General features: G+C 43.3%; 4 protein-coding genes, 1 non-coding gene and 1 pseudogene across 19 annotated transcripts; 5 read left to right on the top strand and 1 right to left on the bottom strand.

Moving 5' to 3' along the window:
* Positions 1-302: 302 nt before the first annotated feature.
* On the bottom strand, positions 303-189,041 carry Unc13b (unc-13 homolog B). 4 transcript variants are annotated; one of them, XM_029476020.2, is made up of 40 exons: positions 188,718-189,041; positions 160,034-160,063; positions 155,802-155,901; positions 150,666-150,783; positions 149,507-149,630; positions 145,252-145,325; positions 132,432-132,489; positions 103,559-103,594; positions 99,064-99,298; positions 84,395-84,709; positions 82,185-82,275; positions 33,927-33,973; positions 31,475-31,553; positions 29,327-29,401; positions 28,663-28,882; positions 26,991-27,218; positions 26,295-26,436; positions 24,683-24,852; positions 24,186-24,301; positions 23,757-23,920; positions 22,987-23,137; positions 20,877-20,945; positions 19,451-19,540; positions 18,639-18,767; positions 14,633-14,757; positions 13,916-14,001; positions 8,728-8,854; positions 8,391-8,487; positions 8,036-8,179; positions 7,469-7,546; positions 6,969-7,046; positions 6,398-6,486; positions 6,031-6,183; positions 5,787-5,910; positions 5,624-5,680; positions 5,382-5,462; positions 4,690-4,837; positions 2,523-2,615; positions 2,002-2,161; positions 303-1,853 (listed from the first exon to the last, which is right to left on the bottom strand). In XM_029476020.2, exons 1-40 carry the CDS (start codon positions 188,737-188,739, stop codon positions 1,568-1,570), a joined length of 4,809 nt encoding a protein of 1,602 aa, XP_029331880.1. In that variant the 5' UTR covers positions 188,740-189,041; the 3' UTR covers positions 303-1,567. The 4 variants fall into 4 exon arrangements, with proteins under 4 accessions (XP_029331880.1, XP_029331881.1, XP_085695505.1 ...); XM_029476021.2 differs by having other exon boundaries at positions 14,633-14,754; XM_085839379.1 differs by lacking the exon at positions 103,559-103,594 and adding an exon at positions 86,663-94,759.
* On the top strand, positions 64,239-64,290 carry LOC115030948 (U7 small nuclear RNA; annotated as a pseudogene).
* Positions 64,351-64,409, top strand: LOC115030947 (U7 small nuclear RNA). Its single transcript, XR_003836544.1, has one exon. It is a non-coding gene; the product is annotated as a U7 small nuclear RNA (small nuclear RNA).
* Positions 189,042-202,522: 13,481 nt separating the features above from the next.
* Atosb (atos homolog B) lies at positions 202,523-216,995 on the top strand. 7 transcript variants are annotated; one of them, XM_029476666.2, is made up of 10 exons: positions 208,747-208,770; positions 209,120-209,223; positions 212,282-212,425; positions 212,678-213,646; positions 214,410-214,468; positions 214,647-214,752; positions 214,878-215,036; positions 215,259-215,327; positions 215,425-215,600; positions 215,722-216,995. In XM_029476666.2, exons 4-10 carry the CDS (start codon positions 212,753-212,755, stop codon positions 215,873-215,875), a joined length of 1,617 nt encoding a protein of 538 aa, XP_029332526.1. In that variant the 5' UTR covers positions 208,747-208,770; positions 209,120-209,223; positions 212,282-212,425; positions 212,678-212,752; the 3' UTR covers positions 215,876-216,995. The 7 variants fall into 7 exon arrangements, with proteins under 7 accessions (XP_021016636.1, XP_021016641.1, XP_021016635.1 ...); XM_021160977.3 differs by lacking the exons at positions 208,747-208,770; positions 209,120-209,223 and adding an exon at positions 202,523-202,617; XM_021160982.3 differs by lacking the exons at positions 208,747-208,770; positions 209,120-209,223 and adding an exon at positions 202,942-203,074 and having other exon boundaries at positions 214,650-214,752.
* Positions 216,996-217,940: 945 nt separating this feature from the next.
* Stoml2 (stomatin like 2) lies at positions 217,941-221,386 on the top strand. Of its 2 annotated transcripts, XM_021159747.3 has the most exons (10): positions 217,941-218,083; positions 218,303-218,440; positions 218,896-218,995; positions 219,134-219,192; positions 219,282-219,383; positions 219,528-219,662; positions 219,795-219,939; positions 220,080-220,159; positions 220,372-220,500; positions 221,121-221,386. In XM_021159747.3, exons 1-10 carry the CDS (start codon positions 218,039-218,041, stop codon positions 221,247-221,249), a joined length of 1,062 nt encoding a protein of 353 aa, XP_021015406.1. In that variant the 5' UTR covers positions 217,941-218,038; the 3' UTR covers positions 221,250-221,386. The 2 variants fall into 2 exon arrangements, with proteins under 2 accessions (XP_021015406.1, XP_085695502.1); XM_085839376.1 differs by lacking the exons at positions 217,941-218,083; positions 218,896-218,995.
* Positions 221,387-221,491: 105 nt separating this feature from the next.
* Positions 221,492-231,624, top strand: Pigo (phosphatidylinositol glycan anchor biosynthesis class O). Of its 5 annotated transcripts, XM_085839374.1 has the most exons (12): positions 221,492-221,614; positions 222,895-223,033; positions 223,743-224,254; positions 225,121-225,264; positions 225,434-225,557; positions 226,345-226,504; positions 226,925-227,107; positions 227,306-228,833; positions 229,298-229,504; positions 229,715-229,932; positions 231,052-231,122; positions 231,232-231,624. In XM_085839374.1, the coding sequence occupies exons 3-12, from the start codon at positions 223,744-223,746 to the stop codon at positions 231,359-231,361; spliced, it is 3,276 nt and encodes a 1,091-aa protein (XP_085695500.1). In that variant the 5' UTR covers positions 221,492-221,614; positions 222,895-223,033; position 223,743; the 3' UTR covers positions 231,362-231,624. The 5 variants fall into 5 exon arrangements, 4 of the variants coding, with proteins under 4 accessions (XP_085695500.1, XP_029332326.1, XP_085695501.1 ...); XM_029476466.2 differs by having other exon boundaries at positions 221,533-221,614; positions 222,895-224,254; XR_015047428.1 differs by lacking the exon at positions 221,492-221,614 and having other exon boundaries at positions 222,768-224,254; positions 229,711-229,932.
* The last annotated feature ends 2,368 nt before the right edge of the window (positions 231,625-233,992 follow it).

The raw sequence follows: 233,992 nt of genomic DNA, 5'->3' as shown, positions 1-233,992 counted from the left end.
TAGCCCTATGCTATGTCCTGCATCTCTCCTCTGCAGATGCACGTTCACAGCCCAGGCTGTGATCCACCTCAGTGATCCTAGACAAGGAAGGAGAAAGCGTAGATGCTCTAGGTGACAAGACTGCTTATCAGACTGGTTGTCTCGGCCTAAGGACTGTGGATTCAGACACGTAGGTTCCACCATTAGCCAATAAGTGGAGTTGGGAGAGGGTGTGTAACCAGGGGTTATTAGTCCAAAAGCTATGATTAAACATGACATTTTTATAGTTTTCACATATTCACAGAATTCCAGACTCCAAAAGCTGCTATAAGATAATTTATTAAAGTCTACCCTATAATTTCCCATAATAATGGCACATATAATAATTAAAAACAGCAAAGATGCTTGGTTTGTTTCGTGTGTTGACTGGTGCATTGTGGACAATGTAGAGTCCTTAGCAATTTCAGGCTACTATCAGGAAATCCAAAGATCAAGTCACATTTCTGAGCAAGGGTCCAGGAAGCTCATCTGACCTGCTGAAAGGGTTTGTCTCTGACCTTCCAGCAAGCCCTCAGGTCCCCTCCATCCAACTCACACAGAGGAATCAGAGTCCAAGCTCCTCCTTTATGCTTGGCCAATCCATGGGGAACAGCAGCTGATCACAAAGAAAAGAGGAAGGCCAAAGACTAGATGTTTTCTGCAAGGAGGACATCCGGAAGGTTGTGACCATAGGTGAAAACAATTCTTTCTAGACCATTTCCCATTATTTTTGACTTTGTTCAGGGACTACTCAAGAAAATATCCTTGGATCCTTAGTTGGCCTTCAAGTCTATACATATAAGATTGTGTGTGTGTGTGTGTTCTAAGCATCACTCCCTGCTTACAGGAGTAGGGAGCTGGCAGTACTCTGGGCAGATAAGACCCCTGGTGCCTGGATTCCAAAGAAATACTCTGCTCAGGGCTCCAAAGCACCATGTGAACCTGCTTTGACTTATGACAGCCATTCTGAGCAAAGGAATTAGCTCAGTGCCTCTGCAGAAGGTATCTTGTTCAGTTTCCAAGCCTTGTTCTCACTGAAGCCAGACAAACCAGTCCTGCTGCTCAAGTGACAGTGAATTCCACTCTGTGTGTTCCTGCTCTGGCCAGTCTTCACTGTGGATCATGGAGTCAGCCAGGTACAAGCTCCAGGCATTCTAAACATGTTCTAATGAGGAGCACATAAGTGCCTACCTGGACAAAGTGTGGTTTAGAGAGGGGTGGAAGTGGGAAGTGGAATGGACAGTTGTCTACCAAGAAGAGCTGACATTCTTGGAAATGTCTGTCCCTCTCTATTTATGGAAAAATCTCTCCATGAAGTAGCTTCCACAGCCCAGCTTCTAGCACCACAGACCTACTTGTTGGAGATTCAGGACTTTTCTCTGAAAAGCCATAGACTTACTACCCCAATATTCTCCTTAGACATCCTAACTGGGAGAGTCAGCCATTTGACTACAAGGACTCTAAGCTAGCTACACAGCTAACTCTCCCTGACTGATCTGGGCAGTAGGTGCTGTCTGGATGGCACACAAGGCAGAGATGGTAGAGATGGTCAGCTCCCTTCCTCTGTGGATCGAGACTCTGATTTGAGCTTCACGAACTCTCGGGCTACCTCGTCATTGCTCCTCTGAGAAAGAATCCGGAGAATGGTCATGCCTGTCTCATCCATATGGATCTTCCGGCCCAGTGGGCACCAGCAGGCACAGCTGCCCTTAGCTGCCACATCCCTCAGGGGCATCACTGCCAGTCCTATCACACGATCCTCCCGGGCAAAGCAGTAATCCTTCACACAGATCTGCAATTCATAGGCCTCTGGACCCTCTTCATTTCCCAGGAGGCTATAAGCACAGGGTACAGGATAAAAAGCCAGAAATGAACATTTTCTGCTGAATTTATCCAAGTTTGACATCGAAGCAGTTTCTTCAGCCTTACCACCCAGCACTCCCCAATTCCAGAGCTCTATAGGTTTCCTGCTCTGTAACTTACAAGTGAAATGTCTCGTTGTACTTGGGAGTCCAGTTGTTACTTTTAGACTTGGTTGTGAACTTCCTCTTCTTATCACTTTGGTGTGGGCCAACCATGGTCACTTCCACAAAAGGCCGGAACATACCCGCTGTCTGCCACTTGAGGTCATTGGCTGCTACCACTATCCAAACAAGGGAGATCTGTGAGGGGTCCCACCAGTGCTCCCAGTTCTTCAGTCCTAGGTCATGTTCCCCTGGGGAAGGACAGAGCTGGAGCACTCGGATGAGTATCCCCTGCTTTCAAGAGATGAGTGAGGCCATGGCTAAGAAAGGGTCAGACTCTGCAGGAGTGAGCGCATCCTCTCACACTAAGACCAGACAAGGCAGCCCAGTTAGGGAATAGGATCCATAGACAGGAAACAAATTCAGCCCCCCTGTGGGAGGGGGGACTGGGAGAGGAGGGGGACCAGATACTGGAATGTAAAGTGAATAAATAAATTAATGAAAAAAGAAAGGGTCCAATGTCTAAGTGAAAGCACTTACCTTTCACTGTGACCTTATGCTCCCCAGTGCCAGGATGTGTAAATAAGTCCACCTGAATAGAGACTTCTCCCACGGGGTCATCCACACCAGCCCCTGACGGACAGACATGATTGCCCACATGAGGGTTTAGAATGCACCACCTCACACCCTACCCTGAAGCAAGAAGAAATCACCCACAGTAGTCATGGGGAAGTAACAAATGGGAGAGAAAACAAAAAGGAGAAAAAGAATGAGGCTGTGCACTATAACTCAAAATAGGCTGGCAGTATCTGGAAAGAAACTTACTTTAAAAATACACAGAGAATTTTCTCTCCCTCCTTCCCTCCTCCTCTTTGCTTTCTGCTCATTCTTACTCCCTGCGTAGTGCAAGGTAGACTTGAACTTGAGTGCCTCCTGCTTCAGCCTCTTGATTTCTCAGATAATAGGCATGTGCTACTGTGCCCTGGCTTAACGACATCTCTTAATGTTCTTAAGGTAAGAGAAGCAATCTTGTGCTTATCCTTGGGATTTCTGGGTGTCCCTTCTCTGTCCTACTTCAATCCATAGAACAACTCTCTAGTCACAATCTCGGAAGAAGTCAGGCATCCACTGCCAAAGGCTAAGATTTGGTACAGAACTGCTGAACGTTTAACAGCTGGTCCAGCCACCTCGAGCACCACCGCGAGCACACAGCTCACTGTAGTCCACTGGGTGAGTCAGTGTTTGATTCACATTTGCACAGTGTAAAAGAACATACCCTTTTCTGGCCGAATGTCCTCGTTAGCAGTAAACCTAATACCTTTCCCATCATGTACTGAGCGAGGACAGGCAAGTCAAGAGGTGAGCGGCAGGAGGACAGAGAAAGAAGAGAGGTTAAAGGTCAAAGAGTTACAGCCATTTGAGAGAGCTCATAGACATTCAAGAAGCTCAGACAGGGGTAGGGAGGTAGGATGCAGAAGTCAAAGAGTCAAAGTCAATGCCTGAGTATTCCACACTAGACTCCTCCAGTTAGAGACCAACTAAACCATGGCAGAACAGTGGAAAGTATAGATGGAACATATCTAAGGCCAGCAGGAAAAGGCAGAGGTGCCAGCTTCTGATTTTCTAGCCCTTAAGTGACAGACAAAATCCCCATGGTGCACTCCGCTAGCACTTTATGCTCCATCTTCACTGTTACCTAGCTGTAGCTCAATGCTCCCAAAAGCTTTCTGGGTTAGCTCAGACCCTCCCTCATATTACAGGCCATATATGTCCTCAGCTCCTCAGAAGTTCTCCCTGCCCCCTTCAGCCACACCCATCCCTGCTTCTCTTGTCTCCCCGAAACTCCCAGACTCTGGACTGAGAACAGAAACAGAGCAGTAATGCACAATTCCTCCATTTTCTCATGTTCCATCACTTCCAGTCTTGACTGCTTAGATTTCTCCCTTCTGAGTCAACCCTGTAGTTTACATCCACAGCTCAGTAAAACTCAAGCCTCCCATTCTTGCTACGTCATTAGGGTCATAACCCTGGCAGCCTGCCGGTTCTCTTGGAGGAACCCTTGTAAGAATGCCTGTAGGGTGCCTCCTGGAAGGATCTGGCTTCAGGATCAGGTCAGAATTCTAGGATGAGCCTCTCTTTGAAGATGTGCTTTAGTTTGCACAGGCATAGCTGGTGGCAAGTAGTATAGGGGACTGAAAATTCCCAAGACAAAAAAAAAAAAAAAGAAATCCTGTCCCTACCCCCAAAACAGACCAACGGAGCTGTCTGGTCCCCAGTGCATAAGCATCATTCTTGAGCCCTCAGCCTTGCTACGTAGTCCCTTCAGCTGCCCTGATCTACCTTAGTCTGCTAATCATCCGTGCTGATGGTCTGGGGAGCCCTTTGCTTTTTTCTCTCCAGAACACCACCAAGTAAAGCAGTAAGGCTGCACATGACTCCCTGTCAAGGCTTCCTCGTTTTCTTCTTCAACTGTGCAAAGCTGAGCCCAGGAAATGTCCAGGAAAAGGAATAAGGAAATCCCAGACACATTTTCAAAACCCTGGTGACTCTCATTCCCCTGCCTGGTGTGGGTATGTGCCTGGGTAGGTACTGAATGTTGAGAGTCAATCTTGGAGGAGAAATTAGATCCTCTCCAAGGGCTAAACAATAATAATTCCCTACAGGTGCTGTACATGGGGGTGGGGGATGGGAACACATGGTTCCTTACCCTGGGCAGTCTGTGAGCGCACAAATGTCTTGATGAGAGTGTCTGTAGTCTGTGTATACAGAGAGAGGGCATAACGCAGAGACTGCAGGTCTGGGCTCTTTTCCAGGAAGGTTTTCTTCAGACCATTGCCTCCTGCATGGAAGTATTGCTGAAAGACAAACGATCACCTGCTTCATCCTCACAGAGAGGCAGCTCCCAAACTGTCCTCAGAGAAACCAGAAGAGGACTTAGAGAAGAGACTATTTGACAAACTATGATCAGAAGCACCTATGGAGCCAGCCAGAACCCCTCAGCATCATTAGGATGTTCAGCAAGAACAGTAAGAGACGGGCATACTCATGGAGGTAGTGTTTGAAGAAAGGGCCTATCAAGTTGGGCAGGTATGAGACAGAAGCATTTTAGGTTGGGTGAAGAGCCAAAGGTGATCTTTTACCTCTCTGAATCTTAGGGAACTTGACACCTCAGACGTACTTTCTCCAAATGCCTCAATTGTAGTTTACATGCACCTGGCTCATGATCACCTTACCAATCTTGTATCTTGGGCTTGGAATTGTTTCTTTCTTTCTGTATCTCTGACACTGCTGAGGTTTTGTTCTCTGGATATAGAATACTAAGAGCCTGAGAGCTAGTCTGGCATGGTGGGATGTCAAGGCCAAGTGTGCAGACTGTCTGGAGAAGGGAAAAGTGTCCACCTTGATGGTGTCCAAGGCCAAGTCGAGGACAGCACACTGCTTTGGCGTGAGATTCCGCGTTTCCTCCCGTACCATGTGGTCCTGGAACCCCAGAGAAAACATTATCAGGAAAGCCCAGGGCAGTCATAAGTGCAGAGCCCTCACCAGCCAGTTCAAAAATAGCCCTTGCATAGTATTTCTCTCCCCATATCAGCCCCCCAGGCACCCTCCCTGCAGCCTCATGGACCCCTCATCCCAAGAACCTTGAGTTTGGAAAGCTGGCTCAGCTCCTTGGCAGCAGTTAATATCAGCTGGGTGCCCTGGGCAGAGAGAGATCAGTCAAAAGCAGAGGACTGCAAATTTTATCAGGAGGTGAGGAGTAAGGGAAAGGAGACAGTGGGAGGACTGGGAGGATGGTGCTCTTACCGTCTGGTCAGTGAGTGGGGGCAGGACAATAACCCGCTCCATGGTGTTCATCACCACCCGCCAGAGCTCCTTCAGGACCCGCTTCAGAACTGTCTTCTCACACACAGTGGCAAACAGCGTGAGGCTACAGATTCAGACAACAGGTGAGGCTGGGAAAAGTCTAGAGTGCCCACTCCCGAGGCTCCCCCGAGGCTCCCCTGTGTGAAGGCCTCAGCTTTACTTTTCCCCACAGAGGGCTACTCACTTGCCATCCAGGAAGTCCATGAGAGGTCGCAGCACACTATCTGCATCCTGAGCCACCGAGGCCCTGGCGTTAGGGGATGCATTCCCTGTGCCCCGAACTTGGCCCAGGATGTCAGCCATTTGTCGAACACATTCATCAATCCGCACCTGGAAGCTACACATATGCCTACAGTGCAGCCTTCCCTGTCCCCCACACTGACAGTGGAGCAACAGCAGCAATTTAGACTCATATCTTTATGCTGCGTCTCCACAAGGGACAATACACAGGAATATAGGAATGTCTACAGCTGGATGGGTATGGTAGCAGCTCTAGGGATGTCCAGAAACTACATCTGGTTCTAAGTGTTGCATGTTTTGGGGCCACTGACCTGTTTCCAAACACCATGCTAAGCTCATCCAGAACTGAATTCAGTTTCACCTGCAGCTCCTTCAGACTGTCTGCAGCTTCAGAGTCCAGCTATGGGGGGAGGGGGGGTAGACTAGGTTAGACTGCTCTCACTACTTCATATGCCACCATTCCCCGTATGGCCGTGCTCCAACACCCACTCTTCCCTTCTAGGATCATATCTCAATACTGTCTCCTCCTTTCTAGGACTACACCTCAATGTTAGCTCCTCCCTCCTAGGACCCAACACCTCCCATTCCCAATTCTTCTTAGAAACATATCCCAATGGCTAATTAATTCTCTATCCTAGGTCCATACCCCAAATGCCTGCCTCTCCCTCCCAGAGCCCTCCCTCCCTCTATGCTTGTTTCTCTGGGTTAGTACCATAACCCAGTGGCTACTTTTCCTTTCCAGGATTTTACCACAGTGCCTATCTCAAATGAAGCCATCCTGAGCTAAGCACACCTCACCTAACTTAACTGAGAGAGGGTAGAGCTCTGTGGCCAGGCAGCTCAGCCCAGGCAAAGTGCAGTGAGCACATACCCTGAACTTACCTCTTTGCCTCCCATGGCCTCAAACATTTTCTCCAGCTGGACCCTCAGTTGCTGCATGTTGTTCATCAGGATACAGGGCTTTGGGACAGACAGATGCCTTCAGTCTTAGCTTCTTTTAGCACAGTGCCCCTGGTGTAGGGTCCCTCACTCTATTAAGCTACCCCAAGGCTACAGGCACTTCACATTACCCTAAAGGCTGAGATCTAACGCCAATTCAGATAAGTCTCTTTGAACAAAGATAGTAAACATTTTTGCCTAAATGTAGACTAGGTAGTAGTTACACAGGAACTCATGGTGTTACTTTTTCTAACTGTGAATGTCTGAAATTTTTAAATTGAAGACTAAGTAAATGCTTAGTAGAGGAAAAAGCACCAAGCAGAAGCTCAGAGGCACTCTTAGCGAACTTCTCATTATCGTGTGGCATGAATCTTAGGCAAAGCATGAAGGGCACTCAGATATCTTCCACTCCCTTCCTCTCAGTGCCCAGGGCCAAGCCCTACCAGTCTCTCCTTTGTGCAGTAAGCTGGGAAACTCTTTGATAAGATGTCTGCATACTGCATCAGCACTTTCCCAATGGTCTGAGGAAAGAGAAGAAAAGGAAAGAGAATCCTTATTATCTCACAGGGGCCTTGCTGCCTCAACTTCCATTTCTCATCCCAACATAACAACAGCAGGGAGCTGGCTGCAGTGAAGGACACATATAGTCCTAGCACTCGGGAGGCAGAGGCCAGGAGGACTGTTGCAGGTTCAAGCCAGTCTAGGCTACATAGTGATTCTAAACCAGCCAAGGCTATACAGCAAGACCGGATCACAAATATATGAAACAAAACAAAACAAACCCCTAAAATATCAAGAAAGCAAAGAAGGACTCATAGGAAGGAGCAAAATTCCCTTTCAACTGCAGATCAGAACTGAGACAGACTATCAGTCTGCTTAAAACACAGCAAAGGGGAAGTAGGTAATATAAGGCTTTACTAGAAGGCCACCAGAGAAGAGGGTAGAATACAGGCCTATGACTGTGAGTGTGGTGGTGTGAAGGGGCAAGGGCCCAGGAGGTCCATTATTACCTTAGCAAACCTTCTCATGTAGTGGGCAAGGATGTTGGGGTCTGGACATTCCAACTTCCGGATGATCTCAAAGCTCTGGTTGAGTTGTGTAAAGACGTCCACCACAGAACAGGAAAACAAGGCATGCTCTGATGTCTGTTGGAACTAAGGAAGACCACACATGGAATAACCATCCATACCCAGCTTTAGGTTTGAAAGAGGTCTGCCTAGCATGGGTGGCTCCATGCTCTCCATAGCTTTTCTACAGATTGTTTAGGACAGGGTTAGACCAGCCTAGCAGAATCTCAAAACTTCTGGCCAATAGCTGAATGCCGAGACCCAACTGATCACTGTGTAGCTAAAGTCCCCAACTTACCCCATCCTTCTTATCTCGTTCCAAGGCCCCACGAAGGAATTCCAGTGACACATCTTCATTCTCGTCTAGCCACTGTAGCACAAACTGCTCAAACCACCTGTAGTTAGGACAGGAAAACCTGAGGACTGAAGATAATTGGTACAGACAGACCATAAGACCTGACAGCTCCTCCAGATGGAATCTCTGGAAGGCAGGGCATTAACACTTCTCTTTCTAAAGCAGTGCCTGCAACAGGCAACCTGAGCTGAGCCTACTAAACCCAATGTAGGGTACTATCTTCACCCATTCAGAAGGCCCCCCACCACCCTCCCTTCCCCCCCACTGCCCACACACTCACGCTGGGTACTCAGGCACTTGCCCCTGGAGGGCAGGCAGATCCCGCACATATTCATTGTGGAGCCACTTCACCTTGAAGTGCAGGTTCATGTAGTCAGCACTCTTACACAGCCGGTCTTTCTCATGTTCTAATGAAGGGAGGTAAACTGGATCAAGTTTTAGCAGTAGCCATGGTTCCTATATTTCCTAAGGCAGTAGGTCTACATAGGTGGCTCTGACAGAGAGCCTAGAAGACAGGTGACTCACAAGTATTTCTAACATCTACCTCTCACACCCATCCTCTAAGAGCTTCCTTTACAGAGGCTAAGCCAAGTCAAGTCTATAGTCTTAATCTAACTTCTGGAAGTGCAATGTGAAGTCTCTGGTTTCTGGTAAGGAAAGGAAAGGGCGCTAAGGATAATTAGTGGAGTCTACCAGGGAAGAGGGTGACAGAAGTGAAGGAAAGACAATGGTTTTCTAGTAGTTGTTTGTTTTCAATCTTAGTAACTGAACTATTCTATCAAGTAGGCTTAAATGAAGAGATATTAAGTTACATGTGATAGGAATATGTTAATAGGAGCCACTAGAGACAGAAAACCAAACAGAATGACAGGGAACAACCATGTTATGACAGAATCTCAAGGTAAAGTGAAGGGCTCCCAAGAAGACTGAAACACAGAAAATGAGCCCTCAGGGAAATATGCAAATGAAGATCATCACTTTGGAAACTGGAAAACAGAAGAAGCTACCATGCTGTAGCAATTAGGAGTATTATTATGGATCTAATGGGTTAGCTAGCTGAATCTAAATCTAGGATGAAGTTCACTCAGGGGCAACTCAGAGTCTAGAACACTGACTATATCCACACATTATCTTCATACCTACCCTTTATAGCTGATGTATTAATTTGAATAATAAAAGTCAGTATGTACTGATATAAAGGTTATAAAGAAGGAGAGACTAAGCAAGAGAGAAGGAGCAGCTGGTATCCTCAAAGACATCATTGCTTAACTTTGAGATAGCATAGGTATTGCTCCTCCAAGTCAAAGCAGAATATCTAGTCTAGGGATGCTAGTTCTAGTGATTAGTGCAGCAGATACTCATCAGGGAAGGAGAAGCCTGGGCCGCAACCTGGAAAGGTTTGGAGTCCCTAGACGTTCATCTTCTGGAACTATAGGACCACTGAAACCCAAAGCTACATTTGCCATCTCTTCTAGAAAGCAGTGAGCAAGAGAAGGAAGGATATAAGACTAGAGGCAAAAGGGACAACCAAAAGTTCTTACCACCAAAGAAGACTTTTCGAATACGAATGATAGAAGTGGCTTGTGACAAACAGAGATACCAATGAGCAACAAAAAGTGTGAAAATCGGGGATGCCAGAGACCCTCCATTTTCTAGTGCTCTTGAACCAGTCCCTGACCTTGAGACACAGAATGATGGCACAGGGTCCAGGTGACGCTTGAACATTTTCTTTTGTTTCAGGACCTTTGAGTTACTGTATTTGTATACTCTTGCATTCCCTGACAATCCATTATGTGTCCTCTGGTACCAGGCCCCAATTTCTATATCAAATATTAACTTCAGTACATAAACACCAGGTAGGTGAGTGTTCAAACACTGGGTATACATTTTTCTAACAAGATCCAAAGAGTTAATCCTCTAGCAAGGCCGCATGTGAGCACTGTGTAGATAGCTCAGTTGGTAAAATGCTTGACTCATTAACATGAGGACCTGAGCTCAGAATCCAGAACCTACATAAAAAGCTGGACATGGTGGCAGGATGGAAGGTGATGGAAGATGGGAGGTGGAGACAGGCAGACCTCTGAAGGCTCATGGGCCCACCAGCCTAATCTACTTGGTGAAACTCCAATCCAATGAGAGATTCTTATCTGAAACAAAAAGTGTCTTAGCACCTAAAAACCAAGTCTAGATATTGTATGCAAATTTCATGAGGTTGTTACTTGTGGTAGAATTGGAGTTAATCTGTCAGCTGGGGCTTTAAAATGTTTGTTTGTTTGTTCACTTACTTATTATATATGTGTGTACATCCACATCTACATGTCGAGGTTAGAGGGTACGTTGAGGTGTTGGTTTGTACCTTACACCTTGTTTAGGCAGTGTTTCTCTGACACTTCTGTTGAGGTGCAGTAACTCCAGGCTAGCCAGCCTGCTGCATCTCTCTACTTCCTAGTATCCCTCAACAGGGTCTTGCTATGAAGCTCTGGTTGGCTTGAAACTTGCTATGTAGACTGGCTGGCCTCAAACTCAGAGATCTTCTTGCCTCTGTTCCCTGAATGCTACCATGTTTGGCCTGCATCCATCTTTTTACATGGGGGAGGAGGGATGGGTAGTGAACTTGAACAGGTAGAGCTTCCCCCACCCCACTGAACTATCTCCCCAGTCATCTTTCATTCCTAGAGGGTTCGTTGAACCCACAATCTCTTCTAAATCTCTAATTCTGGTAATGTCTATAAAGACTCTGATGGAATAGTATAATTAAATTTAACTTGTTTTCTCCCACCTCTTGCTGTTTTAACACCTTCACATGAAGGTGAACAGAATATGCCAACCAGTATTACACTATTGTTCAAAGGTAAAACATCCTAAAATATACTTTACTCTTGTCTTCTTCCATGCAATTAAATAACCATCTCTTACTGGACAAGGTGGTATAGACCTATGATCCCAGATACTCAGGAGGCTATGTCAAAAGGACTGCAAATTCAAGGCCTGCCTAGGCTATTCAAGGCCTCATAGGATACACAAGACCTTCCGTTTCATCCTCAGTACTGTCCCTACTCCATCCCCCCCAAATCATCAGTGCCCACCCATTTTACCTACAAAATGCCCCTGGAATCTATTTCCTTCTAGGTACACTATTACCTGCTAGGTATATCATTACCACTGTACTTAGCTTATACTAGACTTAGCCACTAGACTGGCCATTCCCTTCCAATCTACTTTCCATAGCATATGAGTGAGTGGTCTTTCTCTATGATAAATCTGATTATATCAATCTCCTGCTCAAGATGTGAGGGGCTTCCACCTGCCTGATGGAGTCCAGAAACCTATACATTGTCACCTATGATCTAGCCCTTTCCAACCTCATCTCCCACTGACTATTTTCCCTGTCCTCTGTAGTGCAAGAAATTGTGAACTGCTGTTTTGCTTCCACCTCTCAAAGGAAAATACATGCTGGGCCGGTGGCACCCAGTGTTCTTAGTTCCCTTTGCTGCCGTTATTACCATCTCTCTTCAGTAACAATGTCTTCTCATGTTTTCTTTGGTTTCTCCTTTGCAGATCTGAGGTTTTGCAAACCCCATTACATGGTTCTCTTTTATGTTCTCAGCACCCTATATTCATTCTTTTTGTGGCATTTAGAACTTTGTATTTATAAATCTGTTTTCTAGACTGGCCTGTGAGCTTCTCAAGAGTCAAGGCTCTGCCTGACTCATCTTAGTGAGTATTCACAAGGAGCATAGTGCCTGGCAGAAAGACAATACTCAATAAGTGGAGAGTGGGGATGGGGTTTACTGCAAAGAAGCAGGAGGGTACTTTCTCCTTCATATTTTAAGTGGGAGGGTAATTACATAGCAGCATTTGTCAATCACTAAATTGCCCAGGAATGGCCTGGAACTCAATAAGTATCCTAGGCTGGCCTTGAACTCACCACCCTCGTGCTCCAACCTCCTCTCTGCCATCCCTAGTTAAGGGCAGAATTGTCAACATTCCTTCTACCATCAGGATCAATACTGTCCTCTTTTTCCTTCATATTCTGAGAATCAGCAGTTCTTGTTCTAATCTCTCACCACGCATCTATCACAACCCATTCTTCCATCTCCTTGCTATAGTACAGCTTCTCCTTCACTCTTACATTAGCATAGCTTTTCATTGTGTGCACCCCCTTCCCTTTGCTACCCCTATCTTTTAAAGAGGTAAAAAATTTAAATCTCCACATGTGTGGCACAGCAGATTAATGGTTCCTTCTTGTTCCTAATAGTTGAGCTCTCCTCAGAGCTGAGGATATTTGCTAGCTGTGCTTTCTATCGTCCAGTTACCTTATCAGCTCAGGAAATGGATGCCACAGCTACTCCTAGTGTATAGATGAGAAAACGGGAACTCACAACATTAAATGGCTGGGAAGAGCAAGCTGACTTTGCTCATACGAGGTAAAAGGCCTGAAGCCTAACAAGTGGGTGAATAAGTCCACCTTACAGTACCCGTCTTGTGCGTTGGTTTATTTGTCAGAGGTCTTTATTTTTCCTGTTAAGCCCACCACAATCGTTCATTGAGAACTGACACCAAACCTCCCATCAGGTTTGCTGAGTGTTGTCCCACCAAGGCAGGGATGTCAGGCAAAACCTGTATAAATGTGTGTATTACATTGCCCAAAGTAAGCAAGACTCAGCCACTGCTCGGGGCTGACTTACACAGTGTAACCACATGTGGTCTGGCTATAACAACTTAGCACAGACCTTCAAAGTGTCTTTGAACCTCAAGATTCTGATTCTAAACCTCACAGGCTTAAGAGTCTGAGAGTGGTCCATGTCTTCCCTCCATCCAAGTGGAGCACAGACTTTGCCCTGAGCTTGTCCCATATGCCTCCTTTTCCTTCAGACCCACTTTCCAAGACTGAGGAGCTAGACTAACATATATAGCAGACTGGAACAGCAGCTAGACTGGTGTGCACAGACGGGTGTAGACATAGACAGAGAGGGATATCTTTGTGAGGGTGAGAAATGGAAAGCAGAATAAGCTGAATGAACAAAGTGAAGAGACTTATCTGGCTCTGCTCCATGGGCTGAGGCCTTCTGAGCAGGTTTCAAAGAAAGCCAGGCCAGAAATATAAGATAATAATGACATCTCTAAGTATTTAAGCTTCTCTTGTTCTTCAAACTTTAAACATAACTCTTGGAAGCAAGCCACTATTCGGAAACCCTTCACCATGGGTGAAGCTGTTTTCTGGGCTGGAAAGGCCCTGCATAGGTACTTGTTATAAAGCTAGAAGGAGAAACCCACACCTGCACACCCACTGTCCTTACATGGCTCCTTAGGCTACAGCTTTGTCTGTCCTATGCCTCCTATAGCTTACCTGTCGCCATGGGTAGAAGCCCTCTACTTTCTTACTATACTGTTTACCAAGAACTTGAAGTTGTGTGGTAAAGGAAAGAAAGAACTTATGAGGTAGATGGAGTCTGGCAGACCCTTACCCTCCAGTGCATATTTCATGTCTTGAGCAAACAGATGCCACATCACTTCTGCACTGACTTTTCCTACGTTCAACTCCTGAGGAAACCTGAGAATGGAAAAAAACATGGTAAACATCAAGGCAAGAGCTATTTGGTTTTATTTATCCCAAGGTACCTAGTTCTCACAAGACATAATGAAGAGGAGTTGAGTCCTAGGGAACAGGACTAGACTGAGTCTGGAGAAAAGGGGCCCAGGGACGAATGGGAGAATAAATGACAGCGAGTGGGACCATATTAGCTAAGATGAACCCAAAGGACAGAATGCCCAGAAGGTACAGACAAGGCATTGAATCCCTGAGGAGGGTTGAGGCTGAAGGATAGGCTCAGGATAGATAAGCTGCAGGAGAAAGAGCAGGGGTGGGCCTTAAGAGGCCAGCTGTTTTTCACTGTGGACAGGCACATGCACACACAGTCTCTGGATCCCCTGGGGGCTCCCCTGACAGTCCCAGTCCCAGAAGCCTTTCTCTCTGGGGAGGCTATCCCATCCTGTATAGGGCCCCCTTATATTTCCACACCTGTCTCCAGAAACAGTTACCCAGACAGATACAAGGGACAGAGGGACAGATGGACGGACAGTTGGAAGAGGTGGCACTGCAAACATACAGAGATAGGAAAGAGAGGCTGTTAGATGGACAGACCAATCCCCAACCAGACAGAGCCAAGCAGGGTGATACTCACTGGCTCAGAACAGGTGTGTAGGAATTCTTATCCTCCTCTATGATCGACACAATGAGTGTGATAAGTTTGGGCCAGAAATCCAAGTTCCGAATGCTGGGCCCCGGTTCCTCTAGAGGTTGTTCCTGCTTCGAGTTCAGGGGAGGGGGTGGGGCATGGAGAAAGGGAGCTAGTCACAACAGTACTGAAAAGACTCTTCCTTTTTCTTTTTCCTTCACCATGCCTGCTACTTTAAAGTTAGGGATACTTCCTTTTCTGGCACATGACTTCTAAATGACTGCCTCAGCTCCATAAGAGGGGTGACTCCTGGGAGACCCTTCAACCACTGAGAATTGCTATCCTTGGCTCTGGGGCTCTCTTCTGGTATGCTTGGACAATTTAAGAGATATAAAGGCACTTGTGATTCTTCTCTTAGTCACTATGGACATGTGACTCTGGCTGAAATGAGCATCCTCTAGCCTCACTAATGTCTGTTTCTGTAAGATCCGCCCACCCCCAGGCAACCTTCCTTTTCCAGATGTCCCTGTTTAAATCCACACTTCACATAGCACACACAGACATCCTAATTCTAAGAAGCTCCTTCAAGCTGAGCAGGACAAACCCTGTGTGGAATTTGACCTAATTTTCAGTGGGGCCAGTCTCCTTTGGATCCCTTGAAGGCTTTTACTGGCTGGAAGAAATGCACCTGGAAAGCTATTTGCCAATCCAGAGAAGATGATTTGCTTAGGAGACAAAGGAATATAACAATGAGTCTCAGGAAAAGAATAGTCGCTCATATTCAGATCCCAGGCAAAGACAATTTATGATCACTACAGAGACTGGAATGCACATTCTTTCTCACGGGAGCAGAGGCAAATGTGGAACTTTTATGTGAATACTACATGTTACTACAGTTTCCAAAATCCCCTAATGAGCCTGAAGTCAGCAGAGACCAGGACTGAATCCATATGTCATTGACTTGACCTTAGTGTCACTTATATGCACCTTTTTCTTTTAGTTTTTCTGCCACTAGCCCAGCAAAGATTCATTCAAAAGACACCCTGGGCCTTTGAACTCCAGTCCACTATAATACATCCTCCAGTGAGCTGCCAGTGATTTCTCTATACGGGAATCTCAGAGCTCTTCCATGGTCCTCGGCTAAGTTAGACTCCTTCATTGGACACAATGGTCTTTAGGCTGCTCCCTTCCTCTCCACTCCACATCGTCCCAGTTCTCTCGTGTTGCACTGCATCATGCGTACTCTGGCGCCTGGCAGCTGCTAACAGCTTTGCACACACTATCTCATTTCACCTGCTTGGCAATTCTTGGGCACGCGTTACGCGTTTCTCGTGCTCTGGGGGAGGGGTCTAAAGCACAGTGAGCTTCTGTGACCTGCCCTCCGTCACAGTGGATGAGCGCCAAAGTCTGAGGTTACAAAGACCTGAGTAAAACTGCTCAGGCCTCCTTAGATTAACATGTGCATGGATAATTCTGTGCCTCCAATACTCTATTTCCCTCCCTCTTCCCTTCAGCTCCTTTCTTGATATCAGTTCTAGGCCTTCCTCAAAATCCAGCTAGACTTTCTGCAAAGTTGTCTCTGGCACTCCTGGCTTGGTTAAATGACCCTCCCCCCTGGGCTCCCAGAACAGTCTATGAATTTCTGGTATTAGCATATCAGATATCTAAAACTATAATAAAATATAATAAAACAACAAAAATAACAACAAATGAAGTAATTTGCCCTCATTTCTACCAAACAATAATTTCTCCCAAGGCTGTGTAAAAACTCTGTTTTACTTGACTTTGCATTCTAATACTCCATGTGTTAAATGAATAGGTGGGTAAATGAGCTCTGACTGAGGACTCATAGAGGAAATAAGAACTAATGGAAAAAATATGACTTTTTGTTTGTTTGTTGATATGCAATTGAACAGAAACTCCACGAGTTTACTCGAGTGCATACCTTGTCTCATGAAAATAAGATTCAGAGAAAGTAGAAAAGTAGATAGCAAAATAAAAAGATTAAAGCCAAGTCCCTGGAGCATCTGCAGGCCTTGTTCAGAGCTTTGTTCATTATTATGCTGGAGCAGAGAGATCAAATATTAAAACATCTGCATGGTTGAAAGATTAAAGCTGAGAACAGTATCTTTCACTAGCCAAAGAGAATACATAAATGAGTGATAGAGAAACCCAGAATATACCACAAGCTAAACAAAGGCCCCAGAAAAAACTCCCATGGAGACCAGAACCAGTGGAAGGTTTATAAAACCTTTAAATGCAGAAGCCTAAGTATATGGCTGGCATAAAAAGAACATTTAGAATGAGAGAAGGCAGCATGAAGAAAAGATCTTAGACTAGTGGCTCTTAACTTTCCTAACGCTATATTAGACCCTTTAATATAGTTCCTCATATGTGATGACCCCCAACCATAAAATTATTTTCATTGCTATTTCATAATTGTAATTTTGCTGTTATTAATCATAATGTTAATATTTGTGCTTTCTGATGATCTTAGACGACTCCTATGAAAAGGTTGTCTACCTCCAAAAGAGTCATGACCCACAGGTTGAGAACCACTGTCTCAGATCTTTACTAAGGTCCTCCAAGGAAGCATTACAGCTTGGATATATTCACTAAGAGATGGGTGTTCAATAGATTTCCATCATTTTGGTCCTACTGCCTTTCAAGATTTATCACCCTTCTTTTATGTTCCCATTGTTGAACCAAGAATGAATTCTTCCTCCTTGGAATCTCTTCGCTCTTATGCCTTCCTCAAAATACTTCTAAAAGACCACACTGGGCGGATACACATGCGCGTGTGTGAGACTGGGGGGTTCTTCCGGAAACACTTAAGACTTCTCTCAGACCTGGCTTGGAACATTTTATATACATATACATTCACACATACAGATATACACACACACACATATGTATACTTGCTGGACTGTGTGTGTTTGTTGCACTAAAGGAAAGTGAATCTGCAAAAGCATAAGTTAGCAAGACATAGCTGTAATTGAGTTATTGGAACTAAAAAGAAGTCCTGCTGGGCAGTGGTAGCGCACGCTTTTAATCCCTGCACTTGGGAGGAAGAGGCAGGCGGATTTCTGAGTTTGAGGCCAGCCTGGTCTACAGAGTGAGCTCCAGGACAGCCAGGGCTATACAGAGAAACCCTGTCTCGAAAAAAAAAAAAAAGTCTTGGCTTTTAAATGGTTGGCAGAAGAGTTATATAGTTGGAAGAATCCAGATAGATGGGACTGGAGAAGTGGCTCAGCCAGTAAAGATACCCTTCACCAAGTCTGATGACCTGAGTTCAATCCCTGAGACTAATATTCTAGAAAGAGAGAACCAATTCCTACAGGTATTCTTCCTACTCCCATGTATGTATGTGCACACACGTCCATAAACCACAACATAATCAAATAAATGTAATCATTTGTTTAAAAAAAAAATGAACTAAGTTTCCAAGCATTGAGTTAGAATCTAACCTAGAACAGATAAAGTAGTTCAGATTCACCGAAGGCTAGGCTCAGCCTCGAGAGTCAATCAGTGAATATGACTGATTCTGGTCTCAGAAGACCATGAACTGACGAATGAGTCACCACAGGGAAAAGTTAAAACTTCATGCCAACAGCTCAGAGCCAGATATAGTCTCAGGGGAAGGCAGTGCAGAACTTACATGGTCCAAACACATCTGATCAAAATTAACCTTGAGATAGTAAAGGTAAAAGAAAGAGGCTGGGATGGCCTGAGAATTCCACACAAATCGAGCCACCAAACTGCTCAAAGCAAAATTTATCACAGCCATTTCTGTTCAGCTCAAATATGCATGTGTTGTTTTATAGAAAAGCCTTTTGTCAATTCATAGACATCTAGGCTATGAGACAAACAGTCCAAAGTCAACTGCTTGCTCATCCTGGAGAACATCAAGAACTTTATTTTGAGCTTCTTTCCACCATGAATTTCTAGTAAAGAAAAACTGAGGCTCCTAAGAGCTGCTGTCAGCTGGCCTCACTAACTCCAAACCTCTTACCAGCTGATACTGGTGACTGTAGAGGTCATGGCAGTTGTTGAAGATGTATTCATATGTAGAGTTCAAGCAGGCTTTCACACAGTCCTTTACCACCTGGCTGGCTCTTGGAGGGCTCTGAAGTTCTTGCACCTGCCAGTTAACAGAAGAAATATGGGCCGGGGGTTCTGCGCACCTAGGTGGGATATCCACCCATCATCCCTGCAAATCTACTCCAGATTCATTTCACTCTTCCAAGTCCTCAAACTTCCCCAGTGTTATGGTTTGAATGAAAAATGTCTCCCATAGGTTCATGTTTTAAGTATTTAGAGGTACTGTTTGGAGAGACTGTAGAACCTCTGGGACATGGTATTGAGTTATCACAGATCACTAGGAGCAGGCCTTTGAGGGTTAGTGTGTCCCAGCTCCCTGTTTTACTCTCTGCTTCCTGATCCACCAAGATGTGAGAAGTAAAAGAAGCCAGTCCCCCCTGTCCTGGACTAAGCCCCTTTGCTGTTCATTCCCTCCCTGCCACAATGAACTGTATCCCGAGAACTGGGATCTAAAGGAAACCTCCTGCCCTTTGAGTTGTGGCTGTCAGGTATCCTATCACAGTGATGAGAAAACCCATGAACACTGGCAGCAGGTTAGCAGATGAGGAGAACTTCTAGGCCTTCCTCACTGATCTACGGATTACATATCTCCTAGAAGTAACCCGGGGACAGCTATGTTTGGAAATGGAAACTGTTGCCTCAAGACTGTCCAACGACTCTTACTCTCCAGGTGTTGATGACCAAGTCCTCAGCCCAGCACTGACCAGCTGTGTCCACCCTTACCTTCATCCTGAAGAAAGTAATGCTGGTCAGCAAATCCACTGTAGATTTTAAATCCTGAAGCCGCTCAGGGCTCCCAGCAGGAAAGTTATTCTGTTACAAATCAAGCAAATGTGAAGAAAGGAACAGAAGAACACAAAACCTTCACTGCCAAAAGTAATGAACCCAAAATTTCCCTAGCTGCTGCCCACTGGGATTTTCTGTCGCTGAGCCACTTACATTACTGGGTTCACTTTTTCCTCCCTACTGAACCAGCAGGTCCTTACCTACTGCCAAGATGAGTACTTCACATCTCAGAAAGCCATACTTCTTCCCCGAACCTGCCTCCCATGAATGTGTGAGTGTTTATTCAGATAAACATAGATACAGTCAGTCCCTGCCATGCACTCTCTCTACCTCTGTCCCTCCTCAAATGAAGCTTCTTACACACAGTAAGTACTTCAGAAGCTAGAATCTAACTCTGTATCACAGATACAGATGAAGACACACTATAGACCACACAGATCCAGAGCTGTACTTTCAGTCAATGCTGCTCTTCTATGCTCTGGAGCCAGCAGATGGCAGAGTTCTGAGCACAATCTCTGAAGTGAATTCCTTAAGACTTCCCTGCATGTCATAAATTATTCTCTTTGACATAAATTTTAGGAGGAAGCTGCTGTGGAGAGATGAAGGGAAAGACTGAGCTATTCTCCACTCCATCAGTTTTAAGCCTACAGATGGCTACTGGTGCCAAAAATAATATGTAGTTATTTCTCCATTATTCACAAATGGAGGATAAGGAAAGTGGAGATAACCAAAGCCTCACTTTGTTAATTTGGAGGCTGCTCTTGTATTTATTCTCTAAGGTGTGTGGATTGCCTGCTCTGGAGAGGAGTGACACTTTAAGTGACAAAGGACATGTAAGATCTAACTTAGAAGAGACTGAGAAGCTGACCACTGTTTCATCCTGAGTCATCCCAGGTACCCACACTCCTACATCCATTTCCTCCTGTACCAGAAAAAGATAGGACACCTAACACACTGTACTTGTTCAAGACAGACTAATCTTTGTTCCACTAGCCAAAGATCACACCTCTCTTGGGAACTGAGAAGAGAGAGAGGGGGGGGGGGAGGGAGGGGGGAGAAAGATGAATATGGCCAAGTAATATTTGTAAGGGAAGTTCTGGCAAAAACTATGTTATTATGACGTTGGATTGGATGATAAGAAGGAGTTGGAAAGCCACCTGTCACTAAAAGCAGCTGTACCTGCTACTTGTACACTGCAGTGAGGTCAGAAGAACCACGGGTGTCAATGGCATTGCCCATCCGAGTGGGTATAAAGACACAGACCAGTTCCCGTGCCTTTCATCTTACTGCTAAGCTGTGCCTACGTCCTCCAGATTGAGTCTGAGATTACTCATTACTTTTCCCACATCATGTCTTCACTTACCCTGTATGTAGAGAGGTCTATTCTCAGTGAGTTGTGTAGCTGGTCCAGCAGTTTTACAAATCTTTCTTTCTGAGGGTGAGAAAGAAATAATAGGAAAGAGAAGCAATCTGTTTCTGAGCCCCCTCGATTACAGTAGAAACAGAACTACTACAGACAAATCAATATAAAGGAAAATGGATGAGGTGAACCCTGTTAAAATCTTTTAGCAGTACTGTCTTGAACCAGGAACCCTTTCATACTGGCATGTCTCTGGGGGAAAGCAATCTCTTTCTAAATGCATGATGTGACCAGTGACTTCATCTCTCTCTCTCATCTTAGTCAGCAAAAGGAAATCCAAACACTTTCTCCAACCTGTTAGAGCTTTAAGTACAACATTTACTGGTGGTCAGAAGCTTTAACGGTCTGCACAGATTCTTCATGTCCTATCTAAAAGATGATCAACCCCCCAAGGCACTAGAGAGCATAGTAAGAAATAAGTGACATGACTCAAGAGAGCTGGGAGACAGGTGTCCCTGAGCACTGACTGCCCTGTGAGTCCGAGGCCCCACCTACAGAACAGGTTCACTGAACAAAGGATGTAGGGCTAGGAGGGACCTCATCCTGGGAGTCTTGTAATGCTTTGCTCTTCCCAACCCTAGCAGCAGAGTCTGGGGAGGCTAAGGTGAGGGTCATCTAGCTGAGTTATCCTAGGTCTGAAAAGCCCAAAATGGCTCATAAGGAAGAGAGGTCTGGAACTGTCAGGGTTAGGCGATGTGGGACTGAGAGGCTGCAGAGGACAAGTATGGTCTTCAACAGTTTCTCAGAGCCACAGCCCTCAACGTCCCTCAGGAGCCCGTCTAGCTTCCTTTCAGGTAGTAAGTACCTTGGAAGGGCTGGGGACAGACAGCCCACAACCAAACCCTTAAATGAGCAGCTGTTTGCACAAAGTGGGCCTGGGGAGCCAGGCACACACACGGACAGGAGCAGTGCACACATAACACCTGCTTCCAGCTACCTACATTTTGTCATCATGGCCTCAATCAAAGACACTTCCAAGCTCTGAAGCTCTGTCCCCTAAGGACACTTTCCCTGCATATACTAAAATATTCTGGGTCTTTCTCATTACATTACAGGCCCTTGCCTTTCCCCCAAGCCTCACTCTCCCACATCTGCATTCAGCAAAGTAAGTCCGTGTCCAGTCAAAGTCTCTCTAGCTTGGGGCCTGGGGGTGGGGGGGATAGAGACTGGGCCTCTACCTCTTCTCTGTCACCCTGGTGCCGAGGAGCCTCTTGGGTTTCTCTGTGTAGCCCTGGATGCCCTAGAACTCATTCTATAAACCTCGAAGAGCTGGGATCAAAGCTGTGCACCACTACTACCCTGCTGTTCTGGGGCATTCTTAACAGCTTTATAGCCAGAGTCTAGCAGTGATGATGGGAGAAAAAATAGTGATGCATTTGAAAAATGGTCAGAAAGACACAAGAAGTCTCTCTTTAACCAAGTTCCCTGTACTTTTTCTTAGTGTATATTTTAATATTGAAATATATAAATATATACTAATTTAATAGTTTTCAAAGAAAAAGTATCATTAAATATGGAATCACATGCCTGTAGGCTGTTAACACATTTCCAGAATTCATTACATTGAGTACATTAATAGATACTGATTAAATAAATATATAATGGGACTTGATTGGATTAATCAATTACATTAACACATCTACAGAAAAACTCTATTAACAGCAAAACCATTACGAGTTCCAAAAATCAGGGATCACAGAAACAAAGACTGTGAGGATTACATAAGATTACTGATGTAATTTTATGCCTACAGAAAGAACTTTCATGAGGGGTCATTTCATCCTGTTTATCCTGAATTTATGTCAGGTAACATTCTGAGTAATGACTATAAACACTGTGATTCAATTGTGGTGGGCCCACAGCACAATGTCTTCTAAAGCATAGAGGAGTCTAAGGATAGTCTGTTAGTCATCTCATCTAGAAGGAAAAAGGCTGTCTTTCAAGATAGCAACTCTCTGAGAATTAGGCACATCAGTCAACTCTACACAACTGGCCAGAAAACAACAAACCATCAACTGACAGCATTTGGATACACGTATTTCATCACACTCACACCAAAGTTGGAGGCCGCAAAACGATCAGATGCAGAGACGTTAGTGGAAGCAGTTGTGTGAGCATAATAGGCATTGATGTTGGCCAGTAAGGTGCTCATCACGGCTGGTACACCAGGACACATGTACTTGGATGACAAACATGCAAAGTGCCTGAAAAACAGAATCCTTGTTCTCAAAGACTCTTCACAGACTGCAGCAGTAGCCAAGTAGGAACCCAATTAAAGTTTATGGAAGTGCAGCCAGGTCAGCTAACTAACTCCCTCTGCTTATGCAGAATGGAGTCCTGTGTGCATTGCTATGGCAACATCACCAATTGACACTTCTCCCAGTAGGCAAGAATTTCTTTTATAGGAGTGCTGGTAGATTCCATAGAGAAATATTTTCCCTACAGTTTAGTGAACTTGCTGACTCTCAGGGTAATCTAGGTCAGCTTGTTAGTTATGCACATAGGTACATCGACAAAAACCTGTTGTATTTGCTTAGGCCTGTGATCTCTGGTCCTGTGTCTTTTTATATCCACTCATTCCTTTTTCCTTTCCTAACCATGATCTTGATGGGTAAAGAGGCATCCTGAGATGCTGGCAATATAGTCCTTTTCTAATGTGTGCTTCTTTGCCTTGGGACATAGACACACTCCACCCAGCTCAAAGAGAAAAAGTATGAAATCATTGCACTTTATGGCTACTAAGCACCTGTCTACTATGTCCTGTGCCTTTGTTAGCTACCCAAAGTATTAGTAGCTACTTCCCAAGACCCCAGGGAGCCTCACGTCATGGCCTGATAAATGGACTCGATGCCATAGCGCATGGCGAATTCATCCACAATTTCTTGGGCTGTCTCATCAAAGTACACCTTCCATGCATCGTCCCCTCGGGCCTCTGGGATCCAGACTCCTCCACTGCCCTGAATGTCTGTGAGGTAATGGAAAAGGTTCTGCAGAACACGGAGCAGAGAGAAAGGTGGGTTACAAGCACATCATAACTGAAAATTGCAGTAGAAAATTTTCTGTCATGTCACTGCTCAGTTCTTCCAGGGGAAGAAAAGAGTGGTCTGGTCCTTCAAGAGTACCCAGAATAGCACAGTGAGCCAAGAATAAACAAAACAAAATGGTCCTAGATCTCCAGCCACCTGCCAACCTTACTTACAGTCAGAAGCCCACCCCTGCTTTCCAACCCTCCACTCACAAAGTGTTGCTCACCTCATGGAGACATGTATACTGTACATGGTACGGGGCCACCTTCTCCTCCCCCTTGATCTCCACACTGATTTGAAGTCGGATAGCCCCTGAGACGGCTGACTTGTCTGTTCTCTTCTCTACAAAGGAAGAGAGACTGGGGATTCAGAGCAATGCAACTATCTACAGACAGTTAATCCAAGGGGGGAAATGGCACCAAGCCAAGTGGCCACATATTCTACAAATAACCCTGAACTAAGTGGGAGGACAGGAGTGGTCAGGGCCTTACAGGGAATAAGGGGTTAGGATGGAGACTAGAAGATCTGAAACTTGAGGGATGTCCAAGCTAGAATGTGTTTTAGCCATTGCCATTCTGTTTTCCACCCCACCAATGTTCAGCACTAAAGGCAAGACAGGTCTGTACAGGGGTATATGATCTGAAGCTTGGTAATTTAGCAGATTTCTAGATAGCCACGAATGGTCTCCAATCACAGTAACACTTTATGGTTCAGTTTCCTCACCCAGATTGTACCAGACATCCATCTCTCCACTCAGTGTTCGAACTTCAATGATAGTTTGGCCAAGGAAATCATCTGACTCTCGCTTTAGCCGCTGCTTTACTCTGGACTTGATGTCATCATCCTCATCCCACACGCGTACCTTAATTCGATCAGAAGAGTTGTGGCACTCACTGTGGAAGAGGCGGGTAGAAGATTAGGTTAGGCAGACCTAGCAGCATCACTACCACTGCCAACGTCCACCCCAAAGGGCCACCAAAGGGCTACCAATTCCAAGTGAATTGAGGCTTTCAGTCCTTAGGGATGGGAAGGAAGTGAGTGGTTATGGTCAATTCTGGCTTCTTATGCAGCTAACTATATCAGCAATTCCAATGGAACGATACTCCAGGGCTCCAGAAAGAACTGCCAGTTCCCTCCCCAGAGTCCTAGACATGAACCCATAAGGTGCTACATGACTGGTAGGTCATATCTGCTTAGCTTTCTAACTTCCTCACGTACCTAACTCTGTGCTTACGAACTTCTATCCTTCTTTACTTAATGGGTCTCTCTTCTGTGGTGTTTTTGCTTTGGGGAAGGGAAGAAGGTCTCCCATCTTGCTCCCCTCCCCAGCGGTTGTTTTCTGGACCTTGGTCCCTCGCCCCGAATCAGTACTAAGCAGATTGTGCTACTGTTCCCCTGTTCTTATGTGTTCCCACATCCAAGACATTTCCACTAAGATGCTACACACAACGACCCTTCTCCAGGAAACAACAGGTAAGTCAACCACGAGCTGCTGCAGGACAGACACCGACTGTCACTCATTCCTGGATGAACAGCATCTATCTGGTCAAGCATCTTGCACAGGATAAAAATTGAGTGAATTGTTCATCCATAATGGTAAGAGATGATGATCATAACCACTTCATTTACAAATGGTCATATGAAAGCTGTCACCAGGAACTATTCAGATTCTCAGACAAATGGGTCTTAGTAACTGCTGCCTGGACTGGAGAGTAATTTTACTGTACCCCAATCCTTTTCCATGTGAGTGCCCAGGGAGTCAACAGAACCTGTTCTCTATTACAGCCATTCTGCTCAGCAGATTCAAAGCCAAAGTCTTGATCTTACACCTTGGGAGTAGGGATGTGAGACAAAGCCATCTGGCAACTCCAGACTTTCATCCAAGTTCTAGGCGTTAGTGAAACAGCCGAAAGAAAGAGAGGCGAGGAAAAGGAAATGGAGGAATATGCTGGGACAGGAAAAAAAAGAAAAACACCTCCAGACCCAAGATTTCATCTCCAAGCCATAATTATCCAATTATAGGCCAAGAGCATTCTTGTCTCAATCCTGAGAAATCCTAAAACTTGCTAGGCAGGCTAGGAAGCCTGCATGGTGGTAGGGAGATATTTTCCAATGCTAGAAAAAGCACTGGCCATAAATGGACCTCGTTAATACAGTATCTGGGTAAATTACTGTAAGAAGAAACCCAAAGAAAGTATGGCTGTTGCCCAGTGAAGCATGTGATAATCTCCTATCTTTGTCCAGTCTTAGAGCTCAAGTGGGTTGTAGTACCACTGCTAAAATATGCATATTTCCAGAAAGGTCAGTCAGATGTGCCCAGCCCCCTGTGACTTACAAATGGAACTTCTCTTCCCAAACAGGATTCAAATTTCCAAAAATGGTCTTGGTGCGCTTCTTGGTTTTCCCAACTTGCACAGTCACATAGGGGTCACTGGATCCTGTCTTGTCTTTGGCTTGTAGGCCCTGGGCACAAACCACTGCAACCCAAGCATAAATCAAAAGGTTTAGGGCACATGTCAGAGTTAAATCAGAAGCCCCCATGGAGCTAATCACAGCCTCTGCCATTTAAAGACATCTTCCTATGCATGTGCAACAAACCTAACCTCACTTCTCTGTATCTACCCTTAGCTCCAGGCTACCAGCCTCTTCCTCAAAGCTCAGTCCAAGAATCCCATCCCTGTCAGTCACCTTTGTGACTCATGACTGCATCACTGACCCTCTAATGTGCACATGCTTCAGCCCCACACATTTTACCCACAAACCACTGGTGACTGTTTCCTGGTCTCCTCCCACCCCCAGCTTTTAACCGAGTGTACACTATCAGGCTGTTAGGATGTCCCTGTATTATGGTTCATATTGTTTGCAAGTACTTGCCTCTTGTAGCACCTAGTTTAAATGAGGACGGGTGAAGAATGACAGGAGGTTCTCTTTCTCTCAGTTGCAGCTTCTCTCTCAACCCCTTGACATGCTTCCTCTCAAGCTCTGCCCGCTGCCCAGGTCTCCCTAAGCTCTCACACCTTAGCTTCCTTACCCGTGATGGTAATTTTGGCTGACCACTTGGAGGTGCCATCCAGGACACTCTGCTTAACTGTTTTCATCTGCTGCACATGCGCAACTTTGCTCACTGTGAACACATCCCGGATAACCTCAAAGATCTCTGGTTTATTCCGTTCTCGGATCTTCATACGGTCCTTCATGGCCATGATAATGTTCTGAGTCCGGTCCTCAGCTCCATGCTTGGAGCTCTTTTCAGCAGCCCCTGAAGGATGGCCCAGAAAGTAGACCTAAGCAATAGTTCACCTCCTAGACCAAGGTCAAGCTGAGGCAGAGTGTCGGGAAGAAGCACGGACAATGGGAGAAGCTTAAGGATACTACGATCTCACTGTGGGGCCATGGCCAGGCCAGAGGAGTTGAGAGTGCAATTTGAAGGGCAGCAAACTCTTGGTAGTGATGGTGGGAGTTCATTATGCTATTCTGTTTAGAGAAATGTTGGAAGAGGTTCCATCGAGTCTCTAAAGTCAAATATCACCAAAGGGTGTCTCCAATATCATGAAGCAATGGTGGGTGGCCATGACAATACGGCTAATCTTATCTGCCAAGCATGACACAAATCCCAGCAGTGTCTCAGAACACAACTGGGTTCTGCTTTATGGTCCTAGTGCTTTTATTCTCAGCAAATAGTGTAGTGTAGTATCCACTCCTAGCTTTGTGAACCACTTTTTCTCTATGAGGAAACACAAATTCTTATCTCTTGGGATTTTTCTTTTCCTTCTTCCCCCTCCCTCCGCCTCCCCGCTTGTTTTGGTTTTTTGTTTTGTTTTGGTTTTTTTTTTTTTTTTTTGAAGATAGGGTCACTCTATGTCACTATGTAGCCTTAATTGTCTTAGAACTCCCTATGTAGACCAGGCTGGCCTTGGATCCACAGAGATCTGCCTGCCTCTGTCTCCCAAGTGCTGAGTTTAAGGGCATGTGACACCATACCTAGCAGGATTATAATACACATTCTTTCAACATAAGCAATGGTGCATACTATTCAAACTGGTGTTCTGGAATCAAATGAATCCTGCAAGAGACCCTAGCTCCATAGAAGGTGTAATGGCTGGTCTTGTGTGTCAACTTGACACAACTGGAGTTATCACAGAGAAAGGAGCTTCAGTTGAGGAAATGACTCCATGAGATCCAGCTGTAAGGCATTTTCTCAATTAGTGATCAAGGGGGAAAGGCCCCTTGTGGGTGGGACCATCTCTGGGCTGATAGTCTTGGTTCTTTAAGAAAGCAGGCTGAGCAAGCCAGGGGAAGCAAGCCAGTAAAGAACACCCCTCCATGGCCTCTGCAACAGCTCCTGCTTCCTGACCTGCTTGAGTTCCGGTGATGAACAGCAATGTGGAAAGTGTAAGCTGAATAAACCCTTTCCTCCCAACTTGCTTCTTGGTCATGATGTTTTGTCCAGGAATAGAAACCCTGACTAAGATGGAAGGCTATAGAAAGTACAAAGGATTTTCCCTAATGGAGTTGAAGAGAGTGCTGTAAGACCCACTGTTTGGAAAAGGAGTAACCCTGGACTCAGCACCTTATTTTTCTGAGTAGATCCCTTGGGACAGAGCAGAGCAGAGCAATGAAAAGTCTGACACGAGTGCTCTTTGCTCACTGTTTTAGAAAGGCCCTGTTGCCCACTCCCCATCCCTCATCCCATGGGCACTCACGCTGTAGGCAGTCAGCATTGAGCAGGTCCTGGCACTTCTCATGGCACTTGACTCCACACTCGCTGCAGCGCATGCCTTGCCGGGCAAGGCCCCAGAGCAAGCCTTCACACTCATAGCAATAGGTAGGTGTAGTGGCAGACCAGACCTCAAAGTTGTGGGGCGTGGTACACGAGATGGGGTAGATTAAGGCCTGCAGAGTTTTCTTATACACATGAGATTTCTGAAAGACACACACACACCATCACAGACCAACAACTATATGACTGTATTAGGAAGAACTGAGACACTATGGGACAGTCAGGTCCATGGTTTCTTCTCTGGTAGTGGATAACACATCCTAGCCTGGACCAACCCAGAGCCCAGCCTGGCACAGAAAAGGCCACACTAGAATGTGCTTCTAGTTACCTATTGTGTGCCCAACTGTTGAGTCTGAGCATTCATTCACTCTAAGGAAGCAAGGGGTAATGGGCTCACTATAAACCCCAAGTTCAGTGGTCATATAGTTCAACACTCCAATATGGACTCTTATTTCTCCAAATGTAAAAACTGAGACCACACTATCTTGGCAACTATATGCCAGAATTTAAAAATTCATAGTTAGTATGGCTACAGAGATGACCAATCCTGAGGCCAGCAGACTCACACATGTCCGTGAGTCACTTACCAGTTCTTCATCCTTGAGAGAGGTACGTGTAGCCATAGCAGATGTAATCCCAGCTTTCCGTGACTGGACCAGTGACTGTGAGAAAGAGTTGCCTGTCAACATTGGCTGCCACAAAAGACTGGCAGGGCCCTGAGAAGGCAGCTTCAGTTTCTAAAGCCACTTGACTACAACTGACACCATTCTATTTTTGCTGTCACTAGACTCTACCCCTGGGTAACAGGTAATAGAGCCTCAGGTTAAGATGTAAAACCCTAGGTCCTCAAGGGACTGTTCTAGCAATGTTAGAACAGTACTTCCTTCAGGATAGCCACCACCCAAAGGGCTTTCCTCTTCATTATTCTTAGGTGTCTTATTCCATAGAAATCAAAGAAAAATGAAAAGCTTATAATTATAGTAAAAAATGGGTCATAAGAATAACACACTAACACACACACATACATGTTATCAGAGTCACATATAAGAACTGCCCATGCTGACCCCTATGCCCAGGTACCGCCCCACACACAGTCCACAGTGGATACAAAGGCCAAAAGCCCAAATAAATGGCATTTGACAGTAAAAGGGGGCAGTGGAGGCTAGACAGGATGGAGAGTAAAGTTCAAGAACTAGAGCTGCCCTGCTTGCAAGGTCCTTGTGTAGAGGAACCTCACTTTTCTGCCAAGCCCAAGCCTTAAAGGCGGCCCCTGGCAGACACATGACTTTATCAAGGCAGCAGACATTGGATAGGCAGATCATATTTGAGTCTAAGCAAAAACATCAGCTATGAGGGGCCCAAATAATTGTGGATGTGGACTCTTAATAGGATGGGGAAGGGCTCTGGATGCACTCACCATAGCCTGTGTAGAGGAGAGCAAAGAAAGGAACAACATGGTGTTAAAGTCCACTACGGGCATAAACCTTTCAGAGGCATCTGAGTGGTTCTCTCCTGCAGTTTACCACAGGAAGCATGTTCTAATCACCTCTGCCTCCATCTACTCAAAACTGTATCCAACCCATAGAGCTGCCCCGGGCCCAGGCTGAGTGCCCACTCTAGGGACAATTATGTCTCAAAGCGAAAACAGGCGAGGGTAAAAGACAGAGGAGGGAAGCAAGATATGATCCAGACTTGCTTGTAGAAAAGGAGGGACTACCGAGAAAAGAGAAAGATGAAAGGTGAGATAGGAGATAAAGAAAATATGACATCAGAATCCACCTTCTACCAGCTAGATGAAAAACTGGTGGAAGAGAAGGATCAGAAAAGAATAAGAGAATGAGAAAGGAGGTGTGGACATGGAAGGAGATATGTAAAGAACGAAATGATGAGGGGAAGGGAAGTTACATTCCCATTCACCCAGTGAAGGAGAGAGAGGCTGGTGGGAGGAAATGAAAACACAAGAAAGTAAAAGGGTAGATAGGGAAACCAGAATGGACAGAACAGGAAGAAATAAGAGTAACAGGAGTAGAAAATGGGAAAAAATGAGGGTTTGGGTCTTGTTGAACCCTCATACCTTATATCTGGCTCTAAGAGCTCCGGCACCCTGGGAAAGCCTGGCCCCACTCTCTTCCTACCCACTCACAGGCTATGAAAAATTCCTCACACTGATCCTACTTTAGAAAGCACAGCTAAGAATAGGAGATTTTGGTCATCCTGGAAGTCCCAAGAGCACCTCAAACTCCTAAGCCTGATGCAATTCAGTTGTACAAATGTTTTATCATTGCCTCTCAGTGTCTTAGGTTAACAGACACAGTCTATAGAACTTGTATTTTAGGAAGAGGTTTCATTTGGCCTCTAGAAAGAATTAAGCTCCAGTTAAGCATAATACACACTAAGCTCAGTAATCTAAATTAAGGGCTTGAGGCTAGAGTCAGGTTCCATTTCAGGTTATCAACGAAGGTTGTCAAGCTACCTAGAGAAATTAAGATGTCTGATGTAAGGCCTCTGAATTCAGCACTGAAGGTATAAGCCACAAATATTCTAAATAGGAACTTGACTCATTGAAGAACCCAGGCCTCTGACTTGGGAGTAAGTTAGAACTAGGTCCCACTGAAACCATCATTAAGTAACAGTAACTCTGCAATGACTGATTCTAAGCCTGACAGTTTGCCAAGACCTTGTGGGGTGTACACCCAAAGACTGCTGCCTAAGCTAAGGCCAGGGTCTTGACTCACCAGATCACTGACAAGTGGCAATGGCTTCTTCCTTCGTAGATCTGGCATGCTGTCGATGCCATAGAGCCCTCCAGCTGGCCTAAGGAGAGAAGAGAACATCAGAATCTCGTCTAGCCTTGAGTTACTCTCACAGTCTGTGCTCTACTACCCTTATCTCCCTCTGCTCAGAGGAATGGTGAACTAACCTTGGAGAGGGAAGGGAAGGAAGGGAAGGCAGAAAGAGAAGGAAGGAAATCCAAGGGATCCGTCTGGAATCTCAGTGCTTCCTGCCATTTCAGCAAAGGTCTGAGAGCTCTTCTAACTCACTGAAACAGTTCAAGGCATTTTTGTTGATTTGAAGATGCTTATACTCCAGAAGGCAAGGTGGGAACTGGTGACCAAGAGAGCTTTCTCTCCATATAGACCAGTGAACTCCCCCAAAGGAAGTCTTGAACAGTCTAGGCTACAACAGAGTCTACAAGGTGGCTCTACCAGAAGAGCCAGCTGCCTAGGTAAGCGAGACTACTATGAAATGACATGCTGAGGAGACTTCCATCTAATCACAGACAATCATTGGTCTGTCTACTTGAGCCTTCTGACACAAAGGATCCCCATGGTTAGATAAGCCCCATAACTCAGAAGAGGCTGAGGGATAGGACGAGAGACTTAGGAAGCCACAGGGGTGGGGGTAAGAGGAAACAGCAAAGGGATTCTGAGAGTACAGATACCTATCAACAGAGACCAGAGAAGAATTACAGCAAAAGCAACTGAAGATCTTTGTCGTTGCCTATTTTTATTAACAACATATAATTTAAAAAAGAACAAACAAGACAGAGCACGCTTCCAAAAAAGTCCCAGTCTTCCATTGCTATAGTCTGGACTCTGGCTGCACTCCTGCCAGCCCAGTCCACCAATGTTCCATTTTCTCTCTGAGTCTTGGTTTGAGTCTCAGTGTCACTTCCATAAATAAGGTGAGTTTGAAAGGGAAAAGAAGTTTCTGCTCTTTAAGGTTGGAATTATAAACTTTAACCAAGACAAATGAATCATCCCCACAACGAACCTTATGTGCTTGGCTGTGTTTTGGGAAAGGGTCTCACTACTTTGTCCAGGCTGCCCTTGGATTCACTATATAGCTAGCTTAGGATGGCCATAAACTAACAGCTCTCCTGCCTTAGAGTGCTGAGTTTCAGGTGCACACCAGCATACTCAAGTAATTCTGCACTTACTTAGTAAGAACAATGGGCTAGAGATCCTGGGTAGCCGGACTGCACACCATGATAACTGGTCTAAAGATGGAAGTCCCAGAAGAGTAACTAACTGGCCATTATAGAGGCAAAGAAGGAAGTCACCAACTCAACATACAAGATGTCAGTTAACTGCCTCAGCACAGGCAGTGGACTTTGTTTTAAAGACAGTACTACACCTAGGAAGCACAGAAAGGAAAACAAGAGGCAATTGTTTTGAAAACCCTTGCATTTTATTTTAAAGCCAATTTGGAAATGTTCTACTGGCATGTATACATTTTGTAATTTGAAAAAAAGAACCTAAAGTTCACTGAAGAAGCAACTGGTGGCAGGGATTCATAGGGAATTCAAGTTTGTAGTGAATTCTAACAGCTACAATATGCTCTGGTTAAGTCAAGTGGTTTCTGCAACAAACAATTTTTTGAAAGAGATGGAAAGGGCTGGCCTTTTCAACAATGTGCCTTGACCAAAGAAGACGAAAGGTGTGTGGAAAACGTAGTGGCTAACTTTATGATTTGATATTCTTTCCTGACAGAGTGTGAGGAGGCAGCTGAGAAGTCTGATGCCAGAAGCCTTTATAGGGCAACAGAAAAAAGGAAGGTGGGGAGGCTCTGGGGGAGCTCAAGAGGCGGGGGTCGGGGGGAGGCAGAGAAAGGCCTCGGAGACACTCCTTTCTCAAGAACAACCAGTCTGTTATGGGCAGCAGCTTAGCTTTAAAATGATTCTGGTGCAATCACATGGGTCAGAAATTCTCAGAAATAAAGCACAGACAGAACACACTGAGCTCAGAAGGGATGCCCCTTATGTCTTGACTGGAGTGGAAGGTAAGAAGTGATCCACAACAGCTGAAGCAGGTCTGAGCCCAGGGAGTAACTTAATCAGCTACACCAACAATGGATGGGAAACTTTTTCAGATAGATAAAGATACTTACTCGAATGCCCTTATTTTCTATATAAAAAGTGGCGATACGATATATAATATGATAAATAAGAAATTACACAGGCAAAGACAAACTGTTAAAGTGACCTCTCCTGTCCCAGGAGCTGCTGCACAAAGCTCCTTCTTCAACTTCTAGAGGGTCAATCAGCAGCCACTTACCCCAGACAGCTAGTGAACCCATTGTGGGGGAGGTCCTTCCTCTGCCACAATGCAGCATGTAGAGCGACTTACGTAGCCCCAGAGAAAAGCTAAAAGTAGACAGAGGTGGGATCACAGGAAACTCACTTACCCTTCTGGGAGCCACTGAGGCAAGGAGGGGTCACCATCATCTGAAATCTTAAAAAAAAAAAAAAGGAAAAGTTAGCTCATGGGAAAGATGGGAGAGAGCCTATAGGTTAGACAGTGAGCAAAGTAGGTCACATGAGCCATTCTGTGAGAGAGTCCATTTGAAGTTGAAGCCAATACCCTATTTATTACCTTGGGCAACCAGCAGGTTGCTGCTATGGGCATTGCCTGACTTTTCTCCACCATATACAGAAAGGATACAAGGTCAAGTTCTGGGGTCCTGTTCTAAGATCCACTAGGAAGAGCTAGCTGCCAGAACTCTTAGGATCCCAGGCTGACTGAAGTAAAAGGACAATTTGGGGCAGCCTGGGGTCCTCCAACCTCTAGCTCATTGAGTAGGAAATGTGTATGAGCCCAGCCTCTACATTTTATAAACTATCTATAAGAGATCATTGGGCAGATTAAATACTTGAGTTATAATTCTGGTGGATTTCATGAGAATTTTCTGAAAAATTGAAAACTGAGGGATCAAACAGTCAAGGAAGGAATAATCACAAACAGAATAAAACAAACCTTACTTTTTAAAAGGCTCTGCATAAAACAAAAGCAAAAAAAAGCAAAACTTTTAAGCAATGCAGAGAAGAGAGAATTCTAAAGTTAACAGGAGGCTCCAAGAAACCCATTGTGCATGCTTCTAAGGAATAAGAAACCTAGCATTAGTACATCTGGGGCTTCCTGGCTTGCTTTGCTCCTTTTCAACCCAACTACCCTGCCCCTTAACTACAAATGAGCACCAGGGGCAAAACTATTGTGGTTAGTTCTGGGTGGGCGTGATGGACAGTATGAGACAAGACAGAACAGTTTGGGAGCTAAGACAGGGCTAACCGGTGATGGAAAGGAGAGCAATCGCTTAGGTGAACTTGGGTTAAATGTCCATCTTAGTGAACACCTTGTCATGTTGCCTAAGCTTTAACTTATCTGTCTATTCCATCCCTATGCCACTTCATCTGCCTCCTGTCCTAGCCCTGGAAGGGATAACAGATAAGGGAGGGACAGGAACGAAGGCAGCAAAGAGTGGCTGGAACAAGCATGGTGTAGTAATAGAACAGCAGCAGGTGAGAGTGGAGGGGAAGCCAGTCTCCTAAGGGTCCTGGGGGCAGAAACAAAGGCATCTGTGCATCCCCAGTCCCCACCACAAGAATGTATCTTCCCTCTGGCAGCAGCTACTGTGCTGAGTGGATTCTCATCTCTCTCTCTTTTTAAATTCTTGGAATTAGACATTTGCCAGAAATTACTTGGTTTCAGAAAACAGACGAAAAAGGTCTTTGGGAGCTAAGCCCAGATCATGCACACTTCCTGTGCTCAGAGAGGGCAACATTTGCAGAAGCACAGGGCATGCATACACAGCACACTGAAGGAGGGAGGGGAGCAGGAAGAAGTGTAGCCAAACACTTATAGAATAAGTATACTCGTAGATAGATATAAATAAGTATACTCATAGATAGAACATGTATCTGAAGAAAAGACAAGGTGAACATGAATCTTGTGTTTACAGGTCCAGAACCTACGTACAGACTCATCTGAACAGGATTCAGTGTTCGCTAGGGCCCAAGTCACAAGCCAAAGTAAATCCTCACCAAATTCAAGAGACACGGCTAACAGGCACAGTGCATTAGTGCTTCACAAGGCTTGAGATGCCCATACAACAGGTGTGCAGAAGCGTATGCCCAGAGAGAGGCCAGGGAGTCAGCTCAAAAGCATGAATGCACTTTCATACTTAGGGTCCCAGACAAGAGACAGAATATATCTGTGGTAGCTCTCAATCCAAAATATAAAATACGTGAACATGCTGGACTCAGCCAGGGGTTGTTTACAACATGTGCTAGAGTTGGTAACAACAAGTAGGAATTGGACACACACTGTGCAAACTCAGAGAAGAGGAGTAGTTAAGTGTTGCGGTGTCAGACTGAATATACGTGGAAGCACACACATGCCGTACTGAATGTGCATCCATGCCAACACACATCCATCCTCTCACTATGTTCCAGGGAAGGTGGCTGGAGCACACACAACATAAGCATGCATACAAACTTCTTTCTGAAAAAAATGGATTATCTAGATGAACCACAGCTCAGAGGCACGGATCATGCACACATATACATACACACAGTACTCAGAGAACAGTAGAAAATAAACAACAAAATAGGCCCAAATGACCAGAGGCACAACCTGAATAGCTTCTTGATTTCCTTCTGTAGGAAGAGAAAGAGCAGGAAAAAAACAAACAAACATACAAAAAACAGCAGAAAGGTTAGTAGATTCAGGTCTATTATAGACACCCCCACCCCAAATGGCAGCTAATCCTAAGGGACATGAAGGGGAGGGACTGACTCTGATCACAGAGGAGGTCATGAAGGACACCTGACTGGCTTCCAGAATCCTTTCTTCCTGTATTGGCCAATCTGGTTTTTAGTAACATCTAGGGGGCACTTACTACAAAGGACAAGGTCTGCCTGGAAATTCCACTTGTCCTTTTCCTCTTTCTAAAGTGGTCTGTGTTCAGAATCAGGGCTGCCAATGCCACAGAATTGTCATTAGACTCCTCCTGCAGGCAGCACAAGCTACCGAACACACAGTACCTTCTTTCTTCAAAAGCCATGTGAGGTGAATTCGTCTGTATAGAAGTTCTCAAACCCTAAGCTTGGTGGCTGAGCCCTTCCCATTTCACAGAGCAGATCTGGCCAAGCATTTTCTCGAATCTGGGCTTGTTTCTCCAAACTAAATCAAGCTGGGCCAAGGTAGGGCATGCAGCCAGGATCAAGATGTTGAACATGTGAAGACTTTTGGGTATATTATCAATTGCTCTAACAGAAATCACCGTGTCCTGGATATGAAAACAATGACTCCTATTGCAGGTTTAATTATTATATACTAATCTCAGCAACACTGCAAAGAAAATGGATACTTTCAGATGGTCAAGCAAGTCACAACAAGAGAAGTTTCCTTTTCTTTTCACTGGAGACTATATATACTACTTACAGAAACACATATGGCCAGGGCCACAGGCTTCCTTCTCTATGAAATCCATCCATCTAGGTCTTTCCACTTTCTTTTCTCTCCATCTAAAAAGTTCATCACTACCATATCACAAGTCAAAGACACTAATTTATAAGTTCTCGATCCTTTAAGCTATCTCTGAAGGCCAACTGGATTACTTTTCCAGACAAAAGAATGAGCTCATCAAGAAGAAACCTCCAAAACTGTACAGCACTAGAAAAACTGAGTGAGGATTCAAACAGCAGATACTTCCTGGAACAGGAACAGATCTCTCTCATGTCTACATTCCACCCTCCTGAGGATACTTTTTCTCTCTGAATAAGAAAATTGGGCAAGAAATACCATGACTCTAAGGCTCAAATTGGAAACGTTTCTTTCCTTCTCCACTTCTTAATAAGCGTCTCAATATCATACCATATTCTGGTCACCCCTCCCTGTCCCTGCCCTCAATTTCTCCAAAATTTCATTCTCAAGAATAAAATATAATCAACTTATGGCTGAGAATGGCTCAATGGATAAGATGCTGCTGCACAAGCCTGTGGACTGGAGTTCAACCCCCAGAACAAACAGATGCTGGATGGGTGGGCACAGCAGCCCACCTTTAACTCTAGCACATGGAAGGCGGAGTGGGGGTCCTTGGAGCAACCTAGGTTGCTTGACTAGCTGTATTGGCACCTTCTGAGTTCAACTGAAACCCTGACTCAACCAACAAGACAGAGAGCAATCAAGACTCCTGACATTAACCTTAGGCCCTCGTATATGTACATGCACACACATGAAAAATTTAAATATAAAATAAGCCCAAAGCCACCAAAGCTCTTAAAGATTTGATTCCAATTCTCAAATTTTCCTCTCCCATTAACTTCCTTGGACTTGTATATACCTTGTACAATCTCATTTCCCTACACAGTCAAAAGTCGACATATTCTCTCCTACCAGCCTGACACAGCCTTTCCTGATGCCCACTGGGTTAGGAGTTAATTAAGTCCTTCTAAGGCATCTAAGTTCTGTTTATCTTTGTCTTCTTTTTAGTACTTACCATATCATGCCTTGACAAATTTCATCACCATACACATGAGAATTATGACAGACAGAAACAGATGTTGAATCTCAACTGGATACTACTGACCTATGTCAGTCTATCATTATACCAGTGTCTTCCCTTGCTGGCTGCTTCCATAACAGTAGTTATAGTTAACCTTCAGATCCCTACTTAATCCAGCATATTACTAGTTGCCTACTACATTGCACCTTCATATCTCATGCTTAGTTCAAATTCAGAATATGTTAAAACACACCACCACCACTACTACCACCACACCTACCCGCTCCTGTCTTCTCATATCCAAAGCCTGAGATAATCCCCCCACACCCACAGACAAAAAACTGGATTCCTCCCTCTTTTCACCCAGTAAGCATGGGTTGATCATTCAATCCTCTGTAATCTACCTCCTAAATACCTTTGACATCTTTTCCTGATTTGTATTCTAGTTTAACACTGACCTAATCCATAGTCTCACTGCCTCTCATTTGGACTACAAGAATAAACTCTATGGCACTGGACCCAGTCCTCTCCACTTCATACTTGATAGCCTACTCAAAATGTAGATCACAGTTTTCCTTTGTTTGGTTGCATTAATGTCTCACTTATTACAACATTCTAAATTTCCACCATTATAACTCAACCTCTGCCTCTCCTCTGTATCTGCCCCATAAGCAAAAGTCTTTAAGACAGAACTCAAATATGAAAACCTCTGTGAAATTTCCTTATTTGATATCCAAAGGCAGAATAAGGTATCTTTACATCATGTGTCAATAGTACTCACCCTCTTGTGTGGACTCTTCTATTGCAGAACATTATCAATAATGTAGTTGTCTATATGAACATCTCCCTTTATAGTTCTTGAGAGCTGTGAACCTGTGTGTAAGTGTATGTTATGTATGTATAAGTATATACACCTGTATGTACATACTTGTTAAATTTGGTGGGAAACGACTTTACCCAATGTGATGGTTTGTATATATTTGGCCCAGGGAGTGGCACTATTAGGAGGTATAACCTTGTTAGAGTAGGTGTGTCACTCTGGGTGGGTATGGCCTTAAGACCCACACCATAGCTGCCTGGAAACCAGCATTCTGCTAGCAGCCTTCAGATGAAGATGTAGAATTTTCAGTTCCTCCTGTACCATTCCTGCCTGGATGCTGCCCTGCTCCAGTCTTGATGATAATGGACTGAACCTCTGAACCTATAAGCCAGCCCCAATTAAATGTCGTCCTTTAGACATGGTGCCATGGTCATAGTGTCTGTTCACAGCAGTAAACCTAACTAAGACACCCACTGAGGTATCTTGCTAGCCTTTTACCTTACTTTTTGAGATAGGATCTTCTGCAGAACTCAAAAGTCATCAATTTGGCTAGACTGGCTGGCCAGCAAGCCAGAGAGCCTCCTCTCTTTGCCTCCACCATGCTGAGACTATTACAAGCATGTGCCTCAGTGCATTTTATCAAGTAAGCCATCCCCCAGCCTAAGAACTGTGAACTTCTTTTTTTTTTTTTTTTTGGTTTTTTCGAGACAGGGTTTCTCTGTGTAGCCCTGGCTGTCCTGGCACTCACTTTGTAGACCAGGCTGGCCTTGAACTCAGAAATCCGCCTGCCTCTGCCTCCCGAGTGCTGGGACTAAAGGCGTGCGCCACCACGCCCGGCTGTGAACTTCTTGAGAATATCTTGTGAGCAAGAAGTCTATAAACTTACTTGAGAATACGCACTATATATTTGATCTTGCCTTTGTACCTATGCAGTCAGAACACTCAGGAAATCTAGGACTTGTATTTAGCAAAGGGAATATATACATTTTAGGATTTAGAACTTTTCTAAGAAAAGTCTCTCTTGTCCAGGACGAAAGAAAATATGTCAGAAGCCTATGACATTTTCAGAGGAGGCAGAAGAATCAGAAGTTCAATGTTATCTGTCCTTAGCTAAACAGTGAACTGCACATCAATGGTGTATGCATGAGTATCTGTCTCAAACATCCCAGTTTTTAATTAAAAGTTGTCAGGGAGGCTTCTTCAATAAGATATTTAAGCAGACACCAGAAGGAAAGGAATAAAAAGAACATTCAGAGTCCTTGGAGAAAAGTATTTTCAGTCTAATATACCCAAGTGTGAACCCTAAGGTGAGAACATAATTGGTGTGGAAGAACAGCTAGTTTTCAGTAAGAGCCAGTTCAAGTCCTCAGAAGAATCCTGACTTTGATTGTCGGTGAGACAGAAAATCATTGGAGGTTGTGGATAAAAAGTGATGTGATCTTTGATAACAATCACTCTGATTGCTGTGACAGAACAGACTGTGGGGTTAAACAAGAAGACCAGTTAGACTACTGCAATAATCCAGACGGAAGAAAATGATGGCTCAAGCAGAAAGGAATGTGATTGAGGCAGGGGTCACTACTTAAGATGCAGAAGATGGGTTAGCAAGATGACTCAACAGCAGTTAAAGGCTGAGTTCAACCCCTGGAAGCCATACACTAGAAGAAATAACTGACTTCTGTCCTGACATATGCACATCTGGACAGAGAGATCGAGAGAGAGAGAGAGAGAGAGAGAGAGAGAGAGAGAGAGAGAGAGAGAGAGAGAAGAAGAAGAAGAAGAAGAAGAAGAAGAAGAAGAAGAAGAAGAAGAAGGAGAAGGAGAAGGAGAAGGAGAAGGAGAAGGAGAAGGAGAAGGAGAAGGAGAAGGAGAAGGAGAAGGAGAAGGAGAAGGAGAAGGAGAAGGAGAAGAAGGAGAAGGAGGAGGAAGAGGAGGAGGAGGAGGAGGGGAGGAGGAGGAGGAGGGAGAGGAGGAGGGAGAGGGAGAAGAAGGGAGGGAGGGAGGGGGAAGGGAGGGAGAAAGAGAGAGGGTGAATGAATAAAGTTAAAGGTAAAGGAGGCAGAATTTACTAATAGATTGGATGTTAGTTGTGAGAAAAAAATGAGGAAATGGCTGCTATTTACTGGTAAGAAAAACTAAATAAAAAGCAGAGTTGCTGGGGAATTGAGAAGAAAGATCTAGAGTTTGGCTTGGAATATGCTCTGTCTATGACACCTGTTTACCTCCTAGTAATGATACTGAGTAGATGTGGCATGGTATTTGGGGAATATGTAAGTCTCAGACTGAGGATAAATCCTTAAGTCTGGAAGATTATCACTTCAGCAGTGGGTATGAATAGAGAGAACGTGGTATGGTTAAATGCTCCGAGGTTGAAGAGATGAGAGAGAGAGACAAGCACAGCCTGAAAGCAACGGCACGTGGAAATTAGTGAGAAAGAGCCCAGACAGCTTTAATGGGAGCCAAGTGAAGAGAATGTCTCAAACAGAATCAGAGTATAAAGGCATACGATCAAAAGGAAGGGCAGAGAGTCCAGGAACAATTCTTACTCTCATGCTTAGTTCATGTCTGACAAATGTGCTATGACTGTTTTAGAGGAAACAGTTTAATAAATTATACCAGACATCTTACCATAAATAATGCCTAAGAGTGAGGTTGTACTATGCACACACAACTTCAAATGGATCACAAACCTAAATATACCAACTAAAATTATAAAATCCTCAAAAAAAAATCACAAAGAATTAGGGGCTAGGAAATGGCTCAGTTAAATGTCTGCTGTGCAAGCTTGAAGACCTGAACTCAGGTATCTTCCTCTATTACACACATGAAGCATTAAATCTTTGTGATTTTTTTTATGAAACCATGATTTCTTAGCTATTAACAAAATCATGATCAACACAGGAAAAGGTGATAAATTGAATTATATCAAAATTCAAGACCTTTGTGTACTACTTCACATCAGTTACGATGGTTCTTATTAAATAAAAACAAACAAACAAACAAACACTAGAGATGCTATGGAGAAACTGGAATTCCTGTGCACTGTTGGTAGTAATATAAAATTCTGCACTTTGCCAACTGAGCCATCGCCACAATCCCTAATCCTTTGAGGTACTTTTCAAAGAATTTTATTGATTTAGGTTTATATACTTAGGTTTGTGACCCAATTGAAGTTGTTTTTTCTTTTAATTCAGTTAAAAATATAGCCTTGGAGTTGTTTTGTGCTAGTCGGGGTTCAACCTCAACTCTTGTGCATTGTGCGTGTCAAGTTGTCTGTCATGATTTATTTTACTCTTCTCTCCTTAATGGCCTTAGGACTTTTGTCAAAGCTGCACCGGACATTTCTCACTCTGACTCCTTACTTTATGTTTTAGTGGGGGCTTGAGAAGGGATCCCATCGCAAAAAATAAGGACTAGAGAGTCATAGTGGAAGATGATGTCTGACACAGTAATCCCACCTCAGATCACATAAGAAACGAGAGCAGGGACTCAATACACGCCATCTACCTATGCTCAGAGCAGCACTGTCCACCACAGCCAACAGGAGATGCCACCCAACTGACCACAACAGGAAGACAGATGGGTTGAAAATGTAACGTATATATGCAGTGGCACACTGCTTGGGAGAAAATGTTGACACATGGGTGAACCTGGAGGACATGAGGCCAAAGAAAAAGCAACCCTCAAAGAATAAACATCACTTGATTCTACTTACATACATTCACCATTTCATTCACTAAAGCAGTGGGTTCACACAAACAAAGTTTATACACTAAGGGAGGTAGAATGGACAGTTAGTATTTCAAGGTTTCAGAGCTAGAAAAAGCACTTAGATGTAGTGATGGTTATATAATGTGAATATGCAGAATTTACAGTTTAAAGTGGTTAAAATTTTTGTTACACATATTTTACCATAGTAAAACTTTTTAATAATGAAGTAATACAATTTTTATAAAAAATTATGTCCCCTAGACATCAGGAAAATGAACAACACATAAAATCTGACAAAATATTTACAAGCAATCTATGCACTTATATCCAAACATACAAATAGCTTATAAACAACTTACAAACAAATAAGCAAACAATTCTTTTTTAGCAAATGATTTTTAAATGTGCCAAAAATTTAAATGCACATTATTCTAGTAATAATATAAAAGGACCAATAAACACATGGGAAATGTTTAATAACATTAGACACTATGAAAATGCAAATCAAAACAAACTTCATTGAGAAACTACTTCACAACCACTAGAGTGGTCAAAAGGACAAATATTCTAGCCGGTGCTGGTCTGAAATTAAAACTCTATGTTTCTGTTGGAGATATATAAAAATGTAAGCACACTAGGAAACAGTTTGATAATTCCCTACCTCGTCAAACAGAATTATCACAGGAAACAGCAATTCTACTTCTGAGTAAATATCCAAGAGAATAGAAAACAGGTCCAATGTGGACATGGTACAGTCAACTATAATCCTAGCAGCCTGGGTACTGATTCAGAAAGAAAAGCAACAACAAAAATATTCAGACTAACTGATACACAACTCCAGTGTTGATAGCAACATTATTCTTTAGAGCAAGAAGTGGTAACAATCCTCCAAACGACCACCAACCAAATATCCCCCATAAGTATTATTCAGTCACAGCATAGAAATGAAGCAATACCGCTGGTGAGACTAAAAAAGCAGGCTAAATAAATATATACAAAATGTCTATTATATGAACTCTTTTATGGAAAGTATGCAGAACACAAATGTACAGAAGCAAAGTAGACTAGTGATGTTGGAGGCTCAGGCAGAGGGGTGGGAGAGTGGCTGCTAATGGAGAATCGTAAGATGTTGGAAATGTTCTCCTATTAGATAATTGATGGTCTTATAATTATGTGAGTATGTAAACAAACAATAAAAAATGCAAGACTACCTTTTAATGGATGTAAGGGCAATTTTATGTTATATAATTACAACATTAAAGCTTCCATAAGAAAATGACTACCAGTTGTGCCACCGTGCTGACTGACGCATTAGGAGGAGGATTAAAGACAGGGTAAAGTGTGGCCCTCATCTCAGGGCTTTCTGACCCAGCCATTCTCTTTAAGCTTTAAGGACTTTGTAAAGATTAACTGCTTTGACCACACAATGTTTCTTTTGCTGCTACAAAGAAGTAATTTCTGGATGTTCATGGAGGAGGAAAACTGGCCTCTGAGTAAAGAGAAAGAGAAATCCCTTACAGCAGGTGAATTACAGAAGGAAGAGGTGTTTTGGGCTGTTAAAGAATGAGACAATGCAGTCGACTGGCATGGCACACGCAGGGCCTTGCTCAGGTTGGAAGGAAGCATATGATCACTAATACGCTGAAAACAGAAACAGCAAGGCAAACTGTAAGACAGCAGTTTCTTTGAGGAGGGGTTCAGTGAACAGGAGAAGATAAACCTGACAATATAAACCAGAGACAGCTGAAGCAGCCTTGAATGACAAGTAAAGGAATTTGGGTTGTTTTACACATATTTAAGCTAGCAGGAATGGCTCCAGGGATATTTGAAAAGAGAGTGACATAGTTTCCAGTTTTTACTTTCTAAGTTGAATTTTATGACTTGATATTACCATTAGTATTCTTTAAGTCCTTAAATATTGAATGGTATACAGTATTTTTAAAAAATTTAAAAACACCTCCATCCCATTTCACTAGTATTTTACCCAATAGTCTATCTCCAATGGAGATCATACATGGCCATGTGCTACGTACCATTCAAGTGAACAGCAGCATACATATAACAATGTTTATGTCACATGACCTTGGTCTGCTGTAGACTATACACCATCTAGGTTTGTGGGTATATACTTTAATGCTCACACAGCGAGGAGGTTACCAATAGTGCATTTCTCAGGCTGTATTTCTGTCAAGTAATACATGACTAAACCAGTTTCTCACGTATCTTTTCTTTCTGGTTTTTTTTGTTTTGGTTTTTTGAGACAGGGTTTCTCTGTGTAGCCCTGGCTGTCCTGGAACTCACTCTGTAGACCAGACTGGCCTTGAACTCAGAAATCCGCTGTCTCTGCCTCCCGAGTGCTGGGATTAAAGGCGTGCGCCACCACGCCCGGCACTCACACAGGCCTAAGCGGGTGTGTTTCTTTCTTTCTTTTTATAGAATGGAAGCATCTCACACACACCATTTCGCACTATGCTAGTTTTTAGGTAGACAAAGATTAGGTAGCTTTCCATCTGAATAAAGAGCTACCCCACCTTTTTATAGCTCCATGGAACTGCATTCCATTGTTTGTGTGTGCCAGAATTTTATTTCATCATATATTTAAAGGACATTTAGGTTGTTTTTCACTCCTTACTATTAAAAACAATATTTCAAAAATAACCTTGTACATATGCCACTTCCGCATATAGAAATATGTCTGCAGGATACATTCCTGGAAGCAAGGCTGAGGACTCTAAAGGTGCATATATTTATAACCCTGATACATTTTCTCAAATGCTTTCCTTAGAAGTTATCCCATCTCATCCTATCCCATCAGCATTGTATGAGCACCTGATCCCTTCTGCCAGTAAGATATGTTTCTTATCTTACACTTCTGCTAGTAAGATACATTTCTTCATTTTAATTTTGTCTTGGGAAACCTAATCAGGTTATATGTAAAAGAGGATAACCCCATTTACATTTAAAATTGGATAAATATAGCATATGCTCTTTGGATAAATTTAATTTTGATTGGGAGAAGAAAATGTAAAACTACAGATTTCCATACTGCCTAGAAACAACGTCTTTTATTTCCTGCAGTTAAAAATAACATTTTGTTTTAGTTCTCAGGTAGCTAGGGAAGGCAGAGGGGAATATGGCCCACAGAGGGCAGCTGGGCCCTCAGACAGGGTCAGCACTGCTAAGTAGGCAACTCCTAGGTACTCTGACGCAGAAGCAAGGCTCGGTGTAGGGCCAGAACTAGGATCTAGACAAGTAGAGGCAGAGGTAAGGAAATTCAAGAGACCATGGAGAAATACCATCAGCTACTAGGGAGATGGGAATCTTTCAAAGAAGACCATGAAAAGGCATTTAAAAATGGAACATAGGATTCTGTCCCTGTGAGACAGAATAAGTGTGCTTTATTTCTCAATCTTGCTTCCCACATCTAGTCTACAGTCTCCTGTGACCCAAATGGTCCTTCCTTTTTTGAAAGGCTACTTCCCAGGTTTCCCCAAAAGACTGGAAATGGCCTAAGGACAGAAACTAGAACCTCCCTCCTAACCTTAGCACCCTCTTTCCTTCTATTTCCCAAAGATTTGTTTAAGTCTGTATTAAAATAACCTACACAGATTCAAGATATGAACCAACCCCATTGCTTTGTTAAGCCTGCCACAATGCAGCTGAATGCCAGACACTCAGAGTACCTGAGGGGATGTCTTCTACTGAAAGATGACTTGCCGTCTGTACTAGCTCTTGCAAAAGTTTTTTCTGCCTCAGTCTTTTCTCTCTTAGAACGTTTTTAAAATTGTTGATGCATTTGTTAAGGTAAATTGTCTCTGCACATACTTGTTCTAAACTCAGTTTGCCTTGGTTAGGAGAGTCAGGCCTGGAACAAGTCTCGCTTCGCAGACATGGGGCGCGAGGGAAACTGAGCAGTGAGTTTGCGTTAGAAGCGAGAGAGAAGTTGCTTGGCGCTTGCGGTGTCTCATCACCCTGTATAGAGATGCCTGCTCCACCAGAAGCCACACTGAGCAAGCTCTCACTTCCCTGACTGGCTGGACTCTCCACTGAACAGTTGTGGGCACCTCCTGAACTTACTGTCCAAAGAAGTCTATCACTGTTCTCTGACTGGGAGCCACTCTCGTTGCTGTCCAGGTCCTCAGGACTGATGGACCCATTGTTCTCCAGCTTCTGAAACACCCCCTGCAGAGCCAAACGAAAGTGCTGGATCGCTCGGCTCAGCTTAGTTGTGTGGAGTTTAATCTCTACATCTTCATCCTCCTGGGAGTCACCCAGAACACGTGAGGACTTATCAAAGACATCCTTGAGAACCTGGGCAGTACAGTTCTCTTCTTCATTCAGGTCAATATGAACCATGTTACTCAAAGTCTCAGGCCCTATGACCACTTCCTCCATCATGCTGTCAGGACTCAGAGTCACAAACCTTCTAGACTTGTCTGCCAAAAGGTCCTCCAGCTGCTTTGGGCTCAGAATATCAAGTCCAGCTTCACAGCCTAGCATCTTGTCCTCTGTGTTTACCGTCTCTGCTTTCAGTGGTCCAGACAGTGAAAGGCAACTGCTGTCCTTAATTGTATTGCTGCAATCAGTTTGTAGCTTTGTCACTTTACATGCCTCATGTTCTTGTCTGCCCTGTTCAAAAATCTGTAATTTTTCACAATCTTCCTCTTTTGAGATTAACACTGAGGAAGACCCCTCAAGTGGATGGAGGAGAGAAAATTCACAACAAGCACTGGTTACCCAGGATGCTCCTGATGCTCCTTTTACTTCCTCCTGCAGCTTAGACACATCACTCTGTTTTGCGAAGCTATCCTTTGGTAGTAAACGAGGGCCCTGATGCTCAGAAGCCTGGGGTTCTCTTTGTTGATTCTGAGTCCTTATCTGGTGTGGTTCCGTCATTTGTTTTCTGTTCCCTGTTTCTAGCCGAAGAGCTGGTTTATCCTGATTTAAAGTGTTCCAACTGTGGTCTTGAAGTTGTTGCAAGCATGATAAAGACTCCTTTGGGGGATCCTCACACCCTTCTGACCAGACTGGTTCCTCTCTGGTAGCAACCCTGACCCCCACACTCTGCAAGAGGATGGATTTTTGCAAGATGAGGTCTCTGTGCTCTAGATGGACGAGTTTCACCACAGTAGGCCGGGGGGCAGGAGCTGTGCCTGTTCTGTATGCCTCTTGGATATACCTGTTGCACTGCATGCCATTAACACAGAGGTGCTTAGCTAGAAAGTTGTCCACCAGTTCCATAGTGTTTTCCCCATCATGTTCAGGAAGTCCATACAGATAAAGAATGGCTTCCTCTCTGGATCTTTCTACATGGAGTTCCTGAGCCTTTTCCCCACTGCACACTTTGCCCAGGGAGCTGCTACCTACATGCAAGCCTTCTATTTCACTCAGTACTGAATCTACACAGCTAGACACTTCATCCACAGAGCCCTGGACTTGGTTCAAGTGCTGTTGCAGCTCAGCAATCTCCGACTGAAGACGACTGATACCTTGCAGTTCTCTGATGATATATTCTACTACGTCTCCCAGAGGCTCTTGCTGTTCATACCTACATCTTTGGCCAGGACCCCTAGGCAAAATGGGCCTGGCTTGGTTTCTCTCTGAAGGATCTGAACAGCTTGTTATACTGGCAGGTGAGAGTTCCCGAGAATCAGATCCTGAAGCACAGGCAGTGGAGGCCAGAGAAGGTTGGTTATTGGCTTGCTGCTCAAAGCTACAAAGTTGGGGCAGGTCCCCATTTCGTTCTCCACTAGTGCTGGAGTCACAGCAATGGAGTGGGAAGTTGTCCTCTGGCAGGGATCCAGTAGGACCTGTGGACTTGCTCTTGATACTACATATAGTCTCTGCCCTGACCTTATCTGGGGAGAGACTGGATGAAGGTCCCAACGTCAGCATGATTTCCTCCTCAGACTCTCTCAACAGTCGCTTCATTTTCCCCCGCAAAAGAGGTGATGGCTCTATGCCTCTTACTCTTTATTTCTTGTTGGGATGCTGAACAGAAATGGTCTCGGAAGAGCCTATTCCTTCTTTTTCTTTCCTTCTTCCTTCCTTTTTTTTTTTGGGTTGGCTTTTAACGACTATTGCTAGTTGAAGCCTCAGGCTCAGCCACAGTACTGACCTCATGTATAGGTCTCAAACCTGACACAAGCCTCTGGATCCTGGCTTGGCTTTTATCCTGTAGCTCATGAAAAAAGAACAGTACACTCAGATAAAAGAGAAACCGGAAACTCAAATATGACTAAGCTGTCAAGCAAGGCTAAGAACAATGCCTTCAAAGACAGTAAGAAGTCAGCCTGAGCAGCCCTCCAACCTTTGCCTTAAAGGCTGTAGACATCAGGGCTCTTTCCTTGGCTCCTTTTAAAATATCGATTCAAAACCAAATCAAGTCTTTTAAGTTCTTAACAAGTACAAAGACAGTATTGAGACAAGCTGCTGGGAAGTGGGTAAGGAAAAGTAAGGTCAGTTAGTAACTGCCTAGTTAAACCTTCACAAAAACAAAATTCAGCACTGGAATCTGACTCAAGGATGAACGAGTAGATGTTTAACATCCACACATGAAGTGAAAAGACAAAACACGAGAAGTTTCTTTCTTGTCCATTTTGTTTTTCTGGTGAGGATTCAGATCTTCTATAGTTCATTGTTTGGTGATAGCAACCATTCACTTGGAAAAGAGACCATGGCCAGTTTTTGAAGGAGGAAAAGTTATTACTACAGCTAATCCCAGAATAATGTGGTAAAGTATAGGTACAGCAATGTCCAGAACTCAGATAGCACTTAATATATTTAAATCTAATGAGGCAGACAGCTAACAGCCTAAAAATAATAGACTCACTACAGGGACAATGGGTCCTTCAAGGCACTCTATCTACATGACTGTACTGATCAAGTAACAGAGGGATGTTAGCTAACCCTCTGACCTGTCAGAGTACAGCAATGCATGGTACAAGCAGAGAGTTGGTTATATTACACAGGGTACTTTGCTGTTCTGCAAAAAAGTTGTGCAGCCACAACTTTTTCTTGCTCCTGGTACTTTTGAGTGAGTGGTAGGACAGACGCAGATTTATTATCTTATATGGTGAGGGTACACAGTTCCTTTTTATTAGGAAGATGTAAAATGTGAGGAAGCACAGAGTGGAAAGTACAAGAAAGAAACAGACTCAGGAGATGCATGGGGCTACCAATACTCTATGGTCCTACAAGGCTATCCTGCAAGAGACAACATGAGCTAGTGGGAGACACACTATCATTAAGTTATTTGACATGGGATCATTTCCTTGGCTTTTTTTTTTTTTTAAGATTTTCTTGGGGCTGGTGAGATGGCTCAGCAGTTAAGAGCACTGACTGCTCCTCCAGAGGTCCTGAGTTCAAATCCTAGCAACCACATGGTGGCTTACAACCATCTGTAATGCGATCTGAAGACAGCTATAGTATACTTACATATAATAAATGAATAAAAATCTTTTGATAAATAAATGAATAAATATATAAAAAGATTTTCTCATGATTTTTAAGTCTTCTAAATCCTTACTAAAAGAGAGAAATTGCCTTAAAGAACAAAAATCTGACCTAATAGCAACTCATTTTAAAGAAAAGTCACCTAATCTACAATGAGTCTATGGGCCTGAAATCTAAAAGTGCTATACCTCCCGGGACAGAGTAGCAGGACGAGTCATAGGACTTGGGGAAAGAAGAGCTGGTGTTTTTACTGGAGAGAACTAGGTCAAGAACCAAGAGGCAGAAACTAGATGAATTCCCATTTCCTATCTCCTGGCCTTCTCTCCCACTCCTATAAGAACTCTAACAAGGAACTCTTCATCTAAGTCAATTACATATTTTGTGAGGCCACAAACAAATCCAACCCACCCATTACTACTTTATGTTGGATCTCAAGAAACCAGGCTCATAGCAGCTTCTCCCAGCTCCAAACAGAGGCTTGCTTCCATATTAAACAAACAAACAAGACCCTTCAAACCTTTCTTGATTGGTAGCCACTGCCTCTCTATGAACTGAATTTAGGAATTACCTGCCGGGCATATATACTGACAAGATTACTTGGTCATCTTGGTTTTTAGGCTCTGAGGCAGGAGATAAGCTCATTGTGTTACCTGAGGGTTACTTAGTCACTGTGCCCAGAGCTCAATGGACTATCAGAAAATGGCCAGGAGACGCAAGCCAGCCTTCTTCCTCAATCTCTCTTTGCTACTACTGAATGGGATGGCAGGGGCCATGCAGAAGGACCATTTGATCTCCAAATCAACTCAAGTTAATAAATACATAAGGGAGATACCAGGCATTAAGCTATATGTCAGGAATATAAGAAACAGTCTCTATTATTTAATATGGTATCACTTAGGGAGATGAAGAATGGGTGAGAATGAATGACAATATGAAGTGATATATGTTATTGACAAATTGTAATTTAAAAAGCAAGCACTTACTAAAGGAGTAACAAATAAGAAGGAGTGATACACAGAACAGGTAAGGCTGTTTCCTTGAGGTTGGGATAAAGAGGCTTTGGTGCATTCTCTGCTTAAACTCAGGCCCCGAGTTGATACTGAGGTGTTTGTGCTGTCATTCTACCTGTCAGTTGGCCTATCCACTGCAGTCAACTCACTCAACTTCATGCACATACTCTGAAACGGGTGTACATTTCTGTGGCTTTCCCCCTAAGGAATGCTTGATGCTGGAAAAAATAAGGCTGTCCTCCAGGAGCTCGCTGTGTTTGAAAAGGAGACACAGGAAAGGAAACTGAAGTAATCAGAAAGCTAAAGATTTAATGATGGAAACCTAAGAATTAGGGCTGGGAGTAGATATTTAAACTATATTTCATCAGCACCAACCTACTAAAACCACATCAGGAGAAACACGTTTCAGTATTCTTAAATGGTTGATTCATTTACCCCTCTCTCTGATCTGTCAGAGAAACATAATTAAGAATGTGACTATCTCTTGAAAAAAAAAAAAAAGCCTCTGACCCAAATTTTGGCTTGAAGGAAGCAGCCACAGACCTCTGGGAAACAGGCAAAGATTCTATAAACATATATATTAAGCAGTCTCTCATTTCTGTGAAAGGATCTCAAGGGCAGAGACCAAAAATGCTGAGGACCCCTCCCCTCAAAATCAAGGCTATATGAAACCTGGGCCATTTACTAATTATGCTGTGAGGTGGGCAGCCACAGCCCACCATAGATGAGGTACTCTTAGGATGTCAACTTTTGGGAGAGTCACGTCCTAGAGTATCTTGTCAGAAAGAAAGATCAAGGCCCACAGCCTAAGGTTTTGGCTCTGCACTCTCTCAACATTGCTGTGCTCTACCTACCTATGGACTGGTTCTGTTTGGCTACTGCAACATTTTTATTCTACATTTTTAACTTGAAAGTCCAGTACTAGGTGGAGCAAGCACTCTAGCTTCTCAAAAGCCCACTTACCAGGATAATGACCCCTGAAGTAGGACATCTTCATTCTTACTGAGGGGGAGATTCTTGTTTAAGGGCCTACAATGGGTATGAACCATATTACCAAGAAATTTTTCTTTATTTATCTCTAAATTCCTAATGCCTGGTGCAGGGTCTCATTACAGATTCTGGCACCCAGTGAGAAGCTGATGAGAAACTGATGGTATAGCTGGATTAAAATCCCAGTCTCCTACTTTTTCTGATCTACCTGTGTTTCCATGATAATATGAAAACTTCAAAGTCCAAGTTTCCTTGTAGACTGATGGCCAACAACTTGTTTCCATTGTAAAACTAAGTAGTAAATTTCTTCTTAATAACATTTATTCATAATTTCCTGAAACTTATTTAAAACAAAAATTACCAGGCTTCCAGGTAGCTAGTATCTGTCCAGTGTATGAGGCTGGTGAAGAGAAGCCCCAGTGTTGCTGTGATAGGCACTGTGGTGATGGGTACTATGGTGGTTGATGGGCTCTGTGGTGATTGACGGGTTCTGTAGTAACTGATGGGTGCTGTGGTGACTGACGGGTGCTGTGGTGATTGAAAGGTGCTATGGTGATGGATGCTGTGGTGACTGATGGGCTCTGTGGTGATCGATGGGTGCTGTGGTGATTGAAAGGTGCTATGGTGATGGATGCTGTGGTGACTGATGGGCTCTGTGGTGATCGATGGGTGCTGTGGTGATTGAAAGGTGCTATGGTGATAGGTGCTGTGGTGACTGATGGGCTCTGTGGTGATCGATGGGTGCTGTGGTGATTGAAAGGTGCTATGGTGATGGATGCTGTAGTGATTGATGGGCGCTGTGGTGATAGGTGCTGTGGTGACTGATGGGTGCTGTGGTGACTGATGGGTGCTGTGGTGATTGAAAGGTGCTATGGTGATGGTGCTGTGGTGATTGATGGGCGCTGTGGTGATAGGTGCTGTGGTGATTGATGGGCTCTGTGGTGATCGATGGGTGCTGTGGTGACTGATGGGTGCTGTGGTGATTGAAAGGTGCTATGGTGATGGGTGCTGTGGTGATTGATGGGCGCTGTGGTGATAGGTGCTGTGGTGACTGATGGGCTCTGTGGTGATTGATAGGCGCTGTGGTGATGGGGCTCTCTTTGTTTGTTGTGATGAGCTCCCACTTGACGTGCTTCCACTTGCCCTTCTAGCAAGAAAAGCTTCCCTGATCCTTGTGTTGGTGTTCTCCCAACAAAGTTCCCTAGCAGACATATAGAACAGTAAAAAGAAGCATGTAAAATTAATCTAAATGTGTTATCAACCCCAAATCCAAAATATTATTGCAACATGTAATCAATATAAAATCATTAACTGTATATTTATATTCCTTTTTATACTAAATCCTTGAATTACATATATTATATCCAGCACATCTCAACTGGCTGGGCATAGTAGCACCTGCCTGTAATCCAAGTGTGTGTGTGTGTGTGTGTGTGTGTGTGTGTGAGAGAGAGAGAGAGAGAGAGAGAGAGAGAGAGAGAGAGAGAGAGAGAATATACATGTGCCATGGTTCAAGTGGGATTTGGTTCTCACTTTGTAGGATCTGGGGACCAGATCATTAGGCCATTAGACATGAATGCAAGTGCTTCTTCCCACAGAGCCAACTCATTGGCCCACTCCCAATACTTGGGAGGTGAAGATAGGGGAGCAAGATTTCAAAGTCATCTTCAGCTATGTAGACACTTCAAGGTCAATCTGAGCTAATGAGTCTCTGTTTAAAAACAAACAAACAAACAAACAAAAAACCAAAGTAGAATAAACAGTCACACGTGGCCAGTAGCTACCATAATGGACAACATGGATCTAGAAATATGAGGTAGGGAATATCCTAAGTAGCCTTCAAACCCTGATAGCAGGTGCTCTGTGCAGAGAGCAGTAGCAGTATTATCTTAGTGACAGCAAACTGCTCTGTTAGTTTGCTCATCTTTTTTTACCTGTTTACTCTGATCTTAATTGGAAGTAGCTCATTTCTGTTTGTGGACAGTTCAATCCTCTTTAAGGCTGTAAAGAACCAAAGACCCACTCCTAACTGCAGAAGATGAGACCTTTTTTCCTTCTCAATCCAACCATTTCTCAATATCCTGCAGCTCTGTGTAGCTTCTTTCCAACATTCTGGGCAAAACTACAAGACAAACATGGTTACTTCAACAGAAGCGACCCATTCACATGGAAGGTTTGAAGACCTTGCATGAATAAGAGTGCAATCTCAATGCAGCTAGATGCAAGGTCCACTAAAGGAGCAAATAATGATGGCAAAAGATTTGTTTATTTTAAATTTTCAGTTTGTATGATTTTTACTTATTATTGCAACTCTATAAGCCAAGAAGAATTACTTTGATTTCATAGAAGACAGAAATAGGACTTAGAAAGGGTGAGTTAGACTTGAACAAGGTCCCTGAGAAAGAGTAGTTAGTATTAAGTACGTTTTCAATTTACAAAGTTAGGGCTCTTTCACTATACACATAAATAGACAATTATCTGCATGTGTACACACGCTCAAGGCTGGGAAAGCTCAGAATGGACATTTATGTTTACATGGCACTTGCACACATGAGAGGCATGTACACTTCAGACAGGAAAATACAGCCCCACACATGTACAGAGGAAAGACTGAAAGGTTTCCGAATATACCTAAAAGCAGGAAGGTTACCTAAGTCCATGTCTAACTGCATGGAGGGACAGATGATCTCTGTATATGATGTACACAGAGACAGCTTATATGTACTCATATAAGAGGAATAAAAAGGTTGTCTATATGCAATGTATAAATAGTTGAGGACAGGTAGGTAAGTTATATATAAATACACATAGACATATCAAGACAGAAACTATGCAGACATTCAATGGGCTGGATAGGTTAGTTGTAGACATACAGCAGCGTGCCCAGGACGACTGAATGGCCAGATTACCAGCACACAGACACGTGCATGTGAGGATTCCAGCCCCAGTGCTGAGTATGCTCTTATTCACTCATTATAATGACCCCCACCAGCAACTTGGCTCAAGCAGTTACATAATTAATGTAGCTGTTCCACATTCCACCCACAAAAGCTTGCTTTTGTCCCCGCTTGTCTGTCGTTCAGAGTCAATCATACATTCAGCATCACTTACCTTGTTGCTGAAACCAAAATAAGGTTAAGGAAATGAAAAGGGAAAAAAATTAAAGCCACAAATTTTCAAGTTTTAGAATGCCAATGCTGCCTTTAAGAAGTAATCCATTCAGAAGCACGCCTTAGACTGACAGAGAAGCCACAGGATGAACTTTCTGAGCCACAGCACAGCCGTCTGCCTAAGCCACAAACAGCCAAGGAGCTATTATTCTCAGTTGCACCCAGCTGGCTGGCTCCTCCGTGCAAAGTTGATGATAGGAACAATGCCTAGCACAGAAATCCCCTCAGAGAAGGCGGGGCAGGAGTCTGGTAGCTGCAAATCTAGGAATCCAGTCTGGTCCGCACCTCTCTGCTGAGGGGTGATTCTGAAGACCAGGCTGCTGAAGGCAACAGCAGCCAAACTTCGACTGGATGTGGAATTCTAACTCAATCCTTTCAGCTCTGAGTCTGAGAGGAAAGCAGGGCAGCTCCGGCTCCGCTTCTGCTCCTCCTCCTCTCCAGCTGCTTCCTGCCTGCCTGCACTCTCCCATAGGGCACCAGCCCTCCTCACACGCTGCTGGCACACACCCCCTTCCCAGCACACTCACGCACACACAATCCTGCCAGCAAGCTCACTCACACACCCTTGGTGAGTGTCTCTCTCTCTTGCTAAATATAAATCTTACTCTCTCTCCCCTCCCCCATTTTCTTCCTTCTCTCCTCCCTCTCTTTCTTCCTTCTCTTCTATCTATATACCCCCCTCCTGTCTAAGCTATAGACTTAAGAAAGATGTGGCACAGAGCCCTATACTTTGAGGAGCTCCAAATCTCAGGGGGAACTCAGAATACGGGAAGAAACTGCTAGAGCACAATGCAAAGACAGTTTTCTCTTCCACTAAAATAAGCTCTAGGTTGGTTCACTACATCAGCCTTTAGAGAAGAGAAGCTGAAGGACAGAGACAGTGACCAAGTGCAGTTCATACCAAATGGTGCCATTTTCTCCCAATCCACACCCTCAAACAGTTTCTTTGAACAGCTACTGTCTTAGTCAGGGTTTCTATTCCTGCACAAACATCATGACCAAGAAGCAGGTTGGGGAGGAAAGGGTTTATTCAGCTTATACTTTCCACATTACTGTTCATCACCAAAGGATGCAGTACTGGAACTCAAGCAGGTCAGGAAGCAGGAGCTGATGTAGAGTCCATGGAGGGATGTTACTTACTGGCTTGCTTCCCCTGGCCTGCTTAGCCTGCTCTCTTATAGAACCCAAGAACCAGCCCAGGGATGGTACCAACCACAAGAGGACCTCCTCCTTGATCACTAACTGAGAAAATGCCTTACAGCTGGATCTTGTGGAGGCATTTCCTCAACTGAAGCTCCTTTCACAGTGATAACTCCAGTTGTGTCAAATTGACACAAAATTAGCTACTACAGCTACTATAAAAGAATTCCTTTAGGCTATGTCAATACAGTGACCAGGGAGTAGGGGAAACTGAGTAAAGCAAAATGAACTCTCAATTACAGCAATCAAGACCAAAGACTAATTTAGAATCCAGAATTTTGAACTTGGCAATCCAGATTGATATAACATCCATCAAAAGCTGTCTGAGGTGTAGAGTTCTATTTTCGTGGTCCCCAATATCCAGCTTGCCTGCACCAACAGCAGCCCCATCTCTATGGAGATTTTCTAGTTCAGCGGTTCTTATGCTGTCCTAATCCCAACAATGCTTCCAGTCTGGGTAGGATGTACTAGGAAATCAAGTATCTTTATCTTCAAAGAACACTCAAATCGATTGCTGTAACATAATTTAACCTAGTTTAACCTAGGTATCAGTGAAGCTCTGGGACACAGAGAACCAGGTGCATGAAACATTGCCTTCGTCCACTCTGCAACCACCAAAAAGATGGGGAAACACTGTTTGCTGTGCCTAGCCCTGAACTACAGTGACAACCCAGTCACTCTGCTTCTCTTCTGCCTTCCCTTAGCCTGGCACAATGAGAAAAGCCATCCTCTTCTTCAGGTCTCAGAGAAAATTTGAGGAGGCAAACTTCATTGATTCAGCATTACATACCTGTGACAATCCACAGAAGAGTCTCGCCCATCTAGCCCAGAAACCAGGTAGCATATGTCAATAGGGACTATCCCAAGATCTGTCACTGTCAACGCTTTTATTAATTTAATTTTGGCTTTTTGAGGCAGTTTCTTACTCTGTAGGAAGGCTAGCCTTGAACTTGCAGTGATCCTCCTGCTTCAGCCTCCTAGTGCTAAGATTACATGTTCCTGAGCCATCATGTCTGGCTCGAAACAAGATTTTAAATCAGTCATGATTCCCATATCTTATCCAAGATCCCAGGGAGAAAGGGCTGGCTTTGGAGCCAGCATTTGCCTCCTTGCTGCCTTCTTCCAATAACATTGCTTCCCCCTCAGTCAAGGCAGAAAAATTAGATTCTAAAAGATGCTAAACAAGCCATTTCTTAACCATCCACCTCATTATGCAGCCAGTGCTGACAGCAGTGCGGATACCTCCTAACCCAGTTGGGAGCTGGCTCGACGACAGAAGAGATAAGGGCTGACAGCACGACTAGAGCCACATCTAAATACAGAGGAAGAAAATAACTTGAAAACTGTCAAATTTCAGTGAAATCACAGCCAATTTACTGTGGAGTTTCCCAGGCTTAAGCCAGGAGAGGTATAGGGTTTAACACAAATAGAGGGAAGGCTGATTAAATCACAATTCCTTTCACAGCTCTGCAGCCAAACATAAAGAATGGTAACTGTCCTTACGAGGTCCAGGCATTCTAAATTGAGGAAAAGCTCACAGTATCAAGAACAAGGAAGATTCTCAGAGTCTGGACATTACAGGACACTATCCTCTTCATGCCCCATTCGCCGCCAGCAGGGCTCCAGGACCTGGCCTGGCCAAGGCCTCAGGCAGTGTTACAAAGGCTAATGGGCCCTGTCTTGTCCATCTGTCCAAATGCACCCAGCCCATCTCCTGAGAAGCTTTGGTTTTGTAGAAAACAATGTCTCAGAAGATGGGAGAGGTGTTTAAGACATCAGGAAGCACAACAAAGTTTGTTATCTCCCATTAGAGCCTTCAAATTTCAGGTTAGTGTTCCTGTCTCTGACTACAAACTATTCTTGTGCTAACCACTGCCCGCCCCATGCTTAAGCAAGAGCGAGGAGGACATGCTAGTGTTAGTCTTGTCAACTTGGTAGCATTTAGAATCATCTGGATGGCATTACCTCCGGGCCTGTCTGAGAAGGCATTTTTATGGTAGGAAGGCCTGTCCTGAATGCTACCATTGCATGGTCTGCAGTCCCAGACCCTCTCTGCCTGCTAGCTGGATGTGACCAGCCCATGCCCTTGCCACCATGCCTTTCACTTTATGTTAGACTGTAACCTCAAACTGGGTCAAAATAAATCAATCCTCTAGAAGCTGATTGTTTGGTCAAGTATTTTGTTTCAGCAATGGAATAACTAATACAGAAGATAAAATGTGGTAAAGAGCAATCAGCATAAGCTCTGGTGACAAAGGGGAGGCTCCTTCAGCTATAATCTTACAGGGCTTAGTTTCAGACATCATATGACCACAGAATAATTACACCTCCTCTGCATGGGCAGCACATTTCTGTTTCCTTGGCTATGTGAGCAACAGTAGAGCTTCCTTTGTCACAGTGGAACTGACCCCTCAACAATCTTAGGTAGGCTAAGAAGATGACGTCCTTTCTTTGAGTAAGAAATAGCTCAGTACCCACCTCAGCTGTTAAACGTCCTCAAAGCTAGCCTTCTCAGGAGTTAGCTGGACAGAGCTAGGAAAACAGATCTGGGTTAAGAAGGGAAAGGCATTTGTCTAGAAACTGTGAGATACTTTCAACAGACATTCTCAAGGTCTGGTTCCCAATTTAAATCTTTGCAGGGATTTTCGCCTAGAGACAGATGAGTCAAGATGGAAATTAAAACGAGACACTGACACTCACGCAGAGTTGAAGGAAGGTTCAGTGGCAGGAGCTCTAAAGAGGAGCTGAATGGATGGCTTAGTCAGAAGACCACCTGGTGCACAAAATCTTCAACTAAACTAATTACATAGCATCACAGGGTGATTGAGAAGGGCCTCACCAGACATAACTCTCCCTCAAATAACCATTCTAAATCAATCAACTGCTTGTGCTCTCACTCCCCCCCCCCCGCTCATTCACACATACACACACACAAAGGGAAGAAAGGAGGGAGGAAGGGAGGGAAAGCTAGATATCAGAAACAACTAAGCCGGGCGTGGTGGCGCACACCTTTAATCCCAGCACTCGGGAGGCAGAGGCAGGCAGATTTCTGAGTTCGAGGCCAGCCTGGGCTACAGAGTGAGTTCCAGGACAGCCACGACTACACAGAGAAACCCTGTCTCGAAAAGCCAAAAAAAAAAAAAAAAAAAGAAAGAAACAACTAGGTGAGAAGCAAAGAGCATGACTACTCCAAACCTGGCCTCTGTTTTCAGGTGTCACTGTCAGAGACTGGCTGGGTCAGGATGAGCAGGTACCTATTTTGTGTTTCCCATAATGGCAGGCACAAATATGGATACAAAGGATGGGAAAACTAAGTTCTATTTTACATAGGAGTCAGCTTGTGACTATTTTCCTTCTTTACCAGAAGCATGACGAAGAGGCTGACATGTGGCCACACAGCTGGGATTTCTTTTATGCGTGGGGAAAATGGTTTGTTCTGGTGGCTGAGAAAAGTCATTTTTTTCTCTCCTTATAGAATTATGTTCTCCCCAAACTATTCAGAAACTATATACAAGCAGAGAATGATGGTCAGTTGGGAGGTGTTCCTCTTTCTTGCCCCAGGAACATGCCACCCTAAAAGAATGATGAACCTGGCAGAGAGATGCTGAGTTCACTGATGTGCTAAGACAGAGCTGCCACACAGCCTAAATCAGACCTGACAGGCTTCAAGGCAGGCCTAAGGAATCACAAACTGCTGACAAACTTCAGCTCTACAATCAGGTCAAGCACCGTGCTTGATTAGCACCTTGAACATAAACAGACAATAACGAACTGCTCAGGTTGTACAGTTTTCAGTCGATACTACCACAGGCTTTGTCTATTCAAGAACCAAATGATTAAAGGGGCTTTAAGTAGTTCTTCATCTTTGTTTTAAAACTCTTAAAGGGGTATGCACGCTTATGTTCTCTTCACCCAGTTCTGATCAAAAGTCACAACATCCAGACTTCTCTCAGAATTTGACTGCTGTGACGAGACATCGTGACCATAAAAACTTATAAAGAAAAGCACTTAACTAAAGCTAGCTTACTGTTCAGCAGTTTAATCCATTACCATCATGATGGGCAGCATGGCGCTGGAAGGGAAGCTGAGGATTCTACATCTGGATCGGCAGGCAGCAAGAAAACAGTGTCACTAGGCCTGTCTTGGGCTTCTGAAACCTCAAAGCCCACCCTCAGTAACACACTTCCTCCATGCAAGTCAACCCTATTCCAACACGGCCACACTCCCAATAGCACCACTCCCTATGAGACTATGGGGGACATTTTCATTCGAACCACCACATTCTATTCCCAGGCCCCCACAAGCTTAAAGCAAAATCATAATGCAAAAGTCATTCATCCCCACTTCAAAAATCCCCATGTCAACAAGGCTCAACCATGTTTAAAAGTCCTGTCTCTTCTGAGACGCATGGCAATCTCTCAGTTGTAACCTCCTATAAAATCAAAATAAAAAAAACAGGTCGCATACTTCCTACATACAATGGCATATATATATATATATATATATATATATATATATATATATGATATATATATGCCATTGTATGTATGCATATATATATATATATCATATATATATATATATGATAATATATACATTATCATTCCAAAAGGGAGGAAAGGGAGCACAGTGAGAAACACCTGACCAAACAGAAATGAAACCCAACTGCACCAACTCTGCATCTCCATGTGTGATGTCAGTGCTCTTCAGACCTCAGCTCCTTCCATCCTCATTGACTGCAGCACATTTCTCTTTCTCTCTCGGGCTGGTTCCACTCCCTGTCAGCAGCTTTCCTCGGCAACTATTCCGTAACTCTGGCATCTCTAACCTCCTGGGCTCTCCAAGGCCATCCAGCCTTCACCTTCACAGCTTCATGAAATGGCCTCTCTGAACCTCCAAGCAAGGACACCATTGTCACATACTGGGCCTCGGCAGCTTTCCTTAGTCACAGAGGGAGATTCCCTAACCCTTTTCTTATATCCTTGATTCTAAAGCCAGGACCAGGTGGCCCAAGCTGCAGCCAAGTTCTTCTGGGACTGGAACATGTTCCCCTCATTCAAATACATTTCCACCAGCTTTCTATTTTTGGTGGTTTCCTTTACTGTCTAAGCTTGGCTGTCTGGGAACTCTATCTGTAAACCAGAATGGCCTCAAACTCACATTCCCCTGACTCTGCCTCTGTACTGGCTAGTTTTGTGTCAACTTGACACAGGCTGGAGTTATCACAGAGAAAGGAGCTTCAGTTGAGGAAATGCCTCCAGGAGATCCAGCTGTAAGGCATTTTCTCAATTAGTGATCAAGGGGGAAAGGCCCCTTGTGAGTGAGACCATCTCTGGGCTGGTAGTCTTGGGTTCTATAAGAGAGCAGGCTGAGCAAGCCAGTGGAAGCAAGCCAGTAAGTAACATCCCTTCATGGCCTATACATCAGCTCCTGCTTCCTGACCTGCTTGAGTTCTAGCCCTGACTTCCTTCAGTGATAAACAGCAATGTGGAAATGTAAGCTGAATAAACCCTTTCCTCCCCAACCTGCTTCTTGGTCATGATGTTTGTGCAGGAATAGAAACCCTGACTAAGACAGCCTCTGAAGTGCTGGAATAAAAGGTGTGTGCCACCATGACCAACCCTAAGTTTTTCTTTAATTCCTTTTCACTTTTTTAAAAGATTTATTTATTGTCCTATGTAAGTACACGGTATCTGTCTTCAGACACACCAGAAGGGCGTCAGATCTCATTATGGATGGTTGTGAGCCACCATGTGGTTGCTGAACTCAAGACCTTTGGAAGAGCAGTCAGTGCTCTTACCTGCTGAGCCATCTTGCCAGCCCCCCACCCCCCCACTTTTCACTTAAAAAAAAATTCCTTTTCACTAGTTGGAAGCTTAGCAGGGTGGGGTCACCACTCCCTTTATTCCAATTAGCACAGGGCTTCTCCTTATCTGTCTATACTTCCTGGTGCCCCTTTTACTCTCAAAATACACATTTTTTGTTTTTCCTTGCTAAGCTTGCTCCTTTTTTTTTCTTTTTTTTTTTAATTTATTTTTTTATTAGGTATTTTCCTCGTTTAAATTTTCAATGCTATCCCAAAAGTCCCCCATACCCACCCCCCCATCCCCTACCCACCCACTCCCCCTTTTTGGCCCTGGGGTTCCCCTGTACTGGGGCATATAAAGTTTGCAAGTCCAATGGGCCTCTCTTTGCAGTGATGGCCGACTAGGCCATCTTTTGATACATATGCAGCTAGAGACAAGAGCTCCGGGGTACTGGTTAGTTCATATTGTTGTTCCACCTATAGGGTTGCAGTTCCCTTTAGCTCCTTGGGTAATTTCTCTAGCTCCTCCATTGGGGGCCGTGTGATCCATCCAATAGCTGACTGTGATCATCCACTTCTGTGTTTGCTAGGCCCCGGCATAGTCTCACAAGAGACAGCTATATCTGGGTCCTGTCAGCAAAATCTTGCTAGTGTATGCAATGGTGTCATCGTTTGGAAGCTGATTATGGGATGGATCCCTGCATATGGCAATCACTAGATGGTCCATCCTTTCGTCACAGCTCCAAATTTTGTCTCTGTAACTCCTTCCATGGGTGTTTTGTTCCCATTTCTAAGAAGGGGCAAAGTGTCCACACTTTGGTCTTCGTTCTTCTTGAAGCTTGCTCCTTTTTAATTATAGCTATACATAAGCCTGATCACTAATAATTGCACAGCATAGTCAACACTAGGCTGTTTTGAAATCTCTGCCAAAGCTGTTAATCCATAACTACTCAATTTGGCCTCAGGCAGGTTTTTTTTTTTTTTTTGGACAAGGGCAGAAAACAGCCACATTTTTCCATTCTTCAAAATATCACAAGAACTATCTCTAGGCTACATACTAAAATTCTATCATAGCACTATCCCACTCCTGGTACCAGCTTTTGTCTTAAGAGTTTTATTGATGTGAAGACATACCATGACCATGACAATTCTTATAAAAGAAAACATTTAGTTGTGGCTGGCTTACTTTGAAAGGCTTAGTCCATTATTGTCATAGTGGGAAGCATGCAGACATAGTGCTGAACAGGTATCTGAAGGTCTATATTGGGATCAGCAAGCAGCAGGAAGAGAGTGCCACTAGCAGAGTCCTGCATGGCTGTGGGCAGGACAACGTGACACCATTGTCACCCCTGGAGCAGGGCCAGCAGAGCATGGACCTCCATTAATGTTGACATAAGGCATATGCCTCCACTTAGTGTAGGCATAAGGCTTGTTTGAATAATAATGTATATATTTTACTTTATGTTCCTCCTTCAGGGGAATCTCCTCTCTGCCAAGGTTAATGACTACATAATAATCAGAAACAGCACAATTCTGGGAAGCCAGAACATGTCTCTGTGATGCTGAGACCTTTAGGACAACCCTTCAGGCTGTGGGAAAGAACTCTGAAAACATGAGTTCAAGAATACATAAATCAGTGTTGAGCTGTCCTTTACAGAATTTCCCAACTATGCAAAATATAAGAATGCAATACGAGTTACATGCAGGACATCGTGGACCTAAAAGAGCAGAGGCTGCACTAAAGAGCCAGCTTATCAGAAAGATATTAAGGACAGAAATAGAGATTTAGGGAGTGGTAATCTCAGGGCAAGATCCTACCCAGCTAAGTTTATTGTTTATGTTTACAAAGGCAGGCAGATCTCTGAATTCATTTGCTATATTAAAAAAAAAAAGGTGCTTGCTGTCTTTTTCTAAGAATGAAGGGGCTAAGGTCATAAAATGCTGGTTCCTGGGATAATCAAAAGGGAACCTTAGAGCAAATGACTGAATTGATATGTAAATGAAGGACTGGGTTTGGGATCTGCAAAAGATGAGCTGTCTGGAGAGCTACTGCAGTTCTTTTTTTGAATTTGGTAGGTTTTCTGACTTTGGTCAGAAAGCCCAAAATTTTTTTCTAGTGTGTTTTCTGGCTTTGGTTGGAAACCCAAAAAGCTACTTAGAGTGCTAGCATAGCTCTTTTGGAATTTTTCTAGCAGGCTTTCTGACTTTATTCTGAAAACCCAAGAATGTTTTTCTAGCATGTTTTCAGACTTTGGTCAGAGGAAACCCCAAGAATTGTTTTAACAGTTTTCGGACTTTGGTTGGGAAACCCAAGAGCTGTCTTGAGCTGTAGCTGCTACTTGTATTGTGAATGCTAATTATGTTCCCCAAAAACTGTTTGCAGGAGAGGGTCTGCACATAGTTTCTGGGAACCCACCCTTATCCCCCAGTGGTTTCTGATTGGTAAATAAAGATGCCAGCAGCCAATAGCTGGGGAGGACAGACAGAGGTGGGATTTTAGGATTCCTGGGCTTGGGACCAGGAGGGGGAGAAAGAGATGTACCATGCCTTATGAGAGTGTGAAGGGAGGAGAGAAAGAAAGGCTACCATGGGACAGAGAAGCAAGGAAAGCACCCCAGGCTCTGGGCCAAGAAAATGTGGCCCAGACAGCTGACTAATTGGAATTAAGAGCAGCCAAGATATAACATAGGAATTACTAAGGAGCAACTCAGTATTATCAGTGGGAGGTAGCATCATGGAGGTAGGCAAATCGCCCAGCTATTGTGCTGCTTAAGGCATATTAAAATATATGTGTGTGTGTGTGTGTGTGTGTTTTGTTCAGGAACACAAACCATTGAGGCGGGTAGCAACCCTGTGCCAGGTTTTATTAATTAATTATTAATTCAACAGAGAGCCGTTTCAAGCAGAGAGCTATCCAGAGCAGAAAGCTGTCTAGAGAGCTATCTCGAGCAGACTACAGAGCTTGCACCCCATCACTGACCTGGAGTTTCTTCCACCACTTCCAAACACTCCTTCCAACCAAGCCAAGGCAGCCACTGAGCCTAGCTGAGGCTTCTGAAACCTCAAAGCCCATCCCCAGTGACACACTTTCTCTAGTAAGGTCACAACTACTCCAACAAGGCCACACCACTTCCAAGTAGTACCACTTCCTATGAGCCTATGGGGGTCATTTTCATTCAAAGCACAAGACAAAAAAAAAAAAAAAAGAATATAGTACCTGATCACCAGTCCTTCTACCATCCATCTCTCTCTCTCTCTCTCTCTCTCTCTCTCTCTCTCTCTCTCTCCCTTCCTCCCTCCCTCCCTCCCCCACCCCGTGTGTGTGTGTGTGTGTGTGTGTATATACAATGAACTTTCCAGTACTTTGATCTTGAACTTCTCAGCTCTCAGAACTTAAAGACGCCCTTATATATAAATTGCATAGTTCTTGGTAATTGGTTCAAAAAAGGCTGGACTACAACAAATTGTTTTTTTTAAAAAAAAAAAAAAAAAAAAAGGAAAGAAAGCCCTCCCAATTTATACTTTGAAATCCTAACTCCTACAGCCTTGTACTGTGAAGATCTTATCTGGAGATAGAATCTTTACAGATGCCATTAGGGCCATCAATGAAGTCAAGGTTGGCTCTAATTTGACAGTATTCTTATAGAAACAGGAAATACAGGCTCCGCTGGTAAAATGTCTTGCTGCTATGGCAGACTTAGCAAAAAAAAACAAAAAAACAAAAAAACATTCTTTCAGAACTATTACTAATTTCTTTCTTTCTCTCTCTCTCCCTCTCTCTCCGACACACACACACACACACACAAACACACACAAAGTGTGATGGTTAACTTTAATTGTTAACTCGACACAATCTAGAATCACCTAGGAAGAGTCTCAAGAAATTGGGGTGACCTGTGAACATGTCTGTAAGAGATTGTTTAATGACTTTAATTGATGTAGGAAGACCCAGCCCACTTTGGCAGCACCATTACCAAATGCAGAAGGTACTGACCTGTAAAAGAGTGGATCAATCCAGCTGAGAACAAGCAAGTAAGCATGGATGTACTCATTTCTCCTCACTTCTCCCTGCTCTCTTGACTATGAATGTGTGACCAGCTGTCTCATGCTGCTGCAGCCCCTCAATAATGGACTGTATGGAACTGTGAGGTAAAATAAACATTTTCTCCCCTAAGTGGATTTTTGCTAGAGTCTTTTATCACAGTAAAAGACATGAAACTAGAACAAAATATAATAATAGATGAATACCAATCAAGTGCTTGGGTATTAACTAAGGCATGGTGAAAAGGTGTCATAACCTTTGGTCTAAGGCAGTTCCCTGAATGAAATGTTGAACAGACTGTTATATCCATATCTTATTTTGAGGGAGATTCTGTGCTTGGGTGACTAGTAGTGTCATTTATTGAGGAAACAATTATAAAAGTAAAGGTGAGTACAGGTCGAATGTGCATTAGTTGTCTCTGACAGAGCTGGGAATCATTGAGTTTTAAGAGACAAGCAGAAGACAGCAAATAATGTGAAGGAAACAAAGATGGAATTGTCAAAACTAAGAAACAACTTGAAGGGAAACAGCACAGATGCCAGCAAGGAAGAGTGCCTTTGGGAGAAATCAATGCAGTTTTTATCTCCTGTCAAGAATTGCTTCAGGATCTTGGTTCTCACCTGGAATGCCCTTCCCATCTTGTCATCTTTACCTATTTATGTCCAAATGTCCCTAGGTGGATACTGAATAAATACATTTCCTTATCATACTTGAAGTGTGTTCTGAGAATTTTGGTTTCTTTGAAAAACTCAGAAATATTGTAAGAATATGGTTTGTTTTATTCTCAGGAGTGAGATACAGGGCTGCTTCAGACTGTCCACAGGAGCTGACTATGATTTGCCTCGTGCTCTAGCAGGGGCATGCTTTTGCTAGTGGAAAATCATCTGTGCAACTGTGTAGCATTGGGAATTCTGGGGACATTTTATATAGCCTTTTGAAATGTAAATAGATAAAGCATCCAATAAAAAAAAGTAGGGTCTATAGAATGCTAGGGCCCCGAGAGACGAGGCTGGCTGCTTGTTGATTAGTTGCTGTCGTTACTGTTGATCGTGGTCTGTTAAGTAGTTGTGAGCAAAGAAGAAATTAGGTATCCTGCCAGCAAATATCAAACTTGCCCCAAGGAGCTCAATACCATTAGTCAGCAGGAAGTGGTCTAGCAATAATGCTGCCCCCTTTTTTCTCCCTTGCTTAGTCTTAGGGGATTGAAAGGGTAGAAGAGGGTGGAAGAAAGAAGAACCCACAAAGTAGCCAAAGACTGGATGCAGATATGAACTCTGAAGAAACTAAGCAACAACGTGTCGTTTCCCTTTGACGTCAAGAAGTGATTTTTCTTTAAGGTTAAAAAAAATTTTTGAGTATTTCACCTGAGTGTGTGTGTGTGTGTGTGTGTGTGTGTGTGTGTATGTACACCATGCTTTCCTAGACCCCATACAGCCCAGAAGAGGGTGTTTGAGGAGTCCCTGGAACTAAAGTTAAGTCAGTCTTCTCCTAGCAGCCTTCAGATGAAGATGTAGAAGTAAGGGATGGTTGCAAGCCACCATGTGGGTATTGGGAACCAAACCTGGGTCCTCTGCAACAGCGACAAGTGATCTTAACCATAGATCCACCTCTCTATGTGCTAGCTGCAAGTGGTGGCTCACAGCTATGATCCCAGCACTTGGGAGACTGAGGCAGAAAAGTTGCTGCAAGTTTGAGGTTGGCCTCGTCTACTCAGTGAATTCTCAAACAGTTCGGGCTATAGAATGAGAACCTGTTTGAAAGGAAGAAAAACAGAATGAGAAGGAGAAAAAGAAGGGGTGGGCTGAGGAGGAGGACAATGGGCAGGAGGATAAGGAGAAGAGGAAAAAGCAAAAGAGTCAGAAAAGGCTGGGGATACAGCTCAGTGACAGTATTTGCTTCACATAGAGGTCCTAGGTTTAATGCCCATTACTACCAACAGTACTAGCAGCAGCAGCAGCAGCAGCAGCAGAACTAGTAGTAACAGTCACCTAATTGTGTATGTAATAGCTGGACTTCAAGATGTATCCATTTTTAAAAAATGATGATTAGTGCCTGTGATGGTTTGTATATGCTTTGCCCAGGGAGTGGCACTATTAGGAAGTATGGCTTTATTGGAGTAGGTGTGTCATTGTGGGTGTGAGCCTTAACACCCTCATCCTGGAAGCTACCTGGAAGTCAGTCTTCTCCTAGCAGCCTTCAGATGAAGATGTAGAGCTCTCAGCTTCATCTGCACCATGCCAGCCTGCATGCTGCCATGCTCCCACCTTGATGATACTGGACTCAATCTCTAAACCTGTAAACCAGTTCCCATTAAATGTTGTCCTTAGAAGAGTAGCCTTGGCCATGGTGTCTGTTCACAGCAGCAAAACCCTAAGACAGTGCCACGTGTAAGGTGCTATGATCTCCTTGATGACAAATATACAAATGAGATGCATATTAATTGATTTCATCTTTCTAGCTCATCTTATTTTAATTTTCTGATACTTAAAAATAACTACTAACTTAGTATTATTTAGGAATTCCTTTGGAGACTTTTCTGACCATCCAACTCAACAGGCTTATTCTCTACTTTATAGCCCAAGGATAATTATTTTCTACTGCAAGTGTTACTTTTGCAAAAATTTACTTATGGTCCTGACTGACTTCTTACCTAGATAAGCTAGGGGACTTGTATCTACTAAAGGATGAACAAAGAAAATTATAGTGTGTGTGTGTATGTGTGTGTAATATGCATGCACACAAACACATACATAATGTGATAAAAGAATTTTAAGACTTAAATACACATCTCTTTGGAAACAGAGACTGTTACAAAAAACCACAACCAATCAAAATGCAGAGTTGTAGAATCCAGTCCCAACATCTATAGTACAACTCCCACACCTAAAGATCGGGGATCATAGCAGAAGGGGTGGAAAGATGGTAAAAAGCCAGAGCAACAGGGAGTTTGCTGTGAGACTGTGTCTCCTATGATGGCAGAGCTACACCTGACACCAACACAACCAACCATCTAAACAGGCGCTGGACAGGGGCAACAACCATAAACATGCTACCTTTAAGGGGACTGGGGGAACCAGGCTTCAACCCTACACAAAAACTACATGAAAGTAAGGACTGAGCTGGGCATAGTGGCACACACTTTTAATCCCAGCACTCGGGAGGCAGAGGCAGGCAGATTTCTGAGTTCGAGGCCAGCCTGGTCTACAGAGTGAGTTCCAGGACAGCCAGGGCTACACAGAGAAACCCTGTCTCGAAAAACCAAAAAAAAAAAAAAAAAAAAAAAAAAAAAAAAAAAAAAAAAAAAAAAAAAAAAGAAAGAAAAGAAAGTAAGGACTGCTGAGAGCAGGAGGAAACATTCTTCCTCAGGGAAGGGCACACTAATTGGTTACCTAATACCAAATGGTCAGGCCTGAAACATATATACACAAGTAACAGTATATAGACTAAGTAGGTTATGTTTATGTATTTAGAAACACACACACACATACACACACACACCAACAATTAATGAGAAAAGAGACCATTATTTGAAAGAAAGCAAGACTGGGATATAGGAAAGAGTCTGGAGGGTGAGTTGGGGGGTGGTGGTTAATAATTCAATTATATTATTATCTCCAAAAATAATTTCAAACCTGAACATAAAGGAAAACAGAAGAGACAGCTAAAAGAAATATACAGCAACATACAAAAATAGAGATTTGAGAAAATGGCAATGGGGTAGAGAAAATGAAGAGATATAGGTAAAAGAATATAAAATAGCAGATATGGCTGGTGAGACCACCCAGTGGGTAAAGACACTTGCTGCCAAGCCTAGTAACATGAATTTGATCTTCAGGACCTACGTGACAGAACATAACTTATGTAAATTGTTCTGACCTACACACATGCACATGAGTGCCCACACATACTAAAAAAACATTTAAAATGTAATAAAAAGTTACAAAAGTAAGATAAAATCACACATATATAAGATGAACAGGTCTAGAGATTTAATGTATACAATGAGGACTATGGTAAAAGAAATGTTATGTTAATAGAGACTTTTGTTAAATATATCATTTTCGCTTCTCTTGTTACAGAAAGGACCATGTCAATAACAGATGTTTACTGAAAGCTTATAACATGTGAGGCTCTGCTCTCCATGGTGACCTATGCATTCACTCTATGTATCCCATAGAACATCACTTTGTGAATGCCACAAAATGGGTATTTTTGTAACAACCTTTTTAACAGAAGACCAATTCAAAAGCTGGGTCAAACAGTCTACAACTTGACATCCTCAGTCCACATGCCTGTCTAGACATCTGAACTTTTCTCAGTGCAAAAGAAGTACAAAAATGAATGTCAAAGGCTCAACACAGTTTTTCTTCCTGCCTTTTCATGCACCAGTTTATTGAACTGAATGGGCTCTGCTCCTCACCATAGCCTGCTTAGAACGTGGATACTCTTTGGATCTTCAGTGAAGGGGCAGCCTTTAGCAACTCCAAACATTGGAAGAATAAAATGTAACATAAGAGGCAGTTAAAATGTAAATAAATTTAAGGGGGAAATATTTCTTAGAATTGCCTAGGTGAGGTGGAAATCAGGGAAGGTGTCATGAAGGAGGTGCTATGTGAGAATGGCTTTATTTGAATATGGGAAATAGGAAATGGGCATTATTTGAATATGGGAAATAGGAAAAATGGGCATTAAAGGCAGAAAAATGGGATTAATAGAAGAAAAAAAGCTATGATGTTAAAAAAAATGAAACTAACAAGTATTTGGTGTTTGGTGTGAATAACACGCTAGATTCTGCTGGATGTGCTGATGCAGAGCTTTACCTCTGAAACCAGCCTGGCCTATACAATGAGGTCTAGGACACCCAGGGCTACACAAAGAAACCTGTTTCAACCCCTCCAAAAACGTTCTATAAATATTCTAGGTTCTATTCCACATGCAGTTGGTGGGAATAATACTCATTCATGGGGACGAAAACAGTATCTAAAAGGCTGAGTGACTTGCCCAAGTCAAAGTCAAAAGAACGGGCAAGAAGTCATAAATAAGAAGTCATCTTTTAAACTATGGATCTGGCTGATACCAAGGCCTAAGCTATTCCATCCTCATGGCTAAAAAAGTATGATGAACCAAGTCATGGTGGTCATAAGTGCCATAAAGTTGCTATAAAGTGCTATAAAGTTGACACTGAAACATAACTCCTGATGCAAAATAAATAAATAAATAGAAGATTTTGAGGAAAAATTTTACTCATTGATCTACTGCTATCTATTAGTTTTCTGGGTGCTAGACATCAGAATATGAAGGTAGACATACTCTCTATTTTGTATCTCAATGCTATTTTTCACTTAGCTTATTAAAAGACTTTTTACTAAACTGTTACATACATATAAAAATATATAAGCTAAAAGTACATGTTTGCCTCAGCATAATAAAATTCAGATTAAGAAATAGTATCCACAAAATCCCAAAGGTTTCTTGTACTCACATCTAATTATTGCCAATTCTCTCCTCCCAGACTAATCACAATACAGATACAAGACGCCACAGATTACTTCTACTCTTTGTTTAATGGGAATTACTTTTAAATATCAGCCTGTGTGATATCTTTCTTATTTTCCTTCTTTTTATCAGTATATCTTTATTCAGCATCCATATGTGGTGCTGGGAATTGAACTCAGTACCCTGCATATACTAGGCAAGTGCTCTATTGCTGAGCTACACCCTAGGCCCTATTTCTACTCTGTAAAGCATTTTTTAAAATTTTACATGTATGGGTTTTGTCCTAACTGCATGTGTGTGCACCACATGTGTACGGTTCCCACAGAAGACAAAAGAAGGCCTCATATCTGCTTGGATTGGAGGAACCTATCACATAAGTAGCACTAGGAAAACACTTTTTTTTTTCCTTTGACAGGGATTCTCTGTATATCCCTGGCTTTTCTGGAACTCACTTTGTAGACCAGGCTAGCCTCTGCCTCCTGAGTACTGAGACTAAAAATGAGAACCACCATGCCTGGCTGGGAAAATACATTTTATATAATCTGATACTCCAGGATGTTCTCCATTCATGGCTGCCAATCCTAACTTCTATTACCTCAACTCTTTGTGGTGTGTGTGTGTGTGTGTATCTATGCCTTTGTCTGTGTATGTATGTGTTTAAATTGTTTAATCAAAGTGATTGTGGAAAAATAAAATTAGGGTCTCTTTTTAGTGACTTCTTTAGATAGGAAAAACAACTTTATTCTTCACAATACAACTGCCCAGATTTCAGGAAAACTACCCTTCCTACTCCATACTCTTTCATTAACTGCATCAAACGCATTTAAACAGTCCCTACTGGGGAAAACTTTCACACCTTGGATAAAACCACTGGCTCTGATGTTGCTGCTGCACAGAGCTTATACAGCCCAATGTACACTGCAGCTGCACCTCTGTTGCTTTGGGAATAAGTGAAATTCCTGCTTCTAATTCTTCTGCTCATAGGAAGAAAAGCTTTGCTTTCTCTCACTTCTCAAAAGCCCAGCCTCGCCTTATGGGTTCAGAACTGATTTGGGTGGCATGGGAATCAAAAACAACAAGAGACATGTTGTTGAGAAAGAGGTGACATCTTCTGTTAGGAGGTACTGACTCTAGAGTGCCTATGTGGCAAGTGACTGTCTAAGAAGTAGGTGGAAATATGGCGTGTTCAGGAGAGAGAACTGGGCTATCAAGACAGAGAAGTAAGAAGATATGTATGGTTGTTGTCTTATCAATGAGGCTTCACAGGAAGAATGTATACTTTTATATATAAATTAAAAAGAAAAGCTAGAGGGGAAACTCCCAGAAAGACTAGCATTTAAGATGTGTGAAGAGGGACCAAAGAAGGTGGACTGAAGTGAGAGCTGAGCCAAGAGCTGGAGATGGTTCTTAGAAGTCAGAGAGCAAAGTACACTGATAGTGTCAAATGTAGCAGCCAGGGGTCCAATACGATTAAGGCAGGAAAGGAGTTTTCCAGAGTACGTAGCTAGGAGCTCACTGATGACCTTGGCAGATGAAATGTTAATGAAATCTCCTTGAAAAACAAGTCAAATTCAACGCTTCTGAAAAAAACATGTGAACAAAATTGCTGTACGTTGTGAGAGTCTCCTTTTAAAGGATCATAAAGGAACAAAACTGCTGTACGTTGTGAGAGTCTCCTTTTAAAGGATCATAAAGGAACAAAATTGCTGTACGTTGTGAGGGTCTCCTTTTAAAGGATCCTAGGACTAAGTGAGCCCAAACTCTGCAATCTGGTGCTGTCTCATTCCAATGAACTCAGCATTTCCCAAGGCTTCTCTGGCCACAGAGCCTTTGTCACCTGACACCTATTAACAACTCTAGACCACGATGGTGTGCGACATACTCTGGAAAATGGTACTTTAAAACCAGGCAGGCTTCCATGTTGAAACAGATATGAACTGAAATCGCAGGTGTGTGGTTAGTTAATAGTTGGGTGGCCCTGGATAAGGCACTGCCTTACAAAGCATTGGGTTGGAGACTCAGTGGACAAAAGTACTTGTTGCATACGCATGAAGAAAGGAGTTCTGACCCCTGGCACACACTTCAAAGCCACACATGGATGTGCACAGCAGTAACTTCAATGTTGTGGGGAAGAGATAACTGGATCTTTAGGGCTCAGGAGGCATACAGTCTAACAAAAGCAATGAACTCTAGATTCAGTAAGCAATAGTGATGCAAAATATAAAGTGAGGGGGGCCTGTATGATAGATCAGTAGGTAAAGGTACTATGCCATCAGATCTGAGCTTACTCTCCAAAACCCATGTGATGAAAGGACTCCACATGTTCTCTCATCTCTACATGCATGCCACATACTGTCATGCACACATCCATGAACACACACATGCACACACAATATAATTGTTTTAAATAAGATGGAGCACATGCATGATAGCACTTGCCTTTAATCGCAGCACTTGTGAGGCAGAGGTAGGTAGATCTCTATGAGTTCAAGGCCAGCCTGATCTACATACACACACACACAAACACACACACACACACACACAATGTATATGTGGTGCTCCAGAAGACCACAGAGGACATCAGATCCCCTTGGACTAAAATTACAACAATGAGCTGCCACATGGATGTTAGGAATCAATTCAGGTCCTCTGAAAGAGCAGTCAGTGCTCTCACCACTGAGCCATCTCTCCAGCCCTGGTTAATGATTTTTAAGTGATACCAGTATTGGACAGAGGAAGGCTTAATCACTGTTATCTTTCAGTGATCTGAAACAGAAAAGAAACTAGTAATCTTCATCAAAGGGCCAAGATTGAGATAATGGAAGTTAAGATGGGCAGCCATAATCAGCGAATCCTGAAGTATCAGATTACACAATGTGTTTTCCTACTGCTACTAAGCCTAAAAGGTAAGGTCCCAAGGGCCTGCTTATCTTTGAGGCTCATCACTGTCTCCTCATGGGACAACCTTTCTAGAACTTCAATTATGAGATAAGAAGGAAGCTTCGACATTTGAAGTTTGGAAGGAAGTCACAAGTGGAAAGAGAACCTTGCAGGAGACAACCAATTTGTTCTTTTGTTTTAGTGCCTGACCTGGTGACTTAGGCTAGCCTGCTGCAGTCTTCCATCTCCTCTGACAGCTCCAGTTAAGTGTGGGCCTTCTGATCTATCTGTTCACTCCTGTCCCTGATTCCCAAGGCTTGCCTTCCTCAGCATGGCCTGTCTGCATGTCTTCTCCTGTACTGTCCCTTCCACCTGGAACACCCACCCACTTGCTGCCACCGCAGTCTCTGTTTCTAGAGCGAAAAGTCTCACCTCCTCCTCCAGATTCTTCTGCAATAAAACCAAATAAGGTACAGATCCTTACCATCCACCCACACGGCCAACAGTGCTGCTTCGTCAGCATCAGCAATGTCATCACACTTATTAAGTTCAGATGTCCAGGTAATCAAAGGACACAAGCATGACCCTTAATAATCAAGTCCTTAAGTCTCTGACAATTTTATAGGAATGGAGGAAGTACAGCTGGCTTTCTATGGTAGTACCCCCAAATTTGTTTAATGCCATAACAGCTCAGTATTAACTACTCAAACATATGAGATCACAAACAACAGAGAAATGTAAATTTTAAAAGTCAGATACCATTCTTTGGTCAAACTGGCAAAAAATGTTAATATTCAAAGTCAATCTAGCACATTCAGGCACTCAAAGCACAAATTCTTCAACAAAGAAATAGTCCTAGTTCAGCATTTTATTTGAAGAAAATAAAGATAAGTTTAAAAATAAACAGAAATGAAAATAAATCTTTATCCTCTCCCCCCCCCCAAACAAAATCTGGGTAGGTGGTATTAGTGCACGCCTTTAATCCCAGCACTTGGGAAGCAGAGGTAGGCAGATCTCTGAATTCAAGACCAGCCTGGTCTATAGAATGAGATCCAGGACAGCCAAAGCTACACAGAGAAGCCTTGTCTCAAGAGACAAAACAACAAAAAACAATAACAAAAACAGATTTCTAGGACAATATTACTAAAACCTTATTCATGACAAAGTAGATAAGGAACAGTCAAAATTACTAACCCAGAATAAAGCTTACAAAAACTGAGAAAAAAAAAACCTACTCATATCATAATCTTATATATAATACTGTAATAAATCAGTAAACTTAAATACATTTAAATATGGATCACAAAAGAAAGCTCAGTAAATGTGAACGGTTAATATTTGTTGTTACTAACTTTAAGGGCTGGAACTTGGAAAATAGGATGAAATAGACGCACACTGTGATGGTCTGAATGAGACTGCCCCATCCACAGGCTCCCGACTGGTGGTGCTGTTTGGAGGACATCATAGAACTTTTAGGAGGGGAGCTTTGCTGGAAGAAGTGCATCACTGGCGGAGGGCTTTGTGAGTTTTTAGCCTCTCCCCTATGCCAGCATGCTCTCTGTTTCCTGTGTGCCCAAGACATGGCTGTCAGCTTCCTGCTCCCACCATCATGCCTTCCTCAACTGCTATCTAGCCCTTTGGCACCAAAACATAGGCAAAATAAACTCTTCCTTAAATTGCCTTTGGTTATAGTATCTTATCACAACAGAAATGTAATTTATACATGAAGGCATCTGTGGAAAAAAAAGGCATTTCTAGCGAGTGAAATAACCACAAGTGATTTGCTAGACATTCTATAGAAGGCAGCATCACACATACATAGCCCTGATGGTCCAGGAACTGACCCAGGGGTGCTTTTCTCTCTTTTTTTAAGGAAGGCATAACAGCAAATAATAACCCCATAATGTCATGGTGAGTGCCAACTCTAAACAGGTTCTCACACACAGTATGGAGACTTTCTCCCAACACCTCACATCTGGCTGCATCTTAAAACTCACGGTTGAAAGCTAGCTAGAGGAATTCAGAGAAAATTCCAGGTACAAGAAACACCAAGTGCAAAGTCTCTGAGAATTTTGAGAAAATAAAATATTTTATGTTTTACAAGTATCAACTAATGCTTCTCAAACTTCTTTTTGTTAAGGAACTGCTGTTTTTTTTTTAAGATTTATTTATTTATTATATGTAAGTACACTGTAGCTGCCAAAACATTGACAAATCACCATATTTATTGGTGGGTTAGGAAAGAAAAGCACCTCCTAGCATTCCTAGCGGGGACTTTGCAGGGACTTAGCAGCCAGCATGCCCTATGGAAGGCACAGACCCTTTTGTATGGTCATCAAAAGCCACTTACTTACATCCTCATGCTGCTCCCTCAGTCAGGGAGGATGGCTGAGGGCTTCTGGGGCAGCAAATATAAGTGTGAGTGGCATGTGTGAGTGAAGGCAGATCTGCACAGCCATTTGCTACTGGCTCATTTAATCCTCATCTTTGCTTTCTCTTTACCATGTGACTGGCAATGTTCCCACTGCTGGCTGTTCCATCAACCCAGATTACAGAAGACATCTTAAAGCAGACCTTTGTCATTCACATAAGTTACTGAAGAGTAACAATATGGTAATGTATATTGAAATTACAGAAGTGCACACATGCATATGAAATGGCCAGCATAAAAGAGTTCTCATTTCTAGCATGGCTTCTTACTCAAAGGAAACAGCAAGAGCACTAACATGTGCAGTGCTGTCACACAGGGGAATATTATGTATCTGTAACAAATCTCTTAGAGCTAATAAGTACGAGGATCTTCAAGCAGAGACGCAAAGGTTGGTCTTGTGTATATACTATTCTGTTGGAACACAGTCTAAGAATGGAATCGTGCAAGGGGAAATTTGAGTGCTTGCCAGAAAAGTCCAAGAAAACAAGAGTCTTGTGACCTCAGTTTCTTTAAAAACACAGAACTGTTCTTGAAGTGTGCTATTGTGATCCTCCCGGGTAGGGAGGGAGGGAGTATGTTTTCTTTCGGCTGTTGCTATTGACATTCCTCTATAAAAAAACATGGTTTTGCCATGTGCAGCTTGTCCTTGTGATTGTATTCAGCTTGAACTCATGAGAGCTTTACTCATTCTTTTTAACCCTCAGAGTACAAATTGCCTGAAGCTCTGAATGAAGCTGGCTTCGCCTCAGACTCAGTGCACTTCATTCCACCACATACACAAGGCTCACATTGCCTTTAGAGTGGCAAACACTATACCACCTTTTATATGAAAGAGAAAGTAGAATGTAGATCTATATTTGATTTTATGCTACATAAAGAGCCACCCATGATAAATAACAAACTAGCAAAAATTAAGTGTCTTCAGCAGAGGGTAAAGGGACGACATAGGCTGAACTTTGGTAATTTAGGGGGAAAACTCTTGGTTCTGCATGCATTCTGTCTTACAATCTCAACTGCTCTGTCAACAGAGCTCATCCTGAGCATAAACTGACACCTTTAAGCTCTGGTTCATCTTCTCCTTTTGGCCAGCCGTCTCTCTGTGTTAAGGACACTACACTATGGTTTCCTGTTCAATTAAATGGTGATTGCCCTTAATTCAGGATAAACCATACCCTTTCTCCAGACAACTGCAAGTTTCACTTTTTGGATGATTTTTAATTGGTTTTATTGGGGGGGCATATTTTGATCAATCATCTCTTTAAAGTTATAACCAATTGTACTCTGACCAACACATTCTTCTTATTGTCACTGAGTTTCCCTTTTACAGGGAGATGATTGTACTTTATAGTAGATTTCCAAGACTTTCACTTTAAAAACACTCAAATAAAAAGTTAGTACTGACTCTACAGATGTCAGTTTAAATGTTTGCTTTCCTCTGGTCAGACGGTCCAGATTGATAGACTCCCAGTGTTTGATTTCCTGGACATGTTATTCATTTTAGATTATAGATACATACAATTATATTAACATATTACAGCATGTAAATGAAAATGTGAAAAGCATAACAAATTATCAGCTGACATCTAAGAATATTAATATTAATGATTAAAAAACATTTTTGATATGTACTCACTGATAAGTGGATATTAGCCCAGAAACTTAGAATATCCAAGATATAAGATACAATCTGCAAAACACATGAAACTCAAGAAGAACAAAGACCTAAGTGTGGACACTTTGCCCCTTCTTAGAATTGGGAATAAAACACCCATGGAAGGAGTTACAGAGACAAAGTTTGGAGCTGAGACAAAAGGATGGACCATCTAGAGACTGCCATATCCAGAGATCCATCCCATAATCAGCCTCCAAACACTGACACCATTGCAATGGAAGGAGTTACAGAGACAAAGTTTGGAGCTAAGACAAAAGGATGGACCATCCAGAGACTGCCACACCCAGGGGTCCATCCCATAATCAGCCACCAAACGCAGACACTATTGCATATGCCAGCAAGATTTTGCTGAAAGGACCCTCATATAGTTGTCTCTTGTGATACTATGCCAGGGCCTAGCAAACACAGAAGTGGATACTCACAGTCAGCTATTGGATGGATCACAGGGCCCCCAATGGAGGAGCTAGAGAAAGTACCCAAGGAGCTAAAGGGATCTGCAACCCTATAGGTGGAACAACAATATGAACTAACCAGTACCCCCAGAGCTCGTGTCTCTAGCTGCATATGTAGCAGAAGATGGCCTAGTCGGCCATCAATGGAAAGAGAGGCCCATTGGTTGTGCAAACTTTATATGCCTCAGTACAGGGGAACGCCAGGGCCAAGAAGTGGGAGTGGGTTGGTGGGGAAGCATGTGGGGGACTTTTGGGATAGCATTGGAAATGTAAATGAGGAAAATACCTAATAAAAAAATTTTAAAAGAAATTAAAAAAAAAAAAAAGAAAAGACAACAACTTAAAGAATTGCCTTTATTCTATAGATTCACTGGATTCACTGTGGAAACTGTGCACAGTACAACAATGAATGGGTCCATTCAAATTTGTGTAACATGGCCATTGCCTTTCGCCTTATTTTGTAACTTGGTGATTGTTTTCTTCAGTCCATAAATAAAATATTATCCTTTGTATTAGAGAAAAAAAAACATTTTTAAGACAGACATTGTTAATATACTCGCAATCACAACACACAGAAGGGTGATAGAGGAAGAGGGTGTAACCAGTCTGGCCCCTGGAATAAGAACTTGATTCCAGGAACCCAATTTTTTAAAAATTTAAATTTATATTTTGCAAGCTGGCTGTAATAGCACATTACATAATCCCAGTATTCTCCAAGGGCTTAAACAGAAAGATTGAAAGTCTGAGTACATAGGGAACTCCAAGCTAGCAAAGGCTACAATAGTGAGACACTGACTTAAAAACAATCCACAAAGTTCTGTGTGTGTGTGTGTGTGAAGATTAATCAGAATAATTTATCAAGATAAATGATAATAATAGTATATTAAAACTGGTGCACCGACGGGCCTATGAGTCTTACTGGATTACATTAACAGGTGAAAAGGAGACTTTTCTTATACTGGAACACACACTGCACTGTGGAAAGGACAACGGGAACAAAGTTAGCATCTGCAATTTACCACCACAAGTGGTAGCTCCAGACACACATCACCACTTGTAGGTACAGATCTGAAGAGGAACACGTATCAAGTCTCAGGGGCTCTCACTACAAAAGAAAGGGCTGACAGCGGAGCGACCTGGCTGACACAACTAAACCAAATATGAAGGCCACTGTCAACTATGGCAGGACAGGTTCGTACTTCCCGAGACAGGTACTTCTTTTGTAATTCCTATCAATTGAGTGTGGCCTGAACCTAACATAAGGACACAGAGTGGGTACGTGCTACAAAAGGAAAGCTTTCATCATCTGAAACTGTGAGGATAGCAAAGACTAAGAACTGCTCCAGACTGAAGGAGACATAAGAGACTCCAATTAAGGCAGCCATTAGATTCTGGATCAGAAGAGAAAGAGCCTTGTAGGGAGCAGCTGGCAAATTTGCATGACATCCTAATACGAGAGCTATTACTGGTGTTTTCTTGATAGTGTGATTAAGGTTGCTTAGAGGAGTGGCCTTATTTTTAGGGGAGGACACAGATATTTAGGAGTGGCAGACTCTCTTGTCTACAACCCAACTGATTCTTAAAGAGAGTGGTCACAATAGAGGGAGACAACGAGACAGATGTGAAAGGGGGAGAGAGGCAGCAGCTGATGAAGGGTACAGAGTTATAGGACTGTACAAAAACTTTCCTTGGGTTTCAGACTAGTCTTTAAAGGGTGCATGTACACATGTGAGCATGCCTGAGTTTTTAATATCTGCCAAGTTTTACACTAGTGACTGCTACCGCCATCATTTAAAAACAACCCTTCTGCCTAAAGACTGCCTGTCTTCAGATGCAGACAAGGACACATTTTGCTAAGGGAAACTTTTAACACTAAAAGGGAAAATAAATTATTTTTTGTTTTGATGAGTTTTATGTCAATTTGACGAAAACAAATTTATCTGGAAGGAGACACCTCAACTGGGGAAATGCCTCTATCACACTGTCCACAGGGTGTTTTTTTGGTTAATGATAGCCATTGGAAGGCCCAGCTCACTAGGAGCAACGCTACCCATAGGCCGGTGCTTCTGGGCTGCATGAGGAGGGTAGCTGACCAAGGCATGGGGAGCAGGCCAGTCAGCAGCATTCCTCCATAGCTTCTGCCTGGGGTCCTGCCGTAGGTTCCTGCCCTGTCTTTAGAAAATACTATAAACCGCAAGGGAAACAAACCTATTCCTCCCAAGTTGCTTGTGGAACTTCATCATCTATTCTTACATTTTCCCTCTTTCTCTCTCCTTCTCTGTCCCCCTCTCTCCATCTCCCTTACCCTCCCACCCCCATGTGTGTTTCTGTGTGTGTGTCATGCGTGTGCAGGTCCATGGAGGCCAAAGGAAGTCAGGCACCTTGCTCCTCTATCACTCTGCCTAATTCTAAGACAGGGTTTTTCACAAAGTCTGAAAATGGAATGGTGACCAGCAAGCCCCCATCATCCTCCTGTCTCTACTTCCCTTCACAGTCCTGGGGCTCCAGGGGCATGCCGCCATGCCCAGCTTTTTACATGGGTGCTAAGAATCAAACCCAGATCTTCCCGCTTGCACAGAAAGTACCTGAGCCCACTGAGCCATCTCTCTGGTACCCTCATGGCAGGTCTTAATGTGTCCATGTTTGGGGCCTTAAAGCAGGAGCCAAATTTTCCCATAAAAATGTCTGTACCATATTTCCAGCCCTATAAACTAGACAATAAAGAATACAACGAATTACCTAAGAGGCCTTGTTCCCTACCTTAACACTGCACCAAAGAAATGGTAGTAGAGAAAATAAGCATTTAACCCTACCTTCAAGCTCCCACCTACTAGGCCTATTTGATTTTCATCAAGCAGCTAAGGCCACCTCCCATCTCTTCAGGCCCTCGCTTAATTGCCATGCATTCCCAGAAGCACACTGCAAGAAGATGACTAATTACTGACAGCTTCTTCAGCACCATATGTCTCCCAAACTTTTCAAAGAAAAAAAACTGTCCCAACCATTATTGGAACAAATTTCCTACCTCCTGCAGCTGGAGTCGGACCTTGGTAACGGCTCGGAACCAGTGAGCTCTGGCCTGGGTAAATGGCGACGATGCGTTCTCCTCAGGAAGACTTGAAACAGAGAAGAGCATTTCTTGTAAACAGCAGAGACAACAAAGTGACAATGCCCAGGCAGGACTGCCATGTCTAAAATAAAACAGTCTGTGCTCATGCCTACACTTGGCTAGTGATTCAGGCCACAAAACAGTGGAGTTCTGAACAATTATTTTGAAAACAATTCCTGTCTAAAATAACAACTCCTTACATCTTTCCACTCCCCCTTCCTTCTCCTTTTCTCATGTGCCCACAGGAGATAGCTCAGACACTGAGGTGATAAAAGCAGCAGCAGCAGCCAGGGCCTGGGTCAGCATCAAGTGCAGAAGTCACAGATGGAGTGAAGTGAGCATGCACCCCTCACTGCTAGAGACCACCAGCCTCCCCTGGGATTTGCATAGCTTCAATAAGAAAAAAGTTTGTTCTGTAAACCCTTTCCTGTTCCACTGTTTTGGAAGACTTTCCAATGCTGAGACTCCATCTAAGGTTGACTAGGGGAGGATAGCCCTTTCCTGTCATCATTATGTACGTTAAGCTGCCTCAGGGACAGCCTGTGTGAAATGAACAGTAAATATAACTAAGTACCTCAGAGGCAGAAACTCCACGTTACAGTAGGCCATTGGCTAGATTTTCAGCTGGAATAGTGGTTAGTACCAGATAATACTTTCCTTCCTCCTTATAGCTTATAGTCAAGGTAGCAGACAAATGTCTACTGCCTGCACATGCAAAAATTATGCCAGGCTCTGATGGCATCTAATTGTTCCAAAACATTTGTGGACACTTTTAGCCAAGGTACTCTGGCTAAGAATTTGGCTACCTTTTGGCCTAATGGAGATAAACGAGTACTCATGTGAAGTACTTCACCTCTGTGAAAAAGCTCAGCCCTGACGACATTAATGTCAGGTTCAAGATCCATAAAGAAGCAGCTGATGGTGGACCATAACCCGTAAGAGGCCTGGTCTGCACCTTAGTCTCCTGGGCCTCTCAACTATTAACTGAACTACAACAGATGACTAAAAAACAAGAATGGAGCTAGGCATTATGGAGGTGGGCACTGTAGCACATGCCTACAATCTTAGCAATCAGGGGGTTAAGTTACAAATCTGGAGCCAGCCTGAGCTACAACGGAAGACCATGAAAAGAAGAGAAAGTGACTTCAGGAAGCTGTATGATTCGTCCAGTCATGGCACTCACTGTCTTGGTCTGAGGTCTGTGATGAAATCTAGATGTTGGAAAGCTAAGCTGTGCTCTTATTCTTCCACCCTAGTGGTTTTCAACTGGGCACAGGGCAGGGTTTGTGCTTAGGAATATCTGACAATGTCTGGAGAGTTTTGGTTGTCCCCCTGGTCATGGCTAGTGCCATCTACTGTAGGCCAGAGAGTCTAACAAGTGCCCTAAAATGAACAGTAGTCTTCCATAATGATTATTTGTCCTAAAAATGTCAACAATAGCTGAGTGGACTGCTATGCCCAACCTCTCAGCTGTTCTACACAGGTTAGCTCAGTGGTATAGAAGAACACTCAAATGCTATACTAAACTTTATTACACAACCACTTTTAGTTCTTTTTGATGCTATATTTAGAGAGGATCTCACTGTGTAGCTCAGGTTGGTCTTAAGCTCCTGACCCTTCTGCTTCAGCTTCCAGAGTAATGAATTACAGGTGTGCACCACACTTGGCCAAAAGATACATTATAAAATGTTCTTCTTATGGATAAAACAAAAATGCCAAACATACTGTCAAGCCATGTACAGTATAGCAGCTGTATTAAGTCTGGCTAATTCTCTTCTAATTTCCCTCAGACAGGTTAAAATAAAACTAAACATAAATGTTCACAAAAGAAATTAAAGGATCCCTAAGCAAAGGGAACCACTGAAAAAAACCCTGCGGGGCTCAGGCACAGTTTCAGACTGAGACATCTGTGTGGTCAAGACTGCATGTTCAAGAACTCCTGGTGTGCCTGTACCTCAGTAACATAAGTCCCTCAAACATCTTGGAAATTAAACAAAAATCAAAGGAGGATGTACCAACTTAACCACTGTTGCTGTACCTGCCTCGCAGCTGCAAGAAAATAAGTGAAAAGTGTTTGTATTCAATAAGAGATACAACAGGTTGCGTGTGAGCTAGCCATCACCTACCTCTCCTGGGGTCCTAGGACATGGCCCTTATGCAGCACCAGATCTGAAGGAGGGTGGATTGTAGCATCATCTTTCATCTCCTTGGATTCACCGGTTTTCTCTTTTTCTGATTCACATGTCACTTCCAAGGCTTTCTCTTGTTCTCCCAAACCAGCGTGGCCATCTTTGGAGAGGCTGCCATAGCTATGACTAGAATGAATGGAGTCCCTCTCCCGACCATCATCGTCTTGCTCATGATACTGGTCCAGCTCACTCAGCAGAGAGCTTCCTTGACTCACATTACAGGAGGAGCCATACCTACTACTGCTGGTAGGGCTGCGAGAGTGAAAAGAAAGCAAATTAGTAAATAAACACAAACCAAGGACAGGAACACAAATACAGACATACCCGGGAACTAATAATTGCATGGGACAGGAATAATCATACACAGGAGGTTCCTAGGAAGCGAGGACAAACATTTCAATCTAGAAAACTTGGTCTAGTCAACCACAAAAGGGAAAAGGGCAACATGCTAAGCCTCTGTCACCACTGAACCTCGGGCCTGACTTCAGAAACTATTTTACCTAATTGCTTCCTGTCAGAACAATGAAGAGACTGGCCTTTTGCATATTTATAAACTTCTTCACTCAGTTTCTTCTAAAGAAACTTTCCAGTGGCTGTGGTTAAAGTTTTCCAAATTCCACATAGTGAAGAAAATGAGCCTCACCCTTCTATTCTTTACTAAAGAGAAGTCCGTATTGCTTCCTCTACAGTTACAAATGTGTGTGCCTGTGCCTTAGCAAAGCAGAAAGACGTGTTCCTTCAGTCTACAGGGTAAAGTATGGAAGTCACTAGATGAAGACCAGGATTAAGAAATTCTGCAGAGGAATTCCACAGGTTTCAGGAACACAAATGCAATAGTGATACCCTTGGAGGCATGGGAAATATCCCCAAGATATATCTACCCATTGTAGCTGAGTTTCTCTCAGATCAAGGTTCAGTTATGCATAAAGTGAATTAAGTCCAACTCCTCTGGATCAGGATGAAAGTTATTTCTGTATATGATGTGAGGCCAGTGCACAGAAAGAAATGTTCCCAGCTGTGAGAGCTAGCAGTTGTAGCAGAGAGAAACTGTGATAGTGGCAGGGAAGGCAGAGTGATAATAGTATCAAGGTACCCCTGGAATCCTGAAGCTCATCTTCTAAAGGATTCAGTTTTATGAAGCTGGAAGGACTTGGTGGTGAGCTATTAATCCTTTCATTTTCTTAATAGCAGGTATCCTTCTGGAAAGCTTTTATGCAAAGAGAGTTGGTTTTGTTTTGTTTTGGCCAAAGTCTAGTCTTTAACTTAAGGTCTTATATTTACCTTTGGACAGATTAAGAGAGAGCGTTGTTGTTACCTGAAGAAATAATTCTAAATTACGTGCTATTTTCAGGCTGATTTCTGATTCTTCAGTCCATTTAGCAGAACATGTATCAGGTCAATGTCTGAGTAGCTCTCATGTGGTCTCTCTCTCTCTCTTCACTATTCTAAGTAGATCTATGTTTGGGCCAGAGGTCAAAGTAGCATCTTTAAGCTATCCTGTGTAGTTTCTATAATCAGGGGCAGTAATAACAACCTCTACAGATAGACCTTGTTCAGCGCTCCAGATGAAAGAGCAGCAGCAAAAGACCTTCAGCTTTGAGTAAAGTATCATGGCAACCCAGCTTATCCTTTGTTATAGCTGTTCAGTCCACAGCACTGCGAGAGTCTGTATTAGAGACCCTTGAAGAAGTCTTACAAATCCATGTGGAACAGGATATAGAATACAGATGATCCTACGTCATTCTTTGCAATTTGTATTTTACTTTACAGCCTCACAGCCACTGGGGAGACATCTTAGAAGACTTGGAAAACCACAGCAAACTACAAGTATTCCCATCTACTATACTACAAGTGTCTAAGACCTAAGAAAGCATTCTGATTATATACTTAGAATAGATAGCCCTTAAATACTTGCTGCCTTCTCTTGTCTTCCCTGCTCCTGAACAAACCAGCCTATGTAAATACTCTTTTCAAGCTAGATGCTCCTTGTCCACTAAATGAATTCTACTCAACATTAGAAAAGGGAGAGAGTGAAAATACCCATACTTTTGTTTTTGTCATTTAGCCCCTAATTAACATGAAGCTCAGATGCTAGGAAAGGCATGGGATGGACTGAAGCAAGCTATGACAATCTACTACTAATCAATTTCATCATAAATGGTCAATTCCTGAAAACCATTTATGATGCCTGAGTGGAGAACCGGCCTTTTGTTGGTCACTGTTTCCTTGACATCCTCTGGAATGACTAGCTGCCCCACATTCAAAACAGAGCCAGTGCTAGCAGACATCTCTTCTTGCTTTGCTGGCTGAGCACAGTGTTCTTCCTTGTGCTTCTCTGAAGGACAGGCAGATCCAGACAGGTTGCTGTCTTCACCCCAGTGTTCTTCAGATGCTGAAACTTCCAGCTGCCTTTCCACTTCACCAGACTTTGAAAGCTCATGAGCACAGTCACTTGGCTTGGCCACCAACTGTTCTGTGGTCCCAGAGGGCTGAGTACAGATGTTAGCTGACTTAGGACTACCACTAGGTACTTGAGAAGACTCTGAAATTTTGTTAGCCTTGCTGATGATAAGGTCCTGATCATCACTAACAACCAAAACTGGAGATGGCTTTGCAGGCATCTGCTCTGGGTCTCCTTTATTCTCTTTTGACCATGGAAAAGAAAGATCCAGTTTCTTTCCAAAAACCAGTTTTGGATCATTTCCTAGGATAACTCCTTTCCCCTCACTAGCTCCTTCAAAGAGAGTAGACAACTTCTTAAAGCCTGACATTAAGCCAGTCTCTACTGCCATGTTACCAGAGGAGCTAGAGGGGTTAAAGATTGAACTCAGTGTTTTCCCATGGTCAGGAGTGGATGGGAAGTGAAGCTTTGGCCAACTAGCCATATTTGGGATCTCAAAATGAGGTCTTGTCTGCTCTGTTTGCTGGGGGGCTACAGGTGGATCTTTTGGGGCATGATGTATACTAGAACTTTCTTTGGGACAAAGCACAGGTTCCTCTTGCAAAGGACAGGAATGATATCCTTGTGTTTCTAGTGTGGTATTCTCACTGGCTCCTGCCTCATCAAACAGTGAAGTACTAGTTTCTACAGAAGTGGTTACAAGCCCAAAGAACTCCTGATTTGTGCTGGCCGTCAGAAGCTCTGGCTCTGGCTCTGGCTCTGGCTCTGGCTCTGGCTCTGGCTCTGACTCTGGCTCTGGCTCTGGCTCTGGCTCTGGCTCTGGCTCGAGTTCAAGAAGTGGTTGGCTTGAAGGGGGAAGCTCTTCAGCAATACAGGCAGGATCTGACTGTAGCTGTGTTGGAAGAAGAATGTGCTCTGCTTCCAGTGAGGCCTCTGTGTCTGTGCCCTGCAAAAGCCCCATGTCTCCTTCATCACTCAAAGATAATATTCCTTGTCCCATATCATCCTCTGAGACAGAAGATGTAGTAGCAAGTACTTCAAAACATGGGGGTTCTGAAATACTCTCGGGAATATTTTTCTCCATTTCAGGTATGAGTTTAGGGTCATCTGTCAATGGATCTGATTCTGACTTTGCATCAACCACAGTTATGCTACAGGCACTGAAAGCAGACTCTGAATTGAGTCCTGCACAGGCAGCCTCTCCAGGCAAGCTTTTTGGAAGAACTGATCCTACAGGGTCTCTGGAAGAACCACTCTGAAAGCATGAAGTACTCACAGATGGTTCTTGCTTATTTGTTTCTGGTTTGGGACTTCTGAAAATTCCAAACAGCTCACTTTTGAGGGGCTGAGATGATGCAGCAGAGGAAAAGGAAAAAAAGGAATTTCTCTTTGGAGATTTAGGAGTAGAAAAAAGTCCAGAAAAAGTCTTAGGCTGTTCAATTAAGGACCCAGAAAAGGATTTTACTTTGGTCACAAACCCTGAAATCATTTCTACTTTGGAGCCTAATACTGATCTGTCTTCTAATTGATCTGCATCTTGGTTCTGTAGAAGCCCTGTATGCCCTGGGTCTGGAGAAGCAGACGGTAAATCCAGGATCTGTGTTGAAAGACTGTCAGAGCAGCCATGTTCCAAAGGCAAGTTCAATAAGCCGCTGGTAAATCTTTCCTTTTGGTGTTCAGTACAAACATCTAGATCATTGAGCTTCTCATTCAAACCATTGTCATGAGGAAAAGCCTCAGCTGCCAAGTCCCTGGAGGAGGTGTCCTGGTGGAAAGCCTCCTCTTCCTGAGGAGCTACCCCCAGGGCTTGTTCCTGAAGTTCTGGTAAAAGAGGAACAACACTGGCTGGCAACTGATTCACCTGAAAATCAAAAGCAGTTGCTCCTTCTGCTCCTCCTTTACTGGAACTCATTTTTTCCTGGGTTTTCTCTATATGGAACTTGTCAACAAGGGAGGTAGTAAGCTCAGTGGTGCTGTTAGTGGATACACCAGGAGCCATCTGTTCTTCATAAACTACTGGGTGGACTATGCTTTCTTTATGAGCAGTAGAATCTTCCTTTGTCATAACATCTCCTGTGTCTACAGAAACTACTGGCCTCCTACAAGGCTGGGCAGTTACTGGAGCAATAGCTGAGAGGCTTTGCTTCTCCTCAGAGGGCTGCTGCTTCTCCTCCAAAAAAGACAAGTTAAACAAACTGAAAGCAGAGCTGCTGCGAGAGGCATCCTTCTTGGTGCTTAAGCTAGCTGTGGAGAGAAAGGAAGGAAGAGTGAACAGCCCTTCTGCTTGAGATCTGGCCCTTGGGAGAGCTGCAGAGGCTTTGTTCTCAGATTTTTCAGATCCAGTTAAGAAAGAAAATATATTCCTCCTGGATGGCAATTCTTGCTGGGCTGCAGGTGTAGCAGTTGGAAATTTCCATTCTTGGTTAGGAAAATTATCTTGTTCACTTGTATTTCTTCTACTCAGAGCATCAAAAGACTTATTATTTCTTGGAACTTCTGTTCCTGTAGATACGGCACCAGTTCCTTTTGAAGAGTCTCTGGGAGACTCTTTGGAACGACCTGTTGAGACAGGTGGACTTGTTGATTGCTTTGCCTGGTGGTCTCTGACAGGTTCCTCTTTTTCATTCAAACCATTACTCTGCATCTCCCTGGTTAATGGCTCTCTCAGCCCACTGTCATCAATAGTGGTCTGTTTGGTCAGACTTCTAATTCTAACCTTCTTTTTTGAGGGGACTGGTAATGGAGGAAAATTTCCTGTATCCTGATGCACTAGATGTAAAGGGTTAGGACTTGACCTTCCTTCATCCTCATCAGTCACTAAAGAAACAGACTTATTTTCAGTTGTCTGCGTGGGAGACACATTGGTTTTAAAGAAATCGCCAAGGGTTCCAAAAAAATTTGCAACACCAGAAGATTCCTTCTTTTCCTGAGATGAAATCGCTCCACCTTTATCACCAATCTTTTCCAAGTCTGGTGATTCTTCCTTATTCACCCGGGTTTTAAAGAGGTTCAGAATTCCAGATGCTGGTTTCTCACTTGTTACGGTACTTACTGATGGTCCTTCTTCCCAACCAAAGAGTCTCAGCGCACTTGTAAGCAAAGTTTTCTCAGATTCTTTGGAAGACTGGTCTTGCAGAAGTTCACAATTCTTATGTTCATCTTTACTAAGCTGTGGTGCAAGAGGATCTACAATGGACTTTGCTGTAATAATTTTAACATCTTCTACATCTGTCTTAGCTTTAAGAGTTGTTTGGCTTACTTGAAAACCAGCTTTTAATAAACTTCCTTTATCCATGTGATCATTTTTATGTAAAGAGAATTCTTGCTTTATACTGTCAGTAAACTCTGGTTGCTGAACACTGTATACCATCTGCCTCTCCAAATCCTCAGGATGACTTTCATCCTCCTTTATGGAGTGGCATGATAATTGCTTACTCAAGATTAATGACTGAAGACTATCATGTATGGGTTCAGATAACTCTGATTGCTGATCTGTTTTCTGTATGACCAAACCATCTACAGATTCACTCTTGTCAAAATTCAAACTACTTCTAATCAGGGTGCCCAAAATAGAAAACACAGGTGTCAGTTTGTTCACTAGTGGAGTTTCTTCTTTTTGTAAACTTTCAGTCATACTCTCGGGATGAATTAAAGAGGAAGGTTCTTCAGAAGATGACTGATGGAAATGGAACCTGGAAAGGTGAGCTGATGACTTTTTAGGCAAAGTCCAGTTCATCTCTCTCTGTATAATTGTGCCTCCATTTAAGGAATGATTGCTCATAGTTCCAGGCTTGTTTCTAAGATCCAATATACACTCAAGATCTTCTGAACAATAGGGTCTCCCTATGAAAGATCTAAAATCTCTTTTAAACTTTTGAGAATTATAGCCTGAAAAATCTAATGGCTTATCCCTTTGGTCAAAACTTGACTCAAATACTTGAGAAACGGTTTCTAGATTTACATACAATGACCTCTCATTTCTTGGCAAAGTTACAGATAAGTCAAGAGGGTCTTCAATTGGTTCTTCTTCAACATACCATAGTAAATTATCTTCCTTGTCAAGAACTTGAAGACTATGGGCAGAAATAGTGTTGTCATCTAACACAATGCTTGGGAGAGCATCTGTTTGTAAATTATAGTTCAAATATTCATGATAATAATCAGGTATAAATAAATATACATACTGCCCAGTAGAATCAGTGAGGAAAGAGTATATATACTGACCATCATGAAACATATAATATCCATAATTCCCATCCTCCGAGGGCCACCAAACTCCATTTTCAAGATATGATAACCACTGCTGATACTCATAACCGAAACTTGAAAAGATCAAGTTTTCATCCATTCCTAATGATCCTTGTTGTAGAAGAGAGCACATAATTTTCTCATAATCTGAAGAGTAACTTAAATCAATGGGCAATTCTTCTAGAGAATTCTTGGTCTCATTAACTGGAAGATAACCAGAATTTCCACATGAGTCGGCTGCCCACATATCACCTCTTATTAAGTAACCTTCATTAAATGCTAACTGGTCGAGTGAGTCATATGGTAAGTCACATGAAATGACACTGTTTGGATTTATGCCCCACTCAAATATATTTGCATTTTGATCTTTTTGGCACAAATTTATTACTGGATTTTCTGAGTCAGGCCACAAGAAAGCATCTGCTGATGGAAATGTATTTTGATTCAACAAATGATAAACTGGCTGAAGTCTTCTGGAGTTTCTGGAGAAATCTTTTATATCAGTACCCCGTTCTAAACAGTCCTCATCAAAGGCCTGATAATGGTTTGACTTACTTAAAATGTTAGTATTTAGTATTGGTGAACTTAACTTGTTTGACCTTTCATGTAGTTTTATCTCAAGAATATGGTTTGGTGTTGGCCTCTTAATCAAAGATTTCTCTAAGGGATCCTGTTCAGTACAACAGAGTATGTTCTCAGAAGGGCAATGTCTTTCACTCTCCTGGTTTTTCCATGTAGGAGGGCAAATATGATTATTATCCCAACCATCAGATGATGGCATGGTTTCTTTTGATAATGACAAAGAGTTTTTTATAAAGCTAGAAGCTACATTGTTTTCAACCTGGCTCCTCAGGTTCTCAGAAGTCACACACCAGTCAGCAGGGACTTCATCTGTAGATAAATGCTTACGTCCATCCAATTTTTTTGTATCCTCTAAAGATATCAACTTTGCTTCAACTGGATTATAATCATTCACACTGCTACTTGATATCAAGTTAAATATTCCAGAGAGTAATGAGCTTGAGGTATTATTCTTATGGTGGGAACTGTCACTTTTCAAGTTGAATTCCTGTTGACTAGGCATGTTTTCTAGAGAAGCAAACTTGCTTAAAATGCCAGAAAGGAAGCCTCTTTGGGTTCCTTTGTCAGAAGTTTCATTTTCAACTTTGTCTTCATTAATGTCATTAACCAATGTGGATTTTGAAATGGCAGAAATAAGCCCCAATGAAGAGTCTGACATCAAGGGAAATGCCACTTGTGTAAGATTTACACGTTCTTCTGAGAGCGCTACAGCAATGTGTTGTTCTTTAAGCACATCATCAGGATCAGCTTTTTCATAGTGCTCTACTGCTGCATGGCTGCTTGGGTTCAATTCCGCCAGACTCCCACATTTCCCGAAATCACTATTAACACTTGAGGTTGAGTCAGACCTCATTGTGTTATGTTTTTCATCTTCAGAACAATGTGTCTGGTCACTCTTATTAAATTCCTCTATGCTGTTAAGTTTCTCTGGATCATTATGAATATTTGAAATTGAACTAGATTTTAATGAATTAAGTTTAACATCTTCAGGACAATTTATATGGTCATTCTTACTGAATTCCTCAGTACTACCCAGTTTCTCTAGATGATTATGAATATTTGGAAATGAACTAGATTTTACTGAACTAAGTCTGGCATCCATGTGGCAATTTTGTTGGACCTCTTTATCAGTGGTTGCTACTGAACTGTGAAAACTCTGATTATTAACAGTGCTCTGACTGTCTGTGAGAGGAAATTTAAACAGAGGGAAAATGCTTCCTTTCTCTTTTACATCCTGATGCTTTTCAGAATGGCTAAGAATATTGAAAAACGGAATATGCAGTTTTCTGCTAAATGAAAATGAATGTCCATCTTTCTTGGCATCTCTTTCCTGTCCATCTTCCTCCAGCTTAAGAATTGTTACAGATTCTGACATCTCCTTTCTACAGCTCTCAGGAGAAGTAAACAGGAACTGACTGAATGATTTTCTTAGTGGCTCAAGGAAATCCTCATCACTGGTAACTTTGTCTTCCTCTAATGCTTTTGATGATTCTTGATTTGCAAGGGTACTGCCAGCTACACCACAATGCCCCATAGTATCGTTGGCACTTTGTTGTGGTTGGTCTTTTGATAGAGAAAGCTCTACACAAGGTTTTCCTTCCAACTGACTCTCCATACCACCTTTCTTTCTGGTACTACTAGCTAAGTTTGAAGGCTCCTCAGTCACTTGTAAGGACGGCAAATCTTCCCTTTCTTGCATTTGGAGATCTGCAGTTTCTCTTTTACTTCTATTTGGAGCAGCAAGACTACTCTGGTTGTCCAGGAGGTCCTCACTTTGATTTGACTCAGAACCACACCCTACAGTGCTTTCCCTTCTCGATACCTTGCTATGCTCTTCACTTTTGGTTTCCTCTTTCTCAGAAAATATCTTTAATGGATTCAGCATGCTGAAAACAGACTTCACAATTGAACTCTGAGTTTGTGGAGCAGAGTCCTTTCTAATAGTTTCTGTGCTGTCCTGAAAGCTCTCCCCTTTAGTCTTATCACCTAGGTGCTCATTCTCAGAGGTTCTGCCATGTCTGACAGCATCCTTATCATCAGTTGTTTGACAGGATAATAAAGGCTGTGCAGAAAGATCCTTCTCCAATATGGAGTTTGCACTGGGGTTAGGTCCCAAACTAATTGTCTCTGTTTGGTTCTGAGTTTCTTTTTTCTCTGGAACTAAATGAACGAGTTTTTCCACAGAGGTTGTAAGATGCTTTGTGCCTGAACCTACCTTTTCTGTTAGTGAACTGAATAAAGAACCAACAGCGCACTTTACCCCATTCACCTCAGGGAAAGAGATAGCCTTGGCGTTGGCATTCTGAGTAACAGTTAAAGGCGATGTTTGATTCTCAGATGTTTTCTGTTCTGCATTAGCAACAGCAGTATTGTGTTCACGTGGTTCTTTAGTTTTTGAAAGAGAACCAAATCTATTAATCTCTTCTTCCTTCTCTGCTAAATATTCTGACACTGTTTCCACCAAACACTGAAGCTCATCCATTGTGTCAACATATTTCTCTTTGGGTCCCTCAACAAAGGAAGGGGTCATATCTTCCATGGAGCATCTGGACAAATCTCCAACTGTGTTTACATTACAGTTCATCCTTTGTAATGGCAATGCTGAATTTGCTACATAATATTCCTCAGAAAAGTCTCCTATATGATTGACATTGGATGAGGTCCATGTTGGTGACGTACTTTCCTGCTCATCAGAAATGGGGGAACCTAAAATTTCTTCAGAAGTACTGCTGGTCGAGTCATCAGAAATATCCAGTGGAGTAAGATTAGTGACAGAGTGGTTAGAGCCACATACATTTCCATAGTTCCTTAAACAATAGGGCAGACCATAATCAGAGCTTTCTAAGTTTGGGCTCCAGGCGCTGCTCTTCACAAATCCATTTTTGTAAGGGCACAAAATCGGATAGTTTAGTTTCTTCTTTTCAATGTGGTAAGGAGCAGAATTCTCAGTATCAGGAAATGCACATTTAGAATTACTCTTAGTATTATAATGCCATCTTTCATTATCTTCAGAATGGCTATGCAAGGATTTTTTTCTCCTCCTGTCTATTGTGTTATATTTTTGAGGATATCTGGAAAGTGTAGGTGCTTCACACTTATGGCCATGCTTGCTCTTGAGCGATATCTTTCTGAAACTGTACTCTGGCTGGTTTTGTTGGCTGTGGTTCTCATCAGTTTTTGAAAAGGTTGTCATTTCCTTGACCCCTACTTCCTTCAAATATATATTACTATTTTCTAGAAAGTCTTGTGATGTTCTCTCATTCATCTCATATTTACTTTCTTGCTCTTCATAATTAGCATTAGAAAAAGCTGAAATAATCCTAATTTTGTCATTCCTAGCCTGCCAGTCTTGTCTGATGTAAGGTGTTAAAATTAGAGGAATAAAGAAAATGAAGAAAAAAAAAAGGAGAAACAGAGAAAAGGAAAAAATGAGTTATAAGACTCAATACCTGTTCAATGGGTTTACAATACTAAAATTTCCAATATGATTTTTTAAAAATCAAACTGAAAAAACATGAAAAGGAAATCCACATGTGTCAACCAATCTTGTGTCAGTACAGAGCATTTCTACATCAGGAAAACAACAGCTTTAATATCAATTTAAGTTTCACTTGTTACCATTTATCATTGTAAATTTTTTTTCAGTTTCTTTTATTTTCTGAGAAACAAAGTTTATACATGTTTTATTAATATCCATACTGAATTCAGAATGCCCAAGTTTAGAACAGATAAGTACACCCAAAAGAAGTATTAAAAGATTTCAAGAATCCTATATTTGTTGATGTGTTTGAGTCTAAAAAGAAATCTAAATGTTAACTTGCTGAATGTTATATTTGAGGCTGTATATACAAGATTATAGCCAAATGTGTATCTTTAAAAAAAGAAAACATGCATTCCAAAAATAATTTTTGGCTATCAGAAGTATAACACTACCAAACGAGCAAATTATTTAAAGCACTGTAATTTTTTGCTTGTGAATCCAAAAGAACTGAGGTCATAAAGGACAATGCCTCCCCATGGTGATTATTGCAAACTCCAGGTCCAGTTTAAATCAGTGAGTACAGAAGCCAGTTGACCCTTCATTCATCAGGAACTGCCTACTTTTTCTATTTCTACACAGAAGGGGTCCACAGACTAGGAGGTTTTCAGCTTAGTATGTTCTCTTAGGTATCAGATACTTACTTAGGAAATAGGAACACAGTCAGGCTTGGTGGTACCTTTAATGCCAGTAGAAAGGAGGCTGAGGCAGATGGATCTCTATGAGTCTGAGGCCAGCTTGGTCTACATAGTGAGTTCCAGGACAGCCAGGGCTATGCAGTGAGACTTTTCTCAAATCACTAAGCAAGCAAACAAAGAGGAAAAAAAGTAATAGGAATGCAGGACACAGTGGTTGTGTAGCCACTGAAAGTCTTTCCTGGTTGAGAATCCTTTCAACACTAAATTTAGACTCAGCTAAATGATAGTGAACACAGAAAGACTCGAATGTCAAACATCAAATTAAATAAAATCCCTGTTATTCTGCATTCTCTAAAATGGCCAAGTAAAGAAATCAACACACACACACACACACACACACACACACACACACACGCACTTTTTCGTGTGTTTTTAAAGTCTGAGACTGACTATGTAGCACTTGCTGTCCTGGCACTTGATGTGTAGAACAGGCTGGCTTTGAACCCACAGAGCTCCACTGGTTTCTGACTCCTGGGTGCTGGGACTAAAGGCATATAGCACAACATCCGGCTTAAACAACACATGGTTTAGACACAGTTTTATTACTCTCCAATGAAGTTTCATTACTCCCTTCATCACTCTCAAAACAACCCAAGCATAACTCTAACATGGAAAGAATCTTTATTGTTACAAAATAAACCTACAGACAGCCATAGCTATAGTAAATGAAATTATTTTTATGCTTCTATTTTTTTCTGTAAAACACATTTGCTCCTTGGAGGATTTCAAATTTCTTTTACTAAAACAACTGTGTAACCTAATGTCTTGAGACTACATCTATGAACTGTTTACACTTTATACTTAATGCTAGTAACAGCATCTCTTCTAAGTGCAGTTTGTGTATGATGTATGCATATCATATGTGTTCGTGTTGTGAATAGGGGTCCATGGGTACCACAGAACACATGTGCAGGTCAGAGCTTGAAATGGGGTCCCTTATTCTTCACTGCTGTCTGTGTGAGACTTGCTGGCCTGAGAATTTCTGACCTCCTGTCTTTGCCTCCCAGCTCCTGGTGGGGATACTCACTGGGGCTACGATCATTGTGCTACTGAATCCAATCCTTCCTTAGCTCTGAGGATAGTACCTCAGGCTGTTACACTGCGTGCCAAGTGCTCTCATCCACTGAGCCATCTTCCCAGCCAGTCTTCCAAACTTACTAAAGGAAAAGTCATTTCAGATTTTTAAAGATGTCTACACTAGCTGGGCATGGGGGGGTGGGGGGGATGCTTAAACAATCCCAGTGCTTTGTGAGCTTGAGGCTAGTCTAATCTACATAACAAGTCCTAAGCCAGGTCAGTCAAGGCTACATAGTGAGACTCTGTCTCAAAAAAGAAAAAAAAAATTACCTAATATAAATGGTTTACTTTTAAAAATCCTTTTAATTTTTCCTATGTTTGAAATGATAGTTACTTTTAGACCTCATTACATATATTGATAACAAGTAAATTTTTAAGTTATAGAAAAAATTATGCTCTTCGAAATGATATTTATTACTGCAACAACCAGGGAAATGAGCAAGATGATGTAATGATTAGGGAAGTTAATTTGTTTGGAAAAGTGTGCAATTAGTATGGTGCTGGCCTGTGCATCTAATGCTTGCACACACAGACCAAACGTAAAGGAAGACCAAACATAAAATACATTTTGATACTATTTTCTTAAAGTAGGCCATTATAAACTAGTATCAATGAATAGAACATGTTAATCACAGCTACTCAAAATGCTGAAGCAAGAGAATCAGGTGAACCAGGAGTTCCAGGCTTGCCTAGGCAATATATCAAGTACCTGCAGCCTAAAGTAAATAAAGAAATAAAATAACATAAAAAAGCAATGCTGGTAAGTTACCAAATCCCTCTAACTAACCTCTCACCCCATGTTCATGTGAGCATCTTTAATTAAATGCACTGGGTCACAAAACAATAAAAGTGCAAAGTGTGGGAGGTAACTCAGCAGCAGAGCACCTGAGGTCACAGGCACAAACTCCAATTCCCAGCACTGCCGGAACCAAACCATAAATGTAAGCACTCATTCAATAAACCATTAAGGAGTGGTTGTCAACTTCCATATGATTCTTAATATATTTTAATTTCATTTCATTTTAGATTCAGAATTGTTATGTTATGGTTGTTATATGAGAAAATCTCATGGAAAATACTTTTAACACTGACAGTAAACTAAAACATGATATTGGCTAGTTTGGGTTGTATCATGAGACCCTGATTCAAAATAAAATACAATAAGTTTTTTAAAAGAAAAAGAAAAACTGTGCACAAAAAACACTGGGAGAAGTGGAGAGCTTAATTGTGTATTAGATTATGTCATTGTATTATACTATAAAATTTCTTAGTGTTATCATAGCACTAAGGTTATATAAGGTAAAGTCCCCTTCTTAGAAGTTATGTGCTCACGTACCTTCTAGTGATGTAACATAATGTCTGCAACTCACTGTAAAATGTCAGGAAAAAGAGCCCATGGAGATTAATATACTAGAGATAATGAAATCAAATAAATGTGGCTATGTGTTGATGCAACTAAGTCTAAGCAACAAGAATATGAGTATTCATTGTATTATTTCCCCAAAATTTTAAGTTGAAATAGTTCTTTAAAATGCTGGGGAATAGGGAAGAGCACAAACCTAAGATTTTCCTTTGTACTTACAATGTATGAGAGTAGTCTATGGAAGGGCACATAAAAAGAGCAGTATAAAGGGAACCAGCAGGCAGGAAGGTATGAGATACAGGGAGACCATGCATACAGTGGGAGGTTCTTCACTGAATGCTGTATAGTACCTTAAACAGATAAATATTGTGTATTGAAAAAATTAATAAAATGAATTAAAGTTCCAGCAAAAATACCAAATCTGCTGTAATAAGATTATATTGGTTTTCTTATGAACTTCTAATTTTAGTAAATTGTTTGTAAAAATTATTGATGCAGAGAAGAGATGAGGTGGAAGGAAGGAGCAGGTTTCGTCCAACTGCTCACCCAGGTGGGCATGTCTTCACCAACAGGCTCACAAAGACAAGTATTGCCACTGGAAACGTCTAAACATAAGCGTGTGAGAAAGACACTAAGGCCTGTCTTACCACCAGGATCCTGCCTGTCAGTTGCCATCATGGGACCTGGATCAATACCAACCTGAGGGCCCGACGCTCTGGATAATCAAGGTCGTAACTCTGCATAGAGTCATTGCAAGAGTCATGGGAACTGCCTTGAAGAAAGAGCTGCTGTGGCAGCCGCACAGGAACAGGGAACTGGTGCACAGAAGCATTGGGCTGGGTAGTTGTGTGGTAAGGAGGTGGGGCGCTATTGCTGGTCTCACTGCGGTAGTCACTGTCTCGGTCATCGACGGCACTATCAGGGTCTTCAAAGGCTGTAGAAAAAACAGAGGCCAACCACCCAAGTGTTATGTCATTTTCATAATGTTTCCTGCTTCTAACTTAGGTAGCTATACAGCTGAAGCTTAAAAATAAGAGTAAAAACTTGAGCTGCACAGAAGTCAGGAGCATCTAAATGGTCTGTCTCCTTAACAAGAGATAAGGACATGACAGTTTCATTTTACTGTTGACATTAGAGGAACACCTAAATTGCATTTTCCCAATGCAAAATTCTCAGGAATTCTGCTTCCAGTTTTCTAGCTAGCATGACCTAATTAAGCTCTGCCTTGAAATACCTCCCAGAGATTCTGAGGTTCTGTGATTATCAAAGGGGAAAGAGCAAAGGGGAGATGTCTTTCCCATGTCTTAGAAGAAAATATATTTTAATTTTAATTTTAATTTAAAGTTGGTCTGGAGCTTACAGCCTTTAAAATGCATGGACTGAGCCAAAAAAGCATGCATCTCAGAAGCCGGACCTAGGATCAGGACAGCTGTGGTCAGGGCTTTTGTATCAATCCAAAGGCTCCAAGGGCAGCTTAAGAACAGCAGCAGAACTGACTTGCTGCAATACAAGTTTCCCTAATAATTCCTATCAGGAGTCTATACCCTATGCTCATATAATAATTCCTATCCTCAGTGTGGGCTGAGAGAAGAAGAAAACATATCCACACTCTCACTTGACAGTGCAATAGTGATCAAAATTAGTTTTGCTTTTAAAATCAGCAACGACTAGCTAAATTTTCTTAATAACTAAAATCACAATCATCTATTGGATGAAGCACAAGGTCCCCAATGAAGGAGCTAGAGAAAGTACCCAAGGAGCTGAAGGGGTCTGAAGCCCCATAGGAGGAACAACAATATGAACTAACCAGTACCCCCAGAGCTCACTGGGACTAAACCACCAAAGAAAACACATGGTAGGACATGTGGCTCTAGCTGTATATGTAGCAGAGGATGGCCTAGTCAGTCATCAATGGGAGGAGAGGCCCTAGGTCCTGTGAAGGCTTGATGCCCCAGTATAGGGGAATGCCAGGACTGGGAATGGGAGTGGGTGGGTTGGTGAGCAGAGGGAGGGAGGAGGGTATAGGGGGTTTTCGGAGGGGAAACTAGCAAAGGGGATAACATTTGAAGTGTAAATAAAGAAAATATCTATTTTTAAAAAAGAGGAAAAAAATAAAAATATTTTAAAAACCACCATCACAAATAAAAACTGTGTTTGGGAAGGACTGAGCCTAACAGTATGTAAACCACATTACAGAGAAGCCATATCGGATGCTATATCCATATGTGTATGATTAACAAGGTCCCACATGTCCTTTTTTTGCCAAGTTCCTATTTGGCTCACAGTAAAGAAAAGGAACATTCGCCATTCCCAAATGGCAATACATTTAGCACATAATGGGCATCTCATAACCGTAATTTTGAAAGATAATCTCAGTAGCAGTGTAGGCAGAAGAAATCTCCCAAAGACTGTAAGATCAAACTTACACTTGGGCAGAAAATCCTGGCTTGTGTTCATAGAGCAGAAATGACAAATACCCAAAGAACTCAAACACACAAACAAAAATGCAGACAGAACTGATGAAACACACACCTATAACTCCAGACCTTACAAGAGGATTAGAAATTCAAAGCCATCATCATCTATATAACAAGTTCAAGACCAACCCAGGGAATGTGAGCTCTGTCAAGTATTGGCCAGAACTTAATCTTGGGTTGGAACAAGGATATCATGTTTTAAAAAAAACTTCGGGATTTCCCTATGCTGGGGCATTGAGCCTCCACAGGACCAAGGGCCTCCCCTCCCATCAATGCCAGATAAGGTCATCTCCTGGTACATATGGAGCTGGAGCTATGGGTCCCTCCATACGTATTCTTTCGTTGGTGGTTTAGTCCCTGGGATCTCCGGGGAATCTGGTTGGTTGATATTGTTCTTCCTATGGGGTTGCAAACCACTTTAGCTCCTTCAGTCCTTTCCCTAACTCCTCCTTGAGGTGGGAGTGGGTGGGAGGGTGGGGAAGCCCCCTCATAGAAGTGGGGGTTGTGTGTGATGGGAAGGGGGTTTGTGGAGGGGAAACTGGGAAGGGGATAACATTTGAAATGTAAATAAATAAAATAACCAATAAAAAGAAGTGAGATAAAAAAAAAATGTTAAACTTCAGGAAAAAAACAGACAGTGAAGAGGACTCCAGGGCTTTAACGTTAGTCCACAGATAATGGGAGCAAGAAAGAAACACATTTGAGCACTGAAGTACATTAGAAATTAAGGGAAAGGTAAGTCCTTCAGCTTGAATAAAATGTCGTTTAGTGTGTCGGGCACAGCCTCTATGACTTAACCCCTCAGTGTCATGTGACCTAGAGATGAAAACAGCTTCTCAGAAAAAGAGCAATTGCTGAGTGCAAGATTGACTGCCACTCGCCAAAGGGACTTGTGAGCTAGTTTAAGGACAAAAACTATAAAACAGCCAAGTGTGGTGACACATGCCCAAGTTTGAGGCCTGGTCTATATAAGAGAGCTCTGAGCCAGCCACGGCTACATGGTGAGGCATGTCTCAAAGGAATAAGAAAAATACTTTTTTTTTTTTTAATGGAAAAGCCCCTGGTAAAGTTTATTTGAAAGATGGAAAATTAAAAGGCTGGCAATAGTTGCTCATTCAAATATTGGATGCTTACACATGCTTGTCTAAACAACACAGAAGAATTAGAATATATGTTGGCTTAATAGGAGAATGAAAATATGAGTCAAATACTGAATTTTTATTCAAGGAAGTTACTACATGAGAACACCATAAGCCAGGCACAAGTTTGAGGCCTGGTCTACATAAGAGAGTTCCAAGCCAGCCAGGGCTACAGAGTGAGGACTTGAAAGGAAATAAAGTTTACTTCCTGATTGGGAAGGGAGAAAAACTTTAGGGACATGCCTTCAAAAAAACCACAGCTTTTCAGTAGGTTGGGAAGGGAGAAAAACTTTAGGGACATGCCTTCAAAAAAACCACAGCTTTTCAGTAGGTAAAAAGTGGAGGGGAAGGGAATACCTGCCAGAGTTCAGATAAGAAAGATAGTACAATGAAAGTGTGTGTGTGTGTGTGTGTGTGTGTGTGTGTGTACTCATATTCTAGAATATGTATATTCTAAGAAAAATTTGGTACTTCACTCAGCATGTACATGAAAGACAATAATCGAAAATAAATGTAGCCTAGGTAAGATAATTTAACCTGTGGCAAGATGGTCCTCCAGCCTCACAGGAAACACTCAAGAAAACTGAACACTAACCCTCTCTGGTATGTAGTCTTCTTAAATCCTGAAAACCACTAGAACTTTGCTGGCCGGAGAAGAAAGAAAAGAGAACTGACATGTATTCTTGGTGACTTACTTTTTTCAACTTGAGAATCTTAACATTTCTGATCTTTCTCAAGCTGTTTAGAGCAGTTCTCTAGCAGGACACAAGCCACGGGAAGTAAGTACTTAGACATTCCAATGACAATGATCATATAACTCCAACCATTCATCGCCTGAGTGCCAGAGAAGCTGGTTCTTGCTCTGTCCAATGGGCAAAGTCAGCCTAGAGATGAGCACTCTGCTAGAAAGAACTGGCTGCCTGCTCACCAACCTCAAGAGCAAAGGTAGGGTGGGTTTCTGTAGGATTCTAGAGTAAGCAGGATGCTTCAAGGAAAAGTCAAACCATGGCTCCTGTCCCTTACTTACCACCACATGTCTGCACTAACAGTAATCCTGTCTCTAGTTCAGCTCAGAACAAATTTTCCTCTGGTCATAGCACTCCTATGTCAGGAGACCAACACTGCCAACATCAAAAGCTGATGGCCCACCTTGTCTAAGGAATAGCTCAGTGGCTATTAACTGCAACTTTGTTGTTTAATTCTCATTCAAAATCACTCTCTTCCCTTCTCCTCTTACTCCTGCTCCCTACCACACCCTGCTACCATTTAAATAGGAGAAGGGAACTGAATTACCTGTACTGATATGCATGAATATCTAGCTTCAAAGCTGAGAGGAAAAAAAAAAAAAAAACTGGGCTGGCAAGATAGCTCAGTGAGTACAGGCACCTGGTGACCTGAGTTCAATCCTTGAGATCTACATGCTGGAAGGAAAAAACTCCTACAAGTTATCCTCTAACCTCCACACTCCCACAGTACATTCATGTTTATATGCCACACCCAGTGGGGCATGTGCAACACACACACACACACACAAAAGAAAAGGTCTGGAAAATGATAAGGAATTGAATGCTTACGTACTCTGAGGCTCTCCCCAGCCCAAATAGGTCCAGTGACCTAAGGAAACCACAAAGAAGAAGCAAAAGAAGTATGACAGATAAAATTTTAGTAGGAATTCAAAATAAAAGATCATTTCTCCCTCCCACCGATTCTTATATGTCTTATCATACTCCTGCCTACTCTATTTGTGGACCACAAGCTTTATATTACAGATTATCTACCTTCTAAAAAACATGAGGTAAATCTACACAGTATTTTTATGCTTTGCTGCTTACTACAGAACAAAATTGCTAATTTGCTGCTGTTCAAACCTCCTTCTAGGTCTCTCAGAATATCATCATTTAGGAGCTCATATATCTTTGCTCAGTCAAAATAAAATCTTGATCTCCTCTCAAAGAAGCACATCCTGTGTCCTTGCTCTCTAAGCATGGCCTGCCATAGTGTATCCATAAGAAGCCCAGCCATCTTACCACGAACAAAGGGTGATCATCCATCTGGGAGCCACTCTTGCTACTCTCTAGAGAGGATGGCTTAAAAGTAGGGAGGAACAAGGTCTATTTTACCCTCTAATTGTCTAATACATAATAAAATACCCTAACATATTGGACTTTCGGAGGAAAGCATTTTTTTTTGAATTACATATAACATTTCAATTAAGATTATCAAAATATAAACTTTGAAGAATAGAAAAAATAAAAGCATTTTTCTATGCACTTTCAAAGCAAAAAGTAAAACATTAGTTAAATTTAAATTCTTTCCTATACCCAAACTGAATTTGGAATAAAAAACTAGATAAAGATCAGCAGTTAATCCTAGGGAAAAGGAAATAACTTAGCTTCTTGATTAGGAACATACGCTTTAAGTTAAAGCTCAATTCTCCTGGCTCTATTATCTACTACAATATGGTTTTGGAAACATCATTGCGGATACCTCCTCATCTGTAATAGGAGAATAACAACACGAGTCTCTTTGTGTCTTAAGGATTAAGTGAGAAAGCGCACATCAAGTGAGTAGTCCCTGGAATTTGATCAGCAGCTACCATTTGGTGGTTCTTAGGTTGCCAGGTTTTTGCTTGTGTTTGAGGTTCCTAATAAACGGGTGGCAGAAAGGAAACAACTCCTTGACCCGTGCTCTCTGGCAGTGCTAAGATCCACAAGGAATATGCAATGTCTGGTCCAGGAGACTCAAGATTTTTGAGCATGTGGCTATCTTGAAAGTAAGACCCAAAATTCTAGGGGCATCAGCTGATGGCTCAGCTGAATGCCCCATGCTGAGCAAACGTGACTACTACAGAGTCACAGGCTGTTTAGCTGATCACTGATAACCCCTTTCTTCCTTAGCATGGATGTCTCTGTTTACTCCTCAGACATGATGGTACACTGGTTTGGGGTACCATTTATATTTTTTTATAATTAAGTTTATTGCCTAGTCATGGGTAGGGGATAAAAGGAAAATTCTCCCAGGCTATAGTGCTGTTGTCATGGCAACTGCTAGAGGGTAATTACCTTGTTTCTTTTTAAAAGAAAAAAACAAAAAAAATCATATATTGCTCCAGGCAAGTGATAAAGCTGTGTCTCACTAACTCAGAGCCCAAAGGTAGCTCTCCCTGCAGACATAGTTTCCTTCTTGAGCACTCCAAAACAGAGCATAGTTTCTTCTACTTAATTAAGTATGTCCCCATTACATAAAGAAACTGAATGTATAATCTGACTCCAGCTATCAGCACCATCCTAAACCTGAGGGGGATGGAGCATGCCCCACTTCTCAGGCGCTCTAATACTCCAGTCTCTGTTCTCACAACTCCAGCTCAAAAGCATTGTAACAGAAATACTACTACTTTAGTCAAGGAAGTCTCCTTCCCCACCCCCAAAATGCATCTCACTAGTTAATAGGACAATAATTAAGAATAGTTTTACTGTGAAGACATCCAATCACAGGGCATCTTCAGTAGTATTTAAAAATCAAGTAATGTTAGGAATGTGGGACTATCTGGAAGGCAATATTGTGTCTTTTAAGAGAAAGGAAGTAGATTCAGTGCTCGACTTCATAAAGAGAACTGTGATGCAGTGTGGCCAGTTGGGCTGCTAGGGAAGCTGACGTACACATTCATCAACACCCTGAACTCTGTATGTCACAGAGAGGGTGGGAAGACATGGAGAGATCCATGAGACATTTTGAAGGCAAAATCAATCGGGCTTGATGAGTAACTCAACAGCAAGCTTTTTAGCTTGAGCTAATAGATGAATGTAACATTAGTCACTGAGAAGAGGTACATAAACACAAGGTCAGGAGGAGGGTATGAGCAAGTGGAAATTAGGCATATTAACTCTGTATATCTATTGGATGCATTAACTGAATTTTGTTCAATGCACAGCTAGGTATCTGGAAAGAGCACTCAAAAAAGAGATGGGGAGAAGAGATGTTGATGTTTTTAGGATTAAATTCCAAAGAAGAAATGGCTGTTTATGTTTTGTTCTCCTGTTGTATTGTGTCTAAATAATACCTAATGAAAAGCAGAAGCTCAGGTGAGAAGGGTCTGAGTAATCGCTATACTAGCCTGATGACTTCAGTTTGATGCCTGGAACTCACACAAAAGTCAGATGTACTGGCTGTATCGTAATCCCAACACTCCTATGGCAAAATGAAATGTGAACACAGGAGAGTCAGCTTGAGGCTGGGTTTTGCAGCAGAAGAGATACCCTGCCTTAAGAAAAGATAGAAGGAAATAATTAACTCCTAAGAAGCTATCCTCTGACTGCTATATGCACGCCATAGCAAGCACATATTTTGTCTCACACACACATACACAGAAACAATAATAGTTATTATTATATTAGTTATATTATTTTTGATGTTTAATATTTAAATGTTATTAAATTCATTAAATAAAATTAAATTGTATTAAATAATATTTCATAATAATTACTATTTTTAAAAGCAGAAACTCAAACAAATACTTATAAATGGATGAATAAAAACAAAAATGTATATAAGAACACTAAAGCAGATTGCAAATTAAGACTAAAAAAAGACAGCTGTGGCTGTATCTCAGAAGTAGGGCACTTGATTACCATGTGCTTAACTTTCAGACAGACAGAAAGATCGAATGAACAAATGGACCGCTAGTCATGCTAGTACACACCTGTAATCTCAGCACTGAGAAGGCTGACGCAGGAGGGTCACAAATGCAAGGCCAGCCTAGGATACAATGCAAGACTGTTGTTAAGCCCAGAGATGATCTGTATGGGGGAGGGCTCCAGAGAAGAACGGTAACAATCACCTTTTAAACAAGAAGGAAGAAGAGGGAGAGAACAACTTCAGTGCCTGATGGTACAAAGTGTCTGTGAGGTCCTGAAGACACCGAAGCTTCTTACACATTTCTAGCAAGAATGCAAAGGGCAGAACATTCTAGAGAATGCTTCTTGGCATTTCTTGTAAGGTTATGCACACATCACATAATCCAATCACATTCCTACTTGATTTTTATCCAAAAGAAACAAAAATATGCTCACACAAAAACCTATGTTTGCAGTTGCTTGTTTCAGTTTTTAGAATCACAAAAACTGGAAATAGAAATGTCCTTCAACTGACAAATGGGTAAACAAACTGGCACACTCACAGAGTAGTATATTAGTCAGTAGTAACAAGGGATGAAGCACTGCCACACGTAGGTGTATCTCAAACACATTACAAGTTAAAGACGACAGACTCAAAAAGCTAAGTACCGTGTGGTTCCATTTATACGCCATTCTGAAAGACGCAACACCGTAGATACAGAGGGTTGCTATGGGCTAAGAGTGGAAGAGGCTGACTACAAAGAGGTAAAAGGATTTTGGGAGATCAGAAAACTGCTGTATATCTCAACTATGGTGGAGATTACAAACTATGGGTAGCTAAAATTTTTAATAACATATACCAAAAGGCAAAGTTTACTCTATATAAATTACACATTAATAAATAAGTATTTTGTACTGGGTGTGGTAGTGCCTGCCTTTAACCCTAGCACTTGGAAGGCAGAGGGGCAGGTGGATCTCTGAGTTTGTGGCCAGCCTGTTCTATAAAATGAGTCCCAGGGCAGCCAGGGCTACACAGTGAAACCCTGTCTCAAACTCCTCCCCCAAAGTCTTTTGAAACAAGAAGAGTTTACCAGCCTCTGCAAAGAACTCATGTAGACAGTACATTGGGCAGCAGAAATAAACAGTAAGCAGTAATTTCAATGGGAAATTTGAAAGACTAAAAACTATAATATAGACTTCATGCAATGTAAGGAAAGGCATCAAAAGTTTCCACAATTTATCCAGTAAAATGCCATATGTGAGCAGAGAAGAAAAGCTATTACCTATCACAGGATGCCAAAGAGAAAACAAGCAACAAAAGACAGTAGCCAAATGTACTACAGAAGCAAATCAGCAACACTGTCTTAGCTGGACATTCAGGCTTGCCGAGTGAGCATGAAAATGACTACTTTAATTAACATGCTAATGTTAGCACTTCTGAAGAGCCTCCAGTCTTTTCTGCTCACATGTTTATCAGAGGAAAAGTCAATCCCCCTGGCTCAGTGGCACTGGTTACAGAGAGTCTTGTAAACTAGCTAGCACTCTCTAAGAGACCGGAAAAAAAAAAATCACACCGTTTTTGCTTCTGTCATATTCAATACAACACTGAACATTTCTTGAAGTGAAAGCATAGTTATAACACATAACATTTCTCTAGCCAAAATGAGGAATATTTTTGTCACACGCCAAGCAAATCTCTAGCTGATACCAACTAGTGTCCTATAATTTGATTCAAATTTGATATAACCCAGTTGGATACCACATCAGATTCCCCAGGTAAAGCCAATTCACAAAACCTCTGCCCCACCTCAGACATAAATCACAAGTTCCAGGCACATGCTTTTGACAAATCAGCTACAAACTGGAACTGTCATGATCCCTGGCTTAGCTTTATTTGCTAGGATGTCTAAAGAAAACAGGGCAGATATTATTTATTACACCAGTTTTAATGAAGAATATTATAAAAGTATACAAATGCACAGCCAGATGAAGTAATATTTAAGACAAGGGCTCAAGGGGTCCTGAGTATTAGATCACCCTCCCAATTTACGGATGTCTGTTCCAATGGTGAGGTTCTCTAAATCTATATATAGTTTGAAGATGTTTATAAAGGCTCCACCATAAAGATATAACCAGTAAGTTCAATCTCCAGTCCCTTAAAACATGCTGGGGCAAAAGTTTCTAATCTCCTTGACATAGCTTAGTCTTTCTGATGACCAATCCCTCATCCAGGAGCCACCAGGAGGCACCTCTTTAGAATAGGATATTCCTAATTCCCAGAACATCCTGAGAGACTGAAAGCCCTTTGTCAGGAACCAGAAACAAAGAAATAAATACGTATTTTTTCTTGCTATAAATCACAACACCACAAGTCCTCACTGATAATGACTCTGTGTTTATAATGTTAACAGCTCTCTGATATGGAATCATTAGCAAGTGTACCTTAAAATCTAAAACTGCTTAAGTCCCAACAATGCAAAACCAGAAACCACAGACCCATTCCTAAAACTCTTACTTCCTCTTGTGACGTCTCATCTGTCAATGAGCTTAGAAAATTTGGCTGGAGCCTTCTTCCTCTTAGCCATCCTCAGATGTCTGAATGTCCCTATGAGGACTTTGCATGTCCCCCATATAGCTTTGTACCTGATTTATTACAGGTAATTTGCTAGACCTACAGGATTCTAATCACTGTCCCACTCTACCTACTTAGCATACAATTAGATTTAAAGAAATTAGTCTCACTTCTAGCCACACATTTCCCTATTAATAAACTATAACAGGCAATTGATTATTTCTCTCCATGGCTTTCAAATCAAATAAATATGAAATCTCAGTGGAGCTCAGTCTCCCAAAACTTTAGTCTCCCATATTTTAGCTCCTTAGAGATGGGTGCTGTCTCAGTCCTTCTGCTTGCCATACTCGGAGGTGGGGCAGCAATAGCCTGGCTTCCTCAACTTGTTCCTCTTCTACAGCTGGAGCATGCTTCTGCTCTTTGCGTAAAGCAAAGTATTCTAGTTTTGCAACCAGACAAACCTGGGTCCAGTGCAATTACTTATAGACTAGTACCGTCTCTCTACTCATTTTCTCATTAATTAAAAGTAATGGTTAATGTTACTTACTTCTCATGGCCACATAAATAATGCAATATCACTCATGTATCTACCATGGGAAATAATAGGCATTCCCCAGTACTCCTTCAACAACTGTTACCCTCAAACTCATTTAATTCTTCTTACATACTGCTCAGTAACTCCAGCCCAATGTCTCTATTAACAAGATAAAAACTGACAATTCCTTTTAAAGTTATACATGCATCTATAGCTACCACTCATGTGACTCAGCCATTCTACCTCTAGGTTTTTAACCAAAAGAAAATATGTGACAGAAAATGATAGTCTTATTAATAACCAGACACACTGAATACCTATCAATAAGTGAACAGATAAGCAAAGTGTGGTGTAACCAGAAAACTATTAAGCAATGAAAAGGAACAACACTAGATAGAAGGTTGAATCTCTGCTGGGCAGTGATGGCCCAGGCTTTTAACCTGAGCACTCGGGAGGCAGAGGCAGGAAGATCTCTGTGAGTTTGAGGCCAGCCTGGTCTACAGAGCAAGTGTGAGGACAACCAAGGTAACAGAGAGAAACCCTGTCTCAAAATCAAAATAAAAAGTTGAATCTCAAAATCCTTACATTCAATGAAAGCTAGGCACAGAAAGAATGCACACTGTGCAATAGACACAGAAAGAGGGCACACTGTGTAGTTAAATTTACATAAAACTCTAGAACAGCCAGGTGTGGTGGCACATGTCTGTAATGCCAGCAAAACTAGGAAGACTGTAAGTCAGATGACGTCCTAGACTATACAGTGAAAAACCTGATTCAAAAAAAATTTTTTAGGACTGAAGAGACGATTTATCATTTATAAAAGCATTGGCTGTTGTTTCAAAATTCACATAAAGTGTCTTACAACTGCCTGTAGCTCCAGTTCTCCAATACCCCTTCTGGCCTCGGTGAGTACAGCACGCACATGGTACATAAACACTCTGGCAGAACACCATGCATACAAAATAAAAAATGTTTGAATAATAATACCCAGAAGGGGTATTGGAGAACTGGAGCTACAGGCAGTTGTAAGACACTTTATGTGAATTCTGAAGACCTCCAATTTAGAAACTCTTTAATGTCTGGCAGTGGGTCTCTGGATCTGCTCCTATATGCTACTGGAAGAAGTCTTTCTGATGATGACTGGACAAGGCACTGATCTATGAGTATAGCAGAATATCATTAGGAATCATTTCATTGATTTTTAAATTTTAGTTAATATAGTTTTATTCCCTAGCTCCCCTTGGAGATAGGGAAACCCCAAAGAAGAGGAAGAGAAAAGACTGTAGGAGTCAGAGGGGATGGAGAACATCAAGGAAACACAGCCCACCAAATAAACTAAGCAGGGTTCATATGGGTTCACAGAGACTGAAGCAGCAAGCACAGAGCCTGCATGGTCAGCACCAGGTCCTCTGCGTATGTTATGGCTGTTAGCTTGGTGCTCTTGTGAAACTCCTTACAGTGAGAGTGGCCATATCTCTGACTCCTTTGCCTGTTCTTAAGACTTTTTCCTGCCTATTGGGTTACTTTATCCAGCCTCAATATAAGAGCGTTAGCCTGTCTTATTGTATCTTGTTTTGGCCTGTTTGTCTGTTGTCTCTTGGAGACCTGCTCTTTTCTGAAGGGAAATGGAGGAGTATTTGATCTGGGGAAGACAGAAGCTACTGGGGGTGGGGGGCAGATAGGAGGAAACTATGGTGGGGCTGTATTGTATGAAAGAAGAATCTATTTTCAAAAAAAGTTAGAAACAACCAAAAATATAGAAACCCAAATCTACAGAGAGAGGAAGCCGGTAGTGTTTTCAGGAGATGGTGAGAACATGAAGAAACAGATGGGAAGTTTTCATATTTTCATTGTGGTGTGTCACTAGAAGACAAAACAAAACTAATCAAATTGTGGCTTTTCCACAGTAGGACATCTTTATTATTCTAATACAAATTAAAGACACTGACCTTACTGACAGTGACATGGGGACCAGGAAGGGATGAAGTACTGCTGAGCTTTCTTGTACCTTTTAATAGGGATACTCACTACTGTAGTTTTTAACAAAACAATCTAACAAGTTAAACTTTTGCCTTGCATTTGGGGCGTCATGCATGTGCCCCACCAGGCAGGAGCTCAACTAAACTGTCTGTACACCCTCAATCAAACTATATTATTACAATAAGTTCATCTTTCATATATAAGTTCTGTCTCAGTACACTTGAGGATTTTTTTTTTAATTTTTTTGTTTTTTGTTTTTAAAACAATCATTTTACTGACATTAAGCATAGTATGAACCTTGGAATGAACATGCATTGTCTTCCTTATACCACACATTTTCTCACACTATGAGGCTTACATGTGATATATTTTCCAGAGAACATTTAATGAAAAAATTATAATTAGCATTTTACCATAGCCGGGCGGTGGTAGCGCACGCTTTTACTTCCCAGCACTCAGGTGGCAGAGGCAGGCGAATTTCTGAGTTCGAGGCCAGCCTGATCTACAGAGTGAGTTCCAGGACAGCCAAGACTACATGAGAAACCCTGTCTCAAAAAACCTTAAAAAAAAAAAAAAGCATTTTACCAGAAAATTTGCAGATCATATTATTATGATGCATGTGTTTAACCTTTCTTGAGTCTTTGTACAAATTAGACTGACAAAAAGATGAGTCAGCAATCCTGTTCTCTTGGAACCTAGCTTGGTCACTAGCAAGACCCAAATATAGGGGTTTTTTTTCCAATTTTTTATTAGATATTTTCTTCATTTACATTTCAAATGCTATCCCAAAAGTCTCCTACACCCTCCCCCACCCGCCCTGCTCCCCTACCCATCAACTCCCACTTCTTGGCCCTGGTGTTCCCCTGTACTGGGGCATATAAAGTTTGCAAGACCAAGGGGCCTCTCTTCCCAATGATGGCCTACCAGGCCATCCTCTGCTACATATGCAGCTAGAGACATGAGCTCTGGGGGTACTGGTTAGTTCATATTGTTGTTCCACCTATAGGGTTGCAGACCCCTTCAGCTCCTTGGGTACTTTCTCTAGTTCCTCCATTGGGGGCCCTGTATTCCGTCCAATAGATGACTGTGAACATCCACTTCTGTATTTGCCAGGCACTGGCATAGCCTCACAAGAGACAGCTATATCAGGGTGCTTTCAGCAAAATCTTGCTGGCATGTGCAGTAGTGTCTGCGATTGGTGGCTGATTATGGGATGGATCCCCGAGTGGGGTAGTCTCTGGATGGTCCGTCCTTTCGTCTTAGCTCCAACCTTTGTCTCTATAACTCCATGGGTATTTTGTTCCCTATTCTAAGGAGGAATGAAATATACACATGTGTGGAGGTTTTGGTGGGTTTTTTTTAATGCTTGTCTTTAAATCTTATTATTTCATTATTAGCCTTCATGTGATCTATCCTATCTACACTCTACAGGTTGCAAGCTCCCAGAACATCAGAATAAAGTATTTGTCTGTTATGTTTGCTTGTATGTTTTGAGCTAGTCTTGGGTAATCCAGACTGGCTTCAAACTCACTGTGTACTGAGGATGATCTTGAACCCCTGATTGTCCTGACTCAGTCTCCCAAGTGCTGAGACTACAGGCAGGCATAATCAAGTATAACTCAAAGCGAAGAACTACAGGCTCTGTCTTTGGGCTTCTCCCTTTGTCTTTCATAGCCTATGCTGAAAAACAAATGAATGAAGTAGATTCTTCTTAAACTCAAGACCATTTGTCTTAATAAGAATTAGTCAAGGTTCTTGTTTAAAAATACAGATTTGGGGGCTGTAGCGATGGCTCAGCAACTAAGAGCAACCTTTTGCAGAGGTTCTAAGATCAGCTTCCACCACACACATGAACTGGCCCTTATTCCTGCAACAAGGTATTTGACATCTTATTCTGGACTTCATAGGCAACTGCACTCACACATGCACAAGCCTTCACACAGACACACATGCAAACACAAAGTTAAAAATAAATGTATTTTATTTTCGTTTTCTTTTTGTTTTGTTTTTGTTTGTTTGTTTGTGTGTGTGTGTGTGTGTTTGTTTTTTCTGAGACAAGGTTTCTGTGTAGTCCTGGCTGTCCTGAAACTCTGTAGACCAGAACCTTGAACTCAGAATTCTTGAACTCTGGCCTTGAACTCAGAATTCTGCCTGTTCTGCCTCCAGAGTGCTGAGTGCTGAGATTAAGGGCATACACCACCACTGTCTGGCTCTATTTATTTTAAAATAGATTCCTAGATCCTGCTTTCAAAAACTGAGTCAAAAGGCTGGGAAAGGCTTAGGACTCTGTGTGTTGTTGCTATGTACATTTCTTTTATGAACACTGATGATTTTTATGCCAATAATTTTTTATTTGAATTCTTTTTTTATTTGATATTTTCTTTACATTTCAAATGTTATCCCCTTTCCTGGTTTACCCTCTAAAAACCCCCTACCCCTTTCTCCCTCCCCCTGCTCACCAACCCACCCACTCCTGCTTCCTGGTCCTGGCATCCCTCCACACTGGGGCAAAGAACCTTCAGAGGACCAAGGGTCTCTTCTCCCACTGATGACCAACTAGGCCATCCTCTGCTACATATGCCGTTAGAACCATGAGTCCCACTATGTGTTTTCTTTGGGTAGTGGTTTAGTCCCTGAGAGCTCTGGGGGTACTGGATAGTTCCCATTATTGTTCCTCCTATGAGGCTGCAAACCCCTTCAGTTCCTTTGGTACTTTCTCTAGCTTCTTCATTGGGGACCTTGTGATCCACCCAATGGATGATTGTGAGCATCCACTTCTTTATTTGTCAGGCACTGGCATAGCCTCTAGGGAGACAGCTATATCAGGCTGTCAGCAAGGTCTTCTTGGCATCCACAATAGTGTCTGTGTTTGGTGGTTGTTTATGGGATGGATGCCCAGGTAGGGCAATCTCTGGATAGTCGTTCCTTCAGTCTCTGCTTCACACTCTGTTTCTGTAACTCCTTCCATGGGTATTTTGCTCCCTGTTCTAAGAAGGATTAAAGTGTCCACACTTTGGTCTTCCTTCTTCCTTCATGTGTTTTGTGAATTGTATCTTGGGTATTCTGAGCTTGTGGGATAATATCCACTTATCAGTGAGTACATATCATGTGTGTTCTTTTGTTACCTCACTCTGGGTTACCTCACTCAAGATGATATCCTCCAGATCCATCCATTTGTCTAAGAATTTCATAAATTCATTGTTTTTAATAGCTGAGTAGTACTCCATTGTGTAAATATACCACATTTTCTGTATCCATTCCTCTGTTGAGGGGCATCTGGGTTCTTTCCAGCTTCTGGCTATTATAAATAAAGCTGCTATGAACATAGTGGAGCATGTGTCCTTATTACAAGTTGGAACATCTTCTGGGTATATGCCCAGGAGAGGTATTGCTGGATCTTCTGGTAGTACTATGTCCAATTTTCTGAGGAATGGCCAAACTGATTTCCAGAGTGGTTGTACCAGCTTGCAATCCCACCAGCAATGAAGGAGTGTTCCTCTTTCTCCACATCCTCACCAGGATCTGCTGTCACCTGAATTTTTCATCTTACCATTCTGACTGGTGTGAGGTGGAATCTTAGGTTTGTTTTGATTTGCATTTCCCTGATGAATAAGGATGTTGAACATTTTTAGGTGCTTCTCAGCCATTCGGTATTCCTCAGTTGAGAATTCTTTGTTTAGCCCTGTACCCCATTTTTAATAGGATTATTTGGTTCTTTGGAGTCTAATTTCTTGAGTTCTTTCTATATATTGGATATTAGCCTTCTATCGGATGTAGGTAAAGCTCTTTTCCCAATCTGTTGGTGGCCTTTTTGTCTTATGGACAGTGTCCTTTGACTTACAGAAGCTTTACAATTTTATGAGGTCCCATTTGTTGATTCTTGATCTTATAGAACAAGCCACTAGTATTCTTGTTCAGGAACTTTTCCCCTATGTGTTGGAGGCTCTTCCCCACTTTCTCTTCTATAAGTTTCAGTGTCTCTGGTTCTATGTGGAGGTCCTTGATCCACTTAGACTTGAGCTTTGTACAAGGAGATAAGAATGGATCCATTCACATTCTTCTACATGATAACCGCCAGTTGAGCCAGCACCATTTGTTGAAAATGCTGTCTTTTTTCCACTGGATGGTTTTAGCTCCTTTGTCAAAGAACAAGTGACCATCGGTGTGTGGGTTCATTTCTGGGTCTTCAATTCTACTCCACTCATCTACCTGTCTGTCACTGTACCAACCATGCAGTTTTTACCACAATTGCTCTGTAGTACAGCTTGAGAGAAAATAAGCAATGGAATTTCTTCCGTGAAGAAAACAAACAAACAAACAAAAATAACTCCAGAGTCTCTCATATCAAAGCATAGTGTCCCTGTGCTAAAGGGGGGATGCGCCTAGACCCATACTATGCTACTGAGCTGAAGACTCCTTCACTGTGATTATATAATAGGTTAAAACAATCTAGCTATTGAGCCAACAAATGGCTCAGCACCTGAAGTAAAGCAGCTTGTCATCAGGCTGAGACCAGAGTCTGATCCAACCCTCACAAGTGGTCCTCTGTGCACTCGTGTGTGTGTGTGTGTGTGTGTGTGTGTGTGTGTGTGTGTGTGTCCATCCCTCTCTGTCTCTCTGCACCTCCCCTCAATGTCACATAAGAAATTCTAGCCATTCCTGAACCCAATTCAGTACAGAGTCTCATTTTTAAAAGGTAAGCCTTTGGCATTTATTCCAGGGTAACTAACTGACTGGGATACATCAACATACATCCCTCTAATTCTGTATATTTATTTTTTAAATTTTTATCACATTTTAACTTATTTATTTTGGGTGCATGAACATGTGTGTGGGCACACTCTCGCCACAGTGTCCGTGTAGAGGTCAGAGAACAACTTACAGGACTTAGCTCTCTGTTTCCACCATGTGGCTCCCAGGGAAGCAACTCATGTTGGCAGATTGGAAGCACATGCCTTTATGGGCTGAGTCATCTCACTGGCTCTGTATTTCTTACCTTGTTTCTAGTGGCAATGTAAAAATCAGAAATAGTCACATTAAAAAATAAGGTCTATAATTACCTAACAAAACATCCCCAGGCAACTGTTACATCACTAGTTAACAGCCTAGTGCTAGTTGATTTTTTTCTGTGACTCTGCAATGCCAGAGTACTTGAGACCCAAACTCTTAAGTGAAAAGCCATCTGCCCAGGCAATGACAGGATTCACCTATCGATTACTAAATTGCAGTAATTATCAGATAGCTCAGAAAGAACATAAAATCAAGCAGTAGAAATCATTCCTTTCCCCTTTACCAGACAGTAGATTAAACAAGTATTACAGAACTTCTTTCTGTGGAAGAAATAATATGGAAAACAATAGAAAAGAAACTATAATTTAAAAAGTGCTTCAAACCTAGCATAAAAGAGTAACTAAAAAAAATATTGGCCATCATTACTTGTGAATATAGATATGAAGAACTTAAAAATGAAATACAAGCAAATCAGTCCTAGCATTAAATATATTAAAAAGCAGGGTATATTACATGAAGGCAATAGTGATTTTAATAGAATTTGATTAATTTATTCATCACACTAATAAATCTAAAGAAAATTCTGATGAAAAACTGAGTTAGTACTAAAGCATTATGAAATGTCCAATATCCACTTCTCTTAACTTCAAGTAACAAAATGCCTCCATCAGGTGTCCTACAGGCAAGTCTGTAGGGCTTTTTCTTGGTTAATGATGGAAATAGGAAGTCCCAGTTCACTGAGGGAGGCAGTGCTCACCCTGGGCATGTGGTCCTGGTGGTACAAAACAAAGCAGACTGACCAGTCCAGTTTCTCCAGAACTTCTGCTTCAGGTCCTGCCTCTATGTTCCTGCCTTGAGTTCCTGCCCTGAATTCCCTTCAGTGAACTACAAATGTAAGCTAAAATAAATCCTTATTTTCCCAAGTTGATTGTGGTTATAGTCTTTACCATAACAATAGAAAGCAAACTAAGACAGTCTCTTAATTTAAATATAAAAATTCTACTGAAATATAAGACACAAAAAGTGTATGATGACAACTGTACCATTGGAGAAAACTGTGAGCACACCAATATAATTAACATGCAAATCAAGAATGAATATTCCAAGAACTTTGCAGAGCTTCTTCTACCCAGTGCTGTCAATACTAACCTTCAACTAGCTGTTTTCTAACTCTGCTTTCCCTGGAGAAGAATGCTAATCCTCTTACTTCTTTAAAGTCTTTGTCCAAATGTCATCTGCTCAATACGACCTATGTTCTCCTCATGTTACTTAATGGCACCATTCATCCTCAATTCTAACATAACCAATGCAGCTTCCCCCATCTACTCTTTTACTAGCCTGCTGCTGTCTACATGTTGTATGACTTTGTTAATCACTGTGATCATTGTCTATACTGCAACTCTGAAAGTTTGTGTTTGTTTGCTCCCTGATACATCCCATGCACCTAGAACAGAACCTGGACTACAAGTGCTTCAAAATGTGCATAAATAAGGCACGGTGGCTCACACCTATAATATGGCACTGGGGAGGCTGAGAGAGGAAGACCTACAGAGGGAGATACTGTCCCAAACACTTAAAGTGGATACAAGAAACTGGAGTGTGGCTCAGTAGTGAAGCCTGTCTGGCATCTTTAGGGCCTAAATTCAATCCTAAAAAAACCCAAAAGATAAAAATAAAAACACAGTAGTACAAAACAAACAGACAGAAGGAAAGAACTGAGAAGGAGGGGTTTAGTCAGGTAGAGGAGCCAGTGGGATGAACGGCTAGGTATGAAAAAAAACAGAAACATAAATATATTTTAAATTTTTCAAATGTAACTGGCAGTACCTAACAAAATGTAAGCCTATGTATGACAATGCACTTATCCAGTGAATATTTACTGAGCATGGCTGTTCTTGATACATAAACATTTCCCCACTCATGAAAATGACTTAAAGTAGAAAAAATTAATTAAATAATCATATATGCTAAGTATGGGTAATAAAATAAAGGTACACGAATACAGAATAGGAGGGCTGGGCTGATGGCTCAACTGATAATGTACTTGTGATACAAGCTTGAGGACCTAAATTTGATCCCCCAGAACTCACAGTCTGTTAAATGCTGGAAGCTGGGGTGACAGCCTAGTTGTAAAGTACTCGCCACACAAGGGTGAGGTCCATGCATGTGGGTCATTAGAACCAATGTAAAGCCAGGGTCTCTACTGCACATACATCTGCAATGCATGCTACCCAGCACACCTACAATGAGATGGGAGATAGAGCAAGAATTCTAGGTAATACGCAGGCCAGCTAGCCTGGCATATGCACTAGTAACATAACAAGTTCTTTCTCAAAACAAGGTGGAAGACAAGAGCCAACCCAAGGTTGCCATCTGACCTCTACTTGTGTCCTGTGACTTACACAAGCCTGTACTCACAATACAAACATGCACATATCAGACACACCAAAAAAAAGGTTTGTTTTATTTAAAAAACAAAAAAAAAAGCTGGGTTAATGGGTTATGCCTGTAATGTAAGCACTAGAGAGGCAGGGATCAAAGATAGGAGGATCCCTGGATCTTTCTAGCTAAGCATCAAGCCAAACAGTGAGCTCCAAGGTAAATGAGAAATTCTGTCTTAAAATATAAGATGGAAAAAGAAAAAGAACAAAAAGTTCAGTGGGATGAGAAGAGGGTATGGATCTGGGGAGAACTGGGAGAAGGGTGAATATGAGTCAAGCACACTGTATGAAACCCCAAAGAGCTAGTAAAAACTATATTTAAAGTATTAAATATTTATATCAAAATTAATATTTTATTAAAAATATTTGTTAAATATTTATACTAAAAAATAAGGTGGCAAACAATTGAGGAAGGCATGTGATGTCAACCTCTATACAGACTTGCACACAACAAAGAATATATATTAGAAGAAAAGCCCATTTGCATAGTCTAACAAAAATATACTTGTATTATGTATCTCTTATTATATTGGGTAACAAAAATATTGGAACAAACCCAATGTCCACCAATATGTATAGAGTTTTAAATTTGTAATATAGTTCAACTATAGAATACAACACTTAAATATGATCAACCTTGTAAGCCCAACTATGTAGTGGTTTAAACAGATTTGGCCTCTCTAGACGCATGTGTTTGAATGCTTGGCCCTTGGAGAGTGGCCTCTTTGGAAGAAGTGTGTCATTGTGTGCAAGGGCTGTGAGGTCTCAATGCCCAGCATCCTCCTTCTGGCTGCCTGCAGAAAGGCACATCCTCCAGGCTACTTTCAGATCAAGATGTTGAACCCTTGGCTCTTATAGCACCATGTCTGCCTGGACACTGCCATGCTTCTCACCATGATAATGGACTAAACCTCTGACACTGTAAGTCAGCCCCAATTAAATGGGTTTTTTCTTTTTTATAAAAGTTGTCTTGGTCATGGTTTCTCTTCAGAGCAATGAACCCCTAACTAAGACAAACAACCAGTCAAAAGAAACTCAGAGGACAACGGTGTATGCAGGAACATAATGAGCAAAATCTAGAATGGAGGAAACTTTCTACGTCAAACAAAATCATGTCATTAAATAGCCTGATAGCATCAACAAGCTAACTTCAATGAAAAAATTAAAAGGTGAAAAGAAAAACTTATAGATTGAAAAAGGATTATAAATGGCTGAGAATGATAGCACACGCTTCTAACCCCAGCACTCAGAAGGCTGTGGCAGCGGGATCTCAAATGTAGGCTAAGTCTAGGCTAAGTAGCAAATCTCTGCTTCAAAAATATTTTTTAAAGATTATATAATGAGCTAGAAAAATAATAAATAGGCTGAAGTAAATGCTTAATGTTTAGACATGTACACTTGGGTAATCACACACAGAGAAAAGAAGTCATCATAAAAGCCACAATGGTAGTTACGATGGACAGGGCTGAGATTGTTGGGGAGCGCTAGTGAGCTCTCTGGGATGGTTGACAAAATTTACTTGTTTTCTACCTTATGCTAATTCATTAAACCAAACATTTGTTTTGTGACATTGCCTACATATTTGTGCAATGTTCTAGATGAAAAAGGGGGTTTTGGTTTTGGTTTTTCTAGCCAGTTTGGTGGCACACACCTTTAATCCTAGCACTCTGGAGGCAGAAGCAGGCAGATCTAAGTTCAAGGCCAGCCTGGTCTACAGAGTATGTTCCAGGGCTACACAGAGACACCCTGTCACAAGATAAAAAAAATCCTTTAAAGGAGCCAACTGCTCATATTACTATCACTAGTGACATCTGATTGTTTCATTTCTCTGCACAAAGTCCTCGAAGGCCCCTTGTTGTCTTCAAGATAAAAGATGAACACCTTGCATTCAAAGTCTTCAGGATACAAACTCTCTGTTTTTCCCTGGCCTCTTCTCTGACCTTTTTACATTCTTATTTCCCTCAAGCTACTCAGAAATTTCAACTTGTAAATGGCAACTAGACTGAGTGAAGAAGTAGTGTAAAATATGTGTATAATACTATATTCATAGATATGTGTCAATACACATAGATCAAAACACACAGAACAAACAACACTAAGAGCGAACCATAATGTAAGCTGCAGAATTCAAGCAAGACATTATTTTCTTTGGAAAGCTTTACCTAACTATACTGAATTTTCTTCCTCTGGCCTCATTTGATATCAGCAATTTACCTTCATCATTCCATCAATTGGTATCGGCTGCATGTTCCTGCCTCTTTATACTTAAGCACCCTGTCCTAACTTCTTGGCAAGAGAAGAAATACCCAATAACTGCTTCAGTAATGAGCAATTCTGTCAACTGTTTATATTTACAATTACTCTGCTAATTCCATTTTATCAAATTCACTTCATTAAATCACTCTACACCAAAAGAATCTATAAAGCCATCAGATAACATTTATGGGGATAATTAAGCTTACTGTATCTACAATACATAGTGAGCCCAGGAAAAGACACTGACCTATTGTCATCAAGTCAAACTAGTACATTAAACTGACATTTTTAACAAGCACAACTGCACGGCATTGTAATAGAACATAAGTTAATGTAATGACTGCAATTATCTACCTCAAATTTCTTTCTGGAAGAAGACAGGATAGAAATAAATAAATGAGTCAGAAGACTACAATTAACATTATTTTTATCAGCCAAACCATATTGTTACAGTTTCTCCCCTTTCTTTGTTTGCCAGCACCTATAATCAGCATCCATATTAACTGCTTCCACTGCTACCATATGTACAGTGTGAAACTTATCACCCACTCTTACTGACAGAAGTCTCTGGACAGACTGCACTGCACGGCCACTAAAATAATGTCACATACATTCTAAAGAGCCCATAACTACTACATCTCCTACTCTGGGAGTCCTAATCCTGGACTGGAGACAGAAGAAGCTACTGAGTGGCTAATAACTTTTCCCCCACTACCCTTTCCAGTTGTTGGTAGTCCAAGAGACTCCCAAAACAATATAGGCTATTTCTATTGGAAACCTGCCCAACTTCCCAGAGCTAGTGAGGCCATGGATCCTCCAGGAGCGCCTTCTACCACCACTAGCTTACTAAGCCAGCACAACTCCTGAGTGTGTTCTAACTGTGGGTCCTTGTACTCACAGGTCAGTGTAGTTCTTGCCCTTGTCAAAGAAGCTTCTCCTTGCAGCAGACAGAGACCTCACAGAAACCCACACCTCGTCACAATGCAGAAAATAACTGATGAACGTTTACAACACAATTCCTAAGGTTCAAGGATCACTGGAGAAGAGTTCACAGAAGGACTGTAAGAGCCAAACGCTCAGCAAGTCTACTATGAGAATGTATCTCCTAAAAATGACAAGGACCTTAACGGTATGGCTGCCTAAACAGGATATGAGCATTGACACCACCCACAGACATACTATCTCACAGGAGACCCCACTTCTAGACAAAAAAACTACAGGCATTAAGAACTACTGAGAGAGACATAATTGGCTCTCCCCAGGGATAAGTCCCCTAATTAGTTATTCAATTAAATCATATATATACAAGCAACACTAACAGACTCAGAAGGTTATGTTTATACATGTATATACTCAAGAACAATCAAAGAAAAAGAGGCCACGAATTGAGAAGGAGTGGGGAGTAGGTACATGGAAGGGTGTTGTAGAAAGGAAGGGAAGGGGGAATTATATAATTGTTCCTTAATTGAAAAATATATTAAATATTAAAAATACTTAGAAGAAAAAATTTTATGAGGCTAGGCATCCTAGCACTCAGAGGCAGATTTAAGTGGATCTCTTTGGGTTCAAAGCCAACTAGGTCCACATGTCACATGAGCCAGAGCTGAGATGAAAACAGGAGGACACAGAGTGCTTGGAGAGTAAGAATCCGGCACCTACTCAACACAAGGATAGCCAGGATGCCTTCATTAAAGAATCAAAACAAGAGCACTGAGTTCAATTCCTAGCAACCATCTGGAATGGGATCTGATGCCCTCTTCTGGAGTGTCTAAAGACAACTACATTGTACTCATATGTATAAAATAAATAAATAAATCTTTAAAAAAAAAAGGAATTGGGGCAAGGGATAGAATAAGGATTACATTAATCAGAACAAAAGCTATATGAAAAACCCTGACTTTGTAAGCTAATTAAAAATATACTGTGAAAAACAGGAGTTTGAACATAGATATCCTACAAGAGTGAATAGTAATTCCCCAGGAAAACATGGATTATTAAAGGCGTGCGCCACCACACCCAGCGTTTTCCTATTATTTTGAGACAGAATCTCATCCCATGTAGCTCAGGTTGCCCTTGAACACCTCAGGCTATTGCTTTCACCTCCAAGTGCTACTATTACAAGCCAGGGCCACCACTGCTGGCTCTGGAAAACTTTTGAACAAATTTGATGTCATTCTTACAGTTTGCTCCCCAGCCCCCAAGGACGTCCTCTCTGCACTCAGGTATGACCCTGTGCTGCAGAGGATAATCATGAACAGCGACAGTCAAGCAGCTGTGTCTGTGACCTCTTGTGACTTGAGCATCTATTAGCACACTCCACTTTTGATTCCATCAGCATCCTCTCATTAATTCCTTCTTGCCTCCCACAAACATGCTCTTTGTGAACTCACTAGAAGCCCTCAAGGAGAGGAAAACCAAAAGATTTGAGAGAAGACCCTTTGAGCTCCTGGGCTTTGGGTTTCTTTTTTGTAATGCTGGTCTGTGAACTCAAGGCTTCCCAAGAGAAACAAGGGGAAATGTGACAGGTGTTATGTTGTCAAGCGTATGTGAAAAAGACATCATTTCTAAGACAAAGCATGAGAAGCCCAATGCTTATAAATTACCTTACTAAGGTCCACATACCGTTGGCCACATGGCTCAGTTGCCCAAATAGGAGTTTACCAGTCGTAATTGTGGAAGCATCCTAGGAATCCACAATCTCTGGAGAAAATACATTCCTAATCTAAGCCACCTTTTTAAATTTTAGCTTTATGTATATGAGAGTTTTGCCTATATTGATGTGTGTGGCTGGTATCAACAGAAACCAGAAAAAGGCACTGGATTCTTTAGGGCTAGAGTTATAGGTGGCTATGAGCTGCTATGTGGGTGCTGGAAATCAGGCCTGGGTCCTCTGGAAGAACAGCCAGTGTTCTTAACCACAGGGTCACCTCTCCAAACCACCATTCAACAAGTACTCAAACTGTGCTCCCTCCCACTCTCCTGTGTCCTCAGAAAGGCCAAACAGTCTTTTCCTAAAACCCAGATGGGGTGAGGTCATTTAGAAGCAAATCACCAAGTATCATTTCAGTACCTAAAGCTCCTAAAATATCAGACAGTAAGACTAGGAAATCAAAGACTTCCCTTATCTTTACACAGGGGCAAATATCCTGGCACTCAGGAAATAAGTACAAAAGAATGTTTTATAAAAATAAGGTGTTTTGTTTTTTAGTAAATGTTTACAGTACAATTCTGATATTAGTAGAAGTTCAGGATAGGGGTAACTGTACTAAAGATTCTATTTATTTATTTATTTATTTATTTATTTATTTATTTATTTTTGGTTTTTCGAGACAGGGTTTCTCTGTATAGCCCTGGCTGTCCTGGAACTCACTTTGTAGACCAGGCTGGCCTCGAACTCAGAAATCCACCTGCCTCTGCCTCCCGAGTGCTGGGATTAAAGGCGTGCGCCACCACACCCGGCTTAAAGATTCTATAAGTGATTCCAACTTTATGTTGTGTAAGACTACAAAGTGACAGGTCCACAGCCAGTTTATCCTGGGCTTGGGCCTGTCTGGTTAATTCTTACAGTCAACTGGACACAACCTAGAGTCACCTGGGAAGAGAGAACCTCAGTGGAAGAACTGCCTTCAGATTGGTCAGGGGCATGTCATGTCTGTGGGGCAAAAAACTGATACAAGAGGAAACAGCCTGCTGTGGGTGGTACCACCCCTAGGCAGGAAGTTCTGGCACGGCTTAGTTAGGGTTTTACTGCTGTGAACAGACACCATGACCAATGCAAGTCTTATAAAAGACAACATTTAATTGGGGCTGGCTTATAGGTTCAGAGGCTCAGTCCTTTATCATCAAGGCAGAAACATGGCATCATGGCAGGCATGGTGCAGGAGGAGCTGAGAGTTCTACATCTTCATCTGAAGGCTGCCAGTGGAAAACTGACTTCCAGGCAGCTAGGGTGAGGGTTTAAAGCCCACGCCCACAGTGACACACCTACTCCAACAAGGCCACACCTTCTAATAGGGCCACTCCTGGACCAAGCATATAGAAACCATCACATGGCATATGTAAGAAAGCTGGGAGGGCACATGTCAATGGGTAAGTCAGCAAGCAGACTTCCTTTACTGCCCCAGCACTGAGTTCCTTCAATGATGGACTGTGACCTAGAAGTGTGAGGTAAGACAACCCTTTTCCTTCCCCAAGTGGCTTTCAGTAATGCTTTATCACAGCAGCAGAATGAAACTAGGCCAGGTCCCTGAGTAGCCATTCGCTGCCTACCTCTAACATGCTCAGGACTCTCAGGCTAATCCTTTTTGGAATGCATTAACAGACCAATGGCTGCCACAAACTCAAAGCTAAAATGTCACCATCTGAAACCAATACAGAGACTTCCTGCTTTACCACGACCCACCCACCTCCTGTTCCCACCAATGTATTTGAAATGACTTATAACTTGCTTTTCTTCTGCAAGTACGAAAACTTCATGATGGCTAAAGAGATGGCTCAGTTGGTAGAGGCACTTGTTGTTAAACCTGAAGACCTGGCCAAGACCCACATATTAGAGGAGAGAATGACTCCTAGAAGCTGTTCTCTAGTCTCCAAATGTACAACTTGGAACACACAAAACCTAAATAAATGAATTTTTAAAACTTCATGAGACGATATCCATGTTGGAATGTTAATTGGGGTAACCTGCATCTTACTTGTGCTCTTTTCTTTAGAACAGTGATAGAATGCTTATATGATACGTGCAAAGCACTGTTATATTTCTATCAGAAAGACAGGGAAAGAAAGAGTGAAACATAACAAGCTAGGAGAATATATACCAAGCCATAAAGAATTGCCATTTGACATATATCCAGAAGATGTCCCAACCGGTAAAAAGGACACATGCTCCACTATGTTCATAGCAGCCCTATTTATAATAGCCAGAAGCTGGAAAGAACCCAGATGTCCCTCAACAGAGGAATGGATACAGAAATTATGGTACATTTACACAATGGAGTACTACTCAGCTATTAAAAAGAATGAATTTATGAAATTCCTAGCCAAATGGATGGACCTGGAGGGCATCATCTTGAGTGAGGTAACACAATCACAAAAGAACTCACACAATATGTATTCACTGATAAGTGGATATTAGCCCAAAACTTAAGATACCCAAGATATAAGATACAATTTGCTAAACGCATGAAACTCAAGAAGAATGAAGACCAAAGTGTGGACACTGTGCCCCTTCTTAGAATTGAGAACAAAACACCCAGGGAAGGAGTTACAGAGACAAAGTTCGTAGCTGTGATGAAAGGATGGACCATTTAGAGACTACCGTATCCAGGGATCCATCCCATAATCAGCTTCTAAACGCTGACACCATTGCATACACTAGCAAGATTCTGCTGAAAGGACCCAAATATAGCTGTCTCTTGTCAGACGATTCCGGGGCCTAGCAAACACAGGAGTGGATGCTCACAGTCAGCTATTGGATGTATCATAGGGCTCCCAATGGAGAAGCTAGAGAAAGTACCCAAGGAGCTAAAGGGATCTGCAACCCTATTGTTGGAACAACATGATGTACTAACCAGTACCCCGGAGCTCTTGTCTCTAGCTGCATATGTATCGAAAGATGACCTAGTCGGCCATCACTGGAAAGAGAGGCCCATTGGACTTGCAAACTTTATATGCCCCAATATAGGGGAATGCCAGGGCCAAAAGAATGGGAATGGGTGGGTAGGGAAGTGGGGGGCGCTATGGGGGACTTTTGGGATAGCATTGGAAATGTAATTGAGGAAAATATGTAATAAAAATATTAAAAATTAAAAAAAAAGAAATGTGTACAGACTTCAGAATAGAAATACAGAGAGATTTATCTGACCTGTCAAAGTTTAATAAGGTGACAAAAATGAAGCAGACCTTTTCATTCAGTGCTAAGATAAGCAATTTTCTGGTAAGATCAAAAAATATTTCTGAAGTGTTTGAGGACATGGGATGAGTATGAAGAAAATTCTCACTAAGACTTCTTACGCTTAAACATCTGGTTCACAGATCTTGTTGAATGCCTGAGAAATAGGTGAGCCGAAAAGTGATTAGTAGTAGCAGCAGCAGCAGTAGTAAATCTATAATGCTCGCTACTCCCAAGATGCCCTTGCAAATGGATGTGTCTGCTGAGTTTATAATAGCCTTAATTAGATGTCTTCTATTTCTTGCAATATACACACAGAGAAAGTAAAATAGAGAAGTATCGAGTAACTTCAGCAAAGCCCCCTTCCTCTCCCCCCATAGCCTTGTGAAAGTAGAGGTCAGATTTGGATGGTGTGATTCTAGGGATTGTGTTCTTAACCCAAAAGTGAGAAAGTAGCAATGCTCAGTAAGACCTGAGCAGGTCGTCAGCTGTGTTATCAGGAATAAGAAGTGTTGGAGACTGTGGGAAAATGGAGAATACATTTATTGGAGATTCCCATTCACTCTTAAGCTGCACTGGCCAAAGTAGAACAGGATGGACACCAAAGTCTTGAGGAGAGAGTGGAACAGCAATTAAAGCCTTGTGGTAGCACGATTCACCAGTGACAGGGACACACTGTGACGTACTACATGACAAAATGGGTTTTTTAGTTGTTTGTTTTTAATTTTATTCTTTTTTTATTCATTACTGGGGGGTAAGGGCAGAAGGTGGATACAAAGAGACAAAGAAATGAGTAGGACTGGAGTGCAGGATGCAGATTTCACAAAGGATTGATAAAGAATTTTTTAAATGCCTTAGAAATAAAAAGAGAACTTATGTTTTAATTGTGTGTGCATGCTCTCTCTCGCTCTCTCACACACACAGACACAGATACACACAGACACACACACACAAGTACAGGTGCTCACAGAGGCTAAAGGATTGAATCCTCTGGAGCTGCACTTAACCACTGTGATCCATCCAACATGGCTGCTGGGACCTGATCTCTAGTACTAGCCCTGGAAGATCAACAAGCACTCTTAACTACTGAGCCAGCTCTCCAGACTCCAAAATAATTTTTACCAAAATACAAAGGCAATTCAATAAGGAGCCTTTTAAACGAACTATGTCAGAATCATAGGCATTCATACATAAAAAGATAAACTTTATCTTAGGCTAGCGATGAGACTCATTGGTGATGCACTTTCCTAACAGGCACAGAACCTAGGCTTCATCTCCAGCACTGAACAAAGTAAAACAAAGAAATAAAAACGTAATCCACGCATCCTGACTCAGTGATACAGTGAGACAAAAGGTGCAAAAATTCAGGAAGATGGTGGAATTGAAACAGGACATTGAAAAGTGAAATTTTGTTAAGTTATTAGGTGTAACAGTGGTTTTGTAATCTTATTTTGAGTTCTTTCTTAAGGACAAAATAAAACAATCTTGAACTTTACTGAGTAAGCTTGTTATTGATGACAGCACATCCTGAGATCTGTTTGTATACATCATAGAACACAGCAATGAATGGGTAACTTTATGGTCTTAAGATCAGGGCTTCTCACTGAGAGAGAAGCAAGATTCACACATGAATGAAGATTAGAAAACCCCTTAAGCAAGAATGATACCTGGTGAACATGGTGTGTGGGTGCGGGTGTGTGGGTGTGGGTGTGGGGGGGTGTGCGTGTGTGCATGCGGGTGTGCGTGTGCATGTGGGTGTGTGGGTGCGGGTGTGTGGGTGCGGGTGTGCGTGTGCGTGTGGGTGCGGGTGTGTGCATGTGTGCATGTGGGTGTGTGGGTGCGGGTGTGTGGGTGCGGGTGTGCGTGTGCGTGTGGGTGCGGGTGTGTGCATGTGTGCATGTGGGTGTGTGGGTGCGGGTGTGTGGGTGCGGGTGTGTGCGTGTGGGGGTGCGGTGTGGGGGTGTGCGTGTGGGGGTGTGCGTGTGGGGGTGTGCGTGTGGGTGTGTGGGTGCGGGTGTGTGCGTGTGGGGGTGCGGTGTGGGTGTGTGCGTGTGGGTGTGTGCGTGTGGGTGTGTGCGTGTGGGTGTGTGCGTGTGGGTGTGTGCGTGTGGGGGTGTGCGTGGGGGTGTGTGCGTGTGCGTGTGGGTGTGGGGGTGTGTGCGTGTGGGTGTGGGTGTGGGGGTGTGTGCGTGTGGGTGTGTGCGTGTGGGTGTGTGCGTGTGGGTGTGTGCGTGTGGGTGTGTGCGTGTGGGTGTGTGCGTGTGGGTGTGTGGGTGCGGGTGTGTGCGTGTGGGTGTGGGTGTGGGGGTGTTGTTTCCTCACTCTATCTATTCAAAGAGACAAAAAGCAATAGCACTCGTGTCAATGACCTAGAACAATTTCTAGAATCTAAACACCATTCCTCAATAAAAATAAGCAGGCTTTGTTGGAGAAAAACTAAGGCCAGGTGTACTGGCTAGTTTTGTGTGCAACTTGACACAGCTGGAGTTGTCACAGAGAAAGGAGCTTCAGTTGAGGAAATGCCTCCACGAGATCCAACTGTAAGGCATTTTCTCAATTAGTGATCAAGGGGGAAAGGCTCCTTGTGGGTGGAGCCATCTCTGGGCTGGTAGTCTTGTTCTATAAGAGAGCAGGCTAAGCAAGCCAGGGGAAGCAAGCAAGCCAGTAAGTAACATCCCTCCATGGCCTCTGCATCAGCTCCTGCTTCCTGACCTGCTTGAGTTCCAGTCCTGCATCCTTTGGTGATCAGCAGCAGTATGGAAATGTAAGCTGAATAAACCCTTTCCTCCCCAACTGCTTCTTGGCCATGATGTTTGTTCAGGAATAGAAACCCTGACTAAGAAAGACACCAGGAAAGGAAGATGATCTTAGAATATTCATGTGTGTAGTTGGCAAAAGGTGATCAAAGAATGATAGGGGCATGCATCCAAAAAAGGGCAAAAGGACCTAGGATACACTTTAAAGGACCATCATGAGCTCAGAGAAGAAAACAGCCCCTGCAAGGTCACAATGCAAATGGTTAGTGGTAGCTAGTAACCGAATTAGGCTTCTTCTAAATAAAAGCACACATTCTTCTGCTAAGGTTCTAGGTAAGCCCTTGCTTGGCAGAAGAAGAGATGCAGACTACCAGGAGCCCCTAAACCCCAAAGGTCTGGAACCCTGAATATAATAATAAAAGATGTCCAGGTGAGACGCATTCAAGTTCCAGACAGACGCTGGATCCATCGGATCTTTGAACTGTGGCTCCTTCTAATTAGAACACATTCTCTACAGACAGTTTTTAGCTTGTGTTGGTCTCTACTCAAAGGCCATTTTATTACAGGTGTCTTAAGCTAATATATAATTAAATAAAGAATAAATATTGCTTATCAAACTGTTTAAGCAACATTTCTCTAAGGTTATACTTTTTCAAGAAAAGACATATGAAGAAGTATGCAGGATACAGAAACAGGGTTTCACACAGACAAAACTATCATCATCATGAAAAACATGGTAATTTATCACTGTTTACTTCCTCCTGCACACCGGCATTGCTCTCCACTCCAACTACATTTCATCAAATGAGTTCAGGAACAGTGTGTGTGTTCCATTTGTTTCTAACAAGCTATCCTGGGAAAGGGTCTAAGACAAAGAAAAGTCAAAATTAATTCATTGCAATGACTTTTGGAAAAAAATTCTAGATTTTAAATTATAGCTTGATTATTCTATCCAGATTCTTCCTGCCTCTACAACCCTAAATATTTGACCTTAAATAGCAACAACAGAAGGTTGCAACAAATCATGGGAAAAATAGGTTTGCTTATCTGTACTTGTCTTAGTTTTATCAAGAAAGAGCTTCACAGCACGTACAACTCATGAATAGAGGTCTCTCTCTGACTGTAAGCAGGAAGTGGTGACTCAAGATACGACCCATGGACCACTGCTTATACTCTAAGAGGTTCACAGCAGATTATTCAGTTTCTTCATGCATCGGTTTCCTCTTCTAAGATATAGGAACAATAGAATCTATGTCTTAGGGTTACTGTGAAAAGTAGGTAAGTTTAATGGAACAAATAATATAGGTTCTCAGACGAGCATCTGCATATTTTATCTACATATGCTAGTTATGCATTTTATTGCTATTGTTTGACTATTGGTTGGTTGACACTGACACCTGTGCCCCTATGTTTCGTACTGTTACTAGTACTATTCTAACAACGGCGACAACAGCCAGGTTTAATCTACAAGTGCTGCAACTGGCATTTGATTCAGGAAAATGAGAGCAAAGCAAATTACAAGACACATACACACAACCAGAGGGTGAAAAACTAACTCCAAGGTGGCCCTTCAGTATCTCTCTGGAAGTTTTGTAAGAACCTGAAAGAAAGTTACCCACAGACTAACAATTCATGATTTATTCCCAGAAAGAATCTGTGACCTGAACCAATTAATCTCAGAAGAAAAGATATGTTCTCTTCCTTAATCATTTATATAATATTATTAAGTTTACTATGCACTAAAAATTAAGCTAGACATCAGAAATACAAAATGGATTATTGTCTTTTAAAACTTTGTGGAGTTTCTAATGACCTTTTGTTTGTTTGTCTTTCCTTCCCTCCCTTCATATCTCTCTCTCTCTCTCTCTCTCTCTCTCTCTCGTTTCCAGTACTGGGGCTCAATCCAGGGTCTTGTGCCCACTAGGCAAACCTCTAACACTGAACTCCCCAAACTGTCGGTCTCAGAAGAGCAGACCCAGTCCCTAATGTCTGATAGGTTGTATACTTAGTGCACACACATAGTCCATGGAAACATAAAGGAAAAATATGTAAAGTACACCGTGAAACAGGAAAGAGCAGGCAGATTTCACAGAGGTGGTGATGTTCAAAGTGAGCCCTAAAAAATACTAGCTGGTAAAGAAGGGCAGAGGGGGTAAAAATCATGCCCCCAGAAGTGAGAGTTAGCCACTGCATGGCAAATACACAGCACATGAAAACAAAGGAGCCCTTCTGGAACTCCAGGGTAAACACCCATCAAGGCCTGTGCCTAGACAGAGAACCTCTGGAACACCTTCCATTTACACAACCCCACTCTCTTCAACGTAAAACCAGCCTCATTTGTGGAAACAGAACAGATAGCTGCAATTAAGACCAGTTCAGAGACAAATTTCTCACTTACAACACTGGGCGGCAGCAGTGGGTAATGGCTTCCTCTGGCTTTCTTCTTGACTAGAATACTAGAAGCAGAAAGAAAAAGAAAAAAATACATAGTAAGAGTTCCGAGTACAGAAGGAGGGGGGAAATCACAGCTACCTACTAAAATATTCAGCGTGTAACTTGGGTCAATTTTTTTTACTGAACAGAAATAGAACTCATTCCTATCCTCCCTGTGGGATCCTGACTTAGGGCAGATCTTCAGTTACGGTGTGGATTAAAGCAGAAAAGCAGAGGGACCGTCTGACCAAGCAGGCCTAATAGAGCAAAAGGCCTGACCTTAGTGCATTTCAAAGGGTTCTGTGTATGCTTATGGCAACATCTAGATTTCACAAACCAAATGATAAAACTGAAGACTTCTATCGGGTGTCTGCTTATCTTTGAGTAACAGTACTTACTCCCTTGCAAATGATTATGGATAGATATAGAAACTGCATATCTAAGTACATGGCTGGACTTTCAGATATATCTGGTAGTTCCCTCCTGACTCTATAGTCTCTCCAGGGCCCACCACAACTACAACAACAACAACAAATGTACAGGGTACCGAAGCCATAAGAAGATAATCTATAAAAGGGAACAGAATTAAGGGGAAGTTTTGAGCATGGGCAGAAATCAAAAAAGTATAAACTAACGTATGTAAGTAGCTTAGAGAAAATAGTTTGGCTCAAATCAGTGAAGAACTGGAAAGATATAACCTGAACCAACAAATGTAAGATCTGGGCTAGGCAGGACCATGCTTAGAATGAGCTCAGCTATGTGAAGAGTCAGAGACCACCACGGGCTACATGAAAAGGTATCTGGACTTTACATGCTAATTTTGCCACTCATTAATAAGCTATGGGGTTCTGGGTGAGCCAGAGCTAACCTGCCAATGAGCACTCATCCAGTAAATATTGACTTAGCACCCACTATGTACAAAGCCTTGTGGGGAAAAAGGAGCTTAAGTCATAGTAAGGAGTCAGAAGTTTGTACTAGTGTATTGGAAGGCCATGTAGCTTTAAACATGAAGGACTATGATTTGATTACTGTGGTGGTTGCATGAGCTATCTCCCAAGGTCTCAGACATTTAAGTACTTGGTGCTCAGTTGGTAGAACTGCTTGAGTAGGTATGAGAGGTGTGGCCTTGTTGAAAGAACTATGTCATAGGGGGTAGGCTTTGATGCTTCAAAAGCCATTTAATTATTCCCAGGTAATACCCTCGCTCTGTCTCTCCCTCTCTTTTCCTCCCTCTCCCCCCCTCCCTTCCTCTCCCCATCTTTCTCCCTTCCTCTCCACCCCCCTCTCCTTTCTGCTGTGTTTGAGATTCTGAGTTTCACCTATCCTGTCACTGGGCCTGCTGCCTCATCCCATGCCATGATAGTGGGCTCTTATCCCTCTGGAACAGTAAACTCAAATAAAACTTTTTCTTCTCTAAACTGCCTTGGTCACACCAACAGGAAGTGACTAATATAAATACACTTCTAAAAGACTACAATAGGGAAGGAGAGATGGCTTAGAGATTAACAGCACTAGCTGCCCTTTCAAAGGACCCAAGTTTGTTTTCCATATAACACCTCAGAACCATCAGCAACTCCAGTTCTAGAAGACTTAATGTTCTCTTCTCGCCTCCTTGGGCACCAGGCATGCAAGTGGTCCACAGACATAAATTTTTTTTAAAAAGACTGTGCCAGCTGTTACCCAGATGAACTGTAGGCGATGAGGATGGAGTGCTCCACTAAGATAATCCAGACAAAATTTGGTGACTTGCACATAAATAAGAATGTCAATAGCAAAGGACATTTCAAATAGTTGTATCCAAAACAATTTTTGTATAACATATTTCACAAGCTGTAAACCATAACACAAGTATAAGAATACTTGTATTAATATTTCCAATGGGTAATATTGGAAGTCAGACACAATGTACACAGTAGGACTGCGTTAGTAAAGCTGATAAGCACAAAGCTGTTCAGCAGTGCAAGGCTGAACCTCACTCCAAAGTGACAGAGGAGTCGGCTATTAGTAATAACCACTAAAATAATGAGGAGTGGGTTTTTTGCACTCCATGTGTACAGTGTTTTAGCTGTATGTATCTCTGTGCGCCATATGCACGCCTGGTACCTGCAGAGGCCTCCTGGAGCCAGAGTTACAAATGGTTACGATCTGCTATGTGAGTGCTCGGAACTGAGCCAGGGCCTCTGGAAGAGCAACCAGTACTCCTGGCGCTGAGCACCCTCCAGCCTTTCTTCAATAATGATGGTTTTATAGGCAGAGCACAGGCTAAAAGTAAGAAACCCCAAGATTTAAGTATTAAAGTAGAATAATTCACACATAAGATATCAAAGTAGATATTTTCAAGAAGTTACATGTAATCAATCTTGTTTTAGGCACAAAACAAAAAGTTGAAGTCCAGGTAAAATCAAAATTAATAAAATTAAGACTGTTTTTAAGATGATAAATAGGGGCTGGAGAGATGGCTCAGCAGTTAACAGTATATGTTGTCTTTCAGAGGCTCAGGGTTCGACTTCCAGGCATGCTGATCTCTGCATTCAAGGTCAATCTACAGAGCAAGATCCAGGACAGCCAAGATTAGGCAGTGAAGGATTTGGAAAACAGAAAGCCAGTGACAATGTGATAGCACAAGTGGGTCATGTTGTAGTTCCTGCAAGCAGCAGAACTCCGTAGCTTCAGCCAAGTGACTGTGGCTCTAGAGTTAAGAATGGAAGAAACTACTGGGACAATTGATGCTGGTTAGCTGGAGCTAAGAAATTAGCAGTGATTGAGAAGAGACCAGCATCACTGAGGTGAAATCTTCTGGGAAGTGTTTTCTGGGAGCACAAAGAAGCTGTGTTCCGGAGCTTGTACCTCATGCTGCAGCTGGACTTGGTAATGTGTAAGAATCACCAGGTGGTACTGGTTTTGAAGGCATGACGGTGTCATGAAGAACAACTGAGGCTTGGCACTGTGAGAGGTCATGGAAGGCCATTGGAGAAGGTGTAGCCTCAGCTGTAGTTGATGGCCCAGGACTGAAAGGGTCATGCAAAGGATTTGGGGCTTAGCACCATGAAGAGAGCCTACGAGAGACTATTAGTAAAGCCTAGTTGGAGTGGAACACCCCAGTGTATTGTCAGTACCATGGGATGATCACCAAGAACAGCAGCCAAAGTGGAGTGGATCAATCTGAGCTTAGAGTGCTACAGAGGGCAGAGCTGGAGAACTGATGCCAGCCCTTAGGAGGAGCCCAAAAGATCAAATGGAATCCCAGACATTGAAATAAGAAGCTGTAACATTGAAATTGCCTTGGAGACTCAAAGATGTTAAAGATGCCAGAGCCATGGGATAGATGGTGAGGAAAGCTGCTAACAGCAAGTGGAACCAGCCCAGGAGAAAGCAGTTTGTTGGAGAGAGATCTGAAGACCACTTTGACATCAGCTATGGAGATGCAGAGTTTGAAATTTGCCCAGCTAGTCTCCCGTCTTTCTTTGAGGATTACAGTTAAGTGATTGGATGAATCTCAGAAGAGACCTTGAACTTTGGACTTTTAACATTGTTGAGACTGCTATAGACTATGAGGACTTCGAAAGTTGGACTAAATGCATTTTGCATTATGCTATGTTTAAGTATGCCCCCCCCCAGTAGACTCATGTGTATGAACAAGTCTATGTGGGCCAGGGAGTGGAATGTCATGGTTTGTATATTCTTGGACTAGGGAGTGGCCCCATTCGTAGATATGGCCTTGTTGGAATAGGGGTGACCTGGTTGGAGTAGGTGTGTCACTGTGGGTGTGGGCTTAAGACCCTCACCCTAGTTGCTGGAAGTCAGTCTTTCACTAGCAGCCTTCAGATGAAGATGTAGAACTCTCAGCTCTGCCTGCACCATGCCTGCTGGATGCTGCCGTGCTCCCACCTTGATGATAATGGACTGAACGTCTAAACCTGTAAGCCAGCTCCAATTAAATGTTTTTTATAAGACTTGCCTTGATCATGGTTTCTGTTCACAGCAGTAAAACCCTAACTTATACAGGGACCCTGTGCTCTGTCCAATGGGACTGTGAGCATCCACTTCTGTATTAGTCAGACACTAGCAGAGCCTCTCAGGAGACAGCTATATCAGGCTCCTGTCAGCAAGCTCTTGTTGGCATCTGCAATAAATAGTGTCTGGGTTTGGTGGTTTTTTATGGGATGGATCCCCAGATGGGGCAGTCTCTGGATAGCCTTCCTTCAGTCTCTGTTCTGAACTTTGTCTCTGTAACTCCTTCCATGGATATTTTGTTTCCCCTTCTAAGAAGGATTGAAGTATCCACACTTTGGTTTTCCTTCTTTAGTTTCATGTGTTTTGCAAATTGTATCTTGGGTATTCTGAGCTTGTGGGATAATATCCACTTATCAGTGAGTGCATATCATGTGTGTTATTTTGTGATTGGGTTACCTCACTCAGGATGATATTCTCCAGATCCATCCATTTGTCTAAGAATTTCATAAATCCATTGTTTTTAATAGCTGCATAGTACTCCACTGTGTAAATGTACCACATTTTCTGTATCCATTCCTCTGTTGAGGGACATCTGGGTTCTTTCCAGCTTCTGGCTATTATAAATAAGGCTTCTATGAACATAGTGGAGCATGTGTCCTTATTACAAGTTGGAGCATCTTCTGGGTATATGCCCAGGAATGGTATTGCTGGATCTTCCAGTAGTACTATATATAAACCTGATAAACAACTTCAGTGAAGTAGCTGGATATAAAATTAACTAAAACAAATCAGTGGCCTTTCTCTACACTAAGGATAAACAGGCTGAGAAAGAAATTAGGGAAATGGGCTGGTGAGATGGCTCAGTGGGTAAGGGCACCCGACTGCTCTTCCGAAGATCCAGAGTTCAAATCCCAGCAACCACATGGTGGCTCACAACCATCCGTAAAGAGATCTGGCGCCCTCTTCTGGAGTGTCTGAAGACAGCTATAGTGTACTTACATATAATAAATAAATAAATCTTAAAAGAAAAAGAAATTAGGGAAACAACACCCTTCACAATAGTCACAAATAATATAAAATACCTTGATGTGACTCTAACTAAGGAAGTGAAAGATCTGTATGACAAGAACTTCAAGTCTCTAAAGAGAGAAATCAAAGAAGATCTCAGAAGAGGGAAAGATCTCCCATGCTCATGGATTGGCAGGATTAATATAGTAAAAATGGCTATGCTTGCCAAAAGCAATCTACAGACTCAATGCAATCCCCATCAAAATTCCAACTAAATTCTTCACAGAGAAAGGCCAATTTGCAAATTCATCTGGAATAACAAAAACCTAAGATAGCAAAAACTATTCTCAACAATAAAAGAACCTCTGGTGGAATCACCATTACTGACCTCAAGCTGTACTACAGAGCAATTGTGATAAAAACTGCATGGTACTGGTACAGTGACAGACAGGCAGATCAATGGAATAGAATAGAAGACTCAGGAATGAACCCACACACATATGGTCACTTGATCTTTGACAAAGAAGCTAAAACCATCCAATGGAAAAAAGAAAGCATTTTCAACAAATGGTGCTGGCTCAACTGGCAGTTAGCATGTGACCTGACCCATTCTTATCTCCTTGAACAAAGTTCAAGTCTAAGTGGATCAAGGAACTCCACATAAAACCAGAGACACTGAAACTTATAGAGGAGAAAGTGGGGAAGAGCCTCGAAGATATGGGCACAGGGGGAAAATTCCTGAACAGAATACCAATGGCTTGTGCTGTAAGATCAAGAATCAACAAATGGGACCTCATAAAATTGCAAAGCTTCTGTAAGGCAAAGGACACTGTCAGTAAGACAAAAAAGGCAACCAACAGACTGAGAAAAGATCTTTACCAATCCTAAAACCGATAGAGGGCTAATATCCAATATATATAAAGAACTCAAGAAGTTGGACTCCAGAAAACCAAATAAACCTATTAAAAAATGGGGTACAGAGCTAAACAAAGAATTCTCAACTGAGAAATACTGGATGGCTAAGAAGCACCTGAAAAAAATGTTCAACATCCTTAATCATCAGGGAAATGCAAATCAAAACAACCCTGAGATTCCACCTCACACCAGTGAGAATGGCTAAAATCAAAAATCAGGTGACAGCAGATGCTGGCGAGGATGTGGAGAAAGAGGAATACTCCTCCATTGCTGGTAGGATTGCAAGCTGGTACAACCACTCTGAAAATCAGTTTGGCAGTTCCTCAGAAAATTGGACATAGTACTATTGAGGCCAGCTTTGGCTAAACATGAAGTCTGGAGCCAGGCGTGGTGGCGCACGCCTTTAATCCCAGCACTCGGGAGGCAGAGGCAGGCAGATTTCTGAGTTAAAGGCCAGTCTGGTCTACAGAGTGAGTTCCAGGACAGCCAGGGCTACAACAGAGAAACCCTGTCTCGAAAAACCAAAAAAAAAAAAAAAAGAGAGAGAGAGAGAGAAAGAGTCAGAGAGAGAGAAAGAAAGAAAGAAAGAAAGAAAGAAAGAAAGAAAGAAAGAAAGAAAGAAAGAAAGAAAGAAAGAAAAAAGTAGAAATACCCAAGATACAGTCTACAGAACTCAAAAAGGTCAACAAGCTGAAGTGCCCATGTGAGGATGTCTCAGTCTCACTTGGGAGAAAGAAAAAAGCAATCACATGTGGAGAGGGAGGGAGGGACCTGAGAGAGAAAGTGGACGTGGGGGGGGGGGGGGAACCTAGTATTGGGTGAGGGAAAAGGACAGAAGCCCTGAGGTCCAGCAGAAAGAATGTAAACAGGCAACCTCAGGAAATAGGAGGTTGGGGGGGACCCCCCAGAATGCACCAGAGACCTGGAAGGTGAGAGACTTCCAGGACTCAAAGGGAGTGACCTTTGAAGAAATGCCCAACAGTAGGGAGAGGGAACTTATAGAGCCCACCTCCAGTAGGAAGACAGGATATCAAGTGAGGGATGGGGTTGCCATCCCACAGTCACACCTCTGACCCATAATTGTTTCTGTCTGAATGAATTACAGGGATGGAAATGGAGAGGGGCCTGAGGAAAAGGTCAAGTGACAGGCCCAAAGTGGGATCCAGCTCAAGGGGAGGTCCCAAGGCCTGACAGTATTACAGAGGCTATGGGTTTTTTTTGGTTTTTTTTGGTTTTTTTTTTTTTGGTTTTTTCGAGACAGGGTTTCTCTGTGTAGCCTTGGCTGTCCTGGAACTCACTCTGTAGAGCAGGCTGGCCTCGAACTCAGAAATCCGCCTGCCTCTGCCTCCCGAGTGCTGGGATTAAAGGCGTGCGCCACCACGCCCGGCTCTACAGAGGCTATGGAACACTCACAAAAAAGGACCTATCATGACTGCCCTCCAAAAGACCCAACAAGCAGCTGAAAGTCAGATACAGATATTTGCACCCAACCAATGGACAGAAGCAGCTGACCCCTGTTGTTGAATTAGGGAAGGCTGAAAGAAGCTGAGGAGAAGGAAAATCCTGTAGAAGGACCAGGAGTCTCAATCTGGATGCCCGAGATCTCTCAAACACTGGATCACCAAACAGACAGCATACACCAGCTGATAGTAGGCCCACCACACATACATTAGAGGACTTCCAGGTCTGTGTTCATTCAGAAATGATGCACCTAACCCTCAAGAGACTGGAGGCCCCAGGGAGTTTAAAGGTCAGGTGGGGTGGGGGGTGAGAGCATCCACATGGAGACAGGGTGGGGTGGGGAGGAGGTGTGGGATGTGGAGCAGTTGGAGGGTGGATAGGGGGGCACAGAATATGGAGTGCAAAAAATAAATTAAAAATAAAATTAAATATTTTTAAATTTCCCATATGATTTCATAACAAACATGCTGACAAAATCAGAAAGAGAACAGAACTTCCTTAGTCTCATGAGGATAGCTACAAAATCAGTGGCAAACCTGCATGCTTTAAAATTGTGTGTGTGTGTGTGTGTGTGTGTGTGATACAGAACAGCACGCACCCCAACTCCACCCTACCCTCCATACACATGGTGAAAGAAGGTATAAGTTCTCCTCTGACCTCCACATATATTCTATTGTGCACACATACACACACAAAATTAAAATGTAATAAAATAAATTTCAAAGACTTATGAAAACAGCCAGGTGTGGTAACACACACACCTTATCCCAGCACTTGGCAGGCTTGAGAGGTGGATTTCTATGAGCTGGAAGCCAGTGTGGTCTACACAGCTGAGCTCCAAGCCAACCAGAGTTACAAACTGAGACCCCGTCTCAAAATGAAGAAGAAGAAGAAGAAGAAGAAGAAGAAGAAGAAGAAGAAGAAGAAGAAGAAGAAGAAGAAGAAGAAGAAGAAGAAGAAGGAAAAAGAAGAAAGAAGAAGAAGAAGAAGAAGAAGAAGAAGAAGAAGAAGAAGAAGAAGAAGAAGAAGAAGAAGAAGAAGAAGAAGAAAGAAGAAGGAGGAGGAGGAGGAGGAGGAGGAGGAGAAGAAGAAGAAGAAGAAGAAGAAGAAGAAGAAGAAGAAGAAGAAGAAGAAGAAGAAGAAGAAGAAGAAGAAGAAGAAGAAGAAGAAGAAGAAGAAAAGACATACTGTGGTAGCATCCATAGGCTCATTTGAATGCTTGGTCCACAGTTGCTGGAACTGTTTGAAAAGCATTAGGAGGTGTGGGCTTGTTAGAAGACAGATGTCACTCAGGGGTGGGCTTTGACATTTTAAAAGCCCAAGCCAGGTCCAGTCTGTATCTGTCTGTATTTTTGTCTGTCTCTCTGGTCTTGGTCTCTGTCTGTCTGTCTGTCTGTCTGTCTGTCTCTCTCTGTCTCTCTGTCTCTCTCTCTCTGTCTCTCTGTCTGTCTCTCTTTCTCTCTGTCTCTCTTTCTCTCTGTCTCTCTCCCTGTCTGTCCTTCTCTCCCTCCCTTCCTCTTTCTGCCTCCAACTTTCCCATCAATTGTGAGCTCTCAGCTACTGCTCCAGTGTCATGCCTGTCTGTCTACCTGCCACCTCAATCCCTGGACTAACCCTCTAAAATTGTAAGCAAGTACCCAATTAAATCCTTGGTCACAGGAGGCTGTCAGAGGAACAATAGCTGGTGTTATTTAACAGTTTCCTCCAAGATTGTAACATTTCATGCTGCAAGCAAGAAGGTAACAACTCAAAATAGCTTCAGGAAGTCCCTGAAAGTCACCAGATTCACTAGGTCCTTCCCTGCCACAGTAAGCAATAAAAGCTGAGAGTCCCCTCACACTGAAGGAAGACAAGCTGCAAAAGACTCTCAGACTAGACCACTTCCCAGAAAAAGCAGAAACAAGAGGCTCAGATCAACAAAAGCACCTAGAAAGGGCTCTCTCCAACCTGTTGAACTGCCTACAGACTGTGCAGTGTGCTCTAGGTTCCTAGGTTTTATGACTTGTCAACCTATGCTGGGGTGTGCCTTGGCGATGCAGCTGTGTTTGAGTCATTTCTCTTCCTGTAAGTAACTCCTCACCCATATTCCTGTAAGTAACCCCAATAAAACTCACTGGTACACCAACTTGGACTGCAGTGGTATTCGTACTTTGGTAGGTTGTGAGTTCCCTAGCTGGGTGAGTAGATGTGTGTGTTATGCTGTGAAACCAAAAGAGGAGCCACAGTGTTACACATTGTTACTAAGTCTCCACACCTTATAAGAGTGTCTGTTTCCTAAAAACTAATGTAGCCTGCAAACCCTGTTTCTCAGACTTGGCTTGGGAAGATGTGAACAAATGTTTATTTTCCCAGATAAGCATTCAAGAGCCCAAATAAGAATACTACCAAAGTTCAACTAATAAATTTTATTGGGGTTACGTAGAGGGATATGGGTGAGGAATTACTTATAGGAGCAGCTGTGACTCAGAGGATAGCTGCACCACTAAAAGCCCTCCTAGAATGGGTAACAAATCACAAATGTTGAAAAACATCCCTTCCAGATAGCTAAGTTGGTCTGAGCCTCTCATAAGCAGCTTCACTTGTATCTGCTTCTTCCAGACATCTCAGCTTACACTGACAGTGATTCTCAGCAGCTCTTACTGCTCATATATGCTTGGGAATGGAAGAAGCCTAGTGAAACTGGTTAGTTTCAGGGACATCCTGAAGCTGTTTTGTTTCCTTTCTGAGTTTAGGACTTGTAACCCCATAATGTGTACCTGCTCCTAAGCACCTGTGATGACTCCTCTTTCACACGATGTATTCTTTCACTTCTACTTCACAAACAACCTTGAGCCCCAGGTCCTCACTCTTCTTTCTGGGTGCTAACAGCCAATCATCTCAACAGCTTTTTCTATCCAGCCTAACTTGCGAAGATCATATGCCCCAGTACAGGGGAATGCCAGGGCCAGGAAGCAGGAGTAGGTGGGTTGGGAAGCAGGGCGGGGGGAAAGTATAGGGGACTTTCGGGATAGCATTTAAAATGTAAATGAAGAAACTATCTAATAAAAAATAAATAAAAACGGACCTCAAAGGCCAGTGAGGGACTACTCTCTGAAACTCCAACTCAGGGGGAGTCAGTTGTCTGTCCAGTCCCTTGTACAATTCTAAAAACAGCTTCCTTAATCAGACAGTCATGCAGTGGTTTTTTTTCTCAGGTCTAACAGTGTCTCACAAGAAATGTTCTGTCACACATAACTGGATAACATAGAAAATTAAATTTTTAAAAAACAGGGTCTAGTGTATCTCAGTTTAACCTTGAACTCCTTATAAAAATAAGAACAACTTTGAAATGTAGATCTTACCTCTACCTTCCAAAAGCACTGAATATTTAAGGGATTATTAAAATAAGCTGCGGGGGCTGGAAAGATGGCTCAGTAGTTGAGAGCATCGACTGCTCTTCCAAAGGTCCTGAGTTCAATTCCCAGCAACCACATGGTGGCTCACAACCATCCATAATGAGATTTGATGCCCTCTTCTGGTGCATCTGAAGACAGCTACAGTGTACTTAGATATAATAATAAATAAATCTTTAAAAAAAATAAATAAAAAATAAAAATAAGCTAAGAAATGCTTAACAAAATACAGCAACTAAAAAAGTAAGCTGGGTGAGACCCTACAACAACAAACAAACAAACAAACATCTGGTGTCCTGCTTTTTTCTTTTTTTGTCAACTTAACACAAACTAGAGTCAATTAAGAAGAGGAGACTCAATTGGGGGTAGGGGGACTCCTTCAGAATACCTATAGGCAAGTCTGTGGGAGGTCTTCTTGATTACTAATTGATAAAGGAAAGCCTAACCCATTGTGGGCAATGGGATCCCTGGACAGGTAGTCCTAGGAAGGGGGCTAAACAAGCCAAGCCAGTAAGCAACATTCCCCCATGGCCTCTGCTTGAGTTCCTGCCCTCACTTCTCTTGATGATGACTACAACTGTAAACTGAAATAAAGCCTTTGCTTCTGTCATGGTGCTTTTTTTTGCACAGCAATAAAAACCTAACTCGGATACCTCCTCACCTGAGATAAAAGCTGAGGAGACTGAAGAGATGCCTCAGTAACTGCTCTTCAAGAAGACTGGAGTTTGGTTACCAGCACCTACATCAAGGTAACTTGAACTGTGTTTAACTCTAGCTATGGAGAACCCAACTGCCCCTCCGGCCTAATCAGGCCTACCCATGTGTGTGCTCACACACATACATAAATAGAAACAAATTATTTTTAAAGACTAAGAAAATGTAAACAAACTGTTTAAGAGTCAATTATTTCAAGGTTGTTTATAAATGTGTACAATATATATCGAGAGAGACAGACAGACAGACAGACAGATATCCAGGTCAGCCTGGGATACATTAGACATTGTTTAAAAATATGCCATTCAACTGCTATCTTATAACAAAATTGTGTTTCCCTTTGTGTTGTATTGTTTAATAGCATGAATTTTATTTCAGCAAACATCAACTTTGAGTGCTTGTCATGCAGTAGATATCATAATGATTACACGAACATACAATCTCTTTTCTCAAGGACAACAAAATCTTATTTCTTTGGTGTTAGTACACAGGAACCCTTATAATGTCAGTACTAGAAAGACTGAGACAAGATGATCATGAGTTCAAGGAAAGCCAAGGCTATATAAAGACATCTTATTTCAAAAATAAATTCTCAAGATCATTATGAAACATTTTAGAAACGATCTGTGTTTCTAAAAGCTCAATATATCCCAAAGTAAATAAATATTCCTCGTTTCTTTATACTGTCAATAACAAAAGCACTGTCCCCATTCCTGATCCTCCAGATGGAGGTGACTGTGTCCTCTTTTACACACCTGACTCTCAGCTGGAGATAATCATGACACAGGACCAAGCAAAGTAACAATCTAAACATTCCTAAAAAGTGCACACGGTTAAGGATAATATCTGAAATCTGCCCAGAAACAGGAGAAACACCTTCTGCTCCTGTATAACAAAGAGGAGTTGCTGTCAGCTCCTCCCTCAGTGGTCCAGAGCCAGTCTAACACCACAGTCCAGGCTACAGTGGGAGAAACAACAGTGGAGATGGAGCTTTCCACTGAAATGTCAGGAAATATTCATTATAGCTGAGCACAGTGACACATGACAGCAGTCCCAGCCTTCAGGATGCTGTGGCAATAGGATATCAAGTTCAAGACCAGTCAAAGCCAAATAGCAAGACTTGATCTCAATAATAATAATAATAAACAACTTCATTATTATAGACTGGGGTGTGTCTCATTGGTAAAGCACGGGCTTAGGACATGTAAAGTTATGGACTTCATTTTCTTATTACAGATTTTAATACCTCAAACAACATACCTTTGGCCCTCTCCCTAGACAGTCTATAATGGATCAGAGATTGCCCCCATCTCTCAATATTGCAAATAAAGCAGTTCCTACCTCATTATCATCTGCCAAGGCATTGATTTGCTCCAATTTGTAGGTCCAATATCTGGCTTCCTCCTCTGGGATGTCTACCATAAAAAAGAACAAATGACATTAGCCGGCACTAGGTAGTCATCAGCAAATAATACTTTCTTTAGACAAATAAATACAGTTAGAAAGGGAGTAGTGACAGACGAATACTCACTGTGACTCACTCGTTAACTGTTGCCATGAACATCACTGACTTTATTTTGGAAAGACAATATAATAAACTGCTATTCCTGATTCTGTTTCTGAAAATGACGAAACTAAAGCTCTGAGAAACTAAAGCTCTATCTCTGACTGAGTTCCTCCACAGAGAAGCCATGATTCAAACTGATGTCAATATGACTCCAAAATTACAGCTTATGCAACTATACTTCCACTCAGCAAGAGCAAACACCCCGAAGCATTAGATTAGATTAGATTAGATTAGAAGAAAAGCTACACCTTGGGATATAAGATGCTTAAAATTTATACTTTTGCCTTCAAAAATTTTAAAAAACCAGCCAAGTATAGTGGTGCATCCTTGCAATTTTAATACACAGCAGGCTAAGCCAACTTGATTCCACGTTCACTACTGAACTTATCCAAACCATGTCTGGACAGATGGAGTTCCAAGCCAACATAGTGAAGCCTTGTCTCAAACAGACAGAAAGACACACACACACACACACACACACACACACACACACAATTACCATGTGAAAATCTAGTCAAGTTCAAGGCCAACTTGGTCTCTATAGTGAGTTCCAGAACAGCCAGGGCTACATTGTAAGACCCTGGCTCAAAAACAAAAACATTTCAAAACAAAAGAAGCATACAGAACCCCAAATAGACTGGACCCACCAAATAACCTTAGCACATAATAATCAAGACACTAAACATACAGAACAAAGAAAGAATATTAAAATCTGTAAGGGAAAATACTAAGTATCATATAAGGGCAGACCTATTAGAATAACACCTGACTCTTTAATAGAGACTCTAAAAGACAGAAGGGCCTAGATAGATATGTTGCAGACTTCAAGAGACCACAGATGCCATGCCAGACTACTATACTCAGCAAGATTTTCCATCACAACAGATGGAGAACATAAAGCATTCCGTGATAAAAGCCAATTTAAGCAGTATCTAGCTACAAATCATTCCTATAGAAAGTTCAAGAAGGAAAACTCACATCTAAAGAGGTTAGCCATTCGGCTTGTTAACCTTGAGTTCTGTGGATTGTAGCCTGGGTATTCTGTACTTTTTTTTTTTTTTTTTGCTAATATCCGATTATTAGTGGGTATCCAAGTAAGGGTGCCTCAATCCCACTGGGGAGGAAGAAGAAGGCAATCATGGGGGGAGGGGGAGGGATGAGTAGAGAGAGGGAGGGACCTGGGTGGGAGACGGACAGCTAGGGGAAAAAGGGAACAAGATCAGGTAATGGGGGTGGGAGAGGGTAACAGGAGTGAAGCCCTGAGGACGAGCAGAAAGAACAGAGACAAGCAACCTCAGGAGGTAGGAGGTAGGGGGCACTCTAGAATATACCAGAGACCTGGGAGGTGAGAGATCATCAGGACTCAGAGGGATGGACCTTAAATGAAATGCCCAACAGTGGGGAGAGGGAACTTGTAGAGTCCATCTCCAGTAGAAAGATGGGGTATCAAGTGGAAGGATAGGGTTGCCATCCCACAGTCAAAAAACTCTGACCCAGAATTGTTCCTGTCTAAAAGAACTACAGGGACAAAAATGGAGAAGAGACTGAGGGAAGGAGGTTCAGTGTCCAGCCGAAACTGGGATCCAGCTCAACGGGAGGCTCCAAAGCCGGACACTATTAATGAGCTATGGTGTGCTTACAGACAGGAGCCTAGCATGGCTGCCCTCTGAGAGGCCCAACAAGCAGCTGAAAGAATCAGATGCACATACTTACACCCAGCCCATGGACAGAAGCTGGGGACCCCTGTAGCTGAATTAAGGAAAGGCTGGAAGAAGCTAAGGAGGACCCCATAGGAAGACCAGCAGTCTCAACTAACATGGACCCCGAGATCTTTCAGATACTAAGCCACCAACCAGGCAGCATACACCAGCTGATATGAGGCCCCCAACACATATACAGCAGAGGACTGCCTGGTCTGGCTTCAGTGAGAGAAGACTTGAGGCCCCAGGAAGGTTGGGTAGGGTTGGGGGGATATCCTCTTGGAAACAGGGGGAGGAGGAATGGGATGAGAAACAGCTGAGCACCAACCATAGGACTGAGCCTGAGGGAGCCAGGAGACCCCAATGGAAGAGCTATGGGAAGAACTGAGGGACTTGAAGGGGATTTCAACCCCATAAGAAGAACAATGCCCATAGGAAGAACAATAGCAACTAACTCAACCACCCAGAGCTCCCAAGGACTAAACCACCAACCAAAGTACACATGGAGGGACCCATGGCTCCAGATACATATGTAGCAGAGGATGACCTTATCTGACATCAGTGGGAGGGGAGGGAGACTTGATGCCCCAAGTGTAGGGGGATGCTAGAATGGTGAGGCAGGAGTGGATGAGTGGGTGGAAGAGCTCCCTCATGGAAGCAAAGGGGAGGAGGAGAAGGAGGGATGGCATGGGGGGGGGGGCGGGTTGTGGAAGGGTAACTGGGAAGGGGAATATCATTTGAAATGATATAAATGAATAAAATTATTAATTAAAAAAGGAGGTTAGCCATACCCTAGAAAGCATAATACCATCACCATCACCTCCACCATCACCATCATGATCACCACCACAACAACAACAAAATAACAAGAGTCAACAAGCACTGCTCACTGATATCTCTAAACATCAATGGTCTCAATTCCCCAATAAAAGACACAAGCAGGACCCATCCTTCTGCTGCATCCAAGACACACACCTAACACCAAGGATAGTGTAGTACAGTTAAAATTAACACCCTCAGTTCTTGAACCGAGTAACCCTTCCCTCTTCCCTTCCCCTGTGCATCCTCTTCCCTTCCCTTGTCTTTACAGGATTCACTGTGTTGCTCACACTAAAAAGTGCTAAATAAATAAACTGAAATTATGAAGAGCCACAATAGCAGTAAATGTGAACATCAGTAATGCAAATGACAAAAACTTAAGAGAATACTAAAGTAAGTCAAGTAAACAGAAGGTAACATTCCTAGTGGTGTCCAAGCTGCACCTGCATCCCCGAATAGCTATGAATGCAGTCTAACTCATCTGTAGATGGCCAGTCACAATGTCAAAAAGCTGGACATCCCTGACATCAACAAATTACAAAGGTTAAAAGTTGGAAAATACAAAATATTGGTAAAATTGTGCAGAGGTAGGGAGGGCACTCCCATGGAGTGAGAGCATAGACTCTGCAAGCTTCCTGCCAAGAAACTGCAAGGTATTAATGAAAAGTAGTAATGCACAAATTCCACTTTATCCTAGGCCCATAAGGACACAAATACACAGCATTGTTAGTGACAGTAATATGTGACATCAAAAAAAAAAATGAAAAAGAAATCCTGCATGCCCATCAATAAAGGATTAGAGAATAAATTCACTGAAGGTGAATGCTCTAATCAGAATGCTCTAGTCAGCAAGACAGACATCAAAGTTCACCATATAGATATATACCATCAGAGACTGAGACAGGAGGACTGTTGTGAGTTTAAGGTTAGCCTGGAATTTGGAGTGGTCTTTAAAAAAAAAATCTAAAAAATTAATTAAGTGTACTCCACTTTCAGTGCTCTTCAATCTTAAATTAACAAATTGCAGTTTTACCAAAACAAGACATAATAAATGTTATAAAGTATTTTAAAAGAACAAATCTAAAAATTAGAAACTCCAAGTCATTTAGTAAATACTAACAGACAATAACAATTTGAAGAGTATACTTTTTCAGCGTGTAGTGTCTGCTTGCTTGCAGGTACATTCTCACTGTGTAGCCCTATCTAGAGCCTGCTGAGTAGACTAGGCTGGCCCTACATTTCTGAGGTTCCTCCTGCCTCAGTTTGTAGAGTGCTGGGACTGCAGGTGTGAGCCACCAGCCCAGATAATGTGCAATCTTTAATGAAAATCAACATACTTGACTTCATCTTGAGCTAACTGTCATTGGGCATAATGGATGAACATATACGTCTCCAGAGAACATGCCTGAGAAGACAAGATAGCCATTGACCAAACAGCGAACAGACAGTCTCAAACAGTGTTCTTACAAAGGACTAAGTCAGTCTTTAATGCTTATCAAAATAGACTCACCAAAAGGCAGCTCAAATCTTGTATCAAGCAAGATTTTATGAGGAGTTGGGTTTTTAGTTCCACAGATCTCATCGTCTTTCATTAACGTCTCTGCCTCCAGTGTGGACCACTCCCCGGGCCCTTCCTAGGAAACAGAGGTCTAAGATTAAACGCTAAACTTTCTTGGCTCCCTTGGTGGTTCAGAAGCCAGGTGTTTTCCTCTGAATTCCCTTCTTCGAGAGCTTCAGAAGACCACTCACATCCTGATGATGAAGAGGAAAAAAACAAAACAAAACCCCACTATCCCCATCATTCTGCGGCTCTATTCTCCCCTTTGCTGAGATAAGGATCCTAGGGGCAGTTTTCACCGTGCTCAGCTGTGCAGTACTGGTGAGGACAACTTTCCAGGGTACTGGTCTTTAAAGTAAGCATCCATATGGACCAATACTCAGTCTCATAATTCCTAATGACCGTGTCACTGGTAAACAATTGAATAGAGCTGCCATGAAAATGAGCTGTTCCTCTGACTAGAGTCATACAGACTTAGAACTCAGAGAAATACAGAGAACAAAGTCAATGCCCTCGATTTCCCCACTTCCAGAGAAAGTTTCTAGTGCTCAGTCAATCTGAACAGTAACAGTCACTTCTATGTAAGTACAGAGCCAATGGGGAAATAGTGATACTAAGCAGAATCTGGGAAAGTGGACTAAAATCCAACCTGAAAATGAGTAGACGCAATATAAATACCTACCAAGTACATCAGTAATTCTGTAAATTCCAATAGTGTTATACATAGAAGAAATCTGAAGCCAGTTGCCTGGGGAGTAGCTTAGAAAAACAGGCCCCAAAATAGTATCCAGCCAATTGGCAAAGGAAGTTTAATGGTGGTCTTCCCAGGACAGTGTCTAAGATGAGAATTAGAGACCACATACACATTCCTCAGACAAGACTATCTTTCTGATAGGACTAAAAGGTGCTGAGGAATCTCCAAGATCAGCCAGTGGGCAGAGGGAAGAGCAGCTTTCAGACAACCCCTAAGCCTCTGGGAGAGGTGAGAAATGGTGAGGGCATGTGTCCTCTAGAAAAGATAGGTCTGCATGGATAAATATCAGCTGAAGTGGAGCTAAGATGAGGGAAAGCAGAGGCGGCAACCATTCTTCCAAACAGGCAGCACACTTACCTCATCCGACTGACGGATTGTCTTCAGTGCAATCCACACGGTGCCCACCATTGTGTCCCATATCAGTCCCTTGTTCCACACCTCCACACTTAGGCCCAGGTCCAGACGACTGATCTCACTAATGGAAAAAAAAAAAAAAAGGAGTCCTTTGAGGAGAGCTAGATAACAGGAAAGAAAATACTGTAATTCCCTGTTTTGCTAGCCTTGAACACTTTTCACCAGTACCTTATTTTAGGGAAAACCAAAGTATCCCCAAATGCTGCAAGTACTCTTTCGATTTCTAGGAACTGATAACACATATCCATAGAATAATACTTTTATAGCTGGACATGGTGGTATATGCCCATAATTCCAGAATTCAAGAGGCTGAGACCAGAGGTCTACAAGTTCAAACCCAGCCAGTGCTGCATAGACTCTGGAAGATAGAGAGGAATGAGGGAGGGAAACTGAAAGAGGGAGGGAAGGAAGGAGGGAGGGAGGAAAGAAGAAAATGAATTTGTTTTTATATTTTATTGCTATTGTTTCAGATAGGGTTTCCAAAAATGCATTTATTATATGATTCAAGGAAAGTTCTAGAGACCTGCTATACAACATAGGACCTACTGTTAACAAAAAGTTATTGTAAACTTGTAATTTTGTTATGGATGTCTGGAGGAACTCAGTGGTAGAATACTTGTCTAGCATGCACAAGGCACTGAGTTCAGTCCCCAGCTCTAAATAAAGAAAACATTTTAATAGAATAAATTTCATTTTAAGTGTGGTTAGCACCGAGGTTGGGGGATGTTTCACAAAGAAATTGTTGGAGGTACTGGAACATGTACTACTTTAACATGGTGATGGTAATCAAGTGCATACCTGTGCCCAACGTCTCCATGCTATGTACATAACAGGTCTAGTTTTATACACTGATTATAGCTCAGTAAAAGTGGAAAAGGAAAGGGAGAGGAAAGCAGGGAGGAATGTTTGCAAGAAGAAAGGAAGCAAGGACCTTTGTTTATCCTCTGCCCGATGGAGATACAATTATGGTCAGACCAGTGCAGCATCACAAAAACATGGAGTCAAGGGATCCAAGCACTACTCTCAGGTCTGCCTACATCTCCACCGCTGTGCACAAGCTTATGTTTTATTAGTAGTACTACCACGGCCTTAACTTAGATCTATGGGATACATACAGGGAACTTTCAACAAGAAAAATCTTCTTTACAAGATTCATGAAACAGCAGCCAGGAAGAAAAGGGGTCCTGAATATACATGACTTTGGGGGGGGGCTAGATAAGAGAGTACTTGTCTAATGTGTGTGAGGCCCTGGGTTCCATCTCCAGCAGTGAGAAAGCATAAATAAAAGCAGTGTCAAATATGGCAGGACACTGGCTTAGAAGGCCTATCACAAGTGCAAAACAAAAAATCCATATGCTAGTGCTAAGAACATTCTCCAGAAAGCTTTTGTTGAAACTCAAGGTGATTTGAAGAGAAAGGCAAGAAGGTGAGAAATGGTGGCTATAAATATAAAAATCAGAAAGACATTACCCCCAAAAATATGAGTCATTCGCTCACAGTGAGAGTTTAAGTATGTGCTTTAGAGACAGGTTGGCCTGTTGTCCTGTAAGATCAATGGTCTCAAATGCACTAGGAGTGTGGAGTTACGGGCACAGAAATCAAGCCAATTATGTTGTGAGTATACAAAGCAAAGAAAAAACATTCCTTTTGCAAATGCAGTAGAGCACAGAGTATACTGACGAGCTCATTTACTTTTTCAATTAATATTTTCCAAGCACTTGTAATATATATATAATTGGTATTTTGGGGAAGACATGTAACATCAGACCAGTTCTTCTCGCAGATATTTTCCAAGGTTTCTGGAGAAGAAGTGTCCAAAGCCACAGGCTAGGTGCCTACCCCAGCCAGTAACTTAGGCTGTCCTCAGTGGGGAAACTGAGCTCTTCATCACAGCTTGTTCTGACGAAGCAGACTATGAAAGAACGTGCAACATCTGCAAACCTATGTGAAGAGTCTTTCATTTCAGTCTAAAAAGGAAAATTTTTTGTGGGGATACATATGTGATAGTCCCAATGCAACTCCTAATTTGCATCTCAAGCTGCCAGATAAAAGAAATAGCCCAGGGCTGAAGAGCACCGACTGCTCTTCTGAAGGTCCTGAGTTCGAATCCCAGCAACCACATGGTGGCTCACAACACCCGTAATGAGATCTGATGTCTTCTTCTGGTACATCTGAAGACAGTGACAGTGTACTTATTATATAATAATAAATAAATCTTTGGGCCAGAGCAAGCGGGACCGACCGGAGCAAGCAGAGGTCCTAAAATTCAATTCCAAGCAACCACATGAAGACTCAAAACCATCTGTACAGCTACAATGTATTCATATACATAAAATAAATAAATAAATATTTAAAAAAAAAAAAGAAATAGCCCAAATTCTTTAACAGCTTGACACAGACAAAGAAAAAAAAAATCTATTCTGAGCCGGGCGTGGTGGCCTTTAATCCCAGCACTTGGGAGGCAGAGGCAGGCGGAATTCTGAGTTCGAGGCCAGCCTGGTCTACAGAATGAGTTCCAGGACAGCCAGGGCTACAAATCTATTCTTCACAGATTTCTATGAGGAGCCTCTCCTCTCATGTATGCTGCTCAGAACATACAATCCTCACATCCCAAAGGAAATTTCTTTTCCTTCTTAATTAACTCAGTCAAGGCCATATGGGGACATGTGTATATTCTGTGTATATTCATTCTGAGCCAAAAACATAAGTGAAATGTCGTCTTTAAATAACGAACAATCTAATGGCTGGAACATATAGCTCAGTGGTCTCAGTTCTTACCTAGCATGCAGAGGCCCTGAGTTTGAGCCTCAAATAATAATAAAAATGAATAATTGTAAGTGCTACAAGATATAGAAATATTAAATATAAACAACACAAGTTGGGTATGGTGAAACATGCTTGTTATAGTAGCTCTTGGGCAACTGAGACAGGAGGATTCCTGTAACCTAGAAGCTGGTGTCTTAGTATTGAGTTCCAGGTAACCCTAGGCTATAATGTTTCAAAATACACATACCATACACATACACACACACACACACACACACACACAGAGAGAGAGAGAGAGAGAGAGACAGACAGACAGAGAGACAGAGAAACACGGGGGTTGGAGGGGGGAATCAGGAGTCCTCAAAGATTAGAAGTTCCAGATAATGCCCAACAATTTAGTGAACTTGAGGCTAGCCTGGGCTACATCAGCCCTTGTTGCCAAAGCATAAATTAATGAATAAGTAAGTAATACAGTATAATGATCTATATGTAGACAGCTAGAACTACAAAATACACTGAGGTGGCAGAGGTTAAAAAAAGAAAAACATAGGAAGCAGATCAGCAATGGAGCTGCTATTAACACAAGGGACAGAGTAGAAGGAATGAGGAATGAGAGAAAGAAAGAAAATAGCTAACAAAGCCCATGTGTAAAGGTGAAAAAATAGCCAGGTAGTGGTAGCACACACCTTTAATCCCAAGGAGTCCTACCCCACAGACTGAGAACTGCAACTCGTCATGCACAGCTGCTTAGGCCTTGGGTTGTCATGCCATATGGTGGCCACAGAACTGAATGTGAACGGTCAAAAAAAAACACTGAGAAGTTCCTAAACATATGATGCTGGAACACTAACTCAAAATCAAAAGTGCAATGTAATAAATCTGAGTTGTTTCCAGCAGTGCTAGCCTGTGATGCCCATGTGATTTCAGTGCTAGTCTGTGATCCCCCATATGATTTCAATACAGCTTTGTACTTTGCACACCACTGTACCACCAATGCCAAGGAATGTGGCCTGGAATGTGCCTCGGGTTCAAGATGACTGTTCCCTATGGATTGTACTGTTTTATTATACATATAACCTTTTTCTCTCCTACACAATCATCATGGTTTAATTGTGTCATCCCTCTGCATGGAAACTCGGAAGTTTTATCTTTTCACTATATCCATGCTAAGATGTTTTATCTTGACTACTGTTGTTTCTGAAGAAGGGTTTCATACAACGTAAACAGGCACATCCATCTCATTTATACACAGCCTGGTTTCACCTACAAAGGATTGTTTAAAAGATAAGATTTTATTACTCTAAAAAAAAAATTTCAGTGCTGATAACTGAACCTAGGGTTTTATCACAAAGAATAAGCTAGGGAGGGTATGGGGGACTTTTGGGATAGCATTGGAAATGTAATTGAGGAAAATACGTAATAAAATATATTAAAAAAAAAAAGCTACGCTCTTAGTACAAAAGAAAATACTTTTAGGGGAGATGGGATGCTAGGGATGGAACCCAAGGCCTCTACATGCTAAACAAACACTTTACCGACTGAGCGATGTCCTAAGCCTAAAATGTTAAACTTATTATTGCAAATCTTGACTTATATGCCTATCTTATATATCTGTATATTATATACCTATCTTATATATCTGTATATTATATACCTATCTTATATATCTGTATATTATATACCTATCTTATATATCTGTATATTATATACCTATCTTATATATCTGTATATTATATACCTATCTTATATATCTGTATATTATATACCTATCTTATATATCTGTATATTATATACCTATCTTATATATCCGTATACCCAGAGTCAATTAAAAACTTTTCAGGGGAAAGTATGTCAAGAGTGGAAAAGGTTTTAGAAGCCATGCTCTTAGGAAATAATTTAAGAATATACACAGTCTACAAAACACATGGCCACATTTCCTTAGAGAACCTCTAAGAACCAAAGACAAAGTTTGATATTAGGCTAAGTGCACTGGACTGCATCTGAATTCTGACCTGTGAGAAAATCTGAGCAGGCAGTGTTTCTCAACTCACTACGTTACCTCAGGGTTACTCATATTCATCATTCATCTCCAAGAATATATTATGAGTTAATCAAAGAAAAAAATGCAATGTACTTCACTACAAGCCTGACTTGAGAACTCTATAGATTAAAAAGATACATAGCAGTGTTGGCGCGCTAATACGTCTCTGGCATACAGCATACACAGACTCAACAATCGAATTGTTTCATTGGATATCGCTGACTTATGACCATGATGGAATGTGTAGACAAATATTTCAGCTAAGTGCTTACAACATGAAATCCTGCTCCCAGGAAGGCTGATCACCACGAACTGCTACAGTTGTGCTCTTCACGTTCTGGACTTTCAGGGTCACATATGTGTTAAATTTATCTTTGAAAAAATGCAAAAAACAAATGTTAATAGTATTCAGATTATTACCCACTTTCACAAAGCCCTTAAAATTACATAATATCGGAGGCTGGAGAGAGTATTCAAGAGCAGTGGCCGCTCTTCAAGAGAAAGAGAGCCATCCAGGGGATCCAACATCCTCTTCTGACTTCTGTGGGCACCAGACACACATGTGGTGCATGGACAGACATACAAGCAAAACATCCATACACAGAAATCTTAAAAAGAGAGATAGAATTAAGTGATACCAAATTAAATGTGCAATTAAAACTGAAGCTATGTGTTGTATAATCCAAGGCACAGCAGAATTATAAGACACATATTTGGGGAGAAGATATGGTGATAGATAGCCATAATCCCACTCAGGAGGCAGAGGTGAATCAGGAGCTACATAGCAAGTTTAAGGCCAGCTTGGCTTAAGATAAGATTCTCCCCCCAACCTCGTGTGTGTGTGTGTGTGTGTGTGTGTGTGTGTGTGTGTGAACACAGAATACAGAAAGGGCAAACAATTGCAGAGCCCTTGATAAAGACACAAATTGAATAGAAAACTGTCATGAAAGAACTGGATTTCAAGCTTGATCTATCGTTTACATGAAAAGAATCATTATCATAAAGTTGAAAAAAGGAAATTCTCTGTACAAATCAAAGGGAGTAACCTAACCCTGAAAACTCAGATCTGAAGCCCTCCATGTTTATACTAACTAGACTGACTATGCAGTCCAGACTGTCTTAAAATTCACCATGCTGACCTTGAACTCAAGACTCTCCTGCGTCAGTCTACTTAGTAGTAGTACAGGTGTGTACAACCACATGTGGCCTGAGGGTTTGCTTCTTGTATTAAGAAAAACATTTCATAAAAGCAAAAAACACATACAAAAAAAAAAAAAAACAAAGCTATCGTGTTAACTCACTAAAATGCCTCTTAAGGCAATGCCACGCTAATTTTATATCCCAGGTAAATTATGGATCTTATACAAAAATAATTGGCCATATAATCTCATTCTTTACATCATCAAAATATTAATGGCTTGAGATAATAATTTGGTATTTTAAATAAATAAATAAATAAATAAATGTACATGTCATATTGTAAAGATTTGCTCTCAGTGTCCTCAGTTTCTACCTGTTCCACACATTGGTGTTAATTCTCGAGGACTTATATTTAATCAATTATTGCAAATGGATACTCATTTTTTGATTTAAAAAAAATATGCACATGTGACTATTGATACCTTTTTAGTCTTTCTAATTACAACTACTTTAACAAGAAAAGCAACTAAAAATATAGTTAGTCATTGCCTGTGTTGATTTTTTTTTTTGCTTGGTGTTCCAAATCAAATTAAAACTGGCTATTACAGCCAAGCATTTAAGATGTTTTGTCAACAATTTAATGTTACCCATGTTACTGAGATTTTTTAATTTTCAAGGAAACAGTACTGTGGAACTTTAAATCTATATCTTCAAAAAAAATTAAATTTAGATGCCAAAAATCTCGCTGAGTATCTATGTCACCCTACAATCAGGCATACTCATGAGATGAAGGGATCCACATATTGGCATGTGGCATGATCCTGTTCAGATACTTAATATGGGGGAAAGGGGGAATGTTTCTGTTTTTTCCACAGAATGCTGCAAGAGCATGCTAACTTCCAATGTGACAGGCTGACCTGTGAGTAGGAACTGACAGTGCCCTGACAGTGGTGACAAGAAAGCTGTATTGAGCGCACAGAGAAGGAGAAATCGGAGAGAGCACACACAAGCAAAATAAAGAAACTCTTCCTATCTCTACCATGGGCTACAGCAAGGAGAGCCGACCTGGTGTCAACTTTGGAGACAACTAGAAAAGCTGACTCGTGAGGTGGAGAGACTGCTACAAGATTTCATCAGAGACATTGTTTTTGACCATTCAGGCCAACTCCCCTATAGCTGTAAAAATTGTGTACCTTACCTGTATGCTTATGGTTAAATAATTTTAAGAGTCAAGATCACCAATCTTGGCAAGTCTTTTCATATTCATTGTAATTCTTGTCATTTAACTAACTGTGTAGATCCTAAATTAGACAAGGAATCTGCTGTTATGATTTTGTTAAAGAGACCTGCTTATGCTTTGCTGCCTATTAGAGTTAGGAAATGATCCTTGGTTTAAAAATCTGGGAATGCAAACTTTGAAAAGGTATCTACCACAGCTTTAGATCAGCAGCTGCATACTGCTCATTTTGTTAATGATAAGCATAGGAATATTTCCATAGCTTTGTCAGAGCAACATATTATATAGATAAAAAATTAGAAGCAAAGGTTAACGCCCTAAAAGAAGTAGTGCTGGCAATAGGGCAAGATATTACTAATATTAAGACCAGGTTAGCTACTAAATGTCATGCTTCTTTCCAATACATTTGTGTTACCCCCTTACCTTATAATACAACCAGTGATTGGGAAAAGACTAAAGCTCATTTGAAGGGAGTATGGAGAGATACTGATATTTCTCATGACTTGGAACAGTTAAAGGCGGAAATTTCAGATATTAGTAAAAGTCATTTGGACACTTGGAACATTGATGAATTGGCTAGATATTTGAAAAACAACCTAAGTGCATTGAACCCCCTGGATTTGGTTCAATATATAATCCTACTTGTTATTATTTTTGGCATTGTTTTACTAGTAATCGTTGCATTAAGAAAAACATTTCATAAAAGCAAAAAAAAACATACAAAAAAAACCAAAGCTATCTATAATTACAGCAAGATATTGAGGCAGAATTCTGAAAAACAAAATCCATACAGCCATACAGCCTCCACTACTGAGTGACACCCTGTTTTAGAAATAAATAAATAAATAAATAAATAAATAAATAAATAAATAAAGGGGGATTTACAAAGTACTTATCTAGGATGCATAAGTCCCAGGTTTGATATCCCAGCACCATGGAGGGGAGGACAAGGTGATCTGAAGTTCAAAGTTATCCTTAGCTATATAGCAACTTCAAGGCCACCCTGGGCTATGTAAAACCCATCTCACAAAGAAATTTAAAACTAAAAATAAATTTAAAGATGACTTTGGTAGACAAGGGTGCATGCCACCAAGACTAGCAACCTCAATCCTAAATTTGATTCCTAGAACTCGTATGGGCAAAGGTCAGAACTAACTTCCAAAAGTTATCTTCTAATTCCACACACATGCTATGGTATGAGCATGCACGGACACACACACATACAAACAGAAAAGATAACATAAAATCAATTAAAATAGGGGGCTGGAGAGATGGCTCAGCAGTTAAGAGCACTAACTGCTCTTCCAAAGGTCCTGAGTTCAAATCACATGGTGGTTCACAACCATCTGTAATGAGATCTGATGCCCTCTTCTGGTGAATCTGAAGATAGCTACAGTGTACTTACATATAATAATAAATAAATAAAACTTTAAAAATTAATTAAAATTTAAAAATTTAAAGTATAGTATAATTGGGTTGACAAGAGAGAAAAGATAAACTTTTCATTGATTAATACAGATAAAAATATGGGTAAACAAAGTTAAATGTTTTATAGCAGTGGGGTAATAATTTCATGAACTACCTTAGCAAATTAAATCAATGCATTTAAGTAGTTAGCTAAATGAAATCATTCATTTTTTTTATCGTTCTGAGATAGAGTCTCTTTATGTAGTCCAGGCTGACCTAGACAATCAATCCTCTTGCTCCAGACTCTCAAGTACTAGGGTTATAGAAATGTATTGTCATACCCAGCTTATAATTCATGATTTTCTTTTAAGATTTGCTTCTGAGGGGCCAGTGAGGGGCCTGATATGAAGCCTGCACAACCTGGGTTCATTCTCTGGAAACCATGTGGTAGAGGAAGAGAACAGACTTTCCCAAGGTGAGTCTCCTCAGATCATCAAATTTGCATAGCAAGTGACTTATCCCTGAGCCACTGGAGTTCAGTTCCCAGCACCCACATAGCAACCTACAACCATCTGTAATTCCAGATACAGATCTTCTTGCCTCCTTGGAGTCCTGCACACATACACATTCACATTCACACACACACACAACCTTTTTTTAAAAGACTGCCTTAAATCACAGCAAGCATGAAGTGTTGAAAGCAAGGAGGGCCAGACTTACCTGGTGAACCCTGGAATTTGGCTCTTTTAACTGCAAGAAAACAAAAGAGGCAAGATTAGGAACCTGATCTCATACTCAGTGGAAAAAAAATCTGTCCCTGCCTCCTGACAAGGAGAAAAAAGCCAAATGGCAGGCAATCTGTTTTATGTTAGATGTCTTTCTGAAGTTTAAGTTATCAATGTTCCTTATTTAAAAGCAATCATCAGGCTGGAAGTAACCACTTACCTTAAATATATGAGACCCCTCAATTATATCCTTAGCCAAATAAAAAAAGGTAAGAAGTAAATTTTTAACAAGGAAAATCCCTCTACTTCATTCTGCTAAAACAAGAGTATATCAGGAAAAAATAGACAATAAGGTTTAAAACAAGAGTGAGAAGTGACTTCTGAGACCAGGCAGGAACCAAGAAGGGCTCCTGTCCATGATGACGTGGAACTGCTTCTAAAGAATAGGCAGGGAGCTGCACAAGAAAGAATCCTACAAGCACACTGTACACACAGCACCCAGGGGAGCCAAGAACTGCACAGGCAAGGGAACTGCCACAGCTGCACTAGTGGCTCAAGTCTGGAATCCTAGCACTCAGAAAACTAGGCAGGAAAGCTGCTGCAAGTTCAAGACTAGCCTGTGCTACAGAGTAAATGAAAAAGAAGCAAGATCAATCCACGAAGATTAAGGACAAATTCACCGGGTATGTTGGAGGGGGGCAGTTTGTAGTACAATGCGTAGAAAGTACATATAAGGCTTTGGTCTGCCTTTCTCCATGCTCTATGTGACTTCCAAGGGCTAAGCCACGTAGGACTTTCCACAAGGCCATCTCCATTTCACACAGTACTCATTACTACTACAATCTATTTCTTTTTATTGATCCAAAATATGTTTTTTTTAATCTCACATAAAGTCAGATCCTCTTCCCAAATATTCTTTCTCATGAACATGGAGAAAGTAAAACAGGTCATGTGGAGCATGCCTCTAATCCCAGCACTGGGGAGACAGAGGCTCATGGGTAAATTTAAAGCCAACTTGGTCTACATAATGAGATCCAGAGCTACATAATGAAACCCTGTCTTTAAAATTAAGAGAGACAGACAGAGAGAACACATTTCAGCTGGGCTTCGTAGTGCTTGCTTGCAATCCTAGTAGAAAATAGAGGCACAATGAACAATTCAAAATTAGCTCGCCTACATAAACCGGAACAGGATCAAGCAGACAGCAAAGGTGCCTGTTTCCATGTCTGACAACTTCAGTATATTTCCAGGACCCATATGGTAAAAAAAGAAAAAACAACTCCCAAAACTGTCCCCTAATCTTCTGTTATACACACACTTGGCATGCACAGCAAATAAAAAATGTAGTTATAAAAATGTTTAATAAAAGCCAGATGGTGGTGACACACACCTTTAATGCCAGCCCTTGGGAGGCAAGGGCAGGTGGATCTCTGAGACCAGCCTCGTCTACAGAGTGAGTTCCAGGACAGCCAGGACTACACAGAGAAACCCTGTCTCTAAAAACAAAAACCAAAACCAAAAAAAAAAGTTTAATAGAATTAAAATATTTCAAATTGTCATTATACTAGCAATAACTACTAAAATTAAAATAACTAAGCATAAATGAAAAATAACCAACAAAATTTTAAATATATTAATATATACATAGTTAAACATTTTTAGAAATTATCTGATTGGACTGGTCAATGCCTATAATCCTATCACTTGCATTGTAGGAGGATCTATGTAAATTGGAAGTCAGCCTGGATTACATGATTGCATTAGGTCAGCCAGAACTACATAGTAAGACCTTATCTCAGAAATGGGGCTAAAGTGGGCTGTCTCTGACTACATTGCCTGCCTTTGGATCCCTTTCCCTTAACTGGGCTGCCCTGTCCAGCCTCAATAGAAGAAAATGCACCCAGTCTTACTGCAACTTGATAGGCCAAGGCTGGTGATATCCATGAGAGGCCTCCCCTTTTCTGAGAAGAAAGGGAGGGAGGAAGGGGAGAGAAAGGGCCTGAAAGGAAAGGGGGAAGAGGAAGCTGAGATCAGGATATAGAGTTAATAACAACTTAAGGAAAATAATGGGCTAAAGAGATGGTTTAGCAGCTGAGAACACTGGCTGTTACTGTAGGAAACCTGGATTCAGTTCCCAGCACCCACCTGGTGGCTTACGACCATCTATGACCCTGTTCCAGGAGATCCTACATCCTCTTCTGACCTCCTTTGGCACCAGGGACACACATGGGGCACACATACATGCAAGCAAAAAACTCATACACATAAAATTAAAAAAATAAAAAAAGGGGGCTAGAGAGATGGCTCAGCAGTTAAGAGCACTTGACTGCTCTTCTAGAGGTTCTGAGTTCAAATCCCATTCAAATCCCAACAACCACATGGTGGCTCACAACTATCTGTAATGGGATCTGATGCCCTCTTCTGGTACATCTGAAGACAGCTACAGTGTACTCATAAAATAAATAAATAAATCTTTAAAAATAAAAATAAATAAAAGATCCTTCCTCAAAAAGAAAGAGAGAGAAGGAGGGAGAAGGGAGGGAATTAAAATAGCATACATGGAATGGAAGTAATCTTACTATAATTAATAAATAGGTATCATAAATTAATCACGTGTCTAATAATCTATCCTGAAAAGCACTAATACTACAGTTTTTAAGGCAGGAGACAGAGAAGAGAGAGGAAGAGAGATCAGAGAGGAAAATGGACCCAATAATGTGCATGGTGTAATCCCAGCACTTGGGAGACTAAGATAGGAGGCCCACAATGTAAAACTCTAAGTTACATAAGACCTTGTCTCATAAAGTTAAAAAAAAAAAATGCTGAGCACAGTGGTGCACACCTTTAAGCCCAGCGCTGAAGAGGCAGAGGCAAGCACATCTGAGTTCTAAGCCAGCCTCCCCTACTTAGAGAGTTCTAAGCCAGCCATAGTAAGACCATAGTCACTCAGATTGTGGAGTTTTCTGAGACAGGTCTCACTATGTAGCTCTGGCTGTCCTGGAACTTGCTCTGTAGAGTAGGCTGGTCTTAAACTCACAGATCTGCCTGCCTCTGCCTCCTGAGTGCTGGAACTAAAGGTGTGTGCCCTACACCCAGCTCACAGTTTTAGTTAAGTCCTTACAGTAGATCTGGATAGGGTAGCACATACTTCAGTCCCATCATTTGGGAGGTAGGGACAGTAAGAGCAAGAGTTCAAGGACAGTCCTGAGTTAGGCGGTGAGTTTTAGGCCAGCCTACAAGACCCTGACCCAGCCTTGTAGTTTTAGGCCTACAAGACCCTGTCTCAAAAATAAAATACTTATGCTGTTCATGTCTAAAAATATGTCCATATTACTTTCAAAATGAGATTTTTTTGTTGTTGTTTGTCTTGAGGTATTTTGGTTTTGTTTGAGGTTTTTTTGGGGGTGGGGAGTGTTGCGATAGATCCCACTATGTAGCCCTGGCTGTCCTGGAACTCACTATATAGACTAGGCTGTCCTTGAACTCACAGAGATCCGGCAGCCTCTGCCTCCCAAATGCCATGATAAAGGTATGCACTGACAGTACTGACTTCAATATGTTTAAAACAACAAATAAACTGGGCAAGGTGGTACTTGGCTCTAATCCAAGTACTTGGGAGATGGGGGTAATAAGATCAGAAGTTCAAGCTCATCCTCACTATACAGCAAAATAGAAGGCCTGCCTGTCTCAAAAACAAACAAGTAAATCTATACCTATAATCCCAGAAGTTGAGAGGTAGAGGCAGGAAGATCAACAGTTCAAGGCTAGCTTCAGCTACTTTGCAAGTTCAAGGATAGACTGGGTTACCATAAAACCTTGCTTCAAAAATTAAGAACTCTAGCACAAAATCCCTCCTTGTTATGTGGTCCACTTAAATCCAACATAACTCAAACACCAGGTCAATGCAGATGACAAAACTTTATTGTAATCAAGCCTCTTCTTGAAGTGGAAACTTAAGGGTTCTTTGGGAAGTCAGTTGGATGGTGTTTTGCTGGGGAAAACACGAGAAGGAACATTAGCTGAAGCAAACACAGGCGAAAGGATGTTTTGCTAAAGCAAGCACATGAGGGCTGGAGAGATGGCTCAGAGGTTAAGAGGTCTGCTCTTCCAGAGGTCTTCAGTTCAAATCCCAGCAACCACAATGTGGCTCACAACCATCTGCAATGGGATCCAATGCCCTCTTCTGGTGTGTCTGAACAGCTACAGTGCACTCATATACATAAATAAATAAATCTTAAAAAAACAAACAAACATGTGAAAGGATGTGTGATGAAGGATTCTTCACTAACAACACACATGTATTGGTCGGCCTTACATTGCTTGGTTGAGTTCCATTTGTCAGGGCACCATAGAGAAAGAGAAACACACCAAAAACCTTCTGGTGATGTGCTGCAGTTTCTTGCTGCTTCCTTGGACATGGGCTGATTGGCAGAGTAACGTCAGGCAAGACACATGGAGGATACGGGATGTTCAAAGGGTATAAACAGGACTCAACACACAGTGGTGGAGGCTAAGCCAGCTTGCCTATAGACTAGTGGATCTTGTGTCTTCACTGATCTTTCTTCCCTGAGAGAGGCACAGCTGAGAACTTCTGGCATTCCTCTTGGTCCCTCCTCCTGACTTGTGCCGAGGCTAAGGCCTGGCTGTCTCTGATAGATCATGTCAACTCTACCAAACTGGACTGCTGTTGTACCTATGAAGTGTTTTCAAGTGGATAGAGCTGCTGCCGCTAAACAGGTCCACACCCTGCTACCCCTCTATCCTTTCATTCCCACTACCTCTGGTGAATGGTGGGCTAAAAGGAAGGCAAAAGTGTTTATTTAGGAACCATCATTAAAAATAAAGTTTGAAAAAAATTAAAGTTACAATTACTGATCTATCAAGGCCACAAAACAGACTCAGGATCTAAACTGTAACAATGAGCCAGAATATCACAGAATATTTAAGGTTGCAAATAATCTGTACCAAGTAATTGTTACATTTTTCTACCAATCAGGATAGGTGTTGGTTCCTAGGCCTGGGAACATAAACTTAGTTTAACCCTGTCAGCAAGATAGAGAAGCTGTCCTTGAGACAACTGGACTCAGACAACCGTTTCCTAACAACAGAAGCTCCTCTAGGACCTGGGGCCTTGAACTTAGTTTCCCCCTATGATTAAATGGAGTCTGTAAACAAAATGGCAGTACTTAGAACAAGTTTCTTTTGCTTATTCCAAACATCCTTATCTGCCCTGTGTTTAAAAAAAAAAAAAAGCAGAAAAGATATATGGGAAAAATAACAGTCATTAGAGAATACTGAGGCCCCTAAAGACTACACACAATATGAAAACCTGAAGTCAGCTAAAGAAAAAAAAAGACACTGACAGAACACTTTCCCCTAGGCTCCCAAAAACAAAGGCAAAAATAAGAGAATATGTGCCTATATCTCAAAAACAAAACAAAACAAGCAAGCAAAAAAAGTAACTTTAGCACCTGTGTTTCTCTAACCTTACTATAGAAACAAATCTGCTACAGGCACTCTTAAGATTATAGGAAATAATCCTATTCACACAGACTCACAAGCAGTGACCTGGTTCTCTAAGCACAAGGAATAGCTAACCTACCTGGTCACACCTGACAATTTCCAAAGCCATACAGTATTGGTTCTCTTGATTGTTACCCTCCTGCTTCAGAACCTAGCATTAAAGAAGTCTGTCACTGAAGTGCAGTAACTACTATTCCCTTTTCTTGTTTGTTTTTTGTTTTTTGTTTGTTTTTCGAGACAGGGTTTCTCTGTGTAGCCCTGGCTGTCCTGGAACTCACTCTGTAGACCAGGCTGGCCTCGAACTCAGAAATCCACCTGCCTCTGCCTCCCAAGTGCTGGGATTAAAGGTGTGTGCCACCACTATTCCCTTTTTATTTGAAGGGTAATAACATCTTTTAAAGTAGGAAATATATGTATTCCTATTTCAATCTTGTACCAATGTCAAACACTGTTATAATTATCAATTTGCATGTTGTTTTACTGAATTTCACATCTGTCAAATATCTGAATATAAAGATACACTATGATACCTGTTAACTGACTGGCCACAGGAACTGACAAAACTGTGAAGACTGGTTGGCAAGATGTCCTTTTTCTTTAGTAACTTTCAAAACTGAATAGTGAGGACTTGCCTCAAACATGAGCAGCTGAGTTTGATACACAAACACACACACACACATGCACACACACACACACACACTCAGAAAAAAATACTCAATATGAAAAAAGAAAATCACATAGTGAAAAAATTATTATTCTCTTACAGAATGGCAAATATCCTTCCCATGTTTATTCTGTGGGGTGGTAGCACAGTGTCAAATCACATTCAAAGGGAGCTACAATGACTGCCCTACTCTCTAGTAACTAAAGACAGGACTATTCTAGCACAGGGCAGCAGCAGCCACACCAGATCTAAACCAGACACAGCCACACTACCAAATACACAGAAATATAAACCATACAAGGAGACGCTTCCCTGAAAAATCACCGTTTGTACCCAGACTTCTGAGTTCTCCTTGTCCTGCCAAGCTGCTTAGCTAGCAACCAAGGACCTTTGTCAAAGTCAGGGTGGAAATTTCAACCTTCTGAGACTTCTAATAGCAAACAATAACTGAGACCACCTAAAAATATACCCTTTCATCCTGTGGAAGATGAGGGGAGTCCACATGAGGCTGAATCTAACCTCATTTTCTTTGTCTGTTTGTTCTAAGTCAGGGTCTGTCTTACCATGAATGTATCCTTAGTTAGCCTGGAACTTGATATGTAGACCAAGCTGGCCTTCTCCTCACAGAGATGCCACCTGCCTCTGCCTCCGGAGTGCTGAGACTAAAAGCAAGTGCCACCACTTCTGGCTTTACTCCATTTTCCACTAAGAAAAAAAAAATGTGCATTGCTTTGAAGATTAAAAAATGATCCTAAAGTGATATAAGAAGTGCACTCAACATCAAAAAAAAAAAACAAAAACAAAAACAAAAAAAAAACCACTTAAATAATAGACATACAGAGCTCCACTATCCCTGACTGGTCTGGTACTTGCTGTGTAGACCAGGCTGGCCTCCAACTCACAGAGATCCAACTGTCTCTGCCTCCCAAGTGCTCCCATGTACCACCATGCCCTGACATTTTTTAAAACTCAGTATTTATTCTGCAGCTTCTGACATAGTGATAGTGTCTTTACACAATAGGTGAATGTTACAGCCCAGGATCTCTTAAACACAGAAACTAAGCTAGATTAGGCAACACAGCAAGACATCATTACAAAGTTGTGATGGGATGTATAATGCTAACCCAGCATGCACAAAGCCCGGAATCCAATCCCCAGTGCTGCATAAATCTGCTGTGGTGGCACACTCCTGTAACATAGAACTTGGAAGATGGAGACAAAAAGATCACAAGTTCATGATCATCTTCAGCTTCATAGCAAGTTTGAGGCCAAAAACAAATATACATAAGTAAACAAACAAATAAAATAGGGTGACACAGAAGCAAAGGATGAAAGGTCAAACAGAACTAAAATAATAAGGATGTCTGCTAAAAGACAGAAAAGAGCTGGGCAGTAGTGGCGCATGCCTTTAATCCCAGCACTTGGGAGGCAGAGGCAGGTGGATTTCTGAGTTGGAAGCCAGCCTGGTCTACAGAGGGAGTTCCAGGGCAGCCAGGGCTATACAGAAAAACACTGTCTCAAAGGAAAAAAAAGAGAGAGAGAAAGAGAGAGAGAGAGACAGAAAAGGACTTAAAGGGAGACTGGCAAGACAGCTCAGTGGGTAGACCTAATTGCTGCACACGCCTGCCAACCTGAATTTGATCCCTGGTACCAGCGGGTTTTGTTGTTGTTTTGTTTTTTAAGATAGGACATGAAATCCATTTCAAGTTGGACTTCAGCTCATAGGATTATAGGACTATAGGCATGTGATACCTCTCCTGGCTTTTGTTCACATGCTGTAAGCATGTATCTGACTTCTCCCTTTTAAAATGCTATTGATCTCTTTATTTCTTTCTCTTTATTCTTAGGGAGTTTCTTAAATTTTTCCTCCACACTATCACTTTAGTTTCCTTCTATGTTAACTTGTTTATAACTGCTTTTGCTGTGGATGAGACAGTGTCTTCTGTATCCGAGACTGGCCTCACATTCCCTATGTAGGCAAGAGTGGCCTCAACTCTCTCCCACCTCCACTTCCTGAGGTCCTGGAGTTGGGACTGTGCCTTCTGCCAACTTAGCCGTGTCCCACCCATCTCCTATTCTCCTCACTTTTTTTTTTTTTTTTTTTTTGAGACTGAGTTGCACTATGCTGCCCAGGCTGATCCCTCCCACCTCAGCTTCCAAGTACTTAGATCAGAAATAATTTCAAATATGAAAAAGAGTTTTCTTCAGATAAAAATCTAAATTACAAAGCAAAGCACTATAACCCAGGCATTCTGCATCCGGCCAGTTGCCACTCACATGTGACATCCATTATGATGGAGGCAGCTTGCCAGCCCTGGGAAAGGAAAGCAGCATAAAGCAATTCTTCATGTTTCTAAGTGCTTACTCACATGTACAGCTTGAGCCTATCGTCCTGTCCCCTGTAGTTATACCAAGGACAGTGGACAAGGAGGATGCAAGCAGCTCAGTGCCCGGTCTGAAAGGAAAGCTACATCACAGGGAGAGTTTACATATGTATTGGCAAGGAATCCTTCTCTTTCCTACCAGATTTTGTGAGACAACATTAAAGATTGCTTATATTTTATTTTGTGTTTGTAAGTATTCTATACAAAGGCCCAGACATTTAGAGAACTCAAATAATTGTCATTGAAACTGTCTCAAAACATATTATGTGCCAAGAATACTAGACAATAGTTAAATATGAATTTCCAAACATTGCAGGTGGGCTGCCCAAAAGACCCCAGTGTGTTCAGGCTGAACAACTGGGCTTCTGGTCGGTCCACCCCAATACCTAGGAGCAGGTGGTGAGACCAGAGCTGCAGAACCAGATCCAGGAACAAGTCATCATCTCAAGCATGGCTGTGATTGAAGCCAGCACCCACCACCAGACAGCAAATCTGGGAAGCCTCAGAGACCCATGGAGACTTAGGGGAAGTCGTAGCAGCAGAGGCGTCTGCAGGGCCTATGAGTCCCTGGAAAAACTAGAGAAGAGCATGTCCGTGGGAAGATGCTTTGAAAAAGTAGACTCACAAAACTGGAAGGATAGATGGCAGAACAGAGCCAGGTACACAGGGGAGAACAGTGATACTACCCAGGGCAAGGCTATAGCCAGAAACCATATGGTATTGCATTAAGAAAGAAAGACATGAGGCTGGGCGTGGTGGTGCACGCTTTTAATCCCAGCACTCGGGAGGCAGAGGCAGGCGAGTTTCTGAGTTCAAGGCCAGCCTGGTCTACAGAGTGAGTTCCAGGACAACCAGGACAAACTATACAAAGAAACCCTGTCTCGAAAAACCAAAAAAAGAAGAAGAAGAAGAAGAAGAAGAAGAAGAAGAAGAAGAAGAAGAAGAAGAAGAAGAAGAAGAAGAAGACGACGACGACAGACAGACAGACAGACAGACAGACAGACATAGAAGGCTTCTGTGACAACATCTTCTCTCATAGCTCCCCTCAAAAAGAAACAGTCTAGATAGGGAGCCATTGAAAAGCAATTGTGGTAAGAATTCTGAAGTGTAGCTCTTCACAGTTGATGGCTTCTGGTGGGGTAGGGTAGAGTAAGAAATCTGGGAGTTTAATCATGCTTTTTTTGGGGTATATGGTCAACACAAATTGGACTTGGTATTTTTCTTTCCTTTCCTTTTTCTTCTGTTTTGGGAGATTCCGTAAGTTTGGGAGGGGTAGACCACGGAGGACTGGGAGGTTAATTGGATCAGGGTGCATTAAGTGAAATTCCCAAATAATCAATAAAATCATTAAGTTAAAAAAATTAACTTCAAAATATGTCTCTTAAGTGTCAAAAAAAAAAACAAACAAAAAAACAACAAAAACAGGCTTAGACGGATGACCTGAGTTCCATCTCCTGAAGCCTCAGGTGGAAGGAGGAAACCTGTATAATTCCCATTGACATCCACACAGCATGGTGGCACATGCATGACCACTGCCCTTAAATGAAACAAAATTACAACATAAATGCTACAGCAGAAATAACTATCACATTCCTGAGCAACAGTGGGCTTACAGGACCATGAGAAAAGTAACTATAGTATCTTTTAAAACACACTGCCACTTAATCTTTCATGTGGTCTAATCCCCACAGAACCTTTGTGGTAAGTAATAACAATATTCCCATGCTACAGGTAAGGGCCTGGATCTTAGATTTAAACAGTTTGCTCAAGGTTACAGATCACATAATAGAGCTGGGAGTCCAGCACTGGTCCTCTGACTGCAAGATCAGGAGGCTCCCCATGCCTGTAGTCTGAGTAATAAAAATATCTTTCTAGTAGCTGTCTTTGTTAGCTCCGTGGTGAGTGGGATTGAATATTAGGAGTATTCAAAATACTCAAGTATTTTCCTTAGAAACTAGGAACGGTACGCTGCAAAGGTACACAACTTTCACGTGAGTATTCTACCTAAACAGAGTTCTTCAGTTGCTGTCTCTCCAATGCTGGGATTACCGACACACTAGCTCTGGATATAGATTCTGAAATGCTAGCTTCTGTCTTTTGAAGCCTTTCTGCCTGCTACTAAGGTGTCTTTCCAGGTATATGTCTGTGTGTGTTTTGACTGTGGAGAAGGGAGGAGTGGGAATACTTTTTAATAGATTCCATCAATATCAGAATGTCAGCTATCCTAACTCAGGAATGGAACAGTCTAAAAACTAAAGATGAAGCTAAGCATGTAGCACATGACTCAGTAGACAGAGGCACAAAGATCATAGGTTCAAGGCATCTGAACTACATAGCAAGACACTGTCTCAAAAGGCCAGTAACAGGGGCGAGAGATGGCTCAGCAGCTAAGAGCATCTGTTGCTCTTCCAGAGGACCCAGGTTCTGTCTCCAGCTCCTATGTCAGGCAGCTCAATACCATAACTTCAACTCCAGGCAATCTAATGCCTGTGGCTTCCACAAGAACCTGCATTCACACATACAAACCAATGCCTAGATATACATACACCTACACAAAATCAAAATCAGCAAAAATAAATATTTTTAAAAGCCAATAATAGGAGTTGGGCAGTGGTGGTCATGTCCTGAAGCTGAGAGCTTTACATCCTGATCCACAGGCAAGGGGGGCGGGGGGGGGGGGGGAAGAGGAGGAGGAAGAGAAGAAGGAGGAGGAGGAGGAATAGGAGGGAGAAGAAGAGGAGGAGGAGAAAGGAGAGAGAACAGGAGAAAGGAAAAGAAAAACCCACTATACAACATACAATTTCCCCTTTAAAGATTAATTAAAACATAGTCAATTGCCCATGGCCTCAGACTTAATTAAACAGTATACTCTGAAATTCAAGCCCAGATTTGAAAGCCTACACTTTGGGCAGCCCACAGCTTTCCTCTCTGCAGCACTAGTATCAGATCCACACCAGCTAAAAGAGCTGATGCTATAATTTATGCCAACATAAACCAAGTCAAAGAAAAACAAAATTAACTTTGTGAAAATATGGTAGCATGGTCAGCTGTGACCCCAGTGCTAAGGAGACTGAGGCTGGATCTAGAGTTCTAAGGCTTCAAAGATGGCTCAGTCAATAAGGTACTTGTTATGCAAGCATGAGGGCCTGAGTTCATATCCCAAGCACTTATAAAAAAACAGCCAGGTAGTGAGGGCTCACTCCTTGAGTCCCAGCACTGGGGAGGCAGAGGCAGGTGTATCTCTGTGTGTTTGAAGCCAGCCACAGCAACACAAAGAAACCCTGTCTCAAACAAACAAATAAAAGCTTAAAGTGATGGCGCACGCCTTTAATCCCAGCACTCGGGAGGCAGAGGCAGGTGGATTTCTGAGTTCGAGGCCAGCCTGGTCTACAGAGTGAGTTCCAGGACAGCCAGGGCTATACAGAGAAACCCTGTCTCAAAAAAAAAAAAAAAAAAAAAAAATTAACCATCATGGCAATGAGTGCCTGAAATTCTAGCACTGGAGAGGATGGTGATCAGGCACAGGTGATCTCTGGATCCAGCTCACAGGTGATCTCTGGATCCAGCTCACAGCCTCACAGCCAGCTGACCTAGCTAAATCAGTGAGCTCCAAAGAAACCCTAACCCAGTACAATAGAGAGCAACTGAGGAAGGCTTTTATCTGCACACAGAGAAACACCTACACACACACACACACACGAAAGAAGAAGAGAGTGAGCTCCTGATCAGCCTATAATATATACTTTTCTAGTCTAGCCTGGGCTAAACAGTAAGGCTGACTCAAACAACCTGGGGAGGCAGCTTGATGGCAGTGAGCAAATGCACTTGCCATGCAAGCCTGCAGCCTGAGTCCAATCCCTGAATCCCATATAAAAGTGGAAGCATGGACTAAATTGTGTATATATGATTTCTTGCATTCCCATGGAGTTCTTCAAGTCATTTTTCTTCTACAGTACTCCTCCAGATTGAACTCAGGACCATTCATGCTGGAAAGCACTCTCTGCTGCTAAGTTACAGGCCCCGCCCATCTGAAATGTCTTAAACATCACTGGTAAATTTCTACTACATTGCATAGATTTTTGTCATAACTTGAAGAGACTATGAATGAAGAATATAAGCAGCCCACAGCTGCTGTATTATTTTTTTTAACTGTTATTTGTTGGCTTGCATTTGTTTGTTTGCCTTGTACTTTAAGAACATAATTTATCCAAGAGCCAGAAAATATACCAACTCTAAAGTCCTTCCTCAAACCAAAGGACAAATAAGTACTTACGTCAAACCTCAACTAACAAAGCCAATGACTAATTCTAAAGTAAACACAATCCAGTTTATAATTGAGCACATACATATCTTTCAAAATGTTTTATAAATAAGTAAGCCTCAGTTGTGTTTACATTAATATATTATCAGATTTCTATATTACTATTTATCAGAAACAATTCAAATTTGGTTACATATAGGCAAGACAAGGTAACTTCAGCCATCTACTGAACTACTTTCTAAACTAAATGATTATAACAATGACTGTAATATTTAAAGAAAAATGCATGTATTTTCAAATTCAGTCAACTTAGTGTTTAACTTAATAGCTAACTAACACTGCTATATTAAGAAGTCTTACAAAGCTGGGTGTGGTGTGGTGTGGTATGGTGGTGCACACCTTTGATCCAGCATTCAGGAGGCAGAGGCAGGGGAACTCTATGAACTGGAGACCAGCCTAGTCTACATAGTAAGTCCCAGCTCACCTAGAACTACATAATGAGAGCCACTCTATCTCAAAAAAATAGAAGAAAACCTCTTTCAAGACTAATTTCAGCTACTTGGGAGACTGAGACAAGAAGATTCTAAATTCAAGGCCAGCATTGGTTAACTTGGAAAGGCTGAGAGGTAAAGAGTATGGTACTTATCCAGCATTAACTGAGGCCCAGTCTCTTAGCTAGCACATACATCATAACAATTGGTATTTTATTATTTTGTAGACAGGTTTCACTACATTGCTCAAGCTCGACCCAAACCTCTAGGTTCAAGAAATTCTCCTGCCTCAGTCTCCCCAATAGCTGGAACTATTGTTGTATACCACTGTAGCACACTCATTTTTGGGTATTTATTAAAATTCACTAAATAGGGTTGAGACTGTAGTACAGTTGGTATAGTGCTGTCCCTGAATGAGTGTGATACTAGACCCCCATAAATCGGATGGGCTAGTTCATATATCTCAGCATTCAGGAGGTGAAGGCAGGAGAATCAAGAGTTTAAGGTCATCCTCTCCTACATAAAGTTGGATCCCAATCTATACCGATGGCACTCTGAAGGAACCTGAGCTAGTTTGATCTTGGAAGTTAAACAGGGTCAAGCCTGGCTAGTACTTGAACAGGAAAGTCCAGTCTATGCTACATGAGACACTGTCTGAAAACACCAAATAAATAGCCAAGCATAGTAGTATCGCATGAAGCAGAGGCAGAGGCAGACTAGGCTTAGTGAGACTCTGTCTCAAAAACAAATAAACAAACCACCAAATAAATTAATTTAATTTAATTCATTAAATATCCTACATGGAAGTCTAAGTTTATTAAGCTACTAACGTATACACACATTGAAGCAAATCAAACATTTGTTTAGCGTATCTATTATGTGAAACTGAGAGCTTATAATATAAAGCTACAAGAATTCAAGTCATCAAGGTGTGTGTGTTCAGAGGTATGTTAACAGCTTACCTTACCACTTCCCTCTAGTTAGAACAGGTCACAGAACTAGATCTCAGGGAAATTAGAAAGCAACAGTAGATGTCATAGAAACCAAGAAACACCTGCCATCATCCTGAATAAGGAGAAGAGGGTATGACCTCCTGATTAGTTTCTACTAGAAATAGCTGGACTACTCTACTTAGTAAGCAATACTGACACCACAGAAACACGCTGCCAGACCAATGTCCTTAAATGTCAAGTAGTGGCACCTTAGTTTTTTATTTAAGTAATTTATTGTGATTTCATTGGTGTGCTCTTTAACAGTAAGCAGATTAGAATTATTGATTCAGGGGTTAGCAAGATGGCTCACTGGATAAGAGCACTTTCTGTTGAGGGTTGGAGGGTAGCACACACCTTTAATTCTAGCACTCAGGAGGCAGAGGCAGGTGAACTCTGAGCTTAAGGCCAGCCTGGACTACAAAGTTAGGTCTAGGACATCCTGGGCTACCCTGTCCCGGGGGGTTGGGGAGAGTTCTCTCTCTACAAGATTGAGAACCTGAATTTGAATTCCAGAACCCACATAAAACCTGGACCCAATAGTGTGTTCCCATCCAGGAGATGGGAACAGAGACCAGAAAATCCTCCATGAACAACAAAAAGGCCCAATCTCAAATAATATGGAAAATGAGGACAACACCCATGTCTTTACTTTCATATGTGTGCCTACACAGAGATGTACACACATACATCACACACACATACAGACATATAACACACGCATCTATACATAAAGGAAGAAAAAATAGGGGACCGGAGAGATAGTTCAGTGGTTAAGAGCACTGGCTGTTCTTCCAAAGAACCCAGCACTCACGTGGTAGATCACAACTGCCTGTAACTCCAGTTCCAGAGATCCACTGCCTCTGCCTCTCAAGTGCTGGGATTAAAGACATGAACCACCATGCCCAGCCATGTTTTTGTACTTTAGATAGGATCTATATAGACTAGACTCTACTTGGCTTTTTTGTTTTGAGACAGGGTTCTCTGTGCAGCCCTTGCTATCCTGGTACAGATCAGTCTACCCTGGAACTCAAGAGGTACACATCCCTCGGCCTCTGGAGTACTGGAATTAAAGGCCTGCACCACCATGGCTAGCTTCTCTTTCCTTAAAAATATTATTTCTTCTTGCCTAGAGGATTATTCTTCTCTCACTTGGTAAGGCCTCCTCTTCTTCAAGATCCTAGCTTTCTTAGGAAAGGTTTTTTTGTTTTTTTTTTAATCTTAGTGGATAACTTTCTCTAGCATTTGTACTCATAATAACATGTAAACTACAGCATCCTAGTTGTACTTTTAGTGAGTTGTAAGTTTATTTTGAGAGAGGGCATGCCAGGCACACATGTGGCAGTCAGAGGACAACTTGAGTCAGTTATCCACATCCACATGGGTTCCAGAAACCAATCTCAGGTCATCAGACTTGATGGTAATCATTCTTACCTGCTAAGCCATCTCACCAGACCACAGTTAGACTTATATATTAATTTGTATAACATTTGTTTGCTTAATGTCTACTCTTTAATTGGCCTTTAGCATAACTCCCTTTTTTTTCTTTCCTTTTTTTTTTTTTTTGTTGTTGTTGTTGTTTTTTCGCTTTTTGGTTTTTCGAGATAGGGTTTCTCTCTATAGCCCTGGCTGTCCTGGAACTCATTCTGGCTGCCTCTGCCTCTGAGTGCTGGGATTAAAGGCGTGCTCCACCACGCCCGGTTTAGCATAACTCTTAAGCTAAGATATTTTTCTCACTTCTACCCCAAGTGCCTAGCACAACACATGCTGGGGTAAAAACATGAATGAATGAAACCCTTTGCACTTTTCTCAAGTTCTCTAGATCAATCTTCTATCCCACTTGACTCAGAATCAGTTATCATCACTCCTTGTTCCCCTCTCATTGTGCCTTTGCCCTTTGTGGATTGAGGATCAATTCCCAGCACCTTGTGTGTGCTAAGCAAGCTGTCCACCAGTGGACTTAAGTCCTCAGCTCTTCACTTCATAAGGCTCCAAACACTAAAATTTTTCTGAAGACTATTCTGAACCATTTTTTTTTTCATTGCAAAACTTGTGACTATCCTACACTTGCTCATTCTGTGTCTTCATTTCCCAACTACTCAAGTACTGGAGCACAATACTGCCCAAACATGGATGGAACTGCTCTACTTCTAAGGCCCAATGGTTTATTTTTTCTTAATAGTCAATCACTGCGATTCATCTGTACCCTCCAATTACTCCTTAAAATTCCCTGTCCTATAGGTTATCTGACAGTATTTTGGTTTCTTGTTCTCCCCTTTTTTACTGATTTTTTTCCTTATTTAGGACTCATTTCGAGTTATATACAAGTATTTACCCTCCCAGTGTCAAAATGCCAGCCCCCTTTGATTTCTGAACACATCTTCCTCACTCGCTGTCCTCTAATCTCTTTCTTCTCAGCATCATTTACAAGGCAATATCATATGCATCAACAAGTCCTTAATGTACAGAAACAGAAGTAGCAATAGGGAAAGAAAGGATTCTTTTCTTTAATCAAGACAACCCATCAACTGAGACTCTCTCAGATAACCCTGGGCTGTGTCAAGTTGACAGCTGAAGCTAAACCTATACTTCCTAAAGGCTAAGAACTGCTTTCCCTATTTCTATGATTTCTCCCTATTTTTTGAGAGAAAATTATTTTTATAAATATACTCTAACACAAATTTTTTTAATTTTTACCACACCTATTTTTAATCGCTGTGGAACTCACCAGCACAAAAACAGAAACCCTCGTGTTTCTTTTTCCTTTGATCTACAGACCTGTCCTATACATCCAGTAGATAACTGCTGTTCCAGTTAGATTTTTGTTGCTGTGACAATTCACTTGGACTAAAAGCAACTTGGGAAGGGGCGGGGGTTGTTTCCTCTTAAGCTTCTAGGTCACAGTACAGCTTTTAAGAAAAGTTGGGGAAAACTGAAGCAGAGAGCACAGAGGTAGGCTACTCAGTAGCTTGGTCTCTTAGTGTCTGCTCAGCTAGCTCTCTTAGCCCAGAAGTCCTTGCCTGTGGGTAGCACCATCCACGTGGGCTGTGCCCTTCTACATCAACTGACAATCAAGAAAATGTAGCACTGACTTGCACACAGGCTAATTTGATCAAGGCAATCCCTCAATAGAGACGCTCTCAGATAATCCTGGGCTGGGTCAAGTTGACAGCTGAAGCTATCCAGGAGAGTTGCTTTTGGAGACTTGAGAAAGAATATAGATTTGTCAAGAAAGAATAGATTAAAAGTTGTTATTAAGTTAAACATAAGTTTAACTTGAGGGTAGGGATGTATCTCAGTTTTTAAGGTACTTACCTTATGCACGCAGCTTGGAGTTCAATCTCAAATGCTGCACAGCCAGCATGGTGGCTGGTACATGCCGGGAATAACAGCACTCAGGAGATCAAAGTTCAAGGTCATCCTTAGCTGAACAGTGAGTTAAAATCTAACCTGGGTACATGGGATACTATCTCAACAAAAAATACCTAATGACTAAATTTTTATTACATTTCCCAGGAATCACAGAAAGGATCACAACAAAGCAGGGAATGAACAGTTAGCTAAACAGCCTTCCTCACTCACAAAGCTAGATCGAAACAGCGTAAGCAAAGGGAACATTTTTTAAAGCTCTTAAAAAAAAAAAAAGTGAATTTCACAAAGCTAGGTATGGTCACACCTGTAATCTTAGTACTTAAGGAGCTAAGACAGGAGGATTACAACGAATTTGAGTTCCAGGAGAGCTTAAGCTACAGGAGGGGGAAGGGGTCCTGGAGAGATGGCTCAGTGATAGAGCTCTTACATAACAAGACTCTGGGTGTGATCTCCAGTGTCACAAGAAGTAAACTTAAATGCTATTTAAAAAGTAAGCCAAGGGACTGGAAAGATGGCTCAGATTTAATAATGCTTGCTGTTCTTGCAAAGGACTGAAGCCACCACTAACTCCAGCTCCAGGGAATCTGACACCCTCTTCTGGTCTCCAAGAACAACTTGTATGCACTTGCACTGAGAAGCCAACACTTTCTTCTAGTCACCGGTAGGGTATACAGGCTCCTGTAAACAACCCTAACGAAACAACTCATTGAGTAACAACCACAAATACATGAAAGTAGAAAGAAGGCTTTGAGCTGGGCAGGGTGGAGATATCACAGAGTACACTATTGTTATATGCACTAAGTAGAAGCATCTAGCTAATGCCTCCCAAACTTAGAGTCTTGCTTTAGCCAGGAGGGGTTGTGTATGTGTATAATCTAGAAGAAAGAGAGTTGGAGATAGAACTCTATCTAATGATAGAGCATTTGCCTAGAAAGTATAAGGACCTGAGTTCAACTGAAAGGGTAACAAGACAAGCTTCTGAAAGACAGTACAGTTATTCCCCTACTACAGGAAAAACGTACCTTGTTTTACTTACCCTAATTCATATTTAATCGTCCTAAGTGTGGTCTTTCGATTTATGTGAATACAATTTCATCTTTTTTAATGTTTATTTTACTTGTTATTTTATTTATCATTGACGTGTGTATGTGTGTGAAACATACACACAGAAATAAGGGGATGGCTTTGGGGAGTCAGTTCTCTCTTTCTACCATAGGTTTCAGGCAGGAATCAGGCATGGTCATCAGGCTTGAACGGCAAGCACTTTTACCATCTGAGCCATTTTGAAGGTCCTAGCTTTTGTTCTGAGACAGGATCTTGCGATGTCATTTAGGCAGTCCTTGGTCTTCCTGCCTTTGTCTCGGCATATACTACCACACTCAGCTAGGGACACATTTTTAAAACCCAGGTAGAATCTATGGCCTCTTATCTAATATAAATTTGTATCCTAAGCAAGCACTGTGATGGTGCTCAACAAATATTTACAAATGATTCACAGCCCAAACTTTAAACAAACTCATAGCAAAGTCTGAAACATACAGCACAGAGAAATGGGATTTAAGAATTCAGCAAGTACACGATTCTTTAGGTTTGGAAGACATCTTATACACATCTTCAGTATATTTGCCTAAAGAACCAAACGCTTAGACAAGCCACACTTTTAGAAACAAAGAAATTAAGCCAAAGTTGTGATACACGCCTAGAAGCCCAATATTTGGAAACTGGAGGCAGGAAGATCAGGACTTTTGGACTAGCCTCAAGAACATGAGACTATCACAAAACAAGCAAATAAACCAACCTAAGAAGTTAGAGGATATACTGCTTACACAGTGTTTATGACACAAGTCATATTAGAGGAAGTTGGGCCTTTCCTCCTTCGCTGGTACCTGGTGCCTGGAAAGGACGAGGCACTGGCAACTTCCTGGTGCCTTAGTTGAGTAAGAAGAACCCAGTGACAACTGTGTTTGCAAGCACAGGGATTACCAGAATCCCAGTGTGATGAAAATACACACGAATTTAGACGATGTAGATAAAGATGACATATAGGGAAAATAAGAGAAATGTTTTGTCAATCTATCCTTAGACCTAGAAACATTAAAATCATTTCTACTAGTCAGAGTGGCTGGAAACCAAAAATGTATCTTCGGGCCTCCTTGAGTAGAATGGACACATCCTGACTGTGAGTGTCCTATAAATATGTGAGCTATCAAAGTTAACATTCTATACATTTCCCATCGAGATCCTTTAGGTTAACTGATGACTAATTAGTGACAATAAATCATAAACTATTTAAGAGTAAGTTGCAACACAAATCAACTTTATGTGCATTTAAACAAAGGCATTGCTTTGTTTTACTTTAAAAATAGTAGTGCCTATGCAACATGGGAAAACTGTTCTGCAAGAATGACCTCGGGGCCTAGCGAAAACAAGCAGGAACCTTGTCAATGAGCTACAACCAAACCCAAATCTTTAAAAGCTTTTTATTTATACATCTATTTTGTGTGTTTGAGACAGAGGTAACACGGATGCCCCATAGTGTACATGCTGCCCATTTTTAAATTTTATATATATATATATATATATATATATGTGTGTGTGTGTGTGTGTATGTTTGTATATATATAAACATATATATGTATATGTGTGTGTTTGTGTATGTGTGTATATATAAACATATATATGTATATGTGTGTGTATTTTTTAAAGATTTATTTATTTATTTTATGTATATGAGTACACACTGTAGCTGTACAGACAGTTGTGAGCCTTCATCTGGCTGTTGGGAATTGAATTTAGGATCTCTGCTCGCTCCGGTCAACCCTGCTCACTCCAGTAAACCATGCTCGCTCAGTCCCTGCTCGCTCTGGCCCAATGATTTATTTATTATTATAGATAAGTGCACTGTAAGCCAGGCGTGGTGGCGCACACCTTTGATCCCAGCACTTGGGAGGCAGAGGCAGGCGGATTTCTGAGTTCAAGGCCAGCCTGATCTAGAAAGTGAGTTCCAGGACAGCCAGGGCTATACAGAGAAACCCTGTCTCAAAAAATAAATAAATATAAATAAATAAATAAATAAATAAAATTAAAGGACACTGTAGCTGTCTTCAGACACACCAGAGGAGGGCGTGAGATCTCATTACGAGTAGTTGTGAGCCACCATGTGGTTGCTGGAATATGAACTCAGGACCTTCTTAAGAGCAGTCAGTGCTCTTAACCCTCTGAGCCATCTCACCAGCCTATATACATATACATACACACACACACACACACACACACACACACACACATATATATATATATATATTTTTTTTTTTTTTAAAGAAACAAGAGACTGAAGAGATGGCTCAGTGGTGCTTACTGCACAGGACTGGGGTTTAGTTCCCAGCACTTCATGGTAGCTCACAATGACCTGTAACTCCAGTTCCAGGGATCTGATGTGCTCATCTGGTCTCCTTGAGCTCCTGAACACATACATACACATAAAAATAATAAATCTTTTTAAATAAATAATTTTTAAAACAGAAAAGAATATGTAAAAGAAGTCAAACTTAGACGGGTAAAATTTTTTAATTTTATCATATTTGTTTTCCCGGGGGTGCAGTACACATGTCACAGTGCACATGTAGAGGCTAGAGTTCAACTTGCAGGAGTCCATTCTCACCATCCATCATACCTGATGTGCATCACTTGCCAATCCACTCTGGTCCTTTTGATAGGCATAAAATATCACCTGCTCATGAAAGACTTGCCTCCAGTAGAAGATGCTCATCTAAGAAACACTGAACACTTTCATTTCCTAGTGGATCCACTTGAGGATAATTACTATGCCAAGAAAACCAGCAACCAGCAAACCACACAGGAAATTTGTGTAGAAATCTGACTGTAGAGCTATAAAGCCTAACAAAAATGCCACAGGCTGTAGCATTGTGATGAGAAATTTTTAAATCCTAAATATCCACCAAACTGTTTAAAGTATGAACATGCATAGTGGAATATTTCAGGATACTTAGAAGAATCAGGTGAGATGAATGTGGTAGCATATGCCTATAAGTCTACCTATCCAAAGGATCCCTACAAGTTCAAGGCCAGCCCAGTCTACATAGGAGAGTTCCAGGCCAGCAAAGCCTACATAGTGACCTGTGTCAAAAAATATATTTATGCCAGGCATGGTGGCGCACGCCTTTAATGCCAGCACTCGGGAGGCAGAGGCAGCGGATTTCTGAGTTCGAGGCCAGCCTGGTCTACAGAGTGAGTTCCAGGACAGCCAGGGCTATACAGAGAAACCCTGTCTCGAAAAACCAAAAAAAAAAAAAAAATTATATATATATATATATATATATATATATATATTCATGACTCACATAGGCTAAAAGAAAACAATTTTAAAAAGTTAACTTTTAAAAGATGAGAGATAATAGTGGCTGGAGATGTAGCCTAGTGATAGAGAACTTACCTAGCATGCATGAGGCCCTGGGTTCAAATATGGAATACTGTGTACACTAAATTACATATAACCTACACATTCATATGGAGCTGGCATGACACCACTTGAGATGCAGAAGCAGGAGGATCAGTTCAAGGTCACTCTGAAGCAAATGTGAAGTGTAACTGGGCTATATAATACCATCTATATATGCCTGTATGTAAAACAAATTCACATTATGAAAATTTCTCGACTACACAGAAGCAGTAAACCGTAACTACTATTAAGAAGTGAAATCAAGAATGACAAGAAAACATTTTCCTTTCCCTTCACATTCAACTGTTGGAATTTGTTTTTTACCATGCATACCAATTATCTGATAAAACAAAACCAAGTTTCAGGTGTAGCTCAGTGGTACAGCACATCCTTAACAGGCACTGGGCCTAGGGTTCAGTTCCCAACACATACACAAAGGCGATGAATTAACAAAAATGACCTTTAGTGGTAATGGAGAAACCATAAAGATTTTTATTCTCCTTCTTACACTTTTCTGCATCATCTCAAAATTTGATAATTACCAACATACTAGCATCTATTTCTTCCTTACTTCCAGGGACTGTTTGCTGGCTGCAGTGCTGGGGACTGAATCCAGGGTCTCCTTATTGTTCTACACACAATGAATGTATTCTTAAATTTTCAAAACTCTTTTTAAAAGGGTCTCACTGTGTAATGCAGGCTAGCCTTGAACTCACAGTGATCCTCCTGCCACAGCCTCCAACATTTTGGGATTACAGGCATGTGCCACTACTAATAGCCAAAAACTATTTTCTTCTTTTTCTTTTTGAAGCAGGTTCTCATGTAGCTCAGGCTGGCCCTGAATTACTGATCCTCCTATGCCCACCCCCAGATGCTAGGACTACAGATGTGTGCCACCACAGCCTCTGCCAAGTGAAAGGTGGTCATTTATGGACCAAATTGGGATCAGGATCCATTGCTCAGTTATTTAAATGCTGTTAATCAACAATGAAAATTACAAAGAAATATAAAAAGCCCAATTCTCAAAATGCTTATAACATAGAGGAAGTCAGTCATGAATACCAAGACAATGAAAGCCAGAAAGTCTTGATTTGGTTTCCTGTGGTTGTTCCTATATAGATCTGACAACAATGTAAACAAAATTGTGTTATCATTTTCAGTAAACTTGTACCAAAATATATTAAAGAAATATAGAATCTGTTTGGTTTATTTTTAAGATAGAGTCTCTCTACAAAGCCCAGAGCCCTGGAACTCACTTTGTAGATCAGGCTGACTTTGAACTCACAGAGATCTGCACAAATCTAAGAGATCTGCACAAATCTAAGATAACTCTTTCTTGTTGCTTTGGAGTTTTTTGCTTTTTCAAGACAGGGCTTCTCTGTGTAGCCCTGGCTGTCCTGGAACTCACTCTGTAGACCAGGCTGACCTCAAACTCAGAGATCTTCCTGCCCTCTGCCTCCCAAGTGCTGAAATTAAAGGCAAGGTATGCACAACCGCCTCCCAACTAGACTTCGATTATTAGGAAACTATTATGTTGCCTGGTGATGGCTGCCTTGTCTGATCTTCCTGCCTCTACTTCTCAAGTGGTGGAACTACAGAACTGAGCCACCACCAGATAAAATCCTATCATTTAAGCCACTTATCTCAGTTCTATCCTTTTACGGACAAAGTGATATAGAAAAACTTTTAAATATTTTCATCTATTATTATGACCCTCCCCCCTTAAATATACTCAGAACCAAGCCTCCCATGTTCTTCAGATTGCTTCTATACTGTCTAGAAGTCTAACCAATCTCCTCTTCAATAATAACAATAATCCCCTCAATCTAGTTTTTCTTTTTTTTAAGATTTATTTATTTTTATTTCATGTGTATCAGTGTTTGCCTTCATGCATGTCTGTACATCACATGAATAAGGCCAGGAAGGGCACTAGAGCCCCCAGAACTGGAGTTCCAGACGGTTGTGAGCTGCCATGTAGGTGCTGGGAATTGAACCTGGACCCTTTGCAAGAGCACTTGATGCTCTTAACCACTGAGCCATCTCTCCAGCGCCTCAATCTAATTTTTCAATGTGACTCTTATAAGGGACTATTCCAATTCCAGACAAACCCAGTTTGATCTGACCGTTGTTGTCTCCTCTGTCCAGGTCACCTTAAGTGAAACAACAGAAGAACAAAGGTAGTGTATCTGACTCACTGCCAAATTAGTGCTGCTGTCCAGACACGGTATCTAAGGTTTGAAAGAGAAAAAGGTCACTGAGGACTGAGGAAGTTTTCAACAACAGAGGTAGACTTTAAACTGTGAACGGGAGGATATATTTTAGATAAATAGAAAATGTAAGTCCATTAGAGGGTACAAGCACAGAGCAAAGCAGATACAAGAAAGAACAAAGTATTAAAGAGAAAAGTACTGGTAAATGTGTCATTGAGAAATACTTGAGAGGGCTGGAGAGATGGCTCAGCCAGCCATTAAAGGCTAGGCTCACAACCAAAAATATAAGAAATAGATGAGAGAGAGAGAGAGATGAGAGAGAGAGAGATGAGAGAGAGAGAGAGAGAGACGCAATTGACAGCAAATACTATAGTGCTTATCTTATAGAGGACCTAAGACCCAGGGTGTCTCACCCTCAGGTAACTCAAGCTCCAGGGCATCTAACTGTCACTTTTGGACTCTGGGAGCACCTGTATTTACAGGTGAACATACTCACACACAGACATGCACATATACACATAATTGAAAATAAATCTCTGTGGCTGGACAGTAGTGGTGCATGCCTTGCCTTTATCCCAGACAGGCAGACAGATCTCTATGAGTTAGAGACCAGCCTAGTCTATAAAGTGAATTCCAGAACAGCCAGGGCTACACAGAAAAAATAAGCAAACAAACAAACAAATCCTAGATAAATAAGTAAATCCTTAGAGTATGTATGTATATATGTATGTATTGAAAAGGAGAACTGGATGGCTTAGTATGCAAAGGCAGTTGCTGCCAAGCATAACAACCAGACTTCCATCTCCAAACCCACAGGGTAAAAGGAAAGAACTGACGCCAGCTAGTTGTCATCTGACCTCTACAAAAGATATGAGCTTATACACTGCACACACTAAATAAACAATTTTAGGGACTGAGGAGATAGCTCATCAGTTAAGAGCACTATCTACTCTTCCAAACGACCAGGGTTCGATTCCCAGTACCCACATAGGGATTTATAGCCATCTATAACTCCAGTTCCAGGAAATCCAAGTCCTCTGCGGGCATTAAGCACACAAGCAGTACACAAACATCCAGGCGGGCAAAACATTCACACACATACAAACATAATAAAATTTTAGAAAAAGCATCTGCGTAAGCACACTAGAGTCAAGCCACTGAGAGCCTTTAACCTGGAGGAAATAAGGCGTGACTGCTGGGTTAGAGCATGGAAATAAACTCTAGAAGATTTGAGGATTGGCAAATCAAGACCAATTTGGCCAGCACTTAGGAGTTAAAGGAGGGAGGACCAAGAGTTCAAGGGTATGTGAGACTGCCTTGAATAGATAAATGGATGGATGAATTGATGGATGGACAGAGAGACAAGATGGATAGACAGATAAGGCAAAACAAAAAAAAAAAAAACCACACAACTTACCAATTTATATATAGCTAACTACTGTTTGAACTTAACTTCATGAAAAAGGCTTCTCTCTCTCTCCCTCCCTCCCCCTCTCTCTCCCTCCCCCTCCCCCTCTCTCTTTCTCATTTATTTTTTGTGTAGCCTTGGCAGTCCTGAAACTTGCTAGTTGAGCAAGGTGGCCTCAAACTCAGAGATCTGATTGCCCAGGCCTTCTAAGTGTTGGCATTAAAGGCATGTGGCACTATACTAGGCTGAAAAAGTTTCTAATCCAACTGTGCACTCCAAGATGAATTGAAGTTGAGTTACTAAACAGTATCACTAGTCTGCTTTCAGGCTAAGAATAGCATCCCTAATCCCAGCTAGGGGTGGTGGTGGCACACACCTGTAATTCCAGCACTTACTTGTGGAGTTGTTTTGGTTTTGTTTGCTTATTTTTGAGACAATGTCTCACTATGTACTGAGGACTGTCCTAAAACTCATTAGGTAGACCAGGCTGTCCTGAAACTCAAAGAGATTTGCCTGCTTCTTCCTTTGCCTCTGTCTCTTCCTCTGCCTCCCAAATTCTGGAATTAAATGCGTGTACAATCAGGTAGAGCAAATCTCAATCTTTAGGAGACTAAGGAAGGCCAATCACCACCAGTTCAAGACCAGTCTGGGCTACACAATAAGTTCTAGGCCATTGTGGACTACAAAAGAGACATTATCTCAAACAAACAAAACAAACAAATCAGAACACCAACAAAACAAATTCCAGCTGTCAAAATATAATACCAGGAATGCCACTGTAGAAGATTTAGTTTTTGCCAGGTGTAATATCTCTTTTTTTGTTTGTTTGTTGTTTTGTTTTTCGAGACAGGGCTTCTCTGTGTAACCCCCGCTGTCCTGGAACTCACTCTGTAGACCAGGCTGCCCTCAAACTCAGAAATCCACCTGCCTCTGCCTCCCAAGAGCTGGGATTAAAGACGTGTGCCACCACACCCGGCTGCCAGGTGTAATATCTCACACAGGGAATGCACTCACTCAGATGGCCAAGGCCAGCCTAGGCCTCAAAGTGGGACCCCACCCCACCGCCCACCAAAAGAGCCAAGAGGAGCTAAGGGTATAAGATCAGTAGTTAAGTCATGCTTACACCAGGGGCACTGAGTCCAAACCCCAGCAAACAAAGGAGAAGCAAACCAGGCATGGAATCACAAACCTGGAATCCCAGAATTTGGGAGGTAGGACTGACTCTAGATTGAGGCTGGGGAGAGACAGACGGAGACAGCAACAGTTTAAATAGCAGACTATCCAGACAATGAAAGCTGGCTGATATTAAAGCAAATAGGAACAGCAGCAGCTCCTTTTCTAGTTAAATCAGATAAATAACTTCTGATTTAAAAGTGCTCCTGCCTAAAGAGCCTTTCATAAGGGTTAGCTGTGTCTGGGGTGGCAGCAGAGAATTAATAAACTATCCCAGAGGCATTTCCAATCCCAACCTCTCTCAAATCCTGCTATTTGGCAGCAGGGATCTAAAGGAATAAATAGACTCCCAGCTGCTGAGGGGAAATGCTTCCCTAAAACCTAAGCAAAATTCTCATTAATGAAAAATCAACCACTAAAAAAGAAAAACTGTAGCTCTCATAATCCCCGGAAGTAACCAAATCCTATTTGGGGTTAGTGCAGATTTAATGAGACAGTAGACTGGCACAACCCAAAGCAGTTCCATTTGCCAGCAGCTGGGGGAAACACTGCAATCAGAGGGATCACAAACAACAATGCTTCTAATCCGTACAGCCAAAAGAAACATGAACTCTTAGCTATCCAGTAAAAGTGACAGGAAAAGGCTCTGGGAAGGCTCTAGTGGATAAATACGCTCTCACAATCAAACCACTTTATCTCATTTTATTCAACAGATATACGGCTTGTAATTTGAATCTCCCCAGATCAAATTCAATCAGCAATCCAAACCCTACTTTTTCTGGCCAGTTAATCTCTCTAAACTCATACTTCTTGCATTCATTCAAAATTTCTACGGAGTTTGGCACTCGGAATACTATTTTGAAAAAAAAAAAAAAAAGCCAGCAACACAGTCTCTAGAGCTAAATTCAGGGCACTGTAGCTCACATGACTTAAACTCCAAAGCTCTGGTTTTATAAAAAAGCTTCCTGTAATCCCAGTACTCGGGAGGTGAGGTGGTTAAATCACAACTTCCAAACCAGACTGAGCCATACAATGAATTCCAAACCAACCTGGACTATATAACAAGACTGTTGTTACCAAGAACAATCACACACAAACACATCCCTTCCTGAATGGACCAAGTGTCCTCAGAGAAAGAGCCAAAGCTAAAATAAAATAAACCATCTCTCCATGTTCCACTCCCAAAGGAGAGAAGCCAACACCACCTCCTTCTTCAAAGTGTCATGTGAAAATATAATCTATGCCTTGACACAAACTGAGGTTCAGGAAAGGAGCTGGGGACGAGACAGACAATAGTAAGATGCAAATCAAGAAATAAACTTGAAGAGATGTGACAGCTGTACCACTAACACCGTCAGAGTCATAAAAAGGTGCTACTCCGGGGCCAACTAGTTTCACAGCGCGGGGAGAAGAAGAAGAAGCTGTCCGCTCTAGACAGGCGCCAACCATAGGAGGTCCCCTCAGGAGCCCACTGGCATCGGACCCTTTTCACTGTTTAATAGCATCTGGCAAGCCCAACAACAGCGCTGTCTCACGACTGCCAGAATGGACGGATAACAGTCCGCCGCGGAAGGGGGGTCACGAAGGAGCGGGGGGAACTCGTCGGACCTTTAGAAGTGACTACGAGCGCATTCGCCTCCCAGGGCAAGCGCGGGGAGCGAAGTTCGGGAGAAGCGCCGCCGGGACACTACCACAAGTGTCCGGGCGGGCGTGGGAGCCGCGGGTCCCGCCGGCCGCGCACTCACCACGCACGCAGAGCAGCGACATGGCCGAGGCGCGGACCAGCCTCCGCCGCACCTCGGCTGCGCGGAGCCGGGCCGCTCCCTCTTTTCTCTCAGCAGGTGCCGCGCCACCCTCTGCTGTCCGCCTCGCGGGTCCGGCCGCTCCTCATGGTCCCCGGCGCCCGCCGCGTTCCCCGCTCCCTCGAAGCCGCCCGGGTTCTCACGGTCCGAGTGAGCAGAGGAAAGAGCTGAGGCTCCGCCGGCAAACTGGGGACTGGGCGCGGCCCCGAGGCGCCATAGCTGCGAAGCGTGAGCGACCAGAACTCCCTCCCCTCACTCCGGCTGGGATCCGTGCGAGAGACTGGGCGGAACCAATCCCCAAGGGCTACGCCTCCCGGCCAATCCGCTCGCGCCCAGTCTGCCGACCCCGCCCCCCAGGAGCACGTAGACTTCGAGGTCCCCCTTCATTTTTCTAATAACCAAGATTGATAGCAGCTCCGCCCACTGAAAGGGCTTCAAAGCAGGGATGGGCGGGGCTGGCCCTCACCTGTGTGAGGCGAGAGTTGAAACCTTTTGCTCCTCCCACGTGCGTGGAGTTTCCACACAAAAACCAGATTCTCTTCATTGAAGACTTAGCAATTGATTTCCTTAATGAGACGAGGCTTTACAGCCGGAGAGAGATTTGCCATAGTAATTACACAAGGTTGCATTAGGCTATGGCGGCAAAATTCCAGTTCTTCCGGACATGGAGTCTAGGGTATAAGGAATTCAAGGCCATCCTTGGCTACATGGTAAATCTAAGGCTAGCCTATGCTACACGAAGCTTTCTCTCTCTCTCTCTCTCTCTCTCTCTCTCTCTCTCTCTCTCTCTCTCTCTCAAGTGTCTTTCCAAATGTTAGAACTACGAATCTGGAGAAGAGAAAAAAGACTGAACCTTAGGGAAGATTTCGAACACACTAGTCACGAGATCTCAAAGATAGTGGGCATTTTAGGGCTGCCGGTGGTTGGCACATTTAACTATTCATCACAGTTTTTCTAGAGCAAGCAAGGAACTGAAAAGGAGTTGAACTTCTGAATTCTAGTACTGAGTTTAGAAAGAACAAACAGAACTGTTATAAAATCAAGGATCCTCCCAGAGAATGCAGAGGCCGGCCAGCAAGACTGGAAACTTTGCACCTGGCCAATAATATAAAACAGTGGGAAACAATCTAATAAAATTGTGAGGTGCACACATTTTAGACCTAAGTAGATGCAGCCAGTGTGTTGTCTGTTGGCATGAACTAAATAACCCCAGAGCTTAGTAGCTTAAAACAACACTGATTATCTGGAACTTTCTGCAGGTCAAGAATCCAGGCACAACTTCGCCGAGTCCTCCAGTTGAGGTTTTTTCAGAAACTCCCAAGTGCCTGCTTGACTGGAGTATCTCAGTTCCAACCTCCCTTCTGTGATTGTTGGCGGAACCCAATTCCTCCAGGGCTTGGAATCACAGCCTCAGTTCTTGATTAACTATGGGCCAGCCTCAGTTCCTTGTCACATAGGCTTGGCCAACAAAGCTGCTTGCACACCGTCTGAGGCCAAGCATAACATCAGATGCCTGTAATCTCAGCACTTGGGAGGCAGAGGTAGCAGGACTAGCCATTCAAAACTAGCCTTGTATCCTTGACGACATAAGTGAGTTCAGTGGAACCCTGAACTACATCAGACCCTGTCTAAAAAAAAGAAAAAAAGAAAAAAGAGAAAAAGAGCAAGGAGCTGGAGAGATGGTTGAGCAGCTAAACACATTTGCTGCTCTTGCAGAGGAACCAGCTGCGGGTCTCAGCACATGGGAGCTCATAACTGCCTGCAACTCCAATTACAGAGGAACTCATCTTTTTTTTTTTAAAAGATTTATTTATTTATTATATGTAAGTACACTGTAGCTATCCTTAGATACTCCAGAAGAGGGCATCCGATTTCGTTACGGATGGTTGTGAACCACCATGTGGTTGCTGGGATTTGAACTCGGGACCTTCGGAAGAGCAGTCGGAGCTCTTAACCACTGAGCCATCTCGCCAGCCCTGATCTCATCTTTTTTTACTTTTTTTTTTTTTTTTTTTTGGCCTTCACCTGTGTCAGTCATACACATAGTACAAACAAACATGAAGGCAAACATTCATACACATGAAATAAAAATAATCTTTTGGGGGAGGGAGGGTTGAGGTTTGAAACAGGGTTTTACTATGTAGCCCTGGCTGTCCTGGAACTCACTCTGCCAACCAGGCTGGCCTTAGCCTCCTGACTGCTGGGATTAAAGATGTGCACCACCATTGCCTTAAGAAATAAAAGTAATCTTAAAAAAAAAAAAAAAAGGAAGCCGAAGCATGAAGCTGAGAAAGCCAGGCAGTTTCCTGAAAAGAATAGAAGTCATCATCTTTGCCATCCTAATTGTAAGAGTGACATCGCCGGGCGTGGTGGCACATGCCTTTAATCCCAGCACTCGGGAGGCAGAGGTAGGTGGATTTCTGAGTTCGAGGCCAGCCTGGTCTACAGAGTGAGTTCCAGGACAGCCAGGGCTACACAGAGAAACCCTGTCTCGAAAAACCAAAAAAAGAAAAAAATATTTATTTCATTTCTAGCTATGTATGTGTCAGTATAAACTCTTTAACTGCCAAGTCTTCCATTCCTCCAACCCCCTCCCCACTCCACCCTTCTTTTTTTAACATTTATCAAAAATGAGTCATAGGACTTACAAGATGGCTCAGTGGTAAAGGGGCTTGCTCCCAATAGTAATGATCAGTTTGATCCCGAGGGCCCACAAGGTAGAATGAGAGAACTCTCTCCCACTGACCTCCACTTACATGCACGCATGTGCGCAGACACACAACTAATAATAAAATGTTGCCAGGTGGTGCTGGGCACACACCTTTAACCCCAGCACTTGGGAGACAGAGGTAAATGAATCTCTGTGAGTCTGAGACCAGCCTGGTCTACAGAGTGAGTTCCAGGTCAGCCAGGGCTACACAGAGAGCCTTGTCTCAAAAAAAAAAAAAAAAAAAAAAAAAAAAAGAAAAGAAAAAGAAAGAAAATGTTGGGCTGCCAAGATGGCTCAGCGGTTAAGAGCACTGACTGTTCTTCTGAAGGTTCTGAGTTCAAATCCCATCAACCACATGATGGCTCACAACCACCCATAATGAGATCTGAAGCCCTCATTGGAAGGGCTTGTTTAGCTATCTGCTGGGCGTTGTGGGTAGTATATGCCAGTGATCCAATATTCAGAAGACCAAAACAAGAGGACCAAAACTTGATGGTAGTCCTTGAACTGTATGTATATCAAGGCGGGGGAAGGGAAAGGGGAAGGAAAGGGGGAAGGAGGGAGAGAGGGAGGAGAAGAAGGCGATATTAAGATGGCATGCCCTACCCTCACTTGAGCTGATTTATTATTGTTTCCCTTGGCCACAGCTGAGAACATAACATCACACTGGGAGAAAGGACTAACAGGAACTGTTGGCTTAGGAAAGGAACAAGAGGTGGCCTGGATGATCAGAAGATGACAGGAAACAGTAGCGTGCAGCCCAACAGCTTGCACCAGCATCCCAAGGCCTGGCCACCTAGTCTCTGCTCCTCCATCTCCATTTACACAAGCTAGCTTACTTGGACTTTTGCTGCGTCTTTCTTCCTTTATGCTTTCTTGAGCTGTTTCTACATGGAAGATGGATCTAGAGCTAGGCTCTAAACTTTTTGACTACAGGGAAGCCCTTTCTTAAGTTTCCCTCAACTAGCTGCAGGAGGCCAAAACCCATTGTGATATTCCTACCAGAGAAAGACACTCAGAAGCATTTGTCATAGTCTGCCTGGGCCTGCTTGGACCTCAACCTGTTAAAAACCTTATGTAATCAATCACTGGGCTGGGATACTCCACCTGGATGAAAACTGTATGTGAAGTTCTTCTGAAAGAAGAAAAGCTGAACTTTTCCTGAACTCTCTTACCCCTCCCATCCAGAGACTGTTCCCGGAGCACTCCTGAACTTTTTACCCCAAGTTACCCCCTCCCAATTGGAAACTGTTCCAGGAACATTTTTTAGATAAGGGGTCTCCTGGAAAAAACCTAGTCCTACCCCTCCTAACTGAAGACTGTTCCAAGAACATTTTTGAGATAGGGGCCTCCTGGTACTACCCCAGAATGTTCCAATAGATCGAGTACATTGCCAAAATATAGGACACGACCCCTTGGTTATGTAAAGCCCCTTGGCAGAACACCTTGGTGACGTAAAACTTGTACTTTTCCCCTGGCTATTTCCTATAAAAGCCTGTGAAAAGTTTGGGCCAATTGCCGAATCTCCTCTGCACCTTGCTGGCTGCATGAGTTTCGACCCCAGATATCTGGTATATGTGCTTTTTATGTGCTTTCTTGTCGTTGCTGTATTAAATCTTACTCTCTATACATCTTAAGTTCGGTCTCAGTGTCTTCTTGGGTGCGCGGCTGACCCAAGGCTTGAGTAAGTACCTCCCTTTGGGAGTTTTGGAGTCTTTCACTTCCAGTACCATTTTTTCGGCAGCTGTTGTGTCCCTTGGCTTTTGACAGAGAGCAGTAGCACAGTGGCCATAAACAGGATGGAACAACCGATGACACCAGTATTGTAGCTCCTGGTGTAGGCCTGAGGTACCAGGACACTTAGCCTTACAATGACAGATGTTACCACTCCATTGCAGGCCACTGGTATAAGGGACCCTTAACAAAATTGTTACAGCACTTATGTGGTCCTGGGTGTCAGAATAACCCAGCTTATGCTAGCATAGTAACTTCCAGGCCTAGGGCACTGGGGCATCCCTGGTACCTAACAGCTGCTCATGGTATAGCTCCCAGGTCTAGGGTCCAGAGATTTGTCTACTCTTGACAGCACTCAATGGTACTGGCTCCCAAGCTTGAGTGTCTAAGACCCTGTCTCTGGAAGTTGCTGTTTCTGCCACTGTCATTGCTGTTGTATTGATTGCTGCCACTTGAGTGACCATGGCTTCACCACTGTCACTGCTCTGGTAGATTTGCCTCTGCCACTTGAAAGACTGCACAGTTCCTCAGCTCTGGAGCCAACCTTATGGCACCACTGTTTTCTATGGATGTCAAAACTGGCTGCTCTGCAATCATCTCTGCCCCTCCGCTGCAGCAGCCTGTGTGTGTGTATGGATGTAAGTGCATGTGGATGTGTCTGTGTGCATGTGTGTCTCTATGTGTGCATGCATGTCTGTGTATGTACCTGTATGTGTGTGCATGTTTATGTGTATGTGCATGCCCGTGTGTGTCTGTGTGCACACACATGCATGTGTGCATGAGCATGTGTGTATATGGGAGCGGGGGTTGGGGTACATGCCTGTGTCTCTGTATATGTGTATGTGTGTGCATGTTTCTGTGTGTGCATGTGTGAGTTTGTGTGTGTGATCATAAGAGCATGCCTCTGTGTGTGTGTGTGTGTGTGTGTATGTGTGTGTGTGTGTGTGTGTGTGTGTGTGTCTAGCCCTAACTGGCCTGGAACTCACTATGTAGACCAGGCTAGTCTGGAACACTAAGAGATGAGCTTGCCTCTGCTTCCCAATCCCTGAGAATTAAGGCATACAACCCCATCATCTGGCTGATTTCTCAGCTTCTTCCTTCATATTACCTGCTCCTGAACTTAGGGAACAGGAAGGCAGAAGGAAAGAAAACATCTGAATGTCTTATGTTACAATATCGAGACAAAAGCACCAGAAGGTGACACCCAGTGGCTTTCTTCCATATCCAGCCAATAAATAAAAACAAAGATGTGAGATGGCTCAGCCCTTGAACCTGCTTGCTGACAAGCTTGATGACCGGAGTATAGGCCCTAGAATCCACACAGGTGGAGAGAATCAGCACACCACGGAAACACACACACACACACATTTGCCTAAGTGGAAACTGTTGTAGGATCCCTACAATTTATAATAACAAAAAGTCTGTTGCAAACTGTTTGAAGAAGTCATGACTGGGGCTACACCACAGGAGCCAGAGTAAGTAGCCACAAGTCTTTCGTAGGTGTCTGTGGAATGAATGAGATGGTAGGGGCTAGCATAGGGTAGTCCGTTAGGGACGGAGATCAAAGAGTCACTAGGCCTTGTGGGTCAGCAAGACAAACTGAAAAAGGGTGAGTTTCTGGTTCAGTAAAGAACCCCATCTCAAGGGAACAAAAATGACAGAGCAGGACACCTGATGTCTTAGGTATGGGTTTGTTTTATATCACAGTTCCAAGTTACAGTCCGTCATGGCAGGGAGGCCACATTGCAGAGGCTTGAGGGAACTGCGTACATCCATAACCTAGAACAGAAAGCAAAAAAAGGCACGTGTGGGAGAATGCAGCTCACTTTTTCCACTCCTCTATAGCCCAGGATCCCGAGCCCAAGGAATAGTGTCGCCTACATTCAAGATGGGCCTTCCCATGATGTAATTAAGAAAACCCCAAAGTGGATGAGATGGCTCAGGGAGTAAAATGGCTTGCTGCCACTCCTGATGGCCTGAGTTCGAACCTAAGAACCAAGTTAAGAGAAGAGGGCCAAGGCCCACAAGTTGTCTTTCTGTAATAATAGAATCTACCTCTAGGGGGAGATGTGCTTTTGTCTCCTTGAAGGGTTACTCCAGAGGAGCAGAAGCCACCCCTAGGACTGCAGATTCACCTTTAGAGGATGTGCCTACCTTCCCAGCACTCCCTCCCCTGTTGAAGACCCTAAGAGCCATCGTGAGGTTCTTCTGGCTCTGCCTGACCTAGAAAAGTGTACTCATTTCTTTTTCTTCTTCTCTGTCTTTTTCTCTCAGATACTGGCCAGAATCTAAGTATACATTTAAACTCCCTAACTTGTCTCCGTGCTTTCTTACGCGTTTTCTAAGGCTCTTGTTCAGGTGGGACTGCCTGCCACCCAGTGGTTTACCTCCCTCCTTACTCATCTTCTCCGCCCTCCTACGCCGGACATGCTATAATCTTTACAGTTTGCCTGCTGTTAGGTATCAGCCCTGGACTGAGGTGCCTATTTAACATATCAAAGTGGACCTGGATGCCAGGTTCTCCCTGCGTCCCTCAGTCCCTACCTATTACAGGGCCCTCTTAGCTGGCACACGCTGCCCCCTTACCTTAAGCTCTCCAGGCCAGGGGCTGTGCTTTTCCTCCCCATATTATCCAGCCACTTTGGGCCTCCTGTTACTGTACCTGGTTGTCCTTGCTCCCCTCTCCACCCCCACCACCCCATCCCAACATGCACAGCTCAGTCTGATCATGCCCTCTGGGGACTCCTCAGATGTCCCTGTCTCTGAGTGTGCTCTCCCACATACCTACAATAAGCCTCCACCCTATGTAAGAGCAATCACATCTTTTTTCCTTTTTATTCCTTTCTTTTCATTCACATACCCCTGGGATTTTCTTCTTAAACTCTAATAAATTGTACTTGTGCTTCTGTTTGAGTCCATTTTTAATTATTTTATTACTGAAACAACCCCAAGAGAGGACCCCGGTTTTCTGATATTGTGAAATAGCTATGCTGGCATCCCCACCCCCAAGATCTTCAGTAACACTTCTTTCCTGCATTTTAATTGGCAGAGAAAATTAATCTGTTCCTGTACCCCTGAGACATCATTGTGCTCTCACCTCCATATAAGCACTGGGATTATAGAGTATAGCACTATACTTGGCTATACTCTAATCTTTTAACCACTATTCTTTTCTTTAATATATATATATATTATATATATAATTATATATGTGCATGTATATATACTGTATATGTGTATATATGTATGTACGTATATATATATACATATATATGTGTGTATATGTATGTGTGTGTGTATATATATATATTTCAGTATCCACAGAGCCAGAAGAGGGTATCGGATGACGTGGAACTGGAGTTACATTTTTGAGCTGCTATGTAGGTGCTGACAATTGAACCCAGGTCAGTGTTTGAAAGAACAGCCAGGCCGGGCGTGGTGGCGCACGCCTTTAATCCCAGCACTCGGGAGGCAGAGGCAGGCGGATTTCTGAGTTCGAGGCCAGCCTGGTCTACAAAGTGAGTTCCAGGACAGCCAAGGCTACACAGAGAAACCCTGTCTCAAAAAACCAAAAAAAAAAAAAAGAAAGAACAGCCAGTGCTCTGAAGGGAAGGGATGCACCAACTTTCCAACTACCATCTGTCCTTTTCATAGAATGTTCTATGTAAAGTCTCCTCTCAAGTTCATAGGAATTGGTTTATCTAAAAACAAACAAACAAAAAAAAACACACACACACACACACACACAGATGCTGTCCTAGGAGGTTAGCGTGCAGACCAGTTTCAAAAAGGAGAGGGGCTGGGAACACCCTACTGCCTTTTCAAGACACAAGTTTGGTTTACAGCACACATGCTCACAGGTCCCTGTAGCTCCAGCTCTAGGGGATCTGACATTCTCTTCTAGACTCCGCAGGCACCTAGGCTCACATGCACAGACCTACACATATATACATGATTTAAATTTAAAAATGTTAAGGAGAAAGAAATGACTCTGAAGAGGAAGACCCCATTCAGCCAGATTTCCCACCTATTGTTTCTTTGTTTGATGGGTGTGTGTGTGTGTGTGTGTGTGTGTGTGTGTGTGTGTCCCATAAAAGCCATTTGCACTTCTAGGCCCTTGAAGATAGAAATTTGCATTGGAAATGTCTCCTCCATTTTCCCCTGGGCTAATCTTAATTAAACCCGTGTCCTTCTCACCCATTCCTTTTGTGGTTGTTAGGAGACAATCTTGCTACTTACCTCTGACTGATCAAGTACTACATACTATAGTGCATACTCCAGGCCGCTTCCAACTTGTAGCAAGTCTCCTGTTTCAGCTTCCCAGGTACTGGGATTACAAATATGTGTTCCCATAGCCTGCTTCTTTCACCAGTATCTGACTTGTGGGTTTTCAGCAGAACAGAGCAGACTTGATTCCAGTAACAATTTGATGCCATTGCAGTTGAGAACTTAAGTTCATTGAACACACCGTTAAAGAGATTGGAGTTCTACCACAGTGGTAGAGCATGTAGCTAATATGAGCAAGGCCTTGGGTTCCATCCACACCCAAAAAAGAAGAGAAAGACCTAACTAAAGCTAGATTCTAACCTAGCACTTTAGTGCCTGAGATAAGAGGAACGTAGAGTTCAAAGCCAGCCTGCACCAGTGTGATTTTTTTTTTTTTGAGAGAGAGAGAGAGAGAGACATTGAGACAGAGTATGTTTGTTGTAGCCTTGACTGTCCTGGAAGTAGCTCTGTAGACCAGGCTGGCCTCAAACTCACAAAGATCTGCCTCAAACAGGGAAATTGAATTAAATCCTCAAGGAGGTACAACCACATGTACACTAAAATAGATGAAAAAAAATCAGCAGAAAATGCAGAGAGAAGGAGGGGGAGACCAAAATGTCTGGAGTCTATAGGGAGGAAATTCTGGGGGAGGGAAGCCTGGGAAGTTCAGGGAAGAGGGTGCAGTACAACAGCCATGCCCTGGAACAAGTAGGGACTGCGAGATGCTGGGAGAACTGGAAACCAGGTCTACTTGGTATATAAAATATTCTCCTCAGCCGTTTGTCCCAGGTCTGAATCCCAGCACCTACCTCTGCCTCCTGGGATTAAAGGGATGCACCACCAGCACCTGGCAAACAGTGAGGACTTTTAAGAATAATTTTCCAGTTTTCCTGTGTAACAGGTACCTGAAGTTTTTATATTGCCATATTAGTTCCCTCTGCTTAAGTATGTTAGAGGCGATATTAGTTTCCTGTTACTGCTGTGACAAATCATCAAGGTGCCTGTGAGATAGCCCATCAGGTAAAAGTGCTTGCCACCTAGCCTGATGACCTGAATCCAATCCTTGTGACCCACATGGTTGAAGGAGAGAAACAAATTCTATAGTTTGTCTTCTGCCACCTCCTGAAGAGTTATGGCATATGTGCCCACACACATAAACACACACACACCAACACACATACACACACGCCAAATAAAATAAGTGTAATATTTCAAAAAATAGTCAAGGGCTGGAAGATGTCTCAGAGGTTAAAAGCACTGACTGCTCTTCCAGAGGTCCTGAGTTCAATCCCCAGCAACCACATGGTGGCTCACAACCATCTGTAATGGAATGCAATGCCCTCTTCTAGTGTGTCTGAAGACAGCTACAGTGTACTCACATAAATAATAAAAAAAAAAGAAGTCTTTAAAAAAATAAAAATAAATAATCAAGAACCTCATGCCTAAAACACACACGCATTTGTCACTTCATACTTATTTTCAGTCAGTATGGGAAGTGGGTCTTTTCAGGGAAAAATTAACATGTTGGCCGAGCCATGGCCCATGCCCGGCTTTTGTGTAAGAGCTAAGGATGTAAATTCTGGTCCCCATGTTTAACAGCAAACACTTTACAAAGCACTGAGCCGCTGCCCAGCTGCTGACTTTTTCCCCTTTGGGATGGGGCCTCCTGTAACCCCGGTTTGTCTCAGCAGGTTTAAGTAGCAGGGGCTGGCCTTAACCTCTTCTATCCCCCTGCCTCTACCTCCACAGGACAGGGGTTTCTAGAGCTTTCTGCTCCAACAGACTGAAGGAGAATCTTAGATTGCAGGTGTAGTGGTCACAGACGTGATTCCTGTCCTCAGGAGTCTGAGATTGAGACTCTGTTGGGATTCAAAGGTCACCAACAGTCAAGCTGTCACAGCCAAGGGAGCCCAAGGAGACTTCAGATAATGTACAGTCCTGGAAGGAATCCTGACACAGGAAAGAAAGAAACTAAGAAACATTATATATTACATAATAAACATTAATATTAATTAATATATAAAACATTAATATTAATCAGTGATATTGTATCAATATTGTGCCTTTGATCATAACAAATCATGATCCATACACTGTATGAGATTAATAATAAGAGGGACCTAGTAATAACTAGACCGCTTGCCTGGGATGTACAGTGCCCTTGGTCTAATCCCCACCACTGAAATAATAATAATAATAATAATAATAATAATAATAATAGAAACTGGGTTTTCGGTATGTGTGGAAACTATCCTACTTTTACAAGATTTCTGTAAATCTAAAAAAAGAGAAAAAAAAAGTTGTTAAGGCTGGTGAAATGACTCACTGGGTAAAGGCCTTTGCTTCCAAACCTGACAGCCGAGTTTGGTCCCTAGACCCCACAAAGTGGAAGGAGAGAACTGACTCCAACTAATCTATCCTCTGATATTTACACGTCTTGTGGTATGAGCATGTGTGCGTGCACACACACACACATACATACACACACACACACACATACACACACACACACATACATACACACACACACACACATACATACACACACACATACATACACACACACACATACATACACACACACACACACACACACACATACATACACACACACACATACATACACACACACACACACACATACACACATACACACACACATACACACACACACACACACATACATACACACACACACACACACACACACACACATACACACATACACACACACACACACACACACACACACACACACTAAGTCTCTTTATGTAGCCCTGGCTGTCCTACTATGTAATCACACTGGCCTCAGAATCAGTGATCTGCCTTTCCGTCTCCCAAATGCTGGGATTAAAGGCTTGTGTCACCATGCCCAACTTTGGCACAGTCAAAAATCATAGGTCTGAAGTCAATCTGGGATTCATAGGGAGATCCTATCTACAAACAAAATGCAATTTATCTAAATCTATAGTTAGTAAAAACCTAAAATTCAGAGGGTAGCCTGAGTATCTTCAACCCTGCACTTTTTTTTTACTGCATAAAACCTTTCCAACTTTAATTGTATAGGTATTTATATAATTATCTAAGTATATCTTTTTTTTTTTTTTTTTTTTTTTTTTTTGGTTTTTCGAGACAGGGTTTCTCTGTATAGCCCTGGCTGTCCTGGAACTCACTTTGTAGACCAGGCTGGCCTCGAACTCAGAAATCCGCCTGCCTCTGCCTCCCAAGTGCTGGGATTAAAGGCGTGCGCCACCACCGCCCGGCTAAGTATATCTTTTAAGATTTATTTTAACTATGCAGATGCACCTGAAGGTGCTGGGAAAAGCCAAAACCAGGGATGGAGAGATGGTTCAGAGGTTAAGAGCACTGGCTGCCCTTCTAGAAGTCCTGAGTTCAATTCCTAGCAACCATAAGGTGACTTACAACCATCTGTAATGAGATTTAATGCCATCTTCTGATGTGTAGGCATGCAGGCAGAACATTGTATACATGGTAAATAAATAAATCTCTAAAAAAAAAAAAAAAAGGAAGGAAGGAAGGAAGGAAGGAAGGAAGGAGAGCTAAACCCACCATTAAGTCCCCCGAAGCTAAAGTTACAGGCAGTTGTGAGCTCTAGTCTCTGCAAAGCAGCAAATGCTCTTGACTACAGAGCCACCTCTCCACACCTCATAAGTAAATTTCTTAAAGGTGGAGAGCTTTTTTTCTTTCTTTTTCCTTTATTTATTGCTATGTAGCATACCTTTGGTGTTGAACTGATCAGTTTCTGTTAATTAGAAACCACCCCATCCCAGCTGAGACAAAAGGATCTCTGTGCTCGCTCTCTCTCTGTCTCTCTCTGTCTCTCTCTCTCTCTCACACACACACACACACACACACACACACACACACACACACAGAGTTAGCTAAAGTTACAGATCCTAAAGAATCGGAGCCTCCATGAACTTCTTTGTCAGAACCAATCTTATGAACGTGACAGGAAGGCCCCAGACTGGGTCTTTGGGTACCCTCATTTAGCTCTGCAAGAGTCCTGTGCTGCCATCTACTGGTATGTGGGGGACATCTTTCTGCCCCTCCGTATTTCCTGTAGCGGACTCAAGACCTTATTAAACTGAAAAGTATTGACTTCACAGACTTTCTTCAGTACCTTTAAAAGGCAAAATACTTTTCTTCATCAATGTTAGGCTCTATAGTCCATGTCGATACTTTTACATTTCAAGGAACAGCATCGTTTATTTTCACTTGTGTTTTTTTCTATTTGTTTGGAGCTCTTTGTTTATTCTTGGTAGTCTTCTTTCTGCTAGAAAAAAATCTATTGCAAAAATTTTTTCTCACTCTGCGTCTTGCCTCCCACCTTCGAGACAAGGTCACACATTTCCCCGAGCCACCTTAACAGAAATAGATACTTCTGCCCATCCCTAAATCCAGACGCAACCACATAATTTAACAAACCTGAAACCCCACTGTTCAAACTCTCCCACTTTTTACAGACCCCCGAGATTCCTTTACTCTAGGTTGCAAACCTCACTGATTTCCTTTAGGACAAATACACATTTCTATTGAGTAGTCCTTACAGAGGTTCGAGTTCCTTAAGTAAGTAGCTTGCTAACTACCAGCAAGACAATCTCAGGAACCCCCGCACTTTGAAGGGAGAGGAAGAAGAGCGAGTTAGAGGCCAGTTTACAGTAGAAAGGGACCCTTTAGAGGAAAAGAGAAGAGAAGAAAGGAAAAGGGCAAAAAAAGAGAAAGACAGAGAGACAGAGACAGAGAGAGAAGAGACAGCGGCAGAGGCAGAGGCAGAGGCAGAGGCAGAGGCAGAGGCAGAGGCAGAGGCAGAGGCAGAGGCAGAGGCAGAGGCAGAGACAGAGTGAGAGCTAGAGAGAGAGCTAGAGAGAGAGCTAGCTTTTGCCCAGAGCTCTAGCTTGCCACCAGCCGCCGGATCCGGTCAGTTTGGGGTTGTACCTAGCTAGTCAGCCAAAGCCCCGCCCTTCTGGACCTGTCATCACAGAAGCCGCACGTGGCCGGGGTGGGACCTCAGACGACCTGCAGCCATCACTTTGTCTCCTCCGTCATCTGCTGGGGCCGCCGGCGCCAATCACAGCCAGCCGACCGGGGCCAAGGAGCGTGTGCGCCCTGGTGAGGCAGGCGGGAGAAGGGGCGGGGGATAAAAGTCACTGCGTTTGGAGGGGACAGTGTTCTTGTGAAAGGAACCTGGAAAGGGTTCCAGCAGGCTGGAATCTGAGGGGGTGGGTCCCGGTGAAAGGCGGAGAGACCAAAAGGGGGCGGGAAACAGGGGTTGGGTCTCGGGAAAGCAGAGGATCCTGGGGTAATGCAAAGAAGACGAAGGGGGTGGAGTCGCGGGGGCGTGGTCAGGGCTACAGAGGCGGAGTCTGAGGGATTAAAGAACCAGGGCAAGGGGACCAGCCCGGGGAAGGTGGGAACTGGGACAAGGGAGAGGGTGGGCCGGGGCGTTGCGGAGGCGGGGCTCTGACCCAAGGGGAGAGGTTTGCAGGCCCAAGCTGCAAGGAGGGCTGCTCAGTCACTGTCCCAATCCACTACCTTCTCAAGTGCAACAGGACCCACGGAACTACAGGTGTGGGGCGGGGTGCGTGTGGAAAAAGAGACGAGGCCGAAGGTGGGCTTGGGCAGACCTGAAGTAGGGACCACCGCTAGCGAAGAAAAGAATTTGGAGATTGTTGCTTTGGAGTGGGTGAGGCGGGATTGGGGGAACAGTTGGGGGCTCAGTTGTGTGAGCAAAGAGGTGTACTCTAGGGGCCGTTGTGGGGGAAGGGCGGGAGTGCTTTGTGAAAGTGGGAGGTACACTGTTAAGGACAAGGATCACTGTCTGCATGTGGAGGATTACAGGTGATACTTGAGCGATCTGAAGGAACTTCGGGAGAATGGGGGTATATGTGGTGGAGAAGGGCTGGCATTCCCCCGTATGGGAGAGTAGATGGGGTTGTGTAGAAAAAGAGGGGATGGGTTGTGGGGTACTGTATGAAGGGCAGGGATTGTAGCCCATTCTGCTGGGGGAGAATCTCAGTACTTCTAGAAAGTAACATTTTGCACTGTAGGGAGTCCAGGAAGACATCTGTGGTCTGTGTTCTAGGAGTGAGGCTGCTGGATTTAGCAAAACAAGTAGCCAGTCTAGTGTTACTGGCTGCTGTGCTCCTGACCCCACCTTCTGGCATGGGTACACGGAGAGCAGGCAGGCCCTGCTGCCTACCAGGGTTTGTGTGACTGTGTCTTTATCCTACCTTGAATCTGTAGCTAGTCCAGGCTAGGGTTCCTTCCCCAAAGTGTCTCCGGGGACCCTTCTGTCACTGGGTTCCTGTCAATCCCCAAGCTAGTTCCTGTTCCTACCGAAGCCTGCTCTGGTCTCTGCCCACCCCCTGCCCTGCCCTTATGTTCTGGGTGTGCTCATTTCCCACTTCCTTCCTCACACTGGGGCCTGCTCGGGTTCTTGCCAGTCTAGGATCTATGACCTGCTCCTGACTCTATTCAGGGGCCAGACACCCTGTAACCAGCATGGAGGCTCAGATCCCACCCCCACTACAACCACCACCTCTGCCAATAAATCCCAAGTGACTGGTAGTCACCTTTTACCTCTTGCCAGAGACTGATTTTCTCTACCTTTGTCCTTCCCTGGGTGAAGCCTCATAGGATCCTCAGCAATTCTGGAGGTCCTCTAGGAGAAATGCTGAGAAGTCTTAGCTGTATGCTCTGAGAGGTGGAACACTATAATAGCCCGGACCTGGAAAGGATATAAGGCTCTAGCCCAGTTAGGGGATGAGGACAGAATGGGCTCCCTACAGTCCAAGCTTAGCTGTAAACCTTCAGAACAGACAGTAGGTAGGGCCCAGGGACTTGTCCTGCCACTGTTCTTTCTGCCTCTAGGTTGGCTTGGAGGGGGTGGGGAAGGGCTGCCTTCCACACCGTGACTGAATGAGTGTGACAGTGTTGCTGAAAGGGGGCCCCAAGCCAGCCTTCTCATACAGCCACCCAGTTGCTGAGTCTGGCTGAAAAAGGGAGGGGTGCTCAGGACAGACAAAGCCTTGGGGTAGGGTTGGGTAAAGAAGGGCAGGCTGAAGCCTTTTGAGGAGGCACTGATTTCTATGGCAACACTGCTTCCCAGCAGCTCTCTATCAGAGAGGGGCGGGCCCAGGGCAGAGGCATTCAGGCTTCCTCTGGGCTGGGGCATTTCGTGTGAGTGGGTGGGGCATAAAGAGAAAAGGCAGCAGTTTGCTACGCTGAGTATAGAGCCTTTCTGCTTCGGTGCCAGCAGCAGGAAATTCAGTTGCTTAAGCCCATCCTCTGTGATGAACAAAAATGCACAGCAGCCAGTAGGATTATAAAGCCAGAGCAATAGATGCCCTCCATGGTCATTGTTTAAAGGAATCCTTGTTTGTTTATTTTACATTTGAGACAGGTTTTTGGTTGTTTTTTTTTTTTTTTTAGTAGCCCAGGCTGACCTCAAACTCACTATGTAACAGATGAGGACTTTGAACGCCTGATCTTTCGGAGTTCATCTCCCAGATGTTGGTATTATACATGTGCACCACCAAAACCAGCTCAGAGCCTCTCAGTTTGCAAATTTGCACGTGTGTGGTAAAAACAAACAAACAAACAACCACAGCTGGTCCCTAAAGCTGCACAGTGAAAGCACAGGAGGTAAGATCCACATTTCACTAGTGCTGTTCATTATCTGAGCCTCTGTTTACTTCACTATATTTTATTGAGTACCTTTTATATGCCAGCCTCAGAGAATGTTAGTACAAAGAGCAGAGTTGCTGTTCTTATGGAGCATCTAATAAGAGAAGAGGAAGAGGAAGAAGAGGAGAAAGAGGAGGAGGAAGAGGAAGAAAAGGAAGAGGAAACTACGTGTATGTTTGTGAAAAAAGAAGTCACTGGGTGGTGGTACATGCCTATAATCACAACCTTCAGGAGACAGAGTCAGGTAAATCTGAGTTCGAGGCCAGCCTGCTCTGCAGAATGAGTCCCAGGACAGCCAGGACTACACAGAGAAACCCTGTCTTGGAAAACAAACAAACAAAAACAAAAACTGAAGTAAGATGGTGGTAGCTGCTATGTATTTAAAAGGGACGTGGGCAGTAAGGTGGTTCTGTGTGTAAAAGCATATGCAAGCCTGATCTGATTTTAATCCTTGACCCCATAGTGACCCCATAGTGACCCCATAGTGACCCCATAGTGAAAGTAGAGAAACAGATTCTCCAAGTTGTCTTCTCACCTGCCCTCACACATCCATACACGATAATTATGAAGAAGAAGAAGAAGAAGAAGAAGAAGAAGAAGAAGAAGAAGAAGAAGAAGGAGGAGGAGGAGGAGGAGGAGGAGGAGAAGGAGGAGAAGGAGGAGAAGGAGGAGAAGGAGGAGAAGAAAAGATGAAGAAGAAGAAGAAGAAGAAGAAGAAGAAGAAGAAGAAGAAGAAGAAGAAGAAGAAGAAGAAAAAGGAGGAGGAGGAGGAGAAGGCGGAGAAGAAAAGATGAAGAAGAAGAAGAAAAAGAAAAAGGAGGAGGAGGAGAAGGGGGAGAAGAAAAGATGATGAAGAAGATGAAGAAGAAGAAGAAGAAGAAGAAGAAGAAGAAGAAGAAGAAGAAGAAGAAGAAGAAGAAGAAGAAGAAAATGTTTGTTTCTTTTTTAAAGAGAGGGCCTTACTATGTACGTAGCCTTGGCTAGCCTAGAGCTCCATATGTAGATCATGCTGGCCTCAAACTCACAGAGATCAGCCTGCCTTTGCCTCCTTTGTGCTAAGATTAAAGGTATATGCAATTATTCTCAGCAGTAATATTTTTCTTTGGTTTTGATTTGAGACAGTGCTTCTCTGCATAGCCCCGGATGTCCTGGAACTTGATCTGTAGACTCAGGTCTGCCTACCTCTGGGATGGCATTTAAAGGCATGAGCCATCACTAGGCCCAGTTCTAAAGGTTTGTTTTTTTTTAAAAAAAAAAAAAAAAAACCGTAATTCAGCATTCAGGGAGTGAGAACAGAAAGATCAAGATACCAGGATCAGCAGGGGCAGTGGTGGCGCACACCTTTAGTTCCAGCACTTGGGAGGCAGAGGCAGGGGGATTTCTGAGCTTAAGGCCAGCCTGGTTTACAAAGTGAGTTCCAGGACAGCCAGGGCTATTCAGAGAAACCATGTCTCGAAAAATAAACAAACAAAAAAAGGTCCAGGATCATCCTCATCCTCTGATGTATAGTGTGTTTGAGGCCTAAACTACATGAGATCTTGTCTTAAAAAAAAATTTTTTTTAAGTCAGGCTGTGTCCAGTGGCACACACCAGTAATCTCAGCATTGCAGAGATAGAGGCAAGAGATAGCTGAAATTGCTCAGTCTGAGTGACTAGAAACTCTGTCTCAAAGAAACAAAGCAAAAACAACAAAACCTCCCAGTAACCTGTAATCCTAACACTCTGGAGGCAAGGCAGGACGGTGATGAGTTCAAGGGCAGCCTAGGTTATATAGCAAGACCTTGGCTTTAAAAGAAGAACAACAAAAAATGCAAGATAAGAGTTTAGAGCAACTAGGTATGACGCCATGCATGAGTGACCTGTGTTCCTTTCCCCAGGGCATACTGAGGCCTGGAACTTTTTTTTTTTCTTATCCTGACTCCTTTAGTATTCCCCCTCTGATCTTTGTAGAAAACTAAAGCCTGAAATTATAGTTAGACAGAACAAATGAGGGCTGCCAAGAATTTTCCTAAGATGTGAGCTTTGCTAAGACAAATAGATTCTCATATTGATTCTTCACTTGTGCTTAGGGCTTTGAGACTTTTTAAAATCCTGCTGGGCAGTGGTGGCACACGCCTTTAATCCCAGCACTTGGGAGGCAGAGGCAGGCAGATTTCTGAGTTTGAGGCCAGCCTGGTCTACAGAGTGAGTTCCAGGACAGCCAGGGCTACACAGAAAAACCCTGTCTCGAAAACCAAAAAAATCCTGCTCTTTTGTAGCAGGGAATTCAATCTTAGGGACCTGGGGTCTTTTTTAGGGAGTTCCTCCTACTTGGTAGAGGTAAGGAGAAAACATCCTAGATGTCTGTTGTGTGCTTGTATTAATTGTAAAACCCAGAGAGGAAGTGGGGGGGGGCTCTTTTTACAATCTAGTAATAAATTAATGGTCCTGGGGACTCATAGCATAGGCAAAGCATTGACTTCTACTTCCTTTGGTTCTGCTGTTTGTTCCCTGATGTGACCAACAGGGAGAAAAGGCCTGAGTTGGTGACAACCTGTCTGACTTGCTGATAAGTTCAGAGGACAAAGTAGACAAGGCTATCCATTTTCTCAGGTTATCTCAAGAGCAATCCCTGTAAAAAGTGTCTGTGAATGCCCAGTCCTCGCAAAAATTCCGCCCTGGTTATTTACAGAGCTAAGGACAAAGGTTAGGGATGCTGACTGTAATGCTGCTTAATTTGGCTGGCTCTGGGCTGGGCCTGGGGCCCTGTGACTCAGGGGGAGCTTGGTGAGTTTCGAGGGAGCTGTGAGTCATGAAGACGAACTTGGTCTCCATCTGACTTTGGGCAGAAGGCCTTCTAACTCACTTCTTAGGATGCTCTGTTTTCTCGGAGCAGAGGCCTGTCAGCAAAGAGTGCTCCAAAGCCTGGTCTGGGACGAGTTTTGAGCTACAAAGAATAAGGCCTGAAATGTAAACCTCCTGGGATCGCTAACAAAGACAAAAAGGGGGTGGGGGAGGATGCCATCGTTCAGTATGGATGGAGATAAGGTACGACTGTAGTAGGTCTTTTTTTCCTGCTCTTGTAGAAAGCTTACTCGATAACAACAACCCTTTTACCTGGAGCTGTTTCGTGATGTGGGGGTGAATGGGCTTGGGGATATGTAGGGCTGGGTTTGGTGTGAGTTGGAGATTGTTGAGATTTATCTGTGAACGCACTGGAGCTTCATATTAATTTACTACAGAACAGGAAGTGTGGAGGTGAAAGGTTTGTTGAGCCCTGAGAGAATGAAGTCCGAATGGGGTTAAATGACAGGGCAGAGAATTGCTTAGGACTTGGACAGAAAAAGGGTTAAGGAGGTGGGCGGAGCGACATTGGGTAGGCCTGCCCTTATGTGGACCAATAGGCGTGCGCTCCTTGGAGAGGGCGTGACTCACGCTTGAGGTTGCTGAGAGGCTGGCCTCCACTGGGCCAATGAACATAGTTGTTGCCCATAGAGGGTGTGGTCTGAGGGGGGCGTGGCAGCCGTGGTCGCAGTGCTGGGGGTGGCTGGGCGCTGGGCGGGGCGGGCGGCCCCATCAGCTGGTAGGAAATGGCCTGTGAGTCAGAGGGGCAGCTGAGTCTGCGGCGCGGAGCCGGGGCGGCCCCGGGGAGGGACCGTCGCTGGGAGGGGTGCAACAGCAGCTAGAGGGGCTGCGGACGCCAGAGCCCGCTAGTGTTGCACACGAAGCTGATCAGGGAAGGGCCAAGCAGAGGAAGGCTCTCAGCCTAAGTCACCCTTTGTCTGGGTTGGGGGCCCGTAGTAGGGAGGACTGGTTATCCGAGGGGAGGGACCGGGACGGGGACGGGACGGAAGGGCCCGGAGCAGCGGCCACCGCGGCGGAGCCAATTTGGGAGCGGGGTGAGTGTGTACTAGGTGGAAGGATCAGATCTCCAAAACCTCTGCAGGGTATGGGGCCTGTCCCAGACTGTGAAGAAGGGATGAGAACCGACCTGGGAGGCTAAGCAGGGGGTGGGAGGAATCGTCCAGAACAAGGAGTCCAGGAGCCAAGGTGAGTCTCCCCGTCTGAGTTTGGAGGGGCTTCTAAGGTCTGCTTCCTCTCTATTAAAGGTGAAGGGCTCTAGGCCAGAGTGAGAGCGAGGGTGAAAGCAGAGATTAACCTTTCTACTCAGAACAGTGGTCTTGGGAACAGTCACCCTAGCGTGTGTAGACATCTGTGAGGACAAAATGTACAGCAATGAGCAGCAGGACTCTGCCCAGGATAAGAGTGGAAAACACATGGGTAGGAATTCTTACCCTAACCTTCCTTAGGGTAAAAATGGGTGTCTTGAGACTGAAGGGAAGGATAGAATGAGCTTAGGTGTTCTTCCTGTACCACAACCTCTCCCACCTCCCAGGTCTAACAAGTATCTGAGGGTACAGACCTCATGGTATTCTGGGACTTGTTGTTTTTGCTGGCCTTGCTCTCGGCATGTTGGGAGCTGTAGTCCTTGGCAGCCACAGTCTGGCACAGCTGTTTAATGCCAGCTGCTGCCCATCCCCAGCATGGAGGGCGAGGTTTGGCTTATACTGGCTTGTCCCTTCTCCCTGCAGTCCTACCCCATGAGTCAGCTTGAAGCTGGGTGGCAGAGGAGTGAGTCTTCGAGCGTCTCTGGGCAGGGAGGGAACTAATAGGACTCTGGATTAATGAGCAGATGCCAGCATGCTGGGGTCAAGTAGGGCATCATGTCATCACCTGGCTTCCTCGAGGCAAGGGCTCAGGAGGGCAAGTAGATGACCTGGAAATTGGGGTGCTCAGGAAAACACCCTTCTTGAACTTTAAAGCCTGGGTGGAGACTAGGAGGGGAAGAAACGAGAACAGGTCATACTCTCACGACACTGCCACTACTGGCGTTCTCTGCTTTCTAGCCATCTCACCCACATGAAGGACTGGAATGTTCTTAGGATCTCATTCAGAAGGGGGCCTGGTGAAATGGCAAGGTGTGGTCTGAAAGGAAGGCAATGGCTGATGTAGGAGAGTCCCTACGTGTAAATGTCCCCCCTCTCTCCGTCTCCTGCCACCACATGAACTGCTGCAGTTCCCCATGTACAATTAATCTCTCCACTTTTCACCCATATGGTGTTTCTCTACACCGTCAGGCCGCTGACCAGATCACTGGTGCTAGCTCGGATTTAGGCTTTTTTTTTTTTGAATCCTGATGGGTGTTTCTCATGAGCTTGAAGTTGGGCTGGGGAGGAGGAAAAAACACAGTCCTGTCCTCGGGTCTGACATAATCAGAAGTGAACAGCAGTATCATCAGGTTACAGAAAGTAGTTAGTGACGCTGTCTTATGGAAGTCTTAGACGAGAGAGATCTTTTGGAGGGGAGTGACTTCAAGATATCCATGAAAGAGGCGTGGGAAAAAGTGTTTTGCTTTATTTATTGGGTTTGTTTTGTTGTTTTTTTCCAAGACCGGGTTTCACCGGGCTAGCTTTGAACTCGGATTTGCCTGTCTCTGCCTCCAGAGTGTGTGGACTAAGAGATGTGTGCCACCACCCCCTCAGCTTGTTTGTTGGTTTTGGGTTTTGTCTGAGGTAGGAGGTCTCATAACCCCATCTGACCTTAACTGTCTGGTGTAGTGGGAAGTCTGGCTGTAACCTGGGTTTTGTTTGATTTTGACAGAGGACCTCTCAACATGTAGCTAGACTGGTCTAGATCCTCCTGCCTCAGCCTCTAGCGTTATGTTAAAGGGCATTATGGTTAGTAGTGCTCACAGGCTGCTGGCCAAATAAGGATGACAGTGGGGACAGCTGGCCTTCAGCTTGAGAGTCTGGTCACTGAAATATTAGCGGTCTGTGAAGACCATTTTTGTGCCTTGGCAACAAAGAAATGCTTTAGCTTTTTTTTTTTTTTTTTTTTTTGAGTATTGGTTGTGCCCTGCGGGAAGGGCATGGAGAAATACTCCAGTTGTTTCCAGTTGGCTGCTTGCTGCTTCCTTATCTCTGGTTTGCAGGGCCTGGGGGGAGGGGTGAGAACTAGAAAGTATCTTCTGACTGCGTTCTCTCCTTCCTTCCACCACTTGTTTTTGGTTAGATTTCTTTTTGTTTGGGGGAGGTCTTTAGGGGATGGGGGTAACAAGGTTTCTCTGAGAAGCCCTGGCTGTCCTGGAACTCTCTCTGTAGACCAGGCTGGCCTCGAACTCAAAGAAAACTATCTGCCTCTGCCTCTGTGTCCTGGGATTAAAAGTGAGCACCACCAATCCCAGCACTACCACTGCCCCACTTTGGATTTCTTCTTCTTTTTCTTTCTTTCTTTTTTTTTGTTTTTTGTTTTTTGTTTTGTTTTGTTTTTGTTTTTTTTGTTTTGTTTTGTTTTGTTTTTTTGGTTTTTTTTTTTTTTTTTTTTTTTGGTTTTTCGAGACAGGGTTTCTCTGTATAGCCCTGGCTGTCCTGGAACTCACTCTGTAGACCAGGCTGGCCTCGAACTCAGAAATCCACCTGCCTCTGCCTCCCAAGTGTTGGGATTAAAGGCGTGCGCTACCCCTGCCCTGCTGGATTTCTTCTATTAAAAAAGACAGATTTCTGGGGAAAGTTAGGATTTTAAATGTGCAGGGCTGGCTTGGAGCTGACTTGAGGTCTGTAGTTGTGTGATGGGGTGTACCTACCTGCATGACCTCTGCCCTCAGCACTCTCGAGTGGCACTTGCCCCTTTGGATAGATACAAGGAGATGAGTTGTGTAACTGGGTAGCCTTGAGTAAGAGAAGTACAGTATTGTCCTGTCCACCTACAACCTGACTTGGAATCTCTCTGGTCTTTGGGGCATCTTATCCCCTATTACTCAGGGCCAGTTCCTGAGATGGAGACCCTGACAAGTGGTTCATCTTGTCTCTACTCATTTCTCACATCCTTAATACAGTCAGCCAAGACTTGCTTCTCTGTTGAGTCCTCAGGTAGCCCAATTCTTCTGCGTACACCCTAGGTCTCCAGCCTGCCTCCTCTGTTTCTGCAGAGCTTGTCCCAAAGCGGGGAAGATGTCTTGGTGTGTGTGCTGATATAGTAGCCTATATTAGTGGAGGAATTTTACCATTGGCTGCACGGATTCTGACTTATATTTTCTCTTTTCCCTCAGGGTCCAACTGAGCCCAGAAGCTGCACGGAATGGTGGCAGCCACCTTGCCGGTGCAGTGGGCATGGACCAGACTGCAAGCTAGAGGGACAAGACATCAGACAGGAAGAGAGGACACGCGCCCAGGCTTGAGGCTTCTTCATCGGGGTAACGTCCAGGAAAGTGGGGGTGGGGCTGGGGGTGGGGATTGCAAGTCCATTGAGAAACTGGAGCTGTAATGTGCCCCTCCTGGGAGTGCCAAGAGCGGTCTCTGACTTCCATTGGTCTGTCCAGGGACATGGGCAACTTTACCTCCCCAAACTGCTCAAGGTCATCTGTGGACTGAGGGAGGATCTGAAACTGAGCTGGAAGAGGGAAGACTCCTTGGGTCTCATGATCTCCTGTTTTTCTTTCCTTCAGATGTCCCCAGGCCCCCCAGCCCAGGCCCAGCATAAAGGCCGTGTGGGGGGGCCCCCCTGACCCAAGGGGGGCTTCATGCGCCACGTGCAGGCGGAGCTGTCTCCATCCTCAGAGCCAGAGGCTGGCCCTTCACAGCCTCCAGTCAGACAGGGGACCCTCCAGGGTGGCCTGCTCATGGGCTACAGCCCAGCAGGGGGGGCGACATCCCCCGGGGTCTACCAGGTATCCATCTTTTCCCCTTCAGCTGGTGCCTCCGAGCCTCCTAGGGCTCTGAAGCGGCCGGCTCCTCCCACCGAGGGTCCCCGGGAGCTGAAGAGAGGCCCTGGGCTGGGGGCCAGAGAGGGACTACCCCCTGAAGAACCATCTACTGTGGGACTCTTGAGCCCAGAGGGACTGGGTCTGGGACTGGGTGTGGCTAGCCAGCATTTCTCCCACCATGGCCTCTGTGTTGTGGAGCAGGGAGGTAGTACCACCTCACCTTGGACTTCAGGGACCCAGAGTACACCCTGGCTCTCATCAAATGCTTCCTTCAATACTTTGCACACCAGAGACTGGGCTTTCCCAGATCAAGGGGGACAGGGGTGCCTGGGGGAGTCTCCAGGGCCAGCCCCTTCAGGCCAGCTGCACACACTTGACACTGATTTGCACAATCTTGCACAAATAGGGGGTAAAAGCCCAGTGGCTAGGGTGGGCAACGGGAGCAACCCCTGGCCTAGGGAGTCCCATGGAACTGCCAATGGGCACAGTCCCGAGCACACACCCCCTGGCCCTGGACCTCCAGGCCCCTGCCCTACCAAGCGAAGGCTGCTGCCTGCTGGAGAAACCCTTGATGTCAGCTCTGAGGATGAGGGGCCAGCCCCTCGGAGGCGCCGGGGAACCCTGGGCTGCCCTCTTGCTGCCAATAGTTCTGATGCCAAAGCCACACCCTTCTGGAGCCACCTGCTGCCTGGGCCCAAGGAGCCTGTTTTGGTAAGCTCGTGGGCAAGTTTGTCTATTGTTTTTTGTTTTTTTGTTTTGTTTTTTTTTTCTTTTTATTTTTTTGGAGACATGTATCCCAGGCAAATCTAGGGTTTTCAAAGATGACCTGGAACTACTTCTCCACCTTCCAGGTGCAGTGTTGGAATCAGAAAAGGCACACGCCAGCGCACCTAGTGTATGTGGTTCTGTAGATCAAATGTAGATTGAACCCAGGGCTGTGTGCCTGAGTCTTAGGACAGCCTGCTACACAGACACTCCAAAAATGAAAACTCAGCTAGATCTCCAGTCTCCTGGTTTTGCTTTCTAAGACAAAGTCTCAAATAGCCTTCAAACTCTCTATGTAGCCAAGGGAAGGGTCATCTTCCTGCCTCTACCTCCTGTCACCTTGTATGTTATCACACCAGCCTATTCTCATCTACTCCTTTTTTTAAAATAAAGATTTATTTATTATTATACATAAGTTCACTGTAGCTGAATTCAGACACAACCAGAAGAGGGCGCCAGATCTCATTATGGGTGGTTGTGAGCCACCATGTGGTTGCTGGGATTTGAACTCAGGACCCTTGGAAGAGCAGTCAGTGCCCTTACCTGCTGAGCCATCTCACCAGCCCTCTCATCTACTCCTAAGCAAACTTTGTTTAGGTAGAGGTGGAGGAAACCTATAGAGATGTTCTTCTGAGAACTTATAACAAGTCCTTGTCATTAAATATGCCTGGCCTTCATAAAGTCTCTGCTTTCAATATTTTCACCATAGGACCCAACAGACTGCAGTCCCATGGGGCGGAGGCTGAAAGGTGCCCGTCGCCTGAAGCTGTAAGTTGATCAGATTCTCCCTCTTACCTGGCCATGAAAGTGAAGGCAGAAGTCTGTAGCTTTTTCCAACACTTTATGTAGTAGAGGCCCTGGGGAATGGAAAAGAGTGGAACCCAAGGACTGGGAACAGAAATACTCAGGACACTCAAGCCAACCCTTGTGTCCCTTCTCTTCCCAGAAGCTCCCTTCGAACTCTCCGGAAGGGGCCAGGCCTGCTGAGCCCTCCCAGTGCCTCCCCCTTTCCCACCCCTGCTGTCAGCCGGACCCTGCTGGGCAACTTTGAGGTAGCTCCTTTTGGACTTTGTAACTAAGGTTTCCTGGGAGGAATTCAATGGTGGAATGTGCCTCGAACGGACAAAGGAAAGACTTGGCATCATTCTCAGATGTGTCTACTCCACCCTAATACCAGGAATCACTGCTTCGAGGACGCTTTGCACCATCTGGCCACATTGAGGGCTTTACTGCAGAGATTGGAGCCAGTGGGTCTTACTGTCCCCAACATGTCACGCTGCCCGTCACTGTCACCTTTTTTGATGTTTCTGAGCAAAATGCGCCGGCCCCCTTCCTGGTATGATATAAAACTGACCCCAAAGTTACCTCAGAGGGCTTAGGTGGCAAAAGGCATTTCTTCCATGTTCTTCTTCTAGGAGTGAGTCAGGTTAAGAAGGGAAGAATTCTAGTATAGGGTAGAGCCAAGTCCAGGGGGAAGTGCTATAGAGCTGTTAGTATTTGGTGCTCATGACTGACTTTTCTAGCTCCTACCCTGGCTAATGGTTTATGGTCTTCCTAGGGAGTCGTGGACCTGAATCCTCTGGGGAGGAAGGGTTACAGTGTGCCCAAGGTGGGCACCATCCAAGTGGTGAGTTATGGAGTGCTGGGTGCCCTGAGGGAGTTGATGTGGGAAGAGAGAAGAATCAGTCAGGAGGCCCGACCAACCTGGACTGTCCTGTCCCCAGACCTTATTTAACCCCAACCAGACTGTGGTGAAGATGTTCCTTGTGACCTTTGACTTCTCGGACATGCCTGCTGCCCACATGACCTTCCTGCGCCATCGCCTCTTCTTGGTGCCTGTGGGTGAGGAGGGAAATGCTAGCCCCACCCACCGCCTCCTCTGCTACTTGCTGCACCTCAGGTAAGCCCAGGACCCGGGGAGAGCTGGAGAAGCTCGGGTATCCATCTGTCCTCTGCCCTCAAGACTCCCCTTTCTTCTCCGTCATCCGGATGCTGACGTGGTCGCCCTGTCTTCCCCTCAGGTTCCGGAGCTCTCGCTCAGGCCGCTTAAGCCTGCATGGAGATATCCGCCTGCTTTTTTCCCGCCGGAGCCTGGAGCTGGACACAGGGCTCCCCTATGAACTTCAGGCTGTGACTGAGGCCCCCCATAATCCACGTTATTCACCTTTGCCCTGATCGCAAGCATCCTGAACCTAGGTGGGCCCAAAGCCTGCCTGTCCTGCCATCCTGGACAGGGTAAACTGTGGAGAAATGGCGAGAGCCCCTTCAGGCTTGAATTAAAGTCCTCATCCCACTCACGCCCAAACTGACTCTTTGGGTGTTTAAAGCTTCGGTCCTTCCATACCCTGTCTGCTCTGGGTACTTCATGTGCCTGTCCTCTCCCTTGGGTTTCCCAGGCCAGCTTAGGTAGTAGGGAGGAACCAGAGCTACCCTGAGATTGTCCCAAGTTCCCAGGCAAGTAATGCCAGCGTTGCCTCCCTGTCCTGGGCAGGGGCCACTTATTATTTTATTTATTTTTAATTTATAATTTATTCAAATTGGATTGCCTTGGTGACCTCCCAAACCTGATAATTGGCATCACCCCACTCTCAGATATTGCTCCAACCTCAGGACTTGAAGAAGCTGATGTCGGGGCAAGGGGAGAGCTGCTCTCCTCTGGCTAAGGGCAGAGGGTTAATTCCAGAGGAACTGAGTCACTTAGCCAAAGACTCAGCTTCCCTCGGCTTTCTCTATTCCTTTTCCCTTTCCTGCCCTTCAACCCATCTTTGAAAGCCTGTGTGTGTGTGTGTGTGTGTGTGTGTGTGTGTGTGTACAGCTGTGTGCGTGCATACAAACTTGGGTTTGTGTAGGGTGTGTGTGTGAGAGAGAGACAGAATGTGCATGTATGTGTAACACAGGGGTTTAGCCACCTCTGACCTAGGGCTCAGACTCACATGTCCCTCTCCTCCTGCCTGTGTCTCCTTGCTTTGGTGTCCTGACTGAGGAAGGTGTCCAGGGACAGAGTCAGGCCGAAGGACTGGGGAACCTCCTCTCACCTGACCAGACTCTGACCCACCTACCTCAGCTGGGATGAGGGGTGCCCCTCATTCAGTCACATGGTTCCCAGTTACTCCACTCCTCACTTAAGACTCCGACCCAGCCTCAACCCTTAACTCTTGGGGCTTGGCTGAGGGGAACAAGCATTTGCTAAAACTTGAAAAACAAAACAAACAAACAAAAAAATGGGAAAAATTGTACCTGGTACATTTTTTTAAGGAAAAAAAATAAAGAATAAATTCTTGTTTGGAAACTTGAACTAACTTCTACTTTTTTCTGTGTTCAAGGGGATGGAGATGTGGGGCCTAAAGGGAGCTGGAATTCTGGCAACAAGCTCAAACCCATGAGATCTTAGGCTGGGATGAGCTGTGTCTTGGACCATAGTCTTAGTCCTTTTTGTATAAGGTGCTGGGGGCTGGGTAGGAAAAGTGAAGCTACAGAGGCTAAACTCTGAGAATCTGGATTCTTACACTGATTCTGTAGTTTAGCCCCATCAGAACCTCAGTGTCTGTATATGTAAAATGAAGGAGGAGGAGAAGAGTAAGAAGAAGGAGATGAGGAGGGGGTTACAGGCCTCTTAAAAGCTTGTATTTGAGAGAGTGTCAGAGACCTGAGCAAGGTGACGTGTTCCAGACAAAAATGAAAGGCTGAGGCTCTTTGTTTCCCTCTATATGTAAGGGGATCAGGCCTGACCGTTTCTGGCTCAGGAAAAAAATATGAAAAAGAGCTGTTGATGCCTTGGGAATAGAGGGAAGGGAGAAATCTCCGCCCAGTCGTAAGGTAAAGTTAGGCCTCCTAGTTACCATGACAACGGGAATGGGGTCAGTCCCCAGTGGGAGAGCTGGGCACAACAGCATGTCTACCCAAGAATGTCACTATGGCAACCACGGGCAACTACTGAGTGCCAATCCAATCCATTGTCGTTGTGGTGACAGATTAGGACAGTTATACACGAGCTGGAGGGTAAACTGAGTCACGGCTGTGGGTACAGAATTTGGTGGGTGGTGTTCCTGTACCACTTGCGGACAGAATATTGCCTCAGTTTCTACCAAAATGCTCAGGAGCTTCGTAGTTTTTGAGAACCAGAATAAACTTGCACTCTCGGGCTCTCTCTTCAAAGCCTACGTTTCCCAGGGAACGATTTGACGGACGCCGACTAGTGGGGATGGGAGGGTGGACTAATACGCCGGAAGTACGTCGGGCGGAGTGGACCAGCCGAAGGAAGGGCTCGGGTTCAGGCTTCACGAGAGGCCGCTCTGCCCCACCTCTCGTTGGTTCCGGAGGTCGCTGAGGCTGTGGGAAATGCTGGCGCGCGCGGCGCGGGGCACTGGAGCCCTTTTGCTGAGGGTGAGAGCGAGGCAACCTTCTCCAGAGGCTCGGGACCGATATCACCTGGGTCTTGAGCTGGGAAGGAGTGGGCTTCTGACTTTGGGGGAAGGACTGGGGTCACAGGTCATGGTCCCCACGTGAGTCACTCTCCGGGGACCCTTGGGGGGGTGTCGAGATTTAGGGAGAGGAATTTAGGGGTCCGCGCCGCGTCCCCAGCCTACTCTCGTCTTCCTTCAGGGCTCGGTGCAGGCTTCTGGCCGCGTTCCGCGCCGCGCCTCCTCTGGACTGCCCCGAAACACGGTGATCCTGTTTGTGCCTCAGCAGGAGGCCTGGGTGGTGGAGCGAATGGGCCGATTCCACCGGATCCTGGAACCGGTGAGAACCTCTCTTTGCCCGCCTTCAGCCAGCCAGATCGTCTGATCGTTTACTCGTGTGGGAGTGGGACTCCCGTCGGGGCCTGTCTGCACTTCTAACCTGCGAGGACCAGTTCTAGCAGAGCCCAGTCTCCTGAATTTCCCCCACTTTCCTAATACCCTAGTGACCCTAGTGACTCATAGGCTTTATTCCTGGAGCTACCATACTCTTCGCCCTACCTGTCTGCCTAAAGGCAGCAGCTTTTGCTGGCTTCCATTCTGATGACATTCATAAGCCTACTCTTACCTTTTTGTACTCTTAGGGTTCCCTACCAGTGACACCCCAGCCTTTTGAGGCCATGATAGGAGGGATTGCTTCTCCATGTTTACACACGACTTACTACTTACTCCAGATTTAGCTTAGAGTTCAAGTTTACTAGCCTCACCCTTCTGAGAATCTATGGCTCCTCTTCTCAGGGCCTGAACGTCCTGATCCCCGTGTTAGACCGAATCCGGTATGTGCAGAGTCTCAAGGAAATTGTTATCAACGTGCCTGAGCAGTCAGCTGTAACTCTTGGTGAGAGCGATGGGGCGACAGGGATGTGCTAAGTGTGCTAGGATGTGGTTGCTATAGATCCAGGGCTTAGGAGAAAGAGCTGGTTGGGACTTAGAGGTCTGACCGACCTCTTTTTTTCTCTTCTGTTTGCTCCTGCAGACAATGTAACGCTACAAATAGATGGAGTCCTTTATCTGCGCATCATGGATCCTTACAAGGTATCTGCCCTGGGTTTATCTAGTCTTCTGAACTGCCTCTTCCTTAAAATCCTGCATCTTCAGTTCTGATCCTATACCTGCCCTTTCAGGCAAGTTACGGTGTGGAAGACCCAGAGTATGCTGTCACCCAGTTAGCTCAGACGACTATGAGATCAGAGCTTGGCAAACTCTCTCTGGACAAAGTTTTTCGGGTAAGCGGATCTGGGCTGGAGTAAGGGCTTAAGTGCATAAACTGTTGACTCTTTCCTGGGGAGCAAGGTTAGCCAGGGACCTTCCCAGTTTAGGCTTTTGATAGAGACACTGACTTGTGCTGCTCACAAGTTCTGTTCATCTAGGAGCGTGAGTCCCTGAATGCCAACATTGTGGATGCCATCAACCAGGCTGCCGACTGCTGGGGTATCCGATGCCTGCGATACGAGATCAAGGACATCCATGTGCCACCGCGAGTGAAAGAGTCTATGCAGATGCAGGTAGGGAAACGGATTGGGTTACTCCAGTTCCACTGGGACTAGACTCCCCTATTGTGGGAGATAGAGTTGTATGTAAGTCCTGGTTAGAGATTCTACTGCCTTCTTCTTGATGGGGGTCATTGGGGCTTTCAGGTAGAGGCAGAGCGCCGGAAGCGGGCCACAGTTCTAGAGTCTGAAGGGACTCGAGAGTCAGCTATTAATGTGGCAGAAGGGAAGAAACAGGCCCAGATTCTGGCCTCCGAAGCAGAAAAGGCTGAACAGATAAATCAGGCGGCAGGTGAGCAGTGGGTGAGAGGCAGAGGGAGGAGGAGGGCCTGGGGCTTTAAAGGTAACGGCTGGGACAGAGGCTTTGGACTTCTCTGATTGCATGGGTCAAACTACTGTGTTTGGTTTTTTGTTTTTTCTTTTTTCTTTTAGGAGAAGCCAGTGCAGTTCTGGCCAAGGCCAAGGCTAAAGCCGAAGCGATTCGAATTCTGGCTGGGGCTCTGACTCAACATGTGAGAGGCTGATGGGTGTGGGTGGGGTGGGAATAGACAGTAGAAGGGCTTTTCTCTTCTATCCTTGTGGGGAGTTCCTGACAGTGTGGCTCCATTAAGCCAGATTACGTGAGCTTTGTGTTAGGATTTGTATAGCCCCTTTTCCAGGAACGTAACCTTTCTCTTCTCTTCCCAAATCTCTGACCTCTGATTTTTATGCACTGTGGCTACAGAATGGAGACGCAGCAGCTTCGCTCACTGTGGCTGAGCAGTATGTCAGCGCATTCTCCAAACTGGCCAAGGATTCCAACACAGTGCTACTGCCCTCCAATCCCAGTGACGTCACGAGTATGGTGGCTCAGGTTAGAGCTCTTTGAAGATAAGCATATAGTAACAGTGTCAGGACCTAAGAATGAAGGTTTCCACTAACTCCTGCAGATTCCTGTGTCAGTGTTGGGAGCCACCCTGCTTTGATGTAAGAGACTTAGAATTGTTTGCAAGGCTCAGAAAACTGAGGCTTGAAGGATAAGAAAAACCAAGGGGCTGGGTGTGACGGTGCATGCCTGTAATGCCAACACTCGGGAGGAGATGTAGGAAGTTCACAGTTAGAAGCTAGTTAGGCTACACAATGCAAACTTGTCTCAAAAAAAAAAAAAAAAGAAAAAAGAAAAGAAGAAGAAGAAGAAGAAAAGAAAGAGAGAAAGAAAGATGATAAAGAAAAAGGAAAAACTAAAGCCAGGTGTTGGTGGCACATAGCTTTAGTCCACAGGCAAGCAGAGTTTTGTGAGTTCAAGGCCACCCTGGTCTACAGAGTGAGTTCTAGGACAGTTAGGACTACACAGAGAAACTGTGTCTCAAAAAGAAAGGAAGGAAGGGAAAAAGAAAGAAGAAAAACCAAGAGTTGAGACTGGCCCTTTGTGTGGATTGGGACAAAGCTGTAAATGGTTCTTAACGGCTCTTTCTCTCTGGTCTTTCTCTTTAGGCCATGGGTGTCTATGGGGCTCTCACCAAAGCCCCAGTGCCCGGAGCCCAGAACTCCAGCCAGAGCAGAAGAGATGTCCAGGCTACAGACACGAGTATTGAAGAACTGGGTAGAGTCAAGCTCAGTTAGTAGAGATGACTCGGCCAGGGAGTCTAGGGGCCGGGAGCTGCTCTCAAAAGATTCTGGTTCCAGCCTCCCAGCCAAATTTTAGTTTTTATTTTTTTATTTGAACTTAATAATCATGTAATAAACTGACCAGTGGCAAATGGGAGACTGTCCTCATTGATTGGGGGATGAAGTTAGGAAGGTCACTCGGGTTGTCTTTGGCTGTCCACTCCCACCCCTCAGTCCAGGTCGGTGTGAGGAGTTGATTCCCCACGCGTGAAGTGAAGTCATCCTGTCTTCAAGAGAAACCTTGCACGGTCTGCTGAACTGCCAGCTGCACAGTGGTGCAGGTGTTTGGGCACCTGGAAAGAGGACTGCTTGGCCTTATGGTATGGCGGTCTTAAAGGGCAGAGGGTGTAGACTATTAAGATATTAATAAGCTAGGGTTTACAAAAGCAGGTGAGAGATGGCTGTGGTGATGCGGACTAACGGACTGTGAGATCAAGGCCAACTTGAAGTACTTAGGGGGACCCTGTCTCAAAGCAGCAATAACAGAACTAAACCCCAGAGGTGTCTGCTTTCACAGAATCCAGGGCAGGGTGACAATACAGGGAAGCAGAGAGTGATAAAAAGTCATAAGCAGGGCTGGTAAGGTGGCTCTGTGGGTAAAAGCCTCTTGCTGTACAATCCAAATGACCTGAGTTGGATCCACTGTGAGTCACAGTGCTCTGATGAGCCGACTAATACAAGTTGAGAGTTCCAGGAAACCTCACTGAAAATTACACTTGAGCTCAGACATGAAGGAGAGAGACCCATTCACATGCCCACAGGCAGAGCATACCTGGCTTATAAACGCAAGAGCAAAGAAACTGCTGTGGCTGAACAGTTACCAGAAGCAAAGCAGCAGCAACTAGATGTATTTAAAGGGGGAAGAGAGACTTACGTGTGAATTTGTAGGACCCCTATAGGTAGGTGCCACACATTTACTAAGAAGATAAAAGTTGTTTTTTTCCTACTGAGATACAACTCACATACCATACAGATAACCCATTTTATTGTTTTCTAGAGCAAGGATCACAGTGTGTGGCCCAGGCTGATTAAATGCATGTGACCTAACCTGCAGGGAGGCTGTCCTGGAATTCACTTTGTAGACCAGGCTGGCCTGGAACTCAGGAATCCACCTGCCTCTGCCTCCCAAGTGCTGGGATTAGAGGCATGTGCCACCATTGCCCGGCTAGTTTATATTGTTTGTTACTGTGATAAAATGTTCTTGACAAGAACATCTAAAGGAGCTAGTTACCAGACAGTTTCAGGTTACAGTCCATAGCGGGAGGGAAGTCTCAGCAGTGAGAACTTGAAGCATGGGCTGGGAAGATGGCTCAGTGATTAAGAGCATGTACTGCTCTTGCTGAAGACCAAAGTTTAGTTCCCAGCACCCAGACCTTGTGTTGAAAAACAACCAAAAATGGACAGTGAGTCTGGAGAGACGGCTTAGTGGCTAAAAGCATTTGCAGCAAAAAGTGCATTGTACAAACATACACATAATAAAATGCTCAGTGGTCCCTGAGATTTTCTTCTTACATGTTTCTGTACACACCCAGTCATCCTCCTCCTCTCTTAGACCTTGCCCTTATTTATGAATTATTGAATCTCCTATCAAACTTTTCAGCCCCACGTTTCTTGCCGAACTTCCCCGCTGGTGCCGGCAGGCGGCGACAAATCTCCTGGTAGGGCGCTCTGTCAGGCTTGCACACCTCTGTGGTGTCAGACAGCAAGCCCTGCCGCTGCACTTCCGGGCGTGGATCCAGGTGAGCCAAGGTCTCCCTGTTACCTCTGTTACCCGTCACCCCTAGGACGGGTGTCTCAGCTTGCTGCCGGGGTGCTCAGTATCAGAGGGAGCATGTCCAGATGTTGGCCGGGTTCCCACCGGAGGAGACAGAGCTGCCGGGACTTCTGGATCCCAGCTTAGCTCAATGGGCTTTATACCGGGCTTCCTGGGGACGTCGTTCCTCTGGTTTTTTCTTGAGCCTGGCCGCCCGGAAGCGGAGCAAGACTCCTCCCCGTCGTTTCCTTGGTTCCCTCCAGGCGGCGCCGTTTACTCAATCCAGTTAATCCGTGTGGTTTCTGTCTATTGCCACCCTGGGAATGTTGAGATAGTCCGAAGAGAGCCATTGAAATGGACTGTCAGAAAACAATCTACCTATCATTTGGAATAGTCTTCCCCCTAGACTGTGGTTTGACAGCATTAGATCTCCCGGTTGGATATGCACAGGCTCCCATGCTCATCCCCAGAACCTGAATCTGGGGTAGGTGTAGCCTGGGCGTCAGGTTGAGATCTAAGGTCTCAGCCTCTCTCCGTCAGATGGTATGACTGGTAGAAACAGCTGCAACGAGTTAGCTATGGTTTGTTTACGTCCTGAAGTTTATAGCAGTACGTGATTGTTGTTGGGCATTGTTTTGAGGGCCAAAACGTCCATGGTTTCTTCGCACCCCAATGAACATTCTCCTCTCTCCCAGGATGCGGAAGGTGTCTGTGCTCCTCTTCTTAGCCTGGGTCTGTTTTCTTTTCTACGCTGGCATTGCACTCTTCACCAGTGGCTTCCTTCTCACTCGTCTGGAGCTCACCAATCAAAGCAGCTGCCAAGAGCCCCCAGGCCCTGGTCCCTTGCCTTGGGGAAGTCATGGAAAGCCTGGGGCTTGCTGGATGCCTTCCCGCTTCTCCAGGGTGGTTTTGGTACTGATAGACGCTCTGCGGTTTGACTTTGCCCAGCCTCAGCGCTCGCATGTGCCTGGGGAACCTCCTGTCTCCGTGCCTTTTCTGGGAAAATTAGGTTCCTTGCAGAGGATCCTAGAGAGTCAACCCTACCATGGTCGGCTGTACCGATCTCAGGTGGACCCCCCCACGACCACCATGCAGCGTCTAAAGGCTCTCACCACTGGCTCGCTGCCGACTTTCATTGATGCTGGCAGTAACTTTGCCAGCCATGCTATAGTGGAAGATAATCTCATCCAACAGCTCAACAGTGCAGGTCAGTATGTGCCTCTGGGGACTATAGAAGCTGGGGAGCCAGGACTTTGGGTACCCAGCTGTATATTTGGCTATGGTGTAGGGAAACAGAGAGTAGAAATAGATGGGACCTTGCGTGTAGAAAGGCCCAGAGATTTTTGTCCTCGATGAAGCTTCTAATCTGCACAAAATGTTTGTTTGTAACTCTTGGGAGCATCCGATTAAGGAAGAAATGAAAATAGGAACTTGCAAGGGTGGAGAAAAAAGGGTAGAGGGATCCAAGTTGTGTTCACTTACTGCTTAAGGGCACAGGTCAAGGGCACTGCATGGCGCATGTGTCTTTAATCCCAGCACTCAAGAGGCAGAGGCAAGAGGATCTCTGAGTTCCAGATGAGCCTGATCTGTAGAGTGAGACCTGTCTCAAAACAAGCAAACTTAGTGGATACCCTAGGGAGGGAGCAGCAGCACCCATTTTGTAGGACCTGGAATAACAGGTCTAGTAGGGGAAATGTGGTTTTCAGAGAAAGCTTCTTGGTGGGAAATTTTAGGTGATGCTGAATGAATTCCTGTGCTTTGGGATGTGTGGTTGGGGTAGTATTCTCGCGTGCACACGCACACACAGCGTATGGATGTGACATGGCACACTTATGGAGGTGAGAAAACAACTTTGGAAGTTGATTTTCTCCTTCCACCCTGTGGGTTCTGAGTATTGAACTCAAGTGGTCCGGATTGGTGGCAAGCTCTTTGACCCACTGAGCTGTCTCCCCTTGCCCTTTGTGTTTTGTTTGTTTGTTTGTTTGTTTTCTCTAGAGTCTTATCTTATAGTCTTCCCCTGTTCTGGCTCTCACATGAACAAGATACGATCCGATTCCCCTCTTGTCTCTACAGGAAGGCGTGTAGTCTTCATGGGAGATGATACCTGGAGAGACCTCTTCCCCGGAGCCTTTTCCCAAGCTTTCTTCTTCTCATCCTTCAATGTCAGAGACCTGCACACAGTGGATAACGGCATCTTGGAACACCTCTATCCTACCCGTGAGTAAGAAGCGCTCAGTCCCTCACTGACCCCAGGAGCTGTGGAGGGTTCCTTTAGTCTGCAGACAGCAGCCTGGGGCTTATACTGCTGGGCACAGAGGAACATCAAAACCTGATGGGGGGAGGCGTGGGCTTCACCGCCCTGTGCTCAGTGTTCTCCCCTCCGCAGTGGATGGCGGTGCGTGGGATGTGCTGATCGCTCACTTCCTGGGTGTGGATCACTGTGGTCACAAACACGGTCCTCACCACCCTGAAATGGCCAAGAAACTTAGCCAGATGGACCAGGTGATACAGTGAGTGTGGGGTGCTGGCTGGGGGAGGGGGTTGCATTTGAGAATCTCAGGATGTAGGATTCCATGAGGGAAAAAAAAATCCTGTGTGGAGCCTGGATGAATTCTATATATGTATGTATTTTTTTTTTAAAGATTTATTTATTTATTATATGTAAGTACACTGTAGCTGTCTTCAGACACTCCAGAAGAGGGAGGGAGTCAGATCTTGTTACGGATGGTTGTTAGCCACCATGTGGTTGCTGGGATTTGAACTCCGGACCTTCGGAAGAGCAGTCGGGTGCTCTTACCCACTGAGCCATCTCACCAGCCCCGATATGTATGTATTTTGAGACAGGGTTTCATTATGTAGCTTTGGCTGACCAGGAACTTGCAATATAAACCAGACCAGGCTGGACTCAAACTCACAAAGATATTTTCCTTTTTCTTTTTGAGACAGGTTTTGTGTGTGTGTGTGTGTGTGTGTGTGTAGCCCTGGGTATCCTAGAATTCACTTTGTAGACCAGGCTGCCCTCGAACTCAGAGATCCACCTGCCTCTGACTCCCGAGTGCTGGCATTAAGGGCTTGTGCCTCCACTGCCCGGCAGCTCTGGAATACTTTATACAAGCTTTTCCTTCAAAACGTAGAGACATTGTCCACTTTGAACAACTTGGTGTGTAGCTCTGGCTGCAGAGTTGTGACTGAAGAGGTGTCTTTTTGACAGAAGTTTAGACCCTGGCAATGGACGTGAGTGGCCCGAGAAGAATCTTTATCTCTCCCTGCCCTCTCACACATGTTCTTGACCCCCAGGGGACTCATAGAACGCCTGGAGAATGACACACTGCTGGTGGTAGCTGGTGACCATGGGATGACCATGAATGGGGACCATGGAGGGGACAGTGAGCTGGAGGTGTCAGCTGCACTTTTCCTGTACAGCCCCACAGCCCTCTTCCCTAGTGTCCCACCCGAGGTAAGGCCTGGGTTGCAACTCTGCTGGTCTCCCTACATTGTGATCCCCTTATTGTAGGCTCCCCACACCAGGATCTGGTCCTAACAGTCATTTATTTTTATTTATGCGTGTATGATGTATGTATGAGGTAATTGCACTTGTGTGTGTGTGAGGCAGAGGATGTCGGTGTTTGCTCCTTATTTTACTGAAACAGTGCCTCTCACTGAACCCGGAGTTAGCCCGAAGACCAGAAAGCCTCCTGCCCCTGCCCACCACGGCACTAAGTTATAGGCACGCATAGTCACAGCCTGCTTTGACTACACAGATTCAGTGATCCACACATTTGCTTATGCAGCAAGCTCTCACCCATGGAACCATCACTCCAGACACCCCCTCCCACTATTCTTACCTACGCCGTTGACACTTGAACTTCCCTTCCAGGAGCCGGAGGTTATTCCTCAGGTCAGCCTTGTGCCCACGCTGGCACTGCTGCTAGGCCTGCCCATCCCGTTTGGGAACACTGGGGAAGTGATGGCGGAGCTATTCTCAGGTGGCAGTGACTCCTCCGATCCTCACTCCTCTGCTCTAGCCCAAGTCTCGGCTCTCCACATCAATGCCCAGCAGGTGGGTGGGAACACTGGACTTCTGGGTAAGGAAGCACAAGGACAAAGTCGACCCTATAGTCTTTGTTCTCGTCCAAATGCCTTTCTCCTATTAGCCTTCCCTTCCCCCATCTTGGATAGAATTTGAACCCCAGGTTTCTAGATACCTCTCTCGTGTAACATCTCCGCCCCTGTTTGTATCTCTGGCCTTCTCTGCCAGGTGTCCCGGTTTCTTCATACCTACTCGGCCGCGACTCAGGATCTCCAAGTTAAAGAACTTCATCGGCTGCAGACGCTCTTCTCCACGGCCTCTGCGCGTTACCAGCACTTTCTGCGGGATCCCCAAGAGGCTGAGGCAGCCCTGAGCACATTGACTGCTGAGTTCCAGCAGTTCCTGCGGGGAGCTCGGGCCCTGTGCATTGAGTCTTGGGCCCGCTTCTCTCTGGTCCGAATGGCAGGGGGCGCTGCTCTTTTGGCTGCTGCCTGCCTTCTCTGCCTGCTTGCATCCCAGTTGGCAGTCGCCCCAGGCTTTCTCTTCTGCCCACTACTGCTAATACCTGTAGCCTGGGGCCTAACTTGGACCATCCTGTATGCTGGAGTCGCGGTAACTACTGGGTCGAAGATAGACTCAGTGGTTCTGGGGGCTGTGGCTGCAGCCGGTTCACTCCTCCCTTTTCTGTGGAAAGCTTGGGTTAGCAGGGGGTCTAAGAGGCCCCTGGCTCCCCTACTTCCTGTCCCTAGACCTGTCCTAATATTACTGCTCATTCGCTTGGCCACCTTCTTCTCGGATAGCTTTGTTGTTGCTGAGGCCAGGGCCACCCCCTTCCTTCTGGGCTCTCTCGTTTTCTTCCTGGTTGCTCAGCTCCACTGGGAGGGTCAGCTACTGCCACCCAAACCACTCACGATATCCCGCCTTGGCTCTTCTGCCCCAACAGCGCCCCCAAGGCACGGTGGCGCGCGTGCCCTGTGGCTTGGAATTGGGTTGCTTTTATTTACAAGGCTCGCTGGGCTTTTTCACCGCTGCCCAGAAGAGACACCTGCCTGTCGCTCCTCTCCCTGGCTGAGTCCTCTGGCATCTATGGTGGGAGGTCGAGCCAAGAATTTGTGGTATGGAGCTTGCGTGGGGGCACTGGTGGCCCTGTTAGTCGTCGTGCGCTTGTGGCTTCGCCGCTATGGTAATCTCAAGAGTCCTGAGCCCCCTGTGCTCTTTGTGCGCTGGGGGTTGCCTCTCATGGTACTGGGCACGGCTGCCTACTGGGCACTGGCGTCAGGAGCAGAGGAAGCACCACCACGCCTCCGGGCCCTGGTCGCCGGGGCATCAGCTGTGCTGCCTCGGGCTGTGATGGGGCTGGCTGCCTTGGGGCTCCTGCTGCTGCTCTGGAGGCCTGTGACAGTGCTGGTGAAAGCTGGGGCTGCTACTTCAAGGACCAGGACTATCCTCACTCCCTTCTCAGGTCCCCCTACTTCTCAGGCTGACCTCGACTATGTAGTCCCACAAATCTACCGCCACATGCAGGAGGAGTTCCAGGGCCGGCTCGCGAGGACTAAAGCTCAGGGTCCCATAACCGTGGCTGCCTATCAGTTGGGAAGCGTGTACTCGGCTGCAATGGTCACGGCCCTTCTCCTTTTGGCCTTCCCACTTCTGCTGTTGCATGTAGAGCGGGTCAGCCTGGTGTTCCTGCTCCTGTTTCTGCAGAGCTTCCTTCTCCTGCATCTGCTGGCTGCTGGGACACCAGTCGCCACCCCTGGTAAATGCAGACCTGCGCCCCGAGGCATCTGGTCTTCCGGAGTGGTTTCTCACCCTGACCGAGGGTCCCCAGTCTCAAGTCCTTCCAGTTGGGAATGACTTCCCTTATCTGCCTTCACCATGCTAGTCCCCCTCCCCCCAGGAGGACTTTGGGACTGATTTCTTAGAGAAACGCAGTCTGTCCTGGAGCGCGTTCCTGGCTGGTTTCAGTTACAAAAGTGATACACTGTGAACGTGTTATCATAGAGTGAACTATTTGTGAGAAAGAGATTGAGCGCTGATTTTGTGCTATGGTTTACAGTAGTGAGGAAATTAGAACAGCAGTACTGGCTGTAGGGAAGTATGGGGTAGCACGTGACCGCGTACAAACTTCCGTGCTCGAGTACTGGGGTGGATGGTCCTAGCACCGAGGCTGTCGGTTGGGGGATGGGATGGAATTGTAAAGATGTCTGTCTTTTCTTCCAGGTCCTTTTACTGTGCTGTGGCAGGCAGTCTCAGCTTGGGTCCTTCTGGCTACCCAGACCTTCTACTCCACAGGCCACCAGCCTGTCTTTTCAGCCATCCATTGGCACGCAGCCTTCGTGGGCTTCCCAGACGGCCATGGCTCTTCTACCTGGCTGCCTGCCTTACTAGTGGGAGCTAACACCTTTGCCTCCCACCTCCTCTTCGCAGGTACCTCTGTGCTTTCCCTCCCCGACTTCTGTTCACTCCTGCATTGTGGGAAGAAAAGAAGTGTTGGCTGGGGGCGTGGGGGTAGGGGATCTTTGCAGTTCCGTGGCCCTAAGCTCTTTGCAGCCTAAGCCACCTAGGGTGCTTGGGGAACCAGGGTGGACTTGACCCAAAGATCCTCCCTTGATGTCAGCCCTATCCTCCCGGAGGCAGTAGGCTGCCCACTGCTCCTGCTCTGGCCCTTCCTGTGTGAGCGTCAAGGGCCAAAGAGAAGGCTCCCGGGAAGTGAGTCTGAGGCCAGAGTCCGGCCCGAGGAAGAGGAGGAGCAGCAGGAGCCACTGATGGAGATGCGCCTCCGGGATGCTCCGAATCACTTCAATGCAGCCCTGTTGCAGCTGGGTCTCAAGTACCTCTTTATCCTTGGAGCTCAGGTGGGTGCAGGGGAGAGACGGCAGAGCCAGTGACCTTTCCCCAAGCGTGCGCTATACACTTTTTCTTTCTTGGTTTCCAATACTTTATGAAAGATCCTTGATGGAGGTTCAGGCAAATGAAGCGGTTGCTCAAATTGAGAGCTCAAATGGCAGATTTGAGACCTGGCCTGAGTTGTTTTCTTCTTCCTTCCTTCTTCCTTCTTCCTTCCTTCTTCTTCCTTCCTTTTTCTTCCTTCTTCTTCCTTCTTCTTCCTTCCTTCTTCCTTCTTTCTTCTTCTTTTTTTCTTCTCTTCTTCTTTCTTTCTTCTCTTCTTCTTTCTTCTTCCTTCTTTTGGTTTTTCGAGACAGAGTTTATCTGTGCAGCCCTGGCTGTCCTGGAACTCACTCTGTAGACCAGGCTGGCCTCGAACTCAGAAATCCACCTGCCTCTGCCTCCCAAGTGTTGGGATTAAAGGCGTGCGCCACCACTCCGGGCTCAGAGTTTTCTCATTCCACTCCTAGATCATTTCTATTCTGTAGTGTAGCTCTGGGCTCTGGGCATTACAGACACTGGAAAAGCTGACGTTATTATGGTTGGGATTCCTTTCTAAACTATGGTCCAGAGGCAGAAAGTATATTACTGGGGCTGGAGAGATGGCTCAGCAGTTAAGAGCACAGACTGCTCTTCCAGAAGTCCTGAGTTCGAATCCCAGCAACCACATGGTGGCTCAAAACTATCTGTAATAGGATCCATTAACTTCTTCTGCTGTGTTCTGAGTTTGAGGCCAGCCTGGTCTACAGAGTGAGTTCCAGGACAGCCAGGGCTACACAGAGAAACCCTGTCTCGAAAAAACAAAAACAAACAAACAAAAAAAGTCTTCAGAAAGAAAGAAAGTGTATTACTGACATTAGAGGGCGGAGTCTGAATGTCAACATTACAGATGGTTGGTGACCTGCCCACCTTCACATGAGTCAGGGCCTGGACTGGGACAAGCACTCAGTTTCCTGACTCCTGTGCCAGGCTGTTTCCAGTGGCAAACATTGCTCTTCTCTTCCTCCTCTTCTCTCTTGCCAGGCTCTGTAGCAATCCCTCCTTGCCTTGCTTCCTCCAGAGTAACTGCCCCTCCTCTCTCCCCTCAGATTCTAGCCTGTGCCTTGGCAGCTTCCATCCTCCGCAGGCACCTCATGGTCTGGAAGGTGTTTGCTCCCAAGTAAGTGGCTTCACTTGGGAGGGAACTCTTCATGCCCTAGGTTGATGATGGTTGGCCTCTTTAGAGAACCTATTGTCTGTGTCCTGAAATACTCCACCGTTCTCCACAGGTTCATTTTTGAAGCCGTAGGTTTCATCGTGAGCAGTGTGGGACTTCTCCTGGGCATAGCATTGGTGATGCGAGTGGATGTCGCTGTGAGTTCCTGGTTCAAAAAACTAGTTCTGGCCCAGCAGAGGTAGCCCAGGCTGTGCTCGTTGGCGTCTGGCCATGGAGAGAGCGAGCTGGGGACTAATCCGGCCTGACCTGTACTGGTGCTGGATTCTGCAAGAGACTCCGACACACCTCTTGAGCCACCCTGTAACCAGAGACTGCTCAACTCTGGGACTTTATTATTTTATAACTGAGAATCACCTGGAGCCTGAGCCCTTGCTCCTGGGTTGGATGCATCTGACCGACAACAGGGGCGGCTACCAAAGTGGAATAAAAGAACAATGTGAATGTTTGTACATAGCTAAGATCTGTGAGGTGCTCGCCGAGTCAGGCTCAGCAAGTATGAGGAGATGTGTCATGTTAGGCAGGGCTTGCTGTGCCAGACAACGCTTTGGCAAGAGGTTGTCTGGATTCACTGACCTCTGCCCAAATTGTTTTAGTTATCCCATTTGTCCCGCCCTCCACCTTGTTTGTTTTTGGCCATTCTGTGCTTTAACTGATAGCAGGGAAGACAAGCCCAACATCATGAAGCACACAGACATGTTTCTAACACACAGTTTGAAGCACTATGTTTCTTCCCCTGGTACCCTCTCTGTTCACAACTGCAGAAGCCTCTCTCTAGGTTTTCAGCCTGGGCTACCTTCATTGCATTGTTTTGCTTTTTTTTTTTTTTTTTTTTTTTTGGTTTTTCGAGACAGGGCTTCTCTGTGTAGCCCTTGCTGTCCTGGAACTCACTTTGTAGACCAGGCTGGCCTCGAACTCAGACATCCACCTGCCTCTGCCTCCCAAGTGCTGGGATTAAAGACGTGCACCACCACTGCCCAGCCTCCTTTTTTTGAAAACAGTCTCACTATGTAAGCTCTAGCTGGTTTGGAACTCAGTATGTAAACTAAGCCAGCTTTGAACTCACAGAGATCCACCTGCCTCTGCCTCCCAGTACTGAGGATAAAGGTGTGTGTCACCACGCCTGGCTAATGATTTTCTTCTATGTCCACCCTGGGCCTGCTTCTATCTGATCACTCACATGTCAAGTTGAAAGTGTGTGAGTGTCCTGGAAATGTCCATCAGCAGAGTTGGGAAGAGGCTCTGGAGAGAAGGGCTGGGACTGTGTTTGAAGTCTTGAGTGTATTCTAATTAGGAAGAGATGGGACTTATGTGTAGCAGAAGAACAGATGTTAAGGGTATGGTAGCACACACCTGGATCCTGGTCCTGGGTAAGTGTAGGCAAGAGGTAAGATCTCAAGGGTAACCTCAGCTACGTATTTAGTTGGAAGCCAGCCTGGGCTACATGAGACTCTGTCTTAGAAAAAGAAGAATTGCCGGGCAGTGGTGGCACACGCCTTTAATCCCAGCACTCAGGAGGCAGAGGCAGGCGGATTTCTGATTTCGAGGCCAGCCTGGTCTACAGAGTGAGTTCCAGGACAGCCAGGGCTACAGAAAGAACCTGTCTCAAAAAACAAAAACAAAAAAAGAAAAGAAAAAGAAGAATTTAACAACTGAAGCTGGAGAGAGGTCTCCGCAGTAAGAGCACTTGCTGTTCTTATAGAAGACATGGGTTTTATTCCCAGTATCCACATGCCTGCTCACAGCCCGCTCCAGGGCAATCTAGCATCCTCTTTTGGCTCTCAGAGGCTCCTTCATGCACAGGGTACACACACACACACACACACACACACATACGTACGTATTATTTGAGGCAAAGTCATTGATGCTTGTTTGCACTGACAGAAACAGGTTTGACAGTGCAAAGGGGAGAGGTTGGTTCCCAGCTAGCTTGTAAGGTGAATTAGAAAAAAGAAACAAAAGCTTGGCGTGATGGGAAAGGCATTTGGGAGACAGCGAGAGGAAGATCTGGAGAGGTTCCTGACCACCTAGCCTATGCAGTGAGGTCAGGCCAGCCAAGCTGAGGCACAGTTTTCAAAGAAAATCTAGGGCTGGCTCAGTGCTTGAGAGCGCCAACTGCTCTTCCGGAGGTTCTGAGTTCAAATCGCAGCAACCTCATGGTGGCTCACAACCACTTGTAATGAGATTTGAGGCCCTCTTCTGGTGTGTCTGAAGTTAGCTAGAGTGTACTCATATACATAAATAAAATCTTTTTAAAAAGTTAAGAAAAGAGAATCCATTAGAAGTATATGCCAGGGCTGGTGAGATGGCTCAGCAAGTAAGAACACTGACCGCTCTTCTGAAGGTCCTGAGTTCAAATCCCAGCAACCACATGGTGGCTCACAACCATCTGTAATGAGATCTGATGCCCTCTTCTGGTGTGTCTGAAGACAGCTACAGTGTACTTACACATAATAATAAATATATCTTTAAAAAATGATAAGCCGGGCGTGGTGGCGCACGCCTTTAATCCCAGCACTCGGGAGGCAGAGGCAGGCGGATTTCTGAGTTCGAGGCCAGCCTGGTCTACAAAGTGAGTTCCCAGACAGCCAGGGCTATACGGAGAAACCCCGTCTCGAAAAACCAAAAAAAAATAAAAAAATAAAATAAAAAATGATAAAAAAAAAAGAAAAAAAATACTTAAAAAAAAAAAAAAAAGAAGTATATGCCAATGGTTACGTGTTCAGAGAGTTGTATAATTATCCCTATAGTCAGTCCATAAACTCCGAAGAAACCGTGCCCTGGAGCTTCTGGAGATTCATTCGCTAGTCTCCTTG

The sequence above is a fragment of the Mus caroli genome, unplaced genomic scaffold (assembly GCF_978045245.1).
Source record: "Mus caroli unplaced genomic scaffold, Mus_caroli_1 scaffold_6, whole genome shotgun sequence".
Lineage (NCBI taxonomy): Eukaryota > Metazoa > Chordata > Mammalia > Rodentia > Muridae > Mus > Mus caroli.
Note: the sequence above shows the minus strand (reverse complement) of the source record. Positions and strands in the feature narration are given on the sequence as shown.

Coding starts and splice junctions, on each gene's coding strand:
- Unc13b (XM_085839379.1), bottom strand. CDS start 188,739: ATGTCGCTGCTCTGCGTGCGTG. Junction 7,547..8,035: donor ACATGAGAAGGTTTGCTAAG/GTAATAATGGAC, acceptor CTCTTTCCTCAG/ACCATTGGGAAAGTGCTGAT. Junction 1,854..2,001: donor TACAACGAGACATTTCACTT/GTAAGTTACAGA, acceptor CTGTGCTTATAG/CCTCCTGGGAAATGAAGAGG.
- Atosb (XM_021160977.3), top strand. CDS start 212,753: ATGCGCCACGTGCAGGCGGAGCTGTCTCCATCCTCAGAGCCAGAGGCT. Junction 213,647..214,409: donor GGCCCAAGGAGCCTGTTTTG/GTAAGCTCGTGG, acceptor TTTTCACCATAG/GACCCAACAGACTGCAGTCC. Junction 215,037..215,258: donor ATGCGCCGGCCCCCTTCCTG/GTATGATATAAA, acceptor TGGTCTTCCTAG/GGAGTCGTGGACCTGAATCC.
- Stoml2 (XM_021159747.3), top strand. CDS start 218,039: ATGCTGGCGCGCGCGGCGCGGGGCACTGGAGCCCTTTTGCTGAGG. Junction 218,084..218,302: donor CTGGAGCCCTTTTGCTGAGG/GTGAGAGCGAGG, acceptor GTCTTCCTTCAG/GGCTCGGTGCAGGCTTCTGG. Junction 218,441..218,895: donor TCCACCGGATCCTGGAACCG/GTGAGAACCTCT, acceptor TCCTCTTCTCAG/GGCCTGAACGTCCTGATCCC.
- Pigo (XM_029476466.2), top strand. CDS start 223,720: ATGAACATTCTCCTCTCTCCCAGGATGCGGAAGGTGTCTGTGCTCCTC. Junction 227,108..227,305: donor TCCACATCAATGCCCAGCAG/GTGGGTGGGAAC, acceptor CTTCTCTGCCAG/GTGTCCCGGTTTCTTCATAC. Junction 228,834..229,297: donor GACACCAGTCGCCACCCCTG/GTAAATGCAGAC, acceptor CTTTTCTTCCAG/GTCCTTTTACTGTGCTGTGG.